At 36.8% G+C, this 255906-nt stretch overlaps 20 protein-coding genes across 37 annotated transcripts; 6 read left to right on the forward strand and 14 right to left on the reverse strand.

Moving 5' to 3' along the window:
• Window positions 1-7880: 7880 nt before the first annotated feature.
• Window positions 7881-17956, forward strand: LOC106153417 (uncharacterized). Of its 3 annotated transcripts, XM_087015521.1 has the most exons (15): window positions 7900-8060; window positions 8637-8710; window positions 9475-9668; window positions 10142-10437; window positions 10773-10902; window positions 11615-11862; window positions 12455-12644; window positions 12878-13146; window positions 13547-13727; window positions 14096-14355; window positions 14670-14862; window positions 15348-15616; window positions 15826-15994; window positions 16170-16349; window positions 16525-17956. In XM_087015521.1, exons 3-15 carry the CDS (start codon window positions 9509-9511, stop codon window positions 16914-16916), a joined length of 2937 nt encoding a protein of 978 aa, XP_086871647.1. In that variant the 5' UTR covers window positions 7900-8060; window positions 8637-8710; window positions 9475-9508; the 3' UTR covers window positions 16917-17956. The 3 variants fall into 3 exon arrangements, with proteins under 3 accessions (XP_013382795.2, XP_086871647.1, XP_013382796.2); XM_013527341.2 differs by lacking the exon at window positions 8637-8710 and having other exon boundaries at window positions 7881-8060; XM_013527342.3 differs by lacking the exon at window positions 7900-8060 and having other exon boundaries at window positions 8637-8721.
• Window positions 17957-19923: 1967 nt separating this feature from the next.
• Window positions 19924-25533, reverse strand: LOC106153416 (uncharacterized). 2 transcript variants are annotated; one of them, XM_013527338.2, is made up of 4 exons: window positions 25077-25533; window positions 22258-22960; window positions 21634-21736; window positions 19924-21297 (listed from the first exon to the last, which is right to left on the reverse strand). In XM_013527338.2, exons 1-4 carry the CDS (start codon window positions 25159-25161, stop codon window positions 20656-20658), a joined length of 1533 nt encoding a protein of 510 aa, XP_013382792.2. In that variant the 5' UTR covers window positions 25162-25533; the 3' UTR covers window positions 19924-20655. The 2 variants fall into 2 exon arrangements, with proteins under 2 accessions (XP_013382792.2, XP_013382794.2); XM_013527340.3 differs by lacking the exon at window positions 25077-25533 and adding an exon at window positions 24067-24097.
• A 6062-nt stretch (window positions 25534-31595) lies between these two features.
• Window positions 31596-37132, reverse strand: LOC106153405 (carbohydrate sulfotransferase 11). Of its 4 annotated transcripts, none has more exons than XR_015335155.1 (4): window positions 36264-37132; window positions 35439-35559; window positions 33665-33800; window positions 31596-33283 (listed from the first exon to the last, which is right to left on the reverse strand). XR_015335155.1 is itself a non-coding variant. In XM_087015799.1 (4 exons), the coding sequence occupies exons 1-4, from the start codon at window positions 36285-36287 to the stop codon at window positions 33188-33190; spliced, it is 216 nt and encodes a 71-aa protein (XP_086871925.1). In that variant the 5' UTR covers window positions 36288-37100; the 3' UTR covers window positions 31596-33187. The 4 variants fall into 4 exon arrangements, 2 of the variants coding, with proteins under 2 accessions (XP_086871925.1, XP_013382780.2); XM_087015799.1 differs by lacking the exon at window positions 35439-35559 and having other exon boundaries at window positions 31596-33214; window positions 33255-33283; window positions 36264-37100; XR_015335156.1 differs by lacking the exons at window positions 35439-35559; window positions 36264-37132 and adding an exon at window positions 34299-35377.
• Window positions 37133-43292: 6160 nt separating this feature from the next.
• On the reverse strand, window positions 43293-51690 carry LOC106153419 (uncharacterized). Its single transcript, XM_013527344.2, has 4 exons — window positions 51123-51690; window positions 45988-46876; window positions 45622-45739; window positions 43293-45368 (listed from the first exon to the last, which is right to left on the reverse strand). Exons 1-4 carry the CDS (start codon window positions 51307-51309, stop codon window positions 43605-43607), a joined length of 2958 nt encoding a protein of 985 aa, XP_013382798.2. The 5' UTR covers window positions 51310-51690; the 3' UTR covers window positions 43293-43604.
• A 4178-nt stretch (window positions 51691-55868) lies between these two features.
• LOC147761135 (uncharacterized) lies at window positions 55869-60956 on the reverse strand. Its single transcript, XM_087016179.1, has 7 exons — window positions 60150-60956; window positions 58492-58652; window positions 58161-58288; window positions 57551-57675; window positions 56839-57369; window positions 56541-56655; window positions 55869-56089 (listed from the first exon to the last, which is right to left on the reverse strand). The coding sequence occupies exons 1-7, from the start codon at window positions 60403-60405 to the stop codon at window positions 55981-55983; spliced, it is 1425 nt and encodes a 474-aa protein (XP_086872305.1). The 5' UTR covers window positions 60406-60956; the 3' UTR covers window positions 55869-55980.
• Window positions 60957-62352: 1396 nt separating this feature from the next.
• On the reverse strand, window positions 62353-66181 carry LOC106153411 (uncharacterized). Its single transcript, XM_087016178.1, has 8 exons — window positions 66126-66181; window positions 65753-65968; window positions 65146-65306; window positions 64780-64907; window positions 64532-64653; window positions 63386-64354; window positions 63036-63150; window positions 62353-62832 (listed from the first exon to the last, which is right to left on the reverse strand). The coding sequence occupies exons 4-8, from the start codon at window positions 64887-64889 to the stop codon at window positions 62724-62726; spliced, it is 1425 nt and encodes a 474-aa protein (XP_086872304.1). The 5' UTR covers window positions 64890-64907; window positions 65146-65306; window positions 65753-65968; window positions 66126-66181; the 3' UTR covers window positions 62353-62723.
• A 3720-nt stretch (window positions 66182-69901) lies between these two features.
• Window positions 69902-75906, reverse strand: LOC106154034 (D-beta-hydroxybutyrate dehydrogenase, mitochondrial-like). 2 transcript variants are annotated; one of them, XM_013528259.3, is made up of 6 exons: window positions 75234-75906; window positions 74382-74588; window positions 72354-72506; window positions 71493-71677; window positions 70807-71046; window positions 69902-70326 (listed from the first exon to the last, which is right to left on the reverse strand). In XM_013528259.3, the coding sequence occupies exons 1-6, from the start codon at window positions 75430-75432 to the stop codon at window positions 70252-70254; spliced, it is 1059 nt and encodes a 352-aa protein (XP_013383713.2). In that variant the 5' UTR covers window positions 75433-75906; the 3' UTR covers window positions 69902-70251. The 2 variants fall into 2 exon arrangements, with proteins under 2 accessions (XP_013383713.2, XP_013383714.2); XM_013528260.2 differs by lacking the exon at window positions 72354-72506.
• A 164-nt stretch (window positions 75907-76070) lies between these two features.
• On the reverse strand, window positions 76071-97682 carry LOC106154033 (serine/threonine-protein kinase PAK 1-like). Of its 2 annotated transcripts, none has more exons than XM_087016184.1 (9): window positions 97521-97682; window positions 84718-84921; window positions 84267-84465; window positions 83779-83922; window positions 83314-83476; window positions 80719-80785; window positions 79531-79645; window positions 79010-79371; window positions 76071-78722 (listed from the first exon to the last, which is right to left on the reverse strand). In XM_087016184.1, the coding sequence occupies exons 2-9, from the start codon at window positions 84906-84908 to the stop codon at window positions 78407-78409; spliced, it is 1557 nt and encodes a 518-aa protein (XP_086872310.1). In that variant the 5' UTR covers window positions 84909-84921; window positions 97521-97682; the 3' UTR covers window positions 76071-78406. The 2 variants fall into 2 exon arrangements, with proteins under 2 accessions (XP_086872310.1, XP_013383710.2); XM_013528256.3 differs by lacking the exon at window positions 97521-97682 and adding an exon at window positions 97137-97319.
• Window positions 97668-108132, forward strand: LOC106172051 (U3 small nucleolar RNA-interacting protein 2). 2 transcript variants are annotated; one of them, XM_087016186.1, is made up of 14 exons: window positions 97668-97838; window positions 98258-98379; window positions 98791-98918; window positions 99158-99222; window positions 99570-99611; window positions 100097-100223; window positions 100560-100684; window positions 100973-101065; window positions 101309-101409; window positions 101630-101764; window positions 102120-102182; window positions 102418-102569; window positions 102844-102926; window positions 105485-108132. In XM_087016186.1, the coding sequence occupies exons 1-14, from the start codon at window positions 97776-97778 to the stop codon at window positions 105635-105637; spliced, it is 1452 nt and encodes a 483-aa protein (XP_086872312.1). In that variant the 5' UTR covers window positions 97668-97775; the 3' UTR covers window positions 105638-108132. The 2 variants fall into 2 exon arrangements, with proteins under 2 accessions (XP_086872312.1, XP_086872313.1); XM_087016187.1 differs by having other exon boundaries at window positions 102847-102926.
• Window positions 108133-108364: 232 nt separating this feature from the next.
• LOC106172042 (serine/threonine-protein kinase PAK 3) lies at window positions 108365-119077 on the forward strand. Of its 6 annotated transcripts, none has more exons than XM_013552621.2 (9): window positions 108365-108733; window positions 112840-113059; window positions 113501-113678; window positions 114774-114917; window positions 115613-115847; window positions 116417-116483; window positions 116734-116848; window positions 117096-117457; window positions 117879-119077. In XM_013552621.2, exons 2-9 carry the CDS (start codon window positions 112857-112859, stop codon window positions 118204-118206), a joined length of 1632 nt encoding a protein of 543 aa, XP_013408075.2. In that variant the 5' UTR covers window positions 108365-108733; window positions 112840-112856; the 3' UTR covers window positions 118207-119077. The 6 variants fall into 6 exon arrangements, with proteins under 6 accessions (XP_013408075.2, XP_086872308.1, XP_086872307.1 ...); XM_087016182.1 differs by lacking the exon at window positions 108365-108733 and adding an exon at window positions 109408-109841; XM_087016181.1 differs by lacking the exon at window positions 108365-108733 and adding an exon at window positions 109408-109800.
• On the reverse strand, window positions 118431-122078 carry LOC106172046 (contactin-associated protein-like 2). Its single transcript, XM_087016190.1, has 5 exons — window positions 121194-122078; window positions 120275-120542; window positions 119933-120133; window positions 119464-119697; window positions 118431-119241 (listed from the first exon to the last, which is right to left on the reverse strand). The coding sequence occupies exons 1-5, from the start codon at window positions 121449-121451 to the stop codon at window positions 119078-119080; spliced, it is 1125 nt and encodes a 374-aa protein (XP_086872316.1). The 5' UTR covers window positions 121452-122078; the 3' UTR covers window positions 118431-119077.
• A 322-nt stretch (window positions 122079-122400) lies between these two features.
• On the reverse strand, window positions 122401-126968 carry LOC106172045 (contactin-associated protein-like 2). The gene is made up of 5 exons (XM_087016189.1): window positions 126296-126968; window positions 125361-125628; window positions 124160-124360; window positions 123672-123905; window positions 122401-123477 (listed from the first exon to the last, which is right to left on the reverse strand). The coding sequence occupies exons 1-5, from the start codon at window positions 126560-126562 to the stop codon at window positions 123314-123316; spliced, it is 1134 nt and encodes a 377-aa protein (XP_086872315.1). The 5' UTR covers window positions 126563-126968; the 3' UTR covers window positions 122401-123313.
• Window positions 126969-127376: 408 nt separating this feature from the next.
• Window positions 127377-132266, reverse strand: LOC106172038 (contactin-associated protein-like 2). Its single transcript, XM_087016188.1, has 5 exons — window positions 131290-132266; window positions 130702-130969; window positions 130178-130378; window positions 129553-129798; window positions 127377-129297 (listed from the first exon to the last, which is right to left on the reverse strand). The coding sequence occupies exons 1-5, from the start codon at window positions 131554-131556 to the stop codon at window positions 129134-129136; spliced, it is 1146 nt and encodes a 381-aa protein (XP_086872314.1). The 5' UTR covers window positions 131557-132266; the 3' UTR covers window positions 127377-129133.
• Window positions 132267-132430: 164 nt separating this feature from the next.
• Window positions 132431-142905, reverse strand: LOC106172041 (protein SEC13 homolog). Its single transcript, XM_013552618.2, has 10 exons — window positions 142796-142905; window positions 142212-142256; window positions 141554-141669; window positions 140994-141145; window positions 140464-140553; window positions 140080-140123; window positions 139247-139380; window positions 138218-138338; window positions 137897-138040; window positions 132431-133548 (listed from the first exon to the last, which is right to left on the reverse strand). The coding sequence occupies exons 1-10, from the start codon at window positions 142796-142798 to the stop codon at window positions 133447-133449; spliced, it is 951 nt and encodes a 316-aa protein (XP_013408072.2). The 5' UTR covers window positions 142799-142905; the 3' UTR covers window positions 132431-133446.
• A 178-nt stretch (window positions 142906-143083) lies between these two features.
• Window positions 143084-148161, forward strand: LOC106172040 (uncharacterized). Its single transcript, XM_087016191.1, has 3 exons — window positions 143084-143197; window positions 143970-144847; window positions 145049-148161. The coding sequence occupies exons 2-3, from the start codon at window positions 143977-143979 to the stop codon at window positions 145186-145188; spliced, it is 1011 nt and encodes a 336-aa protein (XP_086872317.1). The 5' UTR covers window positions 143084-143197; window positions 143970-143976; the 3' UTR covers window positions 145189-148161.
• Window positions 148162-165461: 17300 nt separating this feature from the next.
• On the reverse strand, window positions 165462-168024 carry LOC106172035 (NADH dehydrogenase [ubiquinone] 1 alpha subcomplex subunit 5). Its single transcript, XM_013552613.2, has 5 exons — window positions 167894-168024; window positions 167596-167640; window positions 167092-167208; window positions 166482-166547; window positions 165462-165957 (listed from the first exon to the last, which is right to left on the reverse strand). The coding sequence occupies exons 1-5, from the start codon at window positions 167915-167917 to the stop codon at window positions 165856-165858; spliced, it is 354 nt and encodes a 117-aa protein (XP_013408067.1). The 5' UTR covers window positions 167918-168024; the 3' UTR covers window positions 165462-165855.
• A 313-nt stretch (window positions 168025-168337) lies between these two features.
• Window positions 168338-174985, forward strand: LOC106172026 (uncharacterized). Its single transcript, XM_013552602.2, has 13 exons — window positions 168338-168447; window positions 168610-168801; window positions 169112-169285; window positions 169488-169558; window positions 170114-170258; window positions 170665-170730; window positions 171042-171184; window positions 171467-171563; window positions 171854-171924; window positions 172375-172437; window positions 172756-172880; window positions 173308-173406; window positions 173644-174985. Exons 2-13 carry the CDS (start codon window positions 168612-168614, stop codon window positions 173726-173728), a joined length of 1329 nt encoding a protein of 442 aa, XP_013408056.2. The 5' UTR covers window positions 168338-168447; window positions 168610-168611; the 3' UTR covers window positions 173729-174985.
• A 4936-nt stretch (window positions 174986-179921) lies between these two features.
• On the forward strand, window positions 179922-231742 carry LOC106172028 (synapsin). 3 transcript variants are annotated; one of them, XM_087015194.1, is made up of 12 exons: window positions 179922-180638; window positions 182048-182981; window positions 189966-190023; window positions 190337-190428; window positions 191385-191535; window positions 191851-191955; window positions 225320-225382; window positions 226182-226324; window positions 226738-226812; window positions 227114-227216; window positions 227525-227838; window positions 228237-231742. In XM_087015194.1, the coding sequence occupies exons 2-12, from the start codon at window positions 182722-182724 to the stop codon at window positions 228409-228411; spliced, it is 1539 nt and encodes a 512-aa protein (XP_086871320.1). In that variant the 5' UTR covers window positions 179922-180638; window positions 182048-182721; the 3' UTR covers window positions 228412-231742. The 3 variants fall into 3 exon arrangements, with proteins under 3 accessions (XP_086871320.1, XP_013408058.2, XP_086871321.1); XM_013552604.3 differs by having other exon boundaries at window positions 179923-180638; window positions 191851-191940; XM_087015195.1 differs by lacking the exons at window positions 179922-180638; window positions 182048-182981 and adding an exon at window positions 186489-186669.
• LOC106172048 (metalloproteinase inhibitor 3) lies at window positions 197381-215572 on the reverse strand. 2 transcript variants are annotated; one of them, XM_087015524.1, is made up of 6 exons: window positions 215376-215572; window positions 210018-210150; window positions 200650-200780; window positions 200337-200448; window positions 199628-199749; window positions 197381-199269 (listed from the first exon to the last, which is right to left on the reverse strand). In XM_087015524.1, exons 2-6 carry the CDS (start codon window positions 210145-210147, stop codon window positions 199063-199065), a joined length of 702 nt encoding a protein of 233 aa, XP_086871650.1. In that variant the 5' UTR covers window positions 210148-210150; window positions 215376-215572; the 3' UTR covers window positions 197381-199062. The 2 variants fall into 2 exon arrangements, with proteins under 2 accessions (XP_086871650.1, XP_086871649.1); XM_087015523.1 differs by lacking the exon at window positions 215376-215572 and adding an exon at window positions 211523-211683.
• A 17531-nt stretch (window positions 231743-249273) lies between the features above and the next one.
• On the reverse strand, window positions 249274-253804 carry LOC106172029 (potassium voltage-gated channel subfamily A member 1). The gene has a single exon (XM_013552606.2). The coding sequence runs from the start codon at window positions 252542-252544 to the stop codon at window positions 250967-250969; it is 1578 nt and encodes a 525-aa protein (XP_013408060.2). The 5' UTR covers window positions 252545-253804; the 3' UTR covers window positions 249274-250966.
• Window positions 253805-255906: the final 2102 nt, after the last annotated feature.

Here is a 255906-nt window from a genome sequence, read left to right on the forward strand (position 1 = left end):
AAATCGGGGTGTTGCTTAACTTATGAGCATCAGTGTATATATATATATATATATATATATATATATATATATATATATATATATATATATATATATATATATTCCAGCTGGAAATAATATATCATTCCAGCAGAATATTACATGAAATTAGATCAAATTCACAGAAGTTTTTAAGATTTTCTCGGTCTCAGAAATTTCAATTTTTAACCCAGAGTAGAAGAGTTTAAGTTTATTTATTTCAGTTTAACATGAAATACATACTGTTATAAGAGTGATACCCAGCTAACACAAAAAAGTTAAAATGTTAAAACGTTTCCAGAGTACGTTTCAGAAAAGTTAATTTGTCAATTCTTTTAACGTTTTAAAAAGAGATAATGAAAATATTTTTGATAACAAATCAAAACCGTTTACCTACCCCATTTTACTAAGACAGGATTTAATGTTACGCACTTTCCTGTATAAATCATTGCTACACCTCTTTAAATTGTAAATTATGAATGATTTACTTGTTCCAACCCCATTTTTAAATGCGCCCATTTAAGCTACAGGGTGTTACCATACACGGATTTCCAAGGAGCATATTTAACCTTGGAAATACCTACAAATAAAAATTGTGCACATCAAGGATTAAGAAATTATAGTTTCCCATTGTTTGTTAAGGTGTTGCACCTGGACCCTTTGTTCACACTACACTATTCTGAGCGTCTAACACATACTACATTTCACACATAATCCTGAACAAAAGGTGGGCCAGTGTCATTCCAGTATGGCCTTTATATATGCGAGGGTTATTCCTTACTGGACATAGAAAATGTGCACAGTCACAGTGGGTCCATTTCATTGGGTTGACAATATTGAAACCGTCTATTATTTCTACACCGTATTTTACCAGCTTCTCTTTAATGATTCCGTTGACTGCTGCAACCATGTAATCATTTCCATCCCTATCACCATAAACTCTCGGCAGAATATTAAGATATATGAGACGGATGTTTGCAGTGTTGGGGTTTTCCCGCAAAGCGCTGAGGAAATCTAAGAAATGGGGAATAACATGTTTTACAAGATTGTAGGCACTCTGGTTTGCAACCACCATTTGGTGTATCCCAAACCCCATTAATACTACATCATCTTTGGTGGCAGGATTTTTGTAAAATCGCGAAGAAATTAAACTGATAGCTTTTTCGCACTGGGAAACATAAGCAGTCCAGTTGTAGATTATATTGCTCAAACCTATTATCTTCTTTCGGTTCTGGTACGGATACCATGAATCAAAGCCCATTTTATGCTCTTTTAGTGGCGAAACATTAACATATTTCGACAATAGTTCGTTTAAGTAGTTACTAAGAAATCTAAGGTGTGAATCTCCAAATATTCTGAAAGTGGTTTTCCTGTTATAACATTTCCAAAGGTCTGCCTCACTCATGAACTCGAAAATACAACTGCTTCTAGTTCCCCATTTCCACTCCCCGTGAATATTCCACCAGCGTCCATCCAGGTATTCCGCAATGCTTGTTTTAGTACAGTTTCTTCTTCCTAAGCTCACCATCTCTTCCTCTGACTTGTTGGAGAAAACATAATGAAACGAGTAGATTTTTTTGTGGATTCTACAAGGATGTGCTCTATCAGTTTCGTGGTGTCTAAACGCTTCAAAGTCCGTGTAATCTAAGTATATTGTACCCCGTATATTTGACTGAACATCACAATATGCGACGTAGGTTCCATTAAAGAAATCTCTCACCGGACACACCATAGATTCATTTCCTGTCACCTCAATTCGGAAATTACTTCCCCCAGACGACAACGAGCCGTTTTTCGCTGACACCTTTTTTCTTTCTTCTATAAAAACATGCAGCATGTGAGTTTTAGATAATACTAGGTTGACCCTATAATTGTATCTCATGTTTCTGTTTTTGAAACAACGCGCATTTTTTACATCGGCCTGCAGGCGTTTAGCATCAAGAATGTAACGCGACCAGGCACGTTCCAGCTGTTCCCTTTCAGGAATACCATTTCTAACCCAGTCGTGTTCACCCACAGTAATATCTTCTCGATTTCCATGGCTTGTCTCCTGTTTGGAATTAACTCCATCTGATTCCTTTGTTGTCTTAAAAGGCGGAAGCTTTTGCAGTGAACTCTGCATAGTAATACTTCTATTGTGAGTCCAAACAGCACATGTATATATCAAAACGCCAATGACTGCAAGACCCATCCCGGCTCGTCCGTGAAAAATACCACTGGTTAAAACACACATACCCATATTTCTAAGTATGGCGTTAGTCAATGTAATCTTTTGTGTTATAACTCCCCTTTAGTGTCTTTTGAAGGTTTTTTTCACTTTGATTTGCCTTGACCACTCTACGTGGCAAAAAGACGCCTCTCGTTCCCCTCTGTTTGATTTGCTTAGTTCCTTAATGCCCTACTCTTTTTGATTTCTTCCGTGTGTACGCTAAATAGGTGTGGAGAATGGATGCATCCTGGTTTGATGCCTTTATAGGATTTCACGGCCCTGAAATGTCCACTTTTCATAATTTCTAAGGGACCCACCACTCCGAAATCCCATTATTTTAGATTTGTCCAAATTGACATTCATTCCTGTTTCCACGGTAAAGTCACGAACTGCATAGATTCGGTTCTGCAATGTAACAGCCGTTACCGACGTAGCTACAGCTACGCCATCGGCAATTAAAAATTAAATTGCACAAAGCTTTCTTATACCTTCTGTAATGAAAATGTCACAACCGCATTTTTGTTTCATATTTTCTACAAAGTCATAAATAAACAATGAAAATATATTGGTGGATCAGCATTTCTCAAACGTCACACTTGCTGGCGGATTTAATGTAGAGTCGGCATCTTGTGTGGATCCTTGGATCTGGGTGACAACTTCCCCAGAAGATAATACTCCATTTCACCGCCTTGGGGAGGGAGGGGGGTGTCTCGATGCCAAATGGAGACTTGCTTTTTTGATTTTTGGTTTTGATCCATGAGAGTTAGTTGTAGTTTCTACAGGGAGGCAGTAGGTTCTACACGGAGGGTTGCCATTACCTTCTGTCACCAGCCAACTTTGGGGCCTGTGTGACAGGAATGGTGGTCCTGGGAATAGGAGTCCCATATGCTGAGTACAGGTTAAAGTAAGTCTGAGTATTTGGGTTAGTACATGGGAGGCATGTCACCGGTACAAAGTTAAATCCTGTCATATTATAGAGTGCATACACTGAAGAGTAAAATCAACAATTAGTACCTTCAAAGTTTTTTTTTTTTTTTTTTAGAAATAAAAAAACGTGTGCATGCAATTTTTCATTAAATTACCCACGCGAGTGGAGCGTTTTGTACATAAATTTTATGCCTAGTGAAAAATATGAATTATTGAGGGGGGGAGGGGGGCTGGAATTTTCTAATCAGTTCGGATTGAGAGTCTAAAAAAGGGATCACAGGTATTTTTTCACCCCCTCCAACTTAAATAATGACCGGTGTGACAGGAATGGAGGTCCGGGGTCCCATATGACTTGTACAGGTAAAGGTTAGTTGGGTATTGGGGTTAATATATGGGACGAATGCCACCTGTAACAAAGTAATGGGAAACGGACTACTGTTCCTAGCGGACTTCCATTCTTGTCACACTGGGCCAGAGAGAGCATGAGAGTAATTTCAATTAAGCGGAAACTCCACTTCCTCCAGAACTCCGATTCGCCCGAAATGTAGCCTTTCCATCAGTTGTAGTTTGTAGTCATACCCAGAACAGAAGCCACTCATCTTTGACCGACAAGGATCACATGAAGTCCGAAGATACACGTACATGTACTCACTCAAATTTGACATGGAAAAGAATGTTTTTGAATAATATCATATTAATAAATGTTTATTATAACATCTGGTAGAATTAGCTGTCAGTGAGTACGGATGACTATATATTTATACCAATGTTTATGCATTCTAGCTGCAAGTAATATGTTATTCCATTTCCAACAGAATATTACTAAAATATAAGCTCAAAGAATTAAAGATTTTATTGGTCTCAGAAATTCCAACGTTGCTAAAATGTTACAAAAAACATCGTAGAATCCGTTGCAGAAACGTTAAAAAAACGTTTCCAGACCCCATTTTATTAAGGCAAGATCCAATGTTACATTCTTTTCATTACTTATATGTGTAATAATTCTTTAGCTAGAAGATTTAAGCGATTGTCACACTTAAAAGTTACAGGTATGAATGATTTACTTGTCCCAAGCCATTTTTTAAAAATGCGCCCATGGGAAAAAATTTATTTTTTTGCTTTAGAAATACCTAGAACCTAAAAAATGTGAAGATCAAGGTTTTGGAAAAAATTGTTCCCCATTGTTTGTTAAGGATGTTGCACATGAACCCTATGTTCCCACTAGACTATTCTAGGCGTCTATGAGGGCATTTCATGAGATTTAGATCGATCTTACTAGATGGACCTAACTCCCTGGGGGTTCACGCTAAGATGCAGTCAGCCGACCGCGCACGGAAGTTAATTACCCCCTTACAGCTTGTAGTAGGCGGGACGGACATTTAAGCCGGATTATCTGACAGTAATCTAGTGAGACTCCCCACGGGGATAGCACCCTAACACGCTACATTTCGCACATAGTCCTGAACAAAAGGTGGGCCATTGTCATTCCAGTATGTCCTTTATATTTGTTTGGGTTATTCCTTACTGGACATAGAAAATGTGCTTCGTCACAGTGGGCCCATTTCATTGGGTTGAGAATATAAAAACCATCTATTATTTCTACACCGTATTTTACCAGCTTCTCTTTGGTGATTTCATTGACCGCCGCAACCATGTAATCATTCCCGTCCATCTGGCCTTTACCTCTAGGGAGAATATTCAGATAAATTAGGCGGATGTTAGCAGTGTTGGGGTTTCTACGCAAATCTCGTAAGAAGTTCACAAAACGAGGAAAAGCATGTTTTAAAAATTTGTAGGCACTCTGGTTTGCAAGCACCATTTCGTGAATGCCGAACCCCATTAAAACTACATCATCTTTGGTGGCAGGAGTTTTCTCAAATCGAGAGAAAATTGATTTGAGAAGATTTTCGCAATGGGCAGCATGGGGAGTCCATTTGAATACGATTTGGCTCAAACCTACAATCTTCTTTCGATCCTCTACAGGATCAGTGGAATTTTGACCAGTATTTATAAGCAATGAATACTGTGGAATATGCCAATACTTTGATAATAGTTGACTCATGTAATTACTAGTGTGCCTAAGGTGTGAATCTCCAAGGATTCTGAAAGTAGTTTTCCTCTTGTAACATTTCCAAAGGTCTGCCTCACTCATAAACTCAAAAATGCACCCGTTTTTAGTTCCCCATTTCCACTGTCCTCGAATATTCCACCAGCGTCCATTCAGGTAATCTTTGATGTTTGTCTTATGGCAGTTTCTGCTCTCTGTTCTTATCTTCTTTGTCTTTGAATTCTCGGGGTAAACATAATAAAACGAAGAAATATTTCTGTGGATTCTACATGGATATGCTTTCTTTCGTCCAGTAGCATGGTGTCTATACGCTTCAAAGTCCGTGTAGTCTAAGTATACTGTACCCTGTATACTATACTGAACATCACAATAAGCCACGTAGGTTCCATTAAAGAAATCTCTCACAGGACACACCATGTAATCATTTCCTATTACCTCAATTCGGAAATTACTTCCCCCGGCCGACAACACAGTCTTTCCTGTCGAGTCCACTTTTCTTTCTTCTATAATTATGTACATAATATGAGAGTTAGACATTACCACGTTAGTCCTGTAGTTGTATTTCGCACTCTTGTTTGTGAAGCAACGTTTACTTTTGTCATTAGGGTTAATACTCGACCAGGCACGTTTTAGTTGTTCCTTTTCAGCGATACCATTTCTTATCCAGCTGTTTTCATCCGTAAGATCACTCTCTCGATACTTCTGGATCATTTCATCCTTGAACTGATTCCTGCCAGGTTCTTTTTTTCTCCAAAAAGATGGAGGTTTATGCAATACGCGGTTAATGCTTCTATTCCGATATTCCATCCAAATCCAGCCGGTGTATATAACAATGCCAACGATTACAACACTTATACCATAATAAGTGTGGCGAGTACAAACAAATTTTCCCATTTTTCACAAATAGCATTAATTAATGTTGTCAATTTTCACTTGAAGTATTCCTGTACTTCTGCTGCTACGTTTGAACGTTTTTTTTACTCTACCTTATCCTATTTGCAAACCCTGTCGGGACACAAGATTGAAAACTATAACTTATGTCTCATCAGTGATGATCTGAGTGATTCTGGATATTCTGAATGTTCTGTCACACCTATAATCTTACTTATGTAAATAGACTGTTGTTCACAGTGATCTAGTGCCTTAAATGTTTAAAGTAAGTCAGATACATGATGCGTTATATACCCCCATCTGCCACAAATGATTCAAACAGATTCTCGCTGTCATTTAAATGATTGAATGAGACCCGTCACATCAACTGAACCATCACTGAACCATGAGAAGAGATTTGTATACATGATTTACAGAATCTCTTTATATACTGTATTCCGTGTGAAAGTCTTATTTCCACACTTGCCCGTACGGCTGGTTGTGACCGAGGCTTTATATTGTCAATAACACTAGGTTCCCTGAGCTCCCATCCCTAGATCGATCCAACAGGATCGGTCTAACTCCATGGGGTTCCACTCTACATTGCTATCAACTTAGAGACCACTCCTACTCCCTGGGGAGTCTCACTAAATTGCTGTCAACTTGGCCGGCTTAAATGTCTGTCACGCCTGAAAAAGCTGTTAGGGGGTAATTATCCCTAGGGGGTAATTTACCCTAGATGATTCGGTAGGCGTGAGAGACATTTAAACCTCTTGGGCTGATAGCAATTTAGCGTGAACCCCCAGGGAGTTAGGTCGATCCAGATGGATCGATCTAAGTATGGGAACCCAGTCTTAAGCGGCTGTCACGCCTACTAATCAACTAGGGGGTAATAAAATTTCGTGCACGCTCGGCCTCCGGTAGTTAATTACCCCCAAACAGCTTTAGTAAGCGCGACAGACATTTTTAACGCTGAAGTTGATAGCAATTTAGTGAGAATAGAGTTCGGTGTTAAATGCCCCGTAGTTGATTGAGACGGTTAGCGGGCTTACAGATAGGATTGCTACAAAAACATCCATCTACTGAAGTAAACCTTGGGATAATGAATATATGACCCTCTACAAGGGTCACAGATTGATTTTGAAAAGATATTCACATATCTACCTCTGGCTAATTTATGACACGGTGGAAAAAGTACACAGTATCAAAGGAATAACAACTGTTTGTATGAGATTCATATTTCACAGTATGCATTGCAAACAATTAACTTAACCAAAACAGCGGTTATGGCAATTCGTATGGCAATCTTTTCTTGCCATCAGAACACGTGAATCTTCAAACATGTAATTTGCTATACCTCCATAATAATCCCTTCTGGACTAACCCTTAAGAGATTATTACATTTTAAAACAATTTTTGAGAAAAAAAATGGATTAACTTTGAATGTCGGAGTGGATTTATAAATCGTTGTTTACCCGTGGAAATTCCATTTTTGGCCAAAACGGGCAGTGTTCTCCCTTTAATATGTTTAAATATGAGGCCCTACAGGAGGATACTAATAGGTAATGAAACTGGTAATGATAAAAGCGACCTACCACGTACCTACCTGTATGTCACATTATAGTAAATCTCTCTATTCATCAAGGACTATGAAATAACTATCACTATTATGAGTTTTGAGATAATTATAATCAAATTTTAACATGGAAAACCCAGGCGTCTTAAATGAAAGACGAACTGGCCGTCTTGACACTATTCCCTACCAGCGCCATCTATTGCCACAGTTAACTGTGTTGGTAAACACCTGACATCTCACTTAACTAGGTCAGGTCAGGTGTGCTGCTTCGTAAGCGTCGCAATCTCACTATCGAACACTATGATTTAACGAGAACTACTGGCTAACGGTGGACATATAATGCCAGTAATCCAGGCTAACTGGCATTACAAATAACATTTATGTTTTAGACGGTGAGTTTTTAGCAAAAAGAAGACTTAATTAAATGACAGTATCGGAGACATTCGTGTGACACGTACTATACATGCTGTAGTCTACGTTAACCGTTAAGTCGATGCCACTCTTATCAAAGACGGTCAACGGCCCGTATCTGCAAGCTCCCCGTCTTAGATAAGCGTCGTAAACATATAATTAGGTACTGTTAAAACGGGCGACTATTGACTATTGACTCAGTTCAATGAACCGCACTGCTTTTACAATTCTTGGTCTGTGCGGTATATACCTGCAACTGGACAGGCTCGACGCACTATTTAAAGCGATTGCGTGTTTGACAATGAGCTTAAAGAGCACAGTGTGTTTTGTAAGCCCCTGTACCAGTACCTGTGGCAGACGCTATTAAGGTTGGTTACAGGTGTCAAATGTACCTGGTTAAAAGACAGACGACTGGCAAAAAAGACATCAGGCGTGAAGACGTGTTGAGTGTGCTAGTAGTAGGTGATATATTAACATTAAGTGATGTAATACAACGCGGTTTAGTCACCGTGCGTTGAATATAAATAGGTAAAGCATGACTCACACTTTTGTTGTAGTCTCACTGCTCACTGATTCGTCCCAGGACCGACTGCAGTACAGACCTATAGCTTGAACAGCGAAATATTTTGCGGTAAATTAATGGTACTGCTTGCACCTGAGTATTTTTTTCTAATTATATGTATTTACTGTATCAACTTTTATTAATTTCCATGCTGGGTTAGTGGCATACACTAATCTGGCTAGTGATCTAGTTTCTAAGTGCCCTTTAGATTCATTCACGGTTGATAAACGGCAGTAGGGGGTTAAATGACTTCACAACAGGCGTGGTGGTTCTCCGTGTAAATCAGTGGATACCCCCCCCCCCCCCCCCTGTCCCCCATTCACGGTAAGGCTATAAAAGTTCACTCCAAATTCATAGCAAAATCTGGAAAATGTTTTGTGAAAATATACTTAGAATCCTTATTGAAAACGGCAGCCACTCAGCATAAAAAGGTGTCCCAGATAATGACACTGTTTATTTAAAGCGGACAGGACAACTATAATCCCGACCTTGTTATGAGACATAGTATCAATCCAAAGTTTTTTTTTGGTGGATATTTATGAATTGCTTTGAAGTTGTCATGCTTTCCAGCATGGGTGATTTTAGAATGTTATAATGAAATATCAGCTATATAGTTCAGAGACATGTAGTCTGAGTCGCCCACTCAATGAATATTGGATGGATATTTCCTTTAAATTAACGTCAATTACATCATAAAATCTGATAGACTTGTTATGTACATGCACAGTATACCGTATTGTATACATCAGACCGACATAGATTATATTGGTATTACAACCTTCTAATTTCGCCAGAATAATTACGTTAAATTCCACATTCTTCTTCTTTTCTAGCAAGAGGTCAGAAAATGTAGCGTTCCACTTATATATGTCCCAGCGCAGACCCGCGAGACAACCATGCCTCCGTGACACCCCTGTGTACCCAGTGACCATGATGGCAGCTGCGAGGTCTTTCTGGCTTCAAGTTCTGAGTATTAGTTTAGTGTGGTGCCTCGTGATACCGCGCTCACGGGCCACAGACGATATATGTAAGTTAATGTGTATACACTTGACTAAGAAAACAAAAATAATCTAGAAGTAATTAATTGGGTCTTCATGCGACAGAAATTGGTGTAAATGTAGTGCATATTAGACTTCTGATCGAACTTTGCGTACATTTGCTCCTTGAACAACTGTGTGTTATCTGGCTGATCAAAGAGCAGAGAGAAAAAGAGAGAGAGAGAGAGAGAGAGAGAGAGAGGGGGGGCTGAAAGGAGCAACCAAACTCACCTAAAATGAATTGGCAAAGACAACAGTGTATAATTACTAATTTCGCAATTATAATCATTATTATTATTATTATTATTATTATTATTATTATTATTATTATCTAATATGAATTAATTTATCTTTATCTAAATCAATAGCTAAATAAAAAGCTAATGTCTTCTTAGATTAAAATGGAGAAAAACTATGCATAAATCATACCCATATGATACATAAACAATATCGTATCTTTCAGATTATATGGATTCTGAGAGTTTCTTCAACGGCTGCAACACCAGGAATCTTATCGGCGAAATTCCCGTGTACGAACGCGACACACTGGTGGTCAAGGCGTGGTCATCTCGCGCAAAGTCCATTAACGCCCCGTACAGATGTACGCTGATCTTCCAAGCGTCCGGTGGACATTCATCGTCCGCAGAAACTGGGTACGGATTGAGGGTGCGCATTGTAAACTTAGAATTGCCCATCAATGAGTCGTACCTTGTGTCCGAGATCGTCTTCAAAGAACACCCGTTTGATAGCGATGAATTGGTAAGTTACCAGCAACAATTTTAGGTGAGACGGTGTTGCAATTATGCTGTGTCAAAAATTGATTTAGACCGAAAAGTATCGACGGTGCTTCTCATTATTGTTATTATTATCAAAAGTATTACTGTTATCATTATAATCATTATCATTATCGCGCAACAGTAGATGGGGAGTTGCGTTTCATGTTTGTATTATTTTTACAAGTTGTTATATGGTTTGATGTGTAATGAACATTAATATTGCTTTAACAATGTATATGAGAAGGTTTAGATATTTATCATAATCATATGGAACAGACTTTTTATTACAACGTAATATGGGCCTTCGTTTCACTTCAGCGACGTTTTGATCGGCAGCACCGCGGTGAGATAACGGATGTTTTCACGAGATCTCGCTATTTCACGATTGGTCTGAGTCGGCGCGGTTCTGTGGACTATAATTTTGATCTGACTGTATCCAGGACCTCGGGTAAGTTACAGCTCAGGAAAATGCGATCTAGCTGATTTTTTTCTGTATTAGTAGACTTAGTCCCTCTCTCACGTTGCGTTTTGGTAAAATTTGCGCTTTCAATATTCAAACTAATTCTTTCTTCATTTCAACAAAAGGCCATTAAATGCCTGATATTCTTTTTTGCATTGTTAGTGTATTAAGAGTGACAACAGGCTTTTTTTTAACCTTGACAGTTGATTAATAGCACATATCGTAAGCATTAGTCTCCCATTGTTCCCAAAAGTATTAAGCGTACTTCAATTCGTTTTTTACACGCTATGGCACTGTCAGCAAATTAAAACTTCTTTTTGTCAAGCACATTCAGTTTTTATTTCATTAACTCTGTCGAAATATCCATGTCCTACATGTATCAGCAATCTTGTCACGACTCAATATGACCTGAAGGCTGAATGATCAATTCTGTAATGAACCCCCTTCTCCTGTCTCTGCCTCGTCCTTCTGAGAGCAGTTTGTCAGGTGTGGCACTTGGTAATGCTACCGTATCTCTGCAGAAATAAGCATTGAACTTCTTACGTGAATTGACTTTCTGCCGCTTTGACCAAAAAGTCGACTCAAAATAAACACATAAAATTAATAAATAAAACAAATACAAAACTGAATCGATGCGTCGATGACCGATATACCAGTTGACTTTGTAAAAGCCTGATGTCAAAGATACGTATCCTTTCAGTGTACAACCGCTATATGGACAATACATCACACGACTGTGGGAAAATCATCGATGTTGGCTCAACTCAAGTAGAATTCGTGCATGCTTGGAAGGTTTCAAGAAACCAAGCAAATCACGAGGGCACGTGCAGCATTACGTTCCGGAACGCTGACCCCAGAAGACTGGAAGTGGCCTTTCAGAAGCTGAGTATGGGATCCTGCACGTCTTCTATTAAGTTCTATGATGGACTAACGAAATCTAATCCCCAGGTACACGCGGCAAAGCATATTTAAACAAAATGTTTTTAAATGTAGTATCAGTATGTTGTCTAATACATTGTAGGATAATTTGAAACGCTGGAACAAATCTTAGGGTTACGGGCACAGTTTGATCTTACGGAAGAGTAAAGTAGAAGAAAAATGGAGTACTTATATGATGAAAATGTTTTAAGAAAGAAACAATGCAGAATGTCATTTTATAATTTTATATATATTTTGAATTCATATTTTTTCACGTGTTAAAAGCAGTGTTTTGTTTCGTATATAGAAAACTGAAACCGTCTGGGCATTTTGAAACAAGTACACGATATCATTTTCTTCTCAATTTGGTTCTCTGTTCCTCGTTTTAACTTAGCTTTTTGGTTAACTTCCTTTTTTAATATATTTATGGCTTAAAAAGTTTATTTTCACATCTTAAATCTTTATGATTTTATATTTTACTAGTACTTTTAAGAGAAAAAATATCTGCTGTAAATAAGCTAAATAAAATTATTATTACTTTAAGTCCAGGGCTTTACTTCACACAAAACTGAAACCATCTATGTATTTTCACACAAGAACAAGACAACTTTTCTCATTTCAGCTGAGATCAGTCACGTGTCTAAATTCTGCTCTTCCACTGACCACCACTAGCCTTGGCTCTAGTTTGACCGTCGTTCTAAACGCCAATGGGGATGATACATTTGACTTCCTGTTCACGGTGGCCCCCGTGTATATCGTATCGGCGCCCCCTATCTGGGGGGTCACGCCCACTCCAGGAGATAGCATGACCTGTAAGCGAACTGATATAGTCAGAAATGGATTAATTATGTTAATTAACGGATTGCCTTTTTCTTAGTTTCCGAGTCATTCATAGTTGATTTTTTATACAGCTTATCAGATTGATGTGTCTTCCTCTAAGTTTTAAGCTGAAAACAGTTTCAACAAACTCAAATTCGAAATCGTATATTTTGGCACACCCTTATGATCTTGACTTTTTCATTGTAAATACCTTCTTAAATTGTAGATTTTATGGACAATACCGAAAGACAGTGCCAAAGACCATACACACTGCCCGTCTACTCAAGCGCCAGTACCACTCTAGTAGGAAACGCTTTCCGCCTGCCGCGAAACCAGACAAAAATTCATTTCTGTTTAATGACGTTCCAGACCAGTGACGTCACTCAAGTGATTCGAGTATTTTTCGCCAGATTTCGGATTTCTTCGTGTAACACCGTATTAAGTGTGTATGCAGAAAGAACTGTCCCTGTTCGAACAGAGGGAGTCTCTCTGCTGGTAAGATTTTTTATTAATTAATTATTTATTTACAAATTTATTTATAAACTAATTTATTCACTTTGAAGCAAAATAGGAGGAAGTCTTCAATTTGGGCGATGCAGGATAAGAAAGTAAAGGCAAAGCTAAGGCATTAACCTACTGTCCATTTTCTCCCGAATAAGGTACCATTACTATGGTAACAAGGAATAAAACAAATGAGAGAAAAGTGAAAATGCATCTAATTATAATGATTTTAACAGCACGTGAAGTGGAAACCAAAACGTTTACACTCTAGATCAACACAAAGTAATTACCAGGTGCAATCCTTTAGCCACATGCACATTATTTTATAACACTCATTCTGCCTTATATGCTCGCAATGTACTGTTTAAAATGCCCTGCATGGTTTTTTTTTCAGTATCGAGTTACCTGTGAGAATTACCATGCGTTCACTCAGAAATACGTGTTCAGCACAGACAGACAGTTGACATTTGTCCTAAGTACTCTGCCGGGTGCTGATTTTCACTTCGCTATTGAGATGAGGGGGGTTGCACGACCTGACCCCTTGCTACCCCCGCCTGCCATCAGTCACGTCACAGGTGAGAGATTCTGAGTGAAATGTTGAATATTTTTCAAAACCTGGAGATTGCAGATAATTGGAGCTTATTAATTGCTCTAATAAAGAATTATTTTAAGCACACATTGGCGACAGTGAATTAATAATATTGAATTTATAGGGCACAAATACCCTTGTATTTGTTGTCATTCTGACAGTTAATTTACACATGTTAAGAGGAATACTCTTTTTTTAAGTATTGTTTAAAAATTTCATAGTATTTGAATTAGAAATTTATATAATAATAAAAATAATAATAATTTATTAAGCCAATATGTGTATTACTGTGTGATGTATGTAAGTCCTAACAAACCTTTCAACACCTACCTCACCTTTAAAATTTTCTTTCAGTATATCTGGACGACTTTACCAGTGATTGTGGTAGAACTTTCGAAGTGGACCCTGATACGGTTATCGTTATAAAAGCCTGGGGCCAAGACGATCCAAACGTGCGCAGGATAGCCCCATACGCCTGTAACGTGCGCATGCGCTCTAGTGCGTTGTACGCAGGCAGGGGGAAGCTAAAGGCGACCACTTCAGAGGTTGACATCCCGTGTACAAGCGCCGCGACTCTTTTCGTATATGACTCCATAAACTCTGTAAATGCAAAGGTAGGGTAAACATTAGTAAATGCTACTTAAAAACTGAAATCTTGAAGATGTTGGTGAAATAATAAACTTAAGAGTCCAACCTATGTCCTGTGTGCGTAAAATAGTCTTTCGATATTTTTTTTAACCTTTTTTATATTTACATTGTGTACGCTTAATTTTTAACTGCTTTAAGCAGCGTATGATGTTCATCATAAAATAAGGTATTTGTGTACTGTCACCTTAACATGTCGGTGGAAATAGAATTCATTGATGTCAATAACTGTTTCAATCATAAGACACGTGTTTGTTGATTTCAACGGTTTATTTCCCGCCAGATGCGACTTGGGTCTCAGAGGTGTAACAGTTCAGCCCAGAGACATCAGGAGATCGTGTCGTCACAGCCTTACCTGAAACTTTCCCTGACGAGGACGCAGAACAGCATCGATTTCAACCTGGAACTCACCGTCAAACAAACGCAAACTGTGGTCACCGTCTCTCCCATTGAAACTGATGAAGGCATTTCCATTTGTAAGTCACGTTACAGAGTCAAAAGAAAACTCAAATCCTGTTCTCTTTTTTGTTATTTACAATTTTACATAAACAACGCGACTCCCTCCAATCCCATAGAGGCAGCACTTGGTTAATTCGTCTCCGCCACCAGAGGGACAGGACACAATGCTCCGTCTCCTCTAACACAATGTACCACAATTTTTGACAGTCACAATTATTTGGTGCGTAGCTTGACACATGGTGGCAGTAGGCCTACCCTATTAGTGGATGTATGAATTCATGCCTAATTATGAGCAACCATTTCCCAGTTTTTAGGAAAACTTTTACGCATCCCAATTTGCAAGCTACGATCTTATCAATCAATATAAATGAAAACAATAAGCATCCCTGCACGTATATTGCATTGTATCGTAAAGTACTAGCAATACAACGTCCTCTACCGGATGTTCATGATAAATATTAAGGCAATTTTATTCAATTTAATATTAAATTTAATTATCCAGATTACATGGACGGTTACGGCGACAACTGTAACAAAACCCACGTGCTGGACACGGGAAAAGAGATACAAATCCGAGCGTGGAGTCACGAGGGGCGAGTAGGCGGCGGCGCATGTGCAATGCGATTCATAGGCAATGGTCACACCGACTCGTATTCCATTTTCTGGGTTCAATTTCCCAGCAGTGTGCATTTTCCTGGCCAAGGATGTTCACTGTGGGTGGAACAGCAGTTTTCAAAGCTGACCCTCTACTCAAACAATAATAGCTCTAAGGTGAATTTATAGTACAGAACCAATGTTGATGTAACTAAATGATCTTTTGTCAAGGCAAAATATGAATATGACACCTCGTGATAGCTCAGTAGCTTATCCTGTTTGAATACTCCCTATTTTCTTGCTCATGACCTCTTAGTACCTAAGTTCAAACGACAGAGCACTCACAAATCCCAACTTTTCAAAGTAGTTTTTTCCCTTTTTTAAAGACGGTCCTCCAATGCATGTCGATTCCGCCCAGTGAGCTGTATTCCCACGGAGAGCTCACTCTGCTGTTGGAGCCAAAGTCCAAAGCCGACTACGACTTCACGTTTAACATTAAACACGTCCAGGCTCCCATGAAACCCACGCGGGCCATGGTCACTCAAAGACCTTCCCGTAAGTATCGAACAAGCATGAAATATATTATAACAAACTTATTATGAAGTATAAATTTTGTCACCCTTTTTAAGAAAAACTGTTGTTGGATTTCTACAAAATATATCTGAAAGAATAATTTATTCGTTGAACATTATTTAATATTTATTTCATTTTTTCTTGCTAAATTGTATAGCTCTGGCCATCACTGCGGGTGGGATATCAGGAATAGTTATCGGCAGTGTCATTTTGCTGGTTGCTATAGTGGTTGTCGTGGGAACGGTGAGGAGAGGGGAGTGTCAGCGCATGCGGGCTTCTTGGCAACGACGGTGCATGCGCGCGGCGGGAACATCAGAAGGCGTTCAAGTTTCATTGGGTAATTTAGGTTAACCTTGTAAAGTGACAATATATAGGGTGTTTTTAAACTCAGAGGATTGTTTAGATTTTTTTCTGTCCCTGCATACTTTTACTATGAAAATGAACTTGCTAAAAAGAAGTAGACTTAATTTAACCTTGAAATCAACAGCTTTACCTATTTCTGCCATTTTCAGGCAACTCGGAACTGTATGGCCTGCCGAGGTACGAAGATCTGCAGTTTACATACAAGCAGCCTCCACCTCCGTACTCGGGGAAAGGTAATGAAGGCTATCAGCCTGACGAGTTTATAGCACCCCCGCCGTACACGGAATCCATGCAGAATCTACAGGTGTGCACCCCAACGGCGCAGGAGAGACGAAGTAGATACAGTTCTATGCAGGAGCTGAGAGAACTTGCTGAAAATGACATGACGTCGTCAGTGACGTTACCACTTCCACGTGATGCTGAAACGGACCAGGCGCCACCCCCTCGTGAGCAATATGCGGCAATGGCGCCAACTTCCAGTGACGGTCAGTCGAGAGCTGGAGTTGAAGGAGCTCGTCCATTCTCGGAAACCACGGTGTAGATGGCTGTGCATATTTGAAAACATGTTCAGTGCACTGTATATATGTTATATATTTTGACTTGTTGGTTATTCGGACTTCATGTGATATCACGAAAATTTGTTAGTATCATTTAAAAGTGAACTTTATAGGATTACATTGCATTTTTTTATTCAATCATCGAGTGGCATTAATCTGAAGTCAGAACCACAAAAGTTCTGTAATAATATTTCATTTTATACTCAGAATATTTATTTTCTGTGGTCTGGAGTCCATTGACAGTGCTAGAAAAACATTTGCCAAAAATTTGCAAGTGTCGTTAATCTATAAATAATCGTCTCCGAACTAGGTCACCAGAACAGTGGCGGAGGTGCAGTATTTCAAATTCTCCATTTAGCATTCCACATTAAGAAAGACAAAGAAACAAACGTTTCTGTATATAGCGTAATTATCAATAAGCCAAGCAGGGCTTCTTACCATATATATAATTGCTTCTGTTTTACATATATATAATTTATATTCGAACTACATGTAGGCCTATATGTAAATACTTTATAGCTTTTGAGGTTTTCTAAGGATCGAGACCCCTTAAATGGGTCTACTTTAAGGGATATTTCCAGGTTATCCCTGGTCAGGTGCACAAAACTTCAATACAATGCTCTACAAAGTAAACTCATTTTAAATATTGTCAACCTTCAACATACATACCCTCTACCAGCGCGGCAGATTATATAGGGAAAAATGGAAAAATCCACACAGAGCCAAATGACTGTCTATTTATCTAGAGACATATCTGTGAACATCTGTGAAAAATCAATCTGTCGCCCTGGTAGAGTGGTAGACGGTACAACATACATGGCTGTATTAATACTTGTGACCGTTTTTCTAGGTGCTATCTTTTTAGACAAAATATACGTTCTGGGCATCTCCAAATGTTTGCTGAAGTCCATGACATAGTGACGAAAATCATATAGTTCTGTGATTGTATTGTGCAATTAGCTATTGGTCAGCACTGCTGATGACAAAATTCTCTCTCCAAATAAAGTTTTCTACTATATTGTCATTGAATGTACATGGTAGTTCATTAGCACGTTTGTGGACATTGTGGAGGCATACTCTCAAAATTTTATTTAAAATGGAAAAAAATCAAACGGTCGCCAAATAATGAATTTGCCAGACTGGCCACGTGAGCAAAATATGCACGCAGATGTGTATTTTAATGGAGAGAAACATATTTATAACTTGATTTCTACGTACAACGTGCATGGTGTCGCATCATGTGTTTGTTTTAGTTTTAATTAAAAAATCGGCTGTTATCTTCCGTCTTAAGTACATTTTTTATTTATATTGCTTCAAAATAAATTCAGTTAATCGCGAATGCTAAGAGCGTTTGATGAACTATATTCTCCCGAAAAATAAAAGAGACGTGCCTAAATTTTCTGAGGTCACCACAGTAAGTAGCAGACGGTATGAAGAACTTCAGGCTTAGCTTAGTCTTGTTTTTGGACGGGAAAGTAGAGGCTAGTTGTCTTTTCAATTATTTGTGATGTGCAGCTTAGCCGGCTAACATTATTACATGTAGTAGGCTTACGTAAGATCACAGTCCCCATTTACCTTTGGTGGAAGCCATAGCGTGATTGATTATATATTTGCTGCTTATGCTCGTGCCTGGCCGGAGTCGGCATTTTTTTTTTTTTTGCACAAATCAACCAAATGTTTCGCTAAAGGTGTTTAAGTAAACTTATTAAATTGGTTAAAGATCCTGCAAATTATGGCGCATTAAAGTTACTCCACCAAAGATTAAAATATTTTGTTACTGATCTAGACAACCTGTCCTTTGTTCTTCTTTCAGTCTTAACGAGGACTGTCATGCAAGGGGGGATCAGATGTGGCCGTTGCACCGTCCTGTTGTGGTCAGTTGTGGTCAGTTTGGTGTGACCACTGGCGATAGCTATGCGCTTCGTTCACATTCCACTCTGCATTTGCTGCTCTGCGAATGTGTCTTAGTTAAATTTCGATCTAGATATTTTACCAATACACATGGGGATTTGCCGTTTTAACTTATCTATTAATTGTTAGAAGACAGTAGTACAACAAGCGGTGGTCGTTTTTATGGCAAAGTCTTTTTATAAGGTATTGCAAAGCGCCTTTTTCTTATTGCCTGATAAGGGTGGGATCTGTTTAGGTCACTGAATTGTGAAATGGAAGCGTGAATGTTATGTCAGTCCCTTTTTTTGCAAATACTGAGTTTGTGCAAAGTTGGTGAAAACGTGAGGGAGAGAATAGAATTTCCACCACATCAAAAAGACTTAGAACGGTAAAGATGCACATGAACCGCCCCTTAGATCATCTTTTGCCGGTGTCAGAGTTGTCTGCAGAGGAACGCAGTGAGCCGATTTAAACCCAGCCACGCAGACACCTAATCATCGTACAAATCACAGGCGTGTCTACGAGTATATCACCATTAACATAATTTAGCCGACAAATTAATGGTTATCTTTGCCATTTTGGTATTCTCCATAATAGTAGGGCCAGAATACATGTCAATTGTGACAAGATAGATTTGGCTCTTTTACATGATACATGAGAAACTAATCTCTCTCTCTTTCTCTCTCTCTCTCTCTCACACGCTCGCGCTCGCGCGCTCGCGCTCACAAACAAAGTCAAAACAAAGAAGAACACGTGTGTGCTTTTGGAATAGAACGGAATAGAGCTACGTGTGCGCGTGTTGTTTACAAATAGGACGGCAAATATCTAACCCATATATTGTCGTTAACTATTAAATGCTCCTCAGCCAAATTAAAATTCTTCTGAACATAACCCTGACAACACACGATTCTTAATACCCCCCACGCACGTGAAAGTTACAATTAAATTACATGCACTTTTGTGTTCACGTTTCTTGCACGTGATCATTCAACATGAATTTCTGCCTATCCTTGTGTTTTGCACCCGTTTGTCTGACCAGCTCTACTTTTACCTTCAATAAACGCACAAAAAAAAAAAAAAAAAAAAATCGTACACAAAGTGTAAGGCACAAAACAACTTCAGTTTTTATTTACAAGTAGATACATATTTATTCCTGAAAGATAGTAAATTGAATGATAATGGTTTAGATGACGATATATAGATATATAAATGCAAAACGACAGTTGGCTTGAACTTGTGATTTAGCACAGCTTCACTCGCGACACACAAATGCCAAGCATGTAGGCAGGACGTGTGCTATGACAAAGGCAGCAAGGTATGTGCATTTCTAGCCAAATAAGGCTGGATCCGTTTTACCAAATGCTAACCAAAATGCGCTCATTGTCTCGAATACGTTAATTCTACTGCTACTAAAAAGTCATGCTCACTATATACATGTCTGCATTTAACAGACGTAATTATTCAACCGTTAACTTCTGAACTTTCAGATATGTATGCCCATTTGTCTCGGTCCCATTGTGTAGAATGACAGACATTAAATATTTTTCGTTCTCAGTTCTCGAAAACGTTACTTTTTCATTTAATGTTCAAATGTGTGAAGAGGCATAAGGCCCGGCGCTAGGACGGCCACAAGTGGGAATGCAAATTCAAGTTGAAAATATTCCAACTCTTGTTACTTGTTCCAGAGCAACAAAATCTCCATTCCGAGACATTCTTTGTGTTTCCCGGGCCATTTATTCACATTCTCCGGCTGTTTTCGGCACTTTCCGGAGGTCGGTAGGCCTACTCTCTCAGCTGTGAACTACTTGCTCAGTCCTTCCCTATATTAGCTGCTCATTCTGGGAGAGTGATTGCCGAAGTGAACTGCTTGTTCTCAGTCTGGGGCTCCGTCAGATCGAGGGTGCTGGCAACACTGACGCAGTCTTCGCTGAACACAAACATGTCATGTGGGCCGCTGTCACGTGGCTTCCTTTGTCTTTGTCTTTTCGGTTTCCTCACTTCTTCACGTGGCATGGTTGCGAGACCACTCTCAAACACAGGCGAGAACATTGGAGAATTTCCGCGACTTGGGCCGTTGGGGTATCTCTCCGGGTTATGGACGTTCCTCTGGAGACTCTGAGTGGCTCTGTAATACCCGGCATCGTATCCGTTGTAGTGAGGTTGGGGGTTTCTTCTATCCATGTAACGGGGTCCCCTGCCGCCGGGACGGCTAGAGGCCATTGAGCACACAGATCGGGTGTCGTCGTATCTTGGACGGAATCCCCTGGGGGTGGTTCTCATCTCCAAGCTGTCCACGGACGCGGCCTCATCAGAAGTGTTAGTGTAATCGTCGTACAGGACGTCAGTACTGCGGCTGAGAGCGTTCCTGTGAAGGATGTACCGTGGCTCCTCACGTGAGATGGAGGGGAGGGGACCGGTGCGATGACCTCTGTACGGGGCCATGTCCCTGTGTAAGGTGCTGGGTGTCATCGTGATCTGAAAGTGAAACAGAAACGAAACTGAAACATACTGTGTCGGTACATAGACGGCAGAGAAAACAGTTAACATTGTACACATATATGACTAAGTAAAACATTTTCGTTGATATACGCTTACTTTTCCGTATGATACAAAGATGTAAACGCGAGGTAATTATTTCTTGTAAGAATTCAAAACATTGAATATGACAAACAGAATATATCACAAAACTACACAATAATAAAATCTCTTTCTTAGAAAGAATCTTACACGTCTTTCTTAAAAATAACCCAAATATGAATCTCCCACCGCACGAAGAAATATCTTGCTATTGACCTATTGACTACAACTTACCACGCTGCGATCGTCCATCTCCAGATAAGGTCCTTTATACCCATGGCCAGAGCGTCCAAGAGTGGATTCATATTGATACTTCTGTGCCTTGACTTCTCTTTGCCTGTGGATTAAAAAAAGATAAACCATAAATATAATCGTCAGATATCCTCTTTTAGTGACAATATTTCCAAATAAATCTGTTATCAAGAATCCAAGTATGTTTGCCAAGTATATATATATATATATATATGTTTCATTAAATGCAGCCACTGAAGTGTCATTCACATAAACTGCATTCATAAATTATAAGTCGATTATTAAAAACGGTATACCCCCCTCCACTTTAACGTGAATATAGCCATCAAATGGTAAAGGGGCTTATTTTCAAAATTTTCAATTTCCCAACTTCAGTGAAGTCGAAAGTAACAAGAGATGGCGCTAAGACCGAAACACGAATTAAAAACGCGTTAACTAGCCTCGGTAAACAGCGTTTTAATTAAAGAAGTTTTAGTGTAGTATCAGAAGTGGGATCAAAACCTCAGAGATATGCCCTATATGTTTTTCACCGTGCTAAAGTTGTTTATTCTTTCAAGTTTATAAGTCTATCGTATGTGCAATTAAAACCTTCCTCTTGATACTTACAATCTATTTCTCTTCCTTTTGTGCACCAGGACAATGATAAGAATGATAAAACTGGCCACCAAGATAAGCCCACCAGCTAAAGCTCCACCTATGAGTATGTAGAGATGTCTGTCATCTTCTGCCTCTTTAGACTCCTTCTCATTGGTTGGAGTGGGGTTTGTGCTCTTCTCGAAGTGAGGAGTCTGAGGAGGGATATCGTTGCTTAAGTCCTCATTTACAGACGACTCGGTAGTTTCTTGAGTTACAGTAAATATGGTCGTTCTGGTCGTAGTTGTGGTTGGCTTGGTCGTGGTTGTTGTTGGCGTTGTAGTTGTAGTTGGTGTTGTGGTTGTTGTTGGCGTCGTTGTGGTCGTTGTTGGCTTGGTGGTTGTCGTCGGTGTGGTTGTTGTCGTTGGGGTTGTTGTCGTTGTTGTGGTTGGAGTAGTAGTTGTGGTTGTTGGTGTCGTTGTCGTTGTAGGTGTCGTAGTTGTAGTTGTAGAAGTTGTGGATTGCGTCGTAGTTGTTGATGATGAGGTTATCCACCAGGTGGGGGAAATGTCGCACACGAAGCCACATTCCTGTGAGGCGGAGGAGAAGAAAGTCCCACTGGGGCACCGCCTCTCGACCCACCTCCCGAAATTACACTCAAAGTATATGGAACAGCTCACTGTATCAGGACATTTGAGGCCCTGGTCGCGAATGTCTAAACACAGTCCACAGGTACCTGAAGAAAAAAACAAGCAAAAATTATAGCCTAAAGTAGACAGAACGCAGAAGCATGTCTCAATGGAAATGTCAAACTACACATTCAATCTCCAGATGCCAAAGAAAGAGTTTGAAAACGTAGCATTGTATTATTTTGACTGAGAATCTCGGGAAATTCATTTTCTACATCAGCCCCAAAACACCACATATTTTTCATGATAAAGGTAGGCCCTATGTGGTCGGTAAAAGAATGTCACCCGTTAATATCACAACGGTAACTTAAGGTTAAAACAAAAAAGAAATGAACGGCTTGTGAGATCTTGTAACCAAGTCATAAATCCTGGGTGATATATCTATAACAGTGGGCAAACGGACACTGAAAACCACAGCTGGCTGGCGCGATATTCTGTTCCGTGACGAAGATGTAGTGAGGGGGACATGAACAGATAAAACAATGAAGGAAAATTATATACATCTCGTGTGTTTAAAACATAATTTATATTATGTTAAATTATATGGCGATTTGGTGTTGCATAACGAAACAACCTGTATCTAAATAAATCACAAATTGGAATGTTTTAGATTTTGCAAAACAAACAATTGGCCGGGATTTCTTGTCATGTGCAAAATCTTGTCTCACCTTCCCTACCGCAAGTTATGTAAAAGAGTTTTACAAAAATGGGCACGGGTAAGAAATTTTTCCTGAACAGGCGCTACTAATATATAAAAAATTGTGTGGATGCAAAAAAAAGTACATAAACAAGAAGATAACAGTTACCATCTTGTACCGAGCTAGACGGTTGGCTGCCTACACTTAATCACTACATTTTACCCAACTCATTGTTAAGCCAAAAAAATCCGCATGAGGCTTCCCAAAGACATAAAAAATTATACAAGAAAAAACTCAGTGAAGATCGACATGGAGGCATTTTTTCTTTCATTTATTTAACAATGGACCTCTATTGTTTTCAATAGAAAACATTTGCTGCATCACTACATGGGATTCCCACATGCAATCCCTTTAACATTCTTCGAATTTTAACTTGAGATAACAGGCAAGAAAATAAGGGATGAGAACCCTGATGACTGTGTAATTTATGGCCAGAAAAATAATTTCATATTCACCATAGATGGCTATCATAACGCGCACTCTTCCGACTCAGAGGAAGGAAAAACAGGAAAACGTCATTCCACCCCTATCGAAAAACATCATTGATATATTATGAAAGGTAAAGCACCTGAAACACTGTTGGAACGTGTCGGTCTTGCCCGAGTCTTTGTTTAAGGCAGTAGCCAAATTATGCGATAAAATCTTCCCAAGCAAAGGCTTATTCACAAAGATCTTGTGAAATACAATCATTTGATGTGTTAATGTAATTATCTAACATCATGCGACACAGATCTTTGTGAAGAGGGTGAGTCAGGCGCTCCCATTATCGTCATTAGAAAGGTAATTACAGTGTGACTTTATGTAATATACCAAATGTTTCCGCTCTTAAACAATGCCGCACTGAATTTGTTACTTTAAATCATATCTCACGGGCATCGCTTAATTTCTTGTTCTTAGTTACTAATTACATATTGGACCCAACCCCATAAAGAGTTGAAAATGGCTTCTTGTTGTACTTGATATATGACCTGTCGGTTGCTGCGTGCACTTTTATGAAGAATTCTATTGTCTACTTATTTTTCACATTAAATCGAATGAAAGTTACGCGAGCATGTAGACCCATAGATGCAGAACCAACGATTACGAAACAATCATATTAAGCGCTTTACGAAATCTTAAGACCACTTTAATGTATCCTTGAGTCCATTATACAAAGCTCGGTCCATATTTAGGTATAAAATAATTAATGGCACAAGTAAATTATCAGTTTTAGTAATTGGCTTAAGTATACATCTATACACATTATTCAGAGGCGGATCGAGAGATATTTTCTGAGAGTCTTCTATCATCCATTTTTGACCGTCCCCAACAGAAAAAAAAATAGATGACCGTCAAAGTAAACTAGAGGATATATGACTTTTTTTCGGAAGTCTCAAAAGAATGCTTCCATCCATGCCACCCCCGTAATATTTTCAATAAATTTGTAATATGCTTTAAGTCGTCGTAATATATACTGCGAACTTACCGTCACGTATTGCTTTCACCACACCACTCAAGGCAAACAAAGTTAGAAACACTATATTCCTGAGCAATCTTAGGTTTCCTTCCATCTTGATTTCCTTGGGAATCTCGTCGTCTCCTTTTGTGGGATGACTAAGTCACTTTACCGAGACAACTGACGAGAAAATGAGAACAAAATAGTCCAGAAAAAAAAATCACAGTCCAATTTGCAATAATACAAGTATCAGTTCACGTCCTATTGGTCCCTTTGTGTTCGTCTTAATATGAGGTAGATAAAGTATGAACTAGAAAGAAAATCTCGAAAGCGTTCTTCTCTTCTTCGGTGTTCGCCCAGATCGCCGGCGATAGGACTTCTAATGACAGTCCCCAACGTCTCACACTAATATTCTTCGGGTCCCACAGGTACCAGGGTATTTTTAACTGATGACTCATTGTGCTGTTTCATTGGAGGGGAGAGAACGAGAAAGAGAGAGAGAGGGGGTCGACTTCGCGTGCTTCCTGCTGTTACCTGTTTATCTTGCATATCTCATGTTAAACACTCCTATCTCTAGAGGCGCATCTCACGGGGCTCAGACACATTGTTTTTGAAGGGATCTTAATGAAACCGATTTCTCTTTAAACATCCCTGGTTGCTTTCAGAACGGTGGGCTCACCGCATATAGTTAACGAAAAAACTATAAATGATTGTATTGGAGTGATTGGGCTATATTTCTTATATATTTGCTATCAGATGAGATCACTTGAAACGTACATGATTTGAATCGATGCAAAGGCAAACTCGTTACACGAGTGTGAACGCGCCCCCCTCCCGTTCCCCGCCTCAACCAACCGTGAAACATCGTGCTGCGCATGACATACCCAGGATTTAAGACACCATGACTAAGTTGTGCAAACAATTATTGCTGCCGACACCTGTATCAGCTCCATTCATCAGAAGTGGTTTTTAAGTATAACAGGGATGCCAGCACCTGTTTTGAGATTGATATCGGACGGGATGTTGTTTGTATATATTGATGTAACTGTACAAATTCTAATGCGTCTCCGTGGCAGACATCAGGGACTAGTTTTTTGCTGAGTCATGCTTGCTCTGTACAGGGCAACCATCTGCTGTTCGGCGCTGACCTTTTCCTTTAATGTTTTGGTTTATTTTTTGTTTACATATCTTCATTTTAATATATTTTTTCTATGTACTTGTTTATTTCTATCTACCTTTTTGTTGTTGTTTTGCTTACATCAGAAAACTGAATTTTTCATGTAAGCAAATTCTTGAATTTTCTGAAGAATTCAACAAACAAAAATCAATCGAGAAAGTTGTATTATAAATAACAGTCAATTGGACAAGATGGCTTTCATTTATTCCAATGTTTCCATTTCTTTTGAATACATGTAGCTCTGAAATACCAAATAGATTTACTAAGGATTCGTCATTTGAGAATAGGTTTATTTCTATGAATCTATTACAATTACAAAGAGATAAGGTTTTTTTTAAAAAAAACGAAAGTCAAATGCTCGATGTTGGCCGGTGAACGTTGCAGTGGATATTGCGGTGAATGCCGCGGTCGTGGCTAGGTAATTCCGCGTGAAGGGTGTTTCATTGCTCCGTGTTGACGGTCTCTTAACTTATAGATGAATCGGACGATTAAAGTACAGTTTTTGACGGCTGCATGTCTTCAAAAGTGACCACATTTGATTTTATTGCTGACCAATAGTAACAGTAAACCGCGTCCGTGGAGATAATCTTAGTCAGTCCATGATACGTTATATGAGTTTTGAGGACTTATGACTCAATATTAAATTGAAAAAAAAAGCCATACTAATATGAAAATGACTTTCCCTTCTTGAACATTAAACTAGAAGAACATGTTCACTAATTGAACTTTATGACATGGTTTTAACAATGATATTTCCTGATAGATCAAATGGACATGTGAGCGAAGAATGGTACGGTATGAAAGCTGCGGTTTTAATGAATTTGTTGTTTATAAAACCTCCAATATCTGTTCAAATCATGGCCTTTACTTTTTTCCTTTCTGTATTTCGACCACAGGAACTGTCATATTGTTGATAAATGAACAAATTCATAAAAAACAAGAAGTAAAAAGTGTAGTTTTGTCAAGACGTCATCAAAATCCGTAACAGTCATTCTTTACTACTGTTTAAAAAACAAATAGACTGGTCTATTCATAGCTGTACCGGGTTCAGGTAAGGCTACATAAAAGGCAACGTAAAAAATGCAAGGCACATCCAAATATGGTCGGGCATATCAGATACCAGACGGAGAGGTCACGGACGGCATATATTATAGCTGAGCATACGAACTCTGCCCCGACATCGCACGAGGTATGACGTCAGCAGACTTAGTATCCAGGCCTCAACGACACGCGGCTGTGACGAGGTTAAATGCTGTGAATTGGTTACCGACGAATTTCTGATGTTTGATTTTATAAGGGAAAAATAATAACAGCTGTGTGTCCATAATATCCTTGTTCCAACCCTTATCCTGTATAGCTTTCATTGCTTGCAGGGAAGTGTTAGCACTATTGGTTTCTTTGCATCTGTGCAAACGCTGGCGCATACCGGTGTATTCTTTAGGCCTGTAACAATATTGTAGCACTAAGCTTGGAAGGGGGCGGACAAAATCGTCTTTTTGGCTGGGTATGTTCTACTCTAAGTACAATTTTGACTTAGGTTCTGTGCCAACTCTCAACTAAAGTCAATAAAAGCGAATGAGAGGTCCACTTTTTCATAAAAAAAGACAACCCTTTGAGAGTGTCTGTACATGTAGATTTGTATTACATGTTGTACAAGGACAGGTCGCAGATACTGGCCCCTTTTTCGTTTTGCTACATGTGCTAGTGCATGTTGGTTTTCATAACAGCTCACTGAACATTGTTGCTTAGGTCACTTACACATATACTTAGTGTGTAGATTTGCATTGCTAAATATGCTGAAAATATTAATGTCCATCTCAAACCTTCTATTTTTGCAGACAACATTAAAGATTTGATTATGGGAAATGAGACATTATAGCATTTGAGATTTCCGTTCGTTACAGTCTGTATATCAAAAATAAAATTTAGTTGGAGAAAAAGCTGCTTCACTTCAAGATATATACTCATAAGTTTGCTAATCTGACGCATGAATTACCTGCATACTTTAATTCTTACTCGATGCATTCTGATTTTTATTGATCACCCTGTTCATCTTCACCACGCACCAACTCCAGGAATGGAGCTACATGTTCATGCATTCAATTAACCATGGTCATTAGATATTTATTATCCATCTGTTTTTTTATATATACGTATGTATCACCAGTACACGTAGAACATAAATGCAAGCAAATTTACTTATGCTTCGCTGTGAAATACCGTAATTCCTCTAGTCTAACTATTTTGATTACCATGCGTGCAAACAACTGCATAGATTTGTATTAATCATGCACCGCAGGTCTTAGAAAACAAAATGCATTTTCATTTGTCTCTGTCTTACTTGCCCATGTTTTTACTTGTAACACTTTCTTAGCCATCGGTGATTCGATTGCTTTACATGGAGTCTACGTGAAGAGACTTCTATTGGGGATTAGAGATTTTGGCTATGGTAGGACCTACATGTACATGTATATACATTGACCTTTTCCGTTTGCGTCCTGTCGATAATTTATTCTAGAAAATTATTCATATGAGGCAAAGAGTCTTATCTTTATCAGATTATTGTCCTCGATATGGGGAAAATACCAAATGTGACACACTAGACGTTTAATATGTTTTTTATTGATCTTATTACATTGCATATTTTTTATCTATTTATTTATATGTGCCCGTATTTATTTATTTATTTATTTATTTATTTATTTATTTATTTATTTATTTATTTGTTTTTTCGTTCATTCTTTCGTTCATTCTAGATATGATCTTATTACGAACTGCCCAGAATTCAATTGCACAGATCAAAGAGTCAAATGATCCTACAAAAACAATTGATATCAGCCCTCTCCGCAATGAAGCGATGGTCAAATGATACGCATACACAGGAACCCTGTATTGCAATGTTCACAGAAAGCGACTAAATTGCTGGCCATTTAGCTTCTTATCTTTCCACTTCAATCGGCAATTTGTGAGAAAATCGGATCTAGATTCACAGAAACCGGACAGGCCTGCTGTACATAAAACAAAAATCATTGTCCATAATGAATTCCAAAGATTTTAATCGTAAATGCCTCTGGTTTACCTGCGTCACTTCGGTCCGTGTAAGGTGTGGCTATGTGTTGTGGCACGAACAAAGCCTGCATTGGCATCTTCACGACAGATGCGGATCTAGATGGAAGATGTTCCGGGGTCAGCCTGCGACTGAGAGAACGACCGTTTTTGATCAGCGCAAAGATTTTAGGGACGAAAATGTCACAGATCAGACCACATATGTCTCCGTTTGTTACTGTTGTCTTCATTTTATTTCCAGTTCCTTATTTCGAAACGCGGAGGGGAAATATTTTTATTTAATTCATATCAGCAGTCAATGTCTCAGTAACAGCACCCCCCCCTCTCCTCTTTGATTTCACCTCTGTACTTTGACCACGTACCTGTCTCGTGCAGTAAGACACAGGTGTGTCCTGTAAAGAGCACCAAGGTCGTTTATTATTTATCAGTGGGGCAATACTTGTATGCAAAATATTTATGTGTTTATTTTTATGTCTCTTGATTAAGTACTTTTTTGTCTTATTTGACACTGATTAAGATTGTCGTTTTTTTTTTTTTTGAGGATGGTTCTGATATCAGAGTATGTACAAGCATGAACTACATGTATAAGTGTGTATGTGTGTTTGTGTGTGTATATATGTAAAATCCCTTCGATTATTATTCATGACATATAGGCCTACTGTATATATATTTTTGGTGTGTAAGGTCGCCGGTCACTATTTAAAGAGCAAGGGCTGCTAGGACGGCTTGTCTACTTTATTTTGTTTATTGGTATAATAAATTCATAAAAATTATTTATTTATTTATTTATTTATTCTCTGGTTAATTCATTCACACTGTATTTATTTATTTATCTATCTATTTGTTTATTTATTTGGTATTTTTTACTGTTTATTTAAATTAATTTGTTTACATGATATATTAGTAGTTACCACTCTAGGCCTGTCCACTTGCCCTTTACCCGAGCGCTCTTTGATTAATCACTTTAATACTTTATTTGTTTATGTACATTACAAAGGATAGTCCCTTTGGTCACTCATTCTTTATGATGATGGTCGCTATGATGGTTTTTATGCACGGACTGTTTGCTTATTTCTATCTTGATGAATGATCTTTACCACACTCTATTCATTTGTTTTTGTGTTCAGTTTTGTCTGCTTACACGGTAGTGACAGTTGTGTAGTTGATCTTTTATAGAACTGTTGTAACCATTTGGTATTATCTACTGTACAAATATATGATCCTTAATTAGACAGTTACTTAGTTCTGATAGACGTTTTTTCCTTTGTGAGGATGGTGATATTTATTTTGTAATTTTTATAAAAGAAATCAGTTTTGTTTTGCCAGAAAATTTTAGAAGTATGACTAATCAAACAGTAAATGTTGATGTGTGTGTGTGTGTGTGTGTGTGTGAGAGAGAGAGAGAGAGAGAGAGAGAGAGAGAGAGAGAGAGGGGAGAGAGAGAGAGAGAGAGAGAGAGAGAGGGGGGGAGAGAGAGAGAATCCAAGGAATTCTGTTGATTCCAAACACCGCATGAAATTCGCATTAAACAGTTCACTTCATGAGGGCAAATGTCAAATTAACAATGCCAAATGCACATTATCTGCATCTAAGTCAACCAAAACCAAAATATGATTTCTGTTAAACACTGACCCTCCCATTTAATGGGATAATTCTGGTTGGGATACTTTGCATTTCTTATCACACTAATATCGGTTTGATTGCCGAGCCCGAGGAAATTACTCCCATTATTCTGTTGGCATATTTAGGGTGACGGGTACCTTGGGTCAAAATTGTCCCGAGATTCACCTTTATGTGACGTCATCGTCTCTAGAGCCTCGATATGGAATAGCTCTACGGAATCCAGTGTAAGCGAAAACAATGCCACATTTTCGTGATGTCAACTGTTAGGGTTACGTGTGACCTAGCTTTGAACAAGAAACAGCTGTTCAAAAACTACTGTTTAGCAGGCACATTAATTTGTCCTACGACATCCAGACGAGGTGAACTTCAAAAACAATTTGATTTTAGAAAATCAAAATTCCAACTTAAAAGTAGTACAGTAGGACCTACATTTCGTAACATTTTTTGGATACATATACTCGTAAATAAACAACTATTTACTAAGTAACGTTCATCACTGATAATTTTCACGACTAAGATCAATACTTGAAAGTTGTATAACTTGTAGATTTGTGTAACTGACAGTCTATGTTTTATCATTTATCTCTGAACATTTTCACCAACTAACTCTGGTGTGAACACATGAATAAAGGATTATAGAATTATAATCTGAATTGGCGCATATGGAAGGAATCGACGTCAAATAGTGTTATATGTTTTATTCTATATCTTTTCGAATACATTTATTCTTACAAATGGCATCTAATGTGATCATGTCTTAAACATACTAGCACTCCAAAGTAACGTTCGTTTATTTCAAGAGCTCATGATGGCAATATACGTTTCTGTTGTATTTTTTATTATGGATTTTGATGACGTAGGGAATGAAGGAAGTATTACCACAAAGCAAAGTTTCGGATAGAACATCGAGTTTAATGCCAATTTTATAATAATCATTATTATTTTTACTAATATTAACAAGTGCAACACATGTAATGGAGACCTAATAATGGTAAGTTAGGCCTTTCCCATCCACCGAATCTCTGCACTGGCTCTTTTGTCGCACCTAGCACATTTTCGCCACTTCTTATTTCGTCACACCTATCGCATTCTGTTTCTTGGCATTTTTTTTGACGATCCCACACATTTTTGTATTGTGTTATCACTTTTCAGTAGTACCAATGAATTCCGCTCAAAACGCAATTCTTTAATTTTTTAAAGTTAAATTAATGATTTCGATCGACCATTTGCCCCAGCTTCCAAGTTTTTACAAAGGGGACACGCTTATCTCATTTTGTTTGGAACGTGCAGATGGAAAAAAGCTTAAAGGGGTAGCATAAATAAGGGGCCTGCCCTTGTACTCTTACTGTGTCTGTCGTTTAACATTCCGGTCATTAAGATTATCACAAGTCTATTCAGTCAATAAACACGTCTGATTTAGAATAGTCGTAGCCAAACAATTTAAAGTCCATTTTATACATTTCTTTTAGATCCTCGATCAACTTATCGGAAAGCTGTGAGAAATATTTCTTCATTGACCCTTTACTGGTCCTTTTCCATTGTTCAGGGTAAATGGTTGATTTTGTAATATTCGTAAGCCTGAAAATTTCGGGCAGATCCTGGTCGAAAGTCTCCATTCTCATTATGAGATCATAGCCTAGGGAACAGACACGACACATCCGCCATATTGGACTCCAGTGCGCATGATACCAGCTAACTGTACAGTTGCCTTCCTCTACGCATTTGCCATGGTAAACTATATACTCGATAAACATCGGAAATGTGATGTTTAATTTGTCATAAGGACGGTTTAAATATCGTCTGATCAAGGAGGACACTCCATTAGTCACTTTTTGAATAAAAGTTTCTGTTTTGTTTTCATAGCGATTTCCTTCAAATATCATTTTGTAAAGAGAAATTAATCTTTCGAATGGATGACGAACACTAAGGATTTTAATGCTGTTCGGTCTCTGTAGTATCTCAGCGATTCGGCTTTTGCTGTTTTGCATGAGAAAATCGAATCCGAAATGCCACGATTTCACTGGTGTCATTTTTGACCAATCAAAAAGTTCCGTCTTATTCTCCTTGCGACTTTTAACTTCCGCGAAAATCCGGCGGAGATTTGTAGAGCCAGTCTTTGGTACGATACAGTACAGCACTCTTGATCCTTCATCGTTCACTATCCAAGTGGGATATTTGTGTTCCGCTGCTCTTTCTTCCACTTGCTCACCTTTTACAGACATTGCTGCATTTTCCGCCGAAAGCAGCGGTTTATTTGCAGCTGCGCATTGGTTTTCTACCCTTTTCTTGCGACGTTGAAGTATCTTCGTTTCATCGCTTTCAACTTGAAAGTGTAATGATTTTCTGCTTGCAAATGGGGTATCTTTGGTCACTGAAATGAAGATATTCCACATAAATAAAACTGAGGCCAGGTCATTGTCTTTATGTCAAGCTGGAAACAACGCAGAGATTATTTTAACAGATACAGTCACAGCAGAAATAAGCAGAAATAATTGCGATTCAATTCCATAGTATATTGCAAATCCATCTGTTTAGATTAAATGCGGATCCACTTAATAAGGTGACAGGCGGTGGAGAGAAAAGTCAATCAGACAAAAAGACAGCCAGATAGCAAACTATAGTAACAGAGTGATAAACGGCATTTATAGAGATATAGGCAAAAACGACAACATTGTCGTCACATATATATGCAGGCTGGTTTTACGTATTACCTGACAATAGGTTTTTGTATTTTATGGAATGCAGAACCTACCCGAAAGACTGGAAAACAGGGTATTTACGTTGGCAAGTCCAGTAACAATGCAGCCGATGCAAATCACTTTGAGGACTGCATTCCTGCTCATACCACCCCTCAGGCGTCCGAGACACGATGGTTTGACTGGCAACATCTACAATGCAGAATTATCAATTAAAGTTTCGTTAAACACACAAACACACACCATATACTAAAATTATGAATTAATGGTTCAGAAATCCTGCACTCAATCCTATATGGTGGGTCAGGGGAAGGGTATACTTCGAAAACTTCGACAACTCCTGCAACCGGAGCAGAAACGTAGAAACAACTGCGGTGGAGCATTATGCTTCATTTCTACTGAGTTTTTTAAAGCATGGTTACAGCGGGGAAAATACCTGTACACCTCTTTTATTCCTGAAATCGGAGCAGGTTTGAGGTATGTTTTCAGTGTGATTGCAGTAGATCTACTGCTGTGGAGTATATACTGGCTTTTCGTGCGTTTTCGAGCGGGCACAGCGAGGGCACGCCCCTCCCTTAGCTTCTGAGCCTCCCCCCCCAAAAAAAAAAGGATTAGTAGAAAAACGAGACAAAATGAAGCAAAATCTCACCATTCTGTCTTACATGCTTTATAAGTATTGACCTCGTGTACCGTTTTATTTGTCGTTTCTCTTGCTCTCTTCTCCCTCGCTCCTAGCAAAATTCCGGATCTTTCAATGATGTAATAAGGTTATTGGAGCACCCCCCCTCTCCCAGTAGAGTTATGCAGACAGTGACGATAGACTTAGACGATTTCGCTACACCCAGTCAAGCCTTTCAATGTATTTCAAGTCTTCTGTTGTTCCCATTTTCATTTCCATACTCTTAAAAGATTTCCGTGCATGAAACCGAGTTTTGATACTTTCGATAACAATTATGTTTTTAAACATTGAAAAATATTCAAAAGGAACTGGGATGAAAATGATATTCATCATATCAATCAAAAGGGTTTGTAATAAATATGAATACATCAATGAGAAAACTGTCATTATATTAATGTAATAAAGTCACCCATACACATTATTCAAATTAAAATTGTTATCTATGCTTGTATACACGTGAAGCCATAGTTCCGATTCACGCTTGTAAAGAATGTCATGCAAATGTTGTTTTACGTCTCCCAACGTTAACAAGTAAAGGTGTAAGCCATAAATATGCATCAAATACCGCAATCCATGGACAATATATTTAGATAGAAGGCGAAAAGCTAAAGAGAATGCTGCATATTAAGACACTACAGTGTAAAGCCTTTACACTATTTTATTTCATTTCGGCCGTACCAGTAGAACTGAGTTTTTGTAGTCAGTGGTTCATGCCATTGCTGGACTACTAGTCATGGGAGGCGGGGGATTAAATTCCATCTATCAGGGCCACAGATTGATCTTTTAGCTTGATACATGTATGTCTGTGACAACTTATTCTTGACTGTTTTTTCTACTGTAGCCGGCCTCTAGTGTAGTGGAAAACAAAATGTGGCAGTCACATAGTCTTAGGTACTGCTGAACACATTTATATTGAAATGTCTGTTTGTACTGTATATTCTACGAAAAAAAACTAAAGAAAAGAGTTTTAAGAGTTTTAAGGTAAACAGACGGAATTCACACAAAACGAGTCACAAATACAACTGTAAAATAAAGAAATTTTTAGACATTTAAAGCTGCATTTAAAGCTGCACTCTGTAAGGGGTAAGAAATGGACTTAAAGTAGATACATGTATCAGCTGACTACGGTCGTATATATATATGTATCTTACCTGTAGCAATAGCTCATGCTTATCATTAGGTTAAATGACCTAGCATTATTTTCTTAACTTCTAGAGTTATCTTTCGTATTCACCATAGATAAGCACTCTCTGCATAGCGAGGACAACATATCTGTAGGTACAATGTATTCATGAGATCTCATTTACAAGTGAGCAAAAAGATGAATGTTGTGTTTAACATTTCCTAAAGCAACGGTGACAGAGTACAGTGAATACGTCATCTCTTACGACATTCTCTTATTTTTTGGGACTAAATAATATATAAAAATTATAATTATTACTGAGGTCTAAGACAATAACTTTATTTGTACCTTGGTGTCCAGGAATCGTACATGTATGTCGAAAATTGTAATGAAATAAGCCGCACTAATGAATTTCTGGATTAAACTCCAAAAGGTAATGTTAAATTTTAGGGAAGATAAAACTTTTCTGCCCCCCCCCCCTCCCCTTCGACGTCCGAGACCCGTAGATTGTGTTCTTACTATGTATAACTAAGCGAAAAATTAACGAGCCTCGTTTCGAATTTAAAATAAACTAAAATGTCTCTCTCTTTTCTCTCTATTTTCGATCCATAAATGCACCGTAAATCTCCGTACATATCCCAGTAGATACAGTTACATGTATTATTTTCCCCAAGCCAAACAAATGAAGCACAATAGTTGTTCCCTAACAAGGAGCTCCTGTAGCTCCAAATCAAATCCACGGTTAAGTAAAATTTAGAAAGGAACCAGCTCTAAGCTGCGTAACTTGCTAAGAAAACCTTACACGGTCATTGTTAAAAAACAGTCACGTAAAAGCGTCAATACTAGTACTCACTTTGATGCTGTTTCCTATAATCATGCGCCTTTGCACAGGATGTACATTAACGTGTCCATGATCAAATAATTCCGCATACGTGTTGCACTTTCAACTGCATATCTCTGCCGCTTTAATTTCAGTAACCAACTTTCAACGTTCAATGCCTCTTACCCGTCATGCGTGACCCCCATATAATTACCACGACAAAAACAAAGATACGCGTGATTCTATTTAAGAATAACGGTTTGTTTGTTGCTAGGTTGTGACTGACGAGGCACTCGTCTCGTTCGAATTTTTTTTTTTAAATGAATGCCCTCCTCCCCCTTTTCTTTGTTCCGGGATATTGCTATGCAAGGGTCTCAGGCAAGGGTGGATGAACCTATGGCTTTATCTGCTCTACGGATCTTCATGGTAATTATCTTATTCCTAGTCAACTGGTCATATAAACATGTCTTCATTTATTGACCTGGATCTGGGTTACTAACTGTCCCTAAGCGAACTTTACCCTCTACCAGGGCAACAGATTGCTTTTTTTTCACTCGATATTCACAGATAATTATGCACACATTTCTTTACTGTCCAGTGAGAAGTTATGCACATATTTGACGTCATCTGATCTATGATGGATAGAAGGTGAACTCGGACTGTTTATTTGTCGATGGCCAACGTTTCTATCACTGATGTCGGTTTCATTCCTTGGTTTTATTCCTTCTTACCAAGTCTGCTGGTAATTTGCCTTATGTGAAGAACGGAGCAGTAAGCCAATAATTTAACTTGTTTAAAGAAATAGAAGAATTAAAACCCCTTCATGCTGTATTGGTTTTCCAAATCCAATTTGTGCAACTAATTGAAGACAATCGCTTTACAGCAGTAGGTCCTTACAGTGGGGGTGGTGATCTGTGTTAGTAGAAATTGTGCAAAATGAAAAAAAAAGAGTCAAATATACTCCTCCTGATCTGTTTCTTAGACTATAATAAATAAATAAATAAATAAATAAATAAATAAATAAATAAATAAATAAATAAATAACTTAGAAGATATTTAAATAATCCCTAATTCTTTGTGTTGCTTTCGTATTATTTTTTACTTCGTTCCTGTCTTACTTTATGCTCAAGCGCGCACGTGTACATGTGTGTCTGCATGTGCGCAGTGTGTGCGTGTTTGTTTGGTCTAGAACTAACCAATCCCAGATAAAACTGTTCATCTCTTTCGAAGACTAGGGTTAATAACAGCATTTGCTCTCTGGGTCTGCAATGAGTTAAATTCTTTCCTCTATCTCCGTGAAAATCCTAACCACATTGTAATTTGTTCAACTATTTAAATGGACAAGCAGGTAATGGGTCCTTCAGTACCTGACACCTTCAACCAATGAAGACTCACACACTCGATGAAAACGCAGATTACGTTACATGATTTCCTCGCAGTGCATCTACATGTATCCCAAATTTAGGCATTGATATTTCATTAGATTAAAAAGGATTTTCAATAACAGGTGTTTGATGGGACGAAATTTAATGCTGAACACAAATCTGCCAACTATTTATTTCTACAACAATTATTTTGATCGGTAAATTTACAATTTTCAAAATTGAAGACAAAACGACCTACTTAGAGTTTCATTAATAACAATTAAAGGCACTCTAGTGTGCCATATGTTTTTCATTGTGTTTTTAAGGGGGGTTACGTAGAATCCATCTCTGATGTAACTACTGCAACTGGTACATTTCGGGTTAGTTCAGTTACCATGTTATTGAGCTAACAGATTGCTGCCATGCTAGACAGAAGAGCCAGAATTGATGCTCATACACGAAGGTCGTTTTTCTCACTAGAAATGAACTTATTGAACCATTTTGCCCACAAAAACACCTGTTCATCTGGAGTTTTCCAAAAAGGTTATAATTCTAATATCTAAAACCTAGAATACATTTGAAATGCGATGCCAGTACAGTGCACGTATAGGACCTATTGCCCGTAATACCCTTCGTACGGCGTCTGAGCGGAGGTAGACGGTGGCCGTGCAAAATTGCACGGAATCGTACGGATTTAAGGCCATGTAATGTAGACATACTCGGCGTAGCCCGTAGTTCCTTACGATTTCAAAAAAAAAAAAAAAAAATCATACGGACAAGTTCATCGCACGGCGCTCTCGTAAATGTAATCTAGGCATTAGGTTGGCGACGCCAGACTGTAGATTTTAACCTAACCACTACATTTCTATCTAACGTGATCACCGTGGCTGTAATTACGGATATCCTACATTCTTTACCTAGATTCAAGTACACGTTTTGTCCGTTGAGACCCTGATCTCATCAGTAGTGAGTCAACAACGGAATACTATAGTTAATATACATTTTCTCTGATGCCACAGTTCGACGGAGAACAACAGATTTCGACAAAACTGTGCTTAACCCAACCTTACAAAACTGCTCTCCTAACTTGACTCTTAATTTCTGAGTTTTCAAACAATTTAATGATAAATACCGGTATACTGTATGACTGCAATGTGGAAAAAGTATAGCATCCTTTGAACCAAGATAAATTAGAAACTTGAATAAAAAAACCATGGCTCGTAGAGTTACTTTTTTCCCGTGGTCTCGTATTTGGTCTCGTATTCAAAGAAAAAAATATGTAAAAAGAATAAACTGTGCACGGAACACTCAAGCGTGTGCACACTCTCGCACAGTCCCACATTAAAACACCGTTTCCAAACTTGAATGTCGAAGGCGTCCTGCTTCTCTAACACAATACCACAATGTCGAAGACGTCCGACATTGTGAAACCGGCCTCTCTAGCACAATGTGACAACCACTTTTGAACAAAATCGGTAAAAGGGTTGTCACCACGAATAATCTTCCGGCTCTAGCCCTGATGACAAGAAAATAGAGGTATTTCGACACAAAGGTCATTATGAATTCTATTACTTGAAAGTAATATGGTCCCAATACTTTGTGAATACACTGTGAATCTGCAGATATGTATGCCGTATGAAGTTGCTTTAAAATCAAACATCCAATTCTCTCGTGTCTAGACCTTTTATCAGCACCTAAGATGACAGCATGTATGACAAATTGCCCGCATCAACAATTTCAGGGACATTTGTCACGTGCTTGCGGTTGTTAGATGCTATAACGTGTTTATGGACTAGTGTTCAAAATACTATGTGTCAAAGCTCGGTATTTTTCGTCTGTATTAACCCTAAGTGCTAAAATCACAATGCAATAAAATACAAATTATTATATTTTTTGCAAATTATTTTTATTAACATTATTTCAATTCAATTCAATTTATTTCTGTACTGGTACATAGATTGCCATGACCTTGTACAATATGATATACTAATGACGATACAATACAATTAGTGCATTACCATTTCTCTAGTTGGTATTAGAAAAAATAATCTTTATATAATGAACATACATACTAGTAAAATTACTCATAAAATATTCTATATAAGCAATGAGATAAACTTTGATGTGATTATAAATTTACTATAAACATACTATAAGCATGTTACACAAAAGGATATGTTTAAACTTAAAACCACAGTTACATAGCTGTTTACATGGCTGTTTAAAGCCAGTTTGATGACATAGATAATTACGATTAATGACAATTACATAAGACAGATAAGTAAATAAATTACACAGATATAAATATTGTGCCATGTTCAGTCCCACTGCCGAGTCACTTCTCACAACAGTGGGACCATACACTGACATTTTAAGGGATATGCTAAAAGTTACCAAGCAGAGCAACCACTTCACTTCTTTTCTTGAACGATTTGATTATAAAGTTGGAGAGGGACACTAAAGTATCTTTGTTGGCACTGTTAAATACATGGCATAATTGACTGTCTGGTGACCTTGTATCAGCTTTTAGGATTGAGGTTTTACTTAAAAAGGTGACTCGGTCTGCTTTGTACATTGGGCATTGGAATATAAAATGGTATTCATCTTCAATTAACGTTCTACATAGCTAATCAGAGCAAGGTTTAAAACTGGCCAAACATGCATTTTCCTTGGCAAAAATTCTAAAAGTTTTTTGGGCTACGTGTCTTAAAGGATTAAGATTTGCACACACCCCCTTCCTTACACACATTCCTCTCTCTCTCTCTCTCTCTCTCTCTCTCTCTCTCTCTCTCTCTCTCTCTCTCTCTACTTTTTTAAAAAAAGATCCAGAGTACTGGTAACTCTCTGTTAGATTTGTTGTGTTTTGTGAGGAGAAAGGTCGTATTCAGATCAGTTTATTAATTGATACTTCTATACAAAACTGTACACACAAAGTTATTTACAAATTAAGATCAATGAACTGTATCCATTAACTGATTTTCATACACACATTTATTTTTGACATGGACTTGAATTTCATATAATGGAACGTGCCAGTTTTTATGAAATTTGATTGATGCATCTAATCATTTTTACATCCAAGCAACCCTAATCTACAATGCATTACATAATCACAGTATTATTCAAATATTTGCCCTTTCACCTCTGTCGTGGCCTCCTGGGGGATATACTTTTGTTTCTTTACAATATCCTTCTGAGTAACAAGTCGGCCTTTTTAAAAGACGTAACAAGAAAGCAAGAGATAAACTGACAGTGGTTTAAAACTGATGACAATCCACTGACAAACCTGTGACATATATACACCGCATACTTTTTATACCACTTTGTAGAACCGCGTTAATACAATCTTTTACCAATAAATAAACTTAAAACTTTAAATAAGCATCTACTGTTTTGACCAGCCACCGTCCTTCTACGAACAAGATGCAGAGGTTACTTCCTGTTGTTGCAGTACATCGTACAGAAAATCGTGACAAAGCTTCATTGTTCAATATATTTCACAGAACAGTATGCCTTGTGTTTTCCTTTTGTAAATTAAAACGACATTCTGTCCTCTTTCTTCACAAAAAAGTACAGCTGTCACAAAAAAACGACGTTCACACACCGGGACTGGCAACCGTGACTAAAAGGCACTTCTTTTTTACAGGTTAACCGATGTTCTTTTGAAAAACCACACTTTGACATCGTACCCACCACAACAATCAACATTTGCGAACATATAAACATAGGCTGCCATCGTTTTAACCTTCCCTGATACTTATCATACTTATGATATCAAGAACACGGTGTCTTTGAAGACATATTAGAACTTAAAATTATACGTAGCTCTTTTTTTTTTGATTGAATCTTGCAAAGTACATTGGAATTTGCACCTCACGTAGTGGGAATCACATCGACTATGCTATTTATTGATATTTCAATTGAAGATTATTTTGTTAAAGATTTTTTATCGCAAATACAATTTAGCTGATATGTCCATACTTTCAGGATATCAAATACATATTACAGTTGTTGGCTTGTGGTCTCATTAGTTTACACTTTAACGGCCCAAGGCCTAAAAAGCGTCATGGATCAGAACCCTCTGATATGAGCCCCTGTAAATTAGCTAGATACTCCTGCGCTATCCATACAATCAAGAAATGACAGGTGCCTTTTTTCTATTGCAAAAAGGGATTGCAATCAAGCCACTCCTTCCTGTTGCCAGGTCTTATCCCGTGTAAGTTAAACCTGGTGTGAACAGAACCTCAGATCTGCTTCCTGTTGTGAAATCTTATCCCGTAGAAGTCAAACTTGATGAGAACAGGACATCAGATAGACAGTGATTATCAAGGTTCATCGGAGACATGTGGTCGATTTGGGTGCGTACAGGTGCCTCCGGACTGGTGATGCCTTGGCCATTACCTGCAGTTTTTCGTGTGATAGTACAGACTGGAATCCAAATGGCATTCCGCACCTTGCGTTCATGTGCTGTGGTAGGCTACTAGCAATTCATCATAACTTGGTTTTTAGGGTTAGATGCAAAGGTCATTGGAGTGTTGGGAGAAAATTGCAGTTCATCAGGGAAACTAATTTTAAGTTCTCTGGAGAGTAGAGAAGTACTGGGTATGGGAGAAAAAGGAAATAGATTTGCTGTGCACAGTCCACTGTTAATACAAAGGAGTCAATTTTTTTTAAATGTCAACAACTGTGTTCGCCTTTGAGTGTCATATTCACTCGATGAACCAGAGTAAACATCCTTAACCTTCAAACAGCGGTGCTGTTTTTACTGTATTTACTTTCACTTTCATTTTCCATCATCAATTACAGTAGGACATATATGCATTTGTATGAAGCATTAAAAGAATTAATAAATTCATTAATAAAAGCACAATGCGTCAATTTGTCCATTTTCCGAACAGTAAAAACTTTCCCACACCTTTTTTAACTGAGGTGAAAAACATATCACAGTGGACATTCCATTGCCCTTTAATGGTCCTGAAAGGGAACAGGTGATCATGATGTCATCGCAAATCACACGTATACATGGGTTAAATATGTCATTAGTCAACAGACGCTTTTTTCACGAGCACACTGGAAATGTAATTTAAATGACCAAGACATTAATGACATTGGTACAATACAAACGAGTGGCCTGTTCCAACCTCAGTCCCATTATCGTTAGCAGCATGGGTGTTGATTGGTCATTTTCTGGCCTTAATGAGCGTCATAATAATATACATACATGATCCATGATCAGACTTTAGAGATATATACAACAGACATTAAACATTCGAACGCATTGTTCGTATTGGCGTTGGCGAGACAGTGTTTGCCACATTGACACGCACCTGTTTTTGCTATGAGAAAAACCTTGAAACGATCAGGTCTTTGGTTCGTAGCTCCACATTTTACTCATCGCAGTATTGCTTGTTGGATTTTTGCACATAGCTTGTGGTTAAGCTTAATATTTTTTCTGAGCACACGAAACAGAGAAGTAAGTTAAATACACTCGTTAGCCGCATGCCTGGCGTGCCAAATAGAACAAATAAAGAACAATAGTGTAATCACCATTATCAAAACCCATCAACAGAATATCTCCACCTTGTAATTACAGGGTAGAAATAGAAAAGCACTGCAGGTCTAGACCACCTTGGTTCAATACCAAACAGTCAGTGACACCACACCCTGTTAGGGCATGAGAATGAAAAAATGGTGCAAATTCAATGTACTTTATATTTATTCCATTTTCACAACTATAACGTTGTTCATAAAACAACTGTCTCCCTGTGTGCAATCTCTCTTTTCTTTTAATGTATACGTTATTGAGAAAGTATGAAATACAAAAATAATCATAAAGAAAGGCGGTGAGGTGTCTCTAAAACAAATATATGTTTTAAAAGTATACAGATAGGCATGTTTTAAAAGTATACAGATAGGTATAAAAGAAAAGAAAAATCGAACCCGCATAGGATATTGCAACGTTTAAACAAGGGAATTAAATTCAGTATTCATCGAATAAATGTTTTAAAGACTATGAAATATTCATAAATCCATCATGGCTCAGGACGACAAGTTCCTGGTCACTAAATGGCGTCTCCACCAGACCGCTGTTCCTCGGTGTCCCAAACGGCGAGGAATCAAAGGACATTTCACAAAACTGGTCCTCGAACTGGCCGTCCCTGACCACCTTGGAGGCCCCGATATTAGCTTCGTGATACGGGTCCTCTTCGTTGAACATCATATTGGCACTTAACGTGTTCGAGTCACTTGAGACTCTGTTAATGTCTAATTGAGCAGGGTTTAGTAAGTTTTCATTTCGCGGATGGCCAGCCATTTGGGATGGTGATCGTACGCTATTTTTCCCGGCTTTAAATGTATTGCCACTTTCGTTTGAAGAGCGCGACTTTACACTGTTTTTGCCAGTCCTGTAAGTTACGCCACTCTCTCCAGAGGAGCGAGATTTCATGCTACTTTGTTCCTGGGGATAGGAAACCCCTCTTTTGCTTGATGAGTGCGATTTTATGCTGTGTTGATCGGGCTTATATAAAGCACCGCTCTCAGCGGGCAAACGCGATCTGATTCGGTTTTGCCCGGGCATAAGTGGATCGCTACCTTTCGGTGTTCTCACGCTCATGGGCTCGGTCTTTAATTTCTCGTTGCCTGGAGGGGCCCGAGATCTTACAGTGTGTGGCCCAGTCTTAGATGGTTTAGCCAGCCTTTTGGCTCCATTCATTATTGGACGCATTTTTATGTCTTTAACAGGAACTAACATTTCTGTCGAAGAAGTTATGGATTTATCCTCTGCGTTCAACAGAGAGAATTTGTAATGTCCGAAGGGTACTCCGTTTCTACTGTCATTACTACTGCCACGTGACTCACAGCGGGTTGCCCCATCCGGTTCCATGGAGTTCAATTCCGTGCAGGCGTAATGCGACTTTCTTCCTCCTTCTTTAAAAGCAGGCGGTTCTTCGAGCACCCTGTATGCATAATGCACGCTGCTGATAGGAGTGGAGCTGGTACTCTCTGGATTTGGGACTGAATTATTTGGACTATCGCCGGAGTCAGTGGCGTCCTCTGTGGTCTCATAGGAAGTTTCACCTTCGTCGTCGGAGTTTGGCCAGTCGTCGTAGATTGGTTCATCGCTACTTCCAAGAGAATATGGCGACACCTCCGAGTAGTCAAAGTTGGGGTCATTGTTGGTAGCGCCCCCTGTGTGAGCGTAACTGTACACTTGGTCGTTCAGACTTGGCCTTTGGTGTGGTTTCGAAGAAATGGCTGGCATTGTCAGGGAACGTCGTTTTGCCTCTCTGTCCTCAGCTCTTCTTCCGCGTGGACTGTTGTTCTTCCTCACTGTAGGGAGTGGCACGTGATGGTCTTGCTCCGCCGAGGGCATCATCCTCGTCGTGCTGCTAACTGTTCGGCAGTTAATACCACTGTCGCGATCGTCGTCCGTGTCTTCATGCTGCACGGTCACTGGAATCGGCGGCAACGGACCAGTTCGTCGACCAACGGTACCTTTATTCCTACGAGTCCGGCTCGACGCTGGGCTTGGATAGTCCACCCTTTTTAATAAATTGGCCCCGGTGACCGTGCCCGCTCTTCTGTGGTTTGAGTTCCACCCTGGTCTGAGGACGGGCCGCTGTTGCATCGTCCACCCGCTGATGGTGCCCGCGCGTGCGTTGATGTTGACTCTTCGAGCCATTCCCGGTGGTGGTCTCATTCTTGGAGATTGCCGAGCGGCGATGGTGCCGTTACTGATTGTGCTGATGTCCGCCATTCTCAATGCCTCGTTATGCTGCAATATATATAGAAGTTGGGGGTTCAGTTTCATAAAAAAAACACGTTTATACATTTTGTCTAACAAATGCAGTGAATATTGTATGCAAATCGTTTTATTATAAATCGCGATGCAAAAATTTCATTTTAATGCTAATTGCAACCTTATGATATTCGCATTTTTTGCAAAAAAAAATTTAATGGCCTCAATCTATAACCATTTTATACCTCTGGGTCATGCGTAATGAAACGGAGGAACACGAAAAACTCACCATTCTCGCCTCGTCAATCTCTTGGTAGAGGCCCATGTTGCTAGGACTGTAATGGCCGTTGTCAGATACAGGGTGACGTCTTTTCATGTTATACATCTCGATCTGCATCCTCTTAAAACTAAAACAAACAGACGAATACCATTAGAAATTCTCGAAACAGAGGTTCCTTTTTAAAATTAATGTATTATTTGCGTTCAGATTAATATTATGTACATCATTTAATACTGCAAAGTGTAAAACTAAAAAATTCCAAGTCAAATCCATCTTTTTGACATAGGCATGCTTTTGTAACTGAAAAGCTCAAACCAACAATACCGGCAAAACCAATAACACCGACAAAACAAATGAAATGTGAGCGGTACTCACGAAGATCTGGGTTTTCTCACGCTCCGTTTTCTGCAGATGCACCACGCACAAATGGCGACCGTGCAGCAGATCAGCAGGAACCCCAGACCACTAAGAACGGCGACCAAGATCTCAATCACGTGTCTCTGGTGGTAGGGGTCCAAGTCGTCATGGTGACCGGCACCTCCGGCACCCATCGTGTAAACTGACGTTGGTATGGTAGCAGGTGTGGTTGCCATGGCGTTTGATTTTTGGGTCGTTTTCTTGGCGGACCCGGTTGTAAATGTCCCCCTACTTGTTGTTTTGGTACCTAAGACCGTTGAGTTTGGGGGAAGATAGTTCTTGAATTGGTCGTAGTACAAAGGGTATCGAGGTTTTGGGTACTGCGGGTAGTACACGGGCTTCCGATGAGGTTTCGACGGCGGTTTTACGGTCACTGGAGTCGTCGAGGTATAGTTCAAAGGGCCCAATGTAGTGGACGTCTTAAATTGGTCAAAAAATACTACACCTGGTTTGGTTGTAGTTCTTATAGTTTCGGTTGTTGGTTTTTTCGTCGTTGTAACTGCTGTTGTTGTCGTTGTTGTTGAAGGCGCCACAGTTGTAAGTGTTGTTGTTGCAGGTGTTGTTGTTGTTTTTGTCGTCGTCGTTGTGGGTTCTGGAGTTGGCTTTAACGTTGACGTCGATGTCGGTGTGGCAACTGTTGTCGCGGCAGCCGCAGCTTTCTTTTCATCAAGACATTGGCGTAAGGAGCTCACGGAGCACGTTGAGCGGAGGGAGTTGAACGCCGTGCCGGCCGGACAGCTTCTCTTGATCCAGCGGTTAAAGACGCACTCGAAGTACTGAGTACACTCGTCCACGTCCCCGCACAGCAGTCCTACGACGTTGGTGGCACAATGGCGGCTGCAGGAGTCTGGAAATATATTTTGATTTATTTTTCACTGTATTATTATTATTATTATTTGCAAAACGCGGCTCTCACATAGCATTTACAGTAAAATATAAATAGCTATTCGTAATTGCCAACAGGACTACCCAGTAAAATTTAACATACGCACAATTGTATATCACCCACCGTTTTAGAAGTGAACGTGAGGTCTTTGTACAGTTTGCACCTTGTCCCTTTCAAGGTGTCTTATCTCAACGTTTAAACAGAATATACACATTTCTCTCGAGAATATTTTCTTTTCTGTATTTTGCAGTGCTACTTAAATGAAAATATACACGGAATATATATCCATAGATATTTTTTCATTCAGAATATGATTTTTTTCGTTCGAAATCTGGTACTCCGTGTAAGCTACGTCAAAGGCTAACGTGTTTGGACACTGTACAGAAGATAAAACTGACAAAACAATGAGTCCACAGTGATGAAATGCAGCTTGTCATTCCAGCCAGTGATTATTGCACTAGCTATAGTAAAGCGAAACTGTAAACATCCCTACAAAATCTTTGTTTTATAACCACTAGCTATCCCCTCCTCTGGATGAAAGAACTTGCAGTAGGCTTCTCAAAAGTTGGCTGCAATTCTTCTAAAGCAGGTGTATTTATGCGCGGTGGGTTAGTGCCATTTAAAATGTCATCTTAACATTCAACGGCATTAATTTTATTCATTGGCTTATAAAATAGAATTCTGGCAGTGATTCACACCAACTCAGAGGGAAAAAAATAAGAATGAGTTATGTAGCAAAGATGACACTGTTGGATGTGTTTTCATTTTTCTATTAATTGTCTTGAAGACTTGGTGTCGCGTGTATCTTTCAAATACGGAAATTGATATCATTTTAATTTCCCCTCTTCCACAATACTTTACCTATATGGGCTAATGGGTGGCTGTCATATTGCAAATGACTTTTTCATGGGTCACGCTCGCTTGCGGTCTCAGGTAGATGAGGTAAGACATTTGTAGCTAATGTGCTTCATGTTTGGAGAAACATGCCTAATGCGATTTAGGTTCGAAAATTTATTACTTTTTTAGTCTCCGAATGCTTTTCATCATTTAAGACGCCAGCTACTATTTGTTGTTGTTTGTTTCTTTCTTTCTTTCTTTCTTTCTTTCTTCCTTTTTTTTTTTTTTTTTTTTGTTCTCTTTGTTGCGTTAGATATCCTCTTCGTTATACTGTCATATGACTTGTTCCTGTAATTTTTAATATCATACATGATAATCTTCGAAGAAACAAATAAAAATACCACTCATCAATACTCGCGTTAGGTGTGCATAATTACGATATTTTATCTTCTCGAGCGGACACGCGTTTTACTTGCAAGCGATGGAGAGTTAAATGTGATCTATATCTTTGAACCTTTCAATCCGTTCATCTTCTGGTTTTCTTTTCTAAAACAAAAGTTATACAGATAAACCGTGTATACAGTTCTGCTACTGTCAACTCCCACAGTAAGATAAATATGTAAACTGCATATAAACGACGTGTTACACCACAGCGTGTTGCGTGCCTGTGGCCCATTAGCTGAAGTTTATACCAAAGACCATTGTAATTACTGACGAAAATCTGGTCCTATGCATATTGCCTCGGTCATTCATCGCTCCACTTGTAATAAAGAGAGTACCAAACCAAGTTCAGAATAAAAACAAAGGTTTTGTTTCTTATACTTGGAAATAATTTAGGCTTAATGCTGTCTTTTCGGAATAACGGGATGTTGAAGCAGAAGACAGAAACAGGCAGTGCGTTCAGAGATTTGACAATAGTTCATTAAGTCCACTACCTTTTGGATCAAAGTTCAGTTGTAAATGAATTATAATGTCACAGAAACTAAATTGTGGCTCCTATCAGCCCATTTACTTTACCTATATAGGAGCTCGAAAAGTTAACTGTGTTCATTTTTCCCTAAGTGGTTCCATTTCTAAACTATAAAATACAAAACATGTTGTCTAAACGAACGTTTACTTTTTCTTATTTTGCAAAACGGCGTTCCTTTGCACATTTCAATGTGGGTGCATCGACTAGTAGGTCTGAACACGAAATTTTTTTTTACATTTCATGGCTGACACATTGTACGCATAAATATTCAATTCCATGGTCTCTCTCTCTCTCTCTCTCTCTCTCTCTCTCTCTCACCTCACAGTCAACGTCTTGCTGTAATCTAAACTGTTGTAGCTTTTATGGAAGACGATATAACGCCATATTTACTTAAATATATATAATTATAAAAGCTGTAATTAATGGGCACAATCTAACAGTAATGCAATACGCATAATTTGCCGTAAATTAGCAGGGAAGGTGACAGGTACGAGATATTTGCCAGGAAAAGGCGGAATTCCTAATTAATTAGTCCTAATATTCTTACAATAAGGCACCGTTTTCGGAAGTTGGCTATGAATTTATAATTGATCACGTTCACTTACACCTGCCCTCTCTCTCTCTCTCTCTCTCTCTCTCTGCGCGCGTGTGCGTCAGCGTGCGTGTGTTTGTATGTGTGAAAACAAATAATAATAAGCATACTAAACAGTGTTTCACATCTCCAAGCTTGATCTACTATTATTTAAAGAAAAAAAAACGCATGAATTGACACTGTCTGTCACAGTAATGCCATTATCTCTCTGGCTATCTCGTCGTATTTGTGCTGAAAACAGGAAATATGATAAAACATGACACTTCCCTCCCATATATTCCATTCATAAAGTGGAAAAGGAAATACAGTTATAGATATGTTTTGACATATCCTGCTATTTTGTCAGGTAAACTTCATTTGACACCCAAATGGCTCACGACAGGATCATGCGGTGAAATCGTCTCATGAGTCACTGACTACTGTGCCATATAAGAGACGGGCCGTGCTAGGGTTTAGTCATGGGGTCAGATTGGGAAGTTTCGAAATTTGCGAGCAACAACCATTCATGAATTTCATATAAGTCAGCAAATTGTTCTTGGCAAAATGCTATTATTTTATTATTATTATAGTGCCACCCAATTCAAAAGCCACTCCCGCATCATTTTGGGTGATAATCTAAGAAATTTTAAGTATTTCCTTATGTTTTATAGGCAAAGGCAGCGTTTACAAGATACCTTATAAAATAATTTTGATTGCATTTTAGATATTCCTTCCTAAATGCCAAATTATCCCTCTGTCCTTTCCATCCACTTAAAACAATGGTCCTAAACGTGATTTTCTAACCTAATTTTGACATTAGTGAGCTCATCTCGCTACCAGTCTTAGATGTCTTAGTCTGAGTCTTAGATTCCAGAGTACCCACCACAACTTATTCTGTTTATCATAGGTTTTCAAAAAATTATATACTTTAAGCCATATAATGCTAATTAGTCACAAAACTTTATTTTATTTTTTGTATGAAATCGTCTCCTTTGTTTTGAACATATTTATTCATTTCCTTTATAGATTGTATTCCGCATTATATTAGTGTTAACACAAGCCATGACAGAACCTGCACCTAGTACGGCGGAGAGAGTGTGGTCTCATACCCACTCCTTTTCAGGCTCTCACCATCTAAACTAATGTGTCTTATTTGTCATCCTGTCTTGGTCTACTGCGTTGGATTTAAACTGGTTGCCCCAACACTGCCCACGGTATTTGGCATAATGTTAGTAAATTTTGAAATACATCTAACGCGATCATCTTATTCCAATTTAACGTACATGACACTGCGCCGGTATGTCTTGTTTTGATGGCGTATAAAAGTTCGTTTTCACATAACGCTACAAGTGGAAGTGCTGTGTTAAAAAACAGATTGACAGTCAACCTGCCTGTGTGAGGTGAAATAAAAAAACTGCCACTCATTATTGCTTTCTAAATAATAATTAAAAACTTCATGGCATGTGGTGAAATGAGAGTATATGTACTTCTGTAGGCTTGCAAAACGTTTGTTATTGACCGTCACATTGTACAGCGAATGTTTGATAATTAGTTTGACATACTGTAAAATAATAAGCTATGACTTTCTCCAGTATGGCACACCTGTCAGTATAACATTGTCATCATATGTCGCACAGTCTAACCCACCTTTAATGACCATTTTGTACGTAAGATCAGATAAATGATGTTATGAAAAAAATACTGTCAGAATGCGACATATGTCAAGACATTGGCATGTGTCCTGGCCTCAAATAACTGTCTCTGAGGTATCACAACAACAACAACATAATGTATATGTTAACAGTGTACCACCTGTGCTATTGTCTTACCTTCTATCACCGCCTCTGACGTGTGAAAACACAACAAAACAATAATAAACACCACGCATATCCCCAAAATCTCCCCGGGCCGCTCCTTGTCACGACGGGCACGAGACGCCATGGCGGTCATCCCGAGCACTCGTTTCGTCTTGTTGCCCCGGTCTCGCACGAGAAGGTACTCGGTGAGGATGAACATTAACCGAGGCGTGGAGTCCCCAGCGCCTCCAAGCTGGTAGATTAAAGTCACAGATATGCAAAAACGACTTGAAAAACTCAGCTGGGTATCATCCGAGTTGTACCGCGATGATCAGTGCTTTTTAGGCCTGTCGCATCTTTGCGGGTAAAAGTCCCTTTATGGTTTATTTCTCCTGTCAGATCTTACTCGAGTTAGTTTTGAAAATAAAAATGGCGAGTTTAGTTCATATATAGACTTCACTCCAGCTTGAAAACGCACCGACTGATACAGAATCAATTCAAGACAATGGGGCTCTGTTAACGACCGCGGTACGCACGATGAAAACGATCAAGCGCTGTAATTACGGGTGCCGCGCGACTCCGCCGGCCTCTTCGCTCCATGTTTGACTCACTTGCATGTTATCGCGTGGTTATCGTCGGGGGCGTCATGGCTGCCTAGCGTGTGATGGTAGATACATCATGCTTTACAGCGACTTTTCCGCGACAGAAACAAAACTTTTGGAGACCATCTAATCAAGACCGCGTCACCGCCAATTGAAAGTGTTGGCACCTTTTTGGTGTAATTTAATTGAAATTTCTTCAAACACGCCAACTAGTTATATGAAAAGGTCAAATCTTTTTTTTTTTCTTTTGCTCAAATATTTCGCTGGCAGATCTAGTCAATGAAAAAGGTGGGGTTTGGTTAGTGCGGTAATTGTAGTAGGGGGAACGAAAACATTTTGGTCGATCTCATTCGGTTTTTTATAAATATATGTTTACTCGGTTACAAAAACAGGGTCATGGGAAGTTTTGTTAACAAAAAATCCGTCCTCAATACTCGCTTATTTAGCGGAAATCCCAGACTAGAATATTTCCGTGCCAACCACAACAACTGTAGTTTATCTAACGTTTCCTTTTATGGAACTTGTATTCTTAGTATGCTATCTGCGTTTTTCTACTTAGATAGATTTGCAAATAATAATAATAATAATAATAATAATAATAATAATAATAATAATAATAATAAATAAATAAATAAATAAAAAAACATTAAAAAGTAATAAAATAATTTGAAGATGGTATTAATTTTTAGACAGGAGCTGATTTAATTTATATTATTCTTGCTATTCTAAAATTTCTCTTGGCGTATTTCATATATTCCCTTTTTTGACTTGTATCGATACGAAGTGAAATATCTTTATTGGCCTGTTTGTCTTCACCTTCTTCCTCTTCATCTGATATACGCATCTTCATTTTGAAGCACATATAACTGGTTATTATTTACTCATATTTCGCGACCATTCCTTTCTTTGTTTCCCCATTTATCTACAAGTATTTTATCAGTCTCGCCAGATCATGTGGATTTGGTGATAAAATCATTGAGAAGTACAAATTAATGTGGCAACAACATCAAAATCATGACGCACAGCCTAGTAGACTAGAACATTACCCAAGGCATGTAGTCCCCGTGATCAAAACCAAAGGTTGATAAAATTGATGAGAAACAAATAAAGCCATTCACACGGGGCCACCGTCGTACAAGTTTAGGATATGCAGATAGCAGGATAGTCTCGCGGGTGGACGGGAAATAGCGTGACCTTAGCTATCACGTGTCACCAATAGAAGCCATCAAACGCTTTGTCAAGGGGCAATGTTTGCGATTAATGGGAAGATAGGTAACAAATGAATGTTTAGGGAAGAGGTGTGAAGGCTTAAAAGATGTTGGACACGTATAATTAGTGGTGATCTCGCGTTTAAGGATGGGATTAGATTAAACTAAGTTATCTATTTCTTCCATCTAAATAACTAGCCACACCTTGAGGCAGCCTCCTTACTAAACAAAATGTTGGCGTGATATTTCCGATTACGATCGATTTCATGAAGTAGGCCTACTGTGCTTTGACACCTTCCTGTAGATAGGGCAAGCGTGTTTAAATTGTTTATTTATGCATATTCATATAAAAGAAAGAAAAAGCGATCACGACTGTTATCTTGTCTATGTAAGTGCATCAAGTTTGGTCCGGGTCTTGGACCAGTACACGCACGGGGAATATTTCCAATATTTCCAATAACCCCAAAAGTGGTCCATAGGCGTACAAAGGGAGGCCTCACTTTACAAAAATTGACAAAAAAAAAAAAAAATACTCAGTGATGATAATCATAATCGACACCCAGAAACTGCGATTAATGAGATTCCCGTGAAAAAATATTATGAGAACTAATCTGAGCTGTGAGCCGTTCAAACCACAAACCAACGTAGCAAGTATAGCTGTATAACATTTTACAGTCTGGTTCGTCGGTTGAATTTAAGGACGCTCTCTCATATTTAAGATTTCATATTTCTGCCCTAGCGATTTTGATTAAAATTGTAAGACAAAATCTTCTTACCATATGAGTAAAAAATATGAAAAAAAAATTGGGGGTCACCACGCTCGTTTTCGAGAGGTGGCGTCCCGAAAAACGCTACGTTTATTACATTGCGTTATATGGGGATTTTGCCAAAATGCCCTTAATTTTGCTGAAAAATGCAAAAATAAAAAATTCTGCCCTAGCGATTTTAATTTTATGTGGATATGTTATAGATCTTGGTAGACCTCAAAGAAATTTACAAAAAAATTTGTACCACACCATGCTTGTTTTTGAGCCAGGGCTGCTTGAACATCGATTTTTATCAAATTTACATAGGAATCAATGGAAATTTCCAAGCAAATTTAAATAAATGTGTTTTGTATCGTGGGTTTTTTAACTCATACATTTATTTTGCTTCCATGAAAATTATATTTATACTTCTCTGCATCAGCTAACCAAATTTCATAAAGTTTGCTTATCCCATTCATAATAAATAGATATTAATGTTGAAAGTATCAGTTGGATTTCAGTATGCCTCATGGAATGCCGCCATATTGGATTTTTCATAGGCTGGACCTACAAGCACATGTATCAATCTCTTGTGACTTTTATCTTCCTATTCCTTTTTTCTTACTGTTTTATACATTTTTAACATTGAGATAGCTTGATAGATTGTTTGCTTTGTATATTTTAATATACATTGTTTAAACAATGTATCAATTTCTTACTACTGGTACGTTACATGTAGCCATATTTCTTGACAAACGTGCTTTGGAAACTAGGTGGCAAAAAAGTTAGAATATTCGTCTAAAGACATCTTTTGGTTATCAGTTTATTTCGATTTCATATTATATTTACAACATGAAATCAAATAAATATATATAATAAATATTCATACATTTTTAAAATTTAGGCATTAAAGACATCCTACATGCATTTTTCTTATTACTTTATACATTCTGTTACTCTTTTTTGTGTTTAGATTAATTTTACATATAGAAGACAATAAAGACCATCTAGACTTCTTTGAAATGACATGTGCAAATGCTGATATATTAACCACGACATCTTGATTTTCCCCCTAAACATGAAGAAATTATTATTATAAACTAGGTATTATGTAGAATTTGCTAAAGGTTGAACACAGGATTTTGTTAATTGAATGGGATGAAATAAAAAATCAGAAAAAAAGGATTTTCTTCACTTTCATCATTGCAAAAATTAACAAAATTTTGTAACTCAAGACTATCTTTTAATGCATTATGGGCTGAATAATTTCTGTGAAGTAATAAATTTACAAACTAAAGTCTCTTGTTTATGATTGGGTAAATTAGGATAAAGTTGGAATAAAGTACACTTTATCTTCTAAAATATACTGTTTATTTTCCTAGCATCAAAAAAGTATTGCATGTATCTGCATAAAAACCCTTGGTCCTCTGTTGTGTGTTTTATGGTTTTGTCCATTTGCACTTTAACAAAACCATTACAAGAATGACGTCGCAACACGCCAGGCGGGTGCACACCGGTTGCATCTTTTCTGGAGAGCTGAAAATCGCACTGTTTGCAGGTCATATTGTTCAATAACATATTTAAATCAACAACAAAACGCCATGAGTCTAATTATTTTAACTTATTGTGAAAGGAGAGAATTGTTTTCAGCATACAAATCACGGTAACTTGGCCCTGGGTGATCGGAAACCAATGCTGAAGAAGGCAATGTCTTGTTGCACACATCGTAACCATATGACAAACCTCCGCAATACACTTTGTGGTCAAAATACAAGCCCTTGTGAATGTTTTCCGTGAGATAAGATCATGTCACTGCTATACAAGCCTTACTAAAACGCTCTTTTCAATCCCTTCTTCGCGTAACTTCTTACATGCGGTATTTGTAAACAAAGTCGCAAGTGGGTACTTTACGTCGTAAAAGACCAAGCGTTCACTCATACGCAACGCATAGTTGACATATTCGTAGCGCTTCGACCAAAATAACATCAAAGATTTCATACAGATTTCTTAAAAAGATGAATTACGTATTTTATTGCATGTTTTATTTTCATAATTAGCCGCTATCTCAAAAAACTACTCATGCGCGAAACCTGCGCAGATCGCAAAAAAAGCTAATATGAGAGGACTACCTTAAATGCTTTTATAATATGTTGAATCGCGAAAGACTTCTGTAAAAACCAAGAAGATTCATAATAAAAACCCGACAACTTTGATCCATGTATTTATTATAATTAATTTTATTCTAAAATATCGACAGTTGTATGAACTAAAAAAATTCTTTGTAGTCTAATTGGCCAATGAGAAGTGATAAAAGCTAGGCAGTCCTGAGGTAAATTTATGGCGGTGGCGTAAGGCTACTGCAGTCTAATTCGGGACAACATCGACCAGGCTTTGGGGGTTCCAATACGCATCCAGGGGGGACCTTGCCCGTCCAATCAGGACATCTGAAAGAAAAATTAATATGACAAAGAATCCTGAAGGACCTTCCAAAAATAAATAAATAAATAAATAAATAAATAATAGATTTAAATGACGAATGTGGATGAGATTTATATTGCCCTAGATAAATGTGTCCGTGATTAGTACATGTATCAACCAGTACAGTACAGAAATAAGAAAAAGAAGTGAAAATTGAAGCCAAATGTGTCGAAAGTACGTGCACCACCCAGCCTACTGGCAGTAAAATCAAAACAGTGTATTATAGTGCGTTAGTTGTGCTAAAACGAAAACGGACTCAGGCTCAAATATAGGTACCAATTGCATAGACTGCTAATACAAATTAACCGAGGAACAAGCCTCTTCATTTGCATATATTGTACATGTAAATGTAGTGCTAGGCGACTTGTACCAAATGTTCAATGCAGATAGACACGAAGTTTAGGATTTGAAACGTACAAAGGTTCGCAGTAGATGAAATTCAACGAAGGCTGAATGCAGATGCAGCTTCTCTCACAACCAACATTCCATCTTTCATTTTGGCTGTACAATACATTGTTGTCTACGCAGCGGTCTGAAATAGAAAACAAGCCACTGACTTTTAGAAAAGGAAACTTCGCTCAGGCGTCAAAATACCAGAAAATAATACCGGTATTCCTGCAAACACAATATTTACTGTATAATTACACATGCGCGACGCAAGCACAAACAAACAAAAAAATTATCATTTTCATAGACCAGTTAAGAAAGTGCCTACCTTTTGGAGCCGTAACAACTGGTGCCTTCGTAGTGGTGCTGGTGGTAGTAGTAGTAGTAGTAGTAGTTATGACTAACGAGGACGACAGAGTTGACGTTGACGTTGGCTGTGACGTTGTTGTCAGCTTTGTGCTAGTTGACGTCGGCAGTGACGTAGTTGTCTGCTTTGTGCTAGTCGACGTTGGCAGTGACGTTGTTTTCTGCTTTGTGCTAGTCGGCGTCGGCTGTAACGTTGTTGTCACTTTTTTGCTAGTTGACGTAGGCTGTGACGTTGTTGTCTGCTTTGTGCTAGTCGACGTTGGCTGTGACGTTGTCTGCTTTGTGCTAGTTGATGTTGGCAGTGATGTTGTTGTCCGCTTTGTGCTAGTTGACGTTGGCGGTGACGTTGTTGACATGATCACCGAAGTTTTTGGCGTAACTTTTATCGTCGAGGGTCTTGTGCCAACTGTCGTCACTTTTGGACGTCTAGTCTTCTTTTCGGTCGTTACTTTTTGAGGCTCCTTGGTAGTTGAAGTCACTTTGGTTACTGTACCTATTGCAAGTGAAAAATATACCAATTCTAAATCCTCCCCTTATACAATACCAAGAGCTTTAATTGCTGTAGAATTCAATGGCAAATTTATATTAAGCCCAAGTTAGACCAAATGTGTAGTCTGTGGGCTAGATATAGTTTATGCTAAATAGTTTCTTATCGCAGACTGTGGCTCACTTACCTTTTTTAGCCTTACAAATATAAGGGAACTTCCTTGCACAGTCACGTTGAGTTAGCTGTCCGCTCTGCAAACCGTTAACTAGTGCACAGTGGTTATTGGAGCTTTTTTCAGGTTTTTGCCATATCCTGGTGCGAAAAATATGTTCTTAGTGTAATCGATAATAATCTGAATTTAAACCACAACCAGTTTCTGGAGCAAAAGTTCAAAAGTACGCTCCAAAGTGTAGGTTCAGGTACATATGTTATTTTTTCACTTTCTGTATCATGTATTTTGGGAAGAAATATTGATGAACTGATATTAAAATGGCATTTCCATGCATTAAGTTACGCAAGTGCAATTTACAGAGAAAACAAGGAAGACATAAGCTTCAAAATTCACTCTATGGGTTTAGTTAGTGATCACCAATTGTATGAAGATTTTCACTTGACGCTACGATTATGTTTCCACAAAAATGGTCATTATAAAACTTCCACAAAGATTTAACTTGCAAAGGATGAGTGCGGGACGTGCACGTCGTACATGCACATGTAGTTTCACGCGCACACGTGCACACCTCAGACTCAGAGATATGTTTCCACGCGCCGTCAAAAATAAACTTACTACAACTTACGCAAGCGATTTGTCGCCATTCTTCTCTGCCCATTTCCACCTTCCTTTGATATTGTTGAAGCTAGACCACCACTTCTTTAGACGGGAATCTTTCTTTTCATATTTCAACATTTGTTGACTTAACCATTGCTATGTATCCGACATGAAATACAAAATATGACATTTTAACAACAACAAAATCAATAATAATAATAATAATAATAATAATAATAATAATGTAACTTTAAAAAAACAACATTGCTTAACATTTTGTTATTTCAGTATTGCAGACTCCATTATGCTGTATATCAAATCTGTTGTCCTTTCTGTAAAAGCGAACAGCAGACACCTACCAGCTCGCATTCTGAGGAATAAGAGAGCAGATCTGCATTCTGGGAAGCACAATCTGCGCGCGCATCAGGCCATGTTTTCCTTTCAGAGTAACTGCTGAAACTGAAGCAGAAGTTGCTGTACGGGCTTTCTTTCCAGCCCTTGGGACAGCCGTGTTGGTACTCTGCAAATACGAAGGTACATTGTCAGCCCGGTGTTGATGGGTATAACGCTGTAAGACTGATAATTCCAAGGAGAAAGTCTTATATAAATGCATGATTTTAATCATAAAAATAAATGGTGCTCCTAATTTTGATATGATTGACGACTGTGTGTTTGTGGGTAGTTGGTAGTTAGGTTAAGCCTGAAGAGATAAGTCAACCCCCACCCTTAGTCTCCATTGGAAATTCTTCCCAGGGCGGTGTAATGAAACTGAGGGTCCGTGTAACAGAAAGTCCGCCCTCCACTAAGTTATAATGGTTAGGGTTAGCTTAACCAAAGTGGGTCAAAATCACCTGTACAAATGAATGAGAAGCGGACTCTCCGTTATGGGGGACTCTCTGTCCCGTTACACCGGATCATGAGAGGGAATGGGGTACGTACGTTTCGCAGTCAGTACAATATTCACTGACCGATACAAAATTGTGTTAACTGGCATTTTTTTTTCATTTTTGTCTGCCATTCAACACATATGCCTTCAATTTTGTAAACGACATTTCACTTCTTTATCTCAAATTTTATTAACCGGCTTTGTTAAACTTTTGTTAATATGGCGGACAAGAATGAAAAAAATGAATGCAGGCAAGTATGAAACAATAGGAGGGTTACAAAAGTGGAAAACTGCTTGATTTTCACCGTATCGCTCATTACAAAGTTTTGTATGTGGGGGGGGGGGGGGGGGGGGGGGGGGGGGGGGGGGGGCGGGGAGAACCAGAGAGGGTAGGGAAATGACAGAATGGGGTCTCGGAGGACGTGCCTCTTCTGAATTCACCGTTTATCAATGTTGTGAACAGGTTCTGTCTGACTTAAGGGGCATTGTTGACAGTCTGTGTAACGATCACAGATAATGGACACCTTTGCTTGTCACATGGTTCATAACGGTAAACCTACAGGATAACACGGGCATCAAAACTGGACTTTAGTTCTGATGACCCAGCGGTGATGTTACATCAACCTTGGACCCTAGATGGGTCGTAGCATCAACTGGTCAGTTAGAAAATGGCCAGTTTAGAAGAGTCCTTGTGGATAATTAAACATAGAGGAACTGTCGTACTTTCTCTCTCTTTTTTTTTTCTTTTTTGTCTCATCGCAGGCATGTCAGCTTCCTTTTTCGGAGTCTTTACTAACTTTACTTACTAGGAACATGACTTGTTTTGATGTTAAATATACCATCTTAACCTAAACTTCTGTTTTTATTTCCTTTATTTCTATGAAAAATACCTCTTTTTAATCTCACTGACAAAGACACACGCACGTAGACAGGGACCATATTATATTTAACGACTGTTGTCATACATTCATGTACATGTACGTTGTAAACCAGAGCAAGGCAATTGCAACTTTTCATTTTCGAGTGGGAGGTTGTTCTTAAATTCTGAGCTTTCTACCAACCTTTTGGGTACATAAAATCTACCTGGTATACATGCTAGTGTATAAATGACGTTTTTTCACTTTCACTTACTGCCTGTCTTACATGCTGGCTGTGTTGTCGGGTGCGTTGTTGGGGGCGTTGTTGGACGCGTTGTTGGGCGCGTTGTTCGGTGTGCCCTGGTAGGACGCGCAGTGGTCTGCCTATGCTTCCCTTGACATATCCATTTCCCTGGACTATTTCTCCTCCAACAGATAGTTGTCTTCACTATCTTTCTAACATCTGTCGTGTGCGCGAGATGGACGGTGCAGACTGCAAGAAGAAGAAGACGCAGCAGAGGGGCATGCATGCCGTACGGTGTAGTACTATCCTACTAAACGAATTACGATGCCCAAAAGACCGAGTTAGACAGGTACAAAGGCAAGAAGTGGGTCCTTTACACGACACGCGCCAGAACACGGGGCAGTACTTAACATTTCTGGCCATATGCATTGTCCTTATATACTGCAATCACTCGGCAACACGTGGTTTGATACGCTATTTGTGACGTAATTGCCTGATGTGACCGCAGCCGCTCCGTGGTGGAACAAATTATGAATGAAACTCGATTATTTTTATCAACATGATAACCGTCATAATAGCCTATAGATGTGAGGATTGTGGTGTTTGTCTTACGTACAATTAAAAGTCAAAAAGTAGTCCTACACCGCATTATCTCTGATGGCTTTCTTATACGAGAACAAGCTACATTTATGGAGCAATTCTCAAACATATGAAGAACAATTCGACATTTCATGAACATCATGGGTGGACCAAGTTCATTTTCCAACTTTTATTTTCGTTCTAAGTAGGTATCCTAAATTGTCGACGGAAAGTGAACGTAGGCGTATAGTGGGGAGAGTCCTACACACACTGGACAAAAGAAGTGTCACCCCCTAACTCAGAGTAATAAAAGTAGGCAGATCTTGGGTACTTATAATGCCTGGTCTACTTATAATGTGACTAATGAGTATAAAACCGCTATACCATGGAATTGTATTGTTGGTCTTGTCCATGTACAGCAAATTTTATTCCTGTCTTCCTCCAATATGGCAAGATACAGGCAATTATCTAACGGTTATAGGTGCAAGTTATTAACCTGAAGAGGCGGAATGTAAGCAATGTCAGAATATCGATACAATTGAATTGTTCAGTCAGAACCGTGCAGGGGGTCTGGTCTCGGTATAGAAACACTGGATCAAGAGACAAATTGCCTCTGATGGGTCGTCCAAGAAAAAATACTGGCCGTAAAGACCGACGACTGATTTTGATGTCCAGGTTGTCAAAGTTCGACACTGCTTGTCAGTTGACAACACAGTGGAACAATTTCACACATAAGAATGTGTCTGTGAAAATTGCTAGGCGTCGGTTACATGCTCAGAGAGTGTACAGCAGGGTAGCAAGACTGAAACCTCTTATATCGTTACAAAACAGGCAACGTAGAGTAAACTAGGGTCAACAGGATCTGGAACTGGACAGTTCATGACAATTGGTTCTATATTTTTTTTCTGATGAGTGTCGCTTTGGTCTGACCTCTGATGACAGAGGTACTATGCTGGCAAACTGCTGGTAAAGCATTTGCACCACATGCACTGAATTTTCGAACCCGGAGCAGCATATTCATCATGGTGTGGGGCTGCATCAGCATCCATGGCTTGGGCGAATTGATAGTGGTTAATGGAAACATGAATCGCTAGAAATATATCGATGTTTTAGAGTCAAGCTTGCTACCATCTATTACTAACATGTTTGGTGACAGGAATTATCCATTTGTTCACCAGGATGACAATGCTCCTTGTCACAGGCCCAGAGCAGTTGATGATTGGTTTGACCAACAGGACATTCGCAGGGTGATGTGGCCTGCCCAGAGTCCGGATGCAAACATAATAGAAAATTTTTGGAATGATATGTCAAAACTTTTTACAAATGCCCGTCTAACCAGCAGAGAAACTCTGTTATATTCAGTGTTTCATGCTTGGGCCAGCATAAGCCCTAAACGCATCAGACAATTATATGAATCCTTGCTTCGTAGACTGGCACCTATTATTAGGTCACGTGGCTATGCCACTAAGTACTAATTTTTGACTTGAAACTGCATATTTTGGTGGAATGTATATTTTGTTCTCATTTTGTGATTTTTTGTGAAATTTGATGTTAATAAAATGATACTAGGAGCATATCGTTCCACAGTCATTTATCTCCCCCATAGCATTGGCTCAGTAGGGGTGACACTTCTTTTGTCCAGTGTGTGTATGACAAAGTCTGATATGAAAACAAATGAACCCACTAATCTGTGATAGGAGTATATTTGAGTCTGAGTAACAGTACGGTTAATGTGTGTTCCGGTGATAAAATATGAGAACCACTAGTTGATTTAAGTCTTTCAACCATAAATCGATACATTGGTAGTAAATAAATTCTCTATAACCTTTCACAATATCTTGGACCGCCAAAGATTTTCGTATACAAAAAGCATGGAGATATTTTAATCAGTTGTCAATCTACTGGTTATTTATATACTTTCCATAATATCACACGTTTCGTGATGTTGAAAAAATATTTGTAGACTTAATGGACTTATTTCGGCCAATGAAAAGTGATATGAGTTAAAATATTCAATAAGTAAGTTTATGGTGGTGGCGTAAGGCTGCTGCAGTCTAACTCGGGACAGCATCGACCAGGTTTCGGGGGTTTCAAGACGCATCCAGGGGGGACCTTGCCCGTCCAATCAGGACACCTGAAATAAAAATAAAACTTAAAATTGCGTGTCAAATTGACATTACGTGACAACTGTGTTAACTGAACATACAAATTAACAGTGGAACAAGTCTCTAAAAAAAGCATTCATAGTAAATTCATTATAAATGTTATACTAGGCAACTGGTAATAAATGTTTTAATGATGCCACATAAAGACATGAAGCTAAAGATTTTAACGTACAAAGGTTCGCAATAGATGAAATTCAACAAAGGCTGAATGCAGATGCAGCTTTTCTCACAACCAACATCCCATCTCTCATTTTGGCTGTACAATACATTGTTGTCTACGCAGCGGTCTGAAATAGAGATGATGACACTGTCTCTTTTAACGGATAGACAAACTTCGCACACGCGCCAAAATATATTAGAGAATAACACCGGCATTCCTCCACGTACACATCTAATTACACACACGTGCGCATTCGCAAGCACAAAATAAAGATGTGAATTAAATAAATAAATAAATAACAAGGTTGGGAAACACATTTATCAATTTCAACGTTAACATACACCAGTTTCCAAAGTCCTTACCTTTTGGAGCAGTCACAATTGACGCCTTTTCGGTGGTACTGGTAATAGTAGTAGCAGCAGTAGTAGTAGTAAAAGTAATGTGCGGCGAAGACGGCAGAGTTGACGTCGATGTTGGCTGTGACGTTGTAGTCTGCTTTGTGCTAGTTGACGTTGGCTGTGACGTTGTAGTCTGCTTTGTGCTAGTCGACGTTGGCTGTGACGTTGTTGTCTGCTTTGTGCTAGTCGACGTTGGCTGTGACGTTGTTGTCTGCTTTGTGCTAGTCGACGTTGGCTGTGACGTTGTTGTCTGCTTTGTGCTAGTCGACGTTGGCAGTGACGTTGTTGTTTGCTTTGTGCTAGTCGACGTTGGCTGTGACGTTGTTTGCTTTGTGCTTGTCGACGTTGGCTGTGACGTTGTTGTCTTCTTTGTGCTAGTCAACGTTGGCAGTGACGTTGTTGTCTGCTTTGTGCTAGTCGACGTTGGCTGTGACGTTGTTGTCTGCTTTGTGCTAGTCGACGTTGGCAGTGACGTTGCTGTCAGCTTTGTGCTGGTCGACGTTGGCTGTGACGTTGTTGTCTGCTTTGTGCTAGTCGACGTTGGCTGTGACGTTGTTGTCTGCTTTGTGCTGGTCGACGTTGGCTGTGGCGTTGTTGTCTGCTTGGTGCTAGTCGACGTTGGTTGTGGCGTTGTTGTCTTCTTTGTGCTAGCCGACTTTGGCAGTGACGTTGTTGTGTGCTTTGTGCTAGTTAACGTTAGCTGTGACGTTGTTGTCTTCTCTGTACTAGTTGAAGTTGTTGACATGGTCGTCAACTTTTTTGGCGTGGGTCTCGTGGCAACTGTCGTCACTTTTGGACGCCTAGTCTTCCTTTGGGTTGTAATTTTTAGGAAGTTTGTGGCAACTGATGTTACTTTTGGACGACACGTCTTCCTACGGGTCGTAATTATTGGAGGTTTCTTGGTCTTTGAAGTCACTGTGGTTGCTACTGTACCTATTAATGAAAAAGGCTACACACATTTATAGGCTAAATTCTGCCCTACATCCAACACGAAGGACTTAATTTGCATTGGAATTCATTGGTAAGATTAAGCACTTGCAAGACCAAATTTCAAAACCCGTGTGCTGTACATGATGTATGCAAATTACTTGCAGGCTGTGGCTGACCTACCTTTTTTAGCCTTACAGATATAAGGCAATTTCCCCGCACAATTGCCTTGAGTTAGCCGCCCGCCCCACGACCCGCTCACAAGTCCACAGCGGCGTTTGGAGCGAGGTCCCTCTTTCCAGACCCTGGTGTGGGAAAAGAAATTCCTAGAGTTATCGATGATATTCCGAATCTTACCGACAATCATTAAGAATAGTACTCTACTGACATGCATCTTACAGGACGTCAGAGATAAGTATAAGACAACTTACGCCAGTGATCTGTCGCCATTTTTCTCTGCCCATTCCCAACTCCCTCTGATGTTTATAAAGCTAGACCACCACTTGTTTAAACGAGAATCTCTCTTTTCATAGTTGAGCATTTGTTGAGTTAGCCATTGCTATGTATCCGACATGAAATACAAAATATGACACCTATAAGAATAATAATGATAATAAAATAACAAAAACAACAAAATGATAATTATTATCATTTTAATGCATTTTGAAAGAAAACCCAGTATTATTTAACATTTTACGTGTATACTATTTCAATATTAGAGACTCCCATAATGTTGTATATTATTCCTTTTATACTTTTTGAAAAATTGCAGAAAGGGGTAACCGTAAATTACCTACCTGTTCGCATTCTGAGGAATAAGAGAGCAGATCTGCATTCTGGGAAGCACAATCTGCGCGCGCATCACGCCACGTTTTCCTATCAGAGTAACTGCTGAAACTGAAGCAGAAGTTGCTGTACGGGCTTTCCCTCCAGCCCTTCGGACAGCCGTGTTGGTACTCTGCAAACATAAAGATCCATTATCGATCCAACTAGTATGATGGGTTTATCTGAACGCTCCCTAAAACTGTCGCCCTTTTCTCTCTGAACCAGTAGTCTAATCAGCGACATGTAGTTTCCTTCGCGAAGTCTTTTGGCACATGATTGTTTGACAATTTTCATGTTAAATATTACATTTAACCCTAAACTTCTCTCTTCAACTCCTTCAATTTCTTTGAAACCTACACGGAAATACCTCAATTTCATCTTATGGACAACATACATACGCACACAGAAAGTGTAGTTTACATAAAAGTCTAAACATGTACTGTAGTCATTATACTAGTCTGTTAGGTAGCCTAGTCTTTTTACATAACTTGTCTATGTATTAGTCTGTATGTGTTGCTAGTATGTATTAGTATTATCATGAAGTAATTGCTTTACATGATATTTATCAGTTTCACTTACTTCCTGTCTTACATGATGGCTGTGTTGTTAGGTGCGTTGTCGTTTGCTTAGAAGTTCTAGTTGACTTTGGCTGTGACGTTGTTGACGTTATCAGCGACGTTTTTATCGGGGTAGGTTTCGTGGCAACTGTTGTTACTTTTGGACGCCTAGTCTTCCTTTGAGTCGTAACTATTGGAGGTTTCTTGGTATTTGAAGTGACTTTGGTTACTATTGTACCTTTTTATGAAAAAATACACCAGTAAAGGCTTAATCCTCCCATAATGCAACACCAAGGACAATTCATTGACAAAATTAAGCGACAGTAAGACCGACATTGTAACCTGTGGGCTAGACAAGATGTATGCAATTAAGATACAGACTGTGGCTGACCTACCTTTTTTAGCCTTACAAATATAAGGCAATTTTCCAGCACAATTGCCTTGAGCTAGCCGCCCGTATAAGACAACTTACGCCAGTGATCTGTCGCCATTTTTCTCTGCCCATTTCCAACCCCCTCTGATATTTATAAAGCTAGACCACCACTTGTTTAGACGAGAATCTCTCTTTTCATACTTCAGCATTTTTTGAGTTAGCCATTGCTATGTATCCGACATGAAATACAAAATATGACATCTATAATATAATAATAATAACAATGATAATAATAATAATGATAATAATATTAATGCATTTTGAAAAAAAATCCAGCATTAGGCCTACTTATCATTTTACGTGTATATTATTTAAATATTAGAATTTAGAGACTCCCATAATGTTGTATATTATTTCATGTATACTTTTGAAAAAGGTTAGAAAAATGTAAACGGAAAACACCAACCATTTCACATTCTGAGGAATAAGAGAGCAGATCTGCATTCTGGGAAGCACAATCTGCGCGCGCATCATGCCATGTTTTCCTATCAGAGTAACTGCTGAAACTGAAGCAGAAGTTGCTGTACGGGCTTTCTCTCCAGCCCTTCGGACAGCCGTGTTTGTACTCTGCAAATATAAAGATCCATTATCCATTGTTATAGCAATGCTGTAAGACTAATTATTCCGTTGAGAAAGTCTTACCGCTAACTGTCCTCTCAAAGAAATAAATAAATAAATAAATAAATAAATAAATAAATAAATTTATCTGCAGTCAGCACTTTGCACTGACAGAATGGAAAGAAATTTGTCGAAGGGCGGGGGGGGGGGGGGGGGTAAGAATGAAAATGATCCCTAATATAAAAACAATAGACGTTAACAATTTCATTTTGTAATCTATGTAGTTAATATGGAGATTTATGGAGATTTTGTTTCTCGCTCGTTACAATATTTCCCCCTCCCCTCCTTTTTTTGGGTGGAAGAAAGAGGAAACCAGGGGGGAATCTCTCAGGCGTACCCTAGGTTCTAGATTCCGGTATTGCCAGCTCGATCTTGATTTCATATATAACCCATATCAACAATACCGGCTCTAGTGACCAGCGGCCATGTTACACTTCCATCAATCAAATAGAACTGCTCCGCAGTGAATCTGCAGTTGAATGTCATCAGACCAAAATGAAACGTAAAACAGATTTAATTCTGCTTTATTTAATTTTATTTGCTGTATTTAAGATGTAAAGTGAAAAAATAAATAATATTCTTCGAACAGAAAAGATATATCCAATGTTTTTGTATTTTTTGCTTATCAAAGAACATTTAGTCCTGAGATGTACACGTGCTTGCCGTGTGCCAAATTTGACAGCTACACTGTATACCCGATACCACTATAAGGGCTGCGCAATGGCTACACCAAAATCAGTTTTTAAAGCAGAATGTTGCTTCTATTGTGGCACTGACCTTCGACTGCAAGATATTTTCAATTCAAACTTCGTCAGGCACTTTGCTTCTTGTCTCGTCTGCACGAGATAACTTCAGCGCGAGGCGGGAAAGGCAGCTCCAGGCGGTCAAACCTGTGACGTACGAGACTTATGACTTCCAAATATGGATCCAGGCGGACACAGCTGTGACGTGTGACTTCCAAATATGGAAGCGCCCCAGGCAAAATTTTGAAGAAGAACGCCCTCAGATTGTCGCTGTTCGTCAGAGCTAGTAAAAGCGACTCCATCACAAGGTATATATTTAACAAGCTAGCTTTTACGTTGCTCTGACACTCAGGGTACTCAGGCGGTGCACCCTCTGGATTCGCTATTTATCTATGTTGTCAACAGGTTCTGGCTGACGTCAGGTTAACTGTTGACAGTGTACGTAGCGGTCAGAGATAATGGACATTAGTGCTTGCCACCTGTGTGTAACCTACAGGACAACACAGGAATGAAAACTGGACTTTAGTTCTGATGACCCAGCAGCAATGTCAAACATCAACTGCCCAGATACAAAAACTGACCAGTTAAGAAAAGTCTTGTGATTTATTTAACATAGAATAATAAAACTATCGCACTTTTCTCTCTGAAGCAGTATTCTCATCACTGGCTTGTAAAGTTCTCTTCACGGAGGCTTTACGGCGCATGATTTTTTTAACAGCTTTGGTGTTAAATATGACATCTAAGCCCCAAAAATTTCTTAATTTCCTTCAGTTTCTTTGCTATCTACGAGGAAATATCCCATTTTCATCGAATCGAAAATTTACGTACGCGCACAGAAAGGATCATTTAACGGCTGTTGTCAAAAGAAAAATATATGGATCTACATATACCTGTATGAAAAAAACGAGGAAATTGCTTTTCCTTTTATCGGAAAGCATTTTATCTCCTAGTCCGAAATTGAATTTGTTTTTTTTTTTTTTTTTAATTTCTGAGTTTTCTTCCTAACTGCACGTGGTAAAAATAGCTAGCTATAATTTATATAAAAGTCTATACATGTAGTCAATATACCAGTCTGTACCCATACCTAGCTTATTTTCTAGTCTTTTTACATAACTTGTCTATACTAGTCTATACGTAGAACTAATCTACATACTAATGTCTTTACATGACGACTATCACTTTCACTTACTGCCTGTCTTACATGTTGGCTTTGGTGTCTGGTGCGTTGTCGTGTGCGTTGTTGGGCGCGTTGTCTGGCGTATCCTGGTGGGACGTGCAGTGGTCTGCCTATATCTTCCTGGACAGTTCCACTTCGTTGGTCTTCTACCGGTACAACAGAGATGTGTTTTCCAACAGAGATGTCTCGCACCAAGGCGTTGCACCCCTGTAGTGTGTACACGGTAGACGGTGCAGACTACAAGAAGCACAAGCAGCAGAGGAACACGCATGCCGCACTGTGTAATGTTACCCTACTGGTAAGGGAAACGATTGACAACGCCCAAAAGACCGAGTTAGAAAGGCACAGAGAGCAAAAGGTGGGTCCTTCACACGACACGCGCTAAGCAAGTGACGGTGCTTAAGTTTTCTGACCAGGACACTGGTACTGTTCATATATACGACAATCACTCGGCAACGCGTGGTTTGAGACGCTATGTGTGACGTAACTGCCTGATGTGACGACATGTTTCATAACCACTCGGTGTTGGAATAACTTGTGAATTAAATTTAATTAGGACAAATTTTCAATGTTATTTCCGATAAAAAATTATGCAATATATTTAGAGAGGGGTATAAACTGAAGAAAATTGTTATGTCATTGAGACGATATGAGACGATATCCGAATGGTTTTATTTGCCAAACACATGAAAAACAAACCAAAATTAATAGTTTGTTGAAATATATACGACATTACGTTTGAGAGTGGACTTGGTCAAAGGAAAATACAGGATTCACATGTGATCAATCTCGGTTAACTATATCTTGCAAAAGTATAAATTTGATTCATTTTAGTAGTTCGTTTACCATTTTAGTCCTCATTTTAACAAATGGCGTTATGCGAAAATGGGTCACGAACCAAATCTCACATAGACAAGATCATTTCAACATTTCACAAATAAAGTTATTACATTTTGATTACGTAATGGAGAAGTTTTATTTTTTATTGTTATGAACTATTTGTGCGAGCAGTCTTATCAAAACAAAGAAATATTCAAAATTTAATATAAATACCATTCTGTAAGCCTATAGTATAATTTTACAAATGGCAAAAACTCAAATAATTTCTCTCGCTTTGCTTGTGATAGATGGTAAACTGATGGAAGTCGAAATAATCAAGCTGACAGAAACGTAAGAAGTAATAAAAAAAACACCGAAAAGTCATCCTATCCAAAACTAGAACTTTATTTTCCAAACAAGAGACAAGAGTAATCCACTCCCCTCAACAATATATTTCATGCAGGCCTATGATTTGCATGTCCAGGTCAATAAATCCCTATGTTGTCATATCCGTGTATGGTATTGTTCCAACATCAGTCTATCTACCTGATAACAGGTACTCTAGAAATACTGTCTGCATAATAATTGAGGCTGCCTTTTTTTCTTTGTCCGCTTATTTCACTCTGAATAGCAACAGCCGTATACCGGAAACAGCCAAGGACAGTGTACATGTATGCTAGGTGAGGAGAAAAATAGCCAGCACTTTGAAATATGCATTTTCTCGCCCAGGTTTAGGTATCTGACACCTTGGTCAAAATGCGGTCCATGATCCAGCCAGGCAGTAGAGGTCCCAGGATGGCCATCAGCTGGAATATTGAGAACAATGCCTGACCATGAAAAATAGACACAAAAAATAGACACAATCAAAATTACACCTGCCACATTAACAGTCACATCTGACACATTTATGTGTCAGAATGCCTCATGAAACATACATTGAAATTATAAGTTACTGTCTGTGGAATGATGAAATGGCAGTTAACAATGGATTTATGGTGAATGGATTTCTTCAGGAATGTGTAAAGTTTTTTAAGCCTGGCAAAAAAGACACTGACATGTTAATGGGGGGGAGGGGTAGCCATCACACAAAAAAAAATTTAATCGATTTTAGTCCATTTTCCCTGAAAACTGCATCAATAACTCAAAAAAAAAAAAAAAAAAAACGAAATCAGTTAGATTCTTAACTAACAAGCCAACAAAGGCAAAGCATAAAACTCCTTGGCGTTGGTGAAAAATATCTTTGTGACCCCTCCCCAAATTCCTCTTCCTGGAAGTGTCACTAGTACCTTATACTTGTCCACTAGAGAGGTGCTGCCCCCTATCAGGTATCTGTCTCTAGGCACCACTGACAGCAGCGCATCTTCGAACGCGTCAATGACAGGAGTGACGTCAGTTGCTGAGCCAGTAGCGTCTCCTCCAATGAAGTTCAGCACATTGCTCACGGTCTTGTCTTTGGGGTAGGCCTCTTTCAGCTCGGTGCTCATGGATTCCCATTGTTCGCTCATCTCGGGGCGTATTTTTTCAATCTAAAAGAGAGGTCTTTGAGACTGTAAGTTTTACTTATGTATATCCGGTAATATAGCTCCGGTAAGCAACAAGGTATGATGGTGATAATTGGTTATAGAGAAGTTAAACCGTATATAATCTTTGTGTTTATCTACAATAAAATTACCTTGTTAACACGCACTTAATAGATATACCCTGCGTCTTAGAGATCATTCCCAATGAAACTATCGCTCTACGATCAAACTCTGCAGGGACTCTCGTTGATTGCAATCAGATTAATAGATAATCATGCCTCTTCTTTCCAAACTACTCGTATATAATCACCAGCTGTTCTGTATTCTGCTCAACGCCAGAAGGAGACTTCTTAATCTGTTTATCCGATTGCAATCAGCGACAGATCGTCGGAGTTGGAATGAACTATGTAGAACGACTTTTTCATTGGGAATGCGCCCTTCCTTATGCTCACATCTACGATCGCTGTTGCTCCACCATAGTGCCCGGGCTCTACGATGACGACATCAACTCCAAATGACGTCATTTCCCGTCGAAGGCAATCCGAGAAGCATTCTGCGGCAAACTTGCTGCAACTGTACACAGATTCCAGAGGGTAAACCACCAGGCCTTTCACGCTTGTCACGTTCACAATTCTCCCTGAAATGATAAAAAATTCTTCTGGAAAGAAGACCATAATGGCCGAAGTTAGTTTGGACCAAAGGGCAACCTCGACCGGAAGCCTGGTGGCGTCATTTCTGAAATTCTGTGCTGAAATTCTCGCTGGAGAGACTGAGAGATGCACACATAATTATCCAGAGGTACAGTTGTATATCCGTAAATGCCTTATGAAATGTCTCTTTGTAGCCCTTGTAGAGGTTTGGCTTTCACTCTCAAATATGAATGCAGTCTTTCGGGTCTTTTTCCCTCTTTTAGACGCATTATACGATGTTTTATGTTTAAAAAAAGCACCCATGTGTCAAGATCTACGTGAAATGTGCCTCATTAAGTTAATTTGATTATTTAATTCTGCAAGGGGAAGTGAAAGAAACTTGTTACTCTAATTATATTATTCTTCAAGGGGAAGTAAAAGAAAGTGGTCTAGTTTAAGATTATTTACGACGAAGCACGTAATTAAGATTAATTGCTTTTTCGGCAAAAAAGTCAACTAGATTTTGTCATACTAACGAATGAATACGCAAAATCTCAGACATGTCTCCATCTGTATACGTTCTGAAAAAAGCACAAATAAGTCTCGCATACGAGAAGTGTACATATAATTAGCCAGAGAGAGAGAGAGGTAACATTTGAACAAATATGGAAAGATCTCTCAAACCTTTAGACTTTCTTATAAGCGGAAGAAAAGCCTTTGAAATCCGAACCATCCCATAAAGATTGATGTCCATGCATGCCTGGTAGCCGTCCAGGGGTGTCATTTCCACCGCTCCAAGGGGGTTGACGCCGGCGTTGTTTACCACGGCCCAGAACTCTACACAAATCAGAGAGGTGTTTTACTTGAGTTGTAGATTATCTCGATATTTACTTTAATCAGTGAAGTCTCTCTCTAGCAAAAGCATTCAACTTTTGTTCAGTTTTGTCAATAACACAATTTATTCAAGTATATGTTCGGCTATTCCTTTCATATAGCACTTTTCTTTGGCAAGAGGATAACAATAATAGTCTTACGTATTTTCAAACCAATGAATCAATTAATCATCCTTCGCATATTAAATCTCATAGGTTTTATACGGGAAATATGTAGCTCTTCCCTTGTGGTCTTCTTATTTTTAAGTATTTTAAAAAAGCCAAATATATGTGCATATGTCAGAAATTTTACATCACTTTCGTTAAAAAAAAAGAAAGAAAAAGAAAGGCAGAAGCACACGTAGGGAGGAAAAACAAAATTTAGATGGTATAAGATCAGTTAAAATAAAAGGAGTGATTTATTCTTCCAGACGTCCAAACATAGTAAAGGTAGTGGACATGATAAAAGATGAAACAAACGATTTTGTCTCGAAATATGCCCTTCTGCGATATTTTGTTGGGTGGCGTGGAACGTAGCCTACCAGGAAGAAAAGTGAGATATGAAGATAAAATTGTCTTTGGGCGACCAGTCTACATATTATTTATTATTATTAAATTTAAAAATCTGAATAGAGTCTTAACCAGCATAGGCAAAGAAAGAATACAACTAAAAAGCAGACAAAATCTTAAGTGTTCCGTATGCCACGGCAACCTAGAATAATTTTATTTTACATGAACATTCACACCAGACGCCTCATAAAAAGCACCATGTTGACTGGACATAGTTATAACAAGAACACAGACCTGCATAATTTCTTGTCTACATTACGAAAATTTAAAAGACATTAAGTCAGTCTGGAGGAAATAGTCCAAAACTAATGATGTACAGAGCTCAGAATAGCAGATTCAGAAGTGCAAATTGTTGAAAACATGGGCATTTTATGATATTGAAAGCTGTTATCACTATTTGATGAAGGATAATGAAGAAAAAGGGTCATTGGCCATCAGAATGAATATGTAATCGCTAGAATTGCAAGTCATTCTTATGCGGTATTTTCCTCTAAAAAAAGTTTCGAAATTTTTGGTTGGGGTCCAAATTTTACATTGAGCTGAGTAATTATTTAGATAAAATTAAGATTTCATTTTACAATTGTTAAAAAGTGAGGTTATAGGTGTAAATGATTTATTCGTAATTCCATGTTATGTGCTATTAAAAATTAAAGCTGAAATTGAATCGGTCTGCTAAACAAGCCATAAAAAAGAAAAATAAAATTAAACAATGTGATTTTCATTAATTATATCGAGAGTGCCCGTGGTAAATTTAAACTCAGCTGAAGAATATATTCCTGAGATAAATTTCTTGCCCTTGAATCCCATTGCCGAAGGTGGGGTTCGGGGCCCGTTGAAGGGTCCCAAAATTGTGTTTTTTTAGACGACAAACGGTGCCATTTGGTGCGGTTTCGAACTATGATTCAGTTAGTAAAAATTCTAATTTCAAGGGTGTTTGAGATTTTTGTCAGAAATCGGAGGGGGGACCCCCCCTGACCCCCCTCCCCCTAAATCCGCCACTGAATATGATATAATAATTTATGGCAAGAATGATATTTTGGGTTCCGATAAAAACATAACCCATTATTATGGTAACGACGGACATATATATGTGTCAACAATTTAGCTACTGATATTGTTAAATGGACTGACTGTGGCCATAGAAGTAAATATTAATTGAAACAATTTGCAGTTTTTAGTGATGATAAATAAATAGAGAAAGTACAGAAAGAAACGTCTGTGTGAATTAATATTATTTCACTGTGTTAAACAAATGTACTGAAACTCTTACTCTTCCCAGTCGCATTGCAAGTTTTGCTGACAAAGTTAAAGGCAGCGTTCACTTCTTCGTCCTTGGTGATGTCAAGCTGCAAGACATGGACGTTGTCAGAGCACACCTCTTTCAATTTCTTGGCACCTTGGCTGGATTCAGAGAGACAACCAGCGAACAAGGTGAGACCTCGCACGTCTAGGCGTTTAACTAGTTCGTGGCCTAAACCTGCAACATATATGGCCTGATGTACGGTACATTGTTAAACACAAATTTAACCTTTAATTGACATTGAAATCATTAAATTGGTTATGAACGCGCTTTCATTGTGTACATATATCATATGATCATTGATAGTTTAGCCGCATAAACGTCACTGGCAATTAAAAATTCACAAATATGGAAACATCTCTGCAACATACCTATAACATGCCTATACATTATTTAAATCGCCGTCAGCATCACTATGCAGAGATGCCAATATATATAAATTTTATACAGCCTGTATTTTTGTGTAGTTCTGGTCCTTCATTAAGGATAAAGGCAACCCTTTAAAAGGTTGCAAATGTTCGTCTAAGCAATAGTTTCTGTAAGGTTCAGAATAGCACACGACCTACTCAGATTTTGAAGAAAATGTGTGTATTTGTTCATTATACCCTCAACCAACACACTGCATATTGGTTAGTGTATCGCCCTTTGTTGCCATGGCAACAACACCCAAAATCTCATTACACAGCCCTCGTATGTAAATACAATATGACGGCTTTGGTGAAAATCCACACGTATTTTGTAACAGCACCCCCCCCCCCCCCCATTACATTTACCTTGCTATCATGGATAGTTTTCTAGAGTTTTCTCACAATATAGGCCTACCTGTATCGCATCCCGTTACCAATACGGCTTTATTTCCATAATCCACCCTCCTCGCAGCTCTGTCCTTTTCTCTATTCAGTCCAAGCACTCCAAGAAGGAGCAACGCAAAGAAGACAACATTAAAGACTCCGGGTAAGAAGTTCGTGATCAGTAAACCAGACAGGCCTATGACGACAGCGGTGCCTTCCTGCCACGGCATAATGGTACAATCTTAGCACTACCCTTGCACTTTTGTTGTGTCGTCTTCTGCGTTCACATTTCTTCGCAGCGAACTTTAATATGGGGCGTTGGTACAGGACCGTCCAGGCTGCAGATAGTCATCCAAGTGATATGTTAACCTTAAGAAGCAGCAGTCGGCTTATCCATACAGTTGTCACATTGCCTCTGTGATAATGTGCAATATTTAGGTCATTGTATTTCATCTGTGTTTGCGCTTCCTTATGCTATATTCTATCTTTCAAAGAATTGCCATCTGTTGCATTTACTTAACTCTTCTAAGTTCTTCCATACACAACTTTAAAAGAAAGTTACTGTTATAATTGCGCCTTGACCCGTTTTAATGGTACACGTCACAGACGTTATTTGAAAGCCATGTCTTGCATGACCCCTTGCATTCGCCGGTCTGCGCTCTCCGGGTGCCTTTCTAGTTTAAACCCGAGATCGCATTACCATAGCCCCTAATCCTAATGAGGCGAGATGGGGATCTCGATTTTGTCCATCACCAATGATTTCGTACAGCTGAAGACAATGATTTATAAGATGGCTATATACTCTGCACTTTTAATCAAATAAGTCATACAGCAATTTTATAAGATTCTGTCTTTAAAAGGTATGGAATAATCAGAAAAACTCTTTTATTCCACATACTTCTTGTAAAAGTACACATCTGTTATTTCAGATGAAATCACATAATTTGTTTATCATAACTTGTCGTTGGCTGACATTCATTCATTCAACTGCTAACTCTTACATACAAAATATTACTGTTAAAAGGTTACGTAAACATTACTATTCAATATAATGGTATATTATTGTAAATCATTACCAGTATTGCAGTATCTATACATATATATAGTGATAAAAGCTTAAAATTTTGCTACATTTATTGAAAAATGAAAAAAAATATGGAGCATTGCCTACCCTGGCACAACGCAAGCTTTGATTGGTCGAAACATCTTTGCAAATTTTCTTCTTGCTATTGAAATCAAAACATTGCAACCAGTAATTACTTTGCCAGAGAAATCTTTATCAATATGCGGAAAAAAATCTTTGCTTTATCAATATGTGGAAAAATCCTTGCTTTATCAAATATCTCTTTGGAATGAAAAAAGAAACAATTATTCCCCATGATGTATTTGTAAAAGAAAACAACATTGTTTTGTATTAGTAATACCCAAGTAAAAATGTTGCTAAAATGGAAGAAAATCTCTAATCTCTTACACCTGAATAACATTACCTAGATAGACTTACAGGCAGTATACTATAATTTGTAAAATAGTTTGTATTCTGGCTTAACAAATACCTACTTAATTCCAACTGGTGAAAAACAATGCAGAGCTTTTAACATACTTGAAGACCGACACTCTGCTAGTTACTACAGGTGAACTGGGAGTCATCATGGTTATCATACTCTATAAATATTGAATTTGACTTCAATGACAACATTTGCAGGAAGAAATTGGCCTATAAATGGCAGCATCACAATGTTGGAAGAGTATCTACATGTATAACTAGGACTGAACGCTGGAATAATACAATATTAAAACAAGCTGGTATCTGCATCAAAATGTGAAATAAATCCTGGAGTTAATATTATTTGCATTTGTCAAAATTAAGAACTGACATATCTTTCAATTTTCAAAACACCATGTGTTTGAAATATTTCATTATTTCAAGCTTCATTATTTTAGATAAGGACAAAAAATCTGACTTGAGCCCACCTCAAAACTAGGAATTTTCTGGTCATATTCAGTTCCACACAAACTACATTTTGGAGGAACGGTTATTATATATCTAATGTTGGTAAATTACCACAATCTTTTTATCAGCCTGTATCATCTCATTTATCAAAGCCTTTTAATTACATATTTCAACAATGCTTATAATATGCTAGCTAAAAAAATGTTGTAAATCACAAATAAAACTTTTAAGTACTCTTTCGATCCAAGTGGATAACATCAGAGTTTGGAGGAATCTGGACTATTTCCTTGGAAGTGTTAATATTATACTACAGGTTCACTGAACAGGCCAAGCGTTCATTCCAACTAGTGTAACTGATGTCATTTGACAGCCCAATCGCACTACAGATATTCTTTAAATTTGGAAGTCACAATACGAGTTCCTATGTGGTCTGTATAATACAAGTTGTATCATTCCTGAGCTGATCTTGAGAAGACCTGCGACTTTTCCCGGAATTCTCATGTTCCATCTGCCAATTCCCAAATAGTAACCGTTTTCCTTAAGGTCTAACATTCTCCCCCTATTTTTGAATGTCCTTTTTTTTCTGAATGAAATTGGCTCATTTTTATCGAAATATCAGGGTTGCCCTACACAGAGCAATGCAATCCACAAAATAACATTTGGGTCAATGGAAATGGAACATCAGTCTCTGTTTACTTTACATCGCCACTGAATTCTTTAACACCTGTCTTTTTCCCCCTTGGTCCTGTCTTAACCTACTGAATACTCGTGTCACCCTTTCCTGCCTGCAAGATGTGTGACAGTCACAGCAGACACATGGGACTTTGTATATGCTGTCTGCATATGGATAACATATTCTAAAACAATACAACACTGTTGTATAGCTTTGATGCGTGTGAGCTGTACAGCATATATTCGGTGGATACTTTATATGTGCAAAATACAGGACAAACTGTAGCCGTTTCTAATATGTACATCAATACCACATACACTCTATACACCCTGTATTCAATACAGTATATGATATACGCTATGCACACTGTATATACAATACATATGGTGGGTGTGGTAATACTGTGCAGCATACAGAACAGAATCCAGACAGCCAGAATTGCATAAACCAGACAGTGTATTGTGAGGAATAAAGTGTGTACTGAATCTCTTATTGTACACTGGTGCACAGTAACTTTGCTGTACAAATTGTCATGAATATAAACACTAGTATGTAATTAAGATAACTGTATATAATATCCTTATTTGGAAGCTTCCTTGGCTGCAGCAATTAAAGGTTTCAGAGTCACCAGTGGTTTGGCTTTCTTTAAAAATGGATGCTCCAAAAGTTCCTCGGTGGAAGCTCTCTTGTCTACATCAACTTCCAAACACCTGTCTAGAAAACTGATAAGTTCTGAGGAGAGTTTAGAGCTATTTTTAATCTCTGGTTTTCCATTGGTTGCTATTAAGTACAATGCCCTAAGTGGAGTCTCGTTCAAATATGGCGGCTCGCCTTCGATCATTTCTATCACCATGATGCCTAGGGACCAGACGTCTACCTTGTTACCATACTGTTTTCTGGAAAGAATTGACAAAAAAATATCAGAATCAATTTTTAATTTTAAATTAAATCAAAATAATATTTCAATATCACAATATTTTTTATAATATAAGTTCCCAAACTTGAAGAAAAAATAAATCTTTTATTTACTAACACTACAATCCACATAATATTAATTTTTTTTTGCCACAGTTACAGATATAAAATATAAATATAAAAATATAATAGTGACATGTTTAAAGTCAAATCAAATAATCCAACTTTCAAAGACTGTCACATGGTTTAAATGTCATTGCCATCTCACCTTGTCACAACTTCGGGAGCCATCCAATATGGCGTCCCCACCATGGTGTTACGTTTATTCTGCTCTGCCGTGATCTGTGCACAGAAGCCAAAATCTGTCAGCTTGACATCTCCATTATCTCCTAACAATACATTGTCACTTTTGATGTCTCTGTGAATAATATTCTTGGAATGAAGAAAAGCAAGAGCCTCGAGGCAAGCCTTGGACACTGCAGCCATTTGACCTTCGTCCATCACCGTTTCCGTGACGACATCTGTAAGGGCCCCTCCTTCTAGGTACTCCATGACTACCCATAATTCTCCCTCCACAAGGAAACAATCAAGGAAGTTGACGATATTGGGGTGCCGCTTGGCCTTCATAACCTAAGAAGTAAGGTAATACCAATTAATATTGCACTATGTCATCTTTCCAGGATGAGTTTTGATAATATTTTGGATATCATTTTTTAATTGTTTGTGAAATCTTTGGAAATCTCAAGTCTCTGGCTGCAGTTATATCATGAAATTATCACAATGTCTCACCTCAATTTCTGTGATGATGAGTTCTTTCTTTGGTTGGTTCTCCAAGTCCATCATCTTAATGGCCACGGCCTCTCCCGTCTCAATGTCCTTGGCCACACATACTGTACCAGACGCCCTGTGTAATACAAAAATAAATAATTATCAATATAATTTACACTGTATATGGTTTCGTGGAATAATATTAATTTTACTAACATTTTGATGAAAGTAATCACTAACTTTGAAACAAAAATAGTAGTGACACATTTCTTTTTGCTCTTGTTGCAAGCACATCATTAGACTTAACGCCCACAACCCAAGGAAGAATCAGTCACAGGTGTACCAACGCCCAAAGACCTGTGGGTATTCATTGATCATGACTAAATTATGTTTTATAGAAAGTACTTAAAGCAGTATTTCCTTTTCATTTGAGTAATCTTTAAGGCATCATATTTTGACGTAAATTTCCATAAAAGTTTTCTAAATAACTTCAAATTTGGAGGTGCATTCATTAAAAATAAATTCTTTAAACTCCACCTGTTAATTATTGGTCACTGTAATTTTTGGTTTCTTGAATTATGGCACAGTCATTTTTATATAATGACACATACTATATTTCTATCCATAAAACATAACAGTTTCATCAGCTACCCCATTGTTATACCACTATCAAATGTTATCATGATCCAAATATACCATCACAAAAGTCATAATCTCAATGTTATCAAACCCACACAGTGACATTATCCCAAATATGCAACATATAACTCCAGAAATCTGCCCAAGGTGGTTAAAATACAAGTTTGGCTGAGGGCTGCAAATTGGAGTAAATTTTTGATGTATCAATGTATTTTCCCTGATTTCTTTACTAATTGTAATCTTTACTTCAACTAACACACTGTGTTTAAAGATTGTGCTGCCTTGTCTCCTCTACCACAATCACTGCAATAACTTGGCCATTAATACCTGGAAAACCCCTCGTCAGTCTGCTCTCATTTCTTTTAAAATTTAAATAAATGTTTAAAATATGTATGACCTTATAAAAATCAACTTTTTAAAACCAATTATTACCTGTTGAAAACATTACATAAGTGTTCAATGTGCTCTTATCCCATTTCTTCCTCCTCCTCCCCAAATAAATAAATAAATAAATAAATAAATAAATAAATAAATAAATAAAAACTTATTTTGAAGATCATGAAAACTTACCCTGAGCCAACTTTTTTATCCACCTGGTATCTTTTCTGTGGGTCAACAGAGCAGTTGGCAAGCTTCCCTAAAAAATAAAAACAGGACCAAATGTGAAATCAACGAGAAATGTACATGAAATATACAAATTAGGTCGAAAATGACATTGACTTGAAATAAACATGGAGGCATTAAAATTGCATATTCACGTGATTTCACAAAGTGAGAAAATAGCATTATGCTGGGTTTACAGGCATACTTAATTTAAGTTATTCAAGCTGTTATGTGACAGCAATGAGAAGATAATAGTAATTATTTGCTCTACTGGACTCTGTGAAATTGCAGTATTAAGCTAATTGGGTATTTATAATTTAGTGCATATTCAGTAAATTATCATTAGAGTAAGGCAGTTTTCTAGTTGTTTCATTGCATTGCTTGACTCATTATTGATTAAAAATAACACAAGTGCTTTCAAAAGCAGAATACACATGGTAAATAAAAGTCAAACTAAGACTTGCTGGGTTAATCAAAACACATGAAAGTATGGAAAAAAATATGACATATCCGGCCAGCATGCTTTTACAAGTCTACAACAACTCCACTTTTCACATTACAACATTTCCCCACCTGTCAACAATAACAACAGCAACATCTAAGACAATACACAGTTAAAATAAAGCACTAAACATACCACATCTGTTCTGATGTTACAACAAACACATACCAGATGAACCAAAAATTTACACTGGCCTTTGAAGGAAGGGGGTAATCACATAAGAATATCTTGGTAAAAAGAATATTTTTTGTCCTCCAACCCCTTATCCCCTATAAACATTTAATATTTTAACCCCAAACCAAATGTTAGACACCAGGGATTGTGGTCAAACAGTTAATTTTACTGGAACCACCCAATTAGTTCTATAATCCATTTAGAGGGCCAATGATACACAACTACTGACATCAACATTGACAACACATACACACACAATACATTTTTTTTTTCATTGAACTGCCACTCTCTCTTCTTTTTGTATCTTTATGATTATATGGTATTATTATAATATTATAAGCAATAACTTGTATGGTGGAGGGCTTAGCATACATAGGTAATTTTTTGTAATAAAGAAAGAAAAAAAAAAAGAAAAAGAGGGCAACAGCAAAATGCAACAGGTAGTAACTATATACTAAAAATAAAATTCACACCCAAAACACAACACAATCTCCAAACGTATGATAAACCAATTATTCATATAAAATAACTAGGAGAAACAATCAAATAAATATATGAATAAATCAAAGCTTTCAGCATCTTAAGATCCCAAGTGACTTCATGCACATGCAATTTCTTTTAAGTAAATCTAAGATAATCTCACACTGCCATCTGGGTGAACATTGAAAACTTTAAATTTGTACTACTTAACTGAAACCAATTTTTTTTAAATGCATTATTCTTCTTTTGCAATATAACATTGAACAGTTGAACAATTATTGTAGAACCTGGTCACTGATAACCAATGATATTTCAGATTTTAAAGGTTATTCCTGAATGCAAACTCTCAGCCACAGCAATAAGTTGTAGACATAGGAAACTGATTTTTTTATCATCATTCACGCATTTCAATATAACAAATGGCTTCTTATCTCAAGAAAACAAATTCATTTGTTAACAATGTCCACCCCTAAGGCTGTGCGTAGTCACCAAATCAAGAACACAGGTTTCACCCTGTTAACAGCAACTGAGCAACTAAGTTAACAGCATGTTAACATCCACAAAAAGATATACAACCTAGACCTAGACTTCACTCACTTGATCCTGCATGAAGATAATTATAATACGATATGTTACTAACTAACTCATCAAAGATCTCTTATAGTGTCAATTTATATTCGTGAAGATCAGGCATGACAATATCAGAGATCTAAGATGAGTTGTTACTCACTATCTCATCAAAGATCTCTCATGGTGTCAGTTTATATTGGCAATGCTTAGAAATGACAAAAAAAAAAAAAAAAAAAAAAAAAGCAGTATTGTCTGGACAGCTGGATTGACTGAGTTTAAAACAATGACAGTCCAGATAAGCAATTGTCGAACTTTTAGACTCCACATCTCCAACGTCTGAGGTCTAGAAAATAACTTCCTAGTTACGCAAAGATTTGTGTATGGCAGACGCCATAAATATTGGCTAATACCAAACTAAAAAAATCTGTTCCACAAGATTTGGTTGAGATAAATGATAATTCAAACTATAAAATGACAAATTATGTGGAGTCTACAGTAAAACAAATGGCTTGTTGCAAATGATCAGATTTACGATCTATCAGCAGTACAAACTGAATCCCCAGGCAAATCTTTCCAGTCCTGTTCTTACATATCAGAGGAAGACAATTATCTGATAATGTGCACATTTGCCCAACTTAATTAGACAAGCAATAATACTGAACACCTGCCTTCACAAGGACTGGTTGTGAACAAGAAACTGCTATGTAATACAGTTTGCTTCACCATATTTGTTTCATAATGTGTAGTATACACAATTTAAAATGAGCCTATATCTATGGAGAACTTATAACCTCTTATTTTTAAAAGCACAAATGTTTTTTTTTCCTCATACTTACTTAGTGCATCCATGATCTCGGCATCAGTCATCTTTTTCTTCTGTTTCACCGACTTCTTCTTTTCTCGCTTTTGGGGAACAGGTTTTTCAGCCTCTTTGGTCTTTTCTGTTTCTCCATCTTCTATTTTAGCATCTTCTAGGTTCTGGTTGACTTGGTCTATGTCCTTAAGAAACAATTCAGTACATCAGTGGTCAAATCTAACAAGTCAATAGCTACTTTTATCAAACAAATTTTGAATTACCAGCAATGATCCATTACCATATTGATAACATGTAAAAACATTTGAAAGATTCTGTTTTTACATGAGTCACTTCATTTAATCAAGTATTTGAATGAAATTAAAATTAGTTTTCTTCTATTGCACTACAACTTTATTTTCATCTACTAAACTATTACTATACCATTCTGGCACTATTCTTTTCTACATTTCTAATACTTTTCTTATATTTGAGAGAAAATATCTACTTCTTTGTTCTTCTTTTTATCTGGCAATGCTGGGGCAGGCTCTTCTTGTGCCTGTTTCTTAGCTATCACTGTGTTCACATATAACTCTTCATCGTCCTCCTCTAGAGGAGGCTCTGCAGGGGGTAATGAAGGCTTTTCATTTTCCTACAAAAAAAAAAATAAAAAAAGGAATCAACACAATAGCTACTGCATGTAAGGTAATTCTGTATGAGGCAACACTGTGAATTCAACTTAAATCAAGATGAAAGTAAAAATCAGATACTATGATTAACTGGATTTCTTTTTCATATATGAAGTGTCTCATTCAAAATCATTTGCCTCTGGTTGTCTCTGGCTCTTCAAATAAATGAACACAGCTGTAATCTTCCTCAAAGTGATTTAGTCAAATTTCATTTAATACTAGTAATGCATAATTTTAAATCCAATTTTGATTGGGGATCTGTTAGTCCATGGATCATCTTGTTCTCAATGTGACCTATAAGTCCCACCTGTCCTTCGTCACTGCCAGAGGCTGATGTCCTTGGTGTCCTGGATTCATTGGAAGATCTCTCATCGAGCTCCTCTTGTGAATCTGCCCTCTCCAACTCGATGTATTTCTGCTGATCTTCAAAAGGCCTCCGCACTGACTCATTGTAGAATTCCAAAGCTTTCACCACAGCATCTGGATTCTGTTTCTGTTCTTCTTTGCTGCAGTAAAGTATATGTCATGATTACATCATTCATTTTATCTTATTTTACTGTTTAAATCATCTCAGGTAGAAAGAATTTTTGAAGTGTTTCATACAACTGTATTTGCTGAAAAGATGAAAGAAAAAGGAAGCATTTGTAACATATTATCTAAACTGAGTATTCATTTTCAAAGTACATTTTCCTATCCCAATTAATCTTTTTTATCTTCCTTATTTATGGTTTCAATTTTGACATAAAAAAATCTATTACCTGATTTTTGAGTGCTGAAGCCATTGGTCCCAGGCAGGCGGTAATCCCTCAAAGCTGCCCTTGTCCTGATTAAACCCCACGTGGAAGTTGTGTTTAAACTCAAACGGCGCAGATATCTCACTGATAGTGGACTCTGGTGGAGAAATATCCGATTTCTTCTTCCTCTTGAAAAAATTTTTGAACTGGCTCATTTTGGCCTTGGGACTGAAAAAGGAAACTTTCATCGTCAGAAATTTTTCGTCGATCGCTAAATGAGTGCACAAAGAGAAATCAAGTTGTGGAGAATCGAGGTCCAAGTCAATCAAAATCTGCCAGAGCACATGTCTCTTCAGATAAAGAGAGCATATATCCAATCACTAGTTGATCTCAACAACAGTTACTGTAATTCACGAGTTCAGCACCTTAACAATCATCAAACCATAGATAGAATCTATAAGTGGAGGAAAAAGTGCTCAAGTCAAACAGAATACAGATAAGAACACAGACAGAAGAGAGAGATACAATAAATCCAACTGTGTTATCTGTGATACCAAATTTAACAATTGTGAAGAAGTCCTTAAGGATGTCCATATAGTTCCTCCTCAATAATCAGTATTAACCAAGAGAGTCTCTGTCCAATCAATGGAAACCACACAAGAAATATGTGGCAACAGTATAAGAGTTCATCAATATATCAACTGGAATCATCAGAGATAATGGGAGCACTTGCTTCATAAATAAAACTTCACAGCTAAAAGACAATGTCAATATGTCGAAAATGCAGTTAAACTATTACTACTGCTACACTGGAACCAACTAACAACTGTCCAACAATATCGGTCAACATATCTTTACTCTCTCTCCACCCTATTTTGAAATGCTAGGTAGCCAACTATCTCTATTTTATTACCTAGACCTATGTGTTATTCATCTGCAGGTAGACTAGAGTCATGCTTTTCCACATGAGTCACAGTTCTGAGGTGGTGTTTCTCCATCTTGCTATGAATGCCACAATATGTCAGCTACCCTCCTACGTTGAGCTTTAGTAAAAAAGCCTGAGGCACCTGTTGTTTATGTGCATCAATTTCTTACTCAAGGCACCTGAGTGTGCTTGACACCTTTTAATTATATTGGATCTGACAGACCTACTGATGATGATGAAGATTTAATTGCCAGGTAATCTTTCTTCACAGCACTGAGTACAGTTCTCAGTAGGCTCATCCCCAATGAAACTATCATGCTTCATACTTTGATCCAACTCTGCAGGGACTCTTGCTGAATGCAATCAGTTAAACAAAATCCTGTTTCCAACATACTAGTACTTGTATAATCATCAGCGTTTGCGTATTCTACTCAACAGCAGTAGGAAGCATACCAAGCTGTTGCGTTGACTGCATTCAGCAAGAGTCCCCACAGAGTTGGATCAATCTGTGTAGAACGATAGTGTCATTGGTAATGTGCCCTATGATTCAACAAGGTCATTGTCATAAAACATGGGTTGTCTCCAGACAGTATTTTTGACTGCCAGGGCTTCTGTACATCTGCCAAAGCTTACAATTACACATTTGACCACATATCTGATAATAACAAAATCTAGTTACAGGCTAAACCACTCTATTATTCTTGATAAAAAAAATCCAGTTATTATGCTTTAAAACAACTGCATGCCATACAATATAAATTTACCAATGTTTCCCATAAAAGTCACTTCCTTCATGATATTAGCACACTAATTACATGCAAACTACATTAGTCATGTTAGATACCAGTCAATACCAGGGATCAGAGTTAAATGACAAGGCTGGCAAATTACTTGATTTTATTGCACCTATCTGCAGGTAATGTAATCAGCGTTTGACACTCGCACTCGCCAGCTCGCCAATGCGAGTTAAAATTAAATCTGGCGAGTGAAAATGATGGTGCAAGTCGCCATTTTGGCGATTTATGTCAACTTACTGTATCAAGTTTATCGGCAAAATTTAGACTCAATTTAAGTCCGACTCGTATGCCAAAAATTACAGGGAAGTTCATGGGATTACCCTTACTGCTAACATCGTTTTCACTCTCATAATCGTGATTGCTTGAAAGTGGGGAATTCCGTAATGACGTATTCACAGTCTCGCTGTCGTTTTTGAAAGCATCTAGCCTTCGTTTGCGCGCCGGATTTTGACGAAGTATAGGAAATGCTGTCTGTTTCGTTTCACTTGCGTCTTGCGATTTTGCGCAGTTGACGCTTCCGGGAGAAAACGTGATGCACGTGGATTATCAAGCTGCATGGAAAAGTTTTTAAAAATTTCAAAACGCCAAGTAGAAGAGACTGAGAGTGAGAGCGTCGCAGAATCGGCTTCAACTTCAAGTGGTAAGTAAACAAAATCAAAGCAGAAACGAACTAATAGTCTGAGCTCTTTGACCCAACGCATGTTTTTGACGTTTTCTGATTTTTTTTCCTGAGCGGAACAAAAAAAGAAAAAAGGGGGGGGGGGGGAGGGGGTTAAATGCGTGCGACGTGCAACGTGTGTAGGGTAAGAGAAATTGAATTACATAGCGCACGCTATTACAGTACAGTGCAATACTATACAAATAATACAAAATAATGAATTTTATTTCAACTCGGATACAACTGAATCTTTTAACAATCTCGTTAGGTTTTCAGCAGTTCACCGACTGCATCTCCGTCAGTGCGACTTACGGAGTTCACCCTGAATATCACAAGTTCTCTAATAATGATAGTGCTTAATTTAACCTCATTTTGATATTTATTTTGAAACGAGTATTTCTTTATATATATTTATTAAGACCCCATATCTGAACGGTCTACTTGTTTGGCCCAATTGTTGATTTTAACGTTGTTAAATGTTTAGCTCTTTATCACATGTACCAGTAATTGATTATGTCTGACTCGGTGATTGTGTTGGCAGTCTTTAATAAACTTGACACTTAAAAATTGCAGGTACCAAACCAAAAACACCAAGAATTGAAAAAAGGGATGCAGTGACAGTGATGAGGGGTTTGATGACAGTTATAGTGATTCAGATGAAGACAATGAAATGACTGAGAAGGATGTGGAGCAGTTTTTAAGACAAAATTGATCTTTATACTGACTTTTATCTCTTCATCGGTATCAGGACAATTTCACCCCGGCCGATTCCCCCCAAAGAATATACATTTATGTACAAATATATAGGAAAGAGCATGAAGCTTAAATCCTTGCATCTATTGTATGAATATTTCTTGGTGTGATGATGCAACTTAAAGATACAAAATATAAATTTCATTAAACAAATTATGTTCACGGAGTACAAGTTCAGAAAATTTTAGAAATATATGTACAGAAAATTTTATTTAAAATCTAATCAAAGTATCTCTAGGTAAAGTGGGGTAAATAAATATGCATATAGTTTATGTTTAATTTAGATTAGAATGTGCGAAATCTGTAGACTAAAGAATAAACACAGTTCTAGGTTTAAAAAAGGTTTTAAATTTTTTTTCTTTATTTGCTTATGATAACATCTCCATCATGAGTCATTACCACATGGCCTGCACTTTGAATATTTGGCCAGTAACTTCGTAATAAAGCTGGCCAAAGTCTGGCTTGTGCATTTTCGGTTTGGCCAGTAACTTTCAGAGCACACTGGCCAAATTGGCCTGTACTATTTCAAACGAAGGTCAAACACTGATGTAAGGGTTCATTTACAGTGAAACTATTGGTCAATCCAACTCTGCAGGGACTCTTGCTGAATATAATCAGATTAATAGAGAGAAGGCATGTTTAACTGGTTGCATTTAGCGAGAGTCCCACAGTTTGACTGATCTACCTAGGCCAATAGTTTCATTGAAAATGGGCCATGATATTCAGTTTATCAGCAACAGTTTGCTTGTAGTAGCTAGTCTTACTACTGGATATGTACTGTATCATTGCACAAAACCCTTCATTTCAAACGGAAACCCGTGCCAGAGGCTACTGCAGCCTTTAGTGAGCTATGTATAGAAAGTCTGATGCCCCTCTACAAAACAGTAATCACCTAAACCCAAAAACCCTGTGCCACTTTAAACCCTGTGCCCCCCCCTTCTACCATAAACCCCATAGCCATTAATGCCTTCAACTTCAATCCCCTTCATGTGTCTCTCTCTTCCCGAAGCTCCCTTAATGCCTCATCCCACTTTAACCCCCCTCCCCCCACACACTCTTCTTTTATGCCTTCTCCCCTTTCCCTGATATCCCTCTCTCATAAAAAGCAGATAATTTAATGGGTGACTGACTTCAACACCCCCTCACCACCTGATCGCCGTAATCAGAAGACAACATTGATTTTCTTTCCTTCAGAATATATGAGCAGACAATTTACTGGTGACTGCACGGATGTGTGTATTAGTCATTCTTGGCATTTGACGGTTCCTAGCAAATACCCAAGGCTAAGATCTTGAGTTGGACTGATTGATTCCGTGATATAAATAATATAATACAGCTTTCTGGAGCACAGGAATCAATCCTGTAATATACTAGTACAGACATATGACATTACCATGAAATGACTTTACTTGACTCATGCAATCATCATTAGTATGTCCATTAAAGACTGTCCAATTTCATTCTGCATTATCCATTGATCTGTTTATCTATTCACTTATTTCATTATCTTTCCATCTATAATCTTTTTATTAATTTATCTATTTATAATTGTTTATTTATATTTTATTCATTTATCCAAGTGGAAGTATTTATTTCAGTTTCATCTATCTTCTATATCTGCTGACCGTAACAATGCTTCTCTTTTTTTTTTTTTTTTGCTGATTTGCGTGACAGCCATCTTAAAATACCAGCTGTAAAAAATCTTACTAAGTAATGGGATGGGATTGAAACATAATTCCTGAGTAAACCCTGAAGAGCATTCTTGTATAAATACTGCACTATAACTGAAGACATGCTCAAATCGATCCTTCCAGTCACATTCAAGTATTGCAAGATCGTCTGCCATCGTCTGCCAGATTTGCATTGATCAGATGTCGTAATTACACTGAAATTTCACACAGCTCTGTCACTCGCACAATTCATTTTCCTTCTTAAGATTAATCTTTTTTCACTACCCACAAACACATCCTTTCTGACAACAACCCTTCTAAAGTTTTTAATCATCTCTTCCAGATTTTTCGTACAAGATATTGCTTTGGAGGTTAAAATTGATCAACTTTGTTTAAATTTAGTGAACATTTACCAGTACCATAATGCAATAACTATAACACATTAGCACCTACATTAATTGATTCCTAAAAGCCATAACCTGTTATATAATCTAACTTGTTTTCTGCTAGATAATACCACTTACACGTGTGGGTTAAGTTTGCTCATGCCTTTTAAGTACCTGGTAATTAAGCTGATAATAATTGATCCCTTTCACTGTTTATTTAATCTTCTGACTTGTTGACAAAGTGTATTGAGTTATGTAGAACATGGCTTTTACTGACACAAAAATATTCAAATGATTTTCTTTCTTAAGAGTGAATGTAAAATATTGAATGCCTCTGTGCTGTTTCGCTAATAAGCTGATTTAACAAATAGTTCAAGTGCTAAAATTGTATTAAAAAAAGAGACTGAGATAAGAGATTACAGAAAAGAGTGATACAATTTTCTGGCTCATTCTCCAAAGAAAAGCTCTGAGCATGATTATACTTCTCCCTCCCCCCCCCCCAAAAAAAAAAAAAAAAGACATGTCTAAAATTAATTTTACAGTTCAATTAAGGGGGGAAAAGGGGAGTGATAGAGGGGGGACTTTATGAGTCATGCACATATTACTGCAACATTGGACTCAAAAAACATAATATATCTTAAAATTACAATATATGATGGAAGTATTGATCCAGGCATTTACTGAGGATTCTCAGTTGCAAGTAAATTGCTTTGTGTATTTATGATTTCTATGTGAAGACAGTTTTAAAAAGATTTTGCTGATGTGGATATAGCTACTGTTGCAACAGAGACTTCATCCCCCCCCCCCCCCAGTCCCCCCCCTACACACAAGTAACAATCTGTTTGATGATGCTTTTACTTTAGTGGATCCAGTGGTACAAAGGGTTCATTACTTTTTAGAAAATGAGTCCTAGTACTTGTACTAGAATGCATGTAAACTAACACCAACCCTTGACTTGCACGCAAGCAATAACGTGGTATTTTCCTCATGTCATTTGTCACATGCTAACCTTGTCCTAAGTCATTTGCCAGATAGTACATGCTTTCTCTCCTAGGGCTTTAGAAGCAAATCTTCCCATTTTCTAGACTTACATTTGTAACCCTTCAGCACTTTCCTTGCTGTCTGATTAGAGATCACTGTTGATAGAAAATCTTTCCAAAGGATAAGCTATAGTATAAGGACAAAGCCTTCACAATGGTGTCAAAAAGGATTGTTTTCTTGGAAACAAGTCAAGAATTAGCGATCTGGCTGTCTCTGATTACAAAGACAACTGGCATTCGTAAGCTGTTTTGAATATTATTTTGATGAAGTAAAGATTATAAGAATTTGATACAAAGCATCAGTTGTCTGCCACTGAAGGTAAAGATTTCATATAAAAGACACAGAATGGGAGGAACCTTAATGCAATAGACGTAGCAGACAGACATATCTGAAAAAAAATCCAGCTACCTGAGGGCATCATAATATTTAATATTATTCCTTCAAGTAGCTGGATTTTAATAATGAACTAAGATAATATTTACCTTAGTTTGGGAACAGACGCATTTCTTTATAAATGCAAAGAATTTAAATTATACAATTAATAACAGTGATTCCGCCCAGTCCCTTCCATTTTGGATCTTATATAGCTAGCAATTAAAATTGTCTGCTACTATACAGTACCATGCATGGCAAGAAATATGAATTAATTCAACCCCCGGGTTCATTCTTCCATGTAATAATGCTACTAGTACATGTATCCTTCTCAGCACAGGCCAGTTAAGACCTAGACCATTTCAAACCCGAACATGTGGTCTCACTGTAACCATATGCTCTTATCGTGCCTGTCTGCTGTTATTCGAAAAGGAGCTCCTCCACTGTTATTCGAAAAGGAGCTCTTTCTTATATGGATAATGACTACAGATCCTGTTCATCAGCATAAAAAATCTATGACTAAAGACATACCAGGAAGTGCTGCCTTCAGGAAAAAATATATTTAACATACAATACGACCCTAAAATGAGTTCCCTAAGGTTCCATAACAATGGTCCGGGAAGACTGATTTCATGTACTAGTACTAGTACTAGAGGAGAGACTCAACACTGAAGCTCAATGATCAGATTACAAGACATCAGAGATCAGATAAGAAGTGTTTTTTTTTACTGAGCCACAATGCAATGAATCACAGTGCCTTACAGCAGCATGTTTACTAGTAACTATATGTCACTAACTTGACAGGACGTACATATATATCTGGCTGCCCAATATAGATCCACATATAAAATTTTGGCCATAGCCAGGGGTTTTTCTCAGGATTTGGGCTGCAGGGAGTTCAAAATGTGAATCTTTAACTTGGTCATCGATTTACAGTGAGTCTGATCCTGGCTATCAATTGCAACCAACCCCAAAATTTTGTGTGCCATCCAGTCATCTTTGGAAATATAAGCTGTCATTTGAGACTAATGGTTGTCCAAATGACAACTGGACAGTGCTGGGGGGGGGGGGGGGGGGGGGGGGGGGGGGGGGGGGGGGTTGGGTGAAAGCCATGGTCCTAGCTATACTTATTAGTATCAATTACAGATATACAGGTGCACCTTAAAAAGACCCTGACATGAAATCAGTTTCACTCTCTTTCACAAGTTCACTTCCTGCTTTTTAGTCTATATTATATAATATCATTATGCGGTGTTGAGCATGGAGATCCTTTGAAATGACTGTCCTATGTAATAGGCAGGCTATTAAGTTTTGTCATTCTCTCCAAATGAACCTTTCCAGACTGCTTCATGTATTATTATCACACTACTTACTATCACACTCCGTGTGAAATAAGACATATCCTCATATCCTCCTACTCTCCCCCTTAAGACGGCCATCTTAGAGGGCATTCAGAACTAGTTGATCTGCCAATTAACAGATCCGTGGACTAAATATGGATGACTCACTTAAAAGCAGGGCCAACTAATCCCCTGTTGGTCTCCCCACCTCCACACATGCCATCGCTGCAGGGGCCTTGTAATTAAACCTCGAAGACAAGATTTTATCTGCTTAACAGTATGTGAAGGCAGGGAGACCATCAGGGGATTCAGCAGTGCTGTTTTTAAGTGGGATCACCCATATTTAGTTGGTGGATATGTTAGTCTGCAGATCATCTGCTCTGAATGCGCTCTTATATAATAGGCAGGTTAAATCAAGTTGACATTTTCTTATACTAGTACTTAGCCTTGACCAGACAGCATTAGGCATTATTGACATGCACCATGTGAAAAGGGACACAGATTCTCATCCCCCCCCCCTCCCTTCCTTAGACAGCAAGAAAATAGGTCATCATTCATAAACAAATAAACAAATATAAATGTCCTATCTGGTGGTTGAACCAGGTTCACTACTCCCTGATAAAGCATGACCTCACTCAAGTTAGGGGCCAACTGGGTTACACTATCTACTATATGACCCAACTACTCCATATATAGACATAATTGAAAATGTTGATATTACAGCTTCACTCACGCCATGCTGCCAGTGGTTGCATTTCCCTGTGATATTGTGCTAAATAATCTTACTTAAATATTTATATTTTTACCAAATTATTTTTAAAATAACAAATCACATCAGTAAATCAGTTTTTAAACCTAAGTGAATGTATGCCATAATTTTCAGTTGCTGGTGATATTACAGACCTAATAATTATTTGTTGTCTGAGTGCGGTAAATTTATAACCATACAATCTAACACATCTGTTGAGTTAAAATACAAAACTCCTGACATGGTCTCCTATCCTTTACATAAACTCCATTGCTGTTTTTTTTTTCCTATAGTTTTTTTCTTTTTCATCTTTCTTGTTTTGTAATTTTTAATTTTTACATCAGTTTACGAGTACACATCAAACATTCTTCCACGTGGTACAATTATTCTGACAGGACAATTATTAATTTTCGAAGATTTTTCCACACAGTACAATTATTTGGACAGAACAATTATTTGGAACTTCAGAGTAAATTTAACTGTATATATAACATGCAATTCAACCATCCTAGATAGTATTTCTTAACTTGGAAAAATACATTATACATATGAAACAAAATGCAGACATAATCATCAAGCTAGCATCAAAAACATATGCTTCGTGTAAAGACCATACAGCCTCTACATCTCCATGGTGTCATATTTGAAACATCTCTCACTTTCTAACAGCAGTAATCATAACAGTTAACATTTAAGACTTAAATCACTTTACTGTCAAAACAAAATATATGTTGAACTAGAAAAAAAGTATGCCCCATAATATGTTAGCCACCTGGTTTATGAACTATTAACAGAATAAAATAATAATCAGCCAGGTTTATCAAAATAGGGTGCAACCCCGATAGTAGATGAATAGCCATTTATCAGTTAGGCTGTATAAATCTAGAGCTAAATGCAGATAAAGAACTGTATGCTTCAGAGACATCATTTGTGAATTACTGTTCATTTATGCTATAATGAGTTGAGGAATATAGTTGACCCCACTGTGAACTTCTGTATAGGACTTCATGTAGTGTGCATGGTATAGGTTTTTAGCTCCATCTTCATCCATTTTCTGCATTCATTAAATTTTCTATGGGTTGATCAGAAGTGAATATTTGATGTTTAAAAAAAAACTAATCCAAGGATTGAAAAATAAATTAATTAATAAAAGTAGAAAATCTCTCCAGTGATGAAAAATGGTCCATAGGTATAACTTGTAATTTTTGGCAAGAAAAAATATACTAGTATATGAATTTTAATGGGGTTTAAGCAATTTTCAAGTACTTTGTAGCCATCACAATATGAAGTAACTGTTCCAAATCCAGAATCACCATTTAAACTCATTACTTAATAAAGCTTTATCTTCAATTGGCTATTGGTGACTTATTTTTACATGCAATCCTTGCATCTTTGAACAGGTGTAATACTAGTTATTCCATTGTCTCTCAAAAGTATTTCAAAAGCCTTTGGATTATAAGAAAATATATGGCCATTACCAAGAAAATGGAAAGACTTCAGATCATAACTTTAAAAATCCCATCTGTGTTCTGTTCACCTTTAAAAAACATCTAATAAATGAATATATATATACTGTATATTAATTAAATATTGCTCACTGACCTCTGTCTCCTCACAAAATATCCAATGGTCTTTCATAAACAATACAGAATATCCCTCAGATATTTAAAATATCTTGCTGAAGACAATTTTAGTCGATTGTCTGCTCATCACACCAACTTCCCCATGAATCAATACCCAGTAATGGCTTGAAACTTTCCGCAAGTCCCTTAGCAATTTTTGCTTTTCATAATATTCAAACCACCATTCCATCATCTGTGGTTATGTTGGAATGTGAAATGGGTTGAATAATGGAAAGTGCAGAGAACTTCACATCTAGATTTTATTTTCTTGTTTTCATTCCTTTTTCTTTCCTTCATTATTTCTATTCTATTTATTACTATTTTTTTTTTTTTTGGGGGGGGGGGGCATTTCAGTTGTGTTTAACCAGGAATAACAATAAGCCAAGGAGACGTTAACCCCCCTCCCCCCCCCCCCTTTGCTCACATCATAATTTTGGATGACCTGTTTCAAAACCCTGGCTTAACCTGAGGTTTCCTGAAATTACGGGTTTAGACAGGATTTTGCAGTATTTGAAATGTACTAAATAAAAAAAATGAAAGATATCATTTTGAAGATGATGTACAAATGATAAGAGATTGACCCAGGGCATTACTTCTAATCTTCGCATGAAGTTAAGAAGAAAGGGGAAATCTCCTACAGTCTTTATCGCAAGTACTAAGATACACATCACATGTTAAAATCTTTACTAAGTGCAGACAAATATAATTTAGAAAGCAGTTTCACATCTGATTCAGTCTTGGCTATGTAAATATACTCCTGAAGGGGATGAAAAAGATGTTTTTGTATATGTCAGACTCAGTCTCATGTGATTCTGGAACATTAGCCCAAAGAACAAGGGACTTAAGGACAGAAATAACAGACATGGCCTTGCTCAGACAACATTGATTTTTTCCTCAAATTTACATACTAGTAAGTACAGACTAAAATGTTTTATCAGATGACTAGACTAATGCTGTGACTTCTGAGGCCTCCTTCCCAAAAAGTTAAGACCAGGCTATTCTGTAAAGTTAATTTCTATAACCTGACCCAGATTTCTGGTCATTCAGCAAACACCTTTTGGGCCGTTTTCCAGTCCAAAACAGCACTGGTGTGAATGCATGCTGTGTATAAAAACCAAATTTAAAGTAGGCCACTGCAGTCTTATAGTCTAATACCACAGAGATCAGATATATGTACTGTTACACAGCATAAGCAATGTTCTTGTCCTTTGTTTTTTATTAATAAATTCCCCAGATCATGCACATTCATCATTAACTCTACAGTGGCTAAGGGATTTGAGGTGGGATTTGGTAGAGATTACACATATCACACTGATATCAGTTGCACAGGGAATCTGGTTTTACATTTAATCATATTGTAGATGTCCTATTTTTATTATTCTTTACATTTTATAACTGACAGCAGTCTGGCACAGGCATACATATACATTTAAAATACAATGAAACTGGGTTTATCAATCAATACTGTTCACATCATAGTCTATATATATGAATTTTGCCTCAGAATATATGACTCCAATACAATAGAAAATTCAAATCATGCTGTCTTTTATATTACTCATATTTATTGTGATTGGTCTAGATGTTGTATCAATACAAAAGTCTTTGATCCCATCAAAAGAAGAACATACAAGTACTAGAATAAAGTTCACATGTATAGCTTTCATTCTAAACAGGTACTAGTATGTATATCCCCCTCCCTGCCTTTCCCCCGGTTACTGTCAAAGCATGGCTAGGAAATGTAAGCTGAGAACTGAAACAAGACAAAAAAATTGCAAGAGTCTAGGTATTTTACAGTATCTTCAGTGGTTTGATATTCTACATAGAATTATAACTACAAACTGATATCTGAGTTTCAGAGATAAGTTTCAAAGCTTGCAGTACACCATATAAACAGGAAAAAAAAAAATATATATATATATATAAGAAAACGATACTATCATTAGTTTCTCACTTAAGCTATGAGTAAATAAGTAACAGACATGATTTTCAGTTGTAAGAAAAAAAGAGGGAAGAGTTGGCCCAATGTCCTTATGGTCTGGCTCTGGCAGCCCAGATCAAAGTTTAAAAAAAAAAACGGATATCTGAAGTAAAAGACGGGAAGTCTAAAGAGGAAATAAAATGGTCTCACCTCATAGTAACCTGATACATCATTGTCTCCGGAGAAAACCAAATAAGGGTAATGTCACAAGCAATGACAGTAACTGAGCCTGACGACAATGAACTATTTCACCGTGATCACAACGATACTTTCCTCAAGGCCTTAGTTTATTGCAGCCCTCTCTATCAGAGCTACTGACCACAAAACGTTGGCCTGAAAACAGCTCTTAAGGTCAATTAGTCCCTCAGAATAAAAGACACAAAGCTCGTCAAGCCCGAGTGAGTCACTCTCAGTCACTCGCAAGATGAATATCGTTCAGAATCAAACACATTGCTCGTAAACAATCTAAGTTCACAACTTTTTTGCAGTCGATTTAAAGTTAGAAGAATATTGGCAATTAACCAGATAACTTACCTCCCGAAACTGCGATATACAGAGAGTGAATATCCAAAACCCGAGAATAAGGAAGTGGAGGTTGTGAACAAAAACTTAGTTAAAACACGGGTTTACACTTTCACCAAATCGCGGAAGTGACTCGCTCTGAGTCACACGAGATTGGGCATGCGCAGACGGTTGAACTATTTTCTGTTCTCCTCTTAAAGAAGCACTGAAACACATGCTTGCTCCACATGCTAAGAAAATTATTTTGTTGTGATAGTTCTCAGAGCAATGTCTTTTTTCATAAGAAGCGGTAGAGGCAGAGGAGGCTCTGCTAAGGGGTTGAAACGCAAGGTATGAGTTTGAACTGAAGGGGAAAAAGGGTATTTCTTAACACTTTTTACAACTTGAGTACTCAGAATTAAAAGAAACCGTTCTTGCGTTCAGCAAGATGCAGATGGAAATAACTTTAAGGAAACATAGAATGATTTATTGTCCTGCGTTTGAGCTAATCAGCGGCGAATAGAAAGCATATTTATGCAAAGAAATGTCCTAACCTGGACACGGGTCCAATACATTGGTCGGGACATTAATTATGAAAAATGAGTAATTACTTTAAAATTATTAACCCCCACCCCTTTCCCCAATCTTCAAGGATGAGGGGTCCACATTTTTTGTTAAGATTTTGAATTATTGTACTAGTTGTAAATCCTTTAGATTTAGCATATTCAAAAATTGCACTTATGAACTAACTTCCTATTTTGAATTTACAGATTGACAAAAGTAGTAAGCCACAGAAAAATGGTACAACAATACCAAACAAGAAGAAAATAAAAACAAAGTTTCAGTCAGGAGGAGATGAGGAAATCCCCAGTGACTCAGATGAAATAAATAGGTTTGCAATCTTAAGATGTTATGAATAAAATAACAGACATAAGTCTTGTTTTAAAAACCAATGTTTGACTATATTTTGACCCAGTGCAGTAGACTGAAATGAAATTTAATAGTTTATCTTAATCATTATAAAGAAATACCCTGCCTAAGTTTTAGATATGTAGTTTGTTATCTCAGAGGACCAGTACTGACTTAATTAAGTCTTTGTCTTTAAGATTAGATCAGCTTTTGTTCGAGTATAGTTTATGTTATACTTAAGCCTTAATTTAAAAGCAATATTTATTCTAAAGGTCTGTTAAATCATCCCAATGTATGCATAATTGGAGTTAGGTATTTACACTTAACACATTTCAGCAGGGAATGGTTGTTAAAATTAGCACAAATTACTTCTAGACTTTTAACTGGTTTTCAGTGAAGAAGAAACTTATACTAAAGGAAAATCCCATCAGTACAGCACAGATGAGGAAGAGGAAGAAGAGACTGCTCAAGAGAAAAAATTACGGCTTACCAAGCAGTATTTAGCTCAGCTGGAAGCAGAAGGTGAGAAGTTATATGAATTGATAATAATTTCTTCTGTATAGGATATATTTTCTCTAAATGTTGTTTAAGGCTCAAATCAGTGTGGCTGAATAGAATTTCTGAATTACCCTAAAGAATTACACTTCAAATTTCATTAAGATGGCAGAAAATAAGCTGAACAAAATTCATTTAATTTGATAATATTGTATGTAGCTCATTTTTTTTGCACCACATAATTCCTGCTGTTTTTGTCTCTTCAGAGGCAGAAAAAACAGACGATGAGGAAGGTCATGATTTAGTAGGAGAGAGACTCAAAACAGACATAGTAAGTCTGGCAGTGTGCCTTTCATACTTTGCCATTAACAGCAGTAAAACATTTATCTGATTATTTGGCCATTACTTTGTCTCAGTAAAAGTAACTGCCTTTTTTGTATTGACAAAAAAGCATAACATAAAAATTGTTATACATCAATCTATTTTCATTTGGATTATTGTAATAGAATTACTGGTATTTTAGGAAGCATTCATTAGCACTAGGAGCACACATATTTTTCCCTCTTCTCTGATCCTGTTGTTACAATAACTATACTTTTGATCTGTTCATGATTTTCAGAGCAGGTGCTAGTTGTGAGTTATAATATTGGTTCATTAATGTGTTATTCATTTTTACAGTTAGAGCAGGCAGGAAAACTACAGAGAAAATTGGCAGATGAGGTGAGTTTTTTTTTTTCCACAGGAATCATGTTTAATGGTAGAAAGTCTACTTGTGTTCATTCAAGTTTATTTAAAATATATTGGTTAACATTAATGTTTTATCCTGTCCAATATCTGTGCATATAGGTGTTTGGGTGTTGTAGTTCTCTCTGATGTGAATGCATTCAGGACAACATGATGTAATCAATATCCCTTACTTCCTAAACATATTTTCAGTTTTATGTCACTAACATATATTGCTACCAGTCATACAAGTCTTTCTTTATGTGGGTGAAAAAGTATCTGGTTATGTAATGTTCAGATATCCAGTCACGTCATTTACATTTTTAGTTCTCCATGCTCCAAAAAGATCAAGTCAATACCATAATTTCACCATAACATTCCATATAGTATATCCAGCCTTCCTCAAATGACATCACCTTGTTAAAAGGACAACATTAAGCTGTCACCTAATTATCAATATACTATACTATGTTATATTCCAGTATGTCCAACCATCACCAGATGACATCACATTGTTAAGAGGACACCAGTTAGCTGTCACCTGTCTAGTCATCACACCTGATGAGAAACACGTCTTCAGTGGCTCTAAAGATTGTTCTATTGTGAAATGTTAGTGCAGCAAGATAAAATTAACTTTCTGCAAACTGAAAAAGATAAATCAGATATTGGAAAATGTCGGTTTCTTAAAGTAGAAATTGTTTTCTTTACTGAAGATATTATCACTGTGGTCCTTTTTTTCATTAAAAAGCATGTTATAGATCTCTTTAAACTGTTTAGCTTTGATGAAGAACGAAATTAATGCTGATTATTCCTGTATACTTATTCAGAGATTGGACTCTAGGAAAAAACATGATTCTGAAAAAACAGAGAGATTGGACTGTAGGAAAAATATGATTCTGAAAGACCAAATTTGGGTTGATAATTTCTCATTATATATAATTTCAGGGAATTTGGAGTCTAAGAAGAAGGTTCACACTATCCATGGTGGTCGTAAGGGGACAGAGGACAGACATGTGGGTCACACGTCACATGTCTTATGTCTGGCTGTGTCATCTGATGGAACATTCCTGGTATGTCTGTCTGTCTGTTGAACTGACTATTCCAGTTATGCATAATGTGTACCAGCTAGGATTTTTTTTGTTTTCGGAAATAAGTGAAAACTGTGTGTGTATATATATTTGCCAGAGAGAGAGAGAGAGTTGAAATGAAGAAGGCACTTTAAGATTCTATAGTAGTTTGTGTATACATTTTCATAGAAAACTTCAACAGGAATTGGAAAACCTTTTCTTAGATAAATGAACTTCTTTCCTTAATTGTGATTTTTTCTTTGGATCCAGTATTCCCTCTTTGCATTTTAGGTATCTGGTGACAGAAACAAATTAATACATGTTTGGAACCCTGAGACATGCCAGTTACTGCATACATTCACTGGACATAGGGATGCAGTGTCTGTAAGTGCCTTGAGGACTTACTAAAATTATATTAATTAACTAAGCGAAGGCAGTAAAATGTTAATTTAATGTACCCTAGTGTGTCTGTTCATATTATTATTATTATAATTGTCTTTTTTTTTTTTGACAACATTATATGCCTGTTTAATAGCATAAATGTCCCCTGTTAGAATAGTTTATGCTATTAGAAATATGGAAGTTATAAGATATAAATTCAAACTTTTTTCTGTTGTCATTGTTCAGGGTTTGGCATTTAGACGCGGAACACACCAGCTTTTCAGTGCATCACATGACAGATCAGTGAAAATATGGAACTTGGATGAGATGGCATATGTGGAGACATTGTGAGTGTGTATTGAAGATACTGACTAGATAAGTCATCCAGTTGCATCTTACATGATTTAATATAATGTCATGAAATTTTCAGCATTTATTTAAAACACCATTTTCCTACATTATGCCAAATTTCATTGTAATATCTTCATTAAACTTTATTAGTGGTTTTAAGTTTTTTTTATTTATTTTTAATTTTTTAGCCACCAATTATATTTATATATATTCTAGATTTGGTCACCAGGACAGTATCAGTGGTATAGACAGTGGTACAAGGGACAGAGCTGTCACGTCAGGGGGGAGGGATGGGACGGTCAGGATATGGAAAGTCGTGGAAGAGTCGCAGTTGGTCTTCCACGGCCACGGGTAAGGGGACGCTAGGGGTCACTTAATGTGCTCTGGTCATTTAGGGTGGTTTGTTCTCGTATGTGTAATAAATTTTGTCAGTCAGAGAATTAGCTTTAACAGTTCAGCCTTATGAAAAGAAAAGTACGGTTTGAATCTAGTGTGAAATGCAGGTTTGCTAATAGATATTCTGGTGAGGAGTTTGCATTGTGAGGGAGGGAAGTGGTGGTTGATCAGTGATACAGAATGGTTAAGCCAGTTAGTGGCAAGAAAGCCAGCTGTCTAGCTGACTTCTTGAATTACACAAATTTATTGATGATATAATAGGTTAACTGTTATAACATAGATATTATATTATTTTTGTTTCCTTTTTCAGTGGTTGCATAGACTGTGTTGCTTTGATCAATGAGGAACACTTTGTGTCTGGAAGTGACAATAAGTGAGTATTGCTATTGTACATATATCTGAGTTTAGATTACACTTCAGATGCCTTGTAGTCAAATTAAGAAAGTATTCTCTCATTGAATGAACGCAGGGTTTTTGGTATAATCAAATAAAGAATATTTACTTCCTGTCTCAGTGAATGTATTACATTGATTAACAAAATGTGTAGGAAATGTTCAGGAATATTTGTGTCTATTGTAAAGATGCAAGTCTTTTTTCCTCTGTTTTAGTTCTCTTTCACTGTGGTATGTGCAAAAGAAGAAGCCAATCTGTACAGTGCAAAATGCCCACCCTGGCAGTGAAGATGGGGACCCCACTGTAAAAAATGAAAACTGGATAACGTCTGTTGCAGCAATACCAAATTCAGATCTGATTGCATCAGGTGAGCTCAAGTCATTGGGAAAAATAGCATTTTTTTAAGAAGGTAACTGTCATAACAAATGTTGGGACATATTTAAAATATTCAAGATATACGTAACACATAAGAGGGTTCAAAATTACAGACCTAATATTGGCAGCTAGTGGGTCTGACATTCATTCATTTAGAATTAAAATAAATTACATTGGAATTCAAAACAGTATGATTTTTCCTGGACCAAATGATTAATTGTGTCTAAACTTTTTTTTGTGTTGTCTGACAACTGTCTTTCTCCCAGCAGGTTCTAAAGATGGCTGCCTGCGACTGTGGAAAGCAGAGCAAGGTTTCAGGGAACTAACTGTCCACCATGTGATACCTGTGGTAAGAGGGTCCGGAAGTGAACAGATTGTAGTGGGCTTAGATAGACGTGTTTATTATTTATTTTCTTTATTATGGTTTTTATGTGTTTTTGGTTTTGATCCATTAAAAATGTGCAGCTCTCTTTAACTATCTTCTTTACTACTCTTTACTATCCAGTAACCAGCAATATGGAATAGTACATATTTTATAATATACAACGAGAAATGTTTAAATTTTTGCTGAATCATTTTTATGTACAGACACAGATGTGTCTGTACATATTGCCATCACCTGCGTCTGTCGTCGCCGTCCCTGTCGCCGTCGATGTCGCCGTCGCCGTCGCCGTCGCCGTGCACTTTCATCGTTAACACGATAAGTGGAAGACAGTTTTACTTTTTGGCTTTATATTTACAGAGCTGATGAATATTCATAAAACGCAGGTCAAGTTCGAAAATCAGCATGTTTGGGCAATTATTGTAGTATTTATGCTGTGTTTTCACTTTTTAGCATATATGCAACACTGTTAACACATTTCAAGGAAAACCGATAGGCCTGTTGTCATGAAACTCACAGGAGTAATTAATCTTACTAAAACGCAGATCAAGTTCGAAAATCGGCATGATCGGGCCATTATTTTAGTAGTTATGCTGTTTTTTTCACTTTTCAGCATATGTGCAACACTGTTAACACATTTCAAGGAAAACCGATAGACCTGTTGTCATGAAACTCACAGGAGTAATTAATCTTACTAAAATGCAGGACAAGTTCGAAAATCAGCATAATCGGGCCATTATTTTATAAGTTATGCTGTTTTTAAACATTTCCTCAGATTCAATTCTTAGGCATGTTAACAGTCTCATTGTTTAACTAATAAGATTCGTAAAAGTGTTTGTTTGACATTTCCTGCATCTTTACAACATTGTTAGTTGATTATGTAAAAATGATGGTAAACTTGTTATCATGTATTGTATAATAGAGTTTCAAAAATGGAAATAAACTCATATCATTGCAGTTTGTCAGATTCATTCATTCACTATGTTCAGAAACTCAGAATGGAGGAAATTGGACATTAAACACTGTTCTATTGATATTTTTCCCATCTCATCAATTTTCTTAGTTGATCATATATAAATGGCAGTAAATTGTTCATTTTGTTATATGTTAAAAAATTGTTAAAAATGAAAAAAAAACATTTCAAGACAGTGCTGTCTTGGCATTTTCAAGGTGTGACTTTGAAGTTCCTTTGGCCTGAAGACCTTTGCTAGGAACATTTTCTGAATATCCATGATACTAATATTTTATTATTAAAAATTGATGGTAATTATCCTGTTAAACATTATGTAATAGTGCATTAAAATTTGAAGACACCCCTATTTTGGACACTGCTCCCATGATGACCATTTAAGGAAAACCATGTCACTTACTGTTCTCAAACTTACAGGAAGAAACATGGGACTTAAATAAAGCTTCAGTGGGCAATGCAGACTATTTGGTAAATTTTTTTGGCAGTTAATCAGTTTTTTGTGAAAATTTAATTTTTCACATATTGGCATTTTCAAGGTGTGACTTAGAACCTCCACGGGCTTGAAGACCCATGCTAGTCACATTTTCTGAAAATCCACGGATACGGATCTTTTATTATTAAAAACTGATGGTCATTATGCTGTTAAGCATTATGTAATATTGCATTAAAATAGAAGAAAACACAATTTTGGGTGCTGCTGCCATGATGACCATTATGGGAAAACCATGTTACTTATGATTGTCAAACTTTCAAAAAAGAAACAAAGGACTAAAATGCAGCCTGAGTTGGAAAAGCAGTCTAATTGGCTTCTTTTTCTGGAAGTTATACATTTTAGTGAAATATTCATTTTTATCATGTTGGCATATTCATTGTGAGACTCGAAGCTCCCATGGACATGAAGCCAAATGGTAATCAAATTTTCTACATGTCCATGCTATTTATAGTCAATAATCAAAAATTGGTGATAATAATATTCTGTAATTTATTTTGTAATGTTACATCAAAATTGACAAAAATCTTTTTGCACTGCTACTACAAACATTATGAAAAGAAAACTATGTTACTTATTATTATTTTCAACTTACAAGTATGATTTGTAGGATTGGCATGCAGTTCAAATTAGAAAGCCAGCTCAAATGGGTTATCATTTATTATTGAATTTAAGCAGTTTTATGTGAAATTTTCATTTTTCTCATTCTGGCATTTTCAAAGTGTGAACTTAAACTCCCATGGGCCTGAAGCCTTACGCTTGTTACACATTTCACTTACATTGGTATTACCTGTTGAGCATAATTAAAATTTGATGTTGAATTTGCAGTTAAGCATAATGTACTTTTGCATCAGAATTGACAGTAGCCTGTTTTGTGCATTGTTATTGTCTGCTTTTTGTCTGTACATTTGACAGCTTTGCTGCCTTGTTTGTATTCTGTTAGTGAGGGCTGTATTTCATAAGTTTATATTTCATTATTATTCTTGTTTATTTTTTCTCAAAGATTTAGCCTCATGTCTTGAGTCCTCCCAAGATATTGATATACTTTCTCTCTTCTCCTTTCAGCGTGGTTTTATAAACTGTGTACAGTTCTCTTCACAAGGCAACTATTTGGTGGCAGCGGTGGGACAGGAACATAAACTAGGAAGATGGTGGAGACTGAAAGACGCCAAGAATGGTGTTTGTATCATCAGACTGAGGAAAAAGAATGCAACATGATGCTCACAAATTTGACTTGAATATTTTTATTGCTCTGAGTTTCGAGAGGTCTTCTTCATGATAATGAATGCAACATTTTAGCAGTTTTTTTTAACAATCATGAAGATAGTCCCACATTCATCCTTTCATATTAGTTATTTTTATCTTGGGATAAAAATTACCCTTTTTTATTAAGCCAAACTTAACGAAATAAATCAAGCATCCCTCTAGCAGGATACGAGGACAGCCCCCCCTCGCCCCCAAAAAAATCACATGGAATACAAATATAAAATTAAATGTATAAAGTTCAAATCCTTTCAGTCATTCTTTGCAACTTCAAAATAGTGAGTATTTATATCATTAAAGAATTATTTTATCCTCATTTCATTTGCATGGAGTACAAGTACAGAAAATGTTTTTAAAAATTTAGGTGCGAATAGGCAAAACTGTTCACTGCAATACAGATAACGTGCTCAGTAAAAACATTTCCAGATAGCCCTGTTCTCTTTTAAGTATATCCAAAATTTAAAAAAAATGTATAGTAGGCTTCCAGGTTGGTCTGTAGTCCACAATGCCAAATGCCAAATACACTGGCTGAGGTAGAAAAAACTTCTTTCACTTGGGTTTTGGGTAAAGAATGGCGGAAAGCATTCCTTATAGCTACTTCAAATTATATCAGCACACTATCAAGAGCCAGCTCAGGCCTGAGTTCTTTGAGCTTACTCACCAAATGGTATTAAGTGTTTTCTGTCTTGTTTGGAAGTAGGGCATAAATGCATGGGAGGATATGGCCCTCATAGAGTGCATGAATGGTTAACATGCAAAAGAAATTCTCTCAGGTGGCCTAAAAAGTTCTATCACAAAACCAGTTTGCGGATGCAGTAAGAGTTCTTAAGTTGTTTTCTGTTGCAATGAGCAAAATTCGATTAGCTGGGCCTTCCCCACTGTTGTAAAATAAGACTTCTGAGTACCAGAATTACTCTGCATTTGATGTTCTTCTGTAGCTGTCTGGCAGTCTTTTTTTTTTCCTCAGGTGTCGAAGGATTGGGAAGTAGATTGCCAGCATCATGCCTGTTTCTACTCAGCGCTCTGCGAATATTTGAAACTGTTGGCAACTTAGCAGCAGCCCCTCCGGATGCTTCCTCTATAGCTTGAATGATTACAACTTGAGGGGTTTCCTCTGTTGTCTGGGTTCTTCGTTTCATAGTAGTTCTCAACTTCAAAACTTCTTTTTTTATGTTGCATATGCAACATGTGTGTGTTCACTAACACGGCCCACAACTTCATTTCCCAGAATTTTAGCGTCAAAACTTCTTTTTCTTTTGCATCTGCAACGTTTACAACTTTGGTTGTAGAATTTTAACTTTTGCTTTGCAACCATGATTCCTTTTCGTGGTGCACTCACATATGAAATAACCACACCCGCCTACTTATTTTGCTTTACATAAACGTTTTTCTCAAAGGTGAGTTTGAAACTCCCATGTTCAGACTGAGCTGACTTATACACCCTACCCTTCATTACTTCACACTACACGTTACTTGTCTTCACTTAAGCCCCCTTTACACTGGACGGCGTCCTTTCTGCGTCCTTTCTGCGACCATGAAATTTGGCAATTGCTGTGGTCTTAATAAGGAGGCACGAGCATTGATTTGGTATAAGAATGAATGCTCAATGATCGGCCAGTTGTCGGCACGTAAAGTATTATAATTTTTTAACTTTCAAATGGGGCCGTACTGCTGGACGCAGAAAGGACGCCGTCTAGTGTAAAGGGGGTATTACTAATTGCAGTCAAGCGTACTAGTACTTCTATTCTGGTCACCTGGAAAGCACTATGGTATAGGTGGGTTGTGGTCAAGCAATTATATGTAACAGTTCATCAAAGGGTTACCTGGATGAGTAAGATTCTCTCTTTACCCCCACCTCTTGCTAGAGATGCACCTTCAGTAAAGACAAGCAACTTGATCAAGGGGGTAGGGGATGGTTAAGCAATTAATAGGGTAACCTGGATGAGTGACATTATATTTTTACCCACCTCTACCTGGAGATTCTTAATAAAATTGTCAGTGCTTTTACTCCATGAAAATGAAATTAGAATAAAATGTTTAATGATATCAATAGTCACTATCCTGGAGTTGCATTAAAACATAAGAATAGGTGGAAAGATTTGAAATTTATACTCTTTAATTTATATTTCATGTGATTTCTTTTTTTTTTCGGAGTGGGGGTCCTGATACCCCCCGCCCCAGATGCGACTCGCCCGTGTTTTGAGAAAAAGACGCAACTGTAGGAATAAACTGTGCGGATTTCCCAGGAACGACACTGTTGTATGGCTGTTGTAACATGCTGTGGAAAAAGAAAGCGATGTTGCTAACAGTTCCGAAGATTCGTAAAGTGCTGCGTAGAAAGTTAGGCTGGTGCTCTCTAGGATACAAATATAATTACTATTTCAATGAAGGTATAAGTAGATTATATCTGTTTACAAATAAAGTATCGAAATAAAAAAATTAAACACTAATTATTTCCCGTGTTCTGGATGATTGGATGTTAGCACAATATCAAACTAACAACCTATTTACTCGAATGATAACACATAAGGTTAAATAACATTGGCAAAGATCCCAGCACCCTGGGAAACAGAGCGCTGAAAAAATCCCCGGGGTCGAGGAAGGCAGATATATAGAGGTCGGAGGATAATCCTGATCTTCAGGGTGAATGACAATAGTTTTTGTTATCAGCTCGATTCTTCCTCGGTAGCAATGGAACTGTTGAATTGTGCAGTTTAAAACACTTGAGTGCGAAGATATCGTTTTATCTGATATTAACGAGGTTGAATACAACGTTTTTTAAATGCAGGATACACGAGAGAGAAATTGTATTACTCTTGGGCACGAGACCAATGATCTTTATGGAGTAGTTACTGGTAGATGACCACGAATAACTGTTAGATGAAAAGAAAAGACACATTTATTGCACAAATCCACAGTAGGGAAAGAAATTCAACTACTACGGAGATAGCTGCGTTCCTTACACAAGTACTTGTACTTTCGCCAAATATAAGGATTTTTTTTTCGTGGATAATCAAAATCAAATAAAACGTTAATGTTGCATGAGTGAAGGTAAGATATTAGAGAATAATGCTTGTAAATAGAGTTAATGGATAGCTGTATTCGGCAGAGGAATGTATCATGTAGTAATTATCGCCAGTGCTGTTTAAAAAAAAGGCCTCATTTACCGCCCTGAGAGTCCCCGCTTAGTCTGCTGCACAACACAGAAAAAGGAACCGAAGGCAAACGAATTTCATTCAGGAAAATTGTTAATATAAACAAAAGTAATATGCTTTTTGTTGAGATATTTTACGAGACCAATTGACAGTTGTTAAATTCAAGAATGCTGCACCAGGATTTTCTTATTCCATTATTTTTCAAAGTCGCCTTTTTGTGCTTCGGAGATTCTGGTTCGATTTTTTTTTCTTGTCGAAAGGTCTTGTTGTATGTCTGCTGTACAATAATTAAACATGATTGCACGTCAGGCCCTTGCCCCTGGTCTGTGAAGAAATCACGATCACTGCTGATTACTTATTTTCTGTGGTGCATGTAATGGTTCATTTTGTATAAAGAGATTAAAGCACCAATATTTATCTACAAGGTGTCAGTAAGACTGAAACCCGTCAGGGTGACAAACAATAACTGTTAGAACTTGTCGCCTACGGTAGGATTTTTTTCTAAAAATTCCACAAGCGACTCCTCTTAATTCAAATATGATTGACTTCCTCTTTGAGAATACACCAAGATCCTTGTTGACTCTTCATGCATGAAAATAGAGTAAATAAGACATTAAATAGGTCAAGCCTCTGCACCTTTTTTCTAAAGAATAGGCCATACCTGGGATAGCATTATATATTGGACTGTTGTTATTTCGGCGAAAACGAGGAGGAAGAATGTTTGCTCGTAGCAAAGAGGAAGAGGTGTAATGCTGTTACCGTCACTTCGACCGGGAACAGTCACAAGTGGACTTACACTGCGTTTCAAACGAGATGACTTCTGCATGAAATCGTGGGTCACATAAAAAGGAATACTTGGGTTAGAGGAATAGCGAGTGTTCTACTATAAGGCGCTAAGTTTGGAATTTTACCTGGAGACACGATATCTGACACCGAACTAATCATTTAACCACAGAATTGGAGGTGCTTTGTTAGTTATATTTAATCTTCTTGATGCGTGCTTCGTAAGTTATATATTAATTTTGTTGATAAGACGAGAGCCTCTTACGTTATTGTAAAGTTGCCACCAACGAGTTGAAAGTTACCGAGAGCGAGATAACTAAGTTGTCATTCATTATGCATCGTATTGTTATGTTTACATTCTGATAATGTTATCTTTATTTTTTTATGTATAACATAATAGCTTGAAACGTTTTAACTGTTGGTTTATTTATACAATTGCACGTGGTGTTATCACTTTGATTAAGTCGGCCTGTCGAAAAATATTTTAGTATTCATGATGAACTGAGATCTAACGGAATGGGCGGAGAAAACAACCCCTCTCCCACTCCACTTTTACACGCTGTCAAATACTTTAACCTCAGCTGTATAACTCACCCAGCTTCCATTACCCTTTAATATCACAATCAAATCAGACCAGATCCTACGACATCGATCTGTTTTTATTTTTTGTTCGTGTGTTTGTCTGCAATTTATCAACCACAGGTCAGCTGTCATATTAGACAGAATACAGTAGTCGACTCCTTATAGTCGACTCGATTTATGAAAACAGTTTTCCAACCAGGAAGTGTGTCGGTAACTTAGTACTTATATCTTCACTGAACTACCGGTAAGTTCGATCTTCTCAAACAATGGCTTGCGAGCTGGGACATACCATTCATTTTAACCCTTAATCAGTTTTATAAATTACGCACGATGCCTTAGTTTATTCATTTCTGTTTGGGTTGTTGAAAACCTGGCTATCCGACATATCTGTACAGGTATAGTTAACCCATCAAATTCGATCTACATTGATCACCTAGCTTTCTAAAACCAGGAAGTGTAGTTGCGATTGCCATATTTATCTTCCATCTGCCGGCACAGTATACGATGACTTTGTCCCCATTCCCATACCTAGCTCGATCTAGCGGGATCGCTCCATCTCCGAGGGGATTCTCGCTAAAATTGCCTTCGGCTAAAGCGGCTTAGAAGTCTGGCACGCCTACTGAAGCTGCTTAGAGATAGTTTACTACTCCCTAACAGCTTCAGTAGGCGTCAGACATCAGAGCCGCTAAAGCTGAAAGCGATTTAGCGAGAATCCCCTCGGAGATAGACCGACCCCGCTAGATCGATTTAGGTATGGGAATGGGGTTATACACCCCATTTCCATAGATTAGATCGACCTACTTTAGATCGACCTAACTCCCTGGGGGTTCACGCTAAATAGCTGTCAGCCGGTCGGACACGAAAGTTAATTACCCCTTTACAGCTTGTAGTAGGCGGGACGGACATTTAAGCCGGATTATCTGATAGTAATCTAGTGAGACTCCCCGCGGGGATAGATCGATCTAAAAGCTCTGGGAATACAGCCTTAGTCCCATAAGTCGAGTGTTTAACAAGTCAAGGAGCGGCGTAAAAATGTGAAATATTGCACACTTTATGAGAGGTCTCTTTCACAGGTGACGCCGTCATACACAGGTGATGTTATGCGCCCTTTTTATGAAGCGATATATCATTTCTTTTACAAATAACCCTGTATAATAAGATTACAGGGAAACGACACATTTGACACATGTTAGTTCCCTTTTGTATTTTATTCAGCAGAGACTTGTGTCGGTCGGCTTTTTATAGTGGTAAGGCAATCTCTAAAGAAGACGATTTATGGGTTGTAATAGGGGCATGTTATTAATTCATCTATAAGTTCAGAAGGGTGGTGAATTACATGACTTTAAAGACGTTTAAATCCCATGCCTCTTTGAGCAGATGTATGTTAACAGTGCGTGAAAGAAAGAACACAGAAACCACAGGTGCGTAGGATAAAAAACTTTAATTGGTTAATAATTAGATATAAAGTGGGTCATAAGTGGGATTAATTATTTGCCAGGAGGGCTGGCATATCTGTGTCAGTAGCAATATGCGCTGAACGCAAGGTTTGTTGATAAACTGATGAATTCACAGGTACTGGTAAGTTGCGTAAATCGTCCTTAACCTATTTATCTACTCTTAAGTTATGTATTCTGTGCTAATGCAAATTAACCAGCAGTTTAATCATTGGCTGTAAACAGAATAACTCGGTTTGCATTGTATGCATTCAATTTTTGATTCAGCTAACTAAAAGGTATTTCGTTACGACAGAAAAGGCAATAGATACCATTATGCAAACGCATGTCCTGAACATTGAAAACGCCAGATAGACTTTACGGTCATTGAATTTTCATTGTGCATGTGTTGTATCATTTGATGTTGTTTCGTGTTTGCTTAAAAACGACGCAGAAAAGTCGACTCTGGGTACATTTTATGTTATATGGGGCCGAAGGTGTTATTCCTGCTTCCGAGTCGAGGTGTCTTGTGCAGTAGTTCAGCAAAATATAGAGAAAAACGGTGGAGGAAAAACATTGGTCGTTATAACAGGATTACTCACTTTTGGGTGATGAAAAAATTTGTATTTTCAGGCTAAGAAAAGAGATTAGGAATTTGGTGGCGAAGCCCATTTCAAACAAGATAAACAAGTTGGCGCAGGTGTGAAATGCCGTTAAAAAAATGGGACCTCTGCATAACGTGTCTTTAACAAATGGAGAGAACAGGGGATAACATTTGCCAGAATAAGTCTATTCCCTGCTATTTCCATGTTTATTTTTTTTTCATTATAGCTTTGTGTGTGAGTGTTTGTGTTTATTGAAGACTGACTACACAGGGGCTTATCCAGGATTATTTGAAGGGGGGGGGGCAGTTTTTTTTTAAATGACAGGCCTCGGATGCGAGCCCGACCCTTGCCCCCTTGGTGTGGGGTTCAGTGTTTTGGAGGGCAAATGGCGCCCTTTGGTGCAGTTTAAAACCAAGATTCGGGTCTTCATAATTCTAATATCAAGAAGGAAATATTGGGGTGATTTTTCCCAGAAACCGAGAGGGCGGGGGGAGGGGGGGGGGGGGGGTCCAGCAGGTCTTAAACTAGGCGGGGATAATATGGAGAATGAATCGTCCTAGATAAAACTTACTGTACTTTATGCCGTCTATCTTTTACAGATTAACTGAGCTCCACCATGAAGAAAATAAAGCACATGTTTGGTAAAGGTGAGGCGAACATCAGCGGTCACTCGAGTGGTGGACAGAATGACCAACCGTTCACCATCTCAGGCCCTACGGACGTTAAACACACGCTGCACGCTGAACATGACGCCCATAGCGGACAAATACAGGGGCTGCCGAAAGAGTGGTCACGGTGGCTGGTAGAATCCAAAATCAGGTACCGTGTGTCAATAACATTAAGTGTAATTTTTGTCTTTACCAAACGTAGATACAAGAGTGCACGCACGTGTGATATATTATGTGTTTGTGTGTATGAGGGGGAAGGGGGGGGGCGCGATAGCATGTATCCGAGTTAATACAAGAGGGCACTAAGGGCCGTGAGTAAAATACTTTAGACCCCCCCCCCCCCCCGAAAAAAAGAAAGAAATTTGACGACGAGGCACATTAGGAGTATAAAGCTTCAAAACGTTTTGATAATGTTTAAATTTCAATAATATTTCAATAGTCGTTTCTTAGTGTATTAGTTAAATTTCGATAGGGATAATTTTGAACAACATTTCTCTGTGCTACAAATTCTAGTCTTTTGAAAGATCTAACTCAGTGTACTGACCAACGTGTTATCAAGTGCATGAATATGTCTTTTTTCGATCTTATTTAGCTTAAGCGATCAGAAGCAAAACCCAGGTTTGGTGGTCAATGCCATGAAGCTACTGGACAACCGGCACACAGCCACTGGGGAGAAATACATGGACTTTCAAAAATGGAACTCCCAGGATTCTCTTGACCACGTGAGTGACACATCCTCAGAAAGCGGAGCCACGCCCACCGATGACGACGTGAGTATATATCACCGGCAGCATTCACACTAATATTTTAATACGGCGAATACATATCGCTTTATTTGACGTCGTAGTCTATTTAGTAATAATGCTTTCAATTCAAAGTTACATAAAGTAATAGCTCTTTTAATTCGAAATTTCGCGATTTTAGTGAAAGTTGAGAGATGAGTTTGATGGCTTAGGCCTACATCTGCTAAAAAGACGTTCGAAAATATCCTCAGTGCGATTAGAAGACAATTGTTGCAATATATCCTTCGTATGCCTGGATTCATGCGAATTTCGACTTGAAATGCTACGTGATAGTTAAATGTATTTTTACTTTCTTGTGTTATCCATATATTTATTATGTTTTTACAGATACTTTAATATAGATCTATAATTTACATTTTAAATATTAAACGAATCACTATCATATCATAAATATAGATTGAACGATTACAAACTGTGGACCTAGCTTTTAGTATAGGATGCAGGCGAACCTTCCTTTCACAAGAGTAGAATGGGTCAGCTGTGCAGGTTGTGACCTAGTTGTGTTTGATGTCATGCATCTTATGTACATTATTGCAGTAGTTGTGATGAATGTGTTCTCACCACGGCACTGTTATAAGAAGAAACCAATCTCTTTAGGGCGTATTTCCAGAGCTTTTAGATCGATCTATCCCCGCGGGGAGTCTCATTAGAGTACTGTCAGATAATCTGGCTTAAATGTCCGTCCCGCCCATACAAGCTGTAAGGGGGTAATTAACTTTCGTGCCTGCTCGGCTGACAGCTATTTAGCGTGAACCCCCAGGGAGTTAGGTCGATCTAAATTAGATCGATCTAATCTCTGGGAATGGGGTCTAAACGGGTTACTGATCTTGCTGTTACGAGTACATTGTTATATTTTATTTCAAAAGATGCATGTATGCACAGGAAAGTAAAGCTAACCTCCTGACATTTATTCTGCCAATCTGATAAACTTATTACTTGACAGGGCTAGAAGGCAGCACTTTATTTTCCTGTATTAAAAAAAAAAAAAAAAAAACTACATGCAGGTTAAATATACCAAGGAAGGAGATTGGGTTCATCACACGACCTTGCTCTTTGTTTCAGCAAACGCCGGGGTTTGACTATAGACGATATCTTGTCTCGTTATACGAAGACGCCGAGTTGAACCAACACTGTATTGAGGAGAAAGTGGAGAAAATGAGGCTAGAACGAGACCAGGTGGTGGGCGGGACCACAGGTGTCAAACAGGTAAATTAAAGGTATACTGAATGGATTTGAACTTTTCCAAAGTCAAATTTTCTATGGGTACATATCCTGTAAAGCTACTATTCTTTCCTAATTCAGACCTAAAAAAAAACAAACTATTAAGCCCCTCTAATTCAAGTATTTGAATTCGATGTACGGAAGACATGGCGCCCATACATTTGGAACTTATTTTTTAAATTAAAAATGGAATAAAACATAGACGGGTCGGGCAATGACCCATGAGTAGGAGAAATTTTTTTCCGAAAAAAAAAACATATTGGTGCGTAAATCTCGTATAGAGTACCTTTAATTAAAGTAAAACAAACGATGGTGGATTTATACTTGTGTTGAAAAAAGGAGTGAATGTTTTTTTCTGTCTCGCTTAGCCAATACCTACAGTAACGCCAAAATATCACTTCACAGGGCTTCTTTTTTCTTTTTTTTTTTTTTTTACAGATAGGTAGGACAACTTTGATAATAAGTAAGGTCGCAGTAACTGTATTCACATTGTCATCACATTGAAAGGCTGCAGTAAAATTGGTTTGACTTTTAGGATTTTTTCCTTAATTTGAAACATGCAGTTATCAGAATATTTCCATGTTTTTGCCGTACGCGTTTCATATTTCAGAACAACTGAAATGGTATAACACACGTGAGTTCTTTTAGTGCTCTACTTTTCTGGTTCCACGATTTTACAGGACAAAGCAGTAGCGGATAAAAAGGGTGAAAACGCGCAGCACAGTACTAATGACGACAAGGGACAAATCAAAAAAGAAACTCACGACAAAATCGAAGAAAAAGACAAAGATAAAAAGACGGAAAACAAAACCGATGAAAACCTCCCCAAAGCACAATTGCGACAGAAAAAGAAGAAAAAGAAAAAGCACGAATCCGCGGTAAAGATGACTGAAAAAGAAATCATTAAGAAACTGAGTGAGTGGGTTTTAATTCACTAAAACCGTATAGGTTGGTTTGAACCTTTGATAGAGAGAAACTGTTCAGGGGCGGGTCTAGGATTATTTGAAGGGGGGGGAGGAGGTCCGCGGATGTGAACCCGACCCTCACCCATTCTTGGTGTGTGGTTCAGGGCCTGCTGAAGGACCCCGAATTTTTTTAGTATTTTAGAGGTCAAACGGTGCCATGTTGGTACGGCTTAGAACTATGATTCAGCTAGTCAAAATTCTAATTTCAAGAAGGGACCATTGGTGTGGTTATTTTTTTAGAAATGGAATGGGATCAGGATCCCCTGACCCCCCCCTTCCAATTCCGCCACTGGTGTCCTTTAGACAATAGCTTCATATACCTCAAGTCGAATGTACTTAAAGTGTAAATAGATGACAATTTTTGATTTTATTTTTCTGCTTATGTAAGTCTTGATATCAGTCGAATTCACGGATAATATAGACGTTGGAAAGGGGTTACAGTCTGATGAGTAATGCTAGCACGAGACAATTTTTTTACGCCTATATAATGATGTCAGATATATTTTTTCTCTATTACAGATGAACTTGCAAATATGACGGACGATCCACTGATGCGTTATAATTTGGGAAAGAAACTTGGAGAAGGGTAAGCTTGTTAATAATTTTCTCCTTACAAAACGGAAAATAAAGAAGAAAATGTTTGAATTTTATTCACAATAAAAAAAAGAAAAAACCAAACCGTTTTGAAGATGATGTTCCATTAAAAGTATAAGTGCCCCCCCCCCCCCCCAAAAAAAAAAAATGTTAAGGTCTCGTGTATATCTGGAGGATTTTCCAATTTTTCGTACGTATTACCACGACAAATGATATGGTTAGAATCAAATGTTTATTTCCAGAGCATCAGGAACTGTTTGCCTAGCTACAGACATTACCACGGGGGGCACTGTGGCAATCAAGATGATGGATTTGGAGAAACAGACCAAGAAGGAAATGATCATATCGGAAATTCTGGTAACTGATATACTTTAAGCCAGTATTCTGGCTAAGGAATTGGAGGTTAGGCAGGTGCTCTACTTGTTACGTCCTAAGTTTATCGTCAGATCAGTGAATCGGGGTTCATTTGGTGCGTCCGTGCATGTGTGTGTGTGTGTGTGTGTGTGTGTGCGTGCTTGCGTGCGCTCTTGCTGTTCTTCTCTTTTGTCTTAGTGTCTTCTATCTAATACCAGATTTTCGTAAATGTATTATTTTTGGGTTTCAGGTGATGAAAGAACAACATCACCCACACATCGTTAACTTTCTAGACTGCTATTTGGTGGAGAAAGAGTTTTGGGTTGTCATGGAAGTCCTGGAAGGTGGCGCCCTCACCGATGTTGTCTACGAGACGGTCATGACGGAGGGACAAATGGCGGCTGTTACAAAAGCCTGCATCAACGCCCTGGCGTTCTTACATTCCAAAAACATTATACACAGAGATATCAAAAGTGATAACGTATTACTGGGACAAGATGGAGAGGTGAAACTTACGGATTTCGGGTTTTGTGCGCAAATTACTCCGGAGAGAATGAAAAGAAACACGCTCGTGGGAACTCCCTATTGGATGGCTCCAGAGGTGGTAGCAAGGTAAGTGAGTTCTTTACTTTTAAATTTCGAAGTTTGTTCTATCAGATGATTTTGCTCGTATTTTTTTGTAAATGTCTTAGTCTTCGTAAGCGTGCAACTTTGTAATTTTTATAGTTAACACTTGAATTGAATTTTTCTTGCTTTCAATTTTTTTAATCATCAAATCTTTATTAATTGTAATATATAGTTCTTAAATTACAAGGCGCATTGAGATTTTAAATGAAATGCACCATATAAAAATTTGTTGTTATTATTATTATTATTATTATAAGGCCTATTATTATTATCACCCGTGATAGGACATATCTTTTAATGTAAGCGCAGCTGGAACTAACAAAATCCAATTATTATTTATCTTTTTGGACGAATGATCTATTAGCAACCTAATATATGCAATTTCATCACTAAATTATGTCCCCAGGAATCATTACGGCAAGAAGATTGACATATGGTCTCTGGGCATCATGCTGATAGAAATGATTGAAGGGGAGCCGCCATATTTGACTGAAGCCCCCTTGAGAGCCCTATATTTGATCGCAACCAATGGAAAACCAGAAATCAAGTCGGCAAACAGGCTGTCTCCAGAGGCGAGAGATTTCCTGGACAGGTGTTTGGAGGTGGATGTCGAAAAGCGAGCCTCCGCTGCACAGCTTCTAGACCATCCATTTTTGGCCAAGGCCAAGCCGCTCACGTCGCTGAAACCTTTAATTGAAAAGGCGAAAGTGTGTGCAGCTAACAGGAGCAGTTAGAGAGAGATGAATTTTTTTTAGTTTGTTAAACGGAAAGCCAAACTAGTGACGTTTTCTGAAAACATTTATAGAAAGACCTCCGACCGGTATTTGCCACGGCAAAAGCGAACACTTGTAAAATTGGTGGCAAGAACCAGGCCACTCTCATGGCGAGATATCAACTGTGGGCTGTGCAGTCAAAATCGGCGAAAAATTGTCCATGAAGTTGATAAACAGAGATGGAATGAAAGGATTAAATCTGCCTTGATCATTTGACTTTGTTTAATAGTGGATTCCATAACACCAATTCTAAAAGGATTATTTGGTATTCTTACACCGCATAAATGCTGCGATCAGCCTGTCTTTGCATCATCACCGATTTAACATCAAGATCCCCTGTAGACAGTCTCTCTAATGATGTAGTATATACCTTGGACAAATCCATTATAGTACCTATGTTGGACCAAGCATATGCAAATATATCAGGAAAAATTAATTGAGGCCTGTTGTTAATAAAGTACTTAGTAACTCTCCCACAAACTACACCCATTTTTACTAATATATTTGTTTTGTATATTAAATGTGCAATGCGTCTGGGAAATGAACAGTCAAAAATCAGGTTAACGTGACATTGGAATATTCCACTTCCTAGATCAGACACTACATTTTTCTCACCCATGCCAATGATTTGCATCCATAAACTTAGTTAAATTACTCGTATCTATTATTAAAATCTGCAACTGAATCAGTAAAATAACATATATGCCTAAATTTTACTGCACTTAAAAGTTTCACAATTTTAAATGTTGAATCAATAAGTCATTAATATACCATTTATGGTATTGCATGGCGATTTATGGAATAAATCTCGGACTGATGTTCATTACTCATATTAGTTTTCACATTTAACTGGCCCCAAGGTGAAGTAGGCTTGTTCACTGGCGTCTCCCGTATCGCCAAATCTCAGCTCTGTCACCGGAAGTTTAGTGACGTCAGTGATGTAGCCTTCGTCTTGACGCCAAGTATTGTCGTTCATGTTGCAGTTACACTTAAGTCCTTAGAAATATAAAATCAAAACCTTAGCATGTTTCCAGAACAGTTGAGGTCATTTGAATGGTAAATACGCATTCATGAATGAAACGGTTAGAATTATGAATGACATGTATTATAAAGAAATGTAGCTTGGTGCCGCATATCTGACGTCAGACAGAAGACGTGTTCAATGCTTCCTGTGGCTCAAGTCAAATTCTTAATAAATAATATTCCGTGCTAACTCACCACCAGCGCATGAATTGGTTCTTTTACAAGCACATCCTCCCAGGTTTGGATCCCCTCCAGGCCAATACGTCATCTTTTCGCCGTCACGTGACACCCACCATGAATAGCGGATACCAGTACTGGCATCGTTAATGAGAGCTCCGTGACATTCGTACTTCAAATGCTGTTTACAGTTAGTCGAGTTGGCCATCAGGGCTGTAAGCTGCCTCATTGTGACGTCATACAGAACACGAACTGCATGATGGAAAAATGAATGGATTTGACGTATTGAATCAGTTAAATTGAATTTGTGGAACTAATAAAACTTTTTTCAGGCGTTTTACATTTTTTATGGTCGTTTCTGTGAAAAAGATGTCACGCAATAATTTAAATGATAATTGACTTACAAAGACTTCAAAAACAGTTGTAAAAGAGACTCGAATGAATTCAGGTTGATGTAAAAACTTTCCTGTAGAAAAAAAAAACTTACAAATATGGGATCCATCTTTTTCGTAACCATCCGTCTTAGTTCGGAGCCCTTGGTCGTGGCCGATGGACGCCGTGGGGGGTGATGACGTCATGGTGCACCACACATAGAAAGCTGGAACGCCGCCTTTACCGTCCACGTCCAGTAAATAGTGGCCGTCCTGGTCGTGACCATTTCTCTTCCACTCGGAGCAGCTAGAATAAACTGATAATGCAACATGGGATGAAACAGGTGTTGAGAACCATTACACAATTGCCATGCTGATTTCCATGATCCGTTTGTTTTCCCGCCGTAATAATAACTCACTTAGTTTATCGAATCACATGCAACAATAGAAGGCCCTACCTTTAGAAGAGGCATCTACTTTTGACAACAGCTGCGCTCTTTCGTTTTCAATTCTAGTCACCCATAGAAGAAAATTCCCTTGCTCTTTCTCCAGGGTCTGAAGTCTTGTTAACATGGACACCAATTCAGCTCTTGTGGCATTGTTAGCAGAAACAACGGTTTGTAGAAGAGGCTGCAACTCCTGACGGGTCACTGCATCTAAACTGTTCAATGCCGACTGCAACTGCTGGATTACCATGGTGACGTTGTCGTATTTTATACTAACCGCCTGGAGAGATATCATAGAACACGGTTTTAACGAGGGATTAAAATGTGAAGACTAGGCTTTTCTTATCGCCGAACTCTGACTGGGTATCGATGAGCAAGAATCCCTTTTTCTATGTTACCCTTTATAAAATTTACATACAGTGTATAAACATCAGATTATAAACATACAGTCCGTAGGCAGTATTCCTCAATCTAGATCACAGAGTTTCTTAGGTGAAATATGTAGTTTATTCCTAAAAATTGGGAATTTACATCATTTTTGCTACTCTCTACCACTTTTTATCTGCAACAACATGGTTTGAGTGTCTTTTGTTCGCAATAGAACAGAAAGAAATCAAAAAGAAATCACCTATGTGATTAAAATGGGAATTTGAGTATGTAGAACACAGAAATACACGGAATAGTACAATACTTATTTTTGATAGTTCTCTATATTTGTTAACAAACATACAACCAACCATTTTGTAGGCAGACTTAAACTAATTCGGAAAATACGCTTTCTGACGGTATTCAAAAACCTAGATCTATATAAAAGATTATAGGAAAGATTGGTATGTAAGTTTTTTTAGAAAATATACGTATCCATTTTTGGTGGCGAGTACCGTTTTTTGCGCACTCGATAGCAATACAAAAGAATGAAAACAATAACAACCTGTGTGAGCAGACTCTGTTCAAGAAGCTTATTTTGAAGTTCCACCAACTTCCCCAGAGCTGTGTCTCCATCTTTGCCCGTGGTGTCACACGTTCCGCGGTGGCCGAGATTAACGTTGTAAACGCATTGACCGTCTTCAAAAGAGCATCCTGCTACGGGCTTTATTTGTGGAGAATCTGTACCTGCCTTAGCAGCAATGGTTTCAGAACCAACCGACAAAAAGATAAGCAAACGAACGGTAACTTTGAGTCGGAACATCGTCACTGCTTTGTCAGTGATCGCGTATGAAACTCGATCTTAAATGATGTGGACTGGTTTGTTTTACCACGACTGGTTAGGGTTAAGCCTAGATTATTGATCATCCAGCGTCAAGCAATATCAGATAAACCTGTTTAATACGATTTACCAAATCACCTCGACACGCTTCCCTAATATGACGTTTTAGTCGGGAGTTATTCTTAGCTGCCGAATATCACTCAGGATGAAGATGCATGATAATCAATGCCTAATACTTGCACTCCCCGTGCAGATTCTTTTTTAACCAAAGACTTGAAAATCTCACAGTTACTACAAGTGGATATTCAACTAGAGGGCAAACTTGCGTCGCAAAATATATGTAATACGTATTTTTTATCTACAATGTAGTCTTGTTGACGACGTTATGTTTCCCTCTCGAAGATAACCATCAGTCTTTTAAGAATACAGGTAAACTATTCTTCCTGACCTTCCTTATCAATCTTCTTCCCTTTCGTGGATGGTAACGTTTTCCAAAGAGAAATAATGGTCACAAAATTGTATACATAGCATTAAATTAAAAAAATTATGTGAAGTACGACTTGAAGACTAACATACACAGTTTTGAAAATCAATAACTGCCGTGACAAAAAAAAAAAAAAAAAATGAAAGGAAAGTCCGATCATATATATATATATATATATATATAAGCTACGACGCTTCCGTGATATGCAAGAACACCTAGAGCGTCAGCTGCAGATCTTCAAAGCATGTATTGCGAAAGAGTGGCAGTATAATATACCTGATATTATACTATATTACCTGTGTATTACCTGATATTATACTATATTACCTGTGTATTACCTGATATTATACTATATTACCTGACATACATACCGAGAAAGTATGTGCATTTCATCGAAAAAACGCCCCTGAACCTTAATTAAGCATATATCACAACGATCACAAAACATCTTTAAGCATGTATTTGATTGGAGGTTACTGTTACTGATTGTGCCAGTTGTACAAGTTGTCCAACCGCAGTTGGCGGAAGCAAGTATATATAATTATGCATCATAAACTATAGGTTGACCGGTAGAATTGCGCATTGTGGTAAAAATCAAGCCACTCTCATGACGACTTAAAACCAGAAATGGTGAATGAAGTTGAATAACCGAGTATGAAATGAAGGTTAGAACTGAATCTAGTTCTAAAGTATCTTTTATCATTTGATTTTGTTTAACAGTGGGTTCTTTAACGCCAATTCTTAAAGGGCTATTTGTAATTCTGCGACTTCAGTTTATTCTTACATAAATGCTGCGATTAATCCGTCTCTTCATAATGACCGATTTAACATCCAGTACACCCTTGGCCAAAGTGTCTAATGATGTGGCATGTAGGCCTACCATGGACAAATCGTACATATTTTGGACCAAGCATAAACAATTGAATTAGTTAATAGTTACTTCAGTCATGCTCATGACTAATGAGGTACTTTGCAACTATCCAGCAAACTACAGCCAATGTTACTAATGCGAATGTTTTGTATATTATTAAAGGTGCGATGTGATCGAGTGGGAAATAAACAGTGTACGTCAACACAGGTCTTTGTAACACTGGGATACTCCACAACTTCCTAGATCAGACAATACACTTTTCTCGTGCAATCATTTGCATCAATAGACGAAATTGTAATACTTGTATCTATTATCGAAATCTGTAACTGAATCAGTAAAATGTCATATCCGTAAATAACACTGCACGTAGAAGGTTCACAATTTCAAATGATTTAAAATTTTCAATCAATAAGTCAGTACTGTATCATTAATGGTGTCGCTATGCGATTGATGAAATACATTTCAAACTAATTAACGTTCATTACTTTATTAGTTTTCACATTCAACTGGACCCAAGGTAAAGTAGCCTTGTTCACCGGCTCCTCCCGTATCGCCAAATCTCAGCTCTGCCACCGGAAGTTTAGTGACGTCAGTGATGTAGCCCTCGTCTTGACGCCAAGCATTGTCGTTCATGTCGCAGTTGCACTTAAGTCCTTAGAAATATAAAATCAAAACTTTAACATGTTTCCAGAACAATTGAGAGCAGAATGAATGGTTAGAATTATGAATGGCATGTATTATAATGAAATGTAGCTTGGTGCCGAATATCTGACGTCACAAAGAAGACAAAATGCTTCCAGTGGCTTACGTCCAATTCTTAATAAATAATTATATCGGGGTAACTCACCACCAGCGCATGTATTGGTTCTTTTACAAGCGCATCCTCCCAGTTTTGGATCCCCTCCAGACCAGTACGTCATTTTTTCGCCGTCACGTGACACCCACCATGTATAGGGGACACCAGTACTGGCAATGTTAATGAGAGCTCCATAACATTCGTACTTCAAATACTGTTTACAGTTAGTCGAGTTGGCCATCAGGGCTGTAAGCTGCCTCATTGTGACGTCATACAAAACATGAACTGTATTAACGGAAATGAATGGATCTGACGTATTAAATCAATTAAGTATTGCCAAATTAAATTTGTGGACCAAATTAACCTTTCTGTTCAAGCGTTTTACATATTTAATGGTCGTATGGTGAAAAAGATGGCACGCGATAATCAAAAAGATAATTGATTGACAAAGACTATATAAACAGATGAAAAAGAAACTCGAACGAGTAATTTTGAAATTCAGGCTGATGGAAAAAATTTACTATGGAAAAAATACTTACAAATGTGTGATCCTGCTTCTTCGTGACCGTCCGTCTTAGTTCGGAGCCCTTGGTCGTGGCCGATGGACGCCGTGGGGGGTGATGACGTCATGTTACACCACACGTAGAAAGCTGAAACGCCGCCTTTACCGTCCACGTCCAGTAAATAGTGGCCGTCCTTGTCGTGACCATTTCTCTTCCACTCGGAGCAGCTAGAATATACTGATAATGCAACATCGGGTGAAGCAATGTTCGAGAACCATTACATTATTGCCATGTTGATGTGCATGATCTGGATGTTTTCCCGCTATAAATATTGCATTTTATTTTTATATTTTGAATCAACCCGTGTTTATGTAATCTAGCACTCCGCCAACATTTTACTCTATGGGTGTTTTTGACCGACGTATTGTGAGGATCCTTTCTTACAACCACCCGGCAAAAAATTAAAATGACCCTTTTAAAATTATCCCCATAGCTCGTCTTTGGATAAGCCGATAATTAAAACTGCTACGACGATTAACAGGCTCTCTCTCTCTCTCTCTCTCTCTCTCTCTCTCAGGTCTCAATTCCTTTGAAACTATTGGTCTACGTAGATTGCTGCAACTCCGCGGGGACTCTCGTTGAATGCAATCAGTTTATCAAATAAGCACGTCTCCTCTTGTTTCCAAAGTATTCATAGAATCACCAGCTTTTCTATGTTCTACTTTACGCCAGGAGGGGGCGTGCATATCTCTAAAGCTGATTGGATCCATTTACGCAAACTGATATTCTAAATGGGCATTAAACTCTGCACACTGAGAAGAATGAAACGGTCCGAAGTTGCAACTTGTAAGTTCAACACAGGTCCGCCTCTAGAAAGCAAAGCTTCCTTATATATGGATCTGATTGGTAACTAGTCTTGAAACAAATTAGAACTTCTAAGTCAGAGATATATTATCTGAAGGTACTTATACATGCTGAATTCCAATGTGTGAACATTTTCATTTGTGTACTGGGACAAGGACCACCTGATTCCAACTTTCAATGATCGAATTAATAATATCTAGATTCTAAAATATTATAGTAAATTTATTTTTCATACATTGAGCCCTCACTGTATGTACAGTATAAAGAGAGGTTTGGTTCTGATTTCCTTAACTATTTACAGACAAGCACAATTATCGAACTTACAGAAACTCACTTAGTTTATCGTATCACATGCAACAATATAAGACCCTACCTTTAGAAGAGGCATCAACTTTCGACAGTAACTGCGCTCTTTCGTTTTCAATTCTACTGAGCCAAAGCAAAACATTCCCTTGCTCTTTCTCCAGGGTATGAAGTCTCGTTAACATGGACGCCAGTTCCGCTCTTGTGGCATTGTTAGCAGAAACAACGGTTTGTAGAAGAGGCTGCAACTCCTGACGGGTCACTGCATCTAAACTGTTCAATGCCGACTGCAACTGTTGGATTTTCCTGGTGACGTTGTCGTATTTCATACTAACCGCCTGTTGAGATACCACAGAACACGGTTTCAACGAGGGATTAAAAGAAGACTAGGCTATTTTTATCGCCGAACTAACTAACAGCATGCAGTTGGACTAGGTGTCGATAAGACAGTTTCCTTTTTTTGTATCTTACCCTTTATAAAAATTAGCAGACAGTGTACAAACATACAGTCCGTTGGCATACTTTGAAATTCGGATATATGTTTTCCCGTGGTATTTTTAAATCTAGATCACAGAGTTCCTTAGATGAAATATGTTATATATTCCTTAAAATGGCGCATTTACGTCATTTGCTACTCTTTACCACCTGTTATCTGCAACAATATTGGCTGAGTGCCTATTGTTCGCAATAAAACAGAAAGAAAAGAAACCATCTATGTTCTTGAAATCGAAATTTGAGACTGTAGGACATTGAAATACATTGAAATAGTACAAAATTTATTTTTTTTTATTATTCTCTACATCTATTAACAAACATACAACCAAACAATTTGTAGGCAGACTTAAACTAATTCGGAAAATACGCTTTCTCAAGGTATTCATAAACTTAGATATAAACGATTCTAAGATTCTAATTTTTTATAAATTATACTTGTCCAACTTTTTGCAGGCCGAGTACCTTTTTTGCACACTCGATAGCAATACAAAAGAAAGATAAAGGAATTACTTGTGTGAGCAGACTCTGTTCAAGAAGCTTATTTTGAAGTTCCACCAACTTCACTAGGGCTGTGTCTCCATCTTTGCCCGTGGTATCACACGTTCCGCGGTGGCCGAGGTTGACGTTGTAAACGCATTGACCGTCTTCAAAAGAGCACCCTTCTACGGGCTTAACTTGTGGAGAATCTGCGCCTGCCTTAGCGGCAACACTTTCAGAACCAACCGACAAAAAACAGTACAAGATTAGCAAACTAACGGTCACTTTAAGTCGGAACATCGTCACTGCTTGGTCGGTGATCGCGTATGAGACTCGATCTTCTGTGGTGTGGACTAAAAAGGATCGTTTGGTTTCCCACGACTGGTAAGCGATAACCTTAGATCATTGATCATCCAGCGGCAAGCAATATCAGATAACAGTGTTTCATACGATTTTCCAAATCACCACGATACGTTTCACTAATATGACGTTTTAATAGGGAGTTATTCTTATCTGTTTTGTTTATCTACAATGTAGTCTTGTTGACGACGTTATGCCTCCATCTAGAAGATAACCATCAATCTTTTGGGTGAACTATTCTTCCTGACCTTTCTAATCAATCTTCTTCCCTTTCCTGGAAGGTAATGTTTCCGAAGAAAGATAAGGGTCACAAAATTGTATATTAAGCAATAAATTTGAAAATCAATAACTGTCGATCGTGACAAAAAAAAAAAAAAAAAAAAAAAAAAAAAAAAAGACTCTCTAATGATATAGCGTGTACCATGGACAAATCGTACACATGTTGGACCAAGCATGAAACAGTTGAATTAAGCATTCGATGTACAGGGTGGCTATCTTCTTAACCAGCCAAGATATACCAACATGTTGCATATCAATCTTTGTCCGTGGTATCACACGTTCCGCGGTGGCCGAGGTTGACTTGGTACACACATTGACCGTCTTTAAAGGAGCATCCTGCTACGGGCTTTCCTTGGAGAGAATCTACATCTGCTTTTGCGGTAACATTTACAGACCCAACCGACAAAAAGCAATGCAAGTTTAGCAAACAAACGATAAATTTTAGCTGGAACATCGTTTCTACTTGGTCAGTGAAGGATGAAGGTTTGTGAATAATTTATATAAATATTGTGATTAAGTTCAGTATTATTGGTTGTTTTAAATGGTATCTTAATCCTTTCTTTGTGTGCGTTTCATTCACAATAATTCTTCATTCTGCTATCTGAATTTATTATAGACTTAAACGGTGTATTTTAAATTGTATCTTGAAGTTCTTTGTGTTTTGTCAGGTACTAACATAATATCCAAACTGATAGTTTGAAAGCAAAGTTGAAAACTATTCATTTTTGTTATCTAAGCGTAATGATATGATTGTGAGCATCTCTATTCATTGAAGAAAACACACAGTTATAAATGTAATTGTTAGTGGGAAATAAGCACTTTTTCCTTTTCCCTCCATATTATTAGCTGCGCACTTTACATTTTTATTCGATCAAACTCTTCAACTGTTACTGGGTTAGCTGATATCCAGAAATACATTCTAAAAATCACGTTATTTTTATTATAAAAACCGTGCCTGTATCTGAAATCTGACGCGCTCATTGTGTAAAATAGAAGCTATCTTTTAAAGAGTGACCCTCTTTGGTGTGGACTGACCAATGTAAGCTGGTTATCGATTAGCGTAGGTTTTTGGTGACCTACGGTAAATTCAGGTTGTGCCAGATTGAAGGATTGCGGAATGCATCAGCGGTGTGCCATTTCATTCGTTTATCTTCGTCTGCCTGTTTATACGGAAGCACTACTGAATGCGTTAGTAGTGAAAAGATTTTAGTGTTTTTATTGCGTTCGTATTGTGTTCGAGTTACGTTGTCTTCATCCTAAACCCTTAATGTCTCACAAACTTTCACAGTCCCATTCACAGCAAGAAAGAAGGCGGCAAAGAATATCAATTGTTCGAGATTTGACCAAAAAAGACCGCTTTTATTATATAGCCCCACTATCCTGATCAATTTAACAATAATAGGCCTACCGGTGACAATGTAACGAACTGTTGCCTGTATTAGGCCTAAATGATACGACCTTCGGGATAAAGTTCCTTTTCATTCCTGCGCTCACCTTGCACAGAGATCAGTCTTACGCAGGCCCGAAGCCAGGGGGGTTCGCGGGGTTCGAAAGAACCACCCTTTTTGCTGGGAAAAGGTCCACTCTGGGTAAAATTTGACCTATTTGAGGATTTTATGGTAAAAGGTCCACTTTTTCAGAAAACGAACCCTCCCTCTGAAATTGCTGGTTACGGGCCTGCTTACGAGTGCCACGCTTGTGGAAGTGACGTCTTCCATAGAGAAAAATTGCTACAAAATTTTAAGTCCAGTTATAGATTTAAAAACTTATTTCATTTGAAATACGACTAGAAGACGTACTTACATACTATTTTATTGCGAAATGCATTTTAAAGATCAATAACTTTACCAAAAAGTGAAAAGGAAACTCAATCGTGCTGATATTATGCCCGCTTTTCATGTCAAATAAAGCCTGGAATTTGGAATTTAAATCTAAAACGGACCCAAATAAAAATCATCTGCCCACATCCCACTCAATTAAACTGCAGCTAACAAGTTTCATGGTTTCAACAAATCACGCACGACCTAGCACAAAAATTCATGCGCACTCATATTGACGATTCTTATATGTAGGCCTACTGTCTGTTAACACAGACAGTAGGGCCTACATCAGAATCGTCAATGATAGGAGTGCTAACGCATGAATTTTCGTGCTAGCACGACCATGCTACCGTATGGTGTCGCCGTCCGATTCAAACATTACATTTAACGCTTATAATGTTCATTAAGAATGTTAATTTTCGCACTGGACCGGTCCCAATGTGAAATAGGCGAGTTCATCGTTGCGTCCTGTATCGCCAAATCTCAGCTCTGACACCGGAAGTTTAGTGACGTCAGTGATGTAGCCCTCGTCTTGACGCCAAGTATGGTCGTTCATGTCGCAGTTGCACTTGTTCCCTTAGAAACATAAAATAGTAACCTGTGCAAGTTTTCAAAAACAGAGGAAATAATTTTTATGGCAGTTATCAAATATTTGAATCAAAACACAGTGCGGGTTCTAACGTAGCTCGATGTCAGATACAATGTAGCCTATGTGACGACCCGCTAAGCACAATTTAAGTGCAGATTATTGGATTCGTGAAGTATTCAGTACTTCCAATGGTTAATGTAAAATTTTAAATACAGGGTACATAACATACCGGGGTAACTCACCGAACTCACCGCCAGCGCATGTATTTGTTCTTTCACAAGCGCATCCTCCCAGTCTGGGATCCCCTCCAGGCCAGTACGTCATGCTTTCGCCGTCACGTGACACCCACCATGAATTGGAGGGAACACGAAAGCCGTTTGCGCCAATAGAAGCTGAATAACATTCGTACTTCAAATGCTGTTTACAGTTAGTCGAGTTGGCCATCAGGGCTGTAAGCTGCCTGATGGTGACGTCATACAAAACACGAACTGTGAGATGGAAAAATAAAAGATATATGTCCTATTGAAGCAGTTAGGCAACGCCAATTTGAATTTGGACACTTTATAAAATCTCTCTTGTTATGTTTTACTGTTAATGGCCGAACAATCTCCCTAACCCCAATCAAAGGTTTTTATACTTAAGAAACTTAATTAGGTGGAATGTGAACAGGTGAATTTGACTATGGGCATTTGAGAAAAGTAGGCTATAGCAAACAATCAAAAGTCGTTTTAATGAAATATTTAGCTAATATATTCGATCGTGCTTACTGGTGTTTTAATAATTGTAATAAATTATGTTTGATTTGCTCATCAGATAAAAAAGGAACTTAAACGAGTCATTCAGAAATTCAAGGTGAGAAAAACATACAAACGTGTGATCCTGCTGGTTCATGACCATCCGTCTTAGTTCGGAGACCTTGGTCGTGGCCGATGGACGCCGTAGGTGGTGATGACGTCATGGTGCACCACACGTAGAAAGCTGGAACGCCGCCTTTACCGTCCACGTCCAGTAAATAGTGGCCGTCTTGGCGGTGACCATTTCTCTTCCACTCGGAGCAGCTAGAATAAACTGATAATGCAACATGGGATGAAACAATGTTCGAGAACCATGACCCAATTCCGTGCTGATTAGCATGATCTCAATGCTTTCTGGTCGTCAAAATTATATTTTAATTTTTAAGAATCAAATCACCTTGATGTGTAAAGCGAAGAGTTGACTTTTATTTCTTGCAATGAAATGTAATCTAGAACTCCACAATCGTTTCACTTCATGGATATGTTTTGACCGACGCAGGATCTTTGGTATTTGAGCTAATCATTTATTAACGAGGGCAATCATCAAAATTACAGATAACTCTCTAGTGTATCACATACAATAAAATATGGCCCTACCCTGAGGAGAAGCATCTACTTTCGACAAGAGCTGAGCTCTTTCGTTTTCAATTCTAGTTAACCAAAGCAGCAAATTCCCTTGCTCTTTCTCTAGGGTATGAAGTCTTGTTAGCACGGACGCAAGCTCCGCTCTTGTGGCATTGTTTGCAGAAACAGCGGTTTGTAGAAGGGGTAGCAAAACCCGATGTGTAACTCCGTCTAGACTGTTCAAGACCGACTGCAACTTCTGGGTTACCATGGTGACGTTGTCGTATTTCATAGAAACCGCCTGGAGAGATACCATAGGGCACTGTTTTAACGAGGGATTAAAGCCTGGGGGGGGGGGGTGCTCTCCTTAACGCCTTTTTATCAGTAAATTTTAAAATAAATCTTCATATATTTACATGCAAACAAACACACTTAACTTAATTGGGGGGATTCGCTTTCTGGTATTATTCTAAAATCTAGAGCACAAAGTAGTTTAAAACTTGACATGTAATGTATTCTAATTGTTTTACTATCTTCAGCTACCTTTATCCCTCACAAAATTGGTCGAGCTCCCCTTTGTTCAAACGTGATAGCAAAACATCACAACGAAAGAAAAATCACCTGTGTGAGCAGACTCTGTTCAAGAAGCTTATTTTGAAGTTCCGCCAACTTCACCAGAGCTGTGTCTCCATCTTTGCCAGTGGTGTCACACGTTCCACGGTGGCCGAGATTGACTTGGTACACACATTGCCCGTCATCAAAAGAGCATCCTGCTACGGACTTTCCTTGGAGAGAACCTACATCTGTCTTAGGGGCAACAGTTTCAGAACCAACCGTCAAAAAGAAGTGCAAGCTTGTAAAACTTACAGTAAGTATTAGTCGGAACATCGTTACTGCTTGGTCAGTGAAGAGTGGCCCTTCTGTTAGTGTGGACTGACAAACGTCCGACTGGTGATCGATAAGCGTAGATAATTAAAGACCTATGGACAATCTTTGTAAATATCAGGTTAAAGTAACTTATGATAGAGGATCAGCGCATGCTTATGTCACCCTCGCCCCCTGTCGATCTCGTTTAAGAAAACCCCTAAAAATGTGTCCATATACAGAATCGGTGACATTATAATAAATCCAATTATTATGATTGTTTTTAGACTGAATCCGCTTTTTATCGAATAAAGTTTACTAGTAAATGTAAAGAAATTAAAATATGTATCAGATGGTAGTATATAGAGACACGTGTCAAATTACTCATTAGAACTAAAGTAGAGTTTTCACCTCGATTTTCTTTTTTTTCCTACAGGGTTTTGTATATCTCCGTTTTCAATATTGTTCTTACTCTGCAGTAGTGTGTATATACATCACGCGTTCTGCGATGACGACATCTTGTGAGTGGAATGGTAGTTCCTGGAATGGAAGTCCGGTGTCCCTAGATGAGTACAGGTTAGGGCTGATTTTCGTATATGGTGCGAAAATCACCTGTGCAGAATAAAGGGAAACGGACAACAGTTCCTAACGGACTACCATCCCTATCACGCCGGCTTAGTGGAGAAACCCCGTGATTGGGCAAGGTTTCTGATCAGCAGATGTAGCACTGAATCCGAGGCTAAGAAAGCCTGGTCAAAAATGTGCAGCATTGAATCCGAGGCTACAAGCAAATTTGTAAGAGTATTTAGTGTTAAACAGTCGCCATACATTAACGTTTGACTACGCCAAACTTCACTATTCATTGTATCACTCAAAGGGACATCAGAAAACACAAAAATTACTTTAATCATTTATTATGTACTTAATATATACTTTAAAAGTGGTGGTTCAACACGGCCTATATTACAGCCTGCTAGGGATAATCAATTGGCACAGTGACACGCCCCCTGCTTCTTTTTTAATATTTTGAATATAACACTCCAAACTCTATATCGTTCTTTGACAAACCAGGTAATGGCTTCGGGGGTTGCTAGAATATTGATCGTATTTTCTTTTTGTTTGCTACATCTCTTCAATTACCAAGCGTACAAGGGAAAATGTTTATTTTATATTTAAATCACTGATTAAATTATTTTAACTCGACTCTGACTAACAAGACGTGTTACACCTTCTAAAATGAAATCTACTTTCTCAAATTCCTAAATATTAAATGCTACAAAATGTCATTGGATTTTTACTTATGTACAGAATTTTATACATATCAAATGAAAAATCTCTTTATGGAACAAATGAGGCTGGATCTCTTTATCTTTCCCTTCTTGTAAAAAAGCATTGATGAGAGTAGTATTCGTCCTAAATAATATACACTGAGCTTTCTGGTAACTGTCCACTATGTCGTTACATGAGCAAACTGGCTCAAGTGTACCCCACTTCTTTAACTTTACCAAAAATGGTACCTAAGCTTTTGTTTGTAATTATAATTAAGTGGGCTGTTATAATGATAATTGTGCTTTCGGGCTCATTCAAAAACATTTCTGCTTTAAAGACATGTCAAGAGAAAAAAAAATTGGAGAATTTACAAACATTTTACATTTTTCAGCCAAACTATATGAACATTTTTATCAGCAACTGCAGAAAATCTTTCACTTTGTCTTAACCCAGTTTTGAACATAAAAAAATAATGCTCCATTTCTCTCCTGATGAAAACTGTCAAAGATGCTTACATTTTGAATGAACGAATGACATTTAAACACTTCTCACTTTCATTAAAAATAACTTTTCGATTTCTTTCTGATAATATTTAATTGTCCATGACTGTTATCGCCTAACACACAATGCCAGTTCTCCTGATGTTTATGCAGCCTGAGGTTCTGCCTCTGTGATCTGACCTTGACCTTTGTTGACATCACTTATACATGCCCACTGGCCCTCTAGGGACTCTTTCCACAGGCTCACCTGAAATATACATATATACTCAGTACAAGGATGATCTAATAATCAGATAAGTAATGAATACACCATGAGTTTGTGAAGAGTACTACTATGTACATGCCTAATAAGTGCACTCTGTGCCCAATATTTTTCTGGAAATTGATGGCTGATATTACAATCTTGCATAGTCCACATGTCAAATTTAAATCATTGCTGTGTGCCAAAATATTGAAATATCCTTAAAAGTGTATGTTATATTCAGAATACATGATATATTTAAAACAAGGCAGCAAAGCTGTCAAATGTACAGACAAAAAAACAGAAAATAAAGATGCAAAAAAGGTCATTTTGTCAATTTTGATGCAATAATAAATAATGCTTATAATAGCACTGTCAGTCAACACTGAATTTTAATCTTGCACAACAGGTAACATGGTCAATAACACGAGCGGACCCAGAGATATTTTCTGACAGTATTACAAAGTATCTATGTTGATCCATCCTCCATTTTGATGGTCTTCCAACAGAAAAAAATAGATACCAGTCAATATAAACTTAATAACCTGACTGTCTTCCGGAAGACCCAGAAGATGGTCTCAATCCACCCCTTCAATAAGATTACAGTTTCAGGACCATGAGAGTTCAAATTCACATTATGAAAGTCTCAATATTTGAAAAATGATGACAGTGCATAAAAAAATATTACATAATGTTTAAAGACATAAAAAACAATACAACTGCTTATGTAGAAATACAGAAAATGTGCAGAGCCCCAGGCAGATGAGAGCCTGCCTGGGGCTAAAAGTCACAAATGCAAGTGTTTGAGAAAAAATTATAAAGGAAAACAACAAAACTAGAAAAGCACTTTGAGAGTGCAGACCTCTGCCAAGGCAGCAATTGTTGATTATTATTGATAATTGATTGATTATTGATCCGGACCACCACCAAAAATTAATCATTGTCCTCTTTGGCCCACTTCCGACAGTTCCTGAAAATTTCTGCAAAATCAGTCCATAACTTTTTGTGTTATGTGGATGACAGACAAACAGGGGTGAAAATATAACCTCCTTGGCAGAGCTTGAGGTAAATATAATTCCAATGAAGCTGCTATTCAAACTTTTAATCTTCCAGTTTGATATATATATATATATATATATATATATATATATATATATATATTTAAAACTTATTTGCAATATTAAACAAAATTTACCTGCATAATTATCACTGCTTCCTTATTATTAATCTAGCAAAGAGCTTTACCTTTGGGAGTTTACAGGGAAATATCAACAAGTGTGCCTTACGTAATCTCATTTAATGGCCTATTAAAGCAAATGACTTTATAACTCTGAAATTAATCTAGTGATACCCAAGGGTAATTTAAAGACTGACCCACTCAAAGGTCTTCAGGCCCATAAGTCACACCTTAAGAAAAGCACAAAACCATAATGCCCAAAATAGGAGACTACCAATCCTGATGCAATAATACATTATGTTTAACTGCACAGTCAACATCAACTTATGCACAACAGGTAACACAGACGAAAGTAAAAGCATAAGGCTTCAGGCCCATCAGAGTTCAAGTTTATACTTAGAAAGTGCCAGAATGAGAAAAATGAAAATTTCACAAAAAATGCATAAATACAATAAACATGATAATCCAATAGAGCTGGTTTTCTCATGAGCTGAAGGCCCATCCTAAAAATCGTACTTATAAGTTTAAAATTATAATAAGTAGCACAGTTTTCTTTTCATAATGTTTGCAGTAGCAGTGCAAAAAGATTGTCAATTTTGATGTAACATTACATAATAAATTAGAGAATAATTATCACCAATTTTTGTTTAGTGACTATAAATAGGATGGACATGTAGAAAATATGATTACCATTTGGCTTCATGTCCATGGGAGCTCCGAGTCCCACAATGAATATGCCAAAAAAGATAATGAATATAACACTAAAATGTATAACTTCCAGAAAAAGAAGCCAATTAGACTGCTTTTTTAACTCAGGCTACATTTTAGTCCTGTGTTTCTTTTTTGAAAGTTTGACAGTCATAAGTAACACGGTTTTTCCATAATGGTCATCAAGGCAGCAGCACCAAAAATTGTGTTTTCTTCTATTTTCATGCAACATTACATAATGCTTAACAGCATAATGACCATCGATTTTTAATAATAAAATATAAGTGTCATGGATTTTCACAAAATGTGACTAGCACGGGTCTTCAAGCCCGTGGAGGTTCTAAGTCGCACCTTGGAAATGCCAATATGTGAAAAATTAAATTTTCACAAAAAACTGTTTAATTGCCAGAAAAATTTTAAGGTCTTCAGGATCATGGAACTTCAAAGTCACACCTTGAAAATGCCAATAAGTGAAAAATTAAATTTTCACAAAAAAACTGTTTAATTGCCAGAAAAATTTACCAAACAGACTGCATTGCCTACTGGAGCTGTATTTTAGTCCCATGTTTCTTTCCTGTAAGTTTGAGAACAGTAAGTGACATGATTTTCCTTAAATGGTCATCATGGGAGCAGTGCCCAAAATAGGGGTTTCTTCAAATTTTCATGCAATATTACATAATGTTTTACAGCATAATGACCATCAATTTTTAATTATAAAATATTAGTATCATGGTTATTCAGAAAATGTGACTAGCAAAAGCCTTCAGGCCCATGGAACTTCAAAGTCACATATTGAAAATGCCAAAATGTAAACAATACAGCACTGTTCTGAAATGGGTTTATTTCCATTTTTAACACTTTTTAAACATAAAACAAAATAAACAGTTTACTGCCATTTTTATATGACCAATGAAGAAAATTGATGAGATGGGAAAAGTATCAATAGAACAGTTTTAAATGCCCAACTTCCTCCATTCTGAGATTCTGAACATAGTGGATGAATGCATCTGACAAACTGCAATGATATGAGTTTATTTCCATTTTTGACACTTTATTACACAATACATGATAACAAGTTTACCATCATTTTTACAAAATCAACTAACAATGTTGTAAAGATGCAGGAAATGCCAAACAAACACATTTACGTATCTTATTAGTTCAATAATGAGACTGTTAACATGCCTAAGAATTGAATGTGAGGAAATGTGAAAAAACAGCATTATCTTTTAAAATAATGGACTGATTATGCTGATTTTCAAACTCAACCTGCGTTTTAGTAAGATTGGCCCCTCCTGTGAGTATAATGACAATTGGCCAATCTGTTTTTCTTATATTGTGTTATCAGTGTTGCATATATACTGAAAAAAGTGAAAAAAACAGCATAAATTCCCTATAAGTGACCCGATTGTGCTGATTTTCGAACTTGACCTGCGTATTATGAATATTTATCAGTTCTGTAAGTTTCAAGCCAAAGGGTAAAACAGCTCTTCATTTAATGTGTTATCAGTGTTGCAAAAATGCTGAAAAAAAGTGAAAAAATAGCCTAAATTCACTAAAAATGACCCAATCATGCTGATTTTCGAACTTGACCTGCGTATTATGAATATTCATCAGTTCTGTAGGTTTCAAGCCAAAAGGTCAAATGGTTTTCCATTTATGGTGTTATCGGTGCTGCATATATGCTGAAAAAAGAGAAAAAATAGCCTAAATTCACTAAAAATGACCCAATCACGCTGATTTTTGAACTTGACCTGCGTATTATGTATATTCATCAGTTCTGTAAGTTTCAAGCCAAAAGGTAAAATGGTTTTCCACTTATCGTGTTATCGGTGCTGCATATATGCTGAAAAAAAGTGAAAAAACAGCATAAATTCCCTATAAGTGACCCGATCATGCTGATTTTCGAACTCGACCTGCGTATTATGAATATTCATCAGTACTGTAAGTTTCAAGCCAAAAGGTACAATGGTTTTCCACTTATCCTGTTATCGGTGCTGCATATATGTTGAAAAAAGTGGAAAAACAGCATAAATTCCCTAAGAGTGACCCGATCATGCTGATTTTCGAACTTGACCTGCGTATTATGAATATTCATCAGTTCTGCAAGTTTCAAATCAAAAGGCAAAATGGTTTTCCACTTATCGTGTTATCGGTAAAAGTGCACGGCGACGGCGACGGCGACGACAGCGACGACGGCGACGGCGACGACAGACGCAGATGATGGCTATATGTACAGACACATCTGTGTCTGTACATAAAAAGTTATCCAAATATTTGATATACAGAAGCAAAAATTTATGCATACTATAAAAAAGTGTAACACCTTGTTGTGCACTATCACCTGTCTTTTCTTATCATATCTTTCTCCACCTCTTTTAACTACCTTATCAATTATCCCATACCTATTTCCCCTTTCACCTAGCTTATATATATATGATTGCATGTCTTTTTTTCCCTTTAACCAACCTTATTATCTCCTCCAGACACAGCCAGTATGTTCCCTGTAATAGACCAGCTCACGTGCCAAATAACGTCGTTAAATTTGTGCAACGTTTTTGATGACCAGGCGCTGCTTGTTCCATCATTTGTCCATATTATCACACGACAGTCCTGGAATAATCATATTTTTGTAAATGAAAAACCATTTCACTTACAGCTTATTCAATGATACTTATATGAGCATATACATTATTGGTCTAAACTAAGTAAATAATTTTAAATATTGGGAGAAAATTTAATACACAAGGTCTAGAAATACAAAACCCATACTGGGAAAACGGAGGCTACCTGAGAACAACTGGCAATAACGCTTTTCGGCAGGCCTATAGATGGCGCCCATGCCACATCTCGCACCCAGTCGCTGTGGCCCTCCAGTTTCTGTTCCTCCACCCACTGGTCATCTTCCTCTCTGAAACAAATATTAACAGAAGTCAGTTCCCTGGCTTAGTTGACTAGGATTTCCAAGAGAGTGCTATAACACTGCTCCTGATAGGGTGGTATTTAAGTTCTTAGAGAACCTGACTTATTTATTTTATTATTATTTTTTTTTTTTTTTTGTGTGAAACTGGGGCCAGGGATGAGACTGCCATTAGGTGAAAAAGTTAGAAAATATGGTCTGGGGTCATAGGAAAAATTAGAAAAAAATAGCGTGGGGCCCAGGGGGCTGCCTAGGCCAATGATCTTTTTGGCCCCCAAAAAGTCAGAAATCCATCAGTAGTCAAAAAACTTTCATCCCTGCATCACAGACCATGGTGAAAAAGTCTCTCTCCATCTGCCCCTATTTTAAATGCCTTTTATAAATAAATACAAGCTTTTCATTTTCTCATCATGTCAGAAGATTTGCAATGTGTGGTGCAGCAAGAAACTAGCACAGGGTAAATGACTAGTCTAAATCAGACTAAAACCTTTTCAATCCATACAATAAACTCATCAGAACAAACCTATAGAATATTTAGCTAAAATAAATAGTTTCAGAGGCCATTCAAATTTAATAAGTGTGGCAAATTTCAAAGTTTCGCTACAAATTCACCTTTGACAAGCAAGCCTTCCCTTAGATTAGATGTAGACTAGGTCCAAACTTTGAATCTGTAATTTGCTCATTGATTTACAGGGAGTCCAACCCAAGCAAGCCCAACCATCCAACCCAAAACTTTTGTAAGCCTACCATCCATCTTTGGAAATATAGGCTGCCTTTTAAAGCTAATGACCGTCCAAATGACGACTGGACATCTCTTTGCGAAAAGCCTTGTAGACAAGTAAAAAACCAGTGCTCCTAAAAGCCACACTTACAAACGGATAGGCAACGACTTGACTTACTTCCATATTTTGACCAGATTATCGCAGCCTCCAGACACAAATCTCTTCACTAGCTGTGGTTTCTGTCCCCCAGACTGCTCTATCAGCGACCCCGGAACAACTGCCGGGGCCCAAGAGACAGCATTACAGCCTATCTGAAATACACAGAATGTTTCTGTTAGGAATGAAATCCACTGCGAAAATTTGTCTCATTTAACGTTCACTTACAGTTCTCAATCTGACCTAGAACCTAATGTATTTCTCTTTAAAAGAAAAATGTTCTTAATCTGTTCTAGGACATTCTGAAGGACTTCCTAAAAACAGTTCTTGAACTATTGAATTCATTAAAAATAACATAAGAACTGTAAAACAAAATACAACAAATGTTCTAGAATAGATTGAGCACTGTAAGCGCATGTTTTAACTTTTAAAAATGAGACAAATTTTCGCAGGGGAAAACCACCTGTGTGTACATTTACAGTTACGACTTGATCTTTTCAATGGAGAAAATATTCATATCAATTCAAGCACAATATTAACATGGACATGGATAGAACCATGTGCACAGAGGAAAAAACTGAAAATTTAATCAAATAAACACTTGGACTGACTTAAAAAGATACCTCTTGTTTATCAAAATTTAAGATTAAGCATGAATGAGGTAAATTTTATTGTTAAGACAAATAAAATGAGCCAGTTTGAACTTACTTTGATTTAATTAAAATTCTCCAGGTAAATAATTTTTTCTTTACTAGTCATAAATAATTCAAAATATTAAGAAACACTTAATACTCTGAAATATCTAATAAAACTTGAGATTGTCTTATATGACATTTTTTATTTCTATAACTTACTGTGTGTGCATTTGTTATCTTCTTGCTGTCCCAGACACCATCACCTATAAATAATCAAAGGGACCTGCTTATCATCTGTTATTGTAAAATATTCTCTACAGTTAAAATGTAGACATAACTTGGTGTAAAAACTTGCCAACAACCATTACTCTGCCGATCAAATGACCAGATCCATGCCAAAACTATTTGGTCACTTTTTGTTTTCAGGAATTGGTTAACTTGTCCATATCAAAGGAGCTTAACTGTTTTATCATTTTATGCCTGGTGTTATTACTCTGTCTCAAAGTTGTGACCAACAAAACTCTCTACTTCACCAAATTCCAAGAAAATTATGAACTTGTTATTAGAAAGTCTAAAACTCACTGGTGAAGTGCTATGCCCTACCTGTACTAGAAATAACTGATATACAGCCATCAGAGCTGCCACATGCAAACAGCAAGCCAAACTCATGGGGTGCCCAGCACACTGAGTTCACTGGAACAAATAGCAATAAATACATAAATTATTACACAAATAAATTCACTGTATTTTTATGGTGAATTAAGTCAAAAGTGTTACTACAAGTAACCCTGATTTTACCAGTATAAGTATTCTCTTTTTTTTTTTACTTGGGGTTATACTAGTACTGGACCTCAAAAGGTACAAATATTTATTAAAATTTCTACTTCCAAGTCGCTGTGCCTTCTTGAGTTAGACAATGGGAGAAAATTTTCATGTAAGTTTCAACTCCTTCAACAAACACACACACACACACACACACACACACACACAAAAGATGTACTTACAAAAACCTTGAAGAATATTGCCTCTTAAAGTGTCAAACAAAGAGAGAAAAATGTTACCCACAAACACAGACCCAGGCCAACACAATTTCATCCTAATCACCACCCTGACAGCACAAACGTCCACTTTACCTGAGGAGTCATGGTTTGTGTACTCATACAGCTTGCCCCACGTCCCGTTAGTCTCCTTCCATATAATAACCTTCCTGTCGTAGCCACAGGAGGCCAGCAAGTTCCCAAACATTGGGTGTGCCCAGGCTATCTGCCATACTGGACCTTCATGTCTGGAATATAATAACATATTACTTATAGGCCTTATTCCCAACTTAAGTTACTGTACTAGCTGGATTGAACTATCTCAGCAGGGATTCTTGCTAAGAAACAGTCAATGTATTCAGCTAAATTGTTATTTACCCCCAGATTCTCCAGTGGGGGTGTCCAACAGTGCTGATTACATTGACTGTGGCCTAGCGAGAATCCTCCCTGATACATCGATTCAGCTAGTACAGTAACATTTATTGAGAATACGGCCTACTAGACCATGCAAATTTTGTCTCAGCATTCTCTCATGATGGAGCTTGGTATGTTATGACGATTACCATTCAGTGGATAGACCTGTGAAGCCATTTTTGAATCCAAATTTCTATAATGAAGAACTTGAACATCCCATTATTTCCAATTGGTTCTCTTACCCTCTGAGATCTGCTATAAGAGTCTGCTGTCCACTCTTCACATCAAATATCTTCACACTTCTATCTGAGGAACACGTGGCTAACTTTGTTCCATAGTAGTCCATCTGAGCATCATGCTGTAACACACCATGGAAATGTAACCGTTTTCATAGTTTGATCAAGAAAAAACCATCCTGGTTCAGGTGGGAGATTGGTATTTAAGGTCACGGATGTGTTTTATGATCTTCAAAACATTTAATTGGAACTGCCTTGGAACAATTGTCCAAGAAGGTATTCAAAAATTTATCTTAAAGCTGTTCAAAATCAGAAAAAAATTTATTTATAATGATTTAAGTAATTTTTTTTTTTACAGTAGTAATTGATATTTACTAGTTTGGAATTCATCTAAGAGACAATAAACAAAATAATACAGTAGTACGCTAAAACTATGCACTTTGAATTTAAATAAATTAAGACATGGGAATATAAAGAAGAGTGAGGCAACATACACATCCAGTTACAGCACATTTTAAAATTCTGAAACTATTTGGAAAAATGAATATCCACCAAATTTTCTTAACTTAAAGTTGTACTGCAGATAATATGCATCTAAATTTCAAGAGAAAAATGGTCACATTACTGTATTATTTTTTAAATATATATCACGCAAATTACTTACAATCATATCTTCATGAGCAGTATCCACTGTATTTATGACGGAAACCTGAAAAATTTAGCAGCTTCTTTGAATTTAAAAGGCATTTTTCCTATGTTCTCATCCCATAAGACACTGGTATCTTATGCCAGATAATTTAAACTGCTAACATTTCAGATGAGATAGATCAACTCAGCTAGCAGAACAAGTGCTATTCTGAACATAACCATACGAATTATACACGTGCATGAATGCCATGTTATTTGTAAAAGTACAGTACCATACTGCACGCTCGTCTTCGACAAATGTGACTAGTAAAACGATCTCTTCACACCCAAAATTGATACTTCAAATGGGGATTCTTGTACAGTAATTCCCAAACCAACTGTGCCCTTTTCACTCTCTATTTGCGAGGCTGAAAATTTCTGTTTAACCAAACCATTCTGGCATTATAATTTTTGTATAAAAAAAGTGGCAGTGTTTAATATGACAACAACCAGTCATATTTTTGATCGTGACGGAAAACTGATAAAGTTTATTTTTCAGTGTCTTATTTTACACTTATTAATTCTGTGGCAAAAGTCGGTGAAAATCGAGGTAAAACTTACCATTATGTTTTGTTTCTTCTCCCGAGCCTTGTCAAATGGCTGTACGTGGCCGGCTGCCTCGTTTTGAAATCATATTTTGACTAGTTCCGGCCAAGCCGTACACTACGTTTAGTGCCCAATGAATTTTGTGTGAGAGAATGAAACATTTTTCTCATGTAACTTCTTATCAGTAAAATTAGATAAATGTTCATAATTTTATATCATATAAGTTGATGATCAAACATATTTATAGCTTTGTTTAATTTTTATGCATACACAGAATAATGGAACCAACCGTAAAAACATCGCGGCGTGTTGGCGAAAGCGAAAGTTGTTACGTTCCTCGCACATTAATTTTTGTGCTTGTGTTCACAAAGATGCCCTTGGAATTTTTGTCTTGGATATTATGCGTTAGATCATAAGGTATATATATGTCATTTGCATTATTTGCTAGAGAGTTTATTTCACATGTGGCCCTAAAATGGTGACTTAAAGTACTGAATTGATCAAAATTTTCAAAAAGTGACTTCCTTGTTCTCAGATATGTTTAACTAAAAGTGATTTACCATGTTATGTATACATGTTGTACATTTTTTTTTTACTTTTGAGTTGTCTTCTGTTACACTGGGAAAGTCATTTACTAGCTCTGCATTGTTTGAAGGTGTGACTAAAGATGTCAGAAAAATTAACTGGATTTTGATAGAAAAAAAAAAGGTACTGATAATTTTATCTAATATACTTTATTTATTGAAATAACCGCATTCAGTGTACTAATGTAGCTTTTACACATACAAAGCCCATTCTCCGCATGCTCGTACGTATGTTAAATCTAAAGGCAACCTAACTATAACAATGTTTATTACTGTATACTTAGTAAACTTATGCATCTTGGAAGACTAGTATTCATATAGTGAAAATCGTTTTACGTGGTTTTCAAAAGGTCCACAGACCTGCATTCATGACCTCTTTCTGGGCCTTTTATTTATTTATTTTTTTTTTTTCAGTAAAGCACCATCTCATGTTAAATTTCTAACTTTTATCTGATTTTTCAACTATTTCATATGGGAGGGCGCTTGTGGATGGTATTTAGTGCTTGTGGACGGTTGTGGTCGGTAATTAGGTACACTGTTGTTTGAAGTCAGTACTGTACTGTAGATGTGTTCATGCAAATGCAGATTTTATGTTTATAATTTAGGTGAAGGATGAAGTATTATGCGAAGATAAGTTGTCTCCTCATTAATCATGGGGCAGAGGCACAGAGAAATTACTTCAAAACTCACATCCTTGAACCTGCTGGAAAGACTTTAGGAGAGCTGTTTGCCGCCAATAGAACACTGCTGGATGATCTTTATTATGGGTCACATAGACGTCCGGGGTTTCTATACCAAAGTCAGTATGAGAAGATATTCCCTCAAAGCAACCAAGATCCAGAGTTAAAGGAGTTTGATATCACACTTCTGTTCCTTCTCACACGTCAACTGCATCCGCAAGGTCCAAACATCCCTGCTCCAAATAACAAGGCTTGGGATTACCCAAACAATCAATGGCATTCACAACATAATGTTCCAAGAAAAACTAAGGCAATAATTCTGATAAAGCATGAGCGCAATGAGCTTGCTCACAGGAAAACTACAGACATGGAAGAATCTGACTTTGAATGTTTGTGGAATAGACTATCTAGTGCCATAGTGGAGGTAGGAGGGATGTCTCAAGAAGAAGTCACAGAATTACATGATAAAACTATTGAACCAGAGAGAGAGGCACGTTATTGTATGTCTTTCCTGAAGGAGTATCTAGAGGAGATAAATATAATGGAAATGATGGAAAGCGAATTTACTAGCCTGAAAGCAGATGTAGCAGACAAAGTGGAAATTTTGAAGAAAGGGATCTCTGAAATGATGCAGTACTTGGAAGAAGTTTTACATGCTCAGAGTCCAACGTTTATCCAAAATATCAGGCAACAGCAGTCAGTGACCATACACAACCACTATTTTGAGAATGTTCCTTCAAGCAGTGAAACCCAGCCCAGTGATGCATCTTCTGTTGCAATAAGCTCAGAGAATACTGGTGTAGGTAAGTGTGCCTTTCAAAGATGAACATTTATTTTCCTGATCAGTTATTCTGCAGATCATCTGACTGTGTTCTGAATCAGAATGCATTCTAAAATGCATACAATGTGTAGATAAGCATAGAGTACAATGTATAAATTATAATGCTTTATAATTTTCTGTTTCAGATTAGATAACAATAATATTATTTTCTTCTTGATTTCAGATTCAGATCATCACAGGTGGACTAAAGAACTGAGTATTTATTACATTCAGCATTGTCAGTATTTGAAGTGGCCAATCTTCCAGAAGCTTGTTATCCATGAAATTTTTACTGAGATTGACATGTCAGATAAGTATGGGTAAATATAACAAGCTGTCCCTCATAACAGTATATTACACCATGTTAAAACAAGTTTGATTTCTTTCCAAACTGTGTCTAAGATATTACAACAGGAAAATAAGACATAGCAGCTGACATAGTATGATGCATGATTATAGCTGGTAATTAATTAAGTTTACATTGAGACATCATCATTTCAGTACAAATTTATCATTAACCATATACATTGCAGAGATAACACTGCTTTTAGGTCCCTCCCATTTTTATGTACAGACACAGATGTGTCTGTACATATAGCCATCATCTGCGTCTGTCGTCGCCGTCGGCGCCGTCGTCGGCGCCGTGCACTTTTACCGATAACACGATAAGTGGAATACTGTTTTTTCTTTTGGCTTGAAACTTACAGAACTGATGAAAATCAGCATGATCGGGTCACTTTTAGGGAATTTATGCTGTTTTTTCACTTTTTTCAGCATATATGCAGCCCCGATAACACGATAAGTGGAAAACCATTTTAGCTTTTGGCTTGAAACTTACAGAACTGATGAATATTCATAATACGCAGGTTAAGTTCGAAAATCAGTGTGATTGGGTCATTTTTAGTGAATTTAGGCTGTTTTTTAATTTTTTTCAGCATATATGCAGCACCGATAACACAATAAATGGAAAACCATTAAACCTTTTGGCTTGAAATTTACAGAACTGATGAATATTCAAAATAGGCAGGTCAAGTTCGAAAATCAGCATGATCGAGCCACTTTTATGGAAGTTAAGCTGTTTTTTCACTTTTTTCAGCATTTTTGCAACACCGATAACATGATAAATGAAAAACTGTTTTACCCTTTGGCTTGAAACTTACAGAACTGATAAATATTCATAATACACAAGTCGAGTTCGAAAATCTGCAGGATCGGGCCACTTTTATGGAAGTTAAGCTGTTTTTCCCCTTTTTTTTCAGCATACATGCAACACTGATAACACAATATAGGAAAAACAGATAGGCCAATTGTCATTATACTCACAGGAGTGGTCAATCTTACTAAAATGCAGGTTTAGTCCGAAAATCGGCATAATCGGTCCGTTATTTTAGAAGTTATGCTGTTTTTTCACATTTCCTCAGATTCAATTCTTAGGCATGTTAACAGTGTCATTATTGAACTAATAAGATACGTAAGTGTGTTTGTTTGGCATTTCCTGCATCTTTACAACATTGTTAGTTGATTTTGTAAAAATGATGGTAAACTTGTTATCGTGTATTGTGTAATAAAGTGTCAAAAATGAAAATAAACACATATCATTGCAGTTTGTCAGATTCAATCATCCACTATGTTCAGAAACTCATAATGGAGGAAATTGGACATATAACACTGTTCTATTGATAATTTTCCCATCACATCAATTTTCTTAGTTTGTCATATAAAAATGGCAGTAAACTGTTTATTTTGTTTTATGTTAAAAATGGAAATAAACCCATATCAGAACAGTGCTGTCTTGTTTACATTTTGTAATTTTCAAGGTGTGACTTTGAAGTTCCATGGGCCTGTAGACCTTTGCTTGTCACGTTTTCTGAATGTCCATGTTACTAATATTTTATTATGAAAATTTGATGGTCATTATGCTGTTAAACATTATGTAATGTTGCATCAAAATTTAAAGAAACCCCTATTTATGGCACTGCTTCCATGAAGACCATTTTAGGAAAATCATGTCACTTACTGTTCTCAAACTTACAGGAAAGAAACATGGGACTAAAATACAGCTTCAGTAGGCAATGCAGTCTGTTTGGTAAATTTTTCTGGCAATTAAACAATTTTTTTTGTGAAAATTTAATTTTTCACTTATTGGCATTTTCAAGGTGTGACTTAGAACCTCCACAGGCTTGAAGACCCATGCTAGTCACATTTTCTGAAAATCCATGATACTTGTATTTTATTATTAAAAATTGATGGTCATCATGCTGTTAAGCATTATGTAATGTTGCATCAAAATAGAAGAAAACACAATTTTTGGTGCTGCTGCCATGATGACCATTATGGGAAAACCTTGTTACTTATGACTGTCAAACTTTCAAAAAAGAAACACAGGACTAAAATGCAGCCTAAGTTGGAAAAGCAGTCTGTTTAGCTTCTTTTTCTGGAAGTTATACATTTTAGTGAAATAATTATTATTATGTCTTTGGCATACTCATTGTGGGACTCGTGGCTCCCATTGACATGAAGCTGAATGGTAATCAACTTTTCTACATGTCCATGCTATTTATAGTCAATATTTAAAAATTGGTAATAATTATTCTGTAATTTTTTATGAAATGTTACATCAAAATTGACTAAAATCTTTTTGCACTGCTACTGCAAACAATATGAATAGAAAACTTATTATTATTTTTAACTTACAAGTATGATTTTTAGGATTGGAATGAACTTCAAATAAGAGAGCCAGCTCAATTGTGTTATCATTTTTATTAAATTCATGAATTTTTTGTGAAATTTTCATTTTTCTCATTCTGTCACTTTCTAAATGTAATCTTGAACTCTGATGGGCCTGGAGCCTTATGCTTTTACTTTCATCAGTGTTACCTGTTGTGCATAATTAAAATTTGATGTTGACTGTACAGTTAAACATATTGTGTTGTTGCATCAGAGTTGGCAGTCTCCTGTTTTATTTTGTGCATTATTTTTTTCTGCTTTTCTTTTAGTGTGACTTATGGGCCTGAAGACCTTGGATAGACAAATTTGTGTGGTCAGTCTGTAAATTCCCTTTGGGTATTCACTAGGCTAATTTCAGTGCTATAAACTCATTTGCCTAATTAATCAATTAAATTAGGCCATTAAATGAAATTTCATAAAGCACCCTTGTTGATATTTCCCTGTAAACTCCCAAAGGTTAAGCTCTCTGCCAGATAACATATCGTCCATAATAAGGAAGCAATAGCAGCTTCATTGGAATTATATTTTTTTTTTTCTTTTTAATTTTTTCTCCAACACTGGCATTTTTAAGATGTGATTTTTAACTCCCATCCACAGGGCCGTAGCCTCCGGGGGGGCAAGGGGGCAGCTGCCCCCCCCCCCCCCCCCTGGGATTTGAGGTGCAAAAAAAAAAAAATAATAATAATAATAATAATAATAATCAAAAAGGTAAAAAAATAATTGCAAAGTTGATGTAAATTCTTTGAGAAAATGCACTCATGGCCACTAGACAATCATTCAACAATCTGTTTACAAAGGTGTACTGTTTTTAGCAAACTCAGTTCATGCCAATGCACCAGAATGCAGTATTATACATACAGTTTTTAAAAATTTTCCACACCCTGGGAGGGGGACAATCCCTCCCACACCCTACCCCCTCGGGGGGCTTCGCCCCCTCGTGTCCGCTTACTGCCCCCCCTGGCATTTTGCTCAGGCTACGCCCTGATCCACCTGAGGCTCTGCACATTTTCAGTATTTCCACATAAGCAGTTGTATTGGTATTTATGTCTTTAAACACGCTGCAATATTATTTCATGCACTGTCATCTTTTTTCATATATTGGGACTTTCATCATGTGAGTAATCTTATTGAAGGGGTGGATTGAGACCATCTTCTGGGTCTCCTGGAAGACAGTCAGATTTTAAAGTTTATATTAACCGGTTTCTGTTGGAAGACCATCAAAATGGAGGATGGATCAACAAGGATACTTTGGAATACTGTCAGAAAATATCTCTGGATCTGCATCTGTTAGTGACCATGTTACCTGTTGTGCATGATTATAGATTAGCGTTGCCTGACTGTGCTATAATAAGCATACATTATTGCATCAAAATTGACAAAATGACCTATTTTGCATCTTTTTTTTCTGTTTTTTGTCTGTACATTTGACAGCTCTGCTACCTTGTTTAATCATTGTTTTCACTTCATTCAGACTAACACATTGATTTCATTTGGTAGATCATTCAAAATTTTTAGCCCTGAGTTGGATATATTCAACAATATTTTGTTTTTTTCCATATGTCACAGTGCTAAACCTGGGATGTTTAGAACATCATTCCCTCTTAGACCATAGATTGATTCTCTTCTCTGAAAGAGTTCTGATACTGCAGGAGGTGCAAGGCCATTTACAACTTTATTTATTTCTGTATCCTTAGCCTACTGATGTGAAGAGTACTTAATCCTGCCAAATTCAGTAGATCGTGGTAAGAACTAGCATAGTCGGTATACACAAAACAAAGGCCCCTTTCTTGGATCTTTTTTAGTTTTTTTTTTTTTATATTGGCTTCCCTGCAAAAATGCCACACGAGTGCTCAGTGGGTAGTAATTAAAATTTGACAGAGCAAAATGTCTGAAAATGCAAAGTTTACATGGAACATTCAGATATGATGAGAGTCTTCTTAGTACATTTAACTGGCAGACACTTTTCTTGCAAAGTTCAAATATATGCTTATCAAATGTGAGCTGTGAGTCAAAATATACTCCTAATAGCTTGACACTTGACTCTGACCTTATGCATTTGCCATCAAAGATAAATTCATCAGATACTTCTTCCTGCTTTTTTCGTATGACAATGATTTGAAACTTTTCTGGATTTGCTTCCATTTCATTTGATGTAAAACAAGTCTATTGCATTTTCTGAGTCTGCTTGAAGATCCTGTTTTAGGGTATCCAGATCAGAGCTAGATGTAGCTATTGTGTTGCCATCCGCATATGATAATGATAGACCCCATTCCCAGAAATTAGATGGATCCAACTAGATTGACCTACTCCCTGTCCCACTGCCAGATATTTGACCATGTGGTTGATTTGCCAGCTCCTCCAACAAGAATTCTAATAGAAGGTCAGAGCGGTAGTGGAAAGACTGTACTTGCCTCCGAGATTGCCTTGGACTGGGCTTACTACATGAGAGACCGGAAGTATAACTATCACACTGATGGCAGTAGGGAGCTTGAGATCAAGAACTATGTGGAGAAATTTCATTATGTTTTTTTGTTGCAGAACATAGATGTAGAAAAGTCAATAGAGGAACATATCTTTGAATTAAACCATTTATTCTCAAAACCCATTGAAAAGCAAGAAATTCAGTCCATTATGCGTATGATAGAAAGATGCCAGGAAGATGTCCTTTTCATTGTTGATGCTGATGAAAATTTGTTGCATAAACATAGTGGTGGTGTATATATGTATATATTTTGAAATTTGCTTTGATTTCTATGTGATTAGCATTTACATGTACATGAGTACTGTAATAAATAGATTTTTTTTCTGTAATTTACAAAATTCAAAGTCATTCCCCATAAACAGCAAGGTTATTTGTGAGGGCCATTTTCTTAGTACCAGTACCATCCAGCCCTTGAAAATACATAAAATAACCCTTAAAAATAAATCCACTGGAAGCTGGGCACTGAGAGCTCTCATCTATAGATAACACAGTCCTTAAAACTACTTTATCAACAGAAATTCCCAGGCTCTGTATTGTGTCTGATAGCTAGGTTCTTACTGCATGATAGTCAGAATTTTTTATGAGTTTTAAAATTATTTCCTTACCCAGTGTTATTTTGCATAACCTAATTTTGTAGTATTTGTTTGTTTATTGTCCCTGCACTTATGTGACAAAAGTTGAGGAACCTGTTTTCTAGCCCATCCATGGTTCTCCTGAAGATATTTTTGAATGTAGAAAGTCACTGTTCCTTAGGGACTGTGCACCATTTTTTAAATTATTATACCAATTGTCCACCAAGGAATTATAATGAAGTGAAAGACAACACTGTAAGGCCCCATTCGGAATGGAGTTCTTACGGATCCACCAACTAAATGTGGCTGACCACGGTTCAAAAGCGATGGGGCTAATTCTTGAATGATGGTCTCCCTGACTCAATCCACACGCGCCTTTAAATGGGTTAAATCTCTGCTCTGAGGTTTATTTGCTAGGCCCCTGCAGCAATGGTGCCTGTGGAGGCCGGGAGACCATCGGGAAGCAGAGGCATCTCTTCTGAACTACATCTGAATGGGGTCTAAGTTTTGAAGTAGTAACTAGATCTATATATATCTAGATCTTCATCTGCCTCCTTGATGTCTTTTCAAAACATCATTTCTGCCATGCACACCCTTATACGTACCCCTTTGCTATGGGCATATTTTTTTAGATTTTAGAATTTTTTCATGTCCAGAATAAGATTGGGGTCATCACCAAATTTTGGAGATCAAGTCCAGATACCAGTGCAACGATTTGCACACACACACACACACACACACACACACACACTCAGAATGATACATTCAGTATTGTGAGCCAGAAAATGCAAACACACACACACATGTACACACATATACAGATCAACACACTCTGAAATCTGTGAAGGGGGATTTCAAAGTGATAGCAGTCATTTCTATAACTTTGTGTTTTAGGGATCACATGTCCCACCGCCAGATATTTGACCATGTGGTTGATTTGCCAGCTCCTCCAACAAGAATTCTAATAGAAGGTCAGAGCGGTAGTGGAAAGACTGTACTTGCCTCCAAGATTGCCTTGGACTGGGCTTACTACATGAGAGACCGGAAGTATAACTATCACACTGATGGCAGTAGGGAGCTTGAGACCAAGAACTATGTGGAGAAATTTCAGTATGTTTTTTTGTTGCAGAACATAGATGTAGAAAAGTCAATAGAGGAACATATCTTTGAATTAAACCATTTATTCTCAAAACCCATTGAAAAGCAAAAAATTCAGTCCATTATGCGTATGATAGAAAGATGCCAGGAAGATGTCCTTTTCATTGTTGATGCTGATGAAAATTTGTTGCATAAACATAGTGGTGGTGAAATTTTGGAATTGATAAGAGGTGAGCGATACTGTAGATCTACAGTTGTTATTACGTCTAGACCCCTGCAGTATAGGCATCTGCGTGACTTTTGTGACTTTCATGTTTGTTACAACAATGGCTTTGACCCCATCAAAGGTAAATCAGTACAGTTTGTAAAAAACTATGCTCGAAGCACCAAAGTCAGTGAGCAAGTATTTGAAGACTTGATTGAGAAAATAGAGAAAAACACTGTTGTGGCAGACTTAGCAAAGTGCCCCTTGTTTTGTTTACTGTTGTGCATGTCTTACCATAGTGCTCATCAGAAAGTGACTAGAGAAATGGGCAGAAAAGAAAGAAGATTACTACCGGTAGTATCTCAGGTACAAGGTTTGGCAAATTTGTTTTCTAATCTCGTAGATGATATGATGGTTAGGGTTTTGGAACCAAGAGACCAAATTGCCCCCACATTGAATATATTGTGCAAGTATTCTTGGGATGCACTGGTGAAAGGTACAGAATATTTAGCTGAGGATGAGGATAGTATGTTAGATTTTGTATTAAGAAAGGGTCTCTTGCAGGAATGTGACATTGGCACAGTGCGAGAACAGAAGAAAGTTATTTCATTTCCTCACCAAAGTATAAAGCTTTTCCTTGCAGCCAAATACATGACTGATGTTGCCTTTGAGGAGTGTTTTCTCCATTTTCCAAATCTTCTCAGAAGTAGAAATTCTGTTGCATTGGACCCAAATATATCTGTCTCATTATGGCAGTTAGATATTTTTTTGATCACTTTGTCTGGACTTTTGGCTACCAGAGGGGACTTCATTAGACTAAAAGAATTTTTCCTCTGTGTCCAGCAATCCATCATTGAGACTTTACCTGTAGGGTCAGATGGACAACATCCTCTTGGAATTTCATCTTGGAGTTTAAATGATCCTTCCATTGTGCTAATTCTTCATTGTTTATATGAAGCCTGTGTCTCCACCTTGAATGATGCTGGAGAAGTAGCAGAAAGCATGTCAGAGATTATGAAAGTTATGGCATATGACCATATGAGTGATATTACTGCTGAATCTAAGTCACCCTTGGACCCACAGCCATCCTGGGACCCACAGACATCAAGGACCCCACGGTCTTGTTTTTGGGTCCTTGCTAGGCTGTTAAAGTATAAACCTGAAAGACTATACAAGGTTGACATAGACACAAGCCTGATTGATTCAAAGCAGGTAAAAAGTGACCTTGCTGAAGGTATCAGCAAATGCAAAGATTTGATGGTATTCCTTACATGGGAAACTGTTGAAGATCTTCAATTGTTTCTGAGTCATATTTGCAAAAAAGAAAGTGACATTACATATCTTTCATGCAATGGGATTAGGAATAAGCAAACAGGGATCAATGTCGAGTCATTTAAGAACATGCATCTGCCCAGACATTTTTCATTTAGGTATTGCAATAATACACAATTAAATGACACCATACTATCCATATTCAATTCATCGACAGATTCCTATAGAATTGATATGGAAGATTGCAGCATCAGCAAAAAAGCTTGCAACCAGTTTGGGAAATCCTCTGTATCACATAATTCAAAGTCCTGGGATTTATTTGTTAAAGTGGAGGAAGAAGAGGGATATTCTTTAAGAGGCATTGTGAGGCATTGTTTCTCCGACTTTTTTTAAATAAACATGTAGGATAGAAAACCATGAGGATAATTACTGTATTTGACTTATGCTACTAGTAAAATAAATAGTAACTCTGAGGCCATGTACATGGATTTTCCTGTCAGTGGGTTTTGAAAAAGTTGGTTTTGTAAAGAGATTGAGAACCATGTATTTTGGAATTTTTTTTTTTTACTTGTACAGCATCAGTGTATGTGTGTGTAATTGTGTTATAAATATTGTATATATACGTGTTTTATCAAAAATAATACAGAGGTTGGAATCATCAACACATATCACAGTTTGTATATTATTAATTCCTTGATCTCAGTGTAATTGTACAGTGAATTATGGCCTTTGATTGATCATTCTTTGTGTGTGTGAAAGACTGAATGAAAGAACAGTGCTCATATCCACAAACACTGGGCATATAACAATATTTAAATGAATACTGATGTATGAGATAACAATGCCAATACATGGCTAGTAGACAAACTTTTAACATTGTACATCAGTCACTGAACTCTCTCATTTATTTTAGGAGAGTTTAATTTATTCATATTGATGAACATGTACATGTATTTGTATATTATGTATTCATGGAAGGACAGCAACTCGCCTGTAAAGACTCAAAACAGGTTTTCTATGTGAATGATAATCTGCTAATGTCACTTCCCGACCCAATGTTTTCTTGTATGTGAAAGCAGCTGGGATTTACAGGATTTCTTTCATTTTTTAGAGATTTTTTACTGAAATTATACAAATGTGATATGATACATTAGAAAGAATATATTTCTTTATCTGTAAATATGCCATGTACTTAAGATCAATATCAGAAAATTAATGTATTTATTGAAGGATAGCATACACAAGTAATGGTATATTTAGTTCCTCTGTATAGTTAGTGTACATATGTATATATTGTATCAATAGTAATGGGTTCTAAGTGGAAAATCTGTCAGTGAAAAGGAAGTTTTTTAAATTTGGTTATGGGCTCTGTGATATAGTAAGTATATTTATTACTCATGTACCAAACAACAAGTGGATCTTAATTGGGATGTACTGAACAATATTTATTCTGTACATCACTGTTCAGTACTCAGTTTATTAATAAGTGATGGCTTAATTGCTTTAAAAGTGATCTTATTTTTTATATTGATATTGTGTTAACCATGCAATTCATAGCTTATAGCTATGGAGGGGTGATATTAATTTTAAATGTAGCTTAAAGCATATACTCCTATTTATGTCATATGAGCATCAAATATCAAATATTGTCTTAAAGACTTTGTAAATAACATTATGAAAAAAATGTCTGAGAAGTTGTACATTGTGCACTGCAGCATTTTTCAAACTCTGTGCAACTTACAGATCACAGAAAATGACAACTTTTTTAGTTAAAGTGATCAATCCAGGCACTGAGGAGCATGGATTAAAATTTCAGTTCTATCATATTATATACTTATGAGCATTATATGTTTGGAAATTTTAAGTGGGCATTTTCAAATTTGTTGATTTTATTAGGAAGAAAAATTATCTGTGACATTGAACATAATGTGTCAAAAAAAAAGGGGGTGACTAGATAAAACTTCACAAGAAAAAAAATCATACTTACCAGATTTTCCTGGGCTAAACAGTATAATCTGTAACATCTGGGGAAATTAAGAAGTCCTGAAATCAACTCTTATGAAATGGGTTCCATTTCTTTACATCTTTGATCATGGACTTCCAATTTGCATACAAACCAAATGTGTCAAGAAGGTGGACAAATTAATAGGTTCATCAGTCTAGACTAAGATTATTTGTAGTGACATTATTTCTTGGCATTTATCTGTTTGAAAATTTGAAAAGAATTGTCTTTAGATGAAACCAGCAGGTGTTTAAGTTGGGCACTATCTTTTGTACAGTACATTTATTTTTCATATTAAGTGCCATACTATTCATTACCAATTAAAGTTATCAATATAAAATGTGTGAAGAAGGGAATATCATACTGCATGAGGTTTTGCTGTACAAAATGTGAATCATGTCACTCATATTTGGTACAGTTAAAGTATAAAATGGAAATGATAGTTATTTACAGTAATATTTTCATCATTAAAAAAAGAACTTTTTTGTCTACCCGGTGTTCAAGTTTTGCAAGTTAGGCTACTTACATGTATGAAGTGACCTACATGTATCAATGTATGGGGCCAATGATAAGTTATGGTAAATACTTCAGTATTTGTGCTTTTAATATTATACATGCATTTGCAAATATAAATTAACAATTTTTGGTCAATTCCCTTAGAATATCTGTGATGGAAATGCTGTTAAAACTCATATTTAACAAATTTTCCTTGGATAAGCAGCATTTTCCTCCTACTTACCAACCTTAAGCATGTTTTTTTTTTTTTTTAAGATGGCAGACTAATGAGGTTTAATAGGAGACAATGAATATGCTTATTATTATTATTATTTTATTTATTTATCAATTTTTGCAATATTGATTAAGGTAATTTATCTGCCAATTTAAATTCAAAAGTTATATTTGTCCTGAAAAAGTTCAACAGGAAGCCATTCATCCTCTTAGAATGCATTCAAAACCCTGGCTTAAATCACTTTAACAACTTCAGATAAGTTGAAAGATTTGCTTTTTGGAATTGTTACATAATCCTGAACTTCTGTTTGCATAATCAAAAGACCCATCATGAATTATTTTTTATACAATTTAAAGTTTTGGTGTCTTTAGACATTTTGTTTTGGGATATTAAAAAGCAATATGTTCTTGTAGAGTTCATTTTTATTCTACAGCATATTTACTATTTTGTAAGAACTGCATCTAGAGATTAAGTAAAGTGAATAATATACAATTTTAAAATTTACTATGATATTTTTAACAGACATGTAAAACATTTGATGAAATAAAAACAATTGGAAATTTGATATGATTTTTGATCAATTATTATTACCAACATTATCTTTTTGGGGTACTCTCAGAGGCTAGGGACCCAGTCTGTCTGTTCTTGTCGATCAAAGATAACAGTAATCTGGCTATATATTTTTTAGGCCAAAGCCTAGCACTGGACACGGGCATGCTTGCATGCATTTTAGTCCCAACTTGTGCTGCCGTTGCCGCTGGCTCTTTTTTGAAACCATCCAACAATCGTGGTCATTTTCAAGCCTGACAGCAAGCAGTCGATCAGTTACTGGACCTAACATGCATGTTCATCAGATTGACCGGACTGACCATTTTACGTATTATCTTTTGTCCATCAGTCACTGAAAAACTCTTGTATTTACTATAGCGTGTACACAGGGGCGGATCCAGGATTATTCGAAGGGGGGTCCGCGGGTGCGATGCCTCCCCCCCCTTCCCCCCCCTCCCTCCCCCCAAGACATTGTATACAGATAATTTAGGTACTGAAATAACACAGCCTATTGAAAAGAATTACCTTATCTGAGAGGATAACTATCTGAGAGGAAAACTTAACTGCATGCTTTCAATAAGACCGCATTCAGATTCACAATTACATCTTGCTTGCTGGTTTGGTTCAACTCCGGGAGGATTCTTTCTAAAGTACCACCAGTGATTGCTTGTCTAACACGTCTCCTCAAGGAGCTAGGGGTAATAATTATCCTGTACTGATAAGGCTGAATACACTGATTTCACTCTATTGAGAATCCCTGCCCTGCAGAGTTGGACCGACCCAGCAAATTCGATGTGTTTATCTGAATGCACCCTACGAGAGTGAGCCTCGTCGTTACATTTGACACCCAAAAGAACTTATTTTTCATTTATAGCAAAGAGCTATCGATGACACATATAATACACGGAAATAGAGGGTTACCAAGGTATTCTACAAATCGCACACAATTCTGAAGAAAAGATGGGCCAGTGTCATTCCAGCATGACCTTCATATTTTCTTGGGTCATTATTTTTTGGACATAGAAAATGTGCTTCATCACATGGGGTCCATTTCATTGGGTTAAGAATATTGAAACCGTCTATTATTTCTACACCGTATTTTACCAGCTTCTCTGCGATGATTTCATTGATCGCTGCAACCATGTAATCATTCCCGTCCATCTGGCCCAAAACCCTCGGCAGAATATTTATGTATATAAGGCGGATGTTTGCTATATTAGGGTTTTCCCTAACATGGCGTAGGAAGTCCACAAAATGGGGAAGAGAATGTTTTACAAGATTGTAGGCACTCTGGTTTGTAAGCACTAATTCGTGTATCCCAAACCCCATTAAAACTACATCATCTCTGGTGGCGGGCTTTTTGTCAAATCGCGAGAAAAGTGATCGGATTGCTTTTTCGCAGTGGGAAGCATGGGGGGTCCACTTAAATACAACTTTGCTTAGCCCTATAATTTTCTTTCGATTCTCTCTGGGGTTCATGTCATTTACACTAGTGGTAACATGGACTGTATCAAGTGAAATATGCCTATAATGCGACAATAGCTGATTCAAGTAAATACTAAGATATCTAAGGTGTGAATCTCCAAAGATTCTAAAAGTGGTTTTTCTACTGTAACATTTCCAAAGGTCTGCCTCACTTATGAACTCAAAAATGCATTTGGTTTTAGTTCCCCATTTCCACCGTCCTCGAATATTCCACCAGCGTCCACTGAGGTATTCCGCAATGTTGGTTACATAACAGTATCTTTTTGTCTTCTCTTTCTGCGATCCCCATTTCCCGACGGAACCATAATTAAAAGAGTGTATAATTCTGTGAATTCTGTTTGGATGATGGCGTCTTTCGTTGTCGTGGTGTCTGAACGCTTCAAAGTCCGTGTAGTCTAAGTATATTGTACCCTGTATAGTAGACTGAACATCACAATAAGCGACGTAGGTTCCATTAAAGAAATCTCTCACCGGACACACCATGTATTCATTTCCTTTTACCTCAATTCGGAAATTACTTCCCCCGGATGACAGCACAGTCTTATTTGCCGACACCTTTTTTCTTTCTTCTATATAAATATACAGTATATGGTTGTTCGACATTGTCACGTTGAAACTGTACTTGTATGCCGCATTGTTGTCGATATGGCAATGTTCCCCTTTGCCGTCAGATTGAGGGTCGCAACTCGACCAGGCACGTTCTAGCTGTACTTTTTCAGAAATACCATTCCTCACCCTGTCACGTCCATCCACTGGATCATTCTGTCGATGTTCTTGGACCGCCTCATGTTTGAATTGCCCATCAAATATTATTGTTTTCTTAAAAGGTGGAGCTTTTTTTAATAAACGATGCAAGGTAATGTCTCTATTGTGAAAGTTCAGCATGATGAAGACGGTATATACCGCAATGCACACGACTGCTATAGCATAAACTGCCTGATCTGAGCTCCTCTTTCTCATTTTTGAAAAGAATAATTCAACTGAAAGATTAAAAAAGTATCCTTTTTTCCAAGTTTTCCGTCTGCTACTTTTTTTCTGCGATGACGATTATTACAGAATGCTCTTCTTATTTGGTAACTTTAGCAAGTTACCGCCAACTTATTAAATGCCACGTTTCTGACTATATAATAACTGGAATTGCAGAGGTGGGAAGATAGTTTTTAAGCAATAAACATGCAGCATCCGATTGTAATAAAATTTTTTAGCCCGAAGGGATATGATTCGGGGATATTCTACGTAAAGGCGTAATGCATCATATTATTTTTATAGCTTAACATCACACTATTACCTTTTTCGAATTTTCGTCTTTTTTGCCGATACCCGTTTCATTCTTCTATATATAAATATACAGTATATGGTTGTTCGACATTGCCACGTTGAAACTGTACTTGCACATGTATGTCGCATTGTTGTCGGTACAGCAATGTTTACATCTAATATCAGTTTTAGGGTTGTAACTCGACCAGGCACGCTCTAGCTGTTCCTTTTCAGGAATACCCCTGTCACGTTCATCCACTACATTATTCTGTCATGTCCTTGGACCGCTTCATGTTTGAATTGCCCATCAAATATCATTGTTTTCTTAAAATGTGGAGCTTTTTTTAAAATAAATGACTGAAGGTAATGCCTCTATTGTTCAGCAAAATCAAAAAGAGTATATACTGCAATGTGTACCACTGCAAGTACAATGACATAAACTGCTACATGAGATGGACTCCCCTCTCTCATTTTTGAAAAGAATAATGCAATTGAAAGTTCAGACTCGAGTATCGTTTTCTTCCACGTTTTCCTGTCTACTCCTTTTTTTCTGCGATGACAATTATTACAAAATGTTCTTCAAATTTGGTTGCGTCAGGAGATTACCGTCAAGTTATTAGATGTCACGTATCTGACGATTAACTAGTTTTGCAGACGTAGATTGGAGAAAAGTAGATAACTTTCCATGCAGTATGCTTAAGCAACTCCTATGTGAATATGGAGAAATGTGTTATAAAATTGACTATGTATGCCGTGTCATATAATAAATAGTGTTTGGCTCGCGGGAAGGTATGATGTGCGGATTATGAAGCCTCAAGGAATTATATCCCCTGTATAGCTAGACATCACACTATTGCCAGTTTATGTTAAAATGGAGCGATAGAAATGCAGTGCAAACTGCATGCGTCTATGTTTTCCATTTCTGATTTCTGTCTTTGCCCTTATAGTCGCGTTCGACAAATCTGTCAACCCTACAACTTCCAGGCCATATTTTTTTCAGTTTTCTGAGAGGCTTGATTTGGTTATAAAGGATCGTTGTTTTTTTTTTTATTATTATTAAATTTGCTGAATTTTCAGCGACATTCAACCTACAAGGTGAAACCATATTTTTACTTTCATGTTTACTGTGACTTCGTTTGATCAGGTGATTTGCACAAAACTTTTTTTTTTTTATTCATTATTATTATTATTATTATTTTATTATTTTTTGTGAAATTTTATTCACTGCTTTCCCGTTTGTATATTTACCAGCTTTCCAATCTAGTTTTAATTTTACAACATGATGTATTAACATAACATTCTTCTCTAGGTATTCCGTGTATTTTTTGCTTCTGCGATGACATGAAAATTTTTTTAAAAAAGGTTTTTTTTTAATTTGATTTTGTCGGCAGATTAACTTAAGTTTCTCTAAATGCCACGTTGCTGACTATTAACTAGTACTGCAAAGGTGAGAAGAATTTTTTTCAAGCAATATACACACACCTCATAGAAATTGACTGTATGCAGCATCCTATTGTAAACAAATTATTTGGTCCTAAGGACCATGTTTCTGGGAAGTACCTCATGAAGCCGCAATGCATTATGTCCTTTTTTATAGCTCAACATCACACAAGTACCTTGTTCCAATTTTTATGTACTAATTTGTAATCGAAAAAGGCTTCACTTGATCAGATTATGCTTCCAAAAACGCGCGCGCGTTTGTATTTTGGTAAAGTTCGCCCTACAAATGTCAATATAAGGTATTTCTTTTTTGCTTCAATAATTATAACTCCCAGCTTAGCTGTTCAGTTTTTATTTTACGGGATAATTGATGAATGCCTTTTTTTCCAACTTTTCCTGTCTCCCTGTTGCTTTTTCTACGTAATGTTTCCAACGTTTGACTACGTCAGGAAAAAAGCTTGTAAAATGTCTCATTCTTGACGTCATGTACTTTTGCGGACTTTAGCGTAATTTTCTATGCAATAAACTCAGACAACTGAAAAGTGAATAAAATAAAATTGGGCTTAGGTGCCGCACGATAATAAATAAATTTTGCACTCTTGCAAATGTCCCATGAAGTGGTAAATGTTGCGAACACGCATCAAGATTCTTAATGTTTGAAACAATAAAGTTGTAATGCTAAGTAATATACTATGGAATATCTAAACAAACATTCTTTTCTAATGTCTGCTTTTCTAAGTGTTCTTAACTTCTTTGAGCAGTATATTTTCACAATGTACACACGCTATCCTCTTCTTTTCAATAAATATAAGTATAGTTTTATTCCATGCAAGAGTGAAACCATCTTAGCATTTTACGCAGATCACACTTTTTCTTGTCAGCTGACAACATTAAAATTACTATAGGCTAAGTACATATTTATTATGAAAGATAGTCAGCCTTGCCGTCAGAATTGACACCAAAAAGGACATATTTAAATCTTTATCAAAGAGCTATTGACAACACATTGTATGGTCATGTATTTTACATATCACACATGATTCTGAACAAAAGATGGGCCAGTATCATTCCAGGATGGCCTTTATATTTGCTTGGGTCATTATGCACTGGACATAGATAATGCGATTTGTCACAATCATTCCACTTCATTGGGTTTAGAATATAAAATCCATCTATTATACCGTATTTTAACATCTTTGCTCTGATGATTTCATTGACCGCCGCAACCACGTAATCATTCCCATCCCTTTCACCCAAAATTCTCGGCAAAATATTTAGATATATTAGACGGATGTTTGCAGTTTTAGGATCTTCCCGCACACTGTCTAGGAAGTCCCCAAAATGACCAATAGCATATTTTATAAAACTGTAGGCATTTGGATTATAATGCACTAATTCATGTATCCCAAACCCCATTAAAACCACATCATTTCTAGTAGCCTGCTTGCTTTGAAATCTAGAAGAAAGTGAACTAATTGCTTTTTCGCAATCTGAAGCAAGGGGAGCCCATTTGTATATAATATTGCTTAGACCTATAATTTCCTTTCGGTTTTGAACGGTGTGAGTGGAATTTAAAACAGGGGAAACATGAAGGTGAGCGGAATTTACAACAGGGGAAATGTGAAATGCATACGGTGAAATATGCCTATATTGCGACAATAGCTGATTCAAGTAATTACTGAGATATCTAAGGTGTGAATCTCCAAAAATTCTAAAAGTGGTTTTCCTCTTGTAGCATTTCCAAAGGTCTGCCTCACTCATGAACTCGAAAATGCATTTGCTTTTAGTTCCCCATTTCCACCCTCCTTGAAGTTTCCACCAGCGTCCATTAACGTAATTCTTGATGTTTGCCTTAGAACAGTTTCTGGTTTCTGATCTTATCTTCTGTTTCACCGATTTTTCGGGGTAATCATAGTGAAACCCATATATCCTTTTGTGGATTCTACAGGGAAAAGTTTTTAATCGTTTTCTTTTAGTATCATGGTGCCTGAACGCTTCAAAGTCCGTGTAGTCTAAGTATATTGTACCTTGTATACTAGAATGAACATCACAATAAGCGACGTAGGTTCCATTAAAGAAATCTCTCACCGGACACACCATGGATTCATTACCTGTTACCTCAATTCGAAAATTACTTCCCCCGGATGACAACACGGTCATTTTTTCCGACACCCGTTTTCTTTCTTCTATGTAAATGTACAGTATATGGTTGTGAGACATTGTCACATTGAAATTGTACTTGTATCTAGTATTGTTGTTGGCATGGCAGAAATCACTTTTGAAATCAGTCTGCGGGTTGAAATTCGACCAAGCACGTTCTAGCTGTTCCAGTTCAGCAATGCCATTTCTTACCCAGTCGTGTTCATCCGCAAGATCATCCATCTGATGTACTTGGGCCACTTCATGTTTAAATTGCCCATCAAATATCATTGTTTTCTTATTTTTTTTCAATAAATGATGGAAGGTAGTGCCTCTACTATAAGAATTCAGCATAATGAAAATAGTATAAACCGCAATGCACACGACTGCAAGTACCATAGCAGAAACTGCCTGAGTTGAACTCCTCTTTCTCATTTTTGAAAATAATAATGCAATTGAAAGTTCAGACTCGAGTTACCTTTTCTTCCAAGTTTTCCTGTCTACTACTTTTTTTTTCTGCGATGACAATTATTACAAAATGTTCTTCAAATTTGGTTGCGTCAGGAGATTACTGTCAAGTTATTAGATGTCACGTGTCTGACGATTAACTAGTTTTGCAGACGTTGATTGAAGAAAAGATAACTTTCCATGCAATATGCTCACGCAACTCCTATGTGAATATGGAGAAATGTGTTATAAAATTGACTATGTATGCCGTGTCATATTAAATAGTGTTTGGCTCGCGGGAATGTATGGTGCGCGGATCCTGAAGCCTCAAGGTATTATATCCCCTTTATAGCTAAACATAACACTATTGCCGGTTCATGTTTAAATGAGATATGGGAATGGCTTTTAATATTCAAACATATATACATTTCCGTCTATACATTTCCCTTCCTCTTCTGATCACCATTTTTGTGCATACAGTCGCGTTCGACAGATGTCGTTCAACACATGTCTACCCTGCAGGCCCTATTTTGATTTTATTTGCGATTGTTCGAGTGGCTTTCCTTGGTTAAAAAGGATAATTGTTTTTATGAAAGTTGCCGAATTTTCGGCGACATTCAACCTACAAGTTTCAAACCATATTTTTGCTTTCATATTTACAGAGTGACTACGTTTGATTAGATTATATTCTCAAAAAACCTTTTTGTTAAATATTTTTCGGAGCTGTCCCGTTTGAATATAAGCCAGCTTTACAATCTAGTTTTTATTTTACAACTTGATATATTATCAAACCTTTTCCTCTTGGTATTCCTCTTATTATTATTATTAATATTATTATTTGCTTCTGCAGTTAAATCTATTACAAAAAGTTTTTCTTTGGTTTCGTCAGGAGATTTAGGCTTCATTCACATGGAAAGTCTATTTTCTAAATTCTATTTTCTATTCGCAGTATGTTTAGTGATCACGGTCTGTGCCCTGAATATCCCGCGGCGTAATTACTGGCAGCGCGAGCCAGTTACTTATACAAAGCTGTAATTAACTCTCGGCTGTGCTCGGAGGAGATTCTGATACCTTTACGCATGCGCAGTAGGAATTTAGCAAGTTAATGGCGACCGCGATTGCTTTGAAAAATGTGTTTGTCGATTTTGTGCAGATTTCGCGTCTGTATGTTTGAATCGTCACACCTAAACCGATGAACTCCACAGCTTAGAGATACTACTGCGCATGCGTCAAGGTATCAGAATCTCCTCCGAGCACAGCCGAGAATTAATTACAGCTTTGTATAGTAACTGGCTCGCGCTGCCAGTAATCACGCCACGGGATATTCAGGGCACAGACCGTGATCACAAAACATACCGCGAATAGAAAATAGAATTTAGAAAATAGACTTTCCATGTGAATGAAGCCTAAGTTATTAAATGCCATGTTGCTGACTATTAACTAGTATTGCAGAGGTTAGAGGATTTTTTTTTCAAGCAACAGAATCACACAGTCATAAAAACTGCTGTAAGCAAATTATTTTGCTCGAGGGACTATGTTTGGCAGATGTACTCCATGAAGCCTTAGGCCTCATTCACATGGAAAGGTAAAGGTATCAGAATCTCCTCCGAGCACAGCTGAGAGTTAATTACAGCTTTGTATAAGTAACTGGCTCACGCTGCCAGTAATTACACCGCGGGATATTCATAAACATACAGCCGCGGGATATTCATAAACATACAGACGCGAAATATGCACAAAATCGACAAACACATATTTCAAAGCAATCGCGGTCGCCATGAACTTGCTGAATTCCTACTGCGCATAAGTAAAGGTATCAGAATCTCCTCCGAGCACAGCCGAGAGTTAATTACAGCTTTGTATACGTATCTGGCTCGCGCTGCCAGTAATTACGCCGCGGGATATTCAGGGCACAGACCGTGATCACTAAACATACCGCGAATAGAAAATAGAATTTAGAAAATAGACTTTCCATGTGAATGAAGCCTTAAGTTATTATATCCTCTTTGTGGCTAGGCATGACAGCAAATTATATTTTGGAATTTAACATTGTTCATTTGGAAAATATTTTGGTGTTGGAAAATCTAATACTTGTCCTCCAAGAGAAATATAAAATGTCTTTCAGTGTTTCTCTGTGGTCTTGTGTAAACCACCACATGCATTTAGGAAAGCTTAAAAAGAAAACAATGCAGTTAATAAAACAAACACAGTGTTTAATACTAATCATGTAGAGTGCTTAGCAACATTCATTACTGTAGCTCACATAGTACTTCATACTGTGCACCAAACAGGTTCTCCTGAGGTAACCATTACGTGCAAACAGGGTGAAAAATAATCCTTGCTATAAAATGAAAGCTAGAGATTACAGTTTTCTGCATCCTCAAACAAACATACTGCTCTTAAGAAATAGATCTCAGGTTTTATGGCCATGTTGAAAACTGTTCTGTTAACCTTTATGGTTTCTGAAGGTAGGAAGCGTCCGCTCTTCCATGATTCCCTTCACACCAGAATCTGAGAGTTCTGCTGCTAACTTACACATTAAAAAAAAAAAAAATTGTATGAACCCAGTTTGTGGACTTTTATTTGTTAAATAGGCCATTTCCACTGATCCTTCGGAGCATCTCCTAGGAGTGGTTCCCATGGTTGCCATATTAACATACGCCTGGCAAGTGATAGTTCATTTTTTGCCTAAAGAACAAAAGAAAAAAAATGGACAAAATAAAACTGATATGTACATGAAACACTGTTACAAATTTTGTACAGAGGTTCAGAGTTTGAAAATGTGCTTTGTTTAATTACTTAAAACTGCGTCATAACTGCACTCTGACATAAGAATCAAAGAACACTCTCTGATCAAATTTTTTTCAATGTCTTACTATTTTGTCAAAGTCTAGATTTTTTCCTCAGAAACACATAATGAAATACAACGCATAAACCTTTTTGTTTTCAGTCCTAAATGTGTGCCTTTGCTATAATCAAGAGTGGGTTTTTATCAATTTATATTCCAGGACAGAAGACATAACACATTAGCTTGCTTATCAAATTCTACCAGATGCTTAAGACAATCTACTTGACTAAAAGTAAACTTATCTAAAATATCTGGATAACATTTTTCTCCATTAAATACGATCATGAACTTGTGTAAAATTAATTAAGGACTGCAAATAAATACAAATAAAATGCATGATTGCTGCCTAAAAGCCCATTCTTACCTGTACAATAATTTCTTCTATTTGACCACAATTAATTTTCTTTTCTATCTGAATGATGTCTTCAGTCTGAAATAAAATGAAGATAAATATTGTCCTATTGGAACCTCAGCAATCTACTGTTCCCTACATAAGACAGAAAGCAAGTGTATAACAACACCCAAACTTATGTCAGCATAATTATCATGGCTAACCATAACTTTTAAATTATAAGGTTACTACTACAGTAACTACTTCTAGTTGATTACTATAATAAATTACCACTAAAAATAATAATAATAATAACTAAGTTCTTTAAAATGTCCTCCCCAACCTCGCTTTTACTACCACATTAGAATTATTTCTAAATTCATTTATATTATGCATATTATGTTACGAAATAAAAGTTTGTTGAGCTCCAGGTGCAAGATATATTGAGCTAGCTGTTATGATGCAAACCAGGAGCGGATTTAGGCCGTCTTCTGGGTCTTCCGGAAGACGGTCAGATTTTCAAGTTTACATTGATGGGTACATCTGTTGGATTAGGAAGTTTAAATCTTATACCAACTTAAACACAGATGACACCAAGAAGATCAGAGCCAGTAAATGACTGAAAAACCTCACATATACTTACAGATTTAACTATATCTACCCTATGTTTTAAAATTTTTTCTGTGTTTTTTCTATATGCGGCACTGGCTGGCATTTTTTCCAGTGATTCAAAGGTCAAACCATAGAGATGCAACAACATCTGCAAAATAAAGTAATAATCATAAAAATTATATGCAACTCAGTTAATATGCTTAAATTTACATCTGTATAAGAACAGCATAAAGGCTAGAAGTATTGATAATGGTACTTGAAAATAGATAAATATCTGTACTTTCCTCAGTACTAGTAAGTCATATCAATGACCTGTCAAGGGCACTGAATTACTGCAGCCTGATTACTATTGTTAAAAATATTGATTTGATCAAACTGTTTTTAAGTTTGACAGCAGCAAATAAATTATAATAATCATAATGTATTGTGTACAATTAATGTACTAAAACCATTGTGACATGACTTTATTTCAAGATTTGGTAAATCAAATTACTAGTACATCAACTACTGTAAGGACATACAAATCGATACATACCTTTCTTGGGTTTTGTGATACAGGTAGACCTGTAAGGCCAGTTGACTGAAATATAGTATAAAAACAGAATATTAAATTGTTTCCATAGTCAAAGTAGAACTTTTATCACAAAGGCATGAACAAAATACCGTGGCACAGCATTATTATGGGCAAAATTGTTTTTAAAAATTCACTATAATTAACTAGCATCTCACTTTATTATGACATATTATTACATTAAGTTAATCAAAATTGTTTTCAATGTTAAATCGTTCTCTAAAATTGTTGTCAAGTGGTTTGTAAGACATTAAATACTTACGGCTTTCAAAATTCTAGCAGCCATTTTGGCCTTCTCCCTTGAAGTGAATGTATTGGCTGTAGCTTGCAGCAGTATCCTATCAGGCTACAAGCTGACCGTAATATGTCATCTCAAGCCAAACATTAAATGTCATCTCAGGCCACAGAGTTTACACCGAACTTTCCTGTCATTAGGAATCTACACACACTAAATTTTATATCAGTAACTTCAATATCTTGTTTCGATTAATGTAATACCGGGAAGTATAATGAAAACCAGTATTTTGGGCAGATCATTCACAATCATATGTAATCTTCACAGTTTCTTAAAGATGGCGATGTGCCAAGACAAGATAGACCAAAACGAGAAATTCATACTTAAACTTTTCATTTCCCATTTCATCGATTGTAATTTGTTATGATATAGAGGGATTTATAGATTAAAATGTCTAACTATATTCAGACATAGATAAAATACAGGAAGTCCACGTTAAGTTTTTTTGGTTACAGCGACACCTGTTGACCAGATAAATTTATTGGTGGGAAAACATTGTTGGACGAAAATTGATCTTGGAAGTAAGTTTCTCAATTGCCATCTTTTCTGCTTTGTTGTTCTCGTGATTAACTCACTAGTCATACTTTTAAACTTAGTGAGGGTATGTTTTCATTAAGTACAAGAGATAATTCATTAATACACACACACATTTAAACACATTTTGTCCACTGTCTATATTCCAGCCATGCCAGGTGGACTTGGTTCTCAGCAGTTTCAAAGCATGGCTGCAGGGGCCCTAGCAGGGGCTGCCTCTGTCTTTCTCACCTACCAGGCATATTGTTACTATAGACGCACGCATATACATAGTCAACAGAGAGGGAATCCACGTACAGAGCCGCTGGACACGGAAATGGATATTGTGGGACAAAATACTAGTGAGATGTTTTTGAAATGAAAATGATGAATGTATGATGAAATAAAATGTGGGATAATAAAGTCAGGTTCATGTCAAACTTTGAAAGTATCAGCAGTAAGTAGATTAACAGTTTAACTGGTATGTGCCCAGTCTGTTACTGTCATAGGGAAATAAATGCCAAGCACAAAGACCTTTCTGACATTTTAAAATTCAAACTACAGTGGGGCCTTTAAACATTGTTCACAATATTTGTTATAAGATTACTATTGCTCTTTTGTATTGAATAAAAAAAACGTGAATGTAATAACTAAGTTAAATAAAAATTTCAGATCTTTCTGAGAGCATGATGGAATCTCCACAGGCTTCAAGAACACTGCATATACTTAACTCGCCTCCCAGACATGCAGATGGATTGATGCCAGTTCTCCCAGAATCTCAGAAAGGAGAGGCGCAGGCGTTGCTTCACCTTCTGTATCACATAGCAGAAGATCAGGGGAGACTTGGTATGACACAGGTTTTATTATGTGCTTTTGAAAGACATTATTATAAGTTTTTGAAACAAGAGTAGAGAAATTTTAACAATGTAAGTTCTTCCAACATTTAGTGGAAGCTTATTAACTCTGATTTTTTAGCTGTTGTTGGAAGAACCTTTCATCATAAGCTTTGTATAAGTATAAAATTGAAAGTATTTTGTCTTGCATCCAGATGGCTATGTTCACAGGGGGATCACGTGTAACCTCTGTGGCCAGAGTCCTGTGTGTGGAACCAGGTTCAAGGTGAGTGAGTTGTCTAGAAGCATCGTATACACACACACATGCACACATACACACACACACACACACACACACACACACACGCAATCGCGTGTGGATGACACCGTAGGGCCTGATTATGACTGATAAAAATTGTCAAAAATAAAGAGCAGGTAACATTATGAATTCTTGTAAGCGTAACTTCTTTTATTTCAATTTATTCATACGCGAGTCATGTGGTGCATCGTATAATCAAATTAGTGCTCATAAGTCATCACAATATTATAACCAAGTAGTTGAACACTACAATTAGCTACACAGGTTCCAGGTGCTTGTATTATTCAGTAGCTACACTATGTAGGAAAGTGATAACTTTCTGTTCCCAATAGAAAAAAATACTTAGTACATTTTGTACACGAACTATAATTAAAAAGTAAGAAAAATATGTTTACATGTTGAGGACCAGAATAGTTTTATAGTTTTACATGATTTGTGCAATTGTGTTTCATTGTTTACTTTGGAATTCTTTTTAAATGCAATTGTTTTTTCATCTGGATTGATATAAATGTTGTGTTTCAGTGTGCCAACTGTATCGACTATGACGTCTGTGAGAGATGTGAACCCAAAGATTTACACAACAAAACCCATTTATTCATCAAGATCCGCATCCCTCTACCACCTCTTGCCAACCCTAGGATGCCTTTGTTTAAACCCCTCTATCCAGGTATATATGTTCAATTTCAATTTCAATTTATTTCTGTACTGGTACATAAATAATCATGACCTTGTAGAATAAAATATAATAAAAATAATAATAATAATAATATTGGTGCATTATCATTCTCTTATTGGTAATTGGATTACCTGTTTGTGAATGAAGAAGTATATATCTTTATATATATTGACAATAGTGCTGACATCTGCTGGCCAAATAGATATTTTGATACTTGAAACTGTGCTGCCATCTGGTAGTCAATTAATGATATTTTATTGCTCAGCACTGCTGCCTGCTTAATGTTTGGTTTGAATGCATGTATGTCTTCAGAGCTGGCCAGTTTCAATACTTGGGTCACATAACATCATAAAATAACTGAAAACAAACTCTTAATGTTTTACCGCTCTTTTTCCAGGAAAGGAATATAATGTTGTGAAACTTAACAAAGAAGAAATATCCATTTTTAAAAAAGAGACTTTATGTAAGTACTGGTATCTTTCCCTTGGCACAGCTCATGATAAAGGTGACAATATTTAAAAAAGCTGACAGCAGTTAATGTTAATGGTCTATTTCAACATTTGCTTGATGCTTAGGTTTTCATTTGGATAATTATTGATAACATGATATTAAATGGATTCTTTTTACTTATTTTTGATTTTTTCTTTCATTTAATGCCCTCTGTTCTAGATTTAGGCTTTTAACATAGAAGTGCATTTTCTCTCTTCTGCTGTGTGTGATTGTGTACCCTCTGCAAACTTAAAAAATAATCTTTTCTTTGATGTAAATCTTCAGTTGACCAACATGAGCTGGAGTCCCTGTACGACCAGTATAAGTCCCTGTGTACAACAGAGAGGGGGATAACAAGGGATGTCTTCGACCAGTGCCTCGGTCCACTTGCGTCCACTAAAAACCTGGTAATGGACAGGATGTTTAAGGTAAGGTCATGGCGTACTCGTCAGCAGGCAAAGTCTTATCATAGGAAAAGGGATTTTGTCGTCCAATATCAATATCAAAGACATAAAAAAAGAAAAAAAAAACAATATAACCTTATTTATCTTATATATATCTATCTGTCTCTCAGTCTGTCTACTTGTCTTTTTTCCAGCTGATTTTTTGTAAAATCCAAAATTAACATAATTTTAAAATGAATTGATTATGAGTTATCCATTTAATTTAATTTATTTATTGTAGTTTTTCTCTTACTCGACTAATTTCAGTTTTATGATCGTAATGATGACAAGTACATAGACTTTCATGAGATGGTCACTGGGATGTCCATACTGGTTAAGGGAACCAAGATGGACAAGCTGCCTTGTAAGTGAATGGAGAAAGTGATAATTATTTCACATCACATTCTTATTTTAATTTTTTTTTTTTTCGCATTTAACACCCCTGGTATTATACTCTGTACTCTGTAAAAGGTAGAGACTAAATTTGCTAAATAAAGATAAATTTGTGGGATTGGTAGCCTATTTATGTAAGATTTATGTAATGAAAAATGAATTAATTGAGTAAAAGGTGAAATATTACTTGGATGCTAATTTTTAGAGATCTTATTTATTTATTTATTGATTGATTGATTGATTGTAAATGTTTATGTTTAGATGCCTTTGAAGGCTATGACTTGGAAAACAAAGGGTCCATCAGCAAGGAAAACCTTAGGAGAATGTTCAAGGTTTGGCTAATAAAATAGTTTTTCCTTTACTTGGGAACATAATTATTCATATCACATCATATTTAAGCAATAACAATTTCTTTTCATTCAATTCTAAATTAAATATTATATTATTTTTTGATCAAAAAGAATGAAAACGTGCTATATCTACACATTTAAGACTAATTCAGTGGAAAAATATAAACTTGACAAAATAGAAAAATGATAGCTGAAGTGAGTTTCAAATTGGCTAGAATAACAGTCATTTAAAGGCCACTTTTCCAATGTGTGATATATTAATCTGTATCAACAAGTTATGTTCAGACACCTTGTCGCAACACCGATAAGAATACCATGCAATAGGAAAAGGGCCTAACATAGATTTAAGTGAAAAATTAGGATCGTTATCTATTGTTCATTTAAGACTATAATAATATGATAATGTTAGCATTATTCGAACATATTCTTCAGGCTTATTTCAACATAACCATAGAACTAGTGCGAGATGTAGTCAAGGCCTGTGAGGAGGAGATGGTACGTAGAATATATCACTTGAGTCTGAATGCCATATATATTAAGACATCTTTTAAAAAATTGATAACATGATTATCAACCTTAGAATTTGTGGTGAACTGGATATAGTTATGTTCACGTTTTGGATTATTTAAAAGTCATGGTAAGAAAAAGAAAGTGAAGACAGCATGGTGATATCTGATTTATAATAAGTATTTATGTTTTTACTCCTCACCAGTAGATCTGAAATACCATAATGAAATAGCAGACTTGAACACAATTCAGCAAAGAAAAGTTCAACCAAATAAAACAAATATAACATATTATTTCACACTCTAGATGGCAAACTTCGATGACAGTTCTGGCAAGCCAGTGTCAGCTCTGTTCAGTGCCCCTATTCCAATCGAGAGCACAAACAACAACATCCCTAGTAAACAACCATTTCCCGGGAACCCAGGAGGAAGGTGGGTATTGGCCTGAAGTAATGTTTTTATCTATATAAAATGACAAATAATATCAAAGCAGCCATTGCAACTCGGGCAAGCAATGCATAGCATATACTGTGGGTGTAAAAAGTGTTGGGAATATTAAAGTAAAATGCATGTCTTTATGTAGGTTATTTTAAAGTCCCTCTACAAATTTCATTCTAAAATGTCAGTAAAAACTCTTGAATGAGATTTCAAGGTTGCAACTTGCCACAGAATAAGACATTTTGTGTGCCATTGTCAATGGCAGTGAAATAAATTGATTTTAATAAATGATTCATTTGCCATGTGTTGTCATTGAAGATGGTTTATCTATGAAATGTCTTCTAATTTCAAACCAATTGCCAGATGACAGTGAGTAAAAATGTTGGTTTGTTGTTTATTTGAACATCTTTGTCTTATCTAGGGAGACAATGTGGCCAGTGATGGAAGCAATGTCCCAGGATGCAATAGAAGAAATGGTGGACAACATCTTTAAGATGGCAAAGCTTCTAGATGGACACAGGTAATTTTATAGCAGTAATCCTCTCTCTTTAAAATGAATGATTATTCAATAAAGAATGATTTTTTTTCTTTTTTAAGGTAGTTTCACCTATTTTATTCTGATTTGCAATTTGCAACCTTTTCTGAAATCAAAATTTTGCCCCTGGCATTAAAAACATTTCATTGCATGATCAAATCTTAACATTTGTGGATTAAGGGAAAAAAAGAAATTGGCTATATTGTTTCTTCTTTATTTCAGGATGCCATTTAGCAAATTTAAAGAGATAACTCTTCAGGACGGCTCCTTGTGTGCCTGGTTTGATGCTCTTGGAACTGTCTTCTGATGACCACACGATGACCAATCACTGACCATAGGACACTTGGTGACCAGTCACTAACCATAGGACATTTGATGACCAGTCACTAATCATTGAACACTTGGTGACCAGTCACTGACCATAGGACACTTGGTGACCAGTCACTGACCATAAGCACTTGGTGACCAGTCACTGACCATAGGACACTTGGTGACCATTCACTGACCATAGGACACTTGTTGACCAGTCACACTGACCATAGGACACTTGGTGACCATTCACTGACCATAGGACACTTGATGACCAGGCACTGAACAGGCGGAATCAAGTGAGACATTGTAAAAGCTAATTGTACTTTAACATCTATTTCTTGGTAAATATAGGATTATGATCTCAGTTTTCTTGGCCTGGTTGGCAGGAACATAAAAAGTTGTTATTACTAGATAAATGAGTTTGTAGGACAAGGAATCTCAAAAACATACTTCCTTTAATATCTTCTATTTGTATCTAAATTAAAAAATTTTTGACTATGTCAGACATTCATTTTTGCTTTAATGTCAGTCTGTAGGAAATTTCATTTCCTGCAAAAAGAAGAAAATGGTATCCGCAGACTGTTATAAATATACAGTTAATGGGCTTTGCCGACTTTACTGAATACACTGTTAATGCACTTCCCCAACATCAGAAGCCCTGTATTGAATATTAAATGAACTTAGTATTGTTCTGTGAGGAGTCCTGTGGTAGTAAAGGAAATGAATGGATGCATTTCTACAGATACATTGGTTACTTAATTACTTCCTTTGATTATCATTATTTGTAATCTTTGGGTCACTCTTTTCCAAAAAGAAAAAAGAAGCACTACACATTTTTGTAGCAGCAGAATCACTGATGAGATTGAAATGTTGAGTCTAGTTTCAGAGCCCCCCCCCCCCCTCATTTACTGAATTTAAAAAGAATGATAAAAATTGTTAATATTCAAACATCAAAAATACGAAATTGAACTACTTTTCAGGTCTCCCTTTTATTTTAACAATAGATTGTTAGATTAAAATGGCACAAATTACAATTTTAACCAGAAAAGATTGTAATTCCCATTGGATATTGTGGTGTGGTAATTACAGGGGGTCTGTAGTGATAGGCTTTTTGAACACCACATGAGATTTTCCCCCACAGGATGAGGACCCTGTTGTTCATCACAATCAATACTAACTGCCACAGTCTTGTGCAAAGACCAGATTTTTCAACATAGCTTTACATGGTTGGTAATTGGATTTCTGATTTTGGCCTTTCTGAAAAAAAGTTGGATAAAAAAGAGGGCATGCATGGAAAGGAATATATATTTTTAATATTTATTATTTAAGATTTTTTTCTCATTTAAATCCATGAAATATTGAAGAAATTCCGAAGCATACAATAATGTTATCTTCTGACTTAAGCCTATAATTTTGCCACCCGTCTTTTGAGCAGTGGTCACACCCACCACCATATATTTTTATCATTGTTCTAGTTCTTAAAATAACAAGGGCCTCACACTTGCTGTGATACACTTAAGCAACATGAAATTTGCAATAAAAACATATTGATCAGACTAGGACCAGTTAAAAGGGAAATGATAATCAACAGTCAGTGAACTTAGCTTTGACTATTTTTGACAAAGAGAATAATTTAAAATCCATACATCACGTTTATACTGCTAAATATGTCATGCCAACAGATAATTTTTGGGTGCCTTCAACTATGCCAAGTTCCAGGAAATATTAAGTGGGAATCCCATTGGGTGAGAAAATTGAACAGTTCGGTCATTTGATAATAATTACAGTCAGTGTGTGCAGTAATCCAGTGAATTGATATATACCGTTGTCCAAAGGTCTGTTGTCGGAATGTGTACTGACATGGCAATACCAACTGTAGAAAGTAATAGTAACAAAAATAAAAAAAATTCTTTGGAGCATTCAAGTATCCTGCTGATATCAGATTATCAAAAGAGTTATTATATTTGTTATTTATTTGTTTGTTTGTTTATGTAACATTGTGTACAGTTCTGTACATGTTAGATGAATTCACTCTGTTTTTGTAGTTAGCTGTCAGTAAGTATTCAGACATAAGTTTAAAATGTGTGATGTCATATCTTGTGATTTTGATGTCACAATATTGCCAGTGCCTACAGTGTGATGTCACATCTTGTTTCTGTGATGTCACAATATTGCCAGTGCCTACAGTGTGATGTCACATCTTGTTTCTGTGATGTCACAATATTGCCAGTGCCTACAGTGTGATGTCACATCTTGTTTCTGTGATGTCACAATATTGCCAATGTCTGTTGAGAGACATCATTTTTACTAGCCCTTCTAATGTGTTGTGTCAAAGACATTGACAGTTTTGTAAATATGTCACATGCTTGTGTTTTTTGTACAGGCATTGTATTGTCTGTATGATTTGTAAGTAGTTCATATGTTGTACATAGACCTCTCAAAGGCTGTGTGAAGGGGGAAAATGCACCTTGTGATATTTGAATTTAAACTATATTTTGATATTGATTTAAAATGTGTAATTTATTTTGACATGTGAATAATATCAAGGAATTTTCAAACAGTGTTCTGTGTTAATTTCATTATCCTTGGCACAATCAGTGCTTCAATTTTTAAAACAAGAATGGAGACAACCACAGAATGGTGACCTCAGAGAGAGAGAGAGAGAGAGAGAGAGAGAGAGAGAGAGAGAGAAAATACATTAAAGAAGGGGGGGGTTAGGATTTGGGGGGAAAAAGCAAGGAAATATTTAGAAAAGTAGTTTCACAAGGCCATACACCACAGCTTAATTGATGTCTGAAGGGTCTAGAATGATCCTAGTAATCTGCAGAAATGTGATACTAATGCTGAATGTGTGTTGGGATATTCAATTTAAAGTTTTGTAATTGTGTTAGGTCTACCCTGAGATGGGTTAAAAGTGACAGCAATGTGTCATTGGCACTCCATAACTGCAGTCTGATTGATGAGAGGCATACAAGTTATGGTTGAAAAACTCTTGTTATGTCACTCATAGGGTTCCTTGGCTGGAAATGTTTTAAGACATATATATTTATTCCTCTTCAAAATAAGTGGAAAATTAAGTGAAAAGATACATTTTTCACTATGTTGACAATTACGTCATGAACATAGTGGCGATAGGGAGTCACCCAAATGACCTGTTATGAGTACGTCGATCGCAAACCGCGTGTAGGTACGAATAGAGCACAGTTGGAAATGATGTAATTATTAAAGGTGTTAAAAGAAACAGGCTGTGGATATTTATCAGTCTTTGTTGTCCAAGCTCATGTTCTGCTCTGCTTGCTCATCTAAGACTTTTAACATTGACGAAATCTCTCATTTGCTTTCACCCACAAACCACCAGGTGAATGGAGAAAAAAATGAACAAAGTCAAAGTCACCAAAAAGATCAATTGCTCTGTTGCTAGAAATATGGTGCTATTATTATCCCAGAAACAAATACATAAAAGCATATATTTATGTCACACAGTGTTAAAGCAATTCAAGGAGAACAGCATTTTTCCCTCCCCCCCCCCCACCTTTTTTTTGCATTAAAAGACTCCAATTACCCCACATCCAGAGTAGATCATGTTAGAGATATGCTTGTTTTTCTTGCCAAGACAGAGAAAGAGAGTGGGAACAGGAAACGTGTGGGTGTGAGAGATGGTGATTACCCCTGTGGGCGAGCAAGGTGTTTCCAGTGATTACTGCCTCAATCATTTGCCTTGCATTTCTGTCTATTATCTCTGCGTGTGGTCACACACACACACACACACTCCCCCGCGCACATGCACACATACTTTTGAATGTTTCTGAATGCTGTTAGACTTAATTATCCCTCCTCTGAAAATGATTTGTTTACCAATGACAGTTTTTTTTCGCTTCTGTGTCTCCACATTATATACAAATGTTCATTTATCAAGATTTTCTTAAACAACAATATTTTATCTTTATGGACAACATCAACAGTATCTTATCTTTATAGCTTCAAAAAATCAAGTCCATGTTTCTCATAATATTAGTCAAACAGGTGATTAGTAAAAAATAAAAGGTAAATAAAACATAGTGAAGGTAAATCATTATGCAGTCATTCTGTGGAGATGGCTAGCATAAATGAAATTATCTTCTAAAGTCTAAGAAGATTGTTTCAGAATATCTGTGGGTGTAATGCATCTTCTTGTGACAATTGGAGGTCAAAACGCCTCTTTAATTATCCTTACTCAAAGGAGATCCCAGGTAAAATGTCAATGTGTCACCCTGTTGACTTTTAATTAATGTAAGGCTTGTTTTTATACCCTTTATAACTTAATGATGTCCTCGAGGATTGCTGGCTGGGGTTTCTTGGAAAGGGTAATCTTTCAACAGGTATTATTTCTGCACTTGGAATTGTTACAGCTCATTGGTGTCCTTACCATGGCGCTGTTGTTTGTGATCTAAATTGTTTTTGTAAATCATGTAAGTGATTAAAAAAAAACGAAAAAAAAAACATTTATATGATTTAAATTTTTTTTTTATCTCAGCACATTAATATGGTTCTGTTATCAATTTAAGATAAATCGTGTGGATGTCCCACATATATTGATGGACATATATATATGGCTTTTACACTACTTTAGAAAATTGAAGGACGATTCCGTGGCTTTATGGGCTTCGTTATTTATCTAGTGATATCACCAAGAATGTGATAAATGGACTTATGATAGACAGTGAAAAGGTAAAATTGGTTTATCTGGCATAAAAAGGTTGTGCATGGACTTGAATATCATTTCTTAGAATGCCTTAACTTAATTTTGAGTAAAGAAATTGTTTTTAAAAGAGGTTTCGCTGCTTCCCTTAGCTTTATATACTAGGTGATGTTTATAAAAGGCATTTTTATCCTAAAATTGGACAAAAGCATAAAGGATAAGAAGAGAGGGCTCTACCAGTCAGTGCGTAAGCAGGGTCTGTACACTCACACTGTGTAGTCTATCTATCTGGAATTATTGATTCCCTCTCACCTGTAGAAATCTATACTCCCAAAACAAATATTATGTCAACTATTCTGTAGTCTTCATTTTGCCTCATTTATTGTAAGTGGGAATGATATTGTGTAGAGATGCATTTGTAAACTTAAGACCTGATGATTGAAGTGTTTGTGTATGTGAGTGTGAGAGAGAGAGAGAGAGGACAAATCATAGGTAAATGACACTGTATAATAGTCAAATTTTAATTTGTCATTTTCAGAGGTCCAAATCATGTACGGTCAATATATTTAAAGTTGAATACAGTCAAAACATTTTTCTTTTACTTTTCTTTCAAAATATTTCATCAGAATAATGCTGACACAATTAAGTGTATGTATCTAAGTTTTTTTTTTACTTTTAACAACTAGATACATTATAAACAAAGACTCAAATATTTCAAACACTCAAATATCAGGCAAAAACTAATTAACAGTCATTCAGAAGAAAATACCAAAAAGCTGAAAACAAATTATTAGTTGTAAAGATGAACTGGGTGTGCACAAAGCCTGGTGGGAGAGTGGTTGATCAGTTGAGACTCCTGGGAGACCCCGAGTTCCCAGAACTGTTCTCAGTAATAATAATACCCAGCATCTCCTGCAAATTATCAGGACCTTGTGCAAACATTGATTCCAGTTTTCCAGAGAGAGAGAGAGAGAGAGAGAGAGAGAGGGGGAGGGAGGGGGGGGGAGATGAGGAAAGAGAGAGAGAGAGGAGGGAGAAAGTAGAAGGGGTGTGTATGGCCCTATCCATTTGTGGTTTTATTGACACTTGTGGTTTTATTGTGGTTTTATTGAAATGGTTTATGTTGAATATGATAATTTATTTAAAGATTGGGTATGCACAATTTATTTCATACAATTTGATTTGAGACATTTGGATTTGAGACATTTTGATAATTTTGTATGTACAGATTCAAACAGTCACCATCTGCAGCATCTGAAAACATATCTGGGAAAAGTCACTGTTGTCCAGAAAAACTCTTCCAAAGTAGTTTAGATAAATGGCAAAAGAAAAGAATCCCATTCAGACCAAAAGCTTTTTTTTTCACAAACATTCTGATTGTTGTCAAAAAGACCTAGAGCACCATCTAAATCTACCTATGATTTTTAATGTCCTCATAGTCCAGCCCAGCAGTCGACCACCCCCACATGGTTAAACCACTTCACCCACCCACCCACCTCCCACTCCCACCTACTGCTGGGCTGGTGACTCCAGTCTCCATGGTTACCACAACCAACCTCTACCGTGAAACAAAATGCTACAGATCCTTTTTCAGTTTTACAGACTGAACGGACTACAAGCTCTTCTCTTAAAGGCTGAGAGGCCTGCTACATATTACATGGCAGATCAATAATCCAGTCCTGCTTTAGTCGAGCCACTGCTTCCACCGACCAATATTCTGTATTGAGCTGTGTGCTAGGCAAGGCTGGTGAATTATTAATGCACCAAATATCAATGTTAGGGGATATAATACTAGGGCTGAGCACAGTCTATACAGGCACCTGTTTTGCTGGGACATCTTTAGTGTGGATGTTTGGATCCTGTGGGATTTAGGTGTACAGTAGAACAGGATCATCCATGTAGGGTATCAGTCTTGCAGAGAGGTACATGTGGCAGTGAGACATCGAGGGTTTGGGCATTGACTTTGCATCGCGAAAGGCCTGTTTGCGGTTTGCTTGACCACACCTTGAAGCATCTTTCTTCTGCGGCCAAGATTAGATCCAACATCCACTGGCTGTTAAGTCCTGTCCACTGGGAATAATAGGGCAAGCTGGTTGGGGATGTACTGGAGACGTGCATTGCATTCAAGAAGATGAGATATTGACCAACCGGGTTGGTGGCTTGCATCAGCTGCGTGATTACTGACCGGACATCGAGGGTGATTATACTGTTGGCGAGTATTTCAAAGGTAAGATTTGCATCCGATGACAGTATTTATAGTTGCGTTTGAGCATTTAACTGTTACTGCCCAAGAGAGCTGGGAATTATTCAATGTTTCTTCCCAGAACCTCATTGATTTCTTCTTTTTTCCCATTTTCTGTTTCGTTATTTTGAGATGAGTCAGCTTGCAGAATACATGAATGATGTCGCTGAATATCATGTGAGATTGCCTTATATTTCTGGGGAAGTCTGTGGGGCCTTTGTCTGATTTGATCACAGAAAGGGTTAATATTCTGCAAATTGCATTAAAGCTGCTCTATGTATACCTTACTGTTGGAAAAGCATTGGCATAAAACATCACAGCATATACCTGCAGAAAGAGCTTTTTGTGCCCCTCTGCCCCTCCCCCCCCAACTCGACCGTTTAACACATAGTGCAGGCTCATAGCCAGGGGAATTTGGGGGGGGGGGGGGGGGAGAGAGTCAAAAAACCACCCTTTTGGAAATGTGTCTGCTCTGAATCAATATTTGATGTAGATTCTATGAGCACACAGATTTCATCATGATAAAATATTTATTTATTTTTTATTATTATTATTTTTTGTGACAAAAAAAAACAGTTTTATTAAAAGGTTAAAACAAGCATAAAAAGAAGAAAAAAATATTTTGGTCTTGATTTCATTTGCCTAAGACGGCAGTTACAACAGATGGCATACCTTAGAAACAGGGTAAATTCATCTTGGAAATGTTGACAATTCACTTTGGCATGTCATATCCTAGAAACAACTTCTGCAACATGAGAACAGGACAAATACATAGGATGAGTAATATTTCAGGAAACCAATGGTTGATTGGTAATAACTTTGATGCAGGGTTAGAAGTTATTAGATTTATTTTACATTCTTAGTTTATAAAAGCATATTGTTTTTATTTAACAAGAAAAATTGTTAAAATTTTACCAATAGTGAATTGATGTTTAAAAAAATATGTTTCATAATTCAATTATAATTTTTTGTTTTTTAATTTAATTTAATTTTGATAAATGTTCATTGTTGCTTTTTCATTTAATTAATTCCATTTTTCATTATTTATTTTTCTCACTAATAGGCATATTTGTTTTTTATTTGATTTACATTATTCTTTTCATTTTAGACTTGTTAAATTTGGACAATTTTCATATCAGTTCTATCATATTTTCAGAAAACAGTATTTGAGGTCACCGGTCTCAAGGTTTTGACACCCCTAATATATATACACTCCATTGTTTAAAGGTGTTTAAGCAGCATCTTCTCCACATCTGCCAATACCCTCCTCCCACTACTAGCCAATTTGATCCTACTTCTATTTCCTGTGTTTGATACTCTAGCATTATTATTAGACAGTGGGTAATAATCAATGGGCCTCACAATTACCACTGCTCTCATACGCTGTTATATAGTTTTAGGTGATTCTACTGTCAACAGGCCAGGCTTTGAAGGTATTGATCAGCATCATTACTGTTGTATACAGAGAAGCTGCCCATCCAGACCAAAGACAATCAATGTACAGTTGCATGTGCTGGCTATTTGAGGGAGTATTTGACTGTGTGTTGAATGTTACGCAGTGGAAAAAGGAATACTATTGGTGTAACACTTTTAAGTTGGCTATTAAGAGTCGGTCATCACTGCTGAGTGGCCACTGTGTGAATCTCACGGACCAAGGAGTTAATTTTGAGTGATATTGTTCACTGACCTTTACAAAAAGATCGGCTAGTTTGTGAACTTGGACCTGTGAATTTTGGTGCGTCCAGATTGCAACTAAAATTTTGGAATTTTTGAAGGATGTTTGTGAACAAAAGTTCAAGGGAAGACTAATTATAAAAGCAGGTGGTTTAAGGATAACAATTTGTCATCAGTGAAAAACTGGGAGCACAGAGAGGAGAATTCAGTGAGCAGTATAAGCTGCAAAGTTTGCTGAAAATATCATATGAAAAAATTTAGACACCACATTAAAAGTGAGTGTCTGAGGGACGCACAACCTTGTCATTAATCCATCGAAGAAACGGCGTGTGTTTCGCCCTTTTCACATCCCAAAATTTCACTAACCGAGCGCTTTCATGAAAACTCTTCCAAAATGATGAACTATCTGAAGCGTCGCTTTAGCTCAAGCGACATCCAAGGAGATTTGACTCGAGAAGAACAGGCGGCGGCAGCGGGAATTAACTGGAACTTGAAAAAGGGACCCTCCCCAAGTGCACCGAGTTCCCCGTCAAAAGCTGGGGCTGGATTAGCGCGGGGAATATTTTCTTCCAATGCTTCCCCTTCCAGTAAACCTTACTACAATAAGGACAGATGTAAAACCCTTCTTGTTATTGATGACCAGCACACAGACTGGTAAGAATGAATGACTTCTAACTGTCATCTTTTTTTTTTCTTTTTTTTTTTTTTACGCACAGTGCTTAACAAGATGTAGGTATGTCAATTTAAATGTGTGAAATTGCTGCTGGCTCTTGCTACATTGTGGCACTCATATTTAATTTAGTAATTGTCTGTGTAGAATAGCATTTTAACTTATTTTTTTCTGCTCTAATCCTGATGTTTTTATACCAACGAAGTGCTTATGCTAGCATATAATAACATCATGCAATCTAGCATGTACGATTTTAGCCAGAATCTCAAAATAAATTTCCCTTGAGAGAGTGGAAAGAACAAAGGTAAGTTGTCCGGATTTCATCATTTTTTTTTTTTTTAATTAATAAACAAATAAACTCAGTGGTCTAAAATAAAGTGCAAGTAGCTTCTCCAATCAACTTCTAAATTATTTTTATACATGGTACTTCAGGCATCTTTCAGTAGGTCCACATATAGAATCATGAGTCATCAATTACCATTCTTTATTGATTAATTAATGTACAGAGTATACATGCTCTGCGGGTGTATTTAGTAGATTAAGAACTTGAGGGATATATATGAATAAATATATTCATAATTTCAACATTTTGTTTTATAGCATTATAGAAAAGTATGACAATAGGGGGCAACATTACAATATACTCTGACTTAATATTGAAAAAAAAGGAAGATTTTTTTCATTAATTTATCATGAATGACTGACTTGACCATGAAAAGTATTATACTTACAGCATTTTGATTAATATTCTATTAATGGTATAAGCATGCTAAAACTTATTGCTTGTTAATGCAAAATTTTGACACTGTGACAGTTCAAACTTGGCTTTTCCAAGAGTACGTCAACTACCGCTAAGTTAGCTCAAACTATGCTTCTAAATGTTTCAAAACCTTGCCCACCCTTCGATTTAGTTCTTGTTTGATATTAATTTGATTCAACAGTTGCATTAATCATCTAATTATAGTGAACTTATGAGTGGAAAGAATTCATTTTCAAATGGGTCAAATGTGATAATGCATTATTGAATGAATTCAATTAAGATAGAAGGACGGTGAAATATATGCACTGTAACATAATGAGCGTGATGAATAGGAGTACTTATGGAAAGTGTTGGACTTCTATGGCTAGGGCATACTAATTATCACTAATGGGTGACCCTTGGAGACTTGGCCTTAATAGAATCTCATTTCTTTAGCTTGGTTTATTATAGCAATAAATGGGTGTATATGCAAAATTGAAAAAGGTTGAAAATTGTGGACATCTTGACTAAAATGACATACACACTGAACCAGTAGCAACCAAGTCTTGCACAGTATCTTTTCTCCCCAACTCTGTTTTTCAAAATGATCATCCTTTCTCAGGCAACATGCTGTGTAGACACTGGCTTGATTACAATGATTATTCAAGTATGCAGCATAATGCATGTTCATATTTTTGCCTCGTGAACAAACTTACTGAAGTAGAAGACTTGTTGAGATGGATTGCTGAAGTTTCTAGGCTCTTGAGAAATATCCTCAAACAGAATCTCATCCATTTAAAAAGGATTTTTTCACTACAATTTCTCAAACTGACTATGGCATTTAGAATGATTAAATTTTAAAATTTGTATTGGTTTATTCCTGAGTGGACCGATTTCTCAAGGAAGTCCATAGTTTTTGATGTTACTGTGTCTTGTAGAAATTGAAAGTAATAGCAATCCCTAATAATAATCCCACAACCATTGCATATCAGTTGTATTCTCTCTTTGGGATGTTTATTAAATCTCTCTCTCTCTCTCTCTCTCTCTCTCTCTCTCTCTCTCTCACACACACACACACACACACAACATAATTTTAGAGTACTGATGGTCACCTAATTTATGGGTCTCTGTAGTACTTTATTTTATAATGAAATACTAATATGTCAGATTAAAGCCTTCATTTGATTAGAAAAAAAGAAATTTACACAACATTCCCATTTCTACACAAATTGCCTTTTGTCCTGTATGAATTTAATTGAAATAATGTTGAACTTCGTACTCATAGTTCAGAGACTAGATCATGATATGATTCCATGCCACAGATTACCTCCTTCTAAAGGAAATCCGTCAGATTAAATAAATCTTCCTTTCAGACTTAGAAAAAGAGAATGACATAATCTTTAGTCAAATTACAGAATATACTCCATCCTTTCCATGGCTCGAGATCCATTTTTCTGGGCCCTAGCCCAAGCAAACTAAAAATGCATTCACACTCACTTCTTGGACTATTGATCAGAGTCCGAGCAGCGGCTCCACGTGGCAATTTATCTCTATCCCAATGAAAAGTGTCAGGCGGGATGAAATTAAAATCAATATTCCCTCCACCACTACCCGATGCCTCCTGTTGTTTTTATACAATAACAATCTGTAGTAGCTAAAATTCTGTGGTGCGTGTTTAGTTCCCTCTCTGAAATGTTCGTGTTTGTAAACAGCAGGGAGACTAGGAACTGTTTTTTAGCTCAAAGATTGATGTAAACGCACTGACAACTAAAAGCAGGTATCAATGTTTGAATATGGTATAAGAGATAGAGATAATCCTATTTATTTATTTATTTATTTATTTATTTATTTATTTATTTTACAAAAGGGGTTTGATTGCGTCTATATTTGCATAAAACTTGCCTAAAACAGTCATGTCAGATTATTAATAGCAATAGGGCCTGGATAATGTGAAGTAACAATTTGAAAATAGAAATGAGCAAACTTGTCTTGTGTTCAAAACTGTCCCAAATGATCGAAGGGTTGGGACCATTTTTTTTAAAACTTTTCAAAATAAATCAAAAAACAAGCAATGCCCATGACGGATAAAAGAGAAAACCCCATTCCATTATGTTTTCATAGTGTCATCAGCTAGTTAATGAGGTTGGGTGTGGAGGCATCTTCATTAAGATGGAATAATTACCAGTCCATTCACCTTCTATTTTTGTATGAAGTTCTGTATTAATGACTGTAGGTAATTGGTCCATTCCACATATGTGGAACTTGGCTAAAAATAAAATCATTGATCCTCTTTTGTATGTCTGACACATTTTGTTTTAGAACATGAATAATGTGAAATCATTGATAGTCTATGAATCAGGCACAATATTATCTGTCTAACCCAATATGGGACGAGAAGATCACTCATGTGATAACCAAGTATCAGATTGAGTGGGAAAGCAGCTTTCAATAATATGTCAATGTTAGCAGAGATACAGTTTTCCTGTGTGTCAGATTGCTTTGATATGAGCAGCTGAAATCCAGTTTACCGTGACTTGATTAAGTCCCTTTATGACATGGAAAGTCAGGGCATCTTATGATCACACTAGACGAGCTATTTATACACATACTGTGTAATCACCCTGGGTTCTTAGGAGCCTGCATTCAGAACAGTGGACTAACTAGTCCGAGGGTCAAATATGGTGGACCCACTTGATTCCTTCCACACGGGAAATCTATACAGTACCTATTAGTGGATTAGACAGCAAGCTTTTTAATGGGTTGCCATATTTGACCCTGGGACTAGTTAGTCCACTGTTCTGACTGTGGCTTTAGTATTAATGGTTTCAGTAGATATTGTGGAATACACATTTTATACCCACAATGTATCAAATAGACTTCTTAATGGCTCTGATTGCAGTGGGAAGTGAGCATCCCACGAATAATACTGTCAGGTAGGATTGCTATCGACAATTTCAGCCATTTCGCTTTGCACCAAGAACCTGTGTAATCTGAATACTAATAATTAAGAATTAAGTTCTCCGTTGCTAAAGCTGGGCCTTAATTTGGAGTTTTTTTTTTTTTTTTTTTTTTTTTTTTGCATAATAGCTGAGATAGTTCTGTCAAGTACTGTTTATATTTATTGTATTTTTTAATCAAAGACAGTTAATTAAATGAAAATTATAGCAGACTGTAAATGTTTCTATTTTTTATATCTTTAATCTTCTTGTTTTCATTTGAATCATCTGTATGTATTTCCCAGAGGAATTTGGCTAATTATTTTTTTCAAAAGAAATGAAATTATTAGACATGCTCAGAAATTGCATGTTTACATGAAATGAAAATGCAATTTTGCGTGTAACTTCATTTACTTGTCCTAAAAATCAGGCAAAAAGGGGGTCTTAATGACATTTATTTACATAAATCTTTTGGGACTTCAAAATATCATGATGGTCATGCGCCAAGATGGTCAGTGAGTATGAGAAAGTAGTCCATAATGCCAGATAAATGAAGTATTTCATGTGCCAAAATCGTTTTTGAGTATTGGCTCCATTTTCCATATCTGACGTAAATCATTTCCATCTGCTGGCAAAGTTTGCATGCTTAGCAGGTTTATGAAAATTATGTACCTTTGACGGTGGTGTGATGTTGACTTACTTGGCATCCTGTGTATACTGTTATCTGGCCAATTAGTCTACAGACTCATTCCTAGTGAAACAATCATTCTATGCAGATTGATCCAACTCTGCGGGGAAGCATTCAGACGAACATGCCAATTTTGTGAGCCAAAAATATCATTGGCTAAAGTAGCCCCTGGACTAGACTTTTTTTTCTAATTTTTTTCACTAAATGGTAGTTTCTTTCTTGATTAAGTGCACCTGCTGATACTTTGTCTCAGTGTTGTATTTGAGACTATGGGCGTTTTCCCAGAGCTTTTAGATCGATCTATCCCTTCGGGGAGTCTCACTAGATTACTGTCAGATAATCCTGCTTAAATGTCCGTCCCGCCTACCACAAGCTGTAAGGGGGTAATTAACTTTCGTGCCCGCTCGGCTGACAGCTATTTAGCATGAACCCCCAGGGAGTTAGGTCGATCTAAAGTAGATCGATCTAATCTCTGGGAATGGGGTCTATATAACAATGGCAGATCAAGGGGGAGCACTTTGGACAATGGTCACTCACCTCCCCCCCCCCAATCTCCCTTAGCTTCTGACATCTTCCTGTTTCCCCACTCCTCTCTCTCTCTTTCTCTCTCATAATAATAACAACAACAGCAACATTAATAATGATAATGATGATGTTGATGAAGATGAAATAAATAAATTATAAAATTAAAATACGAAGTATAAAGAAAGGAAGCAAGAAAGAAAAGTATAACATGTAATTTTTCTATCCTTGTGCCAAACACATAATAGAAAAAAAGCCTAAAATTGCCCTCATCTACTATTTGTTATTATGTCCAGAGTACCCCCCCCCCCATCCACCCCTTAACAAAATCCTAAATCCACCAGTACATAAGCAAGCTAACAAAATGATTAGCTTTTCTGTCGACAATGAGGTAATCATAATCATAATCAGATTGGGTGGAGAGATATGCCCTTCAAAGACAAACTGATTTAACTTGAATGGGAACTCGCCTTAACTGATGCAGACACTCAATAAATCTTGGCCGCATGTGCAGAATACCAAATGGAACGATCTGCTAAGCCAGATGAGTTATCCTGTTGTAATATCTGTGATCAATAAGTTATTGAACTTCACACTAAGAACCTTATTCTAGGTGATTAAATCTGAAAAGGATTTTCCTTCACCTAATATCCAGTTATTTGTTTCAATAAGCCTTGACTTGGAAAAGGCGTAGACATTAGGAGCGAGACAAATGTTTCATAAAACTGGCTTCTGTTATTTCCTGCTGATATAGATTCCTTAAGTTGCTGTAAAGTTCTGAATCATTGACAGAATTACTTCATGGATGCAGATCTAGATGAACATCGATTCCCAAAGGATAGAAATATATTATATTTGAAAATCTGTATCGTGTTTGGATGTCATTTTGAAATAAATTTTACTGAAATGGAGCTTTTTATATTTAGAACATGGTCATCCTTCTGACATTTGCTAATTATTAAATTTTTCACTTTTTTTCTGTAAAATAATTTAATAATCAAACTGATGAGAGAAAATGTGGAATTACTGGATTTTGCTCCTATTCCCAACTCTCACTTTCAATCAAGTGATAAACCTATACAAAAGAGATCTCTTCAGACAGTTGCCTCAATTGCCTTTGAGCCTTTGGGTAAAGCAAATTCAGATGAACCGTCTTTAGGAATATGTATGACCATCCAAATCCTGGTGATGAATTGGTCTGTAAATGTCCATGCACACAGTGATATCAGACAAAGCTAAACTTTTCTATCTCTTTTTCTAGTGTATTGGCAAAGTAATTTTCATGGGCATATTTTGATAAGATCTTATGAGTAGCACATCAAACAGAAAAGAGTTTTGATCATTGTTTTCATAACAATTACAATGAGTTTTAGTCTGGGTTATAGCAAGACAGCATGTTACCAAGAGGATGATTATTTATAAGGATTATGGTAATTTTATCATTTTTGCAAATGAAAGTGTGCTAGGATAAGGCCACCACTTGCAGGATCTCACATATACAAAAATCAATTTAATAAATATTCCTGAAGTGTTTAGCAAATTTTTGTTATGCTTTCAGTCATCACCCTTTCGGCCTATAAGGCTTCGTTCACATGCAATGTCTATTTTCTAATTTCTATTTGCGCTATCTTATGATCACGGTCTGTGCCCTGAATATCCCGCCGCGTAATTACTGGCAGCGCGAGCCAGTTACTTATAGTAACTTATAGTAACTGGCTCGCGCTGCCAGTAATTACGCCGCGGGATATTCAGGCCACAGACCGTGATCATAAGACATACCGCAAATAGAAAATAGAATTTAGAAAATAGACATTGCATGTGAACGAAGCCTAAGTCTCAAAGTACTGTTTGGAGATATGTTATTAGGCAATCTTTTTTGATCTGGCTTATAATGGCTTCTTCCCCTTTCTTCTCATTTGAACCAGAGCCATCTCCATATTTCATACATAAAGTTCAATACTGAATTAACTCCACTGTCTCACCAGTTGTGTAACTATTTATTGTTTTATAGACTGTAATTTTAAAGTGGATATTAGCTTGTATGATGTCACAAATGACAATTAATTTTTTTTTTAATCTCCAGGACAAAATATTTCCGTGGTAAGAAGATATTTGGAGACTGGGACGTGAGAGTAGAACAGGTGAGTTGAACATGCAATTAAAATTGTTGGAACATTAAATTATTGCTGAGGAATCAAACAATATGGATTATGTAATCTTTTCAGTAGAAGAAAAAACATTGATTTAAACAAGTTCATAGAAGCACTCAAAAGTACTTTTAGCAGCTCTGATAGCTACAGTATATTGCAGACAGCAAATGATTTTTTTTTTGTGCAGTTATATTCACTGACTGCAATAACCTTATTAAATAAAAAGTAAAGAAAAAATAGCATTTGGTCATGTATTCAAATTGTGTACATTATTGTTTTTATTTATTTATTTATTTATTTTCAGGCTGAATTTTCTGAGATCAATCTTGCCTCCTATTCAGATGCAGGCACTATGGTCGATATGAGGGTGACGAGGAATGGAACAAGAGTAGTTAGGTTAGTTGATGGACACCAAACTCTAAATGCACTTGTGCTGATTTTCATACCACACTGAGATAGTGGTGCCTATGGTAACTTTCATCCCACACTGAGTTAGTGGTGCCTATGGTAACTTTCATCCCACACTGAGATAGTGGTGCCTATGGTAACTTTCATCCCACACTGAGTTAGTGGTGCCTGTGGTAGCTTTCATCCCACACTGAGTTAGTGGTGCCTATGGTAACTTTCATACCACACTGAGTTAGTGGTTCCTATGGTAACTTTCATCCCACACTGAGTTAGTGGTGCCTGTGGTAGCTTTCATCCCACACTGAGTTAGTGGTGCCTATGGTAACTTTCATCCCACACTGAGTTAGTGGTTCCTATGGTAACTTTCATCCCACACTGAGTTAGTGGTTCCTATGGTAACTTTCATCCCACACTGAGTTAGTGGTGCCTGTGGTAGCTTTCATCCCACACTGAGTTAGTGGTGCCTGTGGTAGCTTTCATCCCACACTGAGTTAGTGGTGCCTATGGTAACTTTCATCCCACACTGAGTTAGTGGTTCCTATGGTAACTTTCATCCCACACTGAGTTAGTGGTTCCTATGGTAACTTTCATCCCACACTGAGTTAGTGGTTCCTATGGTAACTTTCATACCACACTGAGTTAGTGGTTCCTATGGTAACTTTCATACCACACTGAGTTAGTATTGCCTATGGTAACTTTCATACCACACTGAGTTAGTGGTGCCTATCGTAACATTAATACATCACTGAGTTAGTGGTTCCTATGGTAATTTTCATACCAACCTGAGTTAATTAGCGGTTCCTATGGTAATTTTCATACTTTCAGTTTCATAATATACCATGTATGTATAACAGCAAACTTAATAATATATTAGATTATACACCACTGATCAAGTTGGACAAAAGAATTTCAGACGTTTATTTATTTGGAACTCTTTACTCTAGGTCTTTCAAACCAGACTTTGTATTAATACGACAGCATGTTCGTGATGCTAATGAAGACTGGAGAAACCTGATTATAGGTCTTCACTACGGTGGGATTCCCAGTGTCAACTCTCTACACTCACTGTACAACTTCCTAGACAAGCCATGGGTGGTGAGATATATATAGTGATATACAATTGAAATATATAAAAATTGAATTTTTAGTGGGAAATTACAGTAATTGTAATAAGTAATTAACTGCATTTTTATAGAGAGTTATGTTGGCAATATTATATCTAGATTCATATTTTGCTCTTCAGGTTTTTCTTTTTTTAATTAAAGATCAACTTTTCAGTCAAGTCATCTTGAAACTTAAGTTATCTTGATAGATTGGAATGATTTTGATATTTGCTGCTTGAGATTAAGATGCATGACTATTTTGCATATTAACCTGATATTTAAGTCCAATTTCAACAACATATTTCAGTTTGCCCAACTCATCCAGTTGCAACGTCGCATTGGCAAAGAACGTTTCCCTCTGATTGACCAAGCATACTACCCGAACCACCGGGAAATGGTGAGTAACCTTTGGGTGAGTTTTCCTTTCCTCTTTCTTTAGTTGTTTGTGTTGTCAGCCCACTCGAAGCCATCTTGTCCAAGTTGTTGGTTTTTTGACCCATGAATTATCAACCCTCATTAGAAATTTTAAGTCCTATTTTTTCTTGGCAGTTTACACTTTAAGTGGCCCCAGACCCCTGGTTGTAAAGTCTGACATTTTTATACACCCCAAAATCATGTCTAAGTCGAAATGCCCTGTCAGATTACAAATATTAACATCATCTTATCATGCAGGACATTTGAGCTGTTCTACAAGTTCTCTCTGTATGTATTGAACAGTCCATTCATATTGATTACACATAATTACAACTTTCATACCCATCAGTTGGTTGGATTGGACGACATACAGTTATATCTTCCACAAGATGGAAGTCATCAGGCAGGCACTTATGCCAGTAGTAATTTTTATTAAATGACAAGAAACATGTTGAAACAAATTTGGATAAATATAATTATTTGATGGGACTGCATGAAAAGAAATTCAGTGACACTAGGGATGCAGTATAAAAATTAGTTTTAGAAACTTCCATCCTTATGCTACAGGATACCTTTGTGTTGGCTATTCATATGGTGTGTCATATTGAAAGGGAGAATTTGAAACAGTTTCTGTAGTATCAGTGAGGCATTTCCATGTAGTATTGAAAATTGGCATGCAGCTTACATATCAGCATGCTCAATTAATACACCATTAGTAAATCCCATGGGAATGTATTGCTTTTAAAGAACCATCTGCTGGAAAAGAAAACATAAAAAGAAAAGTCAAATCTCTTTCCTGTGTTACAGTCATATTTAAGAGGAACATTAAGCAAAGCAGTAAATGGAATAGCCCCATGATTCAGCACCAGCTCATCACATAATTCGCCTTCATTTCATTCAATTATCAAGAAATATTATGGGCTCCGTCAGTGCAATTGAAATATTTAGTGAGGACGCTCATCACATTCTCTCCAAATTGATTTTAAATCATGCTCTTATTTGCAACATACAATTTCACTTATGGCCTTACAGGCAAAGATATTGACCTTGGTAAAATAAAAATGGTATTTTCTCCAGTTTCTGTTGTGCATGTATGTCTTTTTGAATTAACCAAGAATTCTACAGGTACATTCCTTGGGGGACTTTGTACAGTAGAAACTTATATTTCTGTAGTTCCTGATACAAGGAGACAATTTGTCAAGTCAGAAACAAGAAAATATTGAGGTTCTTAATTATTTGAATTAATTATTTAATCACAGAACATTTGCCTGAGTCCTGCAGGCTTGCAGCCAAACTTGATTTTTACTACTTGAGGTGCTAAAATAATATAATAATCATCATGAGAAATATGTAATTCATGATAGATATACAGCTTTTAAAGCTTCTGTTACCTTGCTTATGTTTGAAAAAATTAATTTTCAAATTGTATGTTATAATTCCTGGACAGTGGGTTTCTTTCTAGGATTTGTAAACATTAACTGATAAATTCAAAAGAAAAATCCATCTCAGCATGCAGTGCAAATTACAGGAGAACAATGGCAAAGAAACTTTTAGTTCTCTGAATAGTTGAATAAATGAAGATAAAAAAAGGTATTCTGGTCGATGACTGTTATGTTCCTAGCAATTTCTTTTCCTGTTTCCCAAGAGAAATCTTAGTTATAGGTTCTGTTATGCTGAGATGGGGTGTAATCAATATTGCTATAGTACTACACCCAGCAAATACTATATAGCATTGATTTTAGACAGCTACAGATATGATGAAAAAATCAGATGTGCTTGCTTAAAATGAATACCATGTTCAAATAAAAGATCGACCTTCAGTAACTAGTGCCTTTCTTTACACTTTTTGAACATCAGAATTCCCCAAGTCCAATATCAGAATAAGAGAAGGCCCAAATATCAAAATCATTATGTTTATTGTCTAAAATGTTATATCCACAACTATTGTCCTCCAATGTCAATTCATCCTTTTCTTGAAAACGGTTTTCCAACTTATTGCTAAGATTTTTTTTCATTATTTGGAGAAGGTGGCTATTGCAGTGGAGACAGTCTCTCTGTGGTTTATGTTGTGTGAATGTGCTGTCTTGAGAATTTATAATTTTTTTTTACTTGAATTTTGTGGTTTCTTTTCTGAATCACTATTCTTTTAGCCAGTGATTCTGAAAATGTTGACATTTATTAGGTGAGGAACAAGAATGCTTATCAAGGTATGAACATAGGAGACCTTTATTCCCATTGTCTTTGAAAGGTTAAAATTATTGAAAGGTGGTCTGATGGCACTATTTTTTCCAGCATCCAATATCCAGGCATTTGTTAGAGCAGACCTTTAGACCCTTTTCACCTTGATTGGTAGTTCAGTTTTAACAAGGGTAGGGGTGGTGATGGTTCCTTGTACAACGCAATGTATAGTAACAGTACCTATCGAAATTTATTCTGTGAATCAACTCAGTCAAGTTAAAGGGCTTCCCTCAGTCGACTCTTTTACGAGATAAACAAGCCACATTAAGTTCCTAGTCTGCTTAACTGAAGTGGAACAGAAAAACTGTAGCCACATTAAGTTCCTAGTCTGCTTAACTGGAGTGGAACAGAAAAACTGTACCGCTTCTTGTGAAAAGGGTCTTAGCTAGACAGCACATTCATATGTGTAGCTTTATGTGTGAGTTCAGTTGCAGGACTTAATAACATGATGTGTTTGTCATGAAGCAAATAATGCAAATGCAGGAAATTCTGGCGACAATTTATTGATACAAAGTTAGGCCTTGTGGTTAGTAAATATTGCTTCTATGAAGTTTCATGTAAAACATATATAAACCACAGATCTCTGTTTGCAAATCACATCAGCCAAAAAACATTCAGTTTATGTGATCAGATGATAAAAATTATATTCCTTTGTCCCAAATGGACCAATTAAATTAAATTTTATTTTGATAAGTGCTTCTTATGCTGGTTTTATTAAGCTGAAAAATAACAAAATTTTTGCCTTTGTTTATCAAAATTTGTCTGTTACCAGTGCTTTATAAAACTGACATATAAGAACCATATGGCAGTTTTATAGAAGTCTTGCTTCATGACACATATATTTTAAATAGACACATTTTTCTCTATTTTCTTCATCTTGTTTGTATTCTTTTCCTGGTACAATCTGGTACCATTTTCCCCTTCCAAGTTGCTGTAGATAGACACACCGGAGAGGTAATGTTTATTTTATACTAATCATTATAACAAGTTTTGATGACTTTGATCTTATTAAATGGGAATATCTATTTCAGGTGACTTTTATGACTGTGTTGTTATCTTTTAAATAGCACCAGTCGCACAATGTACTAAGAAAATAAAAGTTTACCAAGGATGCAAAGAATATACAGTTTTTGCTGAGTGCTGCTAAGCATGCTGCTTTTTTTTTATTTTTTGAGAAAATGGAGCAAGCATTGATAGCTCTTTTACAACATGACTGTTTGCAATGATGCTCGACTACGAGAACCTTAATGAATCATTAACTGCACATAGAATGTCATTATTAACTGATTTTTTCTGCCTCGAAATTGGATTATTACAACATACTTTCTGTTATCATGCACAAATGCCTAAAATCTAGACAAAATGACACGGCACATGCAATATGATATTTAATAGAAATCACTAGCAGGTTCCTGGAATTAAATCAAGTATCTATAATTGAATGGTGCAAACCAACAGTATTATCTGGTAATTGATCATTTTACACTGTATACTGACTGCTAATATACAGGGTTCATTTGCCCTGAATTGTGCTCTGGGCTTGAAAAAAGTTACACTGTGACAATGATTTAGCCGCAAATGTAGGTGTACATAGGGCAAATGCACTGCAAGTCAATAGGCAGCATATCATATTGTGAAACAAAACTCTTTGAAATGTCCAGAAGTTTGAAAGAAAATGTGTATGTGAGCAGTATGTAATCAGAAGAAGACATGTAAAATGCAACACTATCCGTCAAATTTGTGCCAGTGTAAACAGGCCCCACTCTCATTCACAGAATCCATCTCATAACTTTCCCATATTTCACTCAAACTTTCATCGCAATTTATGTATAATTTCCTGATATACGTCAAACAACCCAAGCGTTTATCAGTTTTGATTCTGGTAAAGTAGAGTTTGATGATGCTGTATATGTATTTATAGCACCACTAGAAAAAAAATTAGAAGATTAGGGTATTGATTTGGATTCAGACCATAACCCATTAGATGGCATATCTAAATGTGTTATGGTGTAATGTCTGGGTGAGATATTTTTGTACCAAAATAAAAAAATCATTGGGCCCATTCACACTAATTCTGAAGCTATGATGTAGCAATCAGCTGATATTGAAACCGTATCCGATCCAGTGTGAGTGACATCACCATGCATGCAGTCAGCGAGAGTGATCTGGCAGTCGTTATCATATAAATGTGCCCACTTCTGCCCAGCTTCAGTCCTTGTAACCAGGGATGGTCTTCTCAATCTGCATACAAACTAGTCATTAATGACTTTTTGATATATAATTGTAGTTTCAGGGTCGTATTAGAAAGGACTTGATTAGCAGTGTTTAAGCTCCCTTCCTAATTGGAAATTTTATAAAATACAACTTTATTATTTTGTACTACTCTATTTTGACTACCAGTGGTGATAGGGGCTGATTTTAAAACATTTAAATGTCTCAGTGCAGGCTGACTTTTTCTGGACCAATCGTTTGTGAAATGGTCTTAGGCTGTTACATGTACTGTTGGCCATGTATGTTAAGCTGTCTGGGCCAAGATCCTAAGACTAATGTCAATTCATAAGACAGGCATTTTTAAAATTTGAAATTGATGTAACATTCCGTGTCCCATTATAGAAACAGTTGTGATGTCTGGGATACCTATAAAATGTTGTTTCTAGCACTTTTGCTTTTTTAAAGGCTTAATTTAGTATAAGATTTTGTTTTTTATGAAATAGACTTTAAAGCAGGATTTCCTGAGATTTTCCAAGAGCTTACTGATGTTTTTTTTTTTTTTTTTTTTTTTCATCATGGAAGTTGGGTTTGAAAATCAATACTCATAGATTTCACCACTAACTGCTGAGGCATATTGCCCTTTTTGAGGAGTAAGTGTTTTTCACAGATTCTTAATCAACTCTAAGTGTCTTTTCTGGGAGCATCTTACCGATACTAGTATTTCGTTTAGAGCTCTATTGATTTACCGTTGGAAGGGGCAAATTTGATCTTAATGTGGTTTCATTTTTCCAGGAAAAAAATTGGTATTCAACTAGTTATTTACTAAATTATATAAATTCTACTCAAAGATATATCCACATTGCTTAGAGTTGGAAGGTCTTATCATTTTGTAATCAAACTAAATAAAAGATAAAACATCACTACATTAAAGTTTTCTATTATATTTGTATTGTTACTATCAAAAGACAGACGAATTTCCAGTTTTCAAGCAGTTTTATTTATAGAAAAATAGTGAAATAGTGTTAAATTATGTACACAGTCATACTTATCATGCCATTTATCACACCCTCTTTCTAGACACTTTCAAGATATTTATAAACCTCATTTACTCTTAACACACAATGCAAAAAAGTAAACCATTTTTAGTCATGTTGACATAACAATAAATGATAAGTGCACAGGAAATGGTGGCACTGCAAAGCAGAAACACTGGCAATATTCTGATTTTAGTTTCAGATGAAGAGTTGAGATATATTTGTTTCTGATAAATTTGTTTTTTAAACTTATTTAATCTGTTGGAAATATTTGAAATATTTTCAGTACCGTCATTTAATCAAAATTGCCCTTTTGTGATTTGTTTTAAATATGTACATTGCTGACGGTAAGATAATGTTCAATTTCTATGTAATAATTATAATTATAAATAGGTACATTATAATAAACTGAATGTTTTTATATTTATGTGTGCTTTAACTGAAATATATAGAAAAGATTGTCAGGATCAGAGATGTGCATTCACACCAGAAATATTTTCCTGTATCTCTCATAAATTTATAGACCTCTTCATTAGTCATACTGATAACCTTTCATCACATCACTTGCAATCGAGCAATCTCAAAATTAAAACAATACTTTTTGTACAACTACAAGTATATGACTCCTTTACAGACATAAGCAATTTTACAGTCATTGGCTGCTGTTTCTTTAATTACCTCAAAAAAATTTGGTTGTTTTGGGCACCAAAGAACAGACATTGTTGTAAATGTGCACCCTGTCACTTACAGAGACAAATATAGTCATATACTCTATGTACACAAAGACGACACTGAACAATGCCTTAAAGCAGTGTCAAGAACATATCAAATATAAAATCTTCTCTACGTGTTTACTTCAGGAAGTAAACTCTTAATTGCAATCCATCACCTGTACTCCCACAAACATGTAATTGTAATCACTGCCAAAATGAAGAAAATCTAAAGGATTGTGAAGTAGGAAGCTGGGGCATTGCAATCAAGCCTCTAATTCTTGAAGCGAGAAATTAAAACTATTTTTGAGATAATTCTTCTAAACACCACACTTAAAATGCGGTTAATCCTCTAAACAGTTTCTGCTTCAAGCACTTCTGAATGTATTAAATAATGCATGACTGCATGCTGTAATCCGTATATACATGCACAGCCATCACATGTGCTGGTCCAATTGATTATGGTTATAATACGTTCTGCACATCCATTTGTGCCAGTATTTACATGATGGAGGCAGGACAGTCAAAGATCAATTTTCTTTGCCTTAAAGTTACTATTCCCAAACCACAGCTGTCTTCAGGACATCACTTGAAGTACATTCAAAGGGCCTTCGCTATTGTCTCTGGTTGTCCTAGCTTTCTCCCAGTATGTTTGCACAAAAATGTGGTGTCTCTTTGTTGGTTTAAGAAAACTGGCATCAAAATAATTTTATTTCTCTGTACATTAATATCTTTTTTCAGTTTTGAAAAATAAAGATCTGCCTTCTTTAAAATACAATGTATCTACCAGTTGTATTTTCTGATGCTCGCTTTGCTTGTTTCTACGTCAGATGTTGTTTTCCACTGATCATATCTACGTGATAAGATCATTTTGCTGCCGCCATCTTGGTTATGTTCCCACAATATCAGTTTTTATGGTTCCTGTCGTGCTCTCTTCCTGTTCTTCTCTTTACATTCCTTCAGTAGTTTGCCAGAGCTCCATTTGCAGTTGCCGTCTGCTCTCTGCTCACAGACAGAGCTGGTTGCATAGCAACTGTTGTGGCTGTCATGCCAACGCCAAACACAGGTGGAGTTATCAGATGGACATACTCCATCTCCACGGCGTATACATGTCTCAACCTACAGAAAAACATAATAATCCACAAGTTAAAGATTGATTTCTATGCAGTCTTAAAAAGTTAAAGTGGAATGCTTTGAAACATGTAATATGGTACCACAAAAAATTAAGAGTTTAACAAGGAATAAGTACAGTTGAGCTCAGAAAGAATGGGACGTTACCAAAACTAACACTTCTTAACCACTTAACTGGTTAATTTTTATAATGCTGCCCCGCTTTTATGAATGGATTGTGTTACTTGAACATACTGCATTTTTGCACAATCACTGTGTTATCAACAGACAATAGTTTGGTAATTCATTATGCCTGATATCACAATATTGTGTACAGGAATGGATTGTAAATGCAGATCTCTATTACCTTGCACTGGCAGTTCTTTTTGTAAAGATGGCTGACTCCTTTCCTCTGCTTTTGTGGGATTCGTGTCCACTCGCCCACCCAACCACAAACACTGATGTGTGCACGGCCGTCGTGCATGTATCCTGTGAGAGAATGAAATGTACATAGTTATTTGAAAGATTTGGTTGATATTTACTTGTTTATTTTCTTTTCATTATTATTATTGTAATTGTTACAAAATTCAGGATTTAAGAGAAAGAGAGAGAGAATTGTCTGAAACTAAAATATTCTAAAATACCATATCGTTGATGACAGAAAACCAAGCAATGTTTTCAATGCACTTCTCATTACATCTTCAGTTCATCTGATATTTCCTGTTGTTGTCAGCTAGGCTGGCACATAATTCAATGCAAGAACCTCAAGTGTATTGTTCAGAGGTGGTTACGTAGTTACCCAATCACATAAATGATGCAAGAAACTGGTTGTGATGCTGATACTTTGAGCTGTAGTCTGAACCAAGATTGCCACAAAGTTGTGGGTTTATTTGCCACTGCTTGATGTCACTGTCCTGATTATCTAACTAGCTTCTTGCTGTCATTGCTACAGTTGAGAATGCAAAGGGGGAACACAGTGGAGAAGCTTATGGCATTAGTTGAGATCACCTGACACAATGGAGGAGACTGGTAGGAGGAAAGTGAGGGGGAAGAGCCATCCACCTGTACTCACTCACCTGTTAGGAGATACTTGGTATTGTTTTCAAGGTGCACGCCACACATGGCATCACTGGGATTGGTGTAGATCTTGTTTTTGTGGAGGGTGGCATTCTTAAACTTGTCATTTTGCTAAAATAAAGGAAAAATAGACTCCTTTTTAACAAACATAGTGAGTAGATGGGAAAATTTGACTGTCTCCATATATCATTTATATATCTACTTGAGCCAGAACAAGTTAATTTGAGTAAATTTAAAACCAATGTAAATGTAATTAAGAGTATATTTCAAATAACAAAGTAAATTAAAACTAGATGGCTAAGCTCATTTTACCTTGAAAATTCTATTTATCCGAATATGGTACACTTTCTGGTATGCCCGTCTCCATGTAACATTCTTGCCGTTCTCCATGATGATTGATTTTCTGTACAGGATTTCACTCCCCTTCACCTTGGCTCTCATTACTGGAAATAACATAATAGTAATAATATCTGTCCATTTAATTAAAATACAGGCATGTTTTCTGTGCAGCATTTTATTTAATTACTCTCAACTTGATAAGTAGCAAATAACTGCAAATAACATAATAAGGTATTATATCTGTCAATACAACACTTATTAAATGAATACAGTCACTCCCTTATGTAGAGATTTCAGTCACATTCTAAATGGAGATGGAGATAAATGGAGATTATTTGATAAAATGAGTTATGATTTTTCTCTCTTTGGTCAGAAACTTTTTTTCTTTCCCAGAAAATATTTCTAACAATTTTTCTAGTCTAAGATTTGCAGTTCTCATTATCCATCTACCGTTGACCTTCAAACTATAGAAAAACTATACCTTGCATACTCATATGAATGCAAACATGTATGCTCATGCAAATGCACATATACCCTCACATGCATGCACTACCACTAGGCTAAAATAAGCAAGGTGTGAGCTTTCATGTGAACCCTTCTCCTCTCAGCCAGTGTTTTTATTTTACAGTACTCATTCATGTTGCTAAAATCAAGACTTGTGCTTAACATGGTCAGTAAAAAAAAAATCCCTTACAAAAAAAACACACACTTGCTGCAGCCTTCAGGGATGTTTAAAAGATAACTGATCAGACTACAGGATAAAACAATAGTTTTAATGTATATCAAGTACATTGAAGAAGCGAGGAAAAAAAAGAGTGCTTACACTGAAAAAGAATTGCAGAGTATAAAGTTTCAACTTTTCCAGCCCATCCTATTCACCCCCACCTTTCTGTACTCATTGCTCAGAGAATTTAGTGCCCAGTGTCTTGTCTCTGTAGTATAAGAACACTAATATTTACTGTGAGATCCATTATGGGAGTGCTTGTACCACTTGAGAGATATCACGTGTGTGTATTGAAGGGGGTGTGGTCAGCTGGAAAGTTATTGCTCATTATCTTTGTGTTTCTTTTAAACAAAGGGCTTTTTTGCTCCCTAATTGAGATATTTGCACTTGTTTTTTTGTAGAGATATTAGTACGAATTGTAGCTCCACCCTGCAGATTTTATGTGAATTAACAATTTAATGGAAGGCACTCAGTAAGGGCAAACTGACAGGTGACTTTTCTAAATTTAAAGTCAGGATCTCCCCGTTTTAAGTTTTAATATGTATGCATTTCTAGACAGGAGCATTATCCAAACTCAAAATGATAAAAAATCATTGAAAAAATGAAGTAATTTATAAATGAAAATAAATGAATAATGAAAAAATATGTGAAGCTTTATTGGGAGGAGGGAGCAGACATACAGGGCAAAAGGTTATTTTTTTCTCTCCCACCCTCCTCGCTCTCCTTCTCTCTCACACACACACACACACACTCAAACACATACACATTAGGCACTGAGGGAGTTCATTAGAGGGGCAATCGGCTTTCTCTCTTCCTCCCTCTCTTTTACACACACACACACACACACACACACACACACACAGGCATGCGCTTACATACACATATACACATAGACACACATACACACACACGATACTAAATGTATCCAACTCATTGCCTTTTGAACTCCAACTTTGCACCGGTTGAACCCTGTAGTTTAGATCTTGGCATGTAGTTGTGTTTTGTTTAAGGTGTAACTGTGTTTCAACAGCTGGCATTCTGTACTGGGTCAAAAATGTGGTTATCAAAGATTCTTTACATCTAAGTAACATAAAGCTGGGCAGTGTGTTTTATCGTACATAGACACTGGTGAATTGAGCTTGTTTCATCATTTTTTATTGGCCTGGCATGAAGCTGTGTTCAGAATGGAGCCGTGTTCAGACAGGAGAACTTAAGACTGTAAATTAGTCCAACTTTTGTCATTAGAACACCATATTATGAAACACCACTTTCCTTAAATAATACATGCACATGTAAAACCATGTATTACCATATCCATCTGATAAACATGCACAGTATACCAGATTACATTAAAAAAAAGAGAAACAATATGCACTTCGTGATTTGGTCTTGTGGCTAGACTTATGGGCTGGAATTATCCATGTACTTGTAGCAATCTTCCCTTGATATGTCTGAACACTACATTATCATTTGGGTGGAGACCGTTTAAAACCTCTTCTGGTTTAATACAAAGTTAATGTTTTGTAGTTGTTATTGAGCAAAAACTGCTCCCTTTAAATTAAAATGGCATACCTGCCTCTCTCTCTCTCTCTCTCTCTCTCTCTCTCTCTCTCTCTCTCTCTCTCTCTCTCTCTCTCTCTCTCTATGTGTGTGTGTTTGTGTGTGTGTGTGTGTGTGTGTGTGAGAGAGAGAGAGGATGACAGGATGTTAATTAAATAATAATTTGTCTTTCATTGTTTATTTACATGTAAGACTTCAATTAAATGAATTTTCAAATATCCATGTCTAAATATTTCTTACATGTTTCATGTCAGTGATACATACTTTCTCCTAAAGAAAGGTTGAATACTGATCATTTTCTAAATGGAAAACATGTTAAATTGCTGAATGGGGTCTTTTCGCTGTGCTGTCAGTTTTCCAAAGTTAACTGACATTTGCTTTATGGCCAGGAATTGTAGGAATTCCAAAAAGTTGCATAATAGCATTAGGTGGTCTTTTAGAGGAAAAAAACTTCAATGGATGTGTCTTTTGTTCCAATCTATTTTTAGAGATCCAGCTATATTTGACAGGCAGCTGTCTTGTTTTCTTGGTCAGCATCTCTTTCTCTCTCTCTCTTTCTCAAGATAATAAATAGTAAATAATCCAGTAGTATATCAAGAGTGTGAATAGAATATATATCCTTGAGCAAACCCAAAGGTTCAAATAAATGTATTTCAAATATATTTTGCCTTGTTTTTACAATATTTGGAATTTTTTCCCTTTAATTGACAGCTGTCTTAATGAAAAAATTCCCCCAAGGGAATCTTTCTTAGCCCCCTTGCAGAGATGTTGCAGAATCTTGCCTAGGCATCAAAGTAAGTGAATAATTAACAAAGCACCACACCATACAGACAAACTCTGAGGCCTTTTGTGAAGATGTTGGCTGCAGCATCCTTGCAGCTGAGTTCATTTAGAAAAACTCCAAAACATGCATCAACAAGATCAGCTTTGTCCTTGCAAGACCAGCCTCCAATTCAGCATCAAAGCTTTCAAGTTAATCAGCAAAACTCTAAAACATGCATGTAAGCACCAGCATAACCCTAGTTTCATCCTTGACAAGACTGTTTTCTGCTTTAGCATCTGAGCAGCTGTATTAATTAACACTGCTCTTAAAAACACGCGTACCAAAGCCCCTTGCAAAGATGCTGGCTGCAGCATCAAAGCGCAGCTAGATTGATTAACAAATCTCCAAAACATACATCCACAAGTGGTGCATAGTATCCCCCACCTCTCCCCCCTGCCTTCTTTATTGATCTTACACCCCGAGAACCGGCTTGAACCCCTGTCACTGATGAATTACCTTGTTAGCAGTTAATTTAACCACCTGCTAATAAGGCAGTGGGGGACATGCTTCTGTACAGTACTTGTCACTCCTGTTTGGCATGGCCCTGATACACCCTGGGTATCCCTCTATGATTTTGACTTCTCCTCCATGGTCTTTTAATGAATAGTAGACTGTTAATATCAATTTTAGTTTTTCGTCTTCTTGATGGACCAAATTTGTTTATGATCAGTGGTGAAGTTGCTATTGATTATGATTGATTGGGTATCACAGTGATATAGTGATACTACCGGTACTCTCAGTTCTTTGTGAAAACTTAGTGGAATGGGGATTTGAAACCAGGAGCTGTTGATTAAATCACCAACATATTTATAATTAAGCGTTCTGTCATTATTTTGAAGAAATCAAACACAAACAATAAAAAACAAATAATTAAAAATGCAGAAATATGTTGATGTGAATTAAGTCCATTAAAACTGAAATAGCTTGGCTTTTAAACATTTGTAAGTTCATTTTGTAACACAGTCACCTTGAAGAAATGGGAAAATCACTGAACATCTTGATACGCAGGGTGGGCAGTCCATGCCCAGGAATGCCCTTCAGATAAAAAAAATCTAACAAATTTGTATTTGTGTTAGAATTGTTTTTGTTATTCTGCTAACTGTGGGGATTTTGAAGTTGGTGTTATTTCAATATTTGTACTATTTGGTGGAGGTGTGTTAGTGTAATTTGTGAAGGCTTTGATGATTATGCTTTGAAGATAGTCTGTGGACAGGGTTGACCTGTGTCTTGTAACAAGAATCTCCAGGCCTGTAGCCAGCAATTTCAAAGGGGGTTATTTTTCTGAAAAAGTGGACCTTTATGTCTCCCTGGTTGACCCAACTAGAGAACCTAGATCAAATTTTCACTCAGTATGGACCCCTTTTCATTCAAAAGGGGAGATCTTTTAAACTCCCCCTCCCCCCCCCCCCCAAAAAAAAAAAAAAAAAAAAGCATAAAAAAGGAATGCCAAAATTGCAGCAAAATTTTATTTTTGTTTTTTCAAACAAAAACAACAATGAGAACTTGTTGGCTGTTCCATTTTCCAAACAGAAGTGTCAAGTCCATGAACATCAGTGCTACAGGTTTGCCCTCTGGAATTTTGGCATGTATTGTGTATATACTGCCCCCATGGTTTGTGTTAAATTGACAGGGTATTGCCACTCCACTGTCAGTATAGGTAAACTATGTAGGGAATACCTTTTGCCTTCCGTTCCGTTCCGCGTGATTGGCCTTATTTCTCGAGCTTGATGCGTTATTTGAGCCCAATATTCTGCGTGAGACTTGATTTAGGAATTATTGGTGATTGGTGACTGACCTGAATATATCTTTGCTATTGGTGATTGAGCTGAAACAGTTTTAATTCTTGGTGATTGGTGCTTAACAAGGGGTATTCCCTACCCTCTGTACAATGTAGTGGAATTAACCAAGAACCAGTCAAGAAATTTCAACAAGAAAAAGTCTGAACCTATGAGTTACTTAACATGCAGCAGGCTGTATTGATTTCAGTTTGCAAAATGTTAGAAGATTAAGAAGATAAATTCTCTTCCCTAAAGACATACGTGGCTGTGCCACAGATAACAAATTCTTAAGAATTGCATGTATTTTACCATAGGCAAATGACATGGTCTGTGTCAAAGTTAACAGGTATGAATTGAATATTGTTTCCCTCTATCCTTGATCATTTATGACTAATTTAAAAACATGAAGTACTGCAAAGTCATCTTCTGAATCACCACCATGGCCAAATATTCATCTCTTGGTAGTGACCACTATAACCATGTCTTGATTATCTGACCACATCAGTGACCACAAGATGACCATAGCGGTGGTCAGTTAGAGTTGGGTCTGAGGTGAGGGTGGGTGACTGTAGGGTCACATCGGTATGCCATTAAAAAAAGGATCTAAAAGAATGTTTGAAAGAGAAAATGAAAGTACTCACTGATGAGACTTTTCCGACTTTTATCAGAATTCCGACTTTTTCAGGGTCATTTTGGTCATTGTGACCCCTGTGTACCCTGGACCCCTGGCCAATTTTCCTCCTTTTTCAGTGAGGACTTGTCTTATCCCTGGTACTACATCATTCATTTCCTTTTTGACATTGATTTGCCAAAATGATGACTTACTAACATTCACTAAGCTTATCGTAGACCACAAATTATATGCTAGAGTAAGTCCAGATAAGGATGGGGGCCCTCTTGCTGGGTATTTCTGCTAAATCATGCCTGGTAATGAGAAGATCACTAGTGACAGAGAAAAACTGATTTGTTTAGTTGGATCCTTGTTATGAAGGGGCACATACAAACTGTACTAGCTTAAAAATACCCCATTTCTGTCAAGTCATGTTGCAAATTAAGTGATTTTACAGTTGAAGGGATTTGTTTACTGAGTGAATTTATCAATGATGATCTGATGGAGAATATTTTAACAAGTTTTTTTTTTTTGATAGCACCCACAGCAGCAAATTTTAAGGAAATTTAAGTGTTGTTGTTTTAACTTTCAATTTTCCCCTTGTTAAAAAATTAACTAGTACTTGCATGAGAGTGTATCAACTTCAAAAGAAATGAGTCCCATTTATACTGGATGTCTTTCACCCCTACATTTCCATCAAAGTTTTCTTTTCAAATCTGACTTCAGGTTCATTTTACAAAGAGGCAATTCAGTTCTCTTATTACACTTAGCAAGAAGTTAAAAACATAATTATGATGTGACAGAAAACCAAAGTTACGGTTAATTTAACTAATCCCACGGCCCATTTAGAAAAGGAAGCACAAAGTTTTATTTTAAGATTTCTTGAATGGCACAAGTATTTAATGTCATTATATTATAAAAGCGATCTGGCAGTAAAAAGGAATAGTATTAACAAACTGTCACAAGTCAAGCAATACCTAGGTCTCTAATGTGAAAAAAACCCAAATTAACAGAATTTTACTGTGCCATACTACTAGTACTTATATATTTTATTCTGAACAGATCATTTTGGAAAGGTCTCTATGAGTCACTCAGTGCAGGCAGGTTAGGTCACTATTTCAATGTTTTGTCTGGTATCCAATTACAGATTAATAACATTTCATTTCATTGTGGGACAGATATAATTAATTGCAGGAAGTTATATCTTGTTGTATAGTGGTCTTGTATTTCCATTTAAAAACCACTACTGGGATATGGTTTGACGTCCTAGATCAAAACAAACTTCTACGACACCACAACCATCACTTTTGTACTGGACTGGGAGTGTATACAAAAGCCCATGCACAGTATTTTTTCAATAGAGAATTTTTAGTTTCAGCATTAGGAAATAAATGCTTGATTGTCCTCGGCCCCCCATCCCCTCTATGAATCCCCCCCCCCCCCCGACCCCTCTTCTCTTCTTGCTAGCTCTTAACATTGTCCATGCATGTGTAAGCCCCTAGTGCCTACTGTAGATAAGCAGTTAGCGTGGTGAGCAGTTATAGGGCAGATCACTTCACAATAGAATTATATAGACAACTTTCATTGCTAAGAATGGCAATCAAATTGCCTTCTTCAGAAGTAATCAATATAAATTTATTTTTGATTTTTTTTTTACAAGCCCATCCTGTACATGTCCACAGAGAATGATTATCAGCTCTTAAAACTTCTGCCGCTCATGTGGGGGAGGGGCTGTAAGCTAAGTACAAGTATAAAACCCTATATTCAGGGCAAGTGGTCAAATTTCAATGCTCAGTTGTTTGTCAATAAGTCATCCATCTGATCATGAATTTCAATTGCCTAATAAAAAAGTCACCCCACCCCCAACCCACCCCCAACCCACCCCCATTATCACTTACCCTAGGGTAACAATTGAGAGGGGGATGAGTCACAGGCAGGGTGTAAAACTCAGGTGATGTAACAATATTTGGTAGCTAGATGTTTTCAACAGGCGTGGTAGTTGTCTTTTTAGTGATTGATTTGAATGGGGATGGTGGTGGTGGTGGGGTGTTGAGTCAAGAGGATAAGCCTAGGGGTATTGTAATCAAAGCTACTTCTAGTAACTTTATAGAAATTATTTTAAAAGTTTCATATTGCACAATACAGCGACCCTGAATGAACTGAATACAAATGTGGTTGTAGTCATCCTTTTATAAACACCTGACAATAGACGTGGGAGTGTGACTTCCACACCTTTTAACAATAGATTAACAACCGACTTCTTATTATCCAATTAATTGATGTCATTGTCCAGTTCAAGTGTATTAGTTCAATAATGTTTACATTGCCATCAGTATTGTACATGTACTTCAGTAGTACAGGGCCTTCTAAGAAATGCCCACCTGTTAAAGTTAGGCAAGTTTTCAGTTCAAGTGTTGGGTTGGGCAACTCACATCCTCATAGGAGAAGCTCACCAAGTCCCTGGGATAGAACAGATGTTTACTTGTCCATGTATTCTATGCTTTTTGTTTCAGTACTGAGAACTCCACAGTTTTGGAAGGGGATGTCCTACACAATTTTGGAATTGTCAGATCTTATCTGGACTGCTTTATATTTATGCTTTCTTTTAACCAAACCCACATGCATAGTTTGGGCTGAATCAAAAGTTTGAATTAAATTCGTAATAGATTTCAGAAACACACACAAATGATTTTCAAATTAGACTACATACAGCATATTATTATGGCTAAAACTTTACTATTACAGCTTAAATTATCAGTCCAAACATTTAACAACATTCGATCACTTCTTATTAAACCATCATCCAAAATATCGGCAGGGCAAATGAATGCCATGTATAGAGTTCAGCATTAAACAGTGTGTTTGCCTGTTTACTCTGTCAATTATAATAGTGCACAATAGGTTATAAGTGCAGTCTGCGAGAGGGGGTTTACTTGACGGCTTGTCATCTCGTTGGCACACATTAAGTAGCGGTGATTTACCAGATCACACAGGCTATTACATTATGTGCTCTAGGGTCGAGGTTTCATTTGTGGAAGTTTTACATAATGTGACCTTTTCAATTTCATTTTATTTTTTCTCAAGAATTTTCAGATTGAATTACGTGGAGTGAGTGAATTTAAACCATGTGACTGAAAGTATGCGTATATTGGTCATTATTTGATTTAAAAAGATATATGCAATTACAGGATGTATGACTCACACTGTAAAATGATCATTTATTTCACTGAATTGAAAGAACAATTGGTTGTATATGAAATAGGTGCAACGAATGTTGAACAGAAGTCTTAATGTACACAGGATGTTGATGCTGCCTGTGAACCGCCAGGCATAGCTGAGATGATTCACATTTCATGATTACTACACTGTATCACTGGAGCAGGTTGTGAAACCAGTTGTGAATCATTCATTCATACAGTACTTCCATTCCTGTCATTTTAAAAATGCATAGTCATTCTGTTGTATGTAAGGAAAATATCTTTGTAGAAAAGCCTCTGTCTTAAAGTTTTATATGGTGGGGCTTATCCAACTGATTTATCTGTATATTAATATTTTTTGTATGCTTTTGTCCATGAGACACATGCAAGTTTCTTTCCGATCTCTGTTAACTAAACCTACATCCCTGGTCAAAGTGCATCCCCTTTTCTCTCCTACACGCCTCTCTCTCTCTCTCTCTCTCTCTTTCTCTCCCTCTCTCTCTCTCACACACACACACACACACACACACACACACACACAAACATAAACACACACACACATGCATACACAAACATAAACACACACACACACACACACACATACACACGTACGTACTCATGCACATGCAGAAAGTTTGGCTCCACTTACCAAAGTCAGCCTGGCAGAAGTGCATCTGTGGATGAAGGGGCATACAGGAGCAGGCCTCCGTATACTGTGAGTACAGCCCCAGTGCCACCACACTACACAGCACAGTCAGCAGTATGGAAGATGACTCCATTTTCTGGAGAAATAAAAGATAATCCACAAAAGTTATTTTCCATGTCCTACAGCTGAAACAGTTTGAGCAAAAATGTTCATTAGCTTGGTAGTTGGATCATAAATGAAAATTATCAAACAGAAGCTGAAAATCTTTCACACCGTTAACTTACCAGGCTGGCAGTACTTAGCAAGCTAACGTTATGAGATATTTTCAGCTTGTGTTTGATAATTTTCATTTATGAGCAGGAACAGTATTTTACCGCATAAAAAAAGATCAGACAAGATGTTAAAATCATTGAAATGAGATAACAGAATATGAATTGCAAATCTTAATTGTCTGAATTGAAACAATACCTCTTACTGTTCTTCACCTGCAGGGAGGAAAATGCCAGTGACAAATAAATGAGGTCTAGACTTGGTCTAGACTCAGTGATAACTTTGGGGGTCTGTTAAGTTACGTAAATGACATTTAACAAGACAAAGTCAATATTCAGGTGTTTATAAGCACCTTCGTCTGCAAATACCTTACAAGAAAAGAGTTGACACTCGTGGAAAGAGTGTACAAAATCCTTTAATACCTCTGTATATAGTAATTACAAGTAGACATGCACATTATATAATAATTTATCTCTGAAGTCTCATCTTTCTTACATTTATTTTCCCTGATGTCCCAGAGGAACTACAGGAGACCATATTAATATTTATGTCATGTATTTGTGTGTATACTGTAGTACTCAGGTGTGATATTTTGACAGTATTAAATATGTCAATACCTACTCAGGTGCTTATCCTATAACAAGGTGTTAACAGTAAACATTTTTATTAAGCTGTAAATACTTCTGTTAACTAAGTGCTTAAGAATCATGTGTATGAATACCAGTATAACCATAAGTTCCTACATATATTTTTGCTACACTTATAATTGTCCACAATTTTTCATTTCACCATTTCAATAGTACCAAGTAAATGTCAAATACCCAGATTAAATTAAAAACCAACAAAAAACCTTCCTCTGGAGTCCTGTAACATATACTTTGATGAAATATATACTGATTGCCAAACTTTTCTAAAATTATCTTCATAAATTCAGTCAGAACAACTAAGTAAATACATGTTTTATCCATTTGTGGTCAAAATTATAGAAATACATGTGAGACATTAAAATGAAATCAGTAAACAATAGAGTCTGCATAACTCAATTAAAGACCAGAAAACTTATTCTCATTGCACAAAATTTTGAATTAGACAATGTTCAAAAAGTTTCAGCTGATACCAAAGAAAAAAATCCATACCACAACAGATTTGTGTCAGATCAATAAAAATTCACACGGCAAATAAAGGTAAATTGAATTATGCAGCCAACCGAATACATGTACCACCAAAATCCACATTACCTGTAGTGAATGAAGCAGAGATCGAGAGAAAGAAAAAGAGAGAGAGAGACAGTCCACACGACCTTCCACACAGCCGGCTCTCCTGCTGATGTGTGAACTCATACCAGAACAGATTCGGCTATTTGTACCTCACTTCCTCTCCTCATTAATAGCCATGTGTGGGTGGAGGAGGTAAACATACACACACACATGGGGAGGGATTACTCATACCCGGTACACTATACCACTGATACTTCCCCTTCTACTGTTATGTCAGCACCACCGAGACTTGCTTTTTTCTGTGTTTTTAATGTTATTTTTAGCAAGTGCATTGTTTTTCTTGGAAGATTTGAATTTTTTCTTTTATGTAGTTTAATTGATTAATTAGTTAGTTAATTATTTTATTTGTCTCTGTGTTTTTGAATGATTGAAAATATGATTGGATCAGTTCATAGATTAAGTGTTATGACTGGATCTTTTCTGAATGGATTTTTGTTAGGAGATAAAAACAGATGAATGTATGTGAATGTGAAGAAAGTGAAAGTCATTTATTTGTATTAGTTATAGGAAAGGTGATTAGTTTTAGAAACGAGTATATTGATTATTGATGTCTGTGTATAGAAATGTGTTGAGAGGGGAGGGGGCATGAATTATATAACATATGATCTTGTGCAACAGGCAATGATTAATGTTTTATGCAGACATTGAAATGTTTTCAGATACTCTTAAACTCACATATATAGGAAGTGTGTTGCGGGCGCTTACATGAAATATATATAATAAGGTCTTGTGCATCAGGGCAGTGATTAATGCTTAACACAGACATTGAAATGTTTTCAAACACTACTAAACTTAATTATCTGCTGGTACAAGTAGTACCAGTACTTTTCATGTCTACACTTTATTTTGTTGTATAGCCAAAGCCTTTATACATAAAGACATAAAGAAAAAAAAGCACATACATGTAAGGGTTAAGATTTTTTCCGGTTGGCATTTTGGCATTTTCAGAATTTTTGAAGGTCAGAAAATTGATGCTTGAAATTCTAACAGATGTTGTATGGGGGAGGTTGGGAGGTAGAGGCCAAATTCCATTTTTTTTTTCTTTTTCCTTGGTCCCCAGCATTTGTCGATTACAATATGGAATTTGATAGTAGATACATCTGTTTTAAAAGGCATTTAGTTAAATGAATGGTTGAACCTGTACAAAGCTGAAATGTGGAGGGTTGGAAATTCAAACTGTGGCCTAGGTTTGATTGACAGTACGGTAATTTCCCTCTAAATTTGTACAAAACAAATTATTTACTGTATACATATTATATTCCAACACAGTGAAGTATCAATAATAACCATAAACCCATCATTCAAAAGTCTAAAAATGAGTTTAGGCAAATGCCTCTTAGTATGTTTTTTGAGCAAACAGTGATGGAACTTAAATAAAATATTTGAACAGAGAAGTTTGAAATTGGAGAGTTACCACCATAACCACTTGAGGTGAAAGATGCTATTTCTAAGAGAGTGCTATCATGTCTCTGATATGAGCAGATAGACAGAATTTGGGTGGTCCGAGTGGGAAGAAGGAAAGGAAACTTCCTCACTCATCAGGACAGTGTGAAGTAATAAATTATCTCTCTTCAACAAGCATCATTATTATTTCATTTTTAAATACCACCACCATGGCATTTTGTCCGCACCATCCTGTTACATGTTGTTTTATAATATAATGATCTGGCTGACTGAAGTGTCCAGGGTTTCCATTGATTTTTTATTAATGCAAAATGTTATTATAAACAGTGAATTTTTCTCTGTATTTCTTGTCTTTTCTTTATTCCTTCACTTTGCTTCTGATACTTTCCCTTCTTTCTTCCTTCCATTTCTGTCTGCCTTTTTCTGTTTTATCTCATTTTCTTCTCCTTTATCTCCCCCTTTTGATTTTGATTGCGAAAGGAGATAACAAAAAAACCATGTGTTCTCAGTATCACCCAGTGTCTTGATTTAAATAATAACAGGGATGTGATAACACAATGACACAGCTGTCAAGAAATCCGCTAATAAAAATTCCACTCAGTCAAAAGGGCAAAGCTGAGTGCTGAGGTTATGATAGGATTAAATGATATGTTAAGAACTTAAGAATGTGAGCATTGTTATAGGGCTTTCTCTTTATCTATTGATAGCCTGCTTTTTTTCATATTTTTTATATGATTTAGCATATATTCATAAATTGTAGTGTCTGCATTTGTCTGTTTCAGTAATCTCAAAAATTGTTCATAATTTAAGATATCTTTTATAAAATTTCTGTGTGTATGCTTATTCACTGCTCCTGAAAACTGTTTATCTGTCAGAAAAAAAGTAAAATGTGATAATCTTTTCTCCAATATTTTAAATCTAATTTTCATTGGCGTTACACTATCTCCTTGAAATTTGATATGTACATTTACCTGGGGTCATTTCTTTCAAATGGACAGCAAAGAGGTAATCTGCTTAAGCTCACTAAGGGGTACACCTTCACATTCATAAACCTTTTTCTGATAAGATCACTGAATAATACAATATGGGGGAGTATACTGACTACCAGAGGCCATTTATTTGATGATGGTGTTATATTTATTAATTTTTAAAATTTTCATTTTCTTTTTTATTTATTTAATTCATTTAGTTCAGTTAATTTCCTTTATTTATTTTTCTATTTATTTTATTTTATTAATTTTTATATTTTTTTGCAAAAATTCTTTCTGAACAGTATAGCTATCTGCAAAGAATATACCCAAAGAAATATCTGAAAATGTCAGGTGAAAAAAGTCCTCTCTGTGCCCCATGGCATGCAACAGTAGCTGTTTTGTCTGGAGGCTGCTAGGTGCACTGCCGTTCTAATATGATCAGTGTTTAATTGACTGTGCAGATATTTATGTGATAACCATCAGCACCTCTGCACTCTAGTACAGAACCCAGCCAGAGAGATGGCAGAAAAATAGGAAAGTTTACACAAGGTGAAATATGGTTCTATCTTACATGCCAGGTGTGCACCAGTTTCTGATAAGAGACTGATGATGCTATGAAGAACAGCCATCCAGTTATATGTTACATGAATGAAGCTTTTTAAATCCTTTGCTGGACTTATGATAACTCATGTCAACTGTTATGAATTATACCAGTGTGCCCAGTTATAGATTTTTAAACTTTATACAGATAAGAAATTGAGTTGCTCTCAAATTCATACATGCTGATTTTTAGTACTAGTACATTCTTTAGGGTGATTATAATAAAGAGCAGTCAAACTTTCCCTTCTCTGCTCTTAGTACATGTATAAATGCTTACTAGTATTATTTTCATACCTAGATAGAGCTACTGCCAAATCAGTTAGCCTTTTGAAAATTAACTTTCTATCAAACATAAAATACTGGGGCTACTTATACACTTGACATATTAAGATCATGATGTTTCAAATTTCTCATCATGATATTACACATTTCAATGTGTGGTGTAGGTTTTAAATCTTCAGAAATTATTTATTTTTTTTATGTACAGTTTAAGCTATATGCAGGAAATATTTTAAAGCAGGGCCTGTGCATTAACTTTTACCTGTACCTGCATGCAGGGGGCACTCTAAATTTTTTCATGCATTCCATATTCCACTTGAACCCCAACTCAAATATTCTAAAAAATTTTAAGATTTGGATACACATATATTTCAGATGTCCTGCCTATTGACTTCTCTACACTACAGTTTTAAGAATCCAATATTGCTCCAAGTAATACATTCTTGCTAGCTTGTAAGCAACACATCAAAAATTCCACTCGTAAATAACTCTTAACTTAAACAAACAGGTGATAGCCAAACAGCATACTGCAAGAAAAAAAGTTCAGTTTATCCACTTACCTTTTTGTCTGTTCCTAGTCAGAAGACGCACAATATACTCTAATATATATATTATATCCCAAATGGAGAGATGCAGTACAGAACGTCCACTATTTGAGTCTGTTGGCAGTCGTCTGGTAGCTCTCTCTCACCCACGGCTGGATATATACTCTGTGTGATCAACCATGTGGCTCCTTGCCAGCTTCTGTAAACAGTCTGCCAGTCATTACTCCACCCCTTGGACAGGAAACTCAGTGATGACGTCTGCTTTGGAAAATACATTTTAGATAAAATGGAACTTTTTTTTTCCACATGGACTTAGTTGGTGTTTATTTCTGGATGGATATATCAGTGAGGAGACTGAGTTGTGATGTTTTATTGGGACATTCAGTTGCATGATAATTGTTGTTGTTTTTTTGCGCTTAGATTATTTTGCCAGGTAGTTTATTTATGTTTGGAGAGTATGCTTGGGTAACGTTTTCCAGACAATGTGGGCAGAGTTAGAGTAGACACATAGGGAGCACTGCTGGAGGAGGAAGTCCGATTTTTTTTTTTTTTAGTTTCATTTTATAATGAGAAATATTTTTTGAATGAACAATAAAATTTAAATGCTCTAGTCAAACATGTCATTTCCTCTAGAAAAGAAAATGGATTATGTAAGCCATAAAAGGATATTTCAGATCGTTTGTGTTACGTTCAAAGATACACACTTCCATACTGATAATTAACTACAAAATGTATGTAGGAGTCAACATATTTTTAAGAATCAAAAATTGGTTTAAAAACACAGTGGGATGTGTTTAATACTATGGATATGACAGCTTGAAGCATTATTTAATTTTATATAAAAAAAGTTTTACCTCTTAAAGATAGACAAGTATGGAGATCTAGAGCTTTACGATATATATACTTTCCACGAGGTGTGTATTTCTGGTAAAAAAAAAGAAAGATTTTCTGAATGCCACACTGAAAAGTGAAACTTGTCAAATATGCAGAGGAAACAAATTGCACACATATTTCTTGCTGCTACTGTAGGGGACATGTAGCTGCTTTAATACTTTAAGGAACACGTACCTACTTCAGTAGAGCCTTTTGCACTTCTTTGACAATGTATGTATGTATGAATTGCCTTGTGCCATATCTTTTGGGCCTTTTTTAATAACCATTATTTGTATGGGTCATATTATAATACATTTTTGGATAATTCAATTTAAAAATATCGATGACCGCTAATATTTTGTTACAAAAAAACAGCCAAAAAAAGTATTCCTGCAAGTAGAGCTTCTGTGAAAGATCTTTATAAGGAATACAATTTCAGTTAGTTCAACTGTTTTTTACTGAAAAAGAATGAACATATTGTTTTGGTATGTCTTTCAACACTGGTAGACATAACGTTGGGCTCAGATGTTACAATAGTATCATGTGTCGTGAACTTTCAAGTAGTGAGTGACACAGGGTAAAGGTACGCGTGTACCCCAGTGAGGTTATTAACACAGCACTTTTTCTGGTTATATCTACTTTATTTCTCTTTCTCTCTCTCTCTCTCTCTCTCTCTCTCTCTCTCTCTCTTTATCTCTCTCTCTCTCAGTTGTGTTGTTTCTCAACAGATGAAGACATGCATATCTTTTGTATGCAGTCTGCACAGCATTTCAAAATTTAGATACACATTTCTGTCAGCTACAATCTATCTTTCACCATAGCATTATATCTAAGCATGCAGGCCAGGGCTCATTTCTGAAACAATTTTTTTACCTAACCAAAAAATGCTTAATCTAGCTTGAAAGTATAAAATTGCATAATTGAGGTATTTGAAATTTGCGAATTATTACCATAGTATGAAGGACACCAGTGTATTTTCTCAGGCTCCAAAATCTAGTCTAAGACCTATCAGGTACCGCTGTTGACTTTGGCAAGGTGGGAAATAGTAAACATAAGGGATATATATAAATCACTTCTGGATAAATAAATCTCTGATCTAGAGCAGCTTGTATACCGATACACACTATTAGGGATAAACAGTCTTTACCGATACACATTGACGGACTGACAACTTTGAAACCTGGTATTTTTGGTGGAGGGTCACCCAAATGGAGACCCCGCCACCTCATCCCATCCTACCTCCTGCTTGACACAGTCAATTAATCAACAAACAGAAGGAAGCAAAGACCATGAATTAAACTGAGTAGCATAAATATTCTGAGTCTGGTACATTAAGACTTCTCAAAGCATACTGATACAGACTGTATTGCTAAAGTATATCTAAGGATGGGAAGATGACCTGTAGTTCAAAATATGCTGTGTTCATTCTGTCATATCAGATGAACATGACGATGGGGCCAAGATCAAACTGAAAGGTGATTAGATATTGAGGGGAGAGGGGGAGTATGGGATGTCAACGTTTTTTCGGCAAGGACAGTCATAATATTGACATAATGATTAAGGTATCTTCCAAGAAAATCCTGTATTCTGGAAGGCCCCACATACCAGATTTATCTACACCTGTTTAAATAGTAAAACCTATATAGTCATCGCTTTTATGTGGTGCAGTTTATAAAAAGGATGATTTTGGAAAATGAATCTGCATATACAAAGTCATGTACGTAGCTAGAGATTATGTGAAACTGATAATAAGAATTTTGCATAATGCTGATTACTGTTGAAATCACAATCAAAAGCTTCAAAAAATAAATGCCAGAAAGCAAAACTGATTCAGTCTGCATAGTATAGCCTTGAATCTCTTGATTTAAAAGATAATATAATTCAAATGTAGGAAAATTAAAGTAAACATTTTAACTGACCACTAATGGAATGAAGTTGATTTGTGAATCGTGTAATTCATGGCTGTAGATAAAGGAAGTGATTTTAGCCCCTGTGTGTTGATTTGCCCTCCACTTGCACCAACAACAATCCCCGCAAAAAAGATGTTTCAGTTTATCTCCCAGCCCCCACCTGTAAGACATGGAGCACAACAAACTTCCTTAAGTAACCAACAACAAAACCTCTCTGACGTTGTCAAAGTCTGACCATTTTCAGTTTTGGTAGAATCTTGACAGGAGTGGAATTACCTCATGGATGGGTTTCAGATGTGAGGAAGAAACTTGAGGTAGAAAGTTGAGTAAAATCACGTGTGTGGAGTGTAACGGCCAACGTGGTTGCATACCATACAGGACCTTACACGTGCTCTCTTTTTTTTCCATTTTGTTTTTACAAAGATTATATCTTTCCTCGTTGGTTGCAGAGCTTTTGAACTGTTTTGGCTTGTTTCTAGCTGTGGGAATAATTGAATAAAAAAGCACCTAAACATAAACATGGCCATATACTGGTCTGTACATGTATATGTAGGCAAGTTTGAAATTTCTGATTTGCACAACAAAGCCATAGGTGTTTTACCTTTGGAATAAACAGTCATGTAAAATAATAGTATTAAAAACATGGTATTTATAACTGTTAAATAATATATACATATAATTATGTTATTAGGAGACTTACTATATAACAGTTAGGGAACATGAATTAGAAGTATAAATGCATTATTATTATTATTATTATTATTAGTAGTAGTAGTAGTAGTAGTAGTAGTAGTAGTAGTAGTAGTTGTTGTTGTTTTAAATCTGCACATACACTGTTACATTTTAATGTCTGGTTAAGTTTCAATCCATGTAACTTAGGAATACTGACAACATGTTCAGGCATAGATGACTTAATTAATATGCATGTATAGATCAACATAAGTTTCTTTATGACCGTGTAGTAACTTTGGTATGCAAAATTCTCCCACTCCATTGTTGAGTTAGTGGTCATAGTCTGACAGCCGTCCGTCTGCTCCTAAAATCCTCGTCATAATTTCATGTCTCAGGGTGTTATCACAGATGATCAAAACCACAAAATGTTGGCTAGTTCTGCGGCTGGCGAAGGCAGGAGAGACTGGGACGAGGAACGGACAAGGTAGAGGCTTTGTGGTCAATGGAATAGCTGTGGTTATTGGCAGTGTTTGTGATGTGCAGGGTGGCGTTCTTTGATGCCATGCTTGTGGTCTGAGGGTCAGGTTGGTATTACGGCTACTGAATAAATATAACAAGGTGGTGATAGCACTGTCATGTAACTATGTGGTGAAGATGGGCTTTACTGCTGAAAAAATGAACAAATGTAAAAAAGAAAAAGAAATTACAATAAATTAAAAGAAAATTAACAAAAAGGCACAGCCCTGAGGTGATCTGAATTGAAAACAAAAAATAAATTATAGCCTGGGCAGAGTAACTATGTTATTATATATTTAACAGTTTACATCCAAATCATCAAGACCTTTTTTATCCACTGAAAAAAAAAACTTACATAAATATTTTGCCTTGTAATGAAATTATGGGCTGATAGGTTGAATTTTCCCATATTATGTCAACAAGAATTAATGAGAGGGTTATGTTTTTGGTTATTGTGTACGTGTTACAGTACACTGAGTGTGTCTTTAATGATGTGTGAAAATGACATTTGATATTTGGCTTCCTTGTTATCATTACAAATAAGATTTACAGAGCTGGGGATCTTCATTTTGTCAAGTTGCCTATATACACTGTTCTGTACACTCCCTTGAATGAAAGCTAAGGCTTGCAGACAGGAACTATTCCACGATTTACATTTACCTCCTCCCTATGAGAAAAAAAACTCTGGCTTTGATAAGGATCAATGTTTTTTTTTAATTTGAATAAATTTTATAGTTTAAATATTATATAAGAATCTTTTTTTGAAAAATAAATAGGAACCCAGTACATTACACATGGTTTTTACTATTTATTACAGTAATTATAAGAATTGTCATGGAAATTACTTCAATATATCACATGTAAATTAATGAACAGAATAATGAATAGAAAAATAATTAGAGTAAATTTCAAAAAAGCTTGATTCACATGAAATTTGATCTAGCTTATTTAATGACCATCTCTCCTCTCCCATTTTCCCATGGCCCCACCCCATTTCAAATTATCAGAAAAAAAAAAAAAAGGATTTAAAACTTTAAATGAGAAACACTAATTACATTAAATGCATCTTTGGACCAGACAGTTTAGAGTACTAGATTATTGGAGGATATGGGGAAGATCCTGCTGGCATGGGCCCGCTGGCACATGAAGCTCAGTCCAGGAAACAGTTGCTAAAAGACTTGACCAGGTTCCAGTTTACCTGGCAACAAGGTCATATAATGGGCCGGGGGGGGGGGGGGGGGGGTCATTGCAGTGACTGTGATATTGTAGGTACAATCCTTGGTAGTGAACTGTGTCCTGGTATTTGATAGGATAGGTCCAGTCACCTGTACTTCTTTCCTTTACATGTGTGCATGTTGTGAGATATTTTCATCATCATCTACTATTCTGCCCACCTGTCCTTAAATTCCACACCATTAGTTTATTTTTTTTTTTTTTTACCTTTTTACCCTTTAAGTTGAATCCACTTGATAAATGACACACATAGAACCTAGATTGAATTTTGATTCAGAGAGAACTAAGAACTATTTTCCAGCCAAAAGAGCTGCACTTTCAAACTCTCCATCCCTTGCATGCAGACCTAAACTATGTCATTATTTGTGATGAGTGAATGTTGCCAGCCCAGCAGAAATCCACCTGTAGTGAGTGAATATTTTTTTAATCTGTGTAGAAGTGGTTTGTGTAGAAGGCAACTGGAAAATTACCACAACCTATAGAAAATATTAAATGCAAACTGCAGAGCTCTTTTTATAGTTTCAACTCTGTAAATTCACCCAGGAAAACCTCTTTCACTTTGTCTTTGATATTTTTTATTTAATTTTCTTTTGCCAGGGTATACTATTTGTATTATTTAGTTGCCAACATGTGCCTGCTACATGTATATGTACTCTAAGGATTTGGGAACTGTTTTAGTTATTTCATAATGATGAACTTGTTTTTGGACTTAGGTTGCTTGCAGGACACTTTGTTTATAAAAGTTAATTCAATGTAAAACAGTCCAGGATGGATGGTGAATATTTCCTAGAAATAGCCAGGGAAAAGAAGATTGGTACCTTTCTATTCTGACTCCAAGTTGTTGGAAAAATAATCTGGTTAGTAGATCAGTATGTATGCATGCAGGAAATTGCTGATAACTGGACAATTGATATTTAATTTCATTACTGAAGTGATTTTCTAACAACGTCCATAAAATGGATCGGTTTGAATGTCCTGTTAATAAGAAACAAGTGGAATTTGATATATAATCTTACCTTAGATCTGGACAACTACATAAAGAAAATGGGAGAACAAAGTACTATTACTTTTAGCTTAATACAGTCTGGTCTAAAACACCTTAATCGGTGATTTAGTAAATTTATGTTGTACACACAAATTCTTAAATGTGGTTACACATACTGATGTTAGACATACATTTTATTTGTAAGGTGGAAATGTTGAGTGACCTTCCACCTTCTCCTTTAGGTTTTAAATTTTAAGAAATTATATAAGGGATGTTTGGGTATATAAGTGTGTGGATTGTATAGAAAAAGATAACCACTGTGAGTATAATAGAAAAAGATACCATTTTGCACGTTACGTATGTGTTAGATGGGAATGTTGAATCATCTTATTTTAGTTTCAAATGGGGACAAAAAATACACATGGGAATTTTGCTTGAATGAATATTTCACTTTAAAAATGTTCACATGTTAGAAAAAAAGAACTTTTTATAAAAAGGAAATGTTGAATTCCTTTACCACAACATTCTAATCAGGCCAGACATATGAACCAATCATATTAGTTCAGTATTAACAGATGACAGAAAAAAAGTCCTGACCTAATACCCCAATACCTTCAGTGGTAGTCGCATTGCCAGAATATTTCAGTCAGCTACTGTAAGATTAGTCAGAATTACTCATTTTTAAGGCCAATTTTTATTACCTTATCACATGTGTAGTTACCACTAAGTGGGGTAAAGAAATTACTGTTAATGTTAATTAACTGACAGGAATAGAGGAAGAAATATTGGCAAGAAATGCTCTTTGAATTGGATTTTGATCTTGTTTTCTACATAAATATACTTTTTTATTCAAGTCAAATTTCCTTGCCCTTATTCAGTCATTCTTAATATGTAAAACCAAAAACATATTTTTTATTTTGGCATCTCATGTTAATTCCTTGCCCTCTTTCACCACCATAACCCTCTTCACTTGATCTTGAATTTAGGCTTTTCTTAATAAATTCTTTAATAAGTGACATACTGGTATCATACAAAACCTATCAATACAAACTGTCTCTTCCCAATTTTGATACCAAAAATTTACCCCAATGTCTAAAAGTATGGTACTAAGTAAAAAAGATATTTGGATTGGTAAGAAGTTTTTTTTTTTTTTTTTTTTTTTTTTTTGTTCAGAATGCTTTTGTTGGCCTCATGGGCTAAATATTGTACTTACACCTACTTATAATATATAAATGTATTATTTATACAGATTACTAGTATTTCTTTTTATTTTACGAATCTATTTAAAAAAAAAACTCTCAATGACTACACATACGTAGCCAAATATAGCTGCTACATTTGATAATGTCCTCTACTATTAGTCATAATTGTCCAAATTTTTAATGGTTGTGTTTTTCAGCCTCTGCCACCTTATTTTTAGCTGACCTTTTACGTTTAAAGAGAAAGGTTAAGATTTCACAGATGTTGGCCTCAGTATTTTATTGTTTGATGTGCTGTAATATCTTACTCAGCGTTGAAGAGATTTTAATTGGACCCAATTAAGTTCAGTTCATAATATTTCTGAATAATGGAATTTTACATCATTTATGAGACACCCACATGTGCAGTTGATATTGGTTTGTCACCATTAATTTTGCCAAATAAAAATTTACTCATAAAAGAAAAGATATTATTTAAACATTCTGTGTGCTTTTCTGGACATCGACCAGATTTTCTGGGGAGGAAAATTCCTAAACTAACACTAATCAGTGGCCAGTGGGTGAGGCCACAAACAGATTGATTTATTGATGGAAGTCATATCTAAATTCTGTCGGAATTTAGGCACAAACACATACTGTAGTTTAATATCTACATGTATGTCATCCTTGTCAAGTTTGCTCATCCTCGGATGTAAGCAGTAAAGGAAGTTTAGTTTTATGATAGATTTTTTACTCCGCCCTGGAACTATACACAAAACCAAATGTTGCATGATGGTGGTGGGAGAGTTGCAAAGGAACACAAAATCTTTCTGCCTCCTGCTCTTTCTTTTTGAATGAAAACTGTCCAGTATCCAGGCAAATATCTGTAAATTTTCACAGTATCATATTTCCATAATGGTATCTGAGCCTTGTTACTAGTAGCATGAAATACATGATGAACAGTTTTCAATTGCATCATTGACAAATTTATGGCATTTACCCACAATCACTCTAATTCCACTTTTTTCTTTTAAAATAAGCAGAATAAATGGTTACATGCATTCCTCACACTAGGTACATTCCTTTTAAGGAATAACAATTTCCTTATTAATAGGCTGTTGTATTTATCCCCCCCCCCCAGAGCCCCATACAGAGCTGAGCATCTTTAGTACTTGCATTTTTCAGACTATATTATTTTTTTTCTTAAGTTCCATTTCTGCTTATTTAACAAGGATGAAACATACTTTAAGCAGTAAGCACTGAGTCTGTCTACTTATCCAATACCTGTAGATTATAATTAGCTCAAAGACTGAGAAAATCATGTAATATATTAAGTAATATCTTTCTGATTATCTAATCACACAAAGGATCCATTCCTTTAGCAAGATCTGAGAGACCTTTAAGAATATTAGGGCCCAATGACAAATATACGAGAAAAAGTCCCACAATACTCCAGTTGAGGAGCCCCCCTACTTGTGCTATATTTGCTCCTTATAATAACAGATTTAAGGTTTAAAAAAAAACAAAAAACTAAGGGCTAGTCGGTGTATATTCAGTATGGATATGAATTTAGTACATGGCACCAAAATAGTGACACAGTAAAGTCTTTTTTCAGTTTTTATCCTGGTGTATTTTAGTACAACCAGTACAAATCGTGAAAGGTCATGAAATTGGTAGCTTCAGCCTCAGTGAGTCAGAGATCCAAAAATGTAATGAAATTACAACATGTAGTCCATGTACTAGGGTGAAGCTTCTGTTTTAAATGTGTGTGTTTTGGAAAGAGGCGAGTGAGTCACCAGCACAGAGCAGGTAGATACGGGAGTACTAGAACTCTGGAAGAGTATTTTGGAGGTTGATACCCTTAGAGGTGTGGGATTTAAATCACTGGTCCATTTTTAGATTTAATTACTTTTCCTCCAAAGTCGCAGGAAGTTATTTTTTATGGTTTAAGGTAACGTTGATGATGGATATGCATAAGCTCCACTTGGTTGATATGCAGAATCATTTGTGCATACATTTGTAAAAAACATACATCAAAGATAGTGCAATTTTTTACGATTATTATGTGTATGTCATTGATCAATGTTGGAGTGTATGATGAACAACCTAAACCCCTGAAATTAATGTGCATATAATAATAATAATAATAATAATAATAATTTTTATAAGTAATGAAAATATTCATTTAGAGTTAGTTAATATAATGCGTGAAGCATGAATATTGTTGTTGTAAATGGTTAAAATATCTGATACAGTACAGATACAGTTGCCTCATAATTAATGAACAGTATTGAATTGCAATTTCTTTGATTTCAATTTAGATATATTTGGTTTGATATAGTTCTAGACTTGCCATAGTAAAATATTACAAGAATTCTTTTCAGTAGAACTGTATGGATGCCATAAACCATCCACTACATGTATATGAAATTTTTCCGTTTTGTTATCATCTTATTCTATTTTAATTCATCAACTTTTTTAAGCATTTGATTGCTTTTCATGTTGCAGCATGTCTAAATGTCAAACTGGCAATGTTTCAAATGGATTTATTTTTCATAATGTTAATATTAAAGATTTGTCTGTTCATTTCAGCTGGTGACCCCCAAATTTCCTGTGGTAGTAAAAATAGGACATGCTCACCAAGGAGTAGGGAAAGTAAGTACTGAGTTTGAATATTTACACTGTAGAAATCAATATTCATGTGCATATTTGTTTCTGTAACAAATATATTTTATCTTAAAAGAATTATATAGAAAGGCAGAGATAGAACAGAACTTAGATGTAGATGTAAGATGCAGATTTTGAAAAAAAAAAGAGATGTCTTATACATCGTATATTTGACTAATTTGTAAAAAAAATTGATGAACAAGTCATAGATGAAAAATTTACTATTATTCATTAATCAAGACTATTAAACTGATACTTTTTTTTTCTCAAGTTCCTGTTTAATTTGTACCAAGTATCGTGTTTTTATTTGAAATTACATATTACTGTTATCATTAATTTTCAGACCAAACTTGAAAGTCAGTAAACCAAAAAATATTAGGCTTCGTTCACATGCAATGTCTATTTTCTAAATTCTATTTTCTATTCGCGCTATCTTATGATCACGGTCTGTGCACTGAATATCCCGCCGCGTAATTACTGGCAGCGCGAGCCAGTTACTTATAGTAACTTATAATAACTGGCTCGCGCTGCCAGTAATAACGCGGCGGGATATTCAGTGCACAGACCGTGATCATAAGACATACCGCAAATAGAAAATAGAATTTAGAAAATAGACATTGCATGTGAACGAAGCCTTAATTAGTTGATTTTCTTTATTTAAACAACGGAAATAGATGGGAACTAAACTTCCTTGTTTTACTTAAACATGTTCTGTTATTTCAGACTGAATTTGAAAATCATTAGTGATCTTAACTTCCTTGTTTTAAGTGAACACCTGTTGTTATAGATTAAATGTGAAAATCACTATGACTACCAAGACGTGGCTAGTGTGGTAGCTGTCACCAACTGTTACTCCACCACCGAGCCCTACATAGACGGCAAATATGACATCCATGTACAGAAAATAGGAAATAATTACAAGGCATACATGTGAGGATGCCCTTTCTTTTCTCTCTATTTAATCTGGACTAGCTCTGTTACATCTTTTTTTATCCTGTAAAACTTGTTGACATATCTAGTTCAGACTTAATTTTAATAAATTAAAATTTCAAAAAGTTCACATGAGTTATACCTACTAGAACTACAGTAGTAAGTTGTAAATTTTGCATATGATATGAAGTGATAAAATAGAATGTGGATGGGAAGGATATTATGGAGGGGTACATGTGCAGACTTATATACATTTGCATTAGATTTGACTTAATGTATATGAAACTGAAAATGACCAAATGTATTTAAAAGTTTTTATAAATAAAAATGAATTTAGTAACAATTATTTTATTAAGTTTTATATAATAATATTATCTCATCTACATGTATGTCACTGTTGTTGTTGTATCCAGGAGGAAGTCTATCTCAGGTAACTGGAAAGCCAACACAGGTTCAGCCATGCTGGAACAGATTGCCATGAATGACAAGTAAGTTGAAGTCCATCTGATAAAACTCTCTAACTTATATAAAATAATTGGTCCAGTTCTGAAAGGCAGAGTTTGGTAAACAATTTTGTTTAGGCTCTTTTCACATCAACCTGTACATTAATACTTTATCAATACAGGTTGTACTGGCAAATTGCGATAGAGGAGATTGAAATGGAGAAGATTGCCATTGTTTCAGAGATTGTGATATATAGTATTCTACAATCAACCCCATATTAGGACAGCCTTATTAGTGAACTGTGGCTAATTGATCAGTTTGATATATGTCCATATGTGTTATTAGGTTCAAACTATGGGTGGATGAATGCAGCCAGTTATTTGGAGGTTTGGACATCCTAGCCGTGGAAGGAATTCAGGGCAAAGATGGGAAAGAATACATAATTGAGGTAGGTATTGATATTATCATAGAGGTAAGTTTCGATAGGACAGACCAGCATTTGGGTTGATAACTAGGCATAGTTTAACTCAAATTCGAAAGGGTGACTGGGCAAAACCTGAAACAGTAGTATAATCAGAGATGTGAGAGGCAATTAATACAAAGTGATTTGGTAAAAACGTCATTTCTAAAGGGACTGGATGGCATTAGACATATCGACCCAGCATGTTTAGAAAGGATTTACATTTCTACCATGATCTTTAGAGACAAGAAAAATGTATAAATTTCACTGAACATGTGATTTGTTATTATTTTAAGGTGAATGATTCTTCCATGAACCTGCTTGGCGAGTCCCAAGAGGAGGATAGAAAACTCATTGCTGACCTAGTTCTCCAAAAATTGCAAATTCATTGTCGGCCAGTGAACAATTCTGTGCATCGAACCCCCAGCACCAGCGCCCTCTATCATTATGCTATCAATGGGAAACCTGACGTCAGCCCGCCAAAGCCTAGCCCAGCACAAGTGCCACAATCTCTGCAACAGCAACAATACCAGCAACAACAACCAATGCAACAACAACAACAACAACAAATGCAGCAACAGCAGCAGATGCAGCAACAACATCAGTCAAGGTAAATTTTGTGAAAAATGTCTGCATCATTCTTTTGTCTTTACTGCTTAGAAGGTGTTTTTATATACAAAAATTGTAATAAAATTTGAATAACAAAATTTATTCTTATTTCTACAATGAAGTATTTGTGAGATATTTTTAATGCCATTAAAGTAGAATGCATAAAATATAAATCTTTAAAAATGAATGACTGTTAAGTGTTAAGTGACAATACCCTGAGTTTTACATCTTCAGTATAACTGACTCAGAGGTTTCAGTTTCCAGAAAGTTATGAAACCCAGGGCAATCAGTTGGGAATATGTACAACAATTCAGTAAAGATATAAACTAACAAGAATTAACATTCTTAGTGTACAAAGTAGATCTGCATTAAATGAATCATTTCCCACACCCATTTCAGACCCCCACCTCCACAGCCACCCCAGGGACAGCCACCCCATCCCCACCCCCAGGCCATGGCTAACAACCAGAGACCCAAGATGACAGAGGAAGAAGTACTCAGAGATTTGGAAGACACCGACGACACCATGAAGAATCTAAGAAAAACCTTTGCTGGCATATTTGGAGAAATGTAATGTAATTTTTACATCTAAGTTAATATGTAATACATTCAATATGTGTATCTGTATTATGAAGCTGTAAATATCATGTGACTTTAACATATAAAATAAGGATCATACTGTATATCAATACAGAAATAAAAAATATCGCTTGCATAAACGTTAATGTTTTAAGATCAATTGATAAATGTGAACTAATTTGAATATATTGTACATATTAAAGCATAAAGATTATACATATAAAGGGATATGACATAGTGATATAATACTGATAATCCTTTTTTGTCTAGATTCCCATAGTGTGTTTCATAAACTCTGAAGTATTGCAGTATGCATGCTTTATTTATGAAACTGTCGAGAGAGAGTATTTTTCTCTGTTGGGTAAGGCTAATGTCACTAGGAGCAATGTATCACTTTCTGTGATGATGACAAATGAAAACTGAAAGTCAAATTTCATGAAGAGAAAAGTGAAAATCAAAAATAATGATGTAATTAAGTCAAAGCTCTCAAAACCTCCAATGATGAACCAACTTCCTAGGTCAATATTTATCAAACAATGCTGTTGTCTAAACTGAAGGAGATAAATGGATTTCTAACAATGATAAATGGAAGGAAAATTTATGGCTTGACAACACGCATTGCTATCAGAACCAAAACAGGCATAAATATCTGTGGCAGTATTAGTAATGTATAGTTCATAGTAATTATGGCTCTCATCAGATTCCATTGAGGTTTTTGACACGCAAAATAATGGAAGGACTAACATATATAACCATGATATACAGAAGCTGATGGCAAACCTTTAAAGGCATAATAATATTGTTTATTGAGGAAAACTGCATTGTTTTGAGGTAAGACTGGCACTTTTTAATTCTGTCAACAGCTATAAGTATATGGTAATAGGCATAGTCTCCGTTTTTATATGTATGAATGTGTATGGTGTTTTGCCATCTTTATGTAGCATAATTGTTAGTTGTGGAAATAATTAGATTTGAAAAATGTAGATTTCAGATAAGTGTCTTTTTTTAGAGTTCATATATGAACATCATTGCTTCTGAACTGCAAAAAGCTGTAAAATGCTATAAATTTGTAAAAGTACTGAAGTAACACAAATGCAGAGTTTCAAATTAGATGAAATAACCATAAACCATACATACCTTTTGTAGAAGATAGTATTACAGATATATGTTAGCCGTAAAAATGTAGTTATGTATGTATGTATTCATATGTACGAGTTCAAATGGGGGGATGGGTTATTCCTGTACATGTTCTGTAAAGACTGCTGCTTTCATGTTATTCATTGCACATTTTAACATGTAGATTTAGATGGACTGGTAGGTTTGTTTGTGGAAAGTTATCTTCCATCTTCCTGCAGTGTCTGTTTCACTACGTCATCGTGTCATGTCATTGTCAGAATAATTGCTGCTACATTCAGTTTTCCAGAGCAAAGGCATTCATTGAGTAAAAGATACTGGGTTATGTTAGACGTAAGCTTGTCAATGAAAAAATTGGAAACTGTAAATTAATCTGAAATTAGCCTAAATCAGTTTTAAAACAGGAATAAACTTGTTCAAATGATTTTACATTGGAAATTAGCTTGAAACTGAATTTAAACCTTTTTTGATCAGAAATTGGGCTGAAAAAATTCAAAATGACTCTATGCTAGGAATTGGCCAGAAACAGGGTAACCCAGCCCCTTCCTCTCAAGTCTGGATGGGCTCTTGGATTGATTTAAATTAGGAGTAAGTTAAAAGCCAGACACACCATTTTATGTTTTTAAATTAAGAGTAATTTAAAAGCCAGACACATCATTCTTTCTATTATGTCAATTGGTGTCTTCATTTAAAGGGGTCATTATCTTACTGTACTTTGTTGGCAGTAAAACTCTCTGGGACATTCTGGTAAAAATAGATAACAGTTGATATATATAAAAAATAGATAACAGTTGATATATATAAACATAAGAAGCTAGCGATAACCTAATTATAAAATATTACTTTCCTGGACCTGCCAGTTCTTCCATCTCACAAATAAAGTAGTGCCATTACTTTATATTAAGCCATATGTGCACCCAGTTTAGAAAAGTGGCCATCATCTATGCATTAAAGCTCTAATTTACACCAAAACGTGTGGTTTAAAGAAAAAAAATGGCAGTGCTCATTTACAAAAAAGCTATGTCATCTTCAGAAATATGTAAACTTTTCTCCTTAATAATTTAAGGTAACTTTTTGTGATAAAGTATATTACACACATATCGTATGTTTCCTTAATGTGAAGCCAAGCATATTTTATAGTCACTTCATTGTGTGAAGGTTAGTCCTCTGGTCTTGTTTCACAATAAGTCTTCTGTAGATCTGTAACTGATTTTACAATTTTGTCCAGTTTAGGTCCAATAACAGATTTAAAAACTATATATAATATATTTAATAATTATGATCATTGCTATATTGATTTCTTACACTAAATGGGATTTTCTCATTTTTTGTAGAGTGAGAAACCTGCATACATTAATCCACGCTCTGGAATCTGTCCAGAAACCTCGCAATCCCCATAATAGCTAGCTAAGGTAACGAGACCTACAGTCTCTTTGGCTCTGTAATCTCGACTTAGACCCTTTCCCCATCGAGTGGTATACGGGACTGCACTGGTCCAATTTGAGAGATAGACAACTTCATTTTCTGGCTATTTTACAAAAAAGTCGACTAAACAGAACCCCAAACTCGACTCGGCCAATTAATTTACTTAAATATACAGCTGGAGGCGAGCGTTTGTCGAGTCTGCGAAAGGCAATAAAGCCCTCTGTATCGTAATTATAGGCAAGGGCACGACGAAGTGGACCGGTACAGTTAGGTGTACTGCTCGATGTGACAAGGGTCTGGTTTAAGTCACGTTGGAGCCAATTTATAGTCAGTTTAAGGCATCCACATTAAGAATTCCCTGGTTCGGTAGTGTTGATTTTATTGCGCCAGACTTAAGAAGTACTGTGACTTTTGCTGTTCACTATACTCGTGGTTGAATGGAATAATTACGATAACTTGCTTGGAAAACATGCTGTGGGCCCACCAGATAAATTATAATCAACACTTGAATCAGAATCTTCATAATGTGCATGCATTAAAATGACTCCATATCGTTTAAGAATTATTTTTTGTCCAATTTCAACAGAGCTAATGCCTCACATTTTTGTTGCAAACATGGATGGAGTTTTTGTCTTGTTGTCGAGGTTATGGTTTTGTTGCAGGATTCTTTGAAATAAGAAGTGCACATTTTGCTGCTGAATGCTTGTTGTATTGAATATGATTCTGTCGAGTTGGTGATTATAAATAACTTGCCAACAGCAAACATTTTTTTTCTTTTTGTAAATCCCTTAATAATGAGATAACAGCCTACTCTCTTGGTGTAATGCGAGAGATATTATATCGTATCAAATGTAATATGTTAATAAGAATTAATTTATTAGAAAAAGAGAGAGAAGCGATGTCATACTATTACATGTACAAATAATGTGTTTTGAATTAAAATTGACACTATTTATTTGCATACGTGCTTGTGGAAATAAAATATTATTTATGTTCCAAATTTTCACTTGTTGTGTTTTTTTTCTTTTTTTATTGCTCTGTGGTTTTAAAGAAATTATAAGATATTCCAGACGCTTGTTTCTTGTAATTGTTAATTTGGAGTGACAGTGTATGAAGGTTGTTTTTATTGAAGAAAGGTCTCCCCTTCCTTTGAAACTAATCTTACCAAAGGCAAAAGGCGTCCTGCCAAATGTTTACGTTGAGGTACTTCTCGTGCATGTATGTGTGCTTATATATTCTCCTGATAACTTTCAAATTAAATAAAACTTTGTTCAATATTATTTTCAGAAGAGGAAACAAAATTCTTATTTGTAATTAAAAGCACATATTTCAGAGATATGATGACTTAGTAGTAGGTATAATTTTGTTGACAATTTTCAGTGTGGAAAGTGCTATTTGCACGCCAGCGCATTTGGTAAGCGTAACATTCAATCATTCTCATGCCACCCCCTAGATTTTAACTACCAATTACGGTTATATTAAGATCCAATTACATTATTCAAATGTTTTGAAATAAAACGTTGCTGAGGAAACGCAGAATTTACTGATTTTCATTCCTGTTTTTTACCGGAAGTACCTATTTTAGCATAGCACATGTTGGGGGCATGATCAGATGACACTTGTTTTCTGCGATTTAAAAAGCCTTCAGGACATGCATGTCTAGAGTGCATTTTACCCTTTTTAAAGCAAATGATTAATTTCCTTGGATATTTTAGAAACATTCGTTCTATCACTAAGCTACTTCCAATCCAAAATTTGATGGAAGTGCAATCCATAAACCCGTTTTCGAGTTGTAATATCTAAATGTTACCGTTTATTTTATATTACACATAGGCTTTTTAATACTACCGAAATAATCTGTTTAGTGACTTACTAAACGAGAATTGTGAGATAATACCATTTAATAATTTTCTTCGATTTTAATGATCTTCTCTGCATATTAATTGATTTTAATTGAAACTGAAGGAAAATTAACTGAATATCTTTATGTACAAAGATCCTGCAAATGCTTCACAGATATTTTTTAAAATATTTTTTATTAAAATGAAAGAGATTCCATAGTTCTAATCGTTGTTAACGGATGCACGGCTTTTTGGAAATTGAAGGAATTCCAGTATCAATATCAAAGTCATTTGTTCTTTGTAGATAAAATTTATAAATTGCATTCAAATCGACAGCAAGTTTAAATTAAGATCTCTCGGTCCATTTTTCCTGAGCACAATAAACCAGCGATTGCAACAGAGGCGATCTCTTTGACCCGTTCGTCCAGGTGGCGCAGAATGTCTTGCAGGGTAAAAAGAACTCGGTCAGAAGAACAGTGGACTACGTTGGAACAGGCAAGAACCGCCACACATATGGTCCCGTGGATAACTCTGAGGTCTGAGTCAAGCTGTAAAGTTTATTTTATTTCATTGTGACATTTTTAATCGCTGGAGTCCATTATAACCGTTTCCTTTTTGTTTCTTAACATTTGACCACGATTCGCCAGAGCTTATTAAAAGTGAAAATCCCTCTTATCTTTCCTGCCTTACATCCAGTATTTAAATAGACCCGTCCAAGCTTTGTTTCTGAGCGTGGTGGGAGTGGAGTGAAACAAGACAAACTGCCTAAATACTAAACATACTCGTACATATATTTCAACTTTTACTGATTCATTTTAAACATTTTAAAAAATCAAGAAGAGTGATATTCTAGAGATATTCTAGTTCCTGCTTGTCTTTTGGCCGCCTTTTTATATATTATTCAAATTTTACTGCCAATTCTTTGCGCGACAATGTATCTGTTGTGAGTGATATGTGTAATATTTCAGGCACGTCGAGGTTTGGTTTCATTTTACTAAAAGTATCTAAATTAAATTTTCAAGCAGTCCAAATCACATTTTTTTTTCTAAAAGGTATGCAGACCGCTGTTACAATTTCATGATAGAAACGGGTTGTCGACATTCTATGTCTTAGTAAAATTCATTTTTAGTGAATTCTCACCATTTTTGGAATTAGACCAGCCGCAAGATTGTACAGCAAGGCAACAAGCGATGACTTTATAGACTATAAAAATTTATTTGTGTTTAATAAATAAAGCACACCCTTTCACAGGGCATATTTTCAAAATGAAGCGATCACAGGATAATTCCATTTTTACCCCCTTGCATTTTTTTCTAACCAAAGCATTCTACGAAATTGTTGTCAAATTTTAATAATTGAATTGCAAAGTCCCATTTGAGTATTCTTGTATTCTTAATGTGTGTTATTTGACTGGAGTGAAAAAAGTGTTAAAATGAAAGATGTTTATAACAATACATTGATAGAAAACTGTTCGTTTTTTATATATTTGTGTATGAGTTCAGTTTTTTTTTTCACAAAAGATGGTTCACGTATCCTGTTGAATATCGAAAAGAATTCTTCTACATGAGCAGGCAAAAAAAATTGTTGCATTTACATACTAGTAACAAAGGCGTCGATCCATATATTTATACCTTTAAAGAAGACCAAAATGGGTTCCGTTTATTATAAAACTAGGACATATCCTAAAGAATTGCTTTTGCGAAATAGATCATGGATTTTTCTGGAAATTGAAATAGTAATGAGAACATTATAGATGGTGAGAAAAATTTATGTGCAGAGTGGTTTGGTTGTAGTTATTTCACAATATAATACTGTTTAGACATTTTTCTTATCACAAGTAATTCTATTCTGTGAAACATATAAAACGATCCTCGGAGAACAGTGGCCGTACTTGTAATACAAACTGCTGTAGACTGCTTTCCAGCGTTACTCTATTGTTCGTGTATCCAGTATACGTCTACCTCGTGTTATGCGAACCGTTTTCATGCGTCTATAGGGAATCACATTCTATACACATTTTAGATGACTTTTAACTCTAAATTCGGCAGCGAGCGCGTTCACGGAGCCAAAGTGTTTTAATACAGCAAAAATAGTCGGCATACACTCTCGAAATGACTTTATAATTGAGTTTTCCCCATTTGCCGTTATTAAAACATCTTAATGGTCGACACTTCACTGTCTCTCTCACGCTGTCCGCCAAGCGCTCGATATAATTCTGATTTATTCCACTACTGCACATAGCACATTTAACAAGATATTCCGTTCCAAACTGGTAACTCAGGTCGTATTTACACTTAAGCTGGGACGGCCTAGCTTATTACTGTGCAAATTATCTCTGGAGATTGTGTGATGAAGATTTCGAGCCATTTCAAACGCTGAGAACGGGTGGGCAGGACAATGATAAAGTTTAAATCCAACAGCATAAATAGAGGCAATGGAGGAATTAGATCGGCTTTCTTCAATTTAAAATTCTTATTTTTGCAGAGAGAGAGAGAGAGAGAGAGAGAGAGAGAGAGAGAGAGAGTACTGTAAGCCATCAAAAATGGCTGGGGTTCTACGGGTGCATTTCCAGCAAGCTGTTGACAGTTAACCATCGTATCCTTTCTGAAAGACACGCTTTTACGAACATCTACTCCTTCCATTTCCGACACTCGATTGACTCCCAACGGCAAGAAATTGGAATCGCATGTATCGCTTAGATAGCACGGTGCTGACTAAAGCCGTTATGCTTGAAATGTTACTGTAACCTAACTTTAAGAATATGTACCTACACATATCTTTCCAATCACACGACACTGGATCTCCAAACATAACTCCCGATCGTCTTTGGTATATTGCAGATAATTCCTTAAGCGGAGCTTATTCGAAGATGTTAAATAATATGATCGACGGGGGAGGTCGTTTACACATTAAGCTTAACCGGCCCGCAATGAATCTAGTGTGAACTGACACTATCTACCAACTAAAATCATAATTCCACAAGCTTTTTGAGGCGAACAAACGTCGACGAGTTACTGAATGTAAATTGCTTGCATTTATGAACGAGCTATAGGCGCAAACGTAGGCAAATATCCATAAATCTTCTCATGCCAATCACACACAGAAATAAATATTCGTAATAATTCATCTAAAATACCTCTCTGTCATTTTCCCTGTTATTTGAGAAGCATTTACGATGTTTAATGTCCCATTAAAACACCATGCCATTAGTCTTCTTTCTCATTTTTTTCAAACAAAATTAGAAGCTATATTTGTACAGTTCGCAGATCCTCATGAGACAGATTCAGAAGATGAAGTTAAATAATTTGGTTGAGAAGACGACGTAATCACATGTAACATCTTAGTGATAATACATTATCTACTTGTCTCTAAGAGCATTTGCCTACTCTCATGATGCTACATACGTCGAGTTTGTGCTATCAGGAAGGCGTATTATACCACTATGCACTTAAAAGGTATATAATGAGCATTAAAAGGTATATAAGACCTTGTATATCAAAGTATATTATCACTACCGAAAAAAACGTTTGCACTGCCGGCTTTCTTTAAGTTAAGCAATTTCCCTTTATCATTGGTGTACACCCTATATATCCAAAGCCGTTTAGAAAATAACTACCCATGAACTCATCCTTAAGCTCTACTATTCAAAATTTTACTGAAAAGAAAAACAGATCAGTCAACTCACGAGTTAATTAATCTTATATCGCAGCATTCTGCCAATCGAGATCAAGACCCAGGTATTTTAATAACTTAATGCAAAAATGCAAGGTGCAATATTATCTGCTACCCAATATACACTGTATTATACACCATAGCATAAACGCTGATCTCATCAAAAAGCACTGAGAGTCTATTTCCACGTAATAAAACATACAGGGAATTACGAAGTTTCAAAGAGACACACAAAGTGCGCGTTTGCATTGTTTCTTGCCTCATCATAAAGTATATCCATACATGTGCATTAAATACCAATCAAACCAGATCGTATTAGTACAATTGTAAATATAGAATACAGGGCACCTGAGGGAGTTAATACTTGCAGGTTTAATATGAATTTCTTATATCAATTTATTCTTTGTTTTACTTTATACACGCAAAAGTCTATACAATAATAAGTGTAAAAAAACAATAAAAAGGCATGAATTCAATGTTGGTATATATACATTTAGGCATGGGGTTGATGGAGCACGGATGCATTATCATTGTAATACAGTATGTCATATTATCTATAGTAATGACTCGATCTTTTCAATGGGCAAAAATTATCAAACTTTCAGATCCATAATTTTATAATCACAAAATTTATAAAATTATATTTCTACATAACATTTGTGGTGCTTGGTGTAGAGAATAGAACTATGGAATTGCCTCCTTTTTAATTTTGTTGCTATCGCCCAATAAGAATGTTCTCATTTTAAAAATTATTACTTAACAATACAGTATCTGTAAAATTCACAATTTCCCTCCATGTAAAGATCGAGTAATTGCCGTATTCTGTTATACTATTATATTAAATCTATATAAAGGCTACGATCTTGTTACATAACTGATGGCATTCCACTAGATCATGCAGCATTACCACTTTTTCTCAGAGTATATTTATATAATATATTCACATATGCATTCACATGTGTACACAGTTGGGGACTAGAACCAGATGGGAACCGTACGTTATTACTGGAAAATGTGAGAAGTTAATCAGTTCGTTAGGCAAAAGCACATGTTACATGTACAGTGTAACTCACTTTGCGTTGTAGACGATCTAGGTCTGCAGTTTTTGTGGAATAACTTATCAGCACTATGGAGTAGCCTGCTTTTTACTTTTGTTGCTATCATTCAATAAGAAATTCTTATTTTAAACATTATTACTCAATAATACAGTATCTGTACAATTCACAATTTTGCATTGAAAAGATCGATTAATTACAGTATTCTATTTTACTGTCATATTAAATATAATATAAAAGACCTCTGAGGTTACAATGTAATTCACTTTCCATTTGGGAACGATCAGCTGCTTTTATGGAGTCATATAACCAAAGTAATCAGTATTATTTTTATTTTTGCTGTCTTTATGAGCTGATTACATATTAGTAGACAGAATCCAAAACTTTGTCGAAAGCAATATATATATCACCCCTCTCTCTCTCTCGCTGTTTGTGTATGTGTGTGGTTGGTAGGGTCTTGTGCATATAATGGATGTACAGAATTAAGGCGTGCTTTTAGTAATATATATCATGGTATCTATGACCATAATCAAAATGCATATGTTGTATTTTGAGAAGCATCTTCATTTGTTTCCGAGTCTAGTAAGGCACACCTGTCGACAAGACGCTGCCTTGGTTTTAGAGTCTGTTTCAGATGTTCAAGACTTCTTGTTATATCATCGGTTCTCGCCTTCTTCACCTGGGATCTCTTTCACTTAGGAGCTACAGCCATTTAACTGCTTTTAACGTTTATATGGAAAATTCTGTCCACTTTCAAATATTGCTGGTAGTACTCCAATTAAATGTAATGTTGCACCTGTTTTATTACAGGAGTCAGATGGCTAATGTTTCAGAACAATACTTATTGTATTTTAGAATAATATGAGTTTACTCCTATCTTGAACCGAATTTGATCAAAATTTGGGTCCAAAAATCTGGACCAATATCTCGACTATAGCCGTGTCGGGAACCTAGACGTTTTTGGACTGAAGAGAAAACGGTTCTTGGGAATTTTTTTTGTGTGTGTTCTGGAAAGAAACGGTAACACTGTAAGATGAGGGTGAATTAATAGGCCCACTCACATACACATTAAAGAGACTTTTGGCATTGATAAATGGCAATGATAATAATAGATGATAATTTGGATGATCCAGCACCACCCTTTGCGCTTTTTTCCAATCCCCGTACGTCTAGGGACCATCTCTCGACAACAGAATCCTTGCCTTTTCAGGTGGTTCACAGGTGTGAACATCCGATTTAAGCAACACTTAACCCCTTCGACTCCCCACGCGTTTTTTATTTGCCACCAATACATGAAAACATTGATATTCTCCAAGTAAAAGGTACATTTCTAAATCTAGAAACTAGATGATTATTACCGCATGACCGTGTAATGTTTATAAAGGTCGATGTGTGAGGCACAACCCTTTTGGAATATTCGTGTGATATTTGGCAGTTTTTTTTTTTTTTTTTGTTTTTTTTTTGTATTTGGAAACCAATAAAAAGACCTATTTCTCGTTATAGTATTTTTTGACGTACATCACCGATTCTTTGAAATGTCAAAGATTTCATTGTTTGTTTTAGGTTATCTTTTGTGCCATAAGCCATGTTTTAGCGTTAATAATCTTTCTTTTTTAAACATTCTGAAGCTAGCATACTGGCACCTTTTGTATTATTTCTCTCGTAGTTTATCTCCCTCTGGTGACAAAACACATAAGAATGCATTGTACAAAATCATGTGTTAAAAATTCAAGCATCAATCAAAAATTCTCATTTTGGTAATATTCGAAAGTGGAAACAACGTAGGAGTGATAATGCTTAAGTCCCCAGAGAAACACCTCGTGTATATATTTATAGAGAGAGTCATACGCCGGAGTGCAATCTCGTGTCTCGGCGCTTCTGTTTGATCAATCAAACAAAGCATGCCGTTGTGTTAATCAAAGACCGGGATTACTTTGGCATCGTCTCTTTGATAGTATGTCATCAAAACACTAAAACTGTTTTAGAAACAAAAATTTTATAGTCTCGCATAACCCCAATTAGCTGTGTGCTATCTCGGATGTCTCCATTAATTATTTTGGCATTTTTAGTTAGTCTTCTATGTTATATGTCAAGAAAGATGTGAAAGAATCCATGAATTTATTACTTGTATAAGGTTGCTAAGTTTTGAAATATTTCAACTCTTTATAGTTTGCACCATATTAATGAAAACCCAAATCAAATTCTCATAAGATTTTCCACCCATCAATATTTTGAAAGGTAAAGCCACAAACATTCAACAGCTCAATGATTAGTCGGGCCGTTTGACAATATTGTAGATAAGCAGACCCATTTGGACTGATGTTGTCTGGTGGCCTGAAGACGCAATTTTAGCCAATTCCAGACGACAGTCGCCGTCGTCAGAACGGATGAGTAACCAATTTGACAGCTCAATCATGACGTCACGTGGCCCATGACTTGGATGGGGCAGGATTTCGACTCTCGCCTTTGCAATGGGAGTAATGTAGAGCCTAGAAAGAAATGAGCATTTTTTACAGCCGAAGTGATAAGCACACGTTTTCACGCCAATTTTAGCTAGATAGCATATGATAGAGAACCAAAGGGAATGCAGTTTGCTTTAGTAACGCCTAAAAATGTTTATCGACTATCCATGAGTATTTTTACTGGAGCGCTGCTTAAGTTCTCAAGATCTACCAGAGAGCTTGGCCAAACCAAGCGACAGCACCGTTCTAATTTCTTTTGTAGTATAATGTTCTCATTTGCAGTCGCTTTCATATCCGAAAAGTTTCATATTATCATGCTTTTAGATTTACCCTTAATACTAACCATGGTGCGAAACCATGAATATCTTAACACGTGTAGGCCTACATGTAGATGATAATGTTTTCATAGAATCATTACTAAAAAACTGAAATGTACCACGAGGACACCCCCCCCCCAAAAAAAAAAAGACACAGCATACTTTGACTGTTATAATAATAATAATAATAATTATTATTATTATTATTATTATTATTATTATTATTATAATCATCTATTATTGCATTGCAAATTCTATTCAAAATCTCAATGCACCTATTTATGAGCTGAAATTATAAATTGCTAATTAAAAGCCTAATCGTTTTTCATTTTTAGTCGAAGAGTTACCGATTATGGTCAAGAATGGAACACTTCAATGTGCCATTTCAAAGGCATTTCAATAGGGCTTATCGTATGGTGAATTTTGAAAAGAAAAACAACTTTAAAAAACATCGAAGAGTACGTATTAAGTATTTCCCCCAGTTCCTTTGTGATATACGATATACGAGAATCGTATATCACAAACGATATACGAGAATTACAATACTTGGGTTTATCTAGGAGTTACATGTATGACACTCCTTGGGTTTATCTAACACAGACAATACGGCAAATCAGTTGTAGGTGACTTGATCTTGAATTGTTAAGAAAAAATTGAATCGATTTATGGCGGAAACAACAGGGCATGCGTTTATTTATGCATAACAGTTAACCCATTATCATATTATCACTGCAATATGGGCCCCATAGAACCCCGAATTCAGAAAAAAAAAAACACGTCGTTGGAAACAAATTTGCCCGGGCGCAATCCTGAAGAAGCATTTACATGGCGCTGTAGTGATCCCGTTAAGAACGAATTACATGTAAGTTTCTATAACAAAGAACAAGCTATTGCGACGGCTTTCAGGTGAACTGAGATCCAAAGGCAGACAAATTGAGAAGAAAAACAACCCTGAGATAAGGTGTCCGGTCATTGGTTTCAGGACAACCTTATCAGCTAGTAAAATGAATTCTTGGGAGGTTTCAGCGGCCTCAGCCTAGCCATATCCGCGATATCGTTCCCAGAGGTTTAACCAAGAAAGCCCGAGTGGTGTAATTCAGGCTTAACTTAATATACATACGATGTACCGAGTTTTATTAGACTGTACATCTCTTTAAACGCTACAACTAACATGTAAGTGGTCCGAGGGAGTTAAGACTACGTTCAACGCGTTCGCAGCATTCACTGGACCGTTATGATGGCATTCTCGTCTGCTTGGTTTACGGCAATTGTTTAGTCTGGTTATTGACGTTGATGACAATCAATCTAGGTGATCGTAATTTTACTTGCTGTGACCCATAAGTTTAGACAGTTACTGAAAGAGTCTACACAGCGCGTGTTCATTCAACCAAGTCCTAGGTACCTGCGGTTTGCCAGCATAACTTGTATTCCAAAGTGATTCTATGTTTTTTGTTTATCGTGTTTGTAACAGTTGAAGAACACCTGAGCACCAAATAGATTGGTAGTCAAACTGTGAAGAGAGCCTGGAAGTGCTTAGATCTGGTAGTCGGACTTATTGACAACTTTGTACCATCTGCCCATAAACGCTTTCACGGTTGAATATCAGACGCCTAATCTGTTGGAACCAGCGCTGCTTTCCAAGTCAAGAACTTTACCAATACTAAGAATAACACGTCCGAGATTAATTTTCAATATAAAAAATATTCTCCATCAATATTCCTCCGTCTGTTTTTCCAATTATTGATTTAAAATGGCTTGTACATAACCATCTATGGTCTCTGAGGTACCCCTTTGGAGTACTTTTGGATGCTGACTCATATTGGTTGTTTGGATGCTTTGTGTTCAAACCGTGTTCGCATAGACCGAGTCAGGTTCGGTCTGAATGACATTACCACTCCAGCGTCCAATCCGAAAAAAAATATCCAATTTTGTGTGTTCGACAAAACAGAAAACTTAAAGAGTGCGGCAATAGCCGTAGTGGTACCATCGTCATTGTCATTTCAAGATGATAATTTTATGATTTATTTCATGCTAAGTATACATGTACGGCTCTTTGGGACTGTCAAAATATCTGAGAATAATGGCTTCATTCTATCTTGTCAGCCCTTTTTTCCTTCCACTGACAACTGTTGTTCCTGAATCAGAATGTCTCCAAATGGGGCCACCCCATTGTGTTCTCCTCCTCCAAAGAGTTTGGGGGGGGGGGGATATTTTGATGACTTAACTGGGCGAAACAAAGTCTGGTCGCACATATATCAATACGGTCCCTTTCAAGCAGTCTGATCCCATATGGGAAGACCATCACCATTTAAAGTGTAAAAACAGAACCAAATGCGTCCCCGTGCTAGATAGACTCAGTGCCATCGCTTCGATCCCATTCAGTGCTGCTTTCGTCATTTAGGCGGAATCAAATTCGATCCACCTTAGCGCTGTGGAAACTGTTGCCTGTACCATTTGCTGCGTTCTACTCTCCAGACACTTACAGACTTAATTACTTACGCGAAAACAATCACAATTTACAGACGCTTTGTTCGTTGCAGACAGCTGTGGCTCGTGGTAGGCTGTCTGTGCCATGGAATTGCCAACAACTTTCGATCGCATTGTAATATGCTTCTCTAACATTAAAGTACTCAAAATGAAACGGTCCATCGTTTATTACATATTAAGGGTGCTTTGTGAAATGATAAGGCAAATTTCAATGTATTAATTGATGTTGTTGTGTTCTAAATACTTCATTTATCTTAGCATTCAATTTCCTCGGTTTAAGGAATGGTTAAATATTATGAATTTATCTATAGGAATTAAGCAATTTCTTTCTTTCATAGGGGATGATGGACAAACATAATAAAAACGTAAACGCAACAGTAGTTTTCGCTTTACAGAGCAGGGGATAGTACGGGTATATGCATGTAAATGTATTGTTTGCTTATTCATCCCTTTAAATGGAATGGACTTCCATACTAAAATGTATTTAATTCGTGAAATTTTTGTTTCTTCAGAAGAAGACAAATTAACAGTTCTAAAAAATATTAAGAATTACTCTTTTTTTTTGTAAAAGATGTTGTTTTGCATGTCGAAAATAAAGCTCATTTTATAGTTTTCAAGCAGTGCAAAATGATTTGCTGTAATTCCATAAAAAGAAAATGCAATTAATCATTTTAGATGATTCAGGTTAGAATGATTTTCTTATTTTTAAACATTGGGCGAGGTATGATTTATTTCTCAGCAGGGCTGGTGCAACGACAACTCTCTCCTTATAACGAAGATCAAACTTTAATGATGCTCTGAATTAGAATAATGAAAAATGGCCTGTCATGACATTCGCTAACAGTCTGTCGTGACATTTATACATGTTGTATTTTTAGTCTCAACGAAAGTGTAAAAGTATTGAACGCATTCGTCACGTTAAAAGATATCCTTTTTGATAATGCATGACATTTGTTACTCAGCGAAAGAGAAAAACACTCTATTAAATTCTGACCTTGATCGTCGTCTATTTCAAGGTTTGGGGCAGTGACCGGCATTTAGACTTATTTTTAAAATCACAGGCGAAGCGGTCCATTAGGCTAAATGGCATTGGTAGGAAGCAAATGATATATCCTGTTCATATACGTTTCTTCTTCAGCTCTTACAGAGCAAACTTTATTAATTGGTTGATAAATAGAGTAATTATTTGGCCTATTGTTTTTTAAATCTACAGACTTGACATTTAATATGGAATATTTTTTTCCAAGTAATTTTTTATCGTTTTTTTCCTATTTTGCTGACTGATAAATGAAAATAAGGATTAAAATCGTGTTTTAATAACTTTAAATTATCGCTTTGATGTCATTGGGACATCAATTCATTAATGGAATTCGCCAGAGAAGCAAACAAAAACACATTGCCTATTCTATGCCATACGACTTCCATTAAAAGAGATATTTTGGATCTCCATATTTTCCAAATGATCTTCTGTAAAAGAGTTATACGCTCCATAAAAGACCCTCATGTCAATTGCTAGTCACAAGAATGGTCGCTGTTACGCCTGGCCTCTTCTGGCTGTTGCCAGCTCTCTCAAGCGGCAAGGCATTCCTTGGGGTAGGTTTTTAGAGTTCAATCGGGAATAATATTCTAGGCATCGGTCTAAAATTGTCCAATCTGGTCCAGTTTTGTTGTAGGACATGTAGGCAGTTGATTCGGCGAGTAATGGCCTACCGAAATATTGCCTATGTGGTTCAAATGTGGCGATTTTGATGACCAGGGTAGCTGCTCATTCCCTTGGTTCTGTAAGTTATCTGCTATTAAAAGTGCTCTGTGTGAACCGGCAACCTCACCGTGCAACCTAAAATCGTTCCTAAGGTGCCCCCTATCAAATGATAGTCAAGTGGTTCCGAGATTATTTCTTAATTTGATCTGGTTCAGGTTTTCGTCGATGACTACCATTGGTGTTTTGGCACCAATGTGGTATCCACTCCAAATACTGACGCTGTCAATCACCCTTGTCACTTTAGACCCGGCATATGCTTCGTCGTAGGTCTCTTCTGGATATCTGTAAACTCTGTTTTGACTAATTGGGCGGTACAGGTGAAATCTGACCTCAATAAAGAAAGCCACGCAGTTTCAGTGTTCTACCCAGAAACGGCCATGGCCCCCAATTCATTAGAGAAACAGACGACGATGTTTTGCTGTTTACATTGGGTGCCTCGGAGGTCGTTTGGTGTTCTTACCTGCTAAAACCAGTTTGGTGTTCGCTAAGGGCTTTGAAAAACGCATTTTGGTGGCAATTTACCCCTCGTTCTGAACGGACTAAGTGTTTTTTGTTTAGTTGCAGCAGCGTATCCCGAAAGACAGTGGGTCCTGTACCCTGTAGGTAAGATTTTGATACATTGGGGGTGACCTCTGTGTAGGTGCATCAGTCTGGGCATTACTCTATAAAACTGTGGGGACCGTTCCGTTTGGCGCTATGATCTGTCTGGTAATGTCTGTCTTTTTCGCGCCATTCTGCCATAGATTAACAAATTTGTAATGCACTACTTGACTCATCTTACGCACTGCAAAACTGACCGCTTGCATGCAAAATTTCAAATTCTTCTATGCAGTGGTTGCCGACATATGGGTACTTTTTTGACAGAACCAAGCTTTGCCTAAGCCAAGCTTTGACCAGCCTAAAGGAACACTACCCAACTAAATCACTACATATTACATAATTCAGCAGCGCAACAGACATGAAAGCCAGTTAAATGGTAGCGACACACCTGACTACACACTTCTCCATTCACAGATCTTATATGAGATCGGAGTTTTTTGAAAAAAGAACGCATTTTTACCTAGACATACCTTCGAAACTGAAATATTCCATATTAAATGTCAAGTCTGTAAATCAGGGGTTTACTTCACATTCAATTGAAATCTCAAAAAAAAAAAAAAATAAATAAAAAAAAAAAAAACCGGAAGTTTTGCACAATGTCGCATTTTGCATGCTGTGGACCTATCCGTATATAGTAGGCAATACCATTGATCACCCATACTCATACTAATTTACAGATGGAAAATAATATCACCTATAGCGCCATATCTGCGATAACAAAAAAACAAAAATGGCACTCAGTCCTCTAGAATGTATTCACTGAATATTCCAGCACCTGCTGAGTGATATTAAGCATGATAACATCCAATATCTAACCCTATTCTTTCTAAAAGGACAGGTTCACCGACCCTCCGGGCACGGCGAGATAGAGATCTAGAACCACTTCTTCAGGACTTGTTGTCGTTCAAACATGCAAGCAGAAGCGTGAGATCCACGAAAGAAAACACTTCAAGGTTTTTTTGTTGCTTATTAGAATGCATGATGACTGCGTTTGGTCTAGCTGGTTTTGATACATTTTCTGTCCTTTGGCGATTTGTCAGTGAACTGTTTTATGTAAAATCCATTAAGGGACAGTGACTGAGGTCGAAGTTTAGACAATGCGCACTGTTTATTCTGGCATACTATGGGGTTACCCTCTACCAGGGCGACAGATTGATTTTTCACAGATATTCACAAATATGTCTTTAGATAAATAGACAATCATTTTGGTTTGATGTCGCCTCAGCGAAAAAAGTCCACAATGATAACTGCGGCCGTGGTAGAGGGTACTACGGGGTCATCCATTTTCGGCACCATTTTATAAGTCGACAAACTGTGTACGGTGGGGGTGGGGGGAGGGGGTATTAATGCTCTTTGTACGCCCTTGAAAATAAAAATAATAAAACTGATGATCCAAATTGCTATCAGAGGCCATTATTTTTAGCTTTTCAGTCAGTACTCTCTAATGGGGGTGGGGGTGGAAAAATCTGCTCTCTGTAGCCTAGTGTAAATGGTAATAAAATATTTAAATTGTTAGCATTGGATTCAATGTTATTATAACGCACTAAGTCTAACACCCGGCCCCAGTAAAACAATGCTTATTATTTACAGAAGAAACAAGTAAATAAATCAGCTATCGATTATCTATTTGGTCTTTTTTGCTTGTGTGCTTTTTATAGATCTACCCTTACAGTTTTTTATTTGAATATAATAAGCAATAAAAAAGCATGGTCAGTTACATCACACAAATCCTCAGGTTGAAAATTGAAGCCCTGAATGTTGTAATTTATATTGGTAGCACCAAAGTTACACGGATTCTGTTTACTTGTACACTGGATAAAGCTATAAACGTCGTTATTTACATTGCATGGGAAAAATGCGCACCACAGTGCTATTTAAGCATTTACTGTAAAATGTTGCCATCAATGAATGCTATTGTACTGCAGTTGACCATAAGGCTTTAACGTGTGATCGCCCTTGTTTACAGAATAATTGCTCTTGCTTAATGATATTTGGATTAACCATTTGGAGTACCAATATAAAACGAATTATGGTCTATTCTGCACTCTGAGGTATGGGTTCTATAAACCACTTATAGTACACTTCAATTCACCAGTGCTATTTATTCTAAATAAGTTAACGTGGATACGCAGCAGGAAGGTGTGTCGAAACGTTTTGACTGTTTATAGGTTTAAGACGCGCTGGCTGCGTTGGTAATGTTTCACATGTTTTCTTTCTCCATCCCCCATTTCTCCCTCTCTCCCTCTCTCTCTCTTTCTCACTCTCTCTTTATTCTTCTTCATCTTTTTTTCCCTCTTTTTCTCCGTCTTTCCCCCCTCTCTTTGCTCTCTCTTTTCTCTCTGTCATACCAAAACACAGAGAAGTAAAACATGCTCCTCCGGCGGGATCTTCAATATCTTCGAATGTAAAACATTTTGTGTTACATCACATTCTGTTTAATTTTGCAGCGCGAGGTGTTTGCATTGCAGGACCTCATCTGTGAGAAATACACCAAGACATGTACGGGCCCACGGGATCCCCATAGCCACCGACGTTTGCTGAAAATGAATCTGTTGTATAGCGGATTCATAAATTAATTTCCTATCCTAACACAAACTACATGTTAAGTTATTTTAAAGTTCTATTTTATTTTTTAAAACTGTTTCTTAGTGTATGGTCGTAGCCTGTGTTTCACATGCTGGGAATTCTGAATAAAAATATAGCAAAACTTTTGTAGTGGTTTAGCTTTAACTCTGCGGTTGTACATGTACAACACGTCTTCATCCTCAAAGCGCGTTTCTAAAATACACTTGCACTGGGCTCGAGCGTCAAACATGTTAAGAAATCTTTTTAATCGTGAAATTACAAAGACAGTTTGCTGACAACATGCAATCTTTTTCATCAAAGGAATGGGAGAAAGAAAATTGTACACGCCTTTGCCTCCTAAAATAACCACATTTATCGAACTTTACCCAATCTTCCTATATCCCGCATTTACATGTAGATACTACATCGCCTTCACTTTTGACTGGTTGAATATTGCGTAGTCTGGGAACTGAAGTCGATTTTGAAGAATAATCAGCAATAAGAAAGACAGCTGTGAAGGCATCCCCATTCTTTCCCAGACCTTTGGTAAATATGAAGGGATCAATCTTTTAGAAAAAGAAGAAATAACATGTTTACGACAATCTTCGATTTTCACAGACATCTCTTCTCTTTCCGTTCGAAATAGAAGCATATCTGTGATTTGTTTAGATAAGCAGGGGCGTTTTTAAGATTTGAACTCTTCCCCTGAACTGAGTACAGTTTTCCTTAACTTTTGGACGATATATTTCAGTGCGGCTCAACTCGGCGGATCACTTTATTACGATCACTTCATCAAATACAGCATATCTAATCTCTCCGTCTTCCCGCCCACGGCACTTTGCCTAAGTGACAGGAGTGGCAGTCAGCTAGGAACCGTTGTTCTTTTCCCATGGCCATTACTTTGTTTTGTCACCTTGGTCTCATAAAATGACCCAAATAAAGTAATTCCGCTAACCCTAACCTGCACTATAATAATTTGGGACTTCCGTTTCTCGGACTGGTACCATTTCTGTCACATGTGCCGTCTGACTGACTTTGTTTCTCTGACTAACGTCACACTTAATGTCTGCTGAGATGAGCCGTGCCCAGTTGGGCTGACCCGACGTAAATAGAAACACGCTTTCATCACCTCTATGTTGCTGCTACAGTGTAAAAGATTAAAAAGTGGGAAGCTGAACCGATGTTGCTTTTGATAATATATGATGACGGCAAAGAATTTGAGGACGATGGAAATGTTTTTAACTATTGTCATTAAGTCTCTGTATCATTGAAACGACCCATGTATTTATGTATTTATCGGTCTGCTTGCCAAACCTCGGGTCCCAGACACTAGTGGTATTGATTTGACATTTAGTAAAGGCTCTTACACTAGAATATTTCTGTCAACATTTGCGTTTGCATTTTGCTTCAAACTTGGAGAAATATATTGCTATTATTTGTCCATATATTCCATATTAAATATCCGTATTTTCAGGGGATCGAAATCAATAGAAAAACGCTCACCGAGTTCGTTAAGAAAAAATAACAACACATGTCATAAACGTAACAAAATCTCTTTGTTAAAACTTATCGTTGGCATAAAACGGGGGTGCATATATCACAATGGAACGCCTGCCTCAGTGGCAGGCCATGGGAAGATTAAAATAGAAAATAAACATATAGATGGACTCATAGACGTATAAAAATTGTTAATTAATCCCGGACCATCGGAGGTGTCCCAAAAATGTCACCAATTAGACATTGGCACAATTACGTCAAACTAATCAATCAAACAGTCTTTCGTTAATAGTGTCAAATTGAACCTACCCACAGAAGTGGCGTCCTTGATTAAAATACTATTCTGTCCTTAATTAAGTACATTATAAATTACTTATTGCATAACAAGTAAATCAGTGCATACCTTACACAAAATAGAATTGAGTCAATCAACTTAAAACAATGATGCAATCTTTGAATGCTTATAGTCTGCGTGTACTCATAGGTTTTTTTTTCTATGCACGAAAACTAGCTGTTCTGGTCTCACCAGGCAATAGTACGCACTGCAATCTACTTTGCAGATTCGACCTTCTTAATTGTTATGACATACGAATACGTTATTATTATTAAAGGAGAGCAATTTGCATCGGTTGGTTACACTGGAAGCATTTGGCTTCAACGCGCAATGGAAGTTAAGCAAATACAACACGTGGAGTACACTCGTGTTGACCTAGACGATTGATTATGCAATAAGTGCATTTGTATAGCATGCAACGACAGGCTATAGAACTGAAGACTGCGAAATATCACTTGGATGTACTTGGATACACCAAAGCTCTGCTTATGTGATCAAACAACACGTTTGTAATACAAAAAAGATGATAAAACAATCAAGCTAGATATCACACTAGCAAAGAGTATGTATCATTTTCAATATGAAAGCATAATCGATAGCCGTTAACCAGTTCAGTTAAATACTAATGGAAAAGGCGTCTCACATCCAGCTTTGAGAGCTCCACTAACTGACTATATATTTAGCCGATATAATTACCAGCACCACTGAACACGTAAGGCTACTGATAATGGCAAACCCAAGCACTCGGTGCATTATATATACTCTCAGATATACCATCATAACGGTAATTTTGTAAAATACCATCTGATTGAAAAACCTCAAAACATTCATAAGTATAATTATGAATATGACTTGCATGTACGAGTATTATACGCTGGCCAGGGAAGCTAGCAATTCATCCTTACCAGTTTGCCCTCATATAAATCTATACATAGGCGAAAAGAACACATGGCGGGGTAGGTGGCCGGATATTTTCTTTTTATCCAGAGACATTCATAAATTGTCAAATGAGTGGATGAAAAGTAATATGCATTAAATATAAGTGAAAACCACAACAGGTTAAGTCTAACTTTTGACTTTCTGTGAGGAAGTGACCGACAAAAAGACAAACTGGCAGTGCCGCCCCTGAAATCCAGTGATGGGGTATTTTTGAACCCCTATTCAGACCCTGAATTGCCCACTTACAAAGTGTAAACATGCTAAACTTTTTCACTCCCTATGAAGTCATATACTCCTTGGTGTCCTTAAACGGAACCTAGGGATCAGGGTGGAAATTCATTGTTGCGTTTTGCTATATGCTGCATATGCAATGAAAGCCATGCTATCACATAATGGTATAGAACACTGTGCCGTGGCGAAGATAACACGGTGTGTGTTTATGGGGGTGGGGGGGGGGGGATTATCCCAGGCCACCGTCACCGCCTCCTCCCCGACTCGGCGAGTGCCGGTAAAAATTGTTGAAATTATTCACAACGATAGGCACAGGAAGAGCTATAGTGAGTACACCCGCTATCACACACAGCGTCCCCACGAGTTTCCCCCACACCCCACTGGGGACCAGGTCCCCGTACCCCACCGTTGTCATGGTGACAATAGCCCACCAGAACCCCTCGGGAATACTGTAGAATTTCGTGTCCTTGGATTCCGTTTCCACGAAAAACATCACTGAAGCGAAAAGTACTACCGATATTCCCAGAAATATGGCGAACATGCCGAGTTCCTTCATGCTGGCTTTCAGAGTAAGGCCCAGAACTTGTAAGCCACGGGAATGTTTAGAGAGTTTGAAAATCCTAGTCACTCGAAGAAGTCTCAGGATTCTGAGATAAGCCAAAGATGCGCTTTTGCTGTCATAGGAACAACTTTGTAGCCAGGAAACCACGGCAACGATAACGAAGTAGGGCAGTATTGCCAAGAGATCAAATATATTGATGATATTGAGGCAGAATTTCTTCTTATTCGGGCAAGAAATGAGGCGTATGATGAGCTCGAACGTGAACCATATAACACAGCACGATTCAATGATGAAAAATGGGTCTCGGTAATTCGGTTTATAGGCGTAGGTCTGCGTATTCCCATCCTTATCTACTACAGTCACATTAATGCATGAGTTATCCTTAAACTCGGGTAAAGTCTCCAAGCAAAACGTTACGATCGAAACGAGAATCACAATAATGGAGAAAAGGCCGAGAACACGTGCATACATAGAGCTGCTAGGAAATTCCATTAATAACCAAATTTCTCTGAGAATTCGATGCCGAGGTAGCACAACATCAGGTTCAGGCATGAAACCTTCTTTCTTTTTATAATCTAAAACAATCTCGTCCCCCAGCTCGTAAAATGTCATTTCGTCCATGAAAATATCCTGCGGCACCTCCATCGGCCTTTTTAGCCTACCCCCCGACTGATAAAAGTTCAAAATAGCCTCAAACGTTGGCCGGTGGCGATCTAGAAAATACTCCTGTCGAAAGGGGTCCCAGTACTTTCTGCGTTTGTTTGGGTCCCCAAGTAATGTATTGGGGAACCGTTCTAAAGTTCGTAATTGGGTCTCGAACCGTTGCCCACTGACGTTGATGGTGATCCTCTGACATCTTTCAATGAGACAGTCGTGGGGGAAGCAAGAGTGATCGTCTAAGTCGGAGCTAGGGGTGTGCTTCAGGCTACCGCTGCAGTCCTTTGAGAGAGCCACGGCGGTGACCAAAAATTCAGGGGGAACAGACTTACTCCTTCTCCGGTATTCGGCCTCGGTGTCCGCTTCGACTGTTACAGGCGTAGTGTGCTCAGATCGAGTCGGTTTTCGGATCTTTTGGTCCCCCCGGAACAATCCTTCCAGTCTGTCTCTCGGTATGGTAAAAGTCCCATTGCTGACATGTTGCGTGAGCAGCTCCCTGTCGTGCTCCACCTCAAACGACGTCGGAGAGCGGCTACGGCTGAAGTTTTTGGAGCCAAGGCCGTTGGTCGTTAAATTACTGAAATGCATGATTTATATTTATCCCGTTAATTACATCCTCTTCTCGTAGATATGCACACTGGCTGCTCCTGCTTCTTAATCTAATAAAAGGTGTGACATTCCGATAGAAAATGTTCTCCGGAGCGGCCTCCGCGGAGCCCTGCCTCATGCCGAGCGGGTAGTGCGTACTCCGAGCCTCAGCTAATAACCTGGCTGAGCTTAGAGAGTAGCGGGGCACAGGTGGCTCTCTGCTTTAATGCGCGGTATACGTGTCCGTGGGCCTATTCACCGACTGAATTCGCACCCGATTTAGAATAAGCAATGAAGCTCGAGTAAACCCACAGGATTCATTATGATACGAAAATGAAGAACGGCTTTGTTGTTTGGTTATTCTAAACAATAGTGCCCAAAACTCCTTGCTGATTGTTTGACGGCGCTGTGGAAATCCTTGAAACAACTACAATACTAATCCCACGCCTGGTCTCCCAAGGGAAACAGCAGTTCCTTGTGTTTGAATTATGCATTGTTCGACAATGCTGATAGAAGGTGTTTTTGGTCCTATCCATTCAAACGAACGCTATTTTTGTTTGGTACACCGTATGTTTATAGCTCCAGTCCCGTTAAATGCGCCCGTTGTACGGCCCTCCCTATAAGTCGTCAAAACCGATCGCGTCTTGGGCAGGTGAAAGGCCCTGTGTTTGTTTGCCTACGTAATCCAATTGAATGTAACGCCATTGCTTTCTGATGCTTGAAAATAAATTCGATATAATTACGGTGGCGTGTTGAAATGTTTTGTATTTACATAATGCGCTCTAACTTAACACATCAGCAAACAATTTTCCGGTTGTGTTGGACTCACCCAGACCATAACATCACACCTTCACGATCCCGCTAGAATCGATGAAGAAAAAAATCTATGATTGGGTAGATGCAAGAGAGGTAATCTTTGCAAGCGCTCATTCCGCTTGCTACTATTGCTGCTATTGCTTTCAACTATTAATGAGACTCCAGGAGTAGTTTGATTTGGTGCCAATAATAATCTCTCTACAAACGCGCAGTCCGATTAAGCATGCAGAAAGGGTATATAAGTTGTGCATATTATTGTGATATTCGGTAAATGTCCAAATGTAGATTTTCCGACCTGTAGGTGTAATCCCTTGCTTCTATGCGGCCTAAAAACCTTGCAGTCCAGATTCAAACGGAAACATGAATGGTTTATATTTCCTGGCGTAGAACTCTCGATAATTGTTATTCTAAAAGCGATTTCCTCTTCTCCCTTTGCCTCTCTCTGCGTTCTCTTTACTGATATGTTTATCATCAATGTACACTATTCTTGTGACATGTAGATATCTAAACGATATCTTTTAAATACGTGTCTATTCTCCTTCAATTTTCGTTCTTGGAATTAAATTCACAGCCATGTCTTACATATTTATCAAATAGTTAAGTAGATTCCGAAACATTGATGTACCGACCGCAATAAAAGTCAAGTTTCACCCATTTTTTAGCAACTTTCACTTTCATTTTTGTCGTGCTCTGTCTGTAATGAGTAGTTTTACCACCCGGGTCAGGGTGACCTCAATGGTCCATTAATTTAAGAGGGCACCTTTTACCCTCGTCCTGTTGGCCGAATTCCTTCAACATTAAAAGACCGTATATAGTCGTGTACCCTTAATAACAGACTCCAAGGTATAGCTATCCCAGCCTCACTTGTTAACGTGCTCCTCCTCTGGTTTCACTTGTTTTCGCGGTACGTGTGTAACTGTTTCCTGCTGTCCGAGACCTTTAGGCTGTTTTTGTTATCTACCTGTTTCCCCTCTGAACCAACCCTGTCTATTCCTGTCACTGGCAGTGGGGTTCGATTATCAATTTATATCATATATTTTCAGAATCAACACACCGTGGTGTCACGTTACTGGAACGCGTCGTTCTTTCTTTAACGCTGGTGGCGCAGGAAGGGAGCTACGAAAACAACCATGCGTAACGCTAATTATCCCAATAAGATCGTCACATAATAATTATTGAATTGTCTAAGGAGTTATTCGAGTTAAACAGATGTTCTTATAGAATTGTTGTGACAATATATGGAATTGCCAAATACATTCTGTCACTCTAGAAAAATATGATACACTCTCGTGTTGGATGATGTCGACTTTTGTATTGAGGGGTGAGTTGGGTTTTCATTATTTTATTTCCATAATAAGTAGAACTTGCCGTATAAAAACATGACGATTAAAATGGCTTGTATTCACTTACAACAACTATTATCCTTACTAGTGGAAACAACAGACAAAGCAAGAAAAAGGCCAGAATCGATGCTATTTACTTAATCGGAATTCATTTAGAAAAGACGAATGGTGGCATAACCCTGCACCCGGATTACACAGATGTTTCGCAAAATAGATTAGACATCGATCCGCAGGTCTTAATGAAGACTGTTTCAATTGTTCAGGGATAAGTTCCCCAAAGGTCCTCGTTTTGAGCGATACGCCATGAAATCTTCAGATTGATTCATTGTCGGGAACGAGGCTGCGCACGGAGAGCTAATGTATTGTCACCTTGTATCTGTGTTTCCCATCGCAAAGGCAAGACCAAAATAATCAATTTGGACACTATCGATCGAACATCATAAACGCTGATGATATGTTGTAACAAAAACCTGCTCGGCAAAAACTCCCTTTCTCTTGCTTCCCCCGAGTGAAAAACACACGCACCTGTTTCTCCGAGTACATGTTTGGTTTTTTACCCTCGGGGGAATCTTGCAGGGATAATGTTACTGAGGACTTAATGATAAGTGATCCCATTTTACCTGGAATCCAACTCACAACCAAATGCTCTTTACGAGATACAAAATATGGCACTACATTTTTTTCTTTCATTTTCAAAAGCAAGGGACACAGGGACACTTCATCAATTATTTCTTGGAGAAAAAGATCGATACAATTATGTGAGGAACAAAAAGAGCAGCTTTTCCTTAATGAGTGTTTCTTTAAATACACGTTTTCCTCAGCAAGGAGGTGTCCTTATACGAGCACGGCAAGACGTGACACCGTGTAAGCGATATGCAGATTCATATAGGCAATTTTGTTGAACGGCGTGTGAATATTTGGAATGCTTAAATTTGATCTTAGGTTTTGTTATTACTGTCATTTCATTACTGTAACTACTGTGTATTATTTTGCAATTATTATTCCAATAATCTTACTTGTTTGGGTGTGATCCTTTTCGCTGTGAGCAGTGACTCGACGTATGGATCAAACCTAAAAACAACATAATGTGTGGTTATAAAATGCTTTATTTATATGAATTCTAAGCAATTGTGCTGCTATCTGCTTATTTATTTGACGTAGTTAAATGTCCATGATCTGATGGTTATACCTTATACATGCGCA

Source organism: Lingula anatina, chromosome 6, assembly GCF_051362555.1.
Source record: "Lingula anatina isolate TDL-2025a chromosome 6, LinAna3.0, whole genome shotgun sequence".
Lineage (NCBI taxonomy): Eukaryota > Metazoa > Brachiopoda > Lingulata > Lingulida > Lingulidae > Lingula > Lingula anatina.

Bases quoted from the DNA above. Each gene is read 5' to 3' on its own strand.
- LOC106154034 (XM_013528259.3), bottom strand. From the start codon at position 75,432: ATGCCGTGGCAGGAAGGCACCGCTGTCGTCATAGGCCTGTCTGGTTTA. The intron at 71,678-72,353 runs GTTTGAGAGATC...TTATCATTTCAG, and splicing joins GCTTATAAGAAAGTCTAAAG to GGAGAATTGTGAACGTGACA. The intron at 70,327-70,806 runs GTACTAGTGACA...TCAATATTCCAG, and splicing joins CTCTAGTGGACAAGTATAAG to CTGATGGCCATCCTGGGACC.
- LOC106153419 (XM_013527344.2), bottom strand. From the start codon at position 51,309: ATGTTCATCCTCACCGAGTACCTTCTCGTGCGAGACCGGGGCAACAAG. The intron at 46,877-51,122 runs GTAAGACAATAG...ATATATTTCCAG, and splicing joins GTCAGAGGCGGTGATAGAAG to ACTCCTGCAGCCGCCATTGT. The intron at 45,740-45,987 runs GTGAGTACCGCT...TGTTTGTTTTAG, and splicing joins GTGAGAAAACCCAGATCTTC to TTTTAAGAGGATGCAGATCG.
- LOC106153405 (XM_013527326.2), bottom strand. From the start codon at position 36,287: ATGATTATAGGAAACAGCATCAAA. The intron at 33,801-36,263 runs GTGAGTACTAGT...TCTGCATTGTAG, and splicing joins TTATAGGAAACAGCATCAAA to ATGTTGCCAGTCAAACCATC. The intron at 33,284-33,664 runs GTAGGTTCTGCA...TCTTCATTTCAG, and splicing joins CCTGTTTTCCAGTCTTTCGG to TGACCAAAGATACCCCATTT.
- LOC106172038 (XM_087016188.1), bottom strand. From the start codon at position 131,556: ATGTTCCGACTAATACTTACTGTAAGTTTTACAAGCTTGCACTTCTTT. The intron at 130,970-131,289 runs GTGATTTTTCTT...GTATCTCTCCAG, and splicing joins AACAGAGTCTGCTCACACAG to GCGGTTTCTATGAAATACGA. The intron at 130,379-130,701 runs GTAGGGCCATAT...TTGCATTATCAG, and splicing joins AGTAGATGCTTCTCCTCAGG to TTTATTCTAGCTGCTCCGAG.
- LOC106172028 (XM_087015194.1), top strand. From the start codon at position 182,722: ATGATGAACTATCTGAAGCGTCGCTTTAGCTCAAGCGACATCCAAGGA. The intron at 190,429-191,384 runs GTTAGTTGATGG...TCTTTACTCTAG, and splicing joins AATGGAACAAGAGTAGTTAG to GTCTTTCAAACCAGACTTTG. The intron at 191,536-191,850 runs GTGAGATATATA...AACATATTTCAG, and splicing joins TCCTAGACAAGCCATGGGTG to TTTGCCCAACTCATCCAGTT.
- LOC106172029 (XM_013552606.2), bottom strand. From the start codon at position 252,544: ATGCATTTCAGTAATTTAACGACCAACGGCCTTGGCTCCAAAAACTTC.
- LOC106172042 (XM_013552621.2), top strand. From the start codon at position 112,857: ATGAAGAAAATAAAGCACATGTTTGGTAAAGGTGAGGCGAACATCAGC. The intron at 113,679-114,773 runs GTGAGTATATAT...TCTTTGTTTCAG, and splicing joins CCACGCCCACCGATGACGAC to CAAACGCCGGGGTTTGACTA. The intron at 117,458-117,878 runs GTAAGTGAGTTC...TTATGTCCCCAG, and splicing joins GCTCCAGAGGTGGTAGCAAG to GAATCATTACGGCAAGAAGA.
- LOC106172051 (XM_087016186.1), top strand. From the start codon at position 97,776: ATGTCTTTTTTCATAAGAAGCGGTAGAGGCAGAGGAGGCTCTGCTAAG. The intron at 97,839-98,257 runs GTATGAGTTTGA...TTGAATTTACAG, and splicing joins CTAAGGGGTTGAAACGCAAG to ATTGACAAAAGTAGTAAGCC. The intron at 101,410-101,629 runs GTGAGTGTGTAT...TATATATTCTAG, and splicing joins ATGGCATATGTGGAGACATT to ATTTGGTCACCAGGACAGTA.
- LOC147761135 (XM_087016179.1), bottom strand. From the start codon at position 60,405: ATGCATGCCCCTCTGCTGCGTCTTCTTCTTCTTGCAGTCTGCACCGTC. The intron at 57,370-57,550 runs GTAAGTGAGCCA...CACTTGCAATAG, and splicing joins TATTTGTAAGGCTAAAAAAG to GTACAGTAACCAAAGTGACT. The intron at 56,090-56,540 runs GTACGTTTCAAA...TTTTTCTTTCAG, and splicing joins TTCATCTACTGCGAACCTTT to ATGTCCTGATTGGACGGGCA.
- LOC106172035 (XM_013552613.2), bottom strand. From the start codon at position 167,917: ATGGCTGCTAGAATTTTGAAAGCC. The intron at 167,209-167,595 runs GTATGTATCGAT...TTTATTTTGCAG, and splicing joins TATCACAAAACCCAAGAAAG to ATGTTGTTGCATCTCTATGG. The intron at 165,958-166,481 runs GTAAGAATGGGC...TTTGTTCTTTAG, and splicing joins TAGAAGAAATTATTGTACAG to GCAAAAAATGAACTATCACT.
- LOC106172045 (XM_087016189.1), bottom strand. From the start codon at position 126,562: ATGTTCCGACTTAAAGTGACCGTTAGTTTGCTAATCTTGTACTGTTTT. The intron at 124,361-125,360 runs GTAGGGTCTTAT...TTGCATTATCAG, and splicing joins AGTTGATGCCTCTTCTAAAG to TATATTCTAGCTGCTCCGAG. The intron at 123,478-123,671 runs GTGAGTTACCCC...TATATTTCTAAG, and splicing joins AACCAATACATGCGCTGGTG to GACTTAAGTGCAACTGCGAC.
- LOC106154033 (XM_013528256.3), bottom strand. From the start codon at position 97,159: ATGATGTATCAGGTTACTATGAG. The intron at 83,923-84,266 runs GTGGGACTTATA...TTTTTTTTGTAG, and splicing joins CTGGCAGTGACGAAGGACAG to GAAAATGAAAAGCCTTCATT. The intron at 79,646-80,718 runs GTAAGTTTTCAT...TGTATTACACAG, and splicing joins GATAAAAAAGTTGGCTCAGG to GGCGTCTGGTACAGTATGTG.
- LOC106153411 (XM_087016178.1), bottom strand. From the start codon at position 64,889: ATGCTCAACTATGAAAAGAGAGATTCTCGTTTAAACAAGTGGTGGTCT. The intron at 64,654-64,779 runs GTAAGTTGTCTT...TTCCCACACCAG, and splicing joins AATGGCGACAGATCACTGGC to GGTCTGGAAAGAGGGACCTC. The intron at 62,833-63,035 runs GTACGTTAAAAT...TTTTTATTTCAG, and splicing joins TTCATCTATTGCGAACCTTT to GTGTCCTGATTGGACGGGCA.
- LOC106172046 (XM_087016190.1), bottom strand. From the start codon at position 121,451: ATGTTCCGACTCAAAGTTACCGTTCGTTTGCTTATCTTTTTGTCGGTT. The intron at 120,543-121,193 runs GTTGTTATTGTT...ATATCTCTCCAG, and splicing joins AACAGAGTCTGCTCACACAG to GCGGTTAGTATAAAATACGA. The intron at 119,242-119,463 runs GTGAGTTAGCAC...TATATTTCTAAG, and splicing joins AACCAATTCATGCGCTGGTG to GACTTAAGTGTAACTGCAAC.
- LOC106153417 (XM_013527341.2), top strand. From the start codon at position 9,509: ATGTCCCAGCGCAGACCCGCGAGACAACCATGCCTCCGTGACACCCCT. The intron at 13,147-13,546 runs GTAAGATTTTTT...TTTTTTTTTCAG, and splicing joins CAGAGGGAGTCTCTCTGCTG to TATCGAGTTACCTGTGAGAA. The intron at 14,356-14,669 runs GTAGGGTAAACA...ATTTCCCGCCAG, and splicing joins TAAACTCTGTAAATGCAAAG to ATGCGACTTGGGTCTCAGAG.
- LOC106172040 (XM_087016191.1), top strand. From the start codon at position 143,977: ATGAAGTATTATGCGAAGATAAGTTGTCTCCTCATTAATCATGGGGCA. The intron at 144,848-145,048 runs GTAAGTGTGCCT...TCTTGATTTCAG, and splicing joins CTCAGAGAATACTGGTGTAG to ATTCAGATCATCACAGGTGG.
- LOC106172026 (XM_013552602.2), top strand. From the start codon at position 168,612: ATGCCAGGTGGACTTGGTTCTCAGCAGTTTCAAAGCATGGCTGCAGGG. The intron at 171,185-171,466 runs GTAAGGTCATGG...GACTAATTTCAG, and splicing joins TAATGGACAGGATGTTTAAG to TTTTATGATCGTAATGATGA. The intron at 173,407-173,643 runs GTAATTTTATAG...TCTTTATTTCAG, and splicing joins AAGCTTCTAGATGGACACAG to GATGCCATTTAGCAAATTTA.
- LOC106172048 (XM_087015523.1), bottom strand. From the start codon at position 211,624: ATGAGTTCACACATCAGCAGGAGAGCCGGCTGTGTGGAAGGTCGTGTG. The intron at 210,151-211,522 runs GTAATGTGGATT...TTATTTCTCCAG, and splicing joins CTCTGCTTCATTCACTACAG to AAAATGGAGTCATCTTCCAT. The intron at 200,781-210,017 runs GTAAGTGGAGCC...TGTTATTTCCAG, and splicing joins CTTCTGCCAGGCTGACTTTG to TAATGAGAGCCAAGGTGAAG.
- LOC106172041 (XM_013552618.2), bottom strand. The intron at 138,339-139,246 runs GTAAGTCAAGTC...TATTTGTTTCAG, and splicing joins AATCTGGTCAAAATATGGAA to AGAGGAAGATGACCAGTGGG. The intron at 133,549-137,896 runs GTTGGTTAAAGG...TGTATATTTCAG, and splicing joins TGTCTGGAGGAGATAATAAG to GTGAGCCTGTGGAAAGAGTC.
- LOC106153416 (XM_013527338.2), bottom strand. From the start codon at position 25,161: ATGGAAGGAAACCTAAGATTGCTCAGGAATATAGTGTTTCTAACTTTG. The intron at 22,961-25,076 runs GTAAGTTCGCAG...TTTTTTCTTCAG, and splicing joins GGTGAAAGCAATACGTGACG to GTACCTGTGGACTGTGTTTA. The intron at 21,737-22,257 runs GTAAGTATCAAG...TTTAATCCACAG, and splicing joins AAAAGGAAGAGAAATAGATT to GCAAAGAGAAGTCAAGGCAC.